The 288,358-nt window shown below is 41.1% G+C and overlaps 4 protein-coding genes across 4 annotated transcripts; 2 read left to right on the top strand and 2 right to left on the bottom strand.

The window, feature by feature from the left end:
• Window positions 1–5,010: 5,010 nt before the first annotated feature.
• Window positions 5,011–43,926, top strand: NOX3 (NADPH oxidase 3). The gene is made up of 13 exons (XM_050893900.1): window positions 5,011–5,055; window positions 5,723–5,818; window positions 6,024–6,134; window positions 7,968–8,052; window positions 16,648–16,793; window positions 19,869–20,050; window positions 22,840–22,969; window positions 26,102–26,194; window positions 27,344–27,597; window positions 31,198–31,360; window positions 38,076–38,222; window positions 41,494–41,618; window positions 43,800–43,926. The coding sequence occupies exons 1-13, from the start codon at window positions 5,011–5,013 to the stop codon at window positions 43,924–43,926; spliced, it is 1,704 nt and encodes a 567-aa protein (XP_050749857.1).
• Window positions 43,927–69,402: 25,476 nt separating this feature from the next.
• TFB1M (transcription factor B1, mitochondrial) lies at window positions 69,403–97,407 on the top strand. The gene is made up of 8 exons (XM_050895202.1): window positions 69,403–69,906; window positions 70,276–70,433; window positions 71,974–72,125; window positions 75,757–75,865; window positions 77,629–77,780; window positions 83,108–83,227; window positions 93,322–93,449; window positions 96,193–97,407. The coding sequence occupies exons 2-8, from the start codon at window positions 70,301–70,303 to the stop codon at window positions 96,452–96,454; spliced, it is 1,056 nt and encodes a 351-aa protein (XP_050751159.1). The 5' UTR covers window positions 69,403–69,906; window positions 70,276–70,300; the 3' UTR covers window positions 96,455–97,407.
• CLDN20 (claudin 20) lies at window positions 86,533–87,192 on the bottom strand. The gene has a single exon (XM_050895203.1). It carries the CDS (start codon window positions 87,190–87,192, stop codon window positions 86,533–86,535), a length of 660 nt encoding a protein of 219 aa, XP_050751160.1.
• Window positions 97,408–97,410: 3 nt separating the features above from the next.
• Window positions 97,411–278,239, bottom strand: TIAM2 (TIAM Rac1 associated GEF 2). The gene is made up of 28 exons (XM_050895201.1): window positions 278,188–278,239; window positions 243,413–243,570; window positions 193,942–194,053; window positions 191,672–192,874; window positions 185,298–185,733; window positions 180,004–180,176; window positions 178,729–178,953; window positions 165,138–165,323; window positions 163,755–163,901; window positions 160,093–160,155; window positions 155,128–155,295; window positions 152,337–152,447; window positions 151,795–151,873; window positions 150,177–150,269; window positions 148,854–149,114; window positions 130,369–130,472; window positions 110,558–110,737; window positions 108,964–109,032; window positions 108,459–108,584; window positions 107,098–107,206; window positions 106,315–106,494; window positions 104,761–104,879; window positions 103,480–103,588; window positions 101,722–101,780; window positions 100,777–100,882; window positions 99,917–100,004; window positions 99,194–99,348; window positions 97,411–98,319 (listed from the first exon to the last, which is right to left on the bottom strand). Exons 4-28 carry the CDS (start codon window positions 192,866–192,868, stop codon window positions 97,676–97,678), a joined length of 5,187 nt encoding a protein of 1,728 aa, XP_050751158.1. The 5' UTR covers window positions 192,869–192,874; window positions 193,942–194,053; window positions 243,413–243,570; window positions 278,188–278,239; the 3' UTR covers window positions 97,411–97,675.
• Between the last annotated feature and the right edge of the window lie 10,119 nt (window positions 278,240–288,358).

Here is a 288,358-nt window from a genome sequence, read left to right as displayed (position 1 = left end):
AAACAGCTAAAAGGAAAATTCATCTGGGTAACCTGTGGATACATCTATTTGTACAAGATTTCAGCTGCTTTGAGGGGTTGTTTTGTTTTATTAAGCTGGAAAACAGCTTGTGTGGGAAAACGAGCATTTTGCACATATAATTAGGAAGGTAGGATACTCTATTTCTGGAGATGCACAGTCAAGAGCTGGGAGATTTTGGCACTTACTGAAACAAATAGCTTTTGAACGTCTGAAACTGCTCCTGAATATATTTTGATTACAGTGTGAGCATGGTAATAAAGGAGTCCCTTGAGAGAGAAAAGATTTGGATTCAAATATTAATATCGCTTGTCTGGGAACTGATTATCTCCCAAGCTAGAGCTGTTAGGTTCCTCATTGATAAACCTTTCTGCTGGCTTGTGGAAAGAGTCAGAGTTGGGGTTGCCCTCTGCAAACAGGGTGCCGAGCCCTGCTTCAGGCAGAAACAACAGGTATTCCCACCCACACTGGTCTGTGACAATCTCCCTTTTAGCCTCCAATGTGACTTTTGATTTTGATCCCAGACCCTTTGCATTCCGCTGTTCTTTCCACTCCTTTTCTTGACTCCTGTAGGCATCGCTGGCGTATGCTGCGATTCCAGATCCTGGCACTGCCCATCAGTTGAGATATCCCTGATACCAGTATCAGGTCTGCTAACACAGGGAAAGGAACTGTTTTATTGCACTGTGTCTGCTTTATTGCACTGGCTTGTGGAGTTCAAGAGGAGCTGGACCTACAACCAAAAGACTTTTCTTCTTTTTAAAGGGGTTCGGAAACTTTATTCTGCTTTTCTGGATAGAGATAGAAGTCTTTCTCTCCATTTTGTGCCTTGTGACCAACGACTGGGTTTGTGGATGTAGTCAATACTTGCTATACCATTGCTAATTCTGCCAGCTGCATCACAAGTGTTTTGATAACTGCATGATTTTTTTTGTTGTTCAAGCCCACTTCTGGGGCCAAGATTTTTAATATTTTATTAAAAAATAAACACATTGTTACTGAAAAAAAGCTGTAAATGAGAAGCCAGATGCCCTTGAAGTCTCAGTACTCAGTCAGCGCTCTCCCCTAAACTGCACACTCTTTTTTTTTTTTTTAATTTCTTAAATTTTAGAACAATCTGATGATTTTTGAGTCTTTGGCAGTGACAAGGATGATATTCCTTTAGTCTTTTAGAGCTTTAGAGATTTTTTTAATGTTCTCAAACTGCAAAACAGTTTCCCCATCCACAATGTGAGTACAGTTCATAAAAAAAAAATCCATTAACTAATGAGGCAGTTAAATTTAAAAAAAAACACTATAAGAAAATCTCTAAAAATTATATAGCTGTTTTTCTGCTACTAGTCACTCAGCCACTGTTTATAGAAATTCAATAAGTTTCTTTTACAAAGCTAGAATCAGAGCATTGAAGAACAACCAAAGCTGAACCTTGGCCTCTGTTCCTTCAGAATTGTCTTTAAAAGAAAAAAAGAGAAAAAAAGAAAAAAGTTTGCACTCTAATCAGCTTCAGCAGCTTCTCTCTCCACAGAAGCTGAATGTTGTATCAAATATATTGTGCAGCTACTTCATCCATTCAACAGACACAAATCTGCCTCTCACTTCTTAAACTTTATTGGGAAACATTATGTAGAAATAATGTAAAAATTAGAGAACACAAGAGCACCACCATTTTGTATGGTCTAATACAAAGTGTACACTCTGATATAGTCAGCAATTAAATGGCTGTCAGGTGGTCTGCAAAATTAAAACACCCTGATCCTCTGGATCACTTGTTTACCTACATCCATCTCTATATGTAGCATAGTGAAGCTCATCGAGTTCATCCAGGTTACTAACAGAAATAAAGTCAAGCACACAGAAGAACTACAAAAGGGCTAGGGCAGAGTTAGAAATGATTTTACCTTTGAGAACAAGGCATGCATACCTAATAGTAAAATTAGGATAGCCTAGCAAAATGAAATATATGTAGGTATATGTATACAGTCTCAGGCTAATAATTAATTTGTCTTGTAAAGGGTAAGCACTGCTGAAAGTACTTTAAAAAATTACTAACAACCTCAGATAGAGGTTGCTGTCAAATAGAATAGAACTAACTGCGATTGAGATCTGTAGCAGTAATTGATATAAACATTGACATTAATGCTGAGATACTTACATGGAAGAATTCAGCACCTCATAAACCTCTTTCCATGCAAAAACTGACCTTTTAAGCTAATGACAGAGTTGCCTGTCTCTTGCATGGGAACTCAGCATACCCATTACTGCTTTTTCCCCAACTGCCAGAACAAATCCCTTTTCATCCTTATTCTGTATCCTTTTTAGGACAGTTGCAGCTCATGATAATGATAAAACAATAACAAAATGGAATACAGTTAGTTTTTTAATCAATAAAATGTGCTTTCCTGAATCTTTTCTGAATAGTTTGTGCTAGAAATTGTCTGAGATCACTGCAAATTAGTATAATAAAATGATGATGACCAGTTCCTTTGTAGAAAATGAAGCAATAAAGAGCTTTTGTGTTAGCTTTATGTTTTTATTGATAGATACCATACTGGAGACCACACACATTACCGTTATATATGAGAAAAAAACATAGCTGTTTCAACAGACAAAAAATAAAGTGCAGTTGATTCATCGGCTCCTTTAAGAGGACTGGCATCTGGACCACATGCACTTCAAAGTCAAATGCTGTACTGAGATGTGCTGCTTTGAAGTACAGCTGCTGATCCAGACAAATTTTGGAGCCCAAACCGGCATATGAATCTGCTGTACTCTGAAAAAAATCTATTTCAGATGCCAGTTTTGACTCATTTTAGAAAATTGCTGTCTGGATCGGCTGAACTTCAAAGCAGAACATCGCAGTGCAGCATTTCCCTTTGAAGTGCAGCTAATCCAGATAGTGGGTTTTCTCTCCCCCCCTTTTTTTAAGTAGTTAAAATTGGCATCTGACCTTACCAGTATTTCTCCTCACCCTCTGCACATTCTTCTTCCCTTCTCCCTTATTTCCTCTTCTTTTGACCTCTCTGAAAAATACAGCTATACTCACTATCTTGTTAGCTCCCGCATTACCAAAGCTACTATAAAGAGGGTCGTTGTGGGAATAGCCTATATCAAGTCACATAATGGACAGTGGCCAATTACTGCACATGGCTTGTCATAAAGTTTGTTAATAAATAATGATTAATTTTACCATCCAAGAAAAATAAAGCTCAAAATAAATCCCTTGTAAATGCTTGCATTCAGAGTATTCATAACCACATTTCCATGGTTCTGCTAACTCATATTAATGGTCATTAGCACTGATTTAAAAAGTAGCTGAGCTTAATAGCATTGCAAGTTTAAGAAATTTTAAGCTATTTTGTCACAGAAAGGTCTCCTTCGCAGCCAAGTCAGGAAGGCCTTAAGAAAATTATTTTACTGGGGAAGGAATGAGATTACTACAGGCAGACTTTCCACAGCTTCTGGCAAGGGGAGCCAAGGGTAAATGCAGAGCGCTCACCAGGACAGGACAAAAGAGGAGCTAAGACCTGGTCGGCCAGGAGGACCTTCCTGCAGTGGAGTGGACCATGTTTCAAAGCAATTTCTTCCAGTTGTTGCCAGTTCCACAATGTAAGGGAGGCCAAGGGGAAGGGATTTCCCTCTGGAGAAGTGCAGAAAAGTCAATAAATTATTCTTCTCTCTTAGTAAAGGCAAATCAGAAAATGTGTTCTTCACTTTGAATATAATGATGGTGCTGGCTGCTCAAATAACCACCTACTAAAGAAAAGTCTTGAACAGACTAACAGCATTCTCTGTTACACTAACCTGTCAAAAGGTTTTGATCTTGCTGAGAGGTACTGAATCCTGCTGACTCATTTTTGCAGGTGGCTTGCTCGATCCTTACAGGAGTAAACCTCGGAGGAGAAGTAAGTAGGCTGAACAGTCCTCAGGACAAACCCAGAGGAACAGGAACATCTGGTTTTATAAATAGAAACAAATCCTGAAAAAAAATGGGTAAGTTCTAGCCCTGGACAGTGTTTGTGGATTGTATTTGGAAGAGGCTTATATTTCCTGAGTACCTTAATTCCTGCCAAAGCAACGTCACTTTGCAGACAAAACGTGGGAGCAGGGTCCAGAGCACATGGAGAGCCACAGCACCTGCCAGGCTGCTCAAGCCACATGCAGAAGTAAGGGACACAGTTTTTCCTAACCCCTCAGTGCGCAGACCTCTGAAATAGGCATCCTTTCCTCACCTCACAGGTCATGGGTGAAGGCAGCCAATGTTTTTGAGACTTGACAGAGAAGAGCAGGAGGAAATTAATTGTTACTTCTCTCCTCCTAGCAGGGAGAGAAGGAAGTAGGATTTGTGTCTTTACACCAAACAATGTGAATAGAAGAAAGAGAAAGTAACTGCTTATTTTATGACTGCAGCCAACTGAATGAAAAACTATCATGCATTTTAACATTGCCATAATCTATATCCACAAGAAATCCAGACGAATGTTAGAGGGGCACTCTTTATTCTGGCAGTTCCCAACTTCTGACTGAGTGACTTTGCCACTCCCAAGATCTTTTAGCAATGCTCCCGTCTTATACACATGTAAGAGATGCTCCCATTTGCTACTAAATTAAAAGACAAATCATGAAGAAATGTTGCACTCTGTTCAAACTGCAAAGACAAAGCAAAAAACCCCACCCAAATAAATGCTAGTACAAGAGGACAATTTAATGACAGCATCTCTCATTTGCTGCGAAATAACTTTGGAGAGAGAAAGGACTGGACAATGACCAGCATTTTATTTACACAGGTCATGAGACATGTCACTTGGGTGATCTGTTCTTGTCAGGCAGTCCTTAATTAGAAAATTCCTAGAGAGAGCTCCTGCTCCCACTAGGTGCTTATTAAAATCTAAAGACAAAAGGAGTTAGTAGAAAAGCCTGAGGAATGGACGGAGAACTCAAGTTACACTGGAAGGCAAGAGTCAGCTGCTGCTAGCATAGGGAGAAGCACTCAGGATGGGATGCTGGATTTTGAATGAAAAACTCTCAGTGCTGTTATTAGTGAGTATTTTTAGCATTAAAAAAATCTAATTGGATATATATAAATATTTTAAGCTTGTTTAAAAGACATTTTATGGTTTGCTTACAGTAATACTCCCAAGCTTAATGTAAAACTTGCTATAAAATATTCAGCAGCCTTTTTATAACTAGTCTTAAAAACAATTTAAAGTCTCACTGTTTTATTTTTAATTATTTTTAAGTCCCTGTACTTTAGTCCTTAGATAAAGGGAACAGGGGTTTGCAATTGTAATTGAAATTATATTCTGAATTATTTTCAGAGGCTTTGGTGAATTGAGTATGGGGGGCAGAGAGGAATTTCCTCAGCTCCTAACTCCCTCCATTTCTGGAATTCTTTAATTTTAGCTTTTATTGCCTTTTCAGAGACCAGGCTAAGCCCTGTGTTTAAGATCAAGTTTACCATCACACAGTAAATGTCATCTATATCCTCTACTGGGGATGTGGGGATAGGACTGTAATCCTGCATTTGCTAAAAGATAGCCTCATTCCAGCAGGCATTTGTGATTTCTATCATCTGTGATCAAGAACTGCATTGCACACTGATTTTGAAGTATCTCTCAGATACTTTTAAAACTACAACCATAACCAGTTTTATATGCATTAAAAAATACTGCAAGTGTCACTAATCTGTAACCTGTCTGCTTTGTAGCTGGTGTGGCTGGGACTGAATTTCTATTTGTTTATTGATACGTTCCACTGGTATGAAGACGAAGATGCTTACATTTATACACGGATTATGCTGGGAGTAAGTACAAGTTTGATTGTTAAAGGGCTCCACAAGAAGAATGTATGCATACTCTGATTTTATTTACATCCTTCATAATAATATTTTTGATGCTTCACCAGTAATTTTCCCATATAAGAGCATTATGTTAATATAGTATTTTCTTTCTTTTGCTCTTCCTATACCAAGCTTGTAATTTAATTTCTTTATACTGTTATATGTACAGTCGACCCTGGCTTGGGCAAGAGCTTCTGCAACGTGCCTTAATTTTAACTGCATGCTAATCCTGTTACCAGTCAGTAGAAACCTTACTTCATTCTTAAGAGGAGCAAGCATTGTAAGTACCATTTCTCAAATAGCTATATTATCTTCCCTTTTTTATTTCCGTAGTGCAGCAGTATTATCCATATCAAACATTTTCCAAGGAATTTTAATTTCTGATAGAGAAGTCTGTACACTATTGCCTAGTTATTACCATTTAAATTGTCAGTATTCATGACTGAAGAGAAACAAATGGCTTGTTTAACACAGTGCTCTAAATGCAACGCTGATTTTGGCAGCCGCTGCATAACATGGTGTCATGAAGTGAAAAGTGAGGAACTACAAAAAAGGGACGTAATAATGCAACTTGGCCAAATGGAGAAAATACGTATCCATCATGTGTATCCCGTGTAGTTGCAAAGTGAAAATTGGAGAGAGAAAATGTACAGATAGATAAAAGTGACATAAGGATAATAAGGAACGTGTCTAAACCCTTCTGCCTGAGTGGCCACCACTCAGGTCTTCCTTTCGTGTTAACATATGTTTTTGTAATGGAGTGGTCCTCTGCTCACAGGCATTTACATTAACCTCAGCATCATGCGTAGGAAGTACTTAAGGCTTTAGCTCTACTAGCTATAGCTTCAGCTTGCAGTGAATTATTACAGTCAGAGCAATTCCAATACCACATGTTTGGGTAAAAAGTTACTGATCACTTCATGCCTCCAAGAACAACAGGAATTTAGAAATTGTAACATTAATTTATTTTATTGTAAGCTGGTTCTTATTTCAGTTCTGCCTTTTTTTTTCTTCAGAGTTAGAGTTACATTTCAAGCAGTCTTTACGCTGGGAATCAACACTGTTTATAATTGTTTGAGTCCAGGAGCTGAGCATTTAAGAAAAAAAGTCTTGTTGAACTTCTGAATCAGTTTGTGAATTAACATAAAATATATGCATGCCCACTTAGATGCTGAGTAAGAACACAGAGAACTGGAAATCTTCTCACACATAATCAATATTTTGCTCTTCTGGACAATATTCTGCTCTTGAGGAGCATGGTACAGAGCAACTTGACTGGCTCCAGCATGGTCAGCACAGGGCTGCATCCAGTGACTCTCCAAGGAGGTGCTGTGTCTTGGCATTGCACCCCACGGCGCTCCAGATTTTTGGAAGATTTATTAGCTGGGAAACATTGTGGATAAATGCCAGGTTCTTTGGCATGGCACTGTGCCAGGCCAAGCGAGCAATCCAGACACCCACAACACCGTTCAGAGACCGAATTAGGTCCACGAGGGCTGTCTAGGTTCCAGCAGAGTGTGTTAGTTTTGGCTGATAGCCGGCCGCCCCAGCCGCAGGCTGGCTCTGCGCAGAGGCACCCAGCTGGCCATGAGCACACCACCATCGAGCACTTCCAATAATGGGAAGACGGCTCCGTAACACATCCGCGTGCAGCCACCTGAGGTCTAGACAGCCTCACCCTCCTGCGGTGTGCATTTCATGAAAGCAGCGAAAATGTTTTCATTGCAAGCTGGCTTTGCCAGCAGTTCAGCTGTGTTCATGCAGCTAAACCTAAGCTTGCAAAGCAGTGGTGGCCCAGCCTGGTATCCTTATACCAGCAAATTAGTTAAGCACCGGCCCAGATAAACCACTCACAAATCACAGCTAAATATAGCAGTTTTATCAAACCTGTTTTTGAGCCCCTACATAGGCTGAATAGCTTAAAAAATCCTGGAGTGTCACTATGCCGAAAACAGTTACCTGAGCCCCAAAGTCAAAGCTAACCCAAAACTTCCACTGAATTCCTTCAGCATTCCATTTTTAAATGTACTGATCTCCTCTCTTCACCTCTTCAAAATGTGAGCCGTAAATAGTAACAGGAATGATATAAAACAAGGTCTGCTTTTTCACCAAGTGTTGTGGAGGAGCACTGAGGAGACAGCTTGACAAAAACATCGCATTTCACAAGATGGTTGCCTATGGAATAGCTGTAAATGCAAGTAAGCTTTTTTTTTTTCCTTCTTTGCCTTTGAAATGTTTTGAATTTCACAGTGATTCTGCCTAATGCTCTAATCCGCATCAGCTCTGAGACATGCTATTTTAGTGCAATCATTTGGTGACTGCAGCTTTAAATAGGTGTAGGAGTCCCATCTGATTAACCATTTGTAACCTTTTTTGCTTGAGAAAAGTTTGACTGTTAAGTCAATAAACTTTCAAACTGGATAGTAACTACTAGTTGCCATTTAGTTAATGTGACCAACTTGTGTGCTCTTAACATTTAGTGTAGATAACTTTCATTAAATCCCTGAGAGTAGACATTTGGGGAGATGACATAGCATTACAGTCTGATTTCCTAAGAAAATGGTGCCTATGAGTCACACCGCTTATCTGTCCACCACTACATCTTGTTCAATAATTTTTCAACCAGGTAATAAATTTAATCTGAATTTGAGACAAGCAGCTGTCTCAAAAACATTAAATTCCTAAATATTTTTTTTTAAATAGGTGATGGGTACAGGGAACTAATGGCCCCCTTGAAGGAAAAACTGCTTCTTGAGATCAAAAGTTATCTGTTCTGCTGGACCTAGTGACTTACTGAGCTATAGGTGTTCGTTCACCTGGCTGGGAAGAAGACATGGCACTTTCCTGTTCCCCAAGTCATTAAAGGACCTGGAGAAGACTGAAGCTTGTAGGAATTCAGAGGACATGAAGGGAACAGGAGATAGTGTGGGGAAGAGAGATGTGCAAAGAAGGAAGAACGAAAGGCGATATGAGGAAGGACATAAGCACATAGAGATGGAGAGGTATCTGGGGCAGATAGTTCTCTTAGACAACGTGAAGGAGACACAGGAATTAATCAGGGTTATTTGCAAGCATAAGACATTGCAGGGTAACAGTTCTACCCCCAGGCTGTCCAGTGGATCCTGGTCCCAACATTTTTTTCAGTCTACATGAGGGAGTTGCTTTTGTGTGTATAGGCTGTTAAAGTCCCCATGCAGTGAGACAAGAATATGAAGTCAGGATTGCCATCAGGAATCAATAGCTAAAATTTGTCCTTTGTATGTAGCGCTAAAGAATTCAGAGGGGAAGGCTGGGGGATGAGAATGTGCATCTTATAGTGTATTATGATGATTTACTTATCTGTCATGTCCATTCATTTATCAGAGTTCAGTTTCAGCATAAAGCAGATTCCTACAGAACGCAACATTGCTTCTTTAATTAACAAATCAACCCAGGAATGTAAATTAACCAACTTCTACTTGGTGTACAATTTGTCATGCTCCAAAAAGAAAGCAAAACTACACAGTCAAACCTTTTATGTTTTTGGTTTTTACATTAATATAAAAATGTTTGCTTGTGCATTGAGGTGGACAGCTTGGGAAGTGCAAGTCTGTTAGAAGAGTGATTACTTTATGGCTTCAGTAATTCCAAGGAAAAAGACACAGGAGCTGATGTGAAATGACAGAAAGCACCACTATTTAATTCTGTCACTCTCTAGGGAGAAAATGAGGGTTTGTTGTTGGGTTGTTATTTGGGTTGGTTTTTTTTCCAGCATATAAAATGGACACATAGTTGATGAGATATTTGAGGAAGAAAACAAAATAGAGGGAAGTCTAATGAACAAAACATGTCAACTTATGAACTCATGCTTTCCTAACAGACAAGCAAGAAATAACTATCATATTTGAGAAAACACTACATCACTGTATCGTCAGACTTGGGTAAAGAATGGCCAGAAACTCAGTTGCCTGAAATTAAATTTCAAATTCATAAAAAAAGTACAATCTACAGCACATATTGTGACAGAAAAACAACGTTTCAGAGTAAAGAGGTACCCACAAGTATATTGAGTCCCTTTTTATAAAATCTAACAGTGTTAAAATGATGTGTGAATAGATGCCATTTTCCTCTCAACTGACACATTATTTATCCAAGTACTACCTATATTGCCTTTTGTTACACAAAAGCATAGTCAACTCCTATTAGTCTACTGCAATTTAGTAATTCTTAGTTAAATGAATGTTCTCCCCTGTATGATCAATAGCCTATATGTGGCAGCAAGAAGTTAAACCAATTTGCAGATCAGATCAGTAAGCTTAGCTTCACAATATAAAATTGTAGACTCCTTTATTATTAAAGTAACATGTATTCATCTCAGCTTGCCAGGTGGTGTTATTCCAGCATATTTATTTAATAGCATGCTAAAAATAGTCAGCGCAACATTAGTATTGTCTGGCTTCTAACAGGCAGCCAGCTCAGCTGAGATGCGCATGGCCTTGGAAAAAGTACATCTGTACCTTTAATTTTTCATCAGCTCTAATACAAATTCAAGAGCAGGCTTTAATTGGTCAGGTCATAAAAGGATATAATTAGAGACTAGTGGAAGAGGGAAGTTGGAGGAAAGAGAGAGAGTAAACAATGCTATCTATAATCAAGGGCATCATTGAAAATTCAGTAAAGGGAATTCTGCTTAGTTTGGCTTCCTGCGTTCTGCATGCCTGTCTGTGATAAGAGCTGTCTGGGAGTTACTCACCCACTAATAAATCTTCCTTATAGACCAGTAACTCTGCTAGAATAAAATCACAGTTTCATGCACTCTCAGTTTGATCAGTGCAAATCATTCTATGCTTTCTAATGCAAAAGAGACTTTTCAGTTGAGAGGCGGTTGTCTGAAACCTAAAGATATCTACAAGAGATAGTAAATAATGTTTTGTACAACTCCTCTCTCTTACTGTATTGTTTTTACCCTCATAAGAAAGTACATGCATACATCTTCTGAAGTGGGGAGTGTTGGGGGGGGATTTTTTTTTTTTTTTACTTTGGCATACGGTGCATATTTTGAAGAACAAACTGCTTCTTGTGTTGTTTTGATGTTTGCAGAAAGGTTATATAGATATATTGTTCCAACAGTCTTTGAATTATGATATGAATAAAGCTTAAGCAATTAAGGGAAAGTAGGGGAAGGACAGTGAGGTTCTTTGTAGTTAGGCTGTTTGAAATGTGTTCCTGCTCCTTAAAAATTCCAGCAGTGCGACTTTCTTTAAAAACATGCAAAATGCAGACATAATATAGTGATGCCAGGTGTGTTTGGCTTCTGACAAGCACTGAAAAATCTATAGCTAGAAATACTAGAGAACCTTTCCATTTTCAACCACATTTTGGTAGTGATGCCTATGTGAAGAGCTTTGGTGATCTGAGTAACATTTTTGTGTAAGCGATGAAGTTTTCAGGGAAGTAGATGCTTATCTTCAAAAGAGGTTTAGCTGATATCTCAGTGTTGTACTTTCAGAAATTACAGAAAATCAAATTTCCATTAAACTCCCTTTTTTTTCAGTCAGATTGTTTAAATCCAGACTTAGTGCAAGTACTAGGAAGGAAACTACATTAAATTAAAGATTATAAGCTTCCAGCTAGGATAAAAAATAGTCCAAGTCATGTTCTTCTTTGATGTTTATAACCATTCCAAAAACCAAAAAGAATTCCAATGCAAGTATGTGTGTGGTCACTATTGTTGTAATTTTTACATAACCTGCACTTTTTTAGTCCACAAAGACAGCATGAAGCTGATATTAAGGGTTCCGTGTAACCAGAAATGGCACAAGGCAGTGGGTGGCAAAAGAACCCAGGCTTGGTCGGGAGCAGAATTCCCCGTGCCTGGGTTAGCTCCTTGCAAAACTGTTCTCTTCACTGTGGGCAGAAAGGCCAGGATTTGACCCTTTGATTTTATCATGATGGGTTGGTTAACCAAAACATTTAACTGCTAGCAGCAAGCTCCAATTTGATTATTATCCTGTACAGGCATGCAGAAAAAGAGAGAGTGAAATCTCGTCCTCAGATAAACACATGCAATTTCTGTTTAGTTCAATGAGGGTTGTGCATGCTTCACTGAAGGCACAATTGGCTGAATAAGACTAGCTAAATTGACCAGACTTTCAAGATAATTTAATTACATCTCTTTGTATTTAAGAATATGTACAGTAAACATCATGCTCTAATAGCAACCCTTTTCCTCCCTCCCTCCTTCCAATAAAACCTTTTATTTGATCTCAGAGGTGGACTAGATAGAACATCTCGGGGTCAAATACAAATTAATGCATGTTAAGTGCTTCAGAGGTTCCAGATGTTGTTAAAAACAACAGTCAAAATCCTTCAGTATTCATGCACAGTTATAAAAAAGAACTTTGTTTAAAAGATTGCATGATTTATTCCGTACTTTATATTTGGTCATGCAGAATGAGGAAAAAATTGAACTGAAAATCCTGAGATGTAGTACCTTAAACTTTGCCCTCATGGTTAACTTATCTAAGTGGTGCAGGGAAAAAAAACCCAACTGTTGTAAGCTCCGGTTTCAGAAATCTGCATATCAATTTTGGAATTGCTTAGTACATTCTATACGCTGCAGATGCAAAGGACCTTCAGAAAATGCACTTTAGGGATGTAAAATATTTTAGCTAATGGCAATGTATCCAGTGCCAGACTTTTTAGTCTGCTACAACTATTGTACATTAAATGAACCACACTGAAAATGGAATTAGATCTTTGCATTACTCTTACCATCCAGCTATAATTCACTTTTAGATTGCATCATTTTTTCCTAGCAGCACACAAAAAATCATCAGAAGTATTAATCTAATAACACTCTAGGCAATATCTAAGATCATGGGAGACTCAGGTAAACCAACATATTCAGTATATCATTAGTTTGAATGTTAATATTTTCCAGTGTGTCATTATACTCTGCACGTTAACAGCTACCACAGAATAGCTCACAGAAAAGACCTCTCCTGTTCATTTTGGAAGTCTTCTACACTTGTAATATCCGCTACTTGTTAGATGAAAGCTGGAGGGAATGTCACCCAAAAGGGAAGATGTGGTAAATCCCAAAGAGGAGAGTATGATGATGTTTCCACTGACAGTAACATAGTAAAGCAGAACAATATGCAGATGGACAAAGCGGTGTCCTTTAATAGCCTGCAGAAAAATCTTACTAGGTTAAGTTGCAGAAAGTGAATTTCTTCTTCCAGAGAAAAGTTGCACCATGATTACCCTTCATTAAACCTTAGGCTTGAGACCTTCTTGGGAAGCTATGTCTACTCAACCCACAGGTTTTTTCTGTTCAAAATTGCAAATACTCTGTTAGGAAACGTGGACCTCTGTCTGGAAGAAACTACCACTTCATTTCATTCTCAACACTCAGCATATACCAGACAGCACTAGGTTTCCTGTCGCTGCTGACATGACTGGAATTTGTACAAATCATGTACAATCCTGCACTTTGAGGAAAGTGCAAGATTTTGTAGCCTTGTAACCAACAGAAATGTCATCATTTCACATGAAGATGTCACAATCTGCAGTATCACTTTTTAAAAAATCTATGTGTTTTTAAGGTGAAAGAGAGCAAGTGTGTTATGCTCTGAACACAGATTCGAACCTCCACTTCTAGTCAATGTTGCTATTTTAAGTGAGCAAGGATAGTCCAAAACCTGCAGTTTATATGCTGCAGGGAACCCTTGGTAAAACAAGACTATGGATCACAACTGTGTGAAACTCACCTGGCCCCAAGGCTATGGTGACTATTACATCATATCGGAGTTACAAAGAGCATCCTGCAGGTATAGAGGACAAGAAGCCCAAGTACCATTACTCATTGCACCAGTAATCACTGGCAGATGCCAAGATATAACTGCTCAGTAGAAGCCCACTCAGAGATTCATCATCAGGCCTTTCCACCCTTTGAAAGTTTTCTCTCCTCTTTCCCTTAGTCCAGTACCGGACTACATGCAGCATGCAACTCCACAACCTACCGCAGACAGCAGTCCGTTACCCCGCACTCCTGTCCTCCAAGTGAGCTCTTTCAGATGTCAGAGAAATTAGGTCCTCATCAAGCAATGACTTGGTTCCCTTCCAGCTGGATCTGATAACATCCTTACCAGGCCAAAACATCTGTTCTGAAAGGAGCCCCTTGTAGGAATAGCTCCCCCCCTTCCCACTCAGCACTTAAAAGTGCTGTTACACTTAAATACATAAACAGTGTTTATATACTGCTTATACATCAGTTGTACGCTGGGGAACAGATTGCCACAGCCCCCACACAGCTGCCACCTAAACCCTGCAGCTCAGAGCCTCTCAGGCTTTTGGGTTTTGACAGTCTGAATCCACACATCTCACTCGCTGCTTGTGGTCTTGTGCAACCTTCCTTCCAGCGTCCCGGCGCTGCCGAGGTGCTGGGAGCACCCTCTCACACGCAGGCTCCGGGGAGCATCTCCCACTTGACGCTGGCCAGGTTGTTTGACATGCAGCACCTAATCCATAACAATGTACGCAGGACATGCCGGGTCACTGAGTCCAATACTCTCTAATGCTCACAGTCACGTCATATATGCTATTTCATAAAATGACCAACCTTCAGCTGAAAGCTGCTTAGATTGCTTGATCCCATTATCCCATTTATTGAAAGGTTATTTTAGAGTCTCATTCCTTTGATGGCTTGAATCTGTCTTCTAATTTCCAGGCTCATTTTATCTCTGTGCAGTTCATACCCATTTGGATGCAGTCTCCATTCTGCTGAAGCTATTCCAGCTTGTATGAATAATTTATTATTCATTGGGCCAAAGATTCAGAAAAAATGGGAGCTTGATTTTGCAGTTTGGGTGCTCAGGATATTCACTTGGGATACCTGTGTCAATAAATATTTGGTTATTTTTATTAAGAGCTTCATCAGGAGACAACTCACCAGAGAATAAGCAGTTGGCCCAGTGACTAGGACATGTGATTCTAAAGCCCTACTTTAAATTTAATGTAACAAGGATTTTAAAATAGGTCTTTCATCTCCCAGTGAGTATCTAAGCATGGGGCAATGAGGTGAAGCAGGTGTTAGGGAGTGGTGGTGGGAAGTCCCTAAGCTAACATTATGTTTTGAATGAAGTACAACCTGACAGTCAACCAACCACAGCACATATACTACTCTAGAAGGATCACCTCAGAAGAACAGAGTGAAAATAACCTCTCTCCAGCCTGGACACATGGGCTAACCTACTGTTTGGGGGGAAGAGTGCAATATATTCTACCTTTTTGCACTGGCTGCTTTAAGCACTTCCATGGCCAGCATCCTACCTTAACTCATATTCCCATGCCCACAGCTCTCCCCAGGTGCTGCAGAGGAGCCAGGCTCCGGCATGCAGAGTGAGGGAGCTCACTAAGTGGATAGGCACCTAAAAGACTTAGGAATACCGAAGTCCTTATGCATTTAATCCCGTGTTTTCATCTGTGATTACACAGTGACTAGCACAGTAAGACATTACTTTCGTGCAAATAGTTACAATTAAAAAAAGGAAAAAAAAGAAAGAAGAGAGATGAAAGAAGAAAGAAGGAAGAAAGAAGGAAGAAGAAAGAAGAAAGAAGGAAGAAGAGAGAAGAAAGAAGAGAGAAGAGAGAAAAGAGAAAAGAGAAGTAAAAAAGAAAAAAAGAAGAAAAAAGAAAAAAAAAAAAAGAAAAAATCTTCTGAGAGACTATTGTTCAGGGAAGCAGATCATATTTGGTTTACTACAAATATTGCCTTTTAGAAAGGTTTTTTAAATGGTCAGGGACAGGAACAGATAAACACTGAAGGAGAGATGATAACGGGAAGCTAATTATAAAAACTAGAAATAGTACCTCCTAATAGCTCTACTGTAAACATATAATTGTTTTTCATTGTCAATTTTTCATCCTTTGGTATTTAATATTTTCCATTAATTACAACTTTCCTGTAATGGATTTGAGAATCTGTCATATTGAAAACTGAAACTCTGCACCTAGCATGATTATGACTTTATCTATGTTAGCCAATAATAAAGCAAAGTCCTTCCTTTTTTCCTCTTTTGAAATTATCATCTTTCCACTCAGGAAAAGAATTACAGGGGAGCTCTTACTTCACTCCAATGCATTTTCCTAAACTGACCATTTCATATACCTCTTGGGAGCAGGCCCAAAGTAGAGGTGATATATGATGCTCAGCGCAAATCAGATCTAACACTGTGATTCAGACTTCTCCCTTAAAATCATAGTTCCTGTGGCTTCCCCAGGCTACACCTGCATAAAGTATTGCTATAGCTACTTGTTAACAGGGGACAGATTTTGGCTGCATCTCTTAAATATCCCTGGTGCAAGTTGCAAACTGGTCTATGCCTAAAATGGACAAGTTAGTGTCCTGCATAGCAATATTAGACCATGGCACATCCTAGTATATTAATAAAAAAATAGGGATTTTAATCAGTTTACCTCATTTTGAACAATTTAAAATCACAGGCAAACACCTTTATACCATCTCTCAAGAGGTCTTCCTTTGATGACACTGAAGACTGCAGAGCACTTGACTGTAAACATGGGAGGTGACCCTGGAACTGTTCCTCTCTTTTCCAACGTGAAGCAGTTGCTTCATATTAGACACATATTTGATAAAATTTTCCTTTTATTGTCAGCTTAACCCACGCAAAGCTTTCAATTTATGCCCAAGCTTTTCAAATAGTTCGTAGTGTGCTTAATGAAGTTCCTTCTGGCACTGTGGACACGTACAAGTGTGTCTGTAATTTCACACCACTCTTTCTCTCATGCAGCCATCCATATTGTTGCCCACTTGATCAACATCGAGCGGTATCATACCAGCCAGTCGAAGGAAGCTGGGGAGTTACAGAATAAACTTTCTGGCCTTGGCAAGAGCCCAAATGAAAGCTACTTGAACCCAATCAGGACCTATGAAACAGTAAGCTGTCACTTTTTGGTTTTCCTCATCTAAAAAGTTTTCCCCTGTGGGTTCTATTGTTGGTAAAACTGTATTTCAAAGCCTTTTAACCAGAGCGAGAAGGTGCTGCCAAAGGTTAACCTCAATTTCAGCTGAAAACACTTACTTAGAGCTGCAATTTTCAGGTTACTAAGCTCAAAGAAATGTCTACAGTATTTTAATTAGTTTGTGAGGAGACAGCTGGGGGGGAGGATAAGGAGTGTTGTGAATAGTAGACAATGAAATGAACCTGCAAAGAATTTTTAAAAAACTAAACTAAACTATCAATACACGGAACAAACACAACTTCTTTCCAGAAAGAAAAAAAAAACAGCAATAGCACTTAACAATATTTCTTTCACAGTTGCTATTTGTCTCTCCCCATGGTTGTGCTGTATCTTCCCAATCTGGGGGTTGATTCTGCCTTGTTACATGTTGAGTGTGGCTGCCCAGGGAAAAGCACGTGCAAAACCACCCGGAGGCTCGCTGCATATAGGAAGCAGTGCACGGGGAAGCTAGTGGCACTGTGTGCTCTTCAGAGCCAAGCAGGACTATGGGCATCTCAGCCCTGCAGATAAATGATTCTGCTTGCTTTGGGGGAAAAAAGTGACTGTGCCTCCTGTCCACTTCCTTGGCTATCTCACAACAGCATTATAAGCTCTTCCTTATAATACTCATAACAGAAAGAAAAGCAGACCCTTTCTGCAAGGTGTGCATGTAATATACGCAACAGTTAATCAGCTTTTTTCCTTATTCCAATATACTGTACATCACATATGTTTGCTTGTGTATACTGTTGTATACTGTTATATACTCCAGGGTTGAAATAGCCCTGGTGAGATTCCCACATATATTGTTTCTGGTCTTTAGAAAATTCCCACATAGCCAGCATGCAATAAAGACTGCTTGAACACCATGGAGTGGGGCTCTTTCCATCAGTGGTGTGCTCCACTGAAACAAGAAACAAAGTGAGACGATGGCTGGACAACCATCAGTAGGATTCGATAGTACTTTTCAGGTACAAGGCATTTAGTCCTGCTTTTTCTCAGTTCCTTTCCAGTTTAGATAGTGTGATTTTTCATCTTTCAAAACAAACAAGTAAACAATTCTCAAGTTTGAAGAAAATCAAGCAAATTAATGGTCTCAATGGTATGAATACAAAAGCCTTCATGTTAGTGTTGACAAAGTAGTCAGGTTTATCAGGACAGGACAGCGAGCCAAGGACTCAGCTGCACAGTCTTTCAGTACACTCGGTGCCCACTCTCACCACATGCACGTGGGATGTTCCCCAGGAATAGAACAAAGCCCACAGCTCTGGACGGGAACCTACCGTCTTTCAGTACGCATTTTTTTCTCCACTAAGCCTTCCCATGGTGTTATAATTGTGAGGTAGGCCTCTAATTAGAATTAAGATCCTAAATACCCTTGAGGAGGAAGGCTAGTATTTTTTGAGATCCTTTCCCAGATTTCTCACAGTAATATGCCCCACAATTACCTTCCAATTTACAGCCTACATTTTACTCTAACCTCTAATATTTATATTTCTTTTATTGCCCACTTGTGTCTCAGTAGCTACACTCAGAATTAATAAATTATGAAGGAAAGGAAATAAAAGATTACTTCTCACTTCAGAGAAGAAAGTTCTGAGAGCAACAATTCAGGCTTTCTTTTCAGTTTCATCCTACCCCTGTAGTAGCAATGTACTAAGTGTCTTTGACATTTTTCCTTGTTTCATCTCAACATTCAAACTAGCCACTGTAGTGGAAATGTTCAAAATATCACCTAGATCAATCCTGTTAATATGTAATAGGATCTGAACACACTCTTCACAGGCACCAATTTGAAAATGTACTGTGTGCTGTCAAGTGTGAACATTTGAAAGAATGATTTCACTGTAAAAGTGACTGTAAAAATGGCATTGTGGAATTTTATCACCTCTAGGATTTCCATATCAAATGAGTGCACTTTACAAGTACAATATAGGGGTTTTTTTCTCCTAGTGTATTGAGCTGTAGAACCAACTCAGGATCCAGAAGGCATGCTGAGCTCTTTCATTCCTGTGCATCAGCACCAGGAAAACAGATATATATGCTTTGCAGGCCAAATGGGGACTTCATTTACACTCTGCTGGCATATTTAGCTTGAGTCTCATCTTGTGTGTGAGATTTTTACTGCTGTTCTTCATGATTTGCACTTTATAACTGAGATCAGCATCCGACTGTTGTGTTCAAAATACATCTTCATTCTCACTTCAGTATATTTTGGTGGGTTTAGACAGATGTAACAGACCTGTGCTGGTGTCTGTGAGTCATGAACAAGAAGGAACATGTTCTAGCCCAGCATATGAATGTTTCATCACTGACAAGCATAAAAATGTAAATATAAATAAGTCTTTTAAAAAATAAACCCAAGTATTATCCAATGTATCTCCAGGTAAATGTAAGGAACAGGTAAATGAGATATGCTGTTTAGGTAAATGAGAGCATGCCATTTTTATACACCATTTCAGAGCTGCTAAAACCCCACAAACTTTGAAGTAAAATAAGCACAAAACAGCCCCACACCTTTATGGTTGCAGGTGTCTTAGCACCTCACTTTATCACCCTCACATGAATAAGCTGGTTTCTAGCGCTGTTTTGCTTATTACATGTCTAGGTTTAATCTTCTCGTTTCTCTAATCATTTTCCCTTTTTTCTGAGACACTTTTACATAAGCAAAATAGATAAAAGTACTAATGAGACTGTCTAATTTCCTCCTTTCGATTCCTGAAACAAATAAGTGGCAGCAAACATTTACACATCTGTCTGGGATAAGCCTGAGTAGAAATAGAGCAGACAGATGTTTTTCCATGCTCTTCTGTGGTAAAATGGAGGTTTGCCATGCCTCCATGTGTTGTTCTGGTTTTGTTCCTATGCTGAAAATATATCTTAGATTTTGACTTCATATGTAATAGCAGCAACAGTAACAATAGTAACAGTAACAGAAGTAGTAATAAAAATAACAATTACAATAACAATAGCTACTAATACTAATACTAATAATGTGTTCTTATTCTAGAACACAACAGGAGAGGTACTAACCACCATAGCTGGAATAACTGGAGTTGCGATAACTGTGGCTTTAATTCTGATCATGACTTCATCCACTGAGCTCATCAGAAGGTCATGCTATGAGGTGTTCTGGTATACTCATCACCTCTTTGTGGTTTTCTTCATTGGTTTAATAATCCATGGTATGGGGTAAGTGTCTGCATAAACTACATGGGGTATAGTACACAGTTTGAGATGAAACACGATTCAAATCCATAATCCTGTGCTTTTCTATTAACAAACTGCTGGGATCTTTGCTTGGAGACAGATTGCAAAATGAAAGCATTTTGAAATTAAAATACATCACTTTTCTGAGGACTAAAAGTGTGTTTTAGTTCTTTCAACCACTCTTCTACCATCTTACAACCTGCACTTTATCAATGCATCAGTCTGAATGAACTTTCATCCCTGGGAACTGGGGGCATTACAGATTAGGAATCAAACTTTTGTGGCTTCAAATTAATAAGCAATAGACCTTATGCTTATAGCTCTTGTAAGGCGTTTTGCGAGAGAGCTTGTACAAGCTTGACAAGCTTTCAGCATCTCAGCTACCCTGTGGTGGATGTCCCTGTGCCCATTCTCCTCTGCATCCATAAATGTAAAGTGGTTTTGACCTTCTTTCTCTGTGGGGAAAAGAACCCCAAATTTCCTCACCATAGAGAAATACTGTGCAGTAGCAGTAGGCACTATATTACAAACCAGGTTAAAATGACTACAGTAACAAATAACTCAAGTTTATGACTAGCCCAGTCAGGTGGCTTTTACGGAGAGGGATGACTGCCAGGTCGCTGATTGTCCTCCTGTTCCTCAGCACAAGAGGAAGGTCCATCCTCTTGGTACAGGGCTCTGGTTCTTACACTGAGGGACAGCAGACTCGGGGGAGCCTCCCTGAGAAGCTCAGGGGCTGATAAATCCCCTGTCGATGCAGAGTGAGAGCAAGAAGGTGCCTAGTGCTGAAAACATTTCCATCTTCCATTTCCAGTTCCACTGACATCTTCTGCTTCTTCTCCCTTGTGTGCTTTCCCCCATTTCATTTTCTCATTTCTTTGCGACAGTGTTAATCTGAATCTACAGTGGTGCATCTACATTCACATTTTAATTCAGATACGGAGTACAGTTTTGAGGCAAAACTCATGGTCCTCCTCACCTCCTAGGTTTGGGTCGTACCATGGCGCAATTCCTGGACTGCATAACACAGAGTGTGTTGGGATGAAACGACACTGACAGGCACGCATCTCTGTGTGCCAAGCACTAACAAGTGATCCGTTCACAGGACCAAACCAGTCCTAGTCCTAAGCCCTAGGTAGCCCTCAAAGGTGTTCAGTGCAAGGCCCTCAACAAAGGCTGCTTTGGTCCAGAGATCTTTTCCTGCTGACTATCTAGTGTACACGTGGCCTCAAGCTGTAGTAAAGCTTTTCAGATCTAAGGACAGCATCACCTGGTGTTATCATAATACACTTTTCATGTCTGTTTAGTAAAACATTCAGATGGTATTGCCCACCACTAAAGTACATACAGACCACTACTCTTTGACACAGAGGAACTTCCTAGCCCACAGCAGTGTGTGCGTGTGCCTGTTCTCTGGAGGTACATGGCATCACCACGGGGCAGGGAACAGGCTGGTACAACATTTTGTGGTGTGTCACTTTTCTCACCTCTCTCCTTGTGATTTGAGAGCTGCCACATTCAGTTTGGCTTTGAGTGTTCCTGAAATTGGCCCAATTAATTAGTCCCAAGTTTCAGAGGCACAGCTGCAAACAAATGCTGTAAACTGTATCCTGGCCTGATTAAAATGGCCCCCTCCCCTCTCTCTCTGGCAAATCTTTTAGAATCCAATTTCAAACAACTGTAATGAACCCTTTAAACCTTCAGCTTTGTAAGCTCCCTCTGTCTAGCCAGCTGATCAACACTCTTCAGCACGAGACTTCCTTGAAAAGGGGACACTTATTTAACAGCCCTATCGATAGCATTCAATGAGCACACTGCTTGCTCCAGGCTGGGAGTGCACTGCGACAGAGCAGCTCCCTGCTGCCCCAGCACATCCCTACCACTACCCCATTTATGAAAAGGAGTCAAAACCCAAGGTTTCATCCACTTCCCATCTCTTCCTCCTTCCCAGGTGACTGAACAAAACTCACTCAAGCCTACCTCCTTTTCTGTCTTTCTGTCTGAACTGGTGGCAGCCGATGACACTGCCATGTAAAAGAAGGCAGCACTTCTTATCTCCTTGTCTCTTGTTAGACTAGGGGGCAGGACAGGCTAACGTTGTAGAGCCGAAGTAAGTATGAAAGGGAAAATTCAGAGAAACAATATGAAACAAACAGGCTTTCCCCATAAAAATCTTCCTTCTCTACCCATAATCAACACCAGCTGAAACCCATATAAACTGAACAGTCAGGATTGAAATGTTTGGGAAAATTCACATCATTAACATTCTCAGAAGTAAAGAAGCTAGAATTTAATATGTTTAGAGAGTATACATCTAATTACAGTCCTCCAACTTTATTTGCAGCTTTTAAAAATGCATTTAGAAAGTAGCAAAGGAAAGAGAAGGTCTGTCACTATTAAATTTTATTATTTTTCTAAACAATACCAGATGCTCATATACAGAGAAGGTCAAAGTGTCTGCTCCAAACAACTTGGAAATCATTCTAATTTTGCCACAAACAGCAAAATGTGCATTTTCTGCGCAAGGACTCTCCACACTTCAGCTGCATTGATGTATACCAATACTATAACACACTTCTTGCATTTGGTCAAAAAGTCATGGCAAAGCTAAAGGAAAGGTAATTTGAACAAGAGAGCAGAACAGGGTTGAGAAGGCCCGTTCTTGAACTTTCAGTTATCTCCGAATCTGCATTCAACTACTAGTGCAAAACCTACAGATGCACAGAAATGTCACAAAGAAGCATATCACTGATGATCATTTTTGTTTTAAGCCAGCTTGTCCGAGGTCAGACACCTCAGAGTCTGCTGCTTCACAATGTCACCTACTGTAAAGATCACTACTTGGAATGGGAGAATGCCACTCAGTGCCCTTTGCCACAGTTTTCTGGCAACAAACCTGTGGTAAGAGTGATGTTTCTCTTCTGTTTTTAACTTAATGTCCTTCCTTGGGAGGCCAAATGTCTTAGGGAGCAGGGGGCTGGAGTGTACGCAGTGTATAGAGTGACTGGCACTTAGTGTTATGTTTAGAGAGTAGTTTCACATTTCTGTTCCATGACCTCTCCCTGTGCATTAACATAGTGATCCTGACCTCCTCTATAATCAGTATAGACAGGTACAGATGAAGAGTGATGTATAAAATTTTGGTGTCATTAATAATAATTTTTATTTCTGGAAGATCCTTTAGTTAGACAACACTCCCTTTGAAGGGTATGGATTTCAGAATTGTACTCTATTTAAATCTGCTGTGTACATTTATTTTTAATTATTCAGTATCACCAATATCCTTGAGGTGTTCATTGCACAAACATAGCCTCCAAGTGAAAACCTTATGAGGGTAGAGATACAGAAAATACAATTGAACAGTAAAGCTAGGGATGCAAATTAATATTATTATTATTTTAACTAATAGTACTTTAATATGGATAGTCTAAATACCAAGGGAGAATAAATTGGAGATAAAATTATGTCCTTGCTTTGGGGCACATGCTTCATATCGTCCAGCCTTGATGTCTTAAGTTAGGTAAAAAGGAGAGAATTTGAAACAATGAATTATGAAAGGGAAAGGCAAAAGGCAGGAAAAATGTCCCACGGAAGGGTGGTTTTGCTGCAACAAGATTGCAAATCCACAGGGGGTAATTAAGTAGCAGACTTGTACAGTATGTCAGATGTCTAGCAACCAAACAAAATCATTTAACATTTATAGCTCAAGATTAAGCTTGCTCATATGCAAGTTTTTGTTGTTTCTTCCAAAAAGAGAAAACATACCAAAGGAAATCCTAAAGTAAAGGAGAAAAATTAGCATTCAGTGTCTTGTAGCTCTTTTAATGGCTGACATAGATTTTTCTTAAACTAAACTATTGTTAGCCACTATCCAACGCGCATATTAATGAGAAAATGAATGCCTCTCTAAAAATTTCAGCTACAATGTCGCCATAAAAATCAATACATGGCTACACACCATGAATACAGACACAAGCTTGCTTCCAACAGCATGTCTTGACATTCATTATCATAAAGCTAACTGGAGAGAACTTCCACTTCTCCGTGTTAAACCTATTTTGCCACACTCTCCTGCATACCCAAGGCCATACTTGCAAAGTCACATTACTTTAAATGAATTGTGATAATACTGTATGGCATATAGATCATCTATAAGAACAGTGCTTTGCTGGATGGGTAATGTGCTACGGTGTGGTACCTGCTAGACACCGCAGATAGATAGCACAAATTCATTCAGAGGCTAAAAAGCCATGGCAAGGCTTGCGCAGCACCAGCAAGGGCAGGTGTAGATGGGACTGAACAGGGAGAAGACAGCTTTGTGCACAGCTGGGATTGCATGAGGTGACACCGGAGTGCATGCCCCACTGGCCACGGCTCCCAGAGGAGGCTACCATGGCGGAGCCCCTCCCTCAGTCATGCCACATCTGCTCCCCTGCTCCATATTTCAGCAGGTAGGAGCCCGATCTGGCTCCCACTGAGGACAATGAAGCACTTCTGTTGCACCCGGGGCATCCGGACTTTTATCCTCACAGTCTCTCCTGAGCCATCGCTGCCCCATCTCAGTTCATTCTCATTACAGGAAGAAACACCACGTGGGCAAGAATACTGATGCCCTGATTAGCTGGGCAGGAGCCGTGTTGCCTAGCAGCCCATCCCTCCTGGTGGATGTCCTGTTGTCCCAGCCCAGCCAAAAGATATTTTGGATTGAATGCTCTGTTGCACTGGAGCGATGACACATTTGAAATCTCAGCTGAGCTCTCGCACAGGGTAGCCTGCAACCTTAACATTCCTGTCACGTGCTTTTATTTACAGGTAGCACAAATGGAAGGGAGGAAAAACATGTCTCATCATTATTGTGGCTTGATATATGCAAATATATTCAAGACGTGAGATTACCCACTGTGCAGAGACACCTGTAGTATTTAGGGACAACGGATGTGTTGAGTTTCTGCTTTAACTGAGAATCTTCTGGCTTATGCTGGTTTCTTCCCATTATTAAATCATGCTTTTTTTAAATTTAATTTTCAAGACTTAACCTTGGGAAATTGCCACTCCATCCTCTTAGCACTTTCTAAGGAAGCCACATAATTTTATGGCTTGCTTCTCATAAAAGATACTTTATAACCCCTGTTACCCAGCTTGTGGAGCAAAGTCAATGTTTCAGCAAGTAAAGTTACTCTTTGGAGATTTTAAAAGCCACAAGATTGTGGAGTCTTCAGTATCCTAGAATGAGCCGTGTAATTAACAAAACTGGAAATAAAACAGTATCTCTTCCAGAAAAAAAAAAAATTTAAATCATGAGATTCAATTACATCTAATTATCTCAGCTATCAGTGCAACTCAGTGAAATCATCAGCTAGTATACTTGAATAGCCAAGTATCTTTGATTGTTATAGTGCTCAGTACATATGATTAACAAGTACAAGCACAACAATCATCTGCAATACTTAAAGTATGACCAGCTTAGTATCCTAGATCAAAAAAACACATTTATTGATACACAGCCAACCAATGGATTAAATGGAAATGTATCCCATTCCTCTAACTGAATATTTGAGACTTAATGTTTTCTCATGCAGCATCAGAAAACTCACAGCTGACAATAAGAGCTACTGCTATCTGACCCTTCTGAAATATTTTAGACATTGAAGAGCAATGGGTAATATTGTATAAATGTATGCATCTATATGTCTTCAGGTCCAATGACATCTGTATGTTACACCTAAATAGATTAATCCTTTTGCCTTTTAGTAGGAAAAGATTTTAAAGGACTTTTCTTGGCCAGAATACAGATAGATATTAGCACCACTTTTGGAGTGCATCTGTGAAGGAGTCCCATATGTCTGTTCCACAAGAAAGCCAGAACAGCTACATTAGCAACAGAAATACTCTCTTGAGAAAGGCAAATCAAAAATCACAGAAGAGAAATCAAATAATTTCATTTTAGGCTACCTGCTAATTTAAACCAGAAATGCAAAATATTCTTGTAGACATTCAAATAAATGTTGTTTTTTAATATGCAACTTTCTACAGGCTTGGAAGTGGGTTTTAAGTCCTATGGTGTTGTACATCTGTGAAAGAATTGTTAGATTTTGGAGATTTCAACAGGAGGTGGTCATTACTAAGGTATGTAACACAGCTTGCATGTCTGCATAAAAAAAAATGTTATGTCAATGACTTTTTTTATCTTTTATAGGTAACTTCTCTATATTATGACCTCATTTTTCACTCCTAGCTTCAGCAGCTCTTCCATCATTACCACGGTTTCAGCCAAGTATTGATTTTAGGTTTTGCATTTATTCCAATAGCAAGTCCGTAATAATAATCCATACGGGACCAAACTTGATTAATGAAGTACCAGACTTTACACCACCATAACACAAACATCTGCGCAGAGGGTCTCTCTTTTTAATGAACTGAAACCATGTTCCACTGCAGTAAATGCCAGAGACACCCTCGACTTCAGTAGGACACAGGTTTTACTTTCAAATCTGGAAGCTTCCAAGGAGATTAAGGGTTATATTATCAGTTAGCATAAATAGTCGAAGCTTCATTAATACCACTGTAACAATTTATCCCAGTTGTAAACATCTCTGTGTGCTAAGGGCCTATTTAAGTCACAGCAGAATGGATGGGGAATGCCGCTACTGAAGCAGCCGAGTCCACACGTATCAAGCTGGCGATCAGAAACAGGCTTATCTTGTGTGAGGGGAAAAGCATGTCGGATAAGTCTTGCTGCTGATTTCACAGAGTGGCTGTGATCTGAGAATCTCAGTATACTATGTGTGACATATAAAACTGGCTGCTTAACTGAGATTACCTCTTAATAAAAGTATATTAGAATTGAGCTCACTGGGCTTTTCTTCTTGCCAAACCAACAATAATCCCGTACGTGTTAACTGTGTTACATGAGAGTAAAACTGGGAAATTATTCCAGTCTATTAAGGAATACTTTTGCATAGGCTCTACCAAGACAGAAAGCTGAACAAATTGTTGAATTGTTACAGCCTTTCCTCTGCCTCGTACACTCACAAAGCAAGCTGCCCCACGATACACACTGTACGTGCTCTCAAGCTGTTGGGCAGCAACAGCACTGCAACATGCAGTTTAGGACATAATCTACAAGACATTTAAAAATTACTGTGCATCCCAATTTGCATTAACTTGTGGTTGAACTCAAGTAGAAATGATTACAAAGTCACCATTGTAACCTAATGGAAACAAACAGTTACTCTTCTGAAGGAAAATAAAACAGGTCCTTTTATTATTGTTTAGGTGGTGACGCATTCCTCTGCAGTCCTTGAGATTCACATGAAGAAACGTGGCTTTAAAATGGGACCTGGTCAATATATCTTTCTACAGTGCCCATCTGTCTCACAGCTGGAGTGGCACCCTTTCACCCTCACCTCAGCTCCCGAGGAGGACTTCTTCAGTATTCACATACGGGTCGTCGGGGATTGGACTGCAGCCCTCTTCAAGGCCTTTGGAGCCGAGGAAAAAGCTTTCAAGGAATTGTGGATGTTACCAAGGTTTGGATAACAAAAAATACATTTTAAAATGTTAATTCTACATTTTAAAATAAATGTTAATGTTTTAACTTTAATTAATTTTGTGTGTGTTCTTTATCATACAGTATTAGATTGTAGTTCTGGATCCATAAATATGCCATTACGCCAAAAAACCCACAAATAAACAGAGTCATGAACTTAGGCCAACAGCTACCAAGACGATGTGATGATTAATTCAAGATTTAAAGTCCATATCAATATCTATATCTCTGTCACTATCATCTAAATCTACACCTAAAGATATCCATCTTTACAGACAGGTGCTTAAGAACTGAATTAAAACAACCCTGGAAGCTATCTGCTAGCTTTGTGCTTGTATGCTTATGCTCTGATGGCACCCATCACCTGACATCCGAAATTCCAGCTTTTCCCTTTCAGTTACTTAGATATTTTGTGGCCCCATAGACTTCTGCCTGAACCTTACTTCTTTCCAGCAGCCTCCCTCAACTCTGTCTCTGGTTTCCAAACCCTGCCCCACTTTATAAAGGTTATTGGCGTTCAAGTTCTCTATCTGTGGCATCTTAATCCAAGCAAAAGGTTGATGCTTCATTGTTGCAAGTCAGCAGGGCTCCGCTGAAGTTAATGGAGCCATCCTCACTTACACCAGCTAAGCATCTGGCTCTATACACAATGGATTCAAACCATGCAGCTCCTTGCAGGCGTAGTGGAGATTTTCAGCAAAGAAGAGCCTGGCACAGGATCATTTCAATTCTGGTGGAGTGTGTAGGGCCTGGGACCGAAGGGACTATTTTCCCCCTGGAAAATTGCTTTTGATGAGGGAGTTCTAGTAAAACTGAACAGCAAAAGGCACTTGTTTAACTATATTTATATAATTTAATGGGACTTGGATGCTAAAGAACATTCCCTTAAAAAGCTTATAGACACCACTGAGCTACAGAAGCATACTAGAAGGTGGGGGCGGAGAATAAAGTCTGGTCCAGTCCTTGCATTGTATCAGTTAATAAGAATTAGAAATGAAAGCCGTGCCTTTGTTAAAGGCAACTGGAATGAGAAGTATGCCGTTTCAGCAGAACTGGAGCAAAAATGGTCCAAAGTGATTGACAGCCAGCGTAAAGAATGAGAAAGAGAAAAATGTTATCAAACGTTGCTGGCCACAATGCAGGGTTGAAATTAACAGCGCTGTCATATATAAAGACTCTTCTTTTTAATCTTGTTAGGGTGCCTAATGCCATCATTCAGTTGCTTTCTTGCAATATATTAAAAAGAATATTTCAATAGTTAAGCTAGCAATAAAGCAAAAACCAAGTCTTTTTCACAGGTTTCCATATCTAAAGATAAACACCAAATTGGTGACTATATTAAAAAATAACATATAGGAGAAACTGAGCATAAGACAGAAGCCATGTAGCAACTGAATGATAAGGTAAGGTTCTAAAAATAAAATATGTATATTGTAATTAATAAAAGAAGACTAAAATAAAACGTACATGTGTTTATACAGGTAACAAAGACAGCTAGTTGTGATTTCTGGCCAATTTGAGAGGTACGACCATAGAATAGACTATTTCTGTGAAAATAATCAAGTTCCATATTATGCCTCTTTGGGATTTTGGCTCACTTAATTGCTGTTTTAGCACATTGTCCCAAAATCTAACTTCTCTTACAGTCAGGAGTACTACAAAATCATGCTGATCAGCAAATGTTTAAATTCTAAAAATAATACAAGAATCCGTTAATGTTACTTTTCTGAAACTAAATACTTTCCCTTCCTTTCCCAAAAGTATAATGCTTCTTTCTAATGAAATTGTGTAGATGGACACAAAGAATATGGACAATCCAAGCCATAGCTAGAAACAGTCTATAGCCCTATTTTCTACTCCTCCCTTGGCAAATGCAAATGTAATATTTTTTGTTGCTTTGTTTACTATCTTCCCACCTTCCTCCACCCTCTCTAGATCAAATGAATGTCGTATAGCTCTGTTTCTCTTTCTCTGCTTTCTCCTCCCTACTTCTCTGAGTCTTTGTATTTGGCTAAGCTCTCTAGCTATGGCTGAGCAACCAATGATGGGATCTCTGTCACCTGAGGATTTAGGAGCGGACTGACAAGACAAATCTCTGTAAGGAATGATTCAGAAATAATTGATCCTGTCCTGTAGCACAGAGACAGATTAAAGAATCTCTTGAAATTCCTTTCAGACAAATTTTTTCTCAATCTACTAACAATAATAATTGCTCCCAAGCCCACATTGAACTATGTAGAAAGCTTACCTGAAAGCAGTTCTTAGGCACTTTACATACATACCCTAAATTAACCATATTTTACATAAGTTTTGAGTGCTCAAAAAGTACAGGGCTGGGCAATAATCTGAATAACAATACATATTTTAAAAAAAGATTATTTTTTTTTATACCTGAGGCTAGATTTCCAAAAGTTATCCCTGAGTAGCTGTTTCATTTGCTGCCATACTTGCAGAGCATTTGGAATACTGAAATAAAAGTGACAAGTACAAATGAAAAGGAAAATGTTTGCTAGGACTTCAGGTACACTTTAAGAAAGCAACAATAGGATTTCAGATACATTGTGTCCCTATATTTGTGTGTACCGTTGGTTGGTGATCCCTCTTTCTTTTCCTGTTAAAACATTTCATTCTTCCTATGTCTGCATATTTGTTTGTAGTATTTAAGCTGAATTTTAAAAATTATTCACATGCTCATAAAGAGCACAAACCAACAGAAAATCTGAAAGGAGGAAAAACCTCATTTTTCCTAAGAGCTGGGTGTTAGTGAAACCATCTTCCAGAGCACTTATGTTATTTAAAGACAGACTGGACAGAGCACTCCAAAGTACTGTGTGTATTTACATTCCATGTTGCTAGAGGAATGAATCTCATTATTTAGTAATCTTTTTCATCTCTAATTTTGACCAAAATGAATGCCTCAGCATCAGCAACATTGATTATAAGAGGGAGTAACATAAACAAGCATTTCTCCTTACACATTCTGCCTTTATGTCAGATACTAAGTACAGTATTATTGCCAAAAATGTATTTCTGAAATATTGGTTTTTCAGAAAGAGCTGAGAAAATAGTAGTTTCCTTGCACATGATGACCTCTTTCTTGCTTTCTCTTTTATTACTTTAACACATATAGAGAGCTTTTCAAAATTACTAATATAATCTGTTCCTCTTTACTTCAATATATACAATATAGAAAATAAAGCTCTAAAACAGGATGCTTTTCAGTAATTTGTAATCAAATATGCAAATTCTGCAGCTAAATTTGGACATGCAATTATATGACTAATCACATTTCAGAAAGCCAGAAAATTGCAATTGCATGCTTAAATAGATGGCCAGGCCCCAAACCCACATGGGTGCTCTTGTTCTCTCACTTCAGAAAAAAACCAGTTACTTTCCTATTAAATGGCATCCACTGAAAATTAAATGTGTTTGTAAGGGTAATTTGTGTGCCAGCTTAGACATGTCTTTTCTCTTTTATTTTAACAGAAGTTCAGTTTTGAAAATATGTAGCCCAACAGATTTTAACCTTTCTGTCATTTTATACGTTGCTGACCCTTGACTAAATGTCTTGTTGCCGTAGACTGGCTGTGGATGGACCATACGGATCTGCAACCACAGACGTCTTCCACTACCGAGTGAGTGTGTGCATTGCAGCAGGAATCGGAGTCACGCCATTTGCCTCTATTTTAAAATCCATTTGGTACAAATGCTGCAACCCTAACACAGTACTGGCGCTGCAGAAGGTAGGTGGGAAAGTTTATCGCTCCATCAAAAAGTTCCACAAGTGAGCCTATTTCACCAGGTGAGAGAGGCAATTCAGAGCTACAGACACACTTGAGTGCTTTAACTTGCTCTCAGAAGCAGTCACTCGCTTTCCAGCTACCTCAGGAGCTGTTGTGGGGTCGGGTCTCCCAAATTCACCATCACTCCCTGAGGAAGAAGGCAGCTGTAGCTGCAGTGTTTTTAGTAAAAGCTGAAGAATCAGATTTTCAATAGCAACTGGAGATAAATGTGGAATGCCTTTCATAGCTAGACAGACAGAGAGCTAGGAGAGAAATTTGTCCTCTTTCCTACCAAAAATAAATCCTGCAAGGTCATCTCAGACGGAAGTGAAGGGCAGCACTTGCTCCTTGTCCAGCTGCAGGTTTCGTGAGGGCCCTTTGGCTGCGTGTCCTGGTCCAGAATGCTGCATTCAGCAACCATTAGCTGCTTTTCTCTCCTTGCAAAGTCAGGATATTAGCCAGCATAGAAGGAATTTAAAAAGGCATTTAAGCTCTGGATGAGATGCATGTATCAAGATACAATATTACTGCCTCAAACCACTTTAATTATTTTCTTGAAAAAATATATTGGGGTCTGTAAGGCATGGATGGCACCAATTAAGTTAACATACTCTTGATCTGCTAACCTGTTATACATCTTGTGCTAAGGATATATGAGGCAGCACTGGGGGAGGATAGGTGAAGAAGAGATAATGGGTGAAGTAGGGTGAGGGATAAGAAGGTAACAGAGAAAAAAATCAGCATTAAACATTCTCTGCCCTATCCATCATGGCAAGTGGTAGCTTGTGGACCTTACAGCTTCTTTTAGCTCATTTTTCAATGTAAAAGCTGAATCAGGAACTGTTCAACATTTCACATTTAAGGACAAATGTTGAAATTGCATTGGAGTGGACAGATCTCTGAGAGGGTCAGTACATATGGAGCTGATTGCAGGACCAAGGGGCTGATCTTTTTAAATGAAAGAGTGTTAAAACTGGTGTCTTAATGACAAGCTGCCACTGAAAAAGCATCTGGGATTTTAGTAACTGAGGAGTTGAGGACAGGTTCAAATTGCCAGGGGGTATCTTTGAGGCAGAAAAAGCACTGAGAAGGGAGGGAAATAAAAATGAAAGTATGTGCTAGATGTGAAAATAAGTGTATTTGCAAACATTACGATTGTACTAGAAAGATCTTTTCCACTGGAAGTGGAGCTATATATATGTATATACATGTTATATATGTATATTATGTGTATTCTATATGTATACACATAAAATTGTTATTATTGTCATTGCCGTTGTTATCTTAAGGGGAAAAGAACAGAATTTAACTATGCATTGAGAGTATAGTATACCTCAGGGTGTTCATCCATAGCTTAGGGAGAATCTTGGGTAAGTGTGCCTGCAAAGATAAATGCATGGTGCATTCTGCCACAGTTTTCTGCTATAGAGTTCAGTTTTTCTGAATTTCTGTGAAATACAAAAGTATCATGATTTTTGTATGTCCATTCTCTATATCTTGGCTTCCTTATTGGTGCAGTGGGAACAGTGATGCTGATTTTTCACAGGTGTTATGAGGCTAAACTTCATTGGTGCTTGTAAAATATTTTGAAAGCCTGGATGAAAGGTCCTGGGGAAGTTCGCAGCATTACTTAAAAAATTTAGCAGTCATCTTAGTGAGAACGATTAATCTCAGGGTAGCTCCACATTTTTTTTCCATTGGTTAAAAGCTTCCACTTGTGGTATAATTACAAATAATTTAATCTTCCTCAAAGTATTCAGCACTCTCTTTCTGCCATGATGAGTACCATAGAAATGTCTATTAAGGAAATAAATAAGAGGTTTTTCTTTTTTTAACAACTTCTTTTTGATTTGAGTACAGCTATCATTACGCTTATTGAACTAATATTTCTTAGTGTTGCCCACATACGGTTGAGATATAAATACTCATAACTTCCATAATGTCTGCAGCTGTATAATTTAAAAAACCCAGCAAATCAAAAGGAGTACACATTTATCTAATTGATTCTTCACAATTAAATAGCCTTAGAGCCTTCATTTCCCTATCATTTTTTGCGATGAGGAAGGGCACTACTACTAGTCACGGCTGGAAAGTTTCTACTGGCTTTAGTTATGCATAAAATGATCTTTTTTTCACATTAGTGGTCTCATTTTTCAGATCAATTGCTGCTGAAATTGATAAAATTGTACTGATCCATCAGATGCTAATATTAGCAAACATCCACTTTCTCTTTTACCCTATATAAGGACATAAGAAAGGTCCTACTGAGTGTCACCAAAGATCCATCTAGCCCAATATCCTGTCTCCAACAGTGGCTCTTCATGAACGCCTAGGGAAAAGTATACAGACCAGAAAATCATACAGTGATAAGTCTTTAGTGGACACTTTCTCACCTTTGAGCAACTTGCAGTTCAGTAATGTCTTGATACAAGAGCTGCATCTCTGTGTTTAATATCCCTTAGTAGATTTTTCTTCCATGAATTTGTCTGATCGCTTTTTGAACCCATGTAGACCTTAGAAAACCACAGCATGTTGTGGCAGTAAGTTCAGCTACATACTGTGAGGAAAACAAAACCAGCCTCTTCCATTTGCTTTGAGACCGACCGTCCTTGCCTGAGGTAACCTTCTGCTTCAAGCTCTACCCCAGCCCACAGCCCTCTCCACAAAACATCTTCTCCCGAAGACCTAAAAACCTGGGCTCTTTTTGCTGTCAAAGGTAACCATCTTTCTGAGCTGTGTCTGAGAACAGTTTAGGCCTCTTGCTTCAAATTTAGGAGTACAAATTCGAGCCTTGTCCTGAATTTATATGAAAGGCTGCTTGCTCCCACCCTAGCTCTAAGTCAGTGCCTCACGCAGGCTGCCAAACCCCCGTCCCCTGCATGCCCCAGGCTGCAAGCACTGTTACGCCTTACCTGTAGTGGCCCACTGGATCAATTAATTAGGCTGAGGAAGATCCCCGATCTTTTTTGGTACGCTACAGCCCATGGGTGCTGTGGTATACTCAGGAGCAGCAAGGACTGGGGTTTTGCAGGGAGGTGCCCAGCTGCAGGTGTCAGAGGGTTTTGCAGGGACTGGTAATGTTTAAGAGGAAGCAGCAAGAGTCAGGGATGAAGGTGCCTCCCTGGGCACCCCCTGCTTCATCACCTTTTACACCCCTTTGGTGAAAAGCTGGCTTTGCCCAGAGCTGCAGCTCCACCTCTGTCTTCAGGGAGCAGGGAGAAACAGACAGATGGTCATCAACAGATAATTATTAATGACTTTCCACATGATGGAAGCTGATTTACAAAGTATGTTCTTTCACCTTACAGGAAAGAGGTATCAGAGCTCTTGCGCTTGTCTGTTGTACAAAATTCAGGATGTGGGAAACTGAATGATAAATATGCATGCATTGCAAGGGAGCAGAGTATTACAGAAATAAGTGACGACTCAAAACCCTGCATTACAGATCTGATTAATAGCAATACTGCATCTAACTCAATTTGCAAAAAGAGCACTTGGAAAATTTAAGACAGTTTACTTGGGCAAGCCATCAAGCTGATGAATGTAGTTGATGGCGGTAGGGTGGGTGGAGACTAATGAAACATAAATCTAAAACAGATTTTTAAGGGTCTTAAATAATTGCAGTCAGTTAATAGTATGAGGCTTACAAGAAAAAAATATAGGATTCCGAATAATTGTTTAATTATAGAAATGCACTGATGCTGGCTTTATTCTACAGTTTTAATAAGGATTAATTTTATTGTGCATTTATTGTATTTTAATTATACATGTAATATGTTGTGCTATGCTATGGGCAGTCAGTGTAAAGAAAGGAAGACTTCTTTGTAAACACCATTTGTTTTAACATATTATACTAGAAGTCCTCTTTGATCGAAGGGAAAAGGAGACCTTTTACCTACAGGCCATCCTTCTTCACTACCTCTTTTCTTTCTAAGATTATAATTGTGGCCAAAAATACTTCTTATAATGACAGTCTTTCTTCATTACCAAATGCTCTCCACCTCTAACCTGTGAAAATTAGAAGCAGTGCAATGGGTACCGCTTCAGTGGAACCGCACCAGGGATGAGTTTAAGGAATTTCTGCAGCTTCAGAAAGCTACATCCTTTCTCAAGAGGACTGTGCCAGAGGCGGCTTGACCCAATTCAGTTGGACTGGCTGTTACCGTAACAGCTAGGTCTGCAACCAGCTAAAAGCACTCCTTCAAGCTCCATAGCCTGATATTCTGGAAACCAGTCCCCCATTTCTAAGACCACATCGTCTCAACTCATCAGCTAGCTTTTCTTCCTCCTTCTCTGAATGTGCTTGGCTCCCAGTCCTGCCCACATGCTCCCAGTTGCTACCCCATGCACAATTCATTATTCATTTGGAAGCACATGCCTCCTCTCCACACATGTGTACTAAATATACATTTCCATAAAATGAACTGCTGAAAAGACTTGAGAAATAAGATGATCAAGTAGAGGCTGGGGGAAGAAATTTCTCACTACAAATCAACAGCCACGGTGTGATACAGACTGACAGCACTCAGTGGGCTGATTTTTGAGGTGCTGAGGATGTGGAACAAGCAGGGACTTCAGGATTCAGACACAAAAAACTACATAAAGGTTAAGGCTATAAATCTTACCTAGTTTTGGTAATTTAAAATAATGCTGCTGTTGGTCACAAAACTGAGATGCTATAAAGTCAGTGGGCTTGCTTTTTCCTCATAACCTATGCCAGTGTAAATCAGCAGCAACCCCCCTGTAAAGCAATGAGGTTTTATTTAAGGCAAAACATTGAAACAGAAGGGGAAAAAGCAAACAGCCAAGATGGCTGGTACTAAAGTTCTGCAGACAGTACCAGTCCTATTCCTGGGCTGTAAAAATACCCTACGTAACCCTGAATGCTTTATCTCTGTTTCCTGGGATCATACTTCATTTATATTTCTTACAGAAACCACAGATGGTCCCTTACAGTACACTCAGATCTAGGAAACATCTCAAATTACTGTTAGTTTCTTTCACCAAATCTCTTGTGAGATTCAGCCGGGCATCAAGGTAGTGCCTGGGCAGACACCCAGGGAACTTCAGACATTCATCCCCTGGGTGGTGCAGGAACTCCCCAGTCTAGTCATCTACACAGCTGGACCGGCTTGAGACAAGGGACTGAGCCGAAAGCAGGGGATGGGCTGTACTCCCAATCTCCTTTGCAGCACAGCATTTGTGGAGGAGATTTCCAGATGGGAAATTCTGATTGTCCTGAAGACTCCCTAAGGTAGCTCCTGCTCGGCCTAGGACAACTGTATGTCTCGGTGTGTTGATTAAGATCCTGAGAGGGCAATCTCACCACTCCTGAGACTCCGCAGGCAGTTCCTGACTAACTTGTACACAGATAAGACATTTGGAAATGGTCAGCAGAAACTGTTCCTGCAGAAGTGGTCACACAGGACAGTCTTTTATACATAGTTAATTAGTTAGAAGATGCTTTGTATGTAGTATGTAGGCAATATCACAATAGATCACAATAGATCATGCACATGCTGGAGCGGTCCCAACGGTCCCTGGCCCAGCTGGCTATAAGAACTGAGCAGAAAAAGGGTTTTGGGGAGTCTCACCTGATCCAGCTGAAGATGCCACAGCAAGAACTCTTGAAATAGACACTCTCATCATCATATGGACAGTGACTAACCATCTTGTTTGCAAGATTTTATTCCCTATGCAAGCATTACCCTATGCCAAGATCCTAATGAAGTAGCTTTTTTTTTTTTTTTAAACAAACTCTCTGATCTGTTTGAGACTGACTGCGGTAGAAGAGGAATAGACAGAAATAAGCCATAGGAATGATTAAAGGATGGAAAATTAGCCTCTCAGTGACAGATCCCAGGAATGTTTGGTTTACCATAGAGAGGATTATAGGATGACTTGATCCCAGCCTCTAATTTCTACCTGGGGAACAAAACTTTAATAACAGGCTCTCCAATCCAACAGACAACTAAAACAAGATCCAGCATACGGAAGATGAAGCTAGACAAATCTGGATGAGAAAAAATGTGTAAATTTTTCAGAGAGAGGAGGTTTTCAACCAACAGAAAACCAATCATGGGATAGTGGTTCATTTTACCCATTTGGCAACTTTAAAATTACAGTTTCATGCTTCTCTAGAAATTATATGCTCCAATTTAAAAAAGAAATACATTAAAAAAGAAGTAGGGGTATTCTGTACCCTGTTTTATACAGGGTATCTGACTTGAAGAACTGTATCTTTTGACCACATCAACCGTTAACCTATGGCATAAGGTCTTGAGAAACAGGAATTCCTTGCTTCAGTGCTGAATGAAACTGAAATTCCATTTTAAACATAACTGAAAATAAACCCAAAATTTCAAGGAATAATCAAGTTATTTGCAAGAAATGCAGGGTTAGGTATTATAAGTCAAAGTTGAGATGCACTGGTGGAGGAGATGGGAAACTTGTACATTGCCTGTCTTCACTAGCACATTAATATATTCACTCAATGTTTAAGATGAAAATGAAATTTTTAAAAGACAGAAACTACATCATCAAAATGATGTGTAATTTTGTTTAAATTTACAGTGGAGAAGAGTTGTACACTATGTGGTTAATGAGTTGAGCCAATCATTAGGAAGTTTTATTGAAAGTTTGCTTCTTGTTAAATCTCTTTACTTCTATCTGACAGGTTTATTTTTATTGGATTTGTCGAGACCCATCAGCATTTGAGTGGTTTGCTGATCTTCTGTTCCATTTGGAAACAAAAATGGCTGAAAAAGGGAAAAATGATTTTCTAAGTTATCATATATTTCTTACTGGCTGGGATGAAAGTCAGGTAATAATGAAACTCTTACAAATCTGAGTTAATGTACCTTGCTTTTCCAGTATGGTAACATACGGAACAGGAACAGCTGAATACGTGATGGATGAAGCAGAGACACAAAGAACTGTAAATATAAAGACACCAAGCCGTCTGTTTCCATCTCACATTCAGGAAAACAGGAATGGAGAAATCAAGTCAGTGATCCTTCCAGTCCTATATCTTGTCTTGGGCAGCGCTAATTACCAGGTGTCTCACAGAAAAGTGCAGAGAGCCTTTCAGGAGCTTGTGAAGGGACATTTTGTCCACATATTTGGAATGGTCTTTAAATAGATTCTGGCATTTTTGTACTGAAACATGGAGGGTTGTATAAAAAGTGTTGGTTTTGTTTACTCTTATTATTTACTATAATTTCTGTTGTTCACATATATGTCCAGTGCACTTTTGAAACGTGCTGCACTCAGAACATTTTGGCAACAAACTCTATAGTCTAATTCATACTGTTTGAAAAGACTTTTTCTCTGATTGACTTTAAATTTGCCATCTCATAATTTCATTGGATCATCCCACCTCGAGGCACTTAATCCTTAGACTGGGTTGATTTTATTCAACTTCTTTAGTCTTTACCTACCTAGACCCAAATGAGTTGATTTTCTCTCTCTTTTTTTAAAATGGATCACTCAGATGACACTGCGATCAGAGTTAGGCACCTGCCAGAAAAACTCTCACAGGGAAGTCTTTGCTCTACTGTTTTATTTCCTGCTGTCTTTGCTGAATGAAGGACTGTCTAGTAGAGATTAAAAAAAATAGATTTCATAGAGCTTTTCCCCTCCTGCCTCTGCTGCCACAAAACCCCATTGTTTCTTTCTGCTTTCCTTAGGATTTCTGTCAAGTAATGAGGCATGTGCATAAGCTGTATTTAGAAAAATCTACTCCCATCATGAAGTACATGGCAGTTATAGAAACTACCACTCTGCATTAGCAATATCACAGAGTATTACCTAAATCTGCTTTGAAAGAAGCTGTTGAGGAACCTAACAAAACACAAAGTTGCCCTCATGTCTCAACTGTCATCATCCCACTTCCCTCTTGGGCAAACTTCAGGCCAGAAAACAGGTAGGGAGACAACTATTCTTGCTGGGATGTCTGACTCTCTTCACTTGTGTGCCCTGAACTTTTCTGAAGTGCCTTCTTCTTCTCTTCAAACCCCATCATCCAGTCTCCTGTCAGCACTGCCTCATTATCCTGTGCTGCTGGTTAGGTGACACAGGAGCATCCCTGAAGCTGTGCTGCTTCCCCGCCTACCCTGGAGCTGCTCTTGCTCCTGGAGCCCCCCAGCATCCTACGTCTAAAGGGCTGTGGGGGAAGAGGAATGCTTTTCAGTGGCTGCTTCTCCTACTCTGACCAAACCCAGGGAACTGTGCTGGGTAACAGCTCCACCTTCTTCAGACATCCACAAAGCTCCCTCATCTTATAGGTCTTACTTATCTTTAGTAAATTCCAGTTCATCACTCCTCAAAATTTGAGCTTCAGCACCAGTAATATTTGGATGATGCTTTACTTCTCCCTTAGCAAACAACAAAACCAACATTCTCCCCATTCTCTCCCTGTCTCACCATATAGATGACCAGTATTTGAGTGAAGCTGAACCCAAGCAGGATGGGCAATTTACACCTTCTAGTGCAGGTGTTTACTCCTCAGACATAATGTTTGTTCAATGCTTTGAGCTCTTTGTAGATTCTGTGTTGGCAACAGATGGTCAAACAGATATGGCACATGTCTGCCTCTGCTTGGACAAGAAATCATGTTTCAGCCTATTGCTCCTTGCAATGCCCCTGAGATTCCTAGGCAACTTCAATGCCGTGAGCTATAGCAAGGGCTAACACCAAAAATCCTAGTAAAGTTCCACTTAATGTGAACAGCAATAGCCCATCTGCTCAGTGGCACAACTTTGCTTTAAACAATTAAAAAATCCTGCAGTTCCCCACCTCCCACTCCTACCAAAGACTTTAAGTTCCTTCTTAGACTATTCCAAGTCCTCCATGACATTGGCCCAAACTAACAAGAAGAATCTTTTAGAAACACAACCTCTTCTGACAACTCTGCTTGACCAGAATAATTGAGTTGTTAAGCAATATGGAATGAGAAATATACAATATTCCCAGGAAATGGATCTAAATTTCATCAACCACTTCTGCAAGAGATGATAATGATGCCTAGTTCATGCTAGGGCCTGAACTAAATGCAAAGCCCATTTTTAACTTAGCTTTCCTCTGGTAATTTCTTGACAGTGATAGTAACGATGGTAGTCTGTAGTGAAAACAAGTGTATTACTCCTACACAATAGCAGCACAATTAGGAGAGACGGTGATTTTGTTTTTAAATGCATCTGGGAAGTATTCAGATAGCATGGTAATGGGTGTAGCATAGGAGCTGAGAGACAGTAAATGCCCAGGAAAATCAGGATTTGTTTTCTTGGCACTGGGAACTGTGCAGCTCGCTTAGTTCAGTGCTTCACCTGAGCTTATCCACTTTCTGCACCTGCCTCCACCCGAGGAGAAGAGTCAAAACACTCAGGGTTTTACCCCTGCTGAGCTGGTACATCCGCTGTCTTTTCCATCAGCAGCAGAATGCTCTGGACTTACTTAAGGTGCATGCAATTGCTAATATTTATCATCAAACTCTGTTACAGTACACTTTGCTCCCTTTCCTAAACTCCAACTCGGCCTTAAAATGGTGACTGTCACTTCAGGATCTGCAATGAAGGAAGTGTAGGGTGAGATATTCAAAGGCTGAGAAGAGGTTTAGGAATCTAAGACCTGCCTGTAAAAGTGACTGAGGCACTTAGGTCCAGGCCAGTAAAGACAGGTATTTAATCCCAACTAATTTCAAACATTCCATCTCAAGAAACTGAAACCTTTGAGGTCTTGGGCACTTTTGGAAGTGCTTTTTACAATTCTAGTAACACTGTGAACTTACAAGTACCCCTCCCCTCCCCTCCTCTCTCCCTCCCCTCCCCTCCCCTGCCCTCTCTCCTCTCCTCTCCTCTCCTCTCCTCTCCTCTCCTCTCCTCTCCTCTCCTCTCCTCTCCTCTCCTCTCCTCTCCTCTCCTCTCCTCTCCTCTCCTCTCCTCTCCTCTCCTCTCCTGCCATTTGATAATTACACACTTTCCTTTCCCTCATTAATACTTCCGACTTTCAGAGCAAAGCAGCATTATTGCTTTCTCCTCTTACTTGGAGTATATGTTGTTGACTCTAAAATTATTATCTTGTAAATTTGCCTTTAGGCTACTCACATAGCCCTACATTATGATGACAAAATGGATGTAATTACTGGTTTGAGACAGAAGACCTACTATGGAAGGCCAAACTGGGACAATGAGTTCAAGCAACTAGCCGAAAACCATCCTAGGTAAGGCAGGTTGGCTTCTAACCTTGTTAGGTAACTCTTCTCTCAGCATAAACAGTGGGAGAAGGGGAGGGCAAACCTTTCTAAATGACCCTTTTAAAATAATTTAGTTTTTTTGCTGTGTGGAAAGAAGATTTATGCTTAATGAAGCTTTTAATGAAGAAATCTCGGAAAGAGAATGCCAATAAAATCTAATTTTTGGACAAGAAAATCTAATATTTAGAAGTATTTCAATATCCTGGCCTTTGTCCAGATATAATTGAAACACACAATCCAATTACTGTTCTGCACAAAGGACAAAGTAGCATTAATTTCCCTTGAAGATGGTTATTAAAGAGATAAACTGTGATTTTTTTCTTATGATGTCAAGGATATGTTTGTTCCCCTAACATATTTGGCTATGCTTGCAAGACTATGCTGTTCTGTTATTAGTTCATCTCTGCTGGCAAAGACAGTTCATTTGAACTTGGTGGATTCGCTAGTGGTCTGAGAAAAGCTTCTTTGTTCCTGAAAGCCTTTGAAGCAAGAATTTGAAATATTTTGTGTTCAGCAGTAGAAAATTCCAGAATCTTTGTAACTCTTTATGATTTCCAAACATTTACCTGCTAATGCAAAATAAAGGCTTGCACTTGGGAGACAGAGATACAAAAAGAAAAAGAACTCCTCTTTTTTTTAAAGATGAAAAAGACCCCAGAAAAAGCTGAAAGGGAGGAGATCAAAGAGAATACAGTAAGCTACAAGAATACCATAAAATTGCAAAAATAACAGTAATAGAGAAACCACTTGATGGAGGTCAATATAAATACAATCAGGAAATATGAAAGATTAAAAATAAAAAAAGGCCAAAAGTAGAAAATATGATTTTTGAAAGACCTTTTATAGGGATTCTACTGCATAAACAGAGGTTTTAAAGTTATAGTTGAAACATTACTTTTTGTTACTTTTGTTAAGTACAACTGAGAAAAATCTGTTTTTCTGATGATCAGGGAGGGAGATGGGCATTAACTTTCTATACTGGGTCTTGGGGTAGTTCCTTAGAAAGCCAGTGCTAAAGTGACAGAAAAATCTGCATTTGCTTCTGAACCTAGATGCCCATGTTTATGGTCAATGTTGAACCTTTTAAAGAAAACCTTGCATGAAATAAGGATTCCTTAGGAGAAAAAAATACCCTACCTTTTCTTGCTCTGAGTTACAGAAGGTTCAAGAGAAAAAGAAACTCAAGAGTTTCTATTGTGTGACGGAACAATCAGCTTTTATGAACTGACTAAATTTTGGGTCCCTGCACTTAGGTCCATGGAGTCTCCCTTGGCTGCAACAGTGTCTTTCAGCGGATTAGCAGGAATATACCACTCCAGGTTAAACCTAGTGCAATCGAGCACCAGAGCAATGTGGGCACTACTTCTGGGGACTACAGCTTGGGCACCAAAATCATACCTACAGCCCCTCCTTTACAGGAGCAAACTTTTTGAAACTCATGCTGTGATTTATCGCTTGCACTGCGTTTACGTAGATTGAGCTTTCCCAATAGCACAGCACGTGTGTGTATCTGTGTGTACATATATATGTTTTAAAGCAGTATGTGCTGTGTATTTAGAGGCAAACCTTTTAAGGCACTTTGAAGCAAGTAACCAGGTTTCCAGCTCCATGTAACAGACTTGTGCCCTTATGAACACAATTGTTTGTTACATTGGTCATGTTCTTATTTTATAAGAACTACCTATTCACAAATCTTGTTATTAAATCAGCCATTTAAAAATTGTCCATAGGCAGAAAAGTGTTAAAACGGGGGGGGGGGAGAAAACTCAGAAGTAACTGAGAATTTTGTGAATTTTTTAGAAAAAAATATTTAACTCAGCTGGAGAAAAACCATTGAAAACTTTCAGCCCAAGCTGTGTGTTTGCTTCTCTGATTAAAAAAAGCTATGAAGATCGAAACCAAAGAACTACCATTTAAAATAGCGTGTGACCTCTAACATAGCAATCCAAATAAATAATGCAATAAGACATAATAACACTAAAGTATTAAAATAATTATACTGTAATACTTTGTGACAGTAACACAAATTTTTTCAAATGTATTTCTCAAAAAGCCATTTCAAAAGATGCAAAGCCGGAGGCAGGCAAAAGGTACAGTTTATCCATTTACTCTGCTACTCTCATGTTTTTGTTGTTATTGTGATTACAGCAACAGTATTGGAGTATTCTTCTGTGGACCCAAGACTCTCTCTAAGATCCTTCAAAAGACATGCAACTCATATTCATCACTTGATCCAAGAGGAGTTCAGTTTCACTATAACAAAGAAAGTTTCTAGGCTGTACTTCTTAACTATATAATAGGTATTACCAAATTGTGTATTTTTTCCTCCCCTTCTCCTGTCCTCTACTCACTCTGCAGCATTCAGGCCAGATATTAGGAGTTGTAAATTGAAGTAGGTGCATTGACTTCAGTCTCAAAATGCCATCCTATGCCAACTAAAGATTTGGACCCCATCCTTAGCCTTTCCTTCAAAGAACTGAAGGGCCGATTCTCCATTGCTTACTTTATGATGCTGTGAATCCATCTACATCTGTGTGAAAACAAGCACAAACCACTAACCTTTGAAGAAAAAGGCATGAATAAAATGGACATTTAGAACTGTACCTCACTGTTGTGTATGATCAAACTACTACCACAGGCGATACTCACATTCCTGCTGTTTAAATCGTAACCAGACATTCAAAGCATTTTTCTTCCTGGTGTTCTGATTTTGCACTTCTTATAGCCTCCCACTGTGCACACATCCACAACCACATCACCTTTTGTGCCGTAGCAATACTGTTTATATACACACTATCCAACAAATTCCTTTCGCCCTACCAAACTACGCACCATTGAAACCTGCCATTTCCGCAGCGATGGTGGCTGTGCATGCCATAAGCTAATACGTTTTGAGGGTTAATATGTTAAGGAGACTCCAGAAATTTTTGCACTCAGCAAATGGATCTCCTGAGACAGGCAAGTGAAACTGTGGAAAAAAGTTTCAGGTGTCTTTTAAATGTCACATGGCTTCATGGGCACTGAAGAATGGGCTTTAAAAGGTACAGAATCACAGACATACGACAGAGTGACTGAGGTGGGAAGGCACTCCTGGAGATCATCTACTCCAAACCCCTTGCTCCGAGCTGATTCTGTGAAGACAGGAGTGACATTTGCATTCTTCCAGTCCTCAGGAACCTCCTCCCATCAACATGACCATTCAAAGATAATGAAGAATGGCCAGCTCCCTCGGCACTTGTGGGTGCATCCCATCAGTTCCCATGGACTTGTTTAAAAGCTCCCTAACCTGATCCTCCTTCACTGAGGGTAAGTCTGAATTGCTTCAGATTTGCCCACTTGCCTCAGAAGCCTGGGATCTCTGAAGGTCAGCCTTACCTGTAAAGACTGAGGTGAAAAAGGCATTGAGTACCTCTACCTTCTCCATGGCCTTGGCATCAGGTCCCCCAACCCATTCAGCAGCCGACCAACATTTTCCTAGTCTTCCTTTTGCTATTCATGCATGCATAGCAGTCCTTCTTCTTGCCCTTTACTTCTCTCACCAGATTCAACTCCCAATGGGCTTTGGCTTCCCTAACCCCATCCCTGCACACTCACTGTCTCTATATTCCTCCTGCATCACCTGTCCTGTCTTCCACCTCTTGTACGCCTCCTTTTGTGCTTGAGTTTTGTCAGGATGGATTTGTTCATCCATGCAGGCCTCCTACGACCTTTGCTTGACTTACTCCACAGCAAGAGGGATCATTTTTGACCTTGGAGGAGGTGATTCTTGAAAATCATCCAGTTCTCCTGGACCCCTCTTCTCTCTAGGACCATATTGCATGGGATCCTTCCAAGCATGGAATTCCTTCTGTGTCCTCCCCATGCCACGTGTGTTAGTGTACAGGCACTTCAGAGAGGCATCCAGTCATGTGGGTTTTCCAGAAGAGGTGTTAGAGCTGTCCTGTAGGCACTTGCTTGTTTGTGTGGATACCCTTGGGGTGGGCCTCCTTCTGCCCTGGTTTGTCGATTGCGACGTCTCTCCTGCTCACATCGTCCCACACACTTTGCTTGTCACCCCAGTCCACCACTTCCTTACTTGATTGTTGGTCATCCACTCCCTCCCCATCATTCTTAATTTAAAGCTGTCGTCACAGGCTGGCTAGCCTTTGCCCTACTGCAGTGGACCCCATCTCTTCCTAACAGTCCTTGATCCTCAGAGCGGGTCTCATGGTTGTAAAAGCCAGATCCCTGTTGTCAACACCGGCTGCGCAACCAGTTGTTGACTTGCAGGATCCATGCCCACCAAGTTCCCCATCATACTGAAAAGCCTTTTGTTTGGTTGGTTGTTCAATAATCTCTGCTGATGCGGGAGGAACCATGTTTGCCTGCCATTTTGTCATATGCCAAGCTGACAGCCTCAAGAATGGTGTATGTGTGTAAAATGTGCCTATACATATATCGCTGCTTAGCATTTTTAACAAAGTCTAATTCATATCTGCATTTCCTGTTTTTGAATCTGCCTTGTAACTGATCCAGCCTTTCCTCATAGGTCACAGACTATGTTACTCAGACTAGTTATCTGTTCTCTGCTATACTCACATAGCACTGAGAAGTAGGTACAAAACAGTAAGTCATCTTTTCACCTCTGCAAATCTTCTCAGGCAGCTGCTGGGAGTCCTGAAATACAACTGAGGCCAGCTGCAGAGCTGCTGGAAATGCTGTTGTCTGACAACTGTGTTTCAAACAACCCATTCAGGGCCCATGGAGTGTTCCCTGGAGCCACATCTTCTAACATGCTGGGACTAATGTAAAGCTATGCATGCCATCTGTACAACCGCTGATGCTTTCTCCAAGAGAGGACTGTCTCCAGCTGATTAGGTCAGCCAGCCTTGCAGTACCTTGTATATCAAAGCAATGAAACAATGGCCTCCATGCAACCTGAATCTTTACTCATCTTCTCGTAGCTCTCACTGGCACTAGAGGTGCCCTGTCTATAGGTCCTATCCCCTAAAGCAGTCCTTCCCTCACAGCTTTGTATTGCTCATCTTTGGCATCTGAGTATATCATTGCCACCTTCCTAGACCTGATGTTGTCTTCCATCTTCAACTATTATTTGTACTTAGCTTTGTGACTTTAGCACTGTTAAGCACATGGAACACAGGATAATTCCAGAATGAGGGAGAAATAAAATAAAAAATATGGGAATGTTGTAACATTCACATAAGCTAGAAAAGTGAGAAAAATATTTCCTTATTCCCCAGCACGGAAAGTTAAAGAAAAACTATATTCGGGTTGGACTGAGGCATAACAGAGTTCACTGTGATCAGAGGATCACATAACACATTTACCCAGCCACACAATAAAAATGGGAGGTAGAAAACATCCTGTGCATGTCAGCACTTGAATAAGACAAACGACAACATTATATATGTATACTTATACACACACACAAATGCCCACTAGAGGGGACATAACTGTATAGACAAAAGAAACAGAATAATAAAAATTATGTCACAAAAGACTCCAATATTATTTTATACCTCTTCTATTAGGGCATACAGTATGTGTGAACTGAGATTGTTCTACAAGATACAGTTGTATTATTATTAAGTTTAGGGCAATGCATCTTTGTTTTAAAATCGTTGAAGTTTTTTTAAATGCCTGCCTATGTGAAATGATTAATGCAGTGCATACTGTGTAGCAGTAGAGTGAGTGGAGAATTAGAGCTTCTGCCAGTTCACCTAGAGGCATTTATCTTTTATTTTTTTCCCTGGTGCCCGTGCTGAGCCTCAGGGTAAGCTGACACATTTTTTAATATAAATTAAGCTTCTTTTTTTTATGTGTGTTGAAAATCTTGAAGGAAATGAGAAATGTGTGTAGGCACCAATACCAGCTGCCATTGCATGAAAGAAAGAGGTGACAATTTCCTGCAGATTCTGAATGATTGTTTTAATGGGGTTGGATCGGAGGTAACAAGCACAAAGATATTGTGCTGCCAGAAAAACAGGATCTGTTCTCCCCCTAGCCTCATGCAACAAGATGTAACATTTAGCTTCTGGCTCAACATGGCATCTCTTCACTGCTTTGATTTATTCCCACTTTTGCAAATCACTGTGGTATGCTACAGGAGATGCATTTAGAGCCCTTGTTATAGTTCATTGAGTAGCACTGCTGTTATCACCACCAGAGGAGAATTTCACTTGTATCAGGACTGAGTGACCTAGAATAAAGGAAAAATAGTAATAATAAAAAAAAAGAAGTGGGGAGGTTTGTTGGACTAGGATGAAACTGCATTTAGGTTGAATGAAAATCCCCTTATTACAAATACAATTTAAATCAAAATGGGAACTAGGAAGATTTGGCTTCCTGCCTTGTTTTGAATAACACTGAGCACACAGCAGCTATGATAATGTGAGTGCATATGTAATGACTCTATTATTATGTTTATATATGGAAACATCATTCACTGTCAGGGAAAATGAAAGATATCTTCATGGATTTGTCCATTCAGCTTCTTCAGCAGGAAGTGTTCAGCACTGTGTAGGAAAATATTATTAAATAAAATATAGTCATAACAGCACAGACTCACCACATCCTGTGACAGAAAACTAATCATAGGCAAGGATCGTAAATATACAAATTAATTACTTTGGCTCTTATAATAAAAACAGTGGTATTATAATGATTGAAGTTGTGTTACGATGATTTAAGTTTATTCACTAGTAAGTGTAAATTGAAATACATGGGTTTATATGTTCTGGGTTTCCCCTCCTCCCCCCCTCCTCCCAAGTTATGCATGTAGTAGAAATTACGTAAGTAAGTTTGCTCCTTAGTTTACACTGAAAGATTAAACAGGAACTGCCACTCTTAACAGAAGGTCCATCATACGGTGCCTGTACCATATCATCACCATTATAAGGACTCTTCTGCTTCTTTCCTGCTTTTAGATATAATTAAATGGTTAAGAGGAAACACTGTTAACTGCAAAACTAAGGGACAAACTCTTCATAGCTTTGAGTACTCCTGATTAGCAGGAGATTTTATATGAACTGCCTTAAAGGCAGCTCAGCCGCTCTGGAAAAGTAATAAACTAAACGACATGGTACATTTATAATCTCAACTTGTCAACAATTTCAGTGATTTTTTTTTTTTTTTGAGGGAAAATCACCTGAATTTCTTCAGGAACAGAGAAAAGGAAAAGAAAAATGTTACAGTGCTTCCACCCAGCTTGCCCTATGAATACCAAAAGCTTAAATGAAACATGCATAGTCAGTCAAGTAATGAGGAATGCAAACCCATGACGGTCAAAGCAGCATAGCAGGCAATGGACTGGAAGGTGCAGTACTGTGTGCAGCAGAGTCGAACTGTCCCTAGGCCTTCATCTCTTCTCCTGACACTTCTCAGGCAATCAAATACAAGGCATGAAGTCACCTTGGTGACCACTTACAAGGCGGAGGGCACTCTACTAAGGACTGACTGGCCTAAACCTTCCTAGTGCTGGAAACCGGCTGAGCTGAGGCTTTCTCACCTCAGTCAGGTTATCTATTCTGCAGCAGCAACGCCACCTTCTTGTGTGTGATCACTTAATTGTCTGAGAAATTCTGCATTTCTGTGGAATAAAATCAGGTGTCCATTTCATTAAAGCTGCAGCCACAAAAAGAATCATTTTCCAGGAATGTCTACTTACATGTTACTGAACATGTTCGAAGGAGAGTGGACTGATGATTCGCATTTTAAAACTCTAACCAGTTAAGTCTATTTAAGAGGAGTCTTCTTGACCTTCAACAAATCATATCTTACAGTGAAAAAAATCTCAATTACACAATGGCCTTAATATATGTGAACAAATGTGTTAGTTGACATGGAAACACACTTTTTCTCCTTTCAAAAGCAAGGAAGGACGAAAAGTCTGAAACTCTTTAAAAGATATATTAGTATCCTTTCAGAATACATAGAAACAAACAAAAGTTGTACAGTATAATGAACCACTCAAACCAGCATATTTCAAAGGCTATCTGCTTCAAATATTTGCAACTATTATTTCTAAACAATAATGACTTCTAACATGGTAAGACATTTGTATTCATTGAGGATAAAAGCCCTGAGCCTGCCAATACTTACACATGTGCTTTACTAACTTCAAACAATCTTTTTACTGTCCTAGAGGACTAAATATGGTTTCCTTTGAAGCTCATGCACAGAAGACTGATGTCAGGCTCAAGGTTGGGTCCTGAAGGCTGATCTGTATTATTCAGCTATTAAACTACCGGACTGGCTTGATTCTTGTCTAGAGACCATTTCTCTGGTACAATAATTCTGAATATGAAAGACAATTTACAGTCATGCTCGCCTTAAGGTACACAGATAAGACTGCACTTACGCACTTTAATAAAAGGCCTGGTTTTCAGTGGTCTTACAGCTTCTATTAAGCAAAAAATGTGGGTTTGGGGAAAGCTTTTCTCTTTTTTTATTTTGGCAAAATGATGAATATGCAGATCTGAACATTTTATTCCGTGGATATACACAAATAAGCAGGAGAGAGGGCAGATAGGAGCCTGTCCTCTGAGACTGAAGTCCTGGTCTCCAGCCTACTGCTGACCATTCCCCAGCATTGCTGCCTTGAACACTGAATCTCCTGTCCCACGCAAAGGCCTGTGCCCTTGCTTGAGACAGGAGTTCTCTGCACAAAAGCAACATCTTTCCTCCTGCTGCTGTCCAAGGCTGCAAAAGCCCTCACAGAAATCATTACTGTCAAAAAACTGAACTAAGTGGGACTTTGTGAGCAAAAATAAGGAAGCATGCACAACCCCAAATTAACACACAGTAGTTGTGGCGTGGATGCACACAGGAAATTTGCAGAAACCTATCTGCTTTAGATCTCACAGAAGCTGATGTCCACAACTCCCTCTTACTGTAACAAGCACAATGTATTTATTCTCATGTTTCCAGGAATTGATCAAGGTTAAAAAAATGAAAGACAAACTTTGAATTCAAAAGGTCACAGGCAGCTAATCAACCTGCAACACATCACACTCATTAATTATACATTGCTATACAATTACATTACATTTAGATAAAAATGTTTAGATTGAAGAATGCCCACCATTTGCTCATTAATATTAGTAAAATATCCATGCAATTTTCTGAGTTTGTGTGCTGCTAAGGAAATTCAGAGGGCTACGCAGAACGCATACCAATGCAGAGTTAGCCATTTAAGATCACTCTTTTTTAGATTCCTTACCATGCTGGCAAGAGGAAAATAGTTAAGAGGCACAGTTGGACAACTTTGAATGTAATATCAAAGGTTTGAGGATGAAACAAACAAATGTATGCTGTGATACTGGTCAACACAGAAGTTACTTCAAATATAAATCGTGTGGAGAACAGCTAGATTTGACTGAACTGGACCCTGTGTAATACAAACATGCCCAAGTACAATTTCTCTGACAGGAATGTACATCAACTATTTTATTATTTAATGGAAGCTGTGGTCATCATTACAAAGATGTATCTATAGTAAGAGACATCAAGCGTAATCGCAAACGCTGGCCACCCTATGTCTATTACAGCAAGTACATCATCCTTCTATAACATTGTGCATTCATGAAGGAGCCTGAAAACACTTTAAAAATGGTCTGATGCTGGGAGATGCTGAGCTGAAAGAGCTTTTAGTGAAACCAGAAGAAACTGTATCTGCTTGGCATTCTGCAGAACCAGACCTTTGGAGTCCAGACAACGAAATTAACTGGAGTTTTGCCAAAATGAGGACAGCAGAATTTGGCTCAGTTAGTCAATGTCAGTGCAGAATGATATATTGCAAATATCGAACACTGAACCTTAAAGGAAAAAAATTAATTCACTTCAAATAGTCTGACGTGTTTATAATGAAATAGCCAGGGCTTTACTACATGCTGATTGTCTTATTGCTATACATGTAGATAGCCATCAATAATGAAGTCCGTAAGTGGGGAGATACCTTTTTGGGGATGGACGCAATTGTATCCATATATATATTATATTATTAATGTTACTACACCAGGCTCCAGTTCAGCAAAGCATTTGTGCTTATGCTTAGTTGAAAGCATATAAGATAGGTTTTTTGTTTCAGGGGGGTTAGTCACATGCTCAAGGCTCAGTCCATATCTTGAGAGCTTTGTTCAAGCGAGACACCAAATGCCTCCACAGGGAAGTTCTTCCTAAATTAGAAGAGACTTTTCTCACAGGGCTAGTGAAAAAACTGGGAATCTTCTTGGCTTTGCTCTCCAAATAAATCTTGTCTTATATAGGAGTATGAAACTGGTTGTCCCCTTTTCTGGGGAGCCAAGTAAGACCAATCTCAATTCTTAGATTTGCATTTGCCATAATAACCAGTTGCAATGTGGTTCCCTAAAGAAATAAGACATGCAATTATGATGTGTGTCTGTCTGTCTACTGGTTCCCTTTTCTGCCCTTCTACTCCTCAGCAAATATTGCTTAATTTGCCAACCAATTTCATCCAAGATATAGGGTAGATAATCTTATTCTAAACTCTTATATAGCCCGTATCACCAAAAAAGGTGTGAATACTTCAAAAGCTTTAAAAAGTGGGCAATGTCACAGAGCAGTCACTCAAACAAAAACTGTGTGAACACAGGCAACTGAGAAGCTGCACATCTCAGGGCATGGGAGGCATGCCAAACTCAGAGCATTCTGCTGGACCTTGGGAATTAGTGACGCTGAAGAAGAAATTGAGGCTTTACTAGACAAACATCTCATCACACACACTCAGTAAAATAATGCAGCAAAAGAGATATTTGTTCCTTTGTACATAGGAGGGATGAGACCGATACTAGTATACTGCAAATTGTTCTGTTGTACATCTTCAGATGTTAAGAAATTAGGGTAGAGAAAAGAGCCACAAACATATTCAAGGACTTCAGAAAATACCTTGCAATTAAAGGGCTCAATCAGCTTAACATATCAAAAATTAGATTAAGAGATGACTCTATAATAGTGTACAAGTACCTTCATGTGGAGAAAATCTAGGCACTAGCAGGCTCTCTAACCTAGCATATTAAAGCATAACAAGAATGATTTCAAATAGGAAATAAGGCACTCACTTTTAACAGAGAAGGTGATCAGCTACTGGAAGGTCCCATCGGAAATGGTAAAACCTGTATCTCTTGCTGTCACCCAGTCAAGCCTGGGTGCTACTCTGGAAGATCCATGCTAGCCAGACACAAGTTAGGCTCAGTTAAGTGGAAGCTATTGGTGCAGCTCAGTAACAGGGTTCAAATTATTGGCTGCTCCTACTTAAGCAACAAGGGTAAAAGGTATAGTGGTCCCTTTGGGGTTCAAAAGGCTTTGAATGTATGTTTTCTCATAATACCCTTGTCAGGTGGAAAACGTATTACTTCCAGTTTTGGATGGGGAACTGAGACACAGAAATGCTAAAAGTGGTTTGCCTCAAGGTCTCAAAGGAATGGCAGAACAAGGATTAAACCACAGCCTTTCAGGACCAAGACTATTGCTTGAACTGCTACAGCAATCTTCCTCTCCCCTAAACTGTATTACATATATTTGACATGGCCCTTAAAAATATCTGTAAGCTTTCTGAATGAACATATAACTGAATGGAATTATTTTCTTTTTAGTGGCAATGGTTAATATTATTATTAGGCAGCATGGTTGGAAAGGCAAGTATTTTGATTCCCAGGACCAACATGATATATGCTTGCTCACTCTTAGAATGACATGTATGATATAAAGTATTTACATGAAAAGTAGGTCCTCTGGCATACAATGAGTGATTTCTGTGATAAAATAGGAGGTTTAAAACAAAAACATAATATGTATCAGAAAAGAAACAAGTTTCGAAGGTTTCTACTAACAGATATTATCCAAATTTCTGAGTACAGATTTTGATGCTGGACTCAAGCCTGATCCTACTCTGAGCAAAGAGCACAGGAAAATGCTTGTTGCCTCACATAGTAACAGGATCCAGCTAAACACCACATAGCACAGCAATGCGCTGTCAGGAAAGCCAAGATTTCATTTTCATGTAGGACAGATGAGAAAATTTTCAAGTGTATTAAAGCTCCTCTTTAAATATTTCATGTAAAGAATATACAATAACAAATAATAAAGCCAGGTAAATAAATAACATTCTGCTTCAATTTCCTGGGATGCACTTATCCCCTTTATGACCATTTGAGGCTACACTGCATTTGTTTGCTTTCTGATTTCTGCCACCTTGCTTGTACTCAGAGAAATTTCTAAGATTGCAAAGGTGGACCCGGTTATTTCTTATGTCTATCGTCCATTAACAGCTTAAAATAAATTCTAAGAGAACCAGATATGAAGTCTTCATCCCGACTCTTTTATCACCTCTGTTACTGGCTCCATAGTAATCCAGACTAATGGTATTTGGTTATTGCCCTGCTTAAAGGTACATTAAAGCTGTGTCTGCAATAATACTATTTACAAGAGTAAATTCATTCCTTCTCATTCCATTCACTAATATTTTCTATTAAATTAATGCTAGGGGAGGAAGGATTTAGTACACTTCACCTCCTGCAGAAGTAATCAGAAAACATTTATGAACGTTTGCAGTTGTGATGGGAGGAATTGAACAGAAGGCATGTTATTATGCTGATTTTATCCTATTTCTTTTGACTGGTGTTAACTAGTGTACAAAAATCCAAAACTCATTGGAGAAAACGGATCTATGAATTTTCAAAATTCCCTGTCAATAAAATAAAATAAATTTGAGGGGGAAAAAAAGTAATTCATACCTTACTGTGTAAGTTCAACTCCACTAGCTGCCAACATCACAAAGCACTGGGACATACTGTTAAGCAGAGGAATGAAAACTACTCTAAAAGACGATATCAATCTAGAAATTCAGCCATTGAGAGCTTGCTTCATGAACTGAAGCTAATTAATGCTCTCATGTAGGGTTGAACCCAAACCATCAGAATGATGGCAGCTCCACAGCTGAATTACTTTTTTAGTATGCTGCCACTTGAAATTCCACCCAGTCACTTTAAAAGGATGGAGCACAGGATTAAATTGTGCTACGGGAAGGGAAAAGATGAACAATTAAAGTGAAAATCTCCTAAAAACCAAAGATGACCTAAGATATTTAAATACAGAATGACTTTATATTGCAAAAAAGCTTTCTGCAAAAAGCATTCTTTAATTATCTGCACAGAGTTACTCCTTGCACAGCTCTGTTTGGAAGCTCTAGAAAAGGTACCTTTGTCAGCTCAGTCTCAAATAGCTGCTTCAGTAAAGGACTTGAATATCCCAGTATCAAAGCACAATGATGATGCTGACAGCGTGAACTATGCAATTTTTTTAACCAGAAGAATTTGTCCGTGCAGATGTCTGGAAGAATGTGAAAATAAAAACCAAGGGTAGATTGAGCAGATCCCTTTACCTTAGGAGTGGGAAACAGCACAGATCATTCTTACAAAGGGTAAGAATCTGGAATATTTGCAAGTTACTTTCACATTTTGCAAAATGACTTTAAGTTGGGACATTGTCCATGACAGTGCTTTCAAGCCCTTCCAGTTTATTTGCATTCCTAGCTGCTCTTGTTTGGATACTTTGCTTTCTGAAATAGACAAGAATGAGATTTCAATGTGTGTTTAGGCTGGGAGAGGATGATCAGATGTATATGGCTATAAAACCACATCTGCTAATGTCTCTAACTGATGCTACAGCTGCTGAAAATCGTAACATTTACTTGTCTAGGTTGTCAACTAAATCAAAATTGTATTTACAACTGGATTTTTTATCAAATACATGGGATTATCAAAGGTAACATTTCAAAAGGAATTGAGTTAGGAGACTAAATCACATTGACTTTCAATACAATGCAGGCATCTATGTGACATAAATATGTGACATATATAGATTAGTATTTTCAATACTAACCTATGTCAAAGGTATGAGGCCTTTCGCTGAGTTGGGAAACAGCACATTGTAATTGGGAAGAAGCCAAGGGAAAGGGAGGGGCAGAGGAAGCATAACAGGGGGCACAGCATTTGTAGAGTCCATTGTTCAGTGAAGCATGGTTTTTCCCTCAACCAGGAATAGCTGGAAGGCTTCCTCATGCTGCCCTGAAAGAGGATTAGTGTCGTCTTCTGCCTGGTGTTTGGATTTGTTGTGATTTATGCAAACTAAGCCAGCTTGTGAGATTCAAACCAACATTGATTCAAACCTAGCTATTGGACTGGGATCAGATATGTCACACAAGGTAGTGGCACACAAGGAGAGGGCATGCTAATATGGCAGCAGCTCCTTTACAGATGTTTCAGAGTGATCTGTGAGGCCCATAAATGCACCGGGCGTGTATGGGCTGTCTTCGTGTGATTGGCACGGTGCGTGGCACAGGGTATAGAGCTGCCATCCCTGGCTGTAGCAATGTGAGTGAAGATGTCTACTGATGATGATTTAGGCAGGAAATGTTCTTTTCAGACTCAGATCCAGGACAACATCACTGCAGCTCAGGAGTTTGTGCAGCTCACCCAAAAGCATGTTCCCCAGCTGAATCATTGATTTTGCAATAGCTTTCTATCTGGCACCATACAAAGAAAAGTTTTCCTTCCAGTAATGTCTCTAGCCCTGAGGAAATGATATAATATGCAGAAAACTGATAGGAATTTTGACTTGGGCTTTAGACAACCAAAAGAGCCAAAAGCGTAAGGTCTTGAGCTCCTCAGTTTGTCAACTCCCCCTGAACTTCTAGGCTGCCCACCCTTCTGAGCTGGGTCTAGTTTTCTCTGTCCACACACACTGGGAATCATGGTAGATAACAGAATTGATTTAGGAGAGGTGAGCACCTTAGCAGAAATGAGGGGTCCTTAATTTATTTCACTGTGAACAAGTCACAAACCTAATGTCTATGGTTCCCTCATGTTGAGTAGCTGTATCTCAAAGGTTGCTGGAGAGCTTCTAGAACTACAATGGGAAGTAAACAGGTAGCAGACAACTCAGAATTCCCAAAGCTGAGTAACAGGCCCAAGGCATGTTTATGGGATGCAGCTGTGGACCCTGCCATGTGGCCAAAGAGACACTGATACTGAAGTCAGGTAAGGTGACGATGGCAAATGGCTGTGACCCTGCTGCATACAGGTTTAGGCTTGAAACTGGGACCTAGAAGACCGATTTCTGTTATGGATCATTAATCAAGTTCTGTACACTTGTGTAACTGCTTAGAAGAAATTGTCCTTTCCTCTTATCACTTCAAAACAATGAAAATCATGTCCAGAATGGTGGATCACTGGAGGATTATGGTGTACCCCAGAAAAGCAGTCTCTGCAGGTTGACTTGGAAACCGCCTGTGTTTCCGGGGCAGGCAAAATTCCAAGAGAGGTGACGAGGTTGTTCAGTTCACTCTACGGATGACTGGCAAGTGATATGCCAGTTTATCCTATATAGGATTCCCAGTACCATAGGTAGACGTCCTGATGAGGATAGCACAGAATGAAGGGATCAGGGCTTCTCAACACCAGATCTTGATTCCCTTTAAGACAAGATCATTCAATAGCAACAGCATCCTGGGCTGCATTAGGAAGAGCAGGTCGAGGGAGGTGATCCTTCCCCTCTACTCAGTGCTGACGAGACACATCTGGCATGCTGGGTCCAATGCTGGGCTACCCAGTATAAGAAAGATATGGACTTACTGGAGTGAGTCCAGCAAAGGGCCACAAAAACAGTTATGGGACCAGAGCATCTTTCATGAGAGGGCAGGCTGAGAGATCCTGGAGAAGAGAAGGTTCAGGGGGATCTTATCAGTGTGTATAAGTACCTGATGGGAGAAAATTAAGAAAAGAGATCCAGACTCTTCTCAGTGGTTCCTAGTGACAGGACAAGAGGAAATGGGCACAAACTGAAACACAGGACTAGATTATCTCAAGAGCTCCCTTCCAACCTAAACAATTCAGTGATTCTTTAAAGACATTGCTGTATTTCTTGTTTGCAATTTAACAAGTCTCAGGGTCATCTATGGATTTTTCTCCCTTTCCATTATTATACGTAAGGTAGCACCAGGGAATATTGAACCTGCAGAAAAAAAACAGGGACCAGAAGTAAAAACGTGATCTGATATATCCTCGATCTGATATATCCTCAATCTGAAGGAGAAGTTGCACAGCGTTGGATCCTTTGCCAAGAACCTACATGCCACACAGTATTCTCAATAGTAACATAATTCAGTGTTGAGTGTTACTTACCAAAAAGCTGATCAGATTTTGCTTTCTGATGAAAAACAACACCAAATTGTCAGTAATTGTCACGTCTCATTTGAGATACCAAAGTGAGTGGGGAAGCTGAAAATGTCATTTGTTTAGTAGGGAAATGTGGCCATGATAGTCTACTGCAATTTTGGAAAATAGGGAAGATGTGTTAAATTCAAGGTTGTGCTGTCCAAACTAACCTTAACAATTCAAATATGTGTCTTGGCAGAGGACCTAAATGACTCCTCAGAGAAAACCTATCATAGATCTCAACGAGGAAGCTACATGACTGGTTAAGAAGCTGTCAGATGTGTTTATAAACAGGTCAGCTGAGCACCTTTCTAACTATATGGAATCACTGCCTAAGTGTAAGAAAACACTTTGCGAGGTGGTTAACAAAGACAACCAAGAAATAGTTACAGAAAATAGTTCATTTAAGCATGTTTGAAAAGTCCCAATTGTTTTAGCTTGTAGTATCTGCATTTTGTATTGATTTCTAGAAGGGTACTAAAAAGCGAAGCAGCTGAATTTGACCCAATCTGAGGCTTTGAACTGATGAAATGCAAGAGACTTGGGGAATAGCCATTGAAAAAACAATCTTGAGTTAATGAACGGATATTGGCAAGCTCTGTTATTCCTGAAAACCAAGAGTTACATTAACTGCCTTTCTAGTCCCTATACCAGCTGTACCTGTTCCACATCCTGCTGCTCAGGCTAGATGGAATGGTTTCATAACTTGCGGATGAGGTACTTTGATACTATGGATATTCAGACGTATATGTTGATACACCACCTTGCGAACTGAGTCCTTGCATATGAGCTCCTCAAGTCTCTAAGGACTTTTTCTCCAACAGTGTCACATAATTGACTGCAGGTTTTAGTAATATCTAATAAGGTATTTAGACCCTGTGCAGCCTAGTTACTGTGGGTTTAATCAAAGGATGTCTCCATCTCTCTCACATCAAATATAAGCCACTTATCTTCACCCCGAAGTCCCCTAATGCCCTATTTCCACTCTTATGATCTCTTCTTCACTAGTGTGACTCTACAAGTCAGTGAGCTACTTACCCAGGTAAAGCCATACCTTGGATTCCTGCTGATTTTAATTCCTGTTTTAAGGCCTTTTATTTAACACAGAAACAAAGTTTCCAAGGTACTTAGAGCAACAAACCTTCAGAGTCTTGGTTAGATCTCCTTCTCTAACGCTCAGCTGTCCTTCTAGATCATAGCCAGATCCAAGCTTTCGTATCCTTTTCATTTACAGCTTCAGTCCTACTAGACTCCTCCTATCCTTCAAATACTTTCCTAAATTCTTCCTGCTATCAAGTATATGGAATCTTTCGCAAGTGCTTTCTGATCTTGATCTTCTCACTTCACTCTTAGCATGTGCTAAAAGTAGGGGGCAAGATATAAAGCTTCCAGTGTGCATCTGTGTGCCCAGAATGAGGCCTGGGATGGCATGGTCTGGACAAAAACCACCTTAAAATGTTCTTCCTGCACATTCCTAGCAATACTTTTTCTGATCACTGTCAACAATATTACCACTGTGCTCCCATCTACTCATATATCAGATTATCATTATCACCTTGGACCTCTAACTGGGCCTCATTCCCAACTTTTGTCTTGCAGAACTTTCTGCACAACATCTGTACGATACTTTTTCACTCATGTAGTTAAAATTCTCATCCAATTCTCAACTCTTCATACCTTGCATACTGAAACCACCTTCTCTCTGGCCTTCATAAATGCTTCCTTGTCCCACTTATCATATTCATCCTTCATCACGTATCTATCTACCTCCCACTTTGGCCAGATCCCTCTTTTCTTTACGTCTACCACTGCTTCATCTTTTATATTGCAACACAGGCCACAAACCCTCATGTTCACTTGCCCCTATACAAAGATTTCTAAGTCTGCTTCCTGGAAACTTACTCATTGAGAGGCCAGCTGGTTCATGACAGCAGCCCATGTTTCAAAGAAGCATCTTGATGTTTTTTCTCCTCTGCCCTCCCTGTAAACATCCACAAAGTTCCCTTATTGTAGCCTGCAGATCCTTCTTTTGTGATGCTATAGGAAAAATGCTGCCTTGCTGAGACCACAGCTTGTCATGCTGACCAGTACTAACTCAGTGCCTCCTTATTCTCTTAATCTGTCAGTATTCACTTTTCCCTATTCTTTTGCACTCCCACAGCAAGGTTTTTCTCACAGAGGTCCTATCTTCTGCTGTGTTAGTACAATTTCTGACATGCTGGAGTTCTGTTGGGGACCTCTGGATGTAACTACAATAAAAAAAAATCCATACTAGGCTTAGAATATAACATTGAATAGTGTCTATTTAATACACAGGGCTAAACAGACACATTCATTAGCAGTCTGAGTGGAGCTGTGGCTCCAAATTAACTTCAAACAAGAGTTTCACAAGTGAAGAGCCAGAAAGAAATCAGTCTATCCCCCATCTACCTCCATTTTCAGATCACAGTATGACAGAATATATCTGGAAGCAAGCAGATCACTGTTGTATTTTCAAAGATGTTGGAATATTTTGGTTTAAAACCAAATCAAACTAAGACATAAAAGAATTAAAAAGTATTCCCACTTGTTAGAAATCAGCACAGTCACCACGACTTTAACAGAACTGTAGCAATTTATGCCAGGTAAAGCCTCAGCACAATGTATTTAGAAAAAGCTCACACTGTTGATTAGGGGAGCAATTTCTTGCTGATGATTTTTAATTTCAGTTTAGTACTTCCCTTCGTCTGGACAGAGAAATCATTCCAGTTAGCTTTACTCTCCCATACTCATCACTACAGCAGTGGTGGTTGTTTGCCACCGCAGAGACGCATGGTCAGCATGCTGTGGTAGCTACAGCACTCTAATGATATAAATAGGTCAAGGTTCAAACAGAGGCACGACATTTTATTGTACCAGCTGCATTAGATGCAAAAAGCTGATGTAAAATCTAACAGTTAATGAAATGCTTTCTTTTTAAAATTAATTTTTGAATCAGTCTTCTTATCCTTTTTTTAGCAAAATACGAATTCTGACCTAACCTACTTAGGAGCTCCCAAAAAGCAGAGCAACTATGATTAACAACCTACCCTTTCATGTGCTATATTCAGTAAACCTGAACCTCCAGGTTTTGCGGCTTGGATCTTGCTTGCTAAATCTTCCTTTCTTGTTTACTGTAAGCGTCTATCATTGACCTTCTGCTTTTTATTTCTGCTAGGTGGACTATACGGCATTCATATTCTGGCAGCCTGACTTGACATAAGGACATACAGTGGAGTCAGTAAACTTTTTGTTCCTTGCTAAAGACTGTGCAGTTCACTCGCCGTGGAACAAGAGTGGCACCCAGTGGCCAGAGAGCTTGGTCCAATACTGATGCCCCAAAGTTTCTGCGTTCTGCATTTCATAAATCCCTTTCCAGCATTCTGAAGACAGAAATCCTTCCGTGCTCAAGCTCGCAGACCCGTCCATCTCCCACCTCTGTACTTGAAAGACAGAAGCCAGAGAACTGAAGCTAAAAGGTTTCCTCTCTGTACTCTTCTTGAATATCACTTTTTCTGAGAGCATAAATAACCCACCACAGGTATTACGCACTTATAAAGGGTACCGCTTATTTCTGAGGGATCAGGCAGCGACTGACTTGCCTGACATAAGCACACACGAAGGAGGAGTTCAAGGACCTCCTCTAACACATTGTCCACTAAGTCCAGATGAAGTAAACATATATTTTTAAACTGCTCCACAGAAAATGCAGCAGCAGGAAAGGAAAACCCAGGGATGGAGCCTGCTTTGTGATCTCCCCTCGTGGGGAACATACAGGCTCTGTGCTGCTCCCAGTCTGTGGCTGGGTTTTACAAGACCATAAATTAGATTGTTGCAAAGGAGGCATAGATGGTGACAGTGTGGCGAGGAACACCGTTACCTGTGTGACAGTACACATTTCATGTGCTTCTCAGAGGTTCATGTAATTTTGTATTCATTTTTCATGATACACAATCAGAGTATAAAAGTCTGAGTTTCAGTTGATACGGTATGCTGTACTTTTAATGAAATTCTTTGTGGGAGCTGTTGCAAGTAGTGAGAAAGCTTTTACTCCCAATTTTTTTTCTTTAACTTAGGGATACTTAATGCTTAAAACTGGAGCATCAATTTTGAAAACACGGTGCCAGAGGCCTAATTAAGACGCAAAAACCTATTACCCTCATGGGAACATTCTCCAAGATGGAGACTTGAGTGTTGGGTGAACAAGGCCAAGCTCACGACAACACCAATGTTTCACAATGCTGTAAAATTCCCAACGATAAATGGGTGATAATGGTGCAGCAGCTTGCAGTGCTGAGTCTGGGTTAGTGTTTTTGTGTCCTACTTGTAGCGTGAAAATCCCCATTTCTACAGAGGCCAGCAGATAACATGAGAGTAGTCTTGATTCTCCTAATTCCCAGCATTCCTAAAATTTTACCCCATACTTTGCATTAACTGATATTCCTTCTAAATGCCCTAGCACCTATAATGGTATGATCAAGTGGAAATCAAAACTGTCAACTAAAAACAAACTTTCTAGTGTGGATGGCTACAGCTTGAGCTTGACAATGTGACCCGAGTAGATTAAATGGCTCACAAATCAAAAGGCACATCAGAAGAATCAAGCATTAAAAGGAATTCCAATGTTTTAAAATAAATATAATGATTTTTAGACATCTGCTGTGGCAATACTGAAAGCCATGGATCTTTGTACTTCCTGAGTTATGTTAGGAAAGAACTAAGCAGTCTGGACAGAAATTTCTGCCAGATTTTCTGTTAACAGGAAGTCTTTGTTCCTTGAGTGTTTAGTTTTTGCTACACAACATTATTGAAGTGGTAACAAGGAAAATACTGTTCTTGATCATAATGTGGCCTGATGAATCCACAGTGGTAGACTGACAAAAGTAGGAAAGTTTTCCCCATAACTGGATTGTTTTGCTCTAGGGGAAGATATGGATGTAGTAATATTCTGTTTTATTTCACATTGAATGAAACCATTGCACTGAGCAGAACACTTAGTTCAAAAAAGGCATTCTAAAATGCATTGCCTCCACTATCAAAGAGCAAGAAACCATCTTACAGATCCTCTAGAGTTAATACTGAAGATGTTTCATGACAGTTTTGCACTTTTTTGCAGCCAGTGGCTTCTAAAATTACTGTGACTATGCAAATGTACATCTCTCTGCTGTTATCTTACCTAAACTTTTTCCCATTTGCTAATTCATTTTCTTCAGCATTTTATCTGGTCACAGAAGTTTTCCTGAGGGAGGGCAGTCACTGTGTTGTTTGTACAGTGCCTGGTGCAATGGGCTCCTAAAATCTACTTAGGATCCTTATGAGGTAGTGCAATAGAAATAATAAACATTTTATTTTAACAAACAATAGAAAACAGTGTCTTTGAGAACAAGCTGAAGAATAGAGGCCTTGTGGAACGAAAATACTTCCAGCAGAGTGGAAAAGAAAAGATTTTCTGTATCTATCTAACCTCTTTTGGGTGTTACATTTCCTTATCATTTTTCATTGCAATCTGGCCATTTACAACTTGTCATCTTATTTATCTTAAGTTGATGTAAAATAATTGTCAAATAGATTTTTCTGTCTCAGAATTCGAATGGAGTGTGGCATTTCAAGAGCATGGTGTGAACCCTGTTTTCTACAACATGATGCCGTAACATAAAATTAGTAACAATAATCCCAAGCAACACAATCATTTTAGGTCAGTGATATTGTACTTCCTTTTAGAGGGGGTTATTGTTAAGTTGTAACAACCCGAACATAGAACCAGTAAATAATTAGTATCTATGAATGAGCTCAGCAACTCTGTAAAATTAAAAACTGAAATTGCCACTGAAATTCCACAATTACTGTGGAAACTTTCCACTGGTGCACATGCTTTTTCATAATTATGGCCACAACTTTCATTTCAACCCTTGCAATGCTGGCAGGTGAACCTGAACTGAAGCTGCAGTCAAGAAAAGAACTCCAAGTGATCCCATAAGGGTCCCTCTGCACGAATGATCACAGGACCTGAATGTGAGCTGCTTCAGATGCCCAGTTTACCTTTCCCTGGCATCTATCTGATCTATGGAAAATGTGCTGAATGTTTCATTGGCTTCAAAGTTAGCAGGCTCTGTCTCTAAGGTCAAGACACAACTGCATGATGAAATAAGTCAGACAGTGGATTCCTACCGTTCTCAAAATAAAGTATTTCACCAGCATTCCAAAATTCTGTATTATTTTGTTTATTTTTTGCCAACTGCTCTCACCCTGGAGGAACGAAAGAAAATAGATTAAAGACTTCTTCAATAGATTCTTGGGCTGAGCTCCAACATCAAAATGTAGTTGCCCAAAGTCTAACTTGAGGGGTCATTAAAGTTTTATTATTGGTATTTATGGTAGTGCTCTCCATATTCCAGCCGCTTTCTATGTACTTAAGGACTGTCCTGATCATGGTGCTCATAACCCTTTGTTGTTACACAAATACCAGAAAGTCAGTCCTGTCACCAAAGACCTTACATTCAAAGCAGATAAGACAGCTATAAGGCAGTGAACGTACAGAGGCATGCACGGTATCTCCCAACAACCACACAGCAGATCACTGGGACAGCTGGGAACCAAATCTTTATCTCCCCACTTATGGGTCATTGCCTTGTCTGTGGCACCACAATGACTCCTCAAGGTTCTCTTCTGGACAGTGAACTCTGGAAAACAAACCTTTCACATACAGTGTGCAGGCCATCAGAAGGCCACCTTCTTAACAATGGCAGAGCTTGAGATGTGACATGACAGCCAGAGTAATGCAGAAGATCTTCCAGTGGCTTATTCTTCTTCTTGCAGACTTTGAGGTATGTAATCAGAAATGTCTTCCAGTCATAACTCCAACACATCAAGGGAGAAAGCATTTTCCATTAAGAGGCTGGAGAGTCACAGGGTGGGTGTCAGGCATTCACAGGAATGGAAAAATTCCTTCCAGTTTCTTCTTCTCACATTTCTTCTCTGAACTTTGTTAGGACCATAAGAAGGAAGTGCTCTTCCTGCAGGTCCTACATAACTTGCAGAAGAATGAAAGGGCTGGAATAAGCAGAATGAACAGATGAAAGTTGGGAAGGCTCACTTCTCCTCTTGCAGAATATGTAAGTCGTAGTTGGAGACATCTTCTAGAAATGACACGATGATGTGATGAGTTAAGGCTTAACTCATCCACTTTCCCTTCTTGAGTTTTAGGGGCCAACTTGACTCTCCAACCCATATACTACTACCCCTATAGCAACTTGTCATGGTTTAACCCCAGCCAGCAACTAAGCACCACACAGCTGCTTCCCCCTCCCTGCTCCTAGTGGGATGGGAAGGAGGAAAGGAAAAAAAAGTAAAACTCGTGGGTTGAGATAAGAACAGTTTAATAACTGAAGTAAAATGAAATATACTACTAAGAATAATAATAATAATTGTAATGAAAAGGAATATCACAAAAAAAAAAAAAAAAAGAAATAACACCCAAGAAAAGACAAGTGATGCACAATGCAATTGCTCACCACCCGCTGACCGATGCCCGAGCAGCAATCCGCCCCTCATGGCCAACTCCCCCCTGTTTATATACTGGGCATGACATTCCATGGTATGGAATATCCCTTTGGCTAGTTCAGGTCAGCTGCCAGCTTCTTGCACACCTGCTTGCTGGCAGAGCATGGGAAACTGAAAAATCCTTGGCTTAAGATAAGCGCTACTTAGCAACAACTAAAACATCAGAGTGTTATCAACATCATTCTCACACTGAATCCAAAACACAGCACTGTACCAGCTACTAGGAAGAAAATTAACTCTATCCCAGCCGAAACCAGGACACAACTTTAGGAGTCTGGAAAACCATTTCAACTACAAACTGGAATTATTATTTTAGCAAGTGATTTTTCTACCAAAATTTTTCTATAAGTAGACCTATTAGCACAGATTGCTGTGTTTCTTTCAAGTATAAATCTATTATATCTTGTTATTATTACAGTAAGAGTTACGGCCACATGAAATACCTGGAAACGTCTGTGTGTGCATCTAATCAAGAAAAAGCTTGTACTTTAACTATGACAGAACAATATTTGTATACAAAGACTGAGTGGACTTGAGGCTGCGAGATGAAAAAGCTCAGCCTTGGTGACAATCAAGACATAACTTTTTTTATGTCCTGAGAAAAACTTTTAAACTGGCATCTTTTTTGCTTTAGAGTTAAAATAGCCGGGATGCCTCAGCTGGTCATAAAGCTGATTCATCCCATGCCATTTTCACATTTGCTCCTCCTAAGGCCCAGTCCATATTCCTTCAAAGTTCTTCAGATTTTAAGTAGAAAAATCACCATTATATTATTTTCTTGTAAAGCCCTTTTGGAATTGGGTGAAGTAACAAATATCATTTGAAATCCCACATTTTCACCAACAGGTGGAGCTTACATTTTATATATCATTTCTAATGACTTTAAATTCAAATAATACATATTAAGACAAATACTTTTACCTCACAAACTCAAAACTCCAGTGTTTCACATGAGATTAGAACCATGACATTTTATTCCAGTATTCCACCGTATGTAAACAATAAACCCTAGGCCAGCTCCTTTTCTTACTGACACCAATTGCAAAGTTCCCTATGTTTTTAACGACTGCATAATTAGATCCGTTTTCATTTTTCTTTAAATGTGGCCCCTTCACATTATATTCTCTTTCCTGTTGACTCCACTAATGTTCACACATGTATTATTTATCTCACATGCATAGGTTTCAACTGTGATAAACTTGATTGATCTCAGAACACAACTGAACCCGCATCTGTAAAGAGATATTGATGCAGATTGTGTATCAACCTTCTTCCACTTAATTCTTCACAGGACAACACTAAAATACATTACAGCATGTGCTGTTATTATTTAACTAGAACAGGCTATCGATCGCAGAAGCTACGTCTAATGCAAAAAGCTATTTAGAATTACACCCATTATTTATCCTGAGTGAGAAATTACTTTTTGCAAATACTTTCACGTCTTCATTTTCTTACATCTACCTAACAATATCCTTGATCATCTGTGGCTTTTTAGTAACTATTTAGCTTTCTGGAAACATCCTCTTAGCATTCACTTGCACTGTCACAATAATCATTAAGTATGGAATTATAAAGGCAAAATGGAAAAAGAACTTTAAAATCCAACAATTGTTCAAAAGTGCTGTGGAGAAGGCAACTTCCTTAATCCACTGTGACAAAAGATATTGCAGAAATACTGTCCTGGTTTCGGCTGGGACAGAGTTAACTCTCTTCTTAGTAGCTGGTACAGTGCTGTGTTTTGGATTTAGTGTGAGAATGATGTTGATAACACTCTGATGTTTTAGTTGTTGCTAAGTAGCACTTATCTTAAGCCAAGGACTTTTCAGTTTCCCATGCTCTGCCAGCAAGCAGGTGTGCAAGAAGCTGGGAGGGAGCATAGCCAGGGCAGCTGACCTGAACTAGCCAAAGGGGTATTCCACACCATGGAACATAATGCCCAGTATATAAACAGAGGGGACTTGGCCGGGAGGCGCAGATCGCGGCTCGGGAACTAACTGGGCATTGGTCAGCGGGTGGTGAGCAATTGCATTGTGCATCACTGTTTTTTTTTTCTCCCCCCCCCCCTTCCTTTCTTTGTTATATTCCTTTTCATTACTATTATTATATTTCATTATTACTATTGTTAGTATTATATTTTACTTTAGTTATTAAACTGTTCTTATCTCAACCCACGAGTTTTACTTTTTTCTTCCCTTTCCTCCTCCTCACCCCACTGGGAAGGGGGATGGGGAAGCAGCTGCGTGGTGCCTAGCTGCTGACTGGGGTTAAACCATGACAACTACTCTGCCAAAATGGCTTCTGATGCTACCAGTGAATTTTAGGATGAGCAAAACTGGACAATGTTTTAAGAATATATACATAGACACAAATACACATGAACATATATATGAACACATGCACTTATGTGTTGGTACAGTATATTGTAGCTAAAATTTTGCTGCAACATGCAATTGTTCGGTTTATATAATGTAATTACTCATAAAAACACTATTATTAAATCTGTTTCTTTAGTGCAAACTTCCCAGTCTGATCAAGACATGTGCGTTGCATGGTTCCGACTGGAAAAACTTAAATACACAGAAACATAGAAGCACTCATATTTTCAAAGGAAATGAACTACAGGTTTTGATCACACTCTAATCTTGATACACAGAAATGAGCACAGCGAGACATTTGTGCAGTATCCAGACTAGCTGTAAAATGGCCTAGCAACTGGCTCGCTCAAAAAAAACCAAAACAACCCCAACCTCCATTGTAAATATAGAAGTCCAATTCAATTCCAGACTGATCTGCAAATCTGTGAACCCGCATTCCCATTCAACTTCCATGTCTTTTGAAAACATACCATCAACACCCACATGCCTGGTCCCGGAGGTAACAGTTCTACCTATCTGAGTGTCAGACAAATCAAGTTACCACAGAAATGGATAAACTACACTTTAACCCACAACGATGACTGCCAACAGTTTACTGCCTAGAATCATCTTTGCCGCGGTAACGCGCACCCAGAGTCACTGCCATTTCGGGCCCAGCACTGCGGCCTATCCCTGCCAGCAGAGCCTACAGCTCCAACGGGGCCTTGCTCCGGGGCCTCCCGCCTGTACGCGGCACGAACGCTCGCTGGCAGCCACGGGAAGCAGCAGGCAAACGCAAGCTTTCAGCAAGGCTTATACTGTGTGCGCGGAAAGGCCCCGGCGGCCGGCCCGAGCTGGGAGGGCTGCCCCGCCAAACCACGGAGCCGCAAGGACAAACACACACCTCCGCCAACCCCCGACCGCGCCTGCGCACACGGAACAGCCGCGCGGCTCCCACCCGCCGCGGGGCGCAGGCGTGCCCCTCCCTCCCCCCCGCCCCGGGACACAGCGCCAACCCAAGCGCTGAACAGGCGCATGCGCCTTTACGGAGCCGCGCCAGGGCAGAGGAGAGGCGCTTCCTGTTCCGGGTTAGCTCCCGCTCTACACCGTAAGGAGCCGCGGCGCTGCGGGGGGGCTACCCTGAGGCTTCCTTTCCGCGAAAGCAGAGGGAGGAAAAGCGCGTGCGGCCGCATGGCGCCTCCGCCCCGGCCCGTGCGGCGGCTCCGCGCGGCACCCCGCCCCGCTCCTCCCCTGGACCTTCCGTCTCCCCCCTTCCCCAGCCACGCTGACGGCTTCTGCGCCTGCGCGGTCGTCCGCCGTGCCACCCCCGCGGGCGCCGTCACTGGGAGCGTGCGCGCCGGTCCTCGGGCGGAGGGGGGTGCGGGCGGCCGATGGGTGGGGCGTGAGGCGGGGCCAGAGCCCCCGGTCTGCTGCCGGCGTCGGGGGCCGTAACGGGAGGGGCCGCCGGGCAGGGCGGTGGGCCTCGGCCCCCTGCAAGGGTGGGCGGCCCTGCCGCCGCCGGTGGGGATGGCCGGGCCGCCCCGGCCGTCTGGGTGGGAGGAGCGGCTCGTGCTCCGTTCGGTGTGAGGGCCGCTGGTGACGCCGCTCCCCGCGGCAGGGTGCCGTGCGCTGCCGCCGGCCCATCGGCAGCCGTCAGATGGCGTCTGCGCTGAACGCTCACCTCCGCCTCCTGCCCGCTGGTGTCGCCGCTCCACGGCTTTGCCGCCATCAGTCCCCGTCACCAGGCCGCTGAGACCTAAAGTGCAGAAGGCGGCCTCTCCTCCGGGGGTCGGTTGCGCGTTGGGCTGTCCCTCGGAAAGCAGTAGCGTTGTGTGGCTGTACCCCAGAAAGCCGTAGCGCTGTGTGGCAGGCCCTGCTGCCAAACCGTGAGCGCTCGCTGCTGGAGCTTGGTGGCCCCGAGGTCTGTAATGGTGAGGCTGGGGCCGGCAGGTGCGAGCAGAGAGAGGCGAAACATTTTGTCCTGCCATGCTGAAAGTGGAAAGAATTTTTTTTTTTTTAATTAGCTGATGCCATTGTTTACACTTGGGATTCCGATCTTTACCTCCGCTTAGAAAAGCAAGTGATTCGGTAATAAAAAAACCTTCTTCAGGGACACTTTAAATATATTCTGCCTTTATGTGATGCCATGAATTCAAGCAGATCATCCTTAATGATTCTTTTCTAAAGTAATGAAATATTGACATTGAACAATTGTGGGAGGGTTTTGTTTTACCTGATGTTTTGGCACAGCTGCAGAACGAGACTTGCCCAAATCCCACAAGTACATGCTGAGCATAAGCACTGCATACAGTAGTCAAAATAGTGATGTTTAAAATTTAGCACTTGTATAGTGATTTTTAAATCATGTCTTGGTTTGTAAACTTAGTAGCGTTTTTAATACTAAGTATATTAGAATTTATTGCATATACTAGAATCACCTTTTCAATGTCTCTCTAGGAGGAAGGAACAAGAGTTTTGTCTTATGGCTGTTCCAGGAAAGGTGGCAGCTTTCTGTCTGCCTCCCCTGCCAACTGTTGGAGAGATTATTAAACTCTTTCGCCTTAAAGCACAGAAACAACTTTCCCAGAACTTTCTACTGGATTTGCGATTGACAGGTTAAATATTTTGTTCTAATGTTTTTAGCTACTATAAAACATGTATCCTGGTTTTCTTCAGAATGCAGATTCTAGCTAAGAAGATGATGTTTGCATGATGACATCTGTCAAACTAATGGCAGCTCAATGGTAAACCTTTAAAGACTTCTTTTAAAAGTAGTTTTAGCTTAGACAAATTGATTGTACTTGTAAATTCCTAGAAAATGTGTTTCCTTATAAATTATTGAGTAATTTTTAGGTAGGAACTATATTCCTATATAAAATATGGACTATTGATTGAAATGCAAAAATCCAAACCTTAGTAGTACTTTTATCATTCAGGTACTATTATAGTTTATAAGTTTGATTTAAAAATTAGTATTTTTTTCAGATTATATGTATCATAGAAAGTACTGTAACTCATTGTGCCATTTAATTTACTATATACTGTGGTTAGGAAGGTCATTTGTCTCAGTTTATCATCAGAAATACTGTAGCTTTTTTGAACCAGTTACATTGTTCTGAACAATTCAGTTTTCTCCAGCTTCACGTCAGCAATGAGTGACAAAGTTGGCGCTGTTCAATTGGTAGGTTTCTTTACTGTCCTAGTGGGACTGGGTTTTGCAGTAATAAATGCAGTGCGGCTTCACTTAGCTGATGATTTGATTACATTTGAAGATTCAGGTTGATAAAGATTTAGGATATGAACATGAAACTCAGTTCCACTTCCTGAACAACGGGACTCTTACCCTGGAATAAAAATGTCTTCGTGCGTTTAGTAAAACCTTACAAGTAGACAAGTCTTCAGCTATTTCTTATTTTTATTGTATGCTTAAGAAGTTACCGAGTAAGCAGCGTAATTTCTCTCAGCATCTTCTCTCCATGCTTCCTAAGGATCCCTTTGTTTCATTAGTTACATTTTTAATCCTTATTTTAATCCTTAATCTGTTTTCTTTCCTGGCTGTAATACTTTCCAATGTTGTATCCTTCCACTTAGGTACAGGTATTCTTTCCTCACCTTTCAACTGCCCCACTTTCTATAACTACCAGTTGCCTTTATTCCAACTCTTACTTTACTCCAGCTCCTCCCTCATAAAATTGCTCTGTACATATTGTAATCTTGGTAGAGCTTCACTGCATCTTTTTTACTTCTTAAATTCCCTTGAAACAGAGGTACTATAGTGAAATACCTTTATAAAGATAAGTAGTGAGACTTTAGGATGTTGAACACAAGTGCTTACTTGCAGGAGAATAGTACTGCTAGTTTACAGGTGAGAAGGAATATTCTCTTTTTCTTTGATTCCGTAATGAGCAACAATGTATATTAAAGACATTAAACTGAAAACAGTCTTTTTTAAATAGTTGAGTGTATCTTGTAGTATGAAACAAATCTGAATTCTGTGCGTTCTAGCAGGTGTGTGATCATTTAACTAGGATGTGTCACTGTTTGTGTCTGTTCTGAGATAAGCACACTTGTGCTTTAACAATAAACAATGAGTTTATCTTAGTGAGCTGGATCTTCTGGAGAATAAAGGCTTAGTATGTTCTTTGTGTCTTGCAGACAAGATAGTGAGACAAGCTGGCAAGCTGAAAAATGCCTATGTTTGCGAAGTGGGCCCTGGGCCAGGAGGAATTACCAGATCTATTCTCAGTGCTGGTGTTGAACAACTCCTTTTAATTGAAAAAGATGCTCGATTTATTCCAGGATTGCAGGTACCACCTGGAGAATCATCTGTATAAATGTATCCACAACATTGAATAAGAACATTTTAAGAACATAGAAGGGTTCCAAGTGTCTTGTTGAGATCTCAGCATTGAAAATAGGTTTGCTTCTTTGGCTTCAATCAGAGCTATCATTTGCTTGAAGATGAAAATATACAGTATAGCAATTAATTGCTCCTGCTTTCTCATAGGCCCTTTAGGACCTGATCCTGCAACTGAATTAATGCTGAGGCCTGTCTGTTTTTTTCAGGTTGAGTCGTTTCAGGTGCATTTCACCATGCAGGTGAAATAGTAGTTTGAAGGCTGAATGTAATGTCCTTTGGTCCTATTTTCTGTTTTAATCCTAAAAATTATGCTTTAAAGTTTATAAAATTGTAAGAGCATATCTCCAGTTAATATGGTTCAATGTGGATTAGCATCCAGATACAGAAGAATAAAGCAAGCATTTATTTTACATTTTCAAAAAAACACTCTTAAACTTTTGTTCCTTTCTTCTAAAGTTGGTATAAGTTCACAAGTCATTGTGGCATTTTTCAAATGCCATCTATTTGTGTTGCTGTTAAGTTGCCATGTTAATGGAATTTGGCTGTATAAATCTAGCAAGAAAAACAGAATCCAAAATCTCTTCAGATTTGACTGTTTTCTTGTGCCTCTGCAATCTCAGATTATAACAATTCAAAGGGCCTTCCTTATATTGCACTGTGTCTTCTGTAGTAAATCAGCAGTGAAAATAAATAGATAGTTCACTTGAGAACTGCTGCCATCTCTTTGTAGGACAAAACCAATGTAAGATATGAATGAAACTGCTCATATCCTTAAACCTGAACATGCATGTAACTATGTCTTTGTAGGGTTAGCCATTGATAATTTACAGTATGCCATCTTTACCTTACAAAGTGTGAAAACTTCATGTTTACACTTTTCTTGAGTGGGGGCAAATCTGCGTTTTTGTTTTAGATTTTAAGAACTGGTTTGGGATTGGAGAGAATTTGAGATTAAATGATACTTGCTTTAGTTAACAGTTTTTTAAGTACTTAGACAATTTTTCTGATTTTCAAAAATGCAGCTGCTACAACAGATTTCTCTGAATAAAAGTATACTTTTCAGGGTCTGTAATGAGCTTTTGGTATGTAATTATCTTTACTATTCAAGTGAATTAACATTAGTCTTTATTTTTAATTAGCAACCTCCTCACAGTAGAAATAAATATGTCTGAATGAGGTTATTGAATATAAAGATGCGATAACTCAGTAACAGTGGATGTGAATGAACAAGAAATATGTTGCATCCATTAGTGTTAAATTTGGTATTGTTTTTTTCCCTCCAAATAAGATGATACATAACAGAATGAATCTTTCTTTTGTGATAATGTGGGTTGTAATACCTGTTTCTTTCTGGTTTCCCGTTAAAAGCTCTATCAAAACCAAATGCTTATAAAAGGGTTGAGATTTGAATAACAGAAAATGGCAGAGATTAAAATAACAGTTGGGGGCTATTACTTAAAAATATCTCTAGATACTTATAAAATCACTGATGTAAAACATACAGCATTTTTCATTAACTTTTTCAGGCTGTGGTCTCTATCACAAAACTGAAGTTGGGATCCTCTTTACTGCAAGACTGAAATATAGTGAAGAACATATGCATACAGAGTGAAAGTTTACACTAGCTGAGAGTCTGTTAGTTCTGTCTCGCTTTTAAAGAATCACAGCCTCCCCGTGCCATATGCCCTAATAGTTGTTAGGCTGGAAAGATTTATAAGGAGAGGAAGGATGCACTCAGCCAGAGAGTGGATTGAATATAGAATTCTTCCAGGAACACCATTTCTCAAACTATGCCCTTTATGTTTTCTTCGTGCCCTTTTGGTTGTGTGTGAAGAACGAGAGGATCTGTATGATGGAGGATCACTTGGCTCGTGTGCTTGGTGCACAAGAGCTCCTGGAACTGCATTAGCTGCACACATTGGCCTTAAAATGGAGAAAGTTTCAGTGGGTTTCTAAGTCTTTATTTCAAATTAGAAATATACAACTGTGGTTTTCTACTCACAAATTAAATGCAGTTCTCATTTATCTTAAGTGTGATACTCGAAAAACCCCAAACTCCTCTCGACACGAAAACCATTATTAAAAAACAATATAACACATGTTAATCTATTATTGCGTAGGCAGCTGTCTGCTTCCTCTTAGGCTATTTTCTAACTTTATTGATCTTACATTATCTTTCATCCTGTTACAGCATTTATAACAGCTTCAAAGAAAGATTTGACAAATCATGGCAGATTAGTGAATTTGTATGTCATATAATTGCTAGTGTAATGCTGAAAAATCCATTAAGTGGTTAGGAGTTGAGGTTAGATTTATATTTTCTATTTGGAAATAATTGCACTTAAAACATGTAGGAACACTTAGTTTTTAGTTAAGCTTTTTTTTTAGTACTCTACACAAAATTCAGCTGTTTTGATGGTAAAAAAACCTTTTACTCAAAAAAATTTCATGCAAACATTTTGTGAACAGTATGAGAAAGCAGCACTTTCCTTTGTCTCAGAGACCTGTGAAAGCTGTTTGTGCCCCTGAGCATATAAACATGATTCAGATTGAAGGTGGAACTAACAATGATGAGCAGTTTCTTTCAGCAGTTAAGCCACTAGCACTTAACTGTTTATGGATTTGGATTTCTGTGCAAAAGCAAAATTGTTCTTTAAGCCTTTTTTCATTTTCTGACTTAGGAACAATAAATATCCCCAAATGTCATCTTTGTAAAAGTTGACTTTGCTTTTGAATTGTGCTGTTTGTACATAGTTTCATACCGTAAGAGAAAAGATTAGTACAACACTAAAAAACTTAACTAATTTTGATTGTGTAAACTCACACCAGAAATGAAAGAACTGGTCATCAAACCACAGCCAGTTCGGAGTTTGCATTTCAGCCTTTATTAAATACTAGATAAGTTGCAGAAGTGGGATAGAGAAGTTGACAACAGAGTGGATTTTGTAATGTCTAAAAAGATACAAATTTTTGAGATTTTCTCTACTGCTAGGTACTCATTCCCTTATTTTTGGGACCTCCTTGGTTTTTAATGGTGTGAGTTCAGGCTACTACAGGGAGTATTAAGAGAATCTTTTCCCCCTTTTTTGTGTAAAAGAAAAAATGACTGAATATTTCCGCAGCCGTGTATCACATATGGCTAAAATTGGATAATAGACCCTACAGCTGTGGGGGAGACAGAATAAACAACATGAGCCTTGTTTCCCTAGGTAATGGATCTAAAAACTTCAAAACCTGCTGCTTGCATTATTACTTAAATCAGGTGGGGTCCTGTTAGTGGTCAGGGTTTGTTAATTGTCCTTGTTGAAGAGACTCTCAGTAGTCTTTTAAAGTTTAAATTCCCTATGAAGAATTCTATGACTGTGAATAGTAAGCATTTACTGAATCACACATTAAACTTTTTCCGTTAGTGTTTGCAGTAAAGACTTACTAATAGTGTGCTCAGTTTTAACTGCTATTGCGCTTTTTTGTATATTGAAGATAAATATATAGCAGTGGTTTCGTTCCTGCTGTGGCTGAAACTGGAAATCGGTTTGGTTAATACGCACTGTGAATTCTGCTTGCTTGTTTACAAACAGATGTTATCTGAAGCAGCTCCAGGAAAAGTGCGCATTGTTCATGGAGATATCCTGACATATAAGATGGAGAAGGCTTTTCCAAAGCACTTAAAAAAGAACTGGGAGGATGGTTAGTATTTGGATTTGGTTTATTTCATTTTTAAGGCTTCTGAGTGAGTCTTAAGTGTGGTGATCTAGTTGGAGTTCACTCAGTGCAGATGTTACTCAATTCTGGTACATTTTGAAGGTAGGAAGAGAGAGATGAGCTAACTTTCTTCCTTTCTAGAAGGAAACAGCGAATCGTCTTCCTCTTCTAAGACAAAACAGTGGAATTTGTGTGACATTCACCTTAGTCAACAGTGAGGAGCTTTGCAGTTATAAACCTTAGAGCGTCTTGACTGTACAATAATGACTCTTGGAGTATAAACACAAATCAAATGGTATACTTTCTTCCCAGCTGCTTCCTCTTTTTGAAGAAGCCAGAAGCCACCACTGCTGTTGTTCCACTGAAGAAATTTCTGTTCCTTGCTTTGAAACTTTTAGGAAATCTGTCCTCAAAAATTTAATTTTTCTCATTGCTTTGGTTTCAGCTGGGTATCTTTGGCAAAAGTAGAATCTAATTGGAGATTTGGGTTTTTTTCCAAATCTGAGGTTCTCGTAGGACTCGATTTCACCTCCCTTTTAAAACACGTAATATTATTAGATAAATCAGAGATAACCTCCCAGTCCCCTTTTCCAAATTTCTTAATTTAAGGTAGTCACTGTCTGCAGTGCCTGAAGAACACTAAACTGCCTTCTGACTTAGGACATAAAAGACCATTCCACATTATGTTCACCTTAAAAAATTCCATGCTGTATTTGCCTAATTGCAAAAGGTAAGTGCTTCACAAAACAAGACTATGAGCAAATACACGTATGAAGGTGTAGTGTAGTTTTTAAAAATTTACCCTTCTTGAACATACATATAAGTCATTGTTGTCTTTGGAGCTAACTAATTAGAGGTAAGATATAGTTTTTCTGTATTATTGTCATATGAAAATCTGGAAGGCTGGTGGGTTTCAGAAAGATACTTAGCCGTCTCTGACATATGTGTAATATCACAAATATGCTAGAAATATCACAGCCTAGAAAGTGCATAATAAGTAAAGTGTGCCAGAAAACCAGCTTGAATTTGATATTATCATCTCTTATTCATGTTATTAAATGCTGTAGTATTGAAGAAGCAACACACTTGCTTCTGTTGCACTCCTGCTTAGACATAAGGATCCCCGTTAATGAAATGCCTGCTTTGTGTTGTACAACACATATGTACTGATATGATCCATAACTGGACAATACATATCACCTCTTATGGCTAAGTCTTGTACTTGCTCTAAGACCTTTTGATTACAGAGGACTCTATACAGAAGGAGAGCTCTGTCCAGTTTGAGCTAGGTGATTGTTTTGGGGATTATGAAGACTCAGTAAAATGCTGCTGGGAGGAACCTCTTGGACAGAAGGACAAGTGTGACTATTTACTCTGTACCTAATAGTCAGTCATAGTTTAAAATCATGGAAACACTGTTGTAGTTTTGCTGTTTTTATAGTTTTGCTATTCTGGAGTAGCTCAGCTGAAATCTGATGAGCTGAAAGCTACTGATTTATTCAAATGTAAATGAGAACCAAACCTAACCACTTTTTTCCAACTAATTACTGAGAATAGTAACACAGTTTTGTCAGTGTAAGGCAAGTATAAATGGAAAGGCATAATTTTGGCATAGCATGATAAAAATTGTTTTCGTATTTGAAGTCTAGGCTGATATGCACGTGTCTTGCTTACTTACATGTTCTTTCATGGCAAAATCTTATCCAAAACTTTTTGACAGTTGTTTTTCTTCCATCAAATGTTAACAGAGCCACCAGATATACATATCATTGGGAATCTGCCCTTCAGTGTTTCAACTCCTCTAATCATCAAATGGCTTGAAAATGTTTCCAAAAAGGATGGACCTTTTAGTTATGGCAGGACGCAGATGACGTTGACTTTTCAGAAGGAAGTTGCAGAGGTAAGATGTTAGTGTTTTCCCAAAATTTTACAGAGGCTAAATGGAACAAAAATTTGTTTACATGCAACCTTTTGTTTAAAAGTACAAAACCAATCTTATTTGGCTTTAAAAAGAGAGGGAAGAGTTGGTTCAATTTTTAGTTTGTGTGGCTGTAAATTATGAATTTTAATGTTGAGTTAATCATCTGCTCTGATCCTTTCACAGCACATAAATATTACTTTTTAAAAATTTCTTATGGAGGGATATATATTTCCTTGAGGTACTTAATCTGTTCTTTTCTGAAGTCTGATTTCTTCGACATGAATAGATTCCACAGCACTCTTCTGTTTTTAAATATCTTTCTTCTCGCACAGTCAGTCATGCACCATTTCATCAGTCTGTTTTTCCTTACCTTTCAGTCATCTCAGGAAATACACTCGTCATTCTTTCCTTTGCCCTCTTAATTAAAAATAATTTTTAAAAAAGACACCTCCTTGAAATAAGGAAAAAGGGAAGGTTAGCATTATTTTCAGTTGTGATTAAACACTTAAAACACAAGGAGTGTTTGTCAGGACCATGGAAACTGACTCTGGCTTTTTTGAACAAGACTGGATATCAGAATTATTAATGGATTGCTGCCAGTCTTGTGTGTGTAAAAAGGCATCATTTGAGTTCTGTCACAGGAAGTCCAAGAGCAAATCGAGATTTTACTTTGTCTCAGTAGTTAGATTCTCAAAGAAGGCCAAACTGATCTGCTATGTAGTAGTGTTAATTCTAGATCAGTTGATATTCTAGATCAGTTGATATTAGGTTGACTTACTCCACAATGCTTTCAGACTTAGCAGTTTATTTCTGTTGCCATTGCATGAAACATATCATAATATAGAGGCTGGAAGACTTTTTGCTTTGTATTTATGCAAGCGGTATGGCTTCTTACCAGCATCTCAGTATGGCTTCTTACCAGCATCTCACTTGCTTTAAAAAAAAAAGAAAAAGGAATTGCACATCAGTCTGAAAACTGAATTTCCATCTAATTACTCCAGTGTTTGTAAATATCTGGTTTTCTGTGTGCAACCTAAATGTGTGTGTTGTTTTAATTTTAATCTTTCAAAGTAAAAATTCTAAAAGGAAAATTTTGCTGTGGTTTTTTTGGTATGTAAATTAGTAATAATTATATATGCAAGTGGCATGTCTGCTGTCATTTTTTGGGGTCATAGAAAACCATATTGTGCTGTCATTACTCTAGCCCTGCAAACAAGATTCAAGACAAGTACTGAAGTATTTGCAGTAGGTGGCTCTAGAGAACACCAGGGACAAACATTTGGTATGAAATAAGGTAGATTTCTTAATTCAGTTCTGAGCTCATGTGGTTTCAGGCATTAAAAACTCCGGATCTGTTTTCCAGAAGGACTTCATGTCATTTGAGATTGGACCTTGTTGCAAAATATGGCTAATGGACAATGATGTAAAATGCAAGTGATGATGGGTAAGATGCAAAGTTTTGTGAGAGCAGTGGAAAAATTGGGCTAGCACTGAGTGAGAGCATAAATGCACTCTGTACTTTATATAGCCGTAAGCAGCTGCATATGCCATTGGTGACATGCAGATTATAGTGCTTCTGCACCCAGCATAGCTCAGTGAGGTGCAAAATACCATGCTCTCTTAAGTTCCTTGTGTTTAGAATGCTGAGAAGTTAGAAACACTAGGAAACTGAATATGTTGGTCAAGGTCATGCAATGAATCAATGTTAATTGTTGTTGAGTTTACATTCTGGGATCTCTTGATCCATTTTCTTACATCTATTTAAACACAGATCTTCCACTGAAGACAAAATTGTTCATAGTTTCTGGTTTGTGTTTCCATAATTGATTTGACATCATGAAAAACTCATTTGAGAGAGACTATTTTGTTCTATGATTAGGAGAAAGGATGCTAATCAAAATCTGTGTCTTTTCTCTGGCCCTCTGGAGTTGCTTAAGTTAACCATTGTAATTTGGCATATACAGGCATATTCAGTACCAGGAAATAGAGAACAGTGTAATGCAGATAATAAATAAATTGCTACTGATATTTTATGTATCTGTGGATTTATATTCTTGAAAGGAAGATGTCTTATACTCAAAAGTTTGATGTCCTCACTGGATGTTTCTAAGCTAAGAGCCTAAATATCAAATAAAGTCTTAGTGTATATGCCATAAGCTCAGCAGAAGGGTAAGATGCTGTCATGGAATGGAGCCATGTACTTTATAATCAATTAGGATAAATTGATGTTAACAGTAAGAAAATAAAGCGACATGCTGTGTTACTTGTGGTCAAGCTCGTTTTTGCTAATATAGCAGGTAGAAAAAACCTTTGCCTTTCTTGCTGGTGGTGGTTTCCTGCTTTTCTGTTTCCTTATGGCACAGCTACGTTGGCATGAGTTACGTCAGTATAGACCTATTACTACAGACCACTCTGTTCTGATATGATTTGATTAAATTGATTAAAATTATTGATGAGAACCAGCAATTATGTTATATACTGAATTCTGAGGCCTATTAAGGAGGATAAGGCCAGATATCCACAGCAGTAAAAATGGCACTTTTAAGTGTCAAGCAGATAATTTTGTCTCTCTGTAGTTTAAATTTGTAAATTTGTTACTTTGTGGATAAGAATTTTTACCTTGCCCCAAATTCCTCAGTGCTTGACCTCAAATCTGCCACCTGGGCTGGGTACTTCCTGGCCCACTTCCATTAAAATGAGTTATATTTCAGTTTAAATAAAAGATCTTTGTCAGTCTCTAATTTTGAGTAAAACTGGGCAGAGAGTAGTTTGCCTGAACTGCTCTGCCAACATGATCTGCAGACTGGGAGGTGGGGTGCTAAACTGTTAGGTATCTAGAAGAGAGGTGTGTTAGAAGAGCAGAATACTTCGTCATTTTGTGTCTAACAGTGCTGTCTATTTAGAACACTAGGCAAAAGGTGCTAACAAAGTGGAAAATAATTCAGATTTTTGAGCAGCAAACAGAAGAAAAATTACCATTATGTTTTTATAACTGATATAGGTTAAATATAAATACTTACGTTCTAAAAAAAAGTTGTTTTGCAGAAACTGGCTTGTGTACTAAAATGTGTTTAATATTCCTTTATATGGACAGCTTTGCTAGTCTAATTCTTCATGTAGGTTAATTCCTGTGACAGATTTTGCAGATTCATTGATAATGGGATTTTAATACGCGTTTATGAAAAGTGCAATTGTATGGTATAGCTTACTGAAGAACAAAAGAAATAGTTGTTCCTGAAATAGTCATTGAGAGTGGTTGATAGTGAGCAGCATTAGAAGAGATGTCAGGTACCACCTTGATTGTATTCCAGGTTAGGCTTCAGAATCTTTGGTTTGCTTCATGCCTTGCTAAAATTTTAATAGCGGATGCAAAAATGTTACCTAGTTGGCTGAACTCCAGCATGGTTTACTTAGTGCAGTTTCAGATGCTATCTATATTGTAAAAGTAGGAACAAAGAAAAATTTGAGAACTGAGGGGAAAAAACCTACAAAAATAGGTCAGGTTACAGAAGTATGGGGACAAACTTTTTAGCAGGGCCTGTTGCAATAGGACAAGGGGTAATGGGTTTAAACTAAAAGAGGGTAGATTTAGACTAGATATAAGGAAGAATTTTTTTACAATGAGGGTGGTGAAACACTGGAACAGGTTATCACCGCAGAGAGGTGGTAGTTGCCCCATCCCTGGAAACATTCAAGGTCAAGTTGGATGGGGCTCTGAGCTACCTGATCTACTTGAAGATGTCCCTGCTCATTGCGGGGGGGGTTGGGCTAGATGACCTTTAAAGGTCCCTTCCAACCCAAACTATTCTATGATTCTGTTCTATGAGTATATTCTCAGCATTTTTGTGTTCCTTGAGCAGTGCCATACACAGGTATGTTCCTGCTGATGTGGTTGAAGTGGTTTAAGATGTTACTGCCCAGAGGTGGACGTTGTTAAGTTATCCCTTCTGTAGCTGAGAAGCACGAACTAACTGCCTGAGACTTGTTCGATTGTTTTTGTGGGAAGTAAACACTGGCTTGTTTGAATTGGCACTGGAAGGACCACAAGCGTTGTCATTAGGTCTGTTTCATTTCCACTACAGAAGTTAAGGAAGTGCATATCTGATTGCATTGTTAGACTTTGCAGCCTGTTTTTTTTCAAAGAATAACAACAATGGTGGATAGATTATTATTTTTTTTTAGTAGTTTTCCTCTGAAACAATAATGAAGGTAGTTTTAAATGCTGATGTAGGCAAAAAGAATCACCGAGCTTTCTTTCTGAAAAGTTGTTGAAAAGTATTTTATTTGCTCTATGCTGATACTTAAACTGCCTTTCAGGAGAGTTGTTTAAAAAAAATTAAAACTTCAGCAATAGGTTTAATTTTATTTTTCAGGGATAGTTTTAATAAGCATCGCAGCATTTCATGACTAGGCTTTTCATCTGAAGCTACATGATGTACAGATGTTACTAGATATGCAAATTGGTTTTCATCTTTTATTTTTTATAAGGTAGTGGTAAATAAGAACAGGAATCTTCAAAATTCTATTTCTGCATGGTTTGTGTAATGTCTTTTACCATTTGAGACTTATTTTACTGGGTGCTTTTTATGTTTAAATCTTGTTTGTGCTAGCAAAACACACAGAACATGTTTCTTGCCAGGTCATGAAAGTGTAGAAAACCTCTGTCCAGGCTACTTTTTTGATAATCTTTGTAAGAAATTTCTTGGGAAAATCGGAGAATTACTAAATTGAGCTTTAAGTATTAAATGTTCTTACTGTTAGGCATTCTAAATTTATGTAAAGTAGATCCAGCTTCTTTGCATGTATTGTGAGCATAGACCAGTTAATAATGAAGAAATTTTGGTTTCTATCTGATTTTCAGTTTATGGAGCTTTGTTTCATCTTGAAGGAGAAAAAATAGTAATATTTGATACAGAAACAGTGGAAGGAAATGATGTGAGAATACTGTCAGCTGGTGTTACGTTTGTTTTGAATCCTGCAGTCAGAATAGTCTTAGTTTTCTCTTGGGCCCATACAAAATTCTTTTGACATTCATTAAGTTATGCAGAAGTTCAAGGAGCTCCTTTTCATGTGCATTTGATTGCAGGACTGAGGTTGTAAATTAGCATAGTATCTTAGTGAAATGCTGCTACATTGGAGAAAAAAATTCTAGATGAACTGGGCATAAACTTTGATATGAGTTCTTAATAATTAATTTTTTTTTAAATTTGTCTTTGCCTTTGATTATACTGAAAATCAAGCTTTAATGTAACTGACCACTTGGTCAATTCAGTTTCACTGATTGACATGTTTTGATTCTTCAATAGAGGCTTACAGCTAATCCAGGAGGTAAGCAGTGTAGCAGGCTGTCCATCATGTCTCAGCATCTCTGCACTGTTGAAAACTGTTTCGTAATTCCAGGTCAAGCCTTTGTTCCAAAGCCAGAGGTAAGTTTTGGTACATGTATTTGGTTTTTTTGTTAATTTGTCAGTCAAGCAATATATCTGATTTTGAATAAGGAACACAGTTGGGTGCTCTAGTTCAACATCTCCATACCACGGAGTGGGGTGATGTGATGCTCCAGTAAACGAAGCATACTTGCTTCAAGAAGGTGCTTTTCTTTTTGGTTTCTCAGAACTTGGCTTTGACCTTCAAGCCTATCTGCAAGATCATCGTACTTCTTTGGGTGTTTCTAGAGAGGGAGATTAGGATTTAATGACAGGATAGTCTGCTAGGATTGTAGCATCTTTGGAAAGCCTGCTGTTTTACAGTTTGCATTTATAAACAGTTTGGGAATTGTGCCTAGAAAATTTGATGGGTCTTTTGAAAGACCCTGATAAATAAAAGCTTTTCATTTGTCATCTTTGTCAAAGATCTCTAATTTTACCATGTCTATAATCTTTACGTTTCACCCTACTCATCTTTAGCATATTTAACTCCCTCCTATTCACTATAGCACTTTGTCACCTACATCCCACTGCCTGTTTAAAAAAGTAACAATCTTTTCTCCCTCCTATCTGGTCTTGAGTGAGTAGAGGAGAACAGTCTCTTTGCTGTCCTTTTATCTACTGCCACTGTTTTTTATTAATAGCCATTATGATTACAGGAATCAAGAATTAATAAATTAAACTGCATTTTGGACAAGAATGGTGTTGGTTTGGTTTGGTTTGGTTTTTTTGTAACGTGTGCCTGACACTTAAGTGGGATCTGTTTCCCCTGAATGCACATGGAAATCTACTGTTCTGTTTCAGAAATGAACTTGCAGCTTCTGTAAGTTTCTCTTAAACTGGTTGGTTCAGCTCATCCATACATCCTTCCCCTTTATCACAGTCTATCTCTTGGTCTTTTTACTGTTCAGGCTTATCTCTTGAGAACCTTTGGAAGGTCATTCACTTGTATCAAAGTGAATTTTAAGGCCTCTATCTGGGCATATTCTGATGATGATTTAAAACTCTGTTAGTATTTTTTGAGCAAGTAACTGTTCAAACATATTAAATTATTCGTCATGACAGCAGTCTGTTGTGAAGACAAATGACCATGCTTAAGACATGTAGACGTTTTATTTTTTCCTTTGCATTTTTGGGTTGGTGTCCGTCCCCCCGTCCCGTCCCCCCCCCCCCCCCCCCCCCCCCCCCCCCCCCCCCCGTCTCCTAGCTGAATGAAAAATAATTTCAGGTTGTCATCTCACTGTTAAATATGTGAAATAGTGTTCAGTAAGGCCGAAATTCCAATTTTGTAGTGGTGGTTTCTCAATGGTGGATACAGTTTGAGGGCATAGTAGAGCTAGTGTAGTCAAAAGTCTTGTGGAGACTGTGTCTCAGAATTGGGAAGCTATAACTGATATTCCCATTTTCCTGAACTGAATAGGCCATAGTTGACTGAGAGGGAGGTAACTTACAGAGTTGTGACAAATGTCTTTAGTGTAAGCAAATCCTACAGTCAGTTGGTGCTCTGTTGAATAAAAAAGGCAGTACCACTAAAGGCAAGCATTTTTTAATTGAATATATTTCTTCGAGTTAAACCAAGTATTGCTTATATTGCAAAAGCAGAAAGTACCAAGTTTTCAGACAGACCTGGCACCTGTTTTCACTATATTTTGTTTCCTTCAAACTCTGGTTGTAGATTGATCTTCTGTTTTGTCCGTGTTCTTTCAGCCGTAGACTGACATGTGGGTTTAGATATTACCGTTTCTGACAGAATTTTTGTTTTCTTTGAAAGCTCTTGCTGCGTATTGTGAATGAAGTGGCTCAGTGCTTGATTTTTGTTTCACAGGTATACAAAGAAGTTCGGGTACTTCTGTATAGTTTTAGGAAGAAAAATTTGCTGCTTATGTAACTGATGAATACTTCATTTTGCTCATAGTATGCAATTATTACCTTGTTCTTATGCCCTTCTGTAAAAACGCCTTTGGTTCTTATTTTACAAATGTTAGTTTTAATTCACATACATAGCAATGATCACAGCTTAGCATCATGTCTAACCCCTTACTAAATGTGGAGATGCATGTTTTTGGGAATGAGTTGTTTACCTCAATGAATGGATGAATTTCAACAATACTATGAATGTGGAGACATAAAAGACTCTTGGTGTATGGTATGGAGTGGTGCTGCACAGCATTGTGTCTAAGCAAAGAAAATTTATAAATAAAGAAGCTGTCTCTTTATCACCACTGTGTATTACATTTTACAGTAATAGAATACATGGGAGTGGGCCTGAAACAGACCCTACAGGAATAATTAAAAGGACTTACAAAGTTCTTTTAGAAGGCCAGAAATGTAGAAGATAATAAATGGTAGCTGTATTATTTGAGCTGTTAAAAGGTACTTTGAGCAAGTGTAAGTCAGAACGCTTCCAGATTTTTCTTGAACATAGATAATTTAGTTTGTATCCTGTGTGTTACAGTTTGCAGGTGTTTTCATAGTCATGGTTACATTTCTGTTGTGGTATTGCTCCTCAAATCTAACATTCATTGTGTAGTGATAGATTAATAGCAATTGGTGAATGCCGAGTAGACATTTCTTTAACAATTATAAATGAAACCCACAGCAGGTGGCAGTTTGGGGCGGGAGAGCCATTTCTGGCAAGATCTGAATGGTACTGCTGATTCTTCAGCCTGATACGCAGAGTATACAATGCAGCTAAGGTTTGGGGCTGTGGGGTTTTGTTGGTTTTTTTGTTTTATTTTGGGTTCTGTGTGTGTGTATTTTTTTTTTTTTTAAAAGAAATCTGGTTACCGGGGCAATTTAGAACTGAAAATGAAAGGCAGATGTGGTTGCTTTTTAAAAACCATTGAATTGGGCTTCTTGGACAAAAAGTGGTTGGTTTTTTTTTCCTTGCATCATAATTAAAATAAAAATGAAAATGTATAATACACTATAAAACATTATAGGTTAATATGATTTGCTAAATAGAAAGCAGTTAGTTTTTAAGCATCTTTGCTGTAACAAGCCACCAGTGCATTAATTGTACTGTCAGCTATGTTTTAAAATAGTTCCTTTTTCTTCAATAAATGTTGCTTGGAAAGTCAAAAAGAATGGTTTGAAAAATCAACAAAAAAAAGTACTCTTGTAGCAGACTTAAGCATTGTTTCCTACTTCATTCTTGTTGTGGATGCCACTATAAATGAAATACTTTGCTTAAACATAACTGCAAGCCAGATGTAAGAAAAGTTAAGTGCCATGCTACACATTCTCTGAAATAATCAAACTAGACTTAGCACAAAAAAAGCCTCAATGGATAGAAATAACTGTATTTACACATAGTCCTTCAGGTTGTAACCTGTGTTGCTCTCCTGCTCTGCGGATGGGAAATGGTGCTGCTTTGGAGGGTAAATCCATGCTCCTTGCTGCTTTTTAAAACAGGAAGTGCAGAAAATCACACCTGCGATAAGCAGAAACCCTGCTGAAATGAATCCTGTATAAACCGCTCCTCCTGGTTCATGTTTACTGCTCTCCGGAATGGTCTGGTCCAGAAAATTTGAAATAATTTCTCTCGTGTACCAGGATGTTGGTACTAATCCAAAGATTCCTGCAAGAATGAAGCAGACTCCTCCAGCAAAACAAGCGTGACTTTTGCTGTCAGTGTCCCCTCCCAACTTTGTGCATTTCATTCCAACTGTAGTGATGCAGATCCCAAAGGCTGATAAGATACAAGACAGTACCATGGTGGTCCGTGCAGCCTGGATGTAGACGGGGAGGGAGAGAACGGAGTATTTCAGGGTACAGCTAAACATCCCAGTGCTGTACCATGTGCAGTCCATCCAAAGTCCTTGCATTTGTGTTATAGCTGTTATGATATTTGAACCAACATCCGCATTTACCTTCCAGTTTGGTAGCAGGGTGGCTGTGATATCTCCAAAAACACCAAACAAAGCCAGAATAAAAGCAAAGAACTGCAGACTTGCTGATGCCATGATGATTATCTGCTGTCACCTTTTGTCTGCCTGTTTCTCTCTTGTAAATGAGTGTAACTGGTTGGTAGCTTCGTAGCCAAGGCTGTAGCCCTCTGTGTAACAGGGAGGAAGGCGGGGGGATGGAGAAGTGCGAGAGGGAAAGAAAAAGAAATCAGCAAACAAAAAAAGCTTGCATTTAAAATTAGAGCTATCTGAATGAATATCTGAACGTGACCCTGCAGCAGATGAGAGCAGCTGAGCAGCTGTACACAAGGTACTTGAACATAAATGATGGCAAATGGACAGTGTTTTAGAATTGCTTGTAAGAAGGAGCTGCTGCCCTTTCATACATGATTGCAAGCCATCAGGCAAAACTTACTTTACTGGACTTGTTTTTGGTAATAGTATACAGATTGCAGGCTTACTAGACAAATATACATTGTAAATGGAACATTAGAAACTTGCAGATTAGAAGTCATTGTGGAAAAAACGCTGTGGTAGAAAATATATTGTACTCTTCAAGTAGCTTCTTTAAGTGTGTTGATGGCTGCAGTCAGCTCCTGTTGACTATTTTATAACAATGAACATTGTTAATACTGTCTTTTGTTTGAAGTGTGGTTAAAGGTAACCCTTTATTTCAATTATTTAATTATTGTCTGTTGTTTTGTTTAATAACTGTTATGAAATTTCACGTTTTTGAAGAATAAGATTGAATTTATTTTTTGCAGTATTTTCACAATTAAGTCACATGACTTTTCTAAATCAATATTTTATTTTCAGTTAGTGATTCTCAGTCCTTGACTTAGAGCAGCAGTATTGAGCAAGTCATAAAAGTGAATATAATCTGCTTTTGTCTATAAAATAAAATACTGTTTTTAACACTGATATGGAACAACTCAGTTGTGTAAGTGCATTTTTTTTTATAATCAGTCACTTACCTGCCTGAAATGATTTGCAAATTTGCCATGAAGTGGCAGTTTTAACAATTCATTAAAAAACCTCCCTGCTATTCTTGCATAAAGAGTCAAATTTCACTTGACAGATGAGAACATGTTAGACAATATTATGATAACTGTGCACTTGGGAAGACAGAACTGTCACTGTTACATCAGCTGGACTGTTGGAATAGCGGGTGAAGAACAGTGTTTTGAAACCTCTGTGACGAGGATTAGAAATGGTGTCCTGCCCTTTGAGTGGGGCTGTATAACTGGCAGGTTTTGTCTTTTATCAGAGTGATGGAGAAAGGGTGGTCCTCAGACTGGATTATGCTTTCTAAGACATTCTATCTAAATATGAATAATAATATTAAAATTGGTCTTTAGCATTAGAACTTTTTTGAAAAGCCATAACAATAGGGGATAAAGTTGAAATAAGTGGAACACAAAATATCTGTGGCATCGTACTCTTACTTCAGTTCATTATACATAAGACAACAAGGTTTTGATCAATATTTATTCTATCAGTCTTTAGTGGCATTACATAACAAGTAGTCCTCTAATTTATATATTGTACTTCGTTCAGGTAATTGTTCAGGGATGCGCTAACTCTGTCCAGCATATATATATTACAAATGCTTATAGTTAAGGTGAGAATATTAACAGTTACTCATTTTTAAAATGTTATTTCAAAGACCTGCCTATTTCCAAATCCCTTCAGTTTGTTCAGACAGCAAAGAGTTGCTTTGGCAAATACATATCATTTGCTGTATCGGGCCCATGGGAAAGATGGCTTAACTTCCTTTTACAGAAGGAACTGACATGTCTGGATAGCTCAAAACTCATTCAGAAGCATATTCTGGAGCAGCTAATTAGGATCTTGAGTTAGCCTTTTTCATTGCTACCTTTTTAAAATTTCAGCATATACAAATATGCAAACATAAACGCAAACCACTGCAAATGGTAGTCATACATTACATTTAATGGGATGAACCAAATTAAAGGCATGATAAATTCAAGTATAAGCACTGCAAGTGTAATAAAAAATACAGTTATGTTTCATTCCTGTTTGCGTAGCACTTACTGCTGGATGTGAGGTCTGAGATGTTTTCTTCACTGTAGATGTCCTGGAAAAATGCAGTTTCTCTTGAATGGAACTATCCCTTCTCATACAAAACTGCATTGGCATGTATTAACAAAATTTCTTGGAATGTTGTTTTTTTTCTCTTCTCTACAGCAAGTGCATTACTGCTGTTTGTTCGCTCTTAGTTCCATCTACCCGAGAATAAAGGAGTACTTTGTTTAATGAGTTTTGTTCGACAAACACTCAGTAAGGGAAAGCAAAGAGATTATGGAGAAAAACACATGGAGGCCCTTAGTCCTAAATACATAATGATATCCAGGTTCTATGATGAAAACTGTGAACAGTGATTAAAAGGAGTAAAATCTTGAGAATCCAGAAACTGTGTAGACTTATGGATGGGGGGGGAGGGTAGGATTCATTTCAGTTGAACTGAGAGCCAGAGGGTTTTGTTGTTTGTCAGTTGATGGGTTTTTTTCATCACAGATAATCTTATTAAGAGTTTAAATTTCCTAGGAAAGAACTATGCAATTTATTTTAATTTGTAATTGGGACAGCAGGACATTTCTGTTCAACTATGGGTTTTGCTTATCTCTTCTTGATAGCCTTAGCCTTCTGTAGGTCATCCTATAACTTGTTACATTTGTATGAGTCTGTATAAAAGAATGAAGGAATAAAGCTACTAATAAGGCTTATATGGTAACTGCAGCACATTGGAGAAGTGGCCTCAACAAGTTGGTGTGTGAAATCACGAAGTTGGGAGAAGAGTCTTGCTGATTGCAGCAGTGATATACCTGTAGGTTCTGTCCCTGTCTCATGGTTTCCTGTGATCCTGTTTGTGAGCCTAGTGTGAATGGAGTTAAGTTATTACAAAGCTGTTCTTACACAGGAATTAGATTATTGCTGTTACTGCAGTGGCACAGTTATTTTCTGCTGGAAGTGAACCAAAATGAAACCCTCACATCGGAACAAGATTGCTACGAGATACACATATCTGGTGCTAGACCTAACATTTGTCTGTAGTAGACAGATAAAATGCTGGTACTGAACACTTGGTTGGTGAAAGTGCTGGCTTAGCACTATCTTAGTAGGATCTCAAGCAGTCTGTTTTAATGAAGTTGTAGTATGATCTGCTTAGGTTTCAGTTCCGTATGAGTAAATTACAGCTTGAAAAAGGGTATGTGGGTTTGCTTTTAATACAGCCCTTTTGCAAGATACATGCATTGCCCATCATGAGACCTTTATTGTCAACAATTAGTAAAAATTGTCTCATTTAAGCTTATTCTGATTTAGAGTGTTGATTTCATCAGCAAGGCAGCAGACTTCTCTGCATTAAATTGTTCTGTCACATGTTCCTCCTACCCTGCCAGAACATAAACCTTCATTGTACAGATACACTAAAACAGCAAGGGGTGAATAATTGCTGTACTATTGACAGTTCAGGATATATCAGTTGAATAATTTTCATATTCATTATTTTGTAAGAATTGAGTATTATTTTGTAAATATTTCTAACATACTTGGTGGGGTGAAAAAAGTATTACTAATAAAATTATCAGCAAATTAACTTGTGTATTTTAAGTGCTCTTGTGTACTCTATTGGCTTTCATAATTCTGCTCTCTTTTTTATGCATATTAAAAAGGTTAGGGAAAAATAGCATGTATAATTTTAAAGGAGTGGCCAATTACAAGTGAAAAGCTTTCCCCTGTATCTGTTGCTATAGCAACCAGGCAGCTTTCCTGGGGTCCAAAGAAAATAGTGTCTATAATGGAACAAATGCTCAGAAGTGCTGTTTTTTGTTTCAGAAGCAGAAATTATTGCCCACTGGCCTGGAGATTGCAAATTGAGCTGTTTTTCTCTTAAACTGTACACTGCATCTAGATTGTGTTCTTTTTTCTTTTCCTTCAGAAATTTTTGTTAAAGATGCAGCTCCAACTCCCAAAGAGCCCTCATATCTCACTTACAAGCAGTTCTGCAAAATTGAGGTGACTAGGAGATCCCAAATGGTCTCTGGTGGTTTTCTTATCCCTAATTTTGTGGGGGAAGTACCTTATTTCTTGACAAAAATGTAGATAAACATATACATGTGTAAATAAGACCTTAGTATTTTTGTACAAGGAGTTGGTTGGTCATGTGAAGTATGTATTTGCCCTGTTCAAAAAGATAAACTTTTCTGACACTCACTGTGAACACAAGTTTCCGCTGCATTCCTGTGGTCTTCCTGACAGGTAGCAGCAACCTGTGGCAGAGGTAGAAGCTATCAACACTTGAGAAATTCAGAAACTGCTTTGGAAAATAATTTATGTGCATTTCACTGCAGATTCCATATGTCAAGTTCTCTTTGTCACCTCGTTTTTAAATAAGTTCTTGTGTCTTTACATTTTAGTAATTTAAGTATTTTTTTCTGTCTTATTCTTAACTCTAGCTTTCAGAAAAGGTGGAATAGAGAAGAAACACCATCTGTAACATACTTGAGATCAGCAGTGCTAATACTGGAAACTTGCTGTGGTTTTTTTCATCAGCACTGTTAATCAGTATTTTCTTTCCTTTCTCTAGCCAGTATTTTCGTTCAGCTTCGTAAGTTCCGTCTACATGAAAAACTTACGTTGTTTGAATTTCATAATTTCTGTTGAAATCAAATATAGTACCTCTGCTGTTGAAGCAGTTGTATTGGATAGATCTACTTGACAGCTGAGCTGTACCTGCTGAAAGTACAACAACATGGATGGATGGCACCTTTGTGCCAGAAGAATATGTCCATATCAGAGGTTACTATGATTTCATTGATTTTAAAAAAAACCCCAAACTTAGAGCAGTTTTGGTTAAAGCAGTAGAAAAAACCCTCTCTTTTTTTGAAGTACTCTCTTGTTATGGGTTTTCTCAAACAATTGGTACACTGATAGTGTGCTTAGAACAGAAGCTGTTCTTTGGCCTCAGTGTATCTTCTTTCGGTCAGAACTAGCATGTCTTCAATTGAATGTCACATAGAATTTGTTCTATGAATGCCAATATTGACTTTAAGGCCTTTTAAAAAGATGGATGATTGTCCATCATATTAGCAGACATTTTTAATGAGAGACTGAATACTTTTAAAAGTCTGGCACTTAAAAATTTTGTGGTCATTCAGTACCAGTACTTGTACAAATTGTATGAATTTTCAATGTGCTCCTCCACAGAAATTTTTCATTTTTTTTTGTTGTTAATATCTAGTTTGGAAGATGAACTGCTTTATTTGATGTTGTGCAGAACTGGATTTTTAGCCCAGCCTGTATTTTTTAATACAGAAGTCTGAATTGAGGGCATTTCTGTATACTACAGTATCTCTATAATTGCATGATATATTTTGTGGTTTTTATATGTATATATGTGCACATTGAAGGGAGGATATTATTTCATTCTGTTTTCAGACACAAGGAAATTGACCATTCTGTGAACCAAGCTGATTTTAGAACTATAAAAGAATAAAACAAACTTGGAAAAAATCTTTGTAGATCATTCAAATATAATTTTGGATGGACTGTGATACACAGTGTAAATACAGAGTTGTATGGTCACTTAAACTGAATGCAAACTTATTTCTACCTACCATTCCTTTAAATAGACTAGAATTTTCAAATCTTAATATGTTGAAAAGTAATTCCTTGGCTTGCGTTTTAGAAAAGCCCTAGAGCAACAGAAAACATATAGGGAATGGGTTTGATTTCTAATTATAATACCAATTTTCTCCAGCTGCCCTTCAGCCTGTATATCGAATATTGTCTAATTTGTGTATCATCATGTCAGAATTGTCTTGTGGAAGGATCTGAAGAAAGAAGTGCTAATTACTTTACAGATTACATGGAAGTTGTTCTAGATGGAGGAAGTGCCATGGGGAAAAAAGTACTAAGTACTAATGGCATGTGAACTAATTGGAAATATGTAGATAACTAAGACTAAAATTCTGTAGGGCCTTGAAAGTTAAGCCAAATCTTTATACTCAGATACTCTGACATTAGTCTCTGCACAGCTATGTTACCTGTCGCAATAATGTCTTTCTGTGTTCTACCTGTTTCCTGATGTCTAGCCGGTTAACTTAGAAATAATGTGTCTCAGAGGAATATATGTACTCAAATTTATCTTTCTTTTCCGTATAGGTGGATGTGGCTGTGGTGCATTTCACGCCATTGGTGCAACCAAAGATACAGCAGCCGTTCGAGCTAGTAGAAAAAGTGGTTCGAAGTGTTTTTCAGTTTAGAAGAAAATACTGCTGCCGTGGAATCGAGTAAGGATCTTTAATGACAAATTCTCAGATAATGTTTTTGTAAATGTGTCAGCTACTAAATCAGTTGAGAAACACTTGTAGCTATGCATTTGATTTTATTCCTCCCATTTTAAATTTGTCATCATAGTTCATCAGATCTTTCAATTTCAGAGTGGTTGCTGGAGACAAAAGTATGAGACGAATCTCTTTCTGCTGTAATTATATAATAATTACTGTGCGTTTTTGTTAGTGCAGCTGAAGTTGTTAAAATTACTAGGATAAAATGGTGATCTTTCCAACAGTTTGTCTGTCTCAGAAGCCAAAAAAAAACCCCAACCCAACCAGAAAAACTACAGCATTTGTTGGTTGAGTTAAAAAATCAAAGTATCAAAATTCAGAACCAAAGATGGCAGTGTGAAGAGGTAGAACTTAATCTGTGGGAGATTTTACTTACTTGGGGATAATGTCAAAAGGTCAAATTCTTGTTTCTGTGCTTGCCTTTTATGGAGTTTTTACTGACTCTTTAAAAATCCCCATGTCTTACTGAGGGAATTTACTAGGTTCTCTAGCTGATGCAAGAAACCTGCAGTCTGTTCGCCAAGGATCCTGTTAAAACGCCAGCGTAGCCACGTGTCTGACTTGGTATGGGAAAAACCAGCATTCGGCATTGTAGAACATGTGACAGAGCTGCTGTTAGGACTAGAGGCATGTTGCTGCAGGTTGGGCTAGCTGAATTTTGCTGGGCATGGTTTTGGCCCTGATGCAGTCTAGAATTAGGGTGGATGCCACCTCACTGAACTACAAGCCTTATATATCGCTATTTTAAAGAAGGTGAACATAGAATTTTGCCTCTAGTTTTGGTTTTTTTGCTGGAGGCAGTGAATGCCATTGATGTCTGGGATGCAGACATTGGATCTAAAATGAGCACCGATTTGCCTGTGTTAAGGTTTGAGTATGCATTTGGAGGTGGTTAGAAAATGAGGTATCCGAACTCTAGATCGATTTGTATTTGATTTACAGGGTGGTGGGTTTTTTTTTTTTGTGAAAGAACGGTTTCAGTTGACAATGTAAGCAGAAGACGTGCAATCAGCATATTTATGTTATGTAGAATATCTTTGCCAAAGTTTAAAAAAAAAACCCCAACTACTGTGTAATCTCAAATGGCTAGTAACTGCTCTACATTCTTTTGCGGCAAGGAGGGGGAATCTGAACTTTTGGACGTCACGTATCCCCTAGCAGCTTATCATACTTTAGCCCTAGTATGCAGCTAAGAAACACAATCCTCTTACTCTTTAGCTGACCTGAAAAATATGGCAATATTTTTGGTGTATAATAAGGGTATTAAGTTCATTATAAGGTATCGATCTATCTGTCTATCGCATGTATGGTATTAAAAAAAGGTAATAGAATCAGTTTACATTTGTTTGCAAATTCTGGGATCTGAGAGACATGGCATATAAGATTAAGCTATTAAGTCCATGAAGAAAATTACTGTGGTTTTAGTTGCTGTTCATGGACATTTATAAGATGGTTTGTAGTCTGTATATAAAAGGTGTTTAAACATTTTTAGCTCCAGGTACGTCTTTTAACTACCAAATCAAAGGAGAGAATAACTTAAGGAGGGATAGCAAAATAAGGATTGATCCATTTTAACCTTGTTGACCTAGATGCTGAACTAATGGGGACATTTTTGACTAAGGGCAGGAGTAGCACATACTTTAAACGAGGTTGTTCCCAGAAGTTCTATCCTCCTCTTGTCATTTTAAACCCTTTCTTAACTTTGTATTCTGTCTGCCCACCAAGAGCCACCTGTCACTTACACAAAGCCTTCTGACCGGCTTGTCCGGCCAACCTGCAAAACACAGCTGGGGGTGTGGAGGTGTTACTGTATTAGATGCACAGCATTTTTAGGTCTTACGTATGTATGACAGAGGCAGATCATTTGAAAATTGAGACATGCACATCAACCATGTGCAAATTTTCTGCCTTCCTGACCCGTTGTAGACTGAGAACTACTGGTAATAAGAGCTAGTCCTTTCAGTAGTTTGCACTTTGTAGTGTGCATTTGAGATGCTAAAAATCACTTGAACTAATACTATTCATTAAAATTAGGGGAACTTGTGAGAGAGAGGTGCTAACACATCTGGCCACAGAGTAAATGAACTGATACTACTATCTATGAATAGTGACAGAGCTGAAAACAAAATCTAGGACTCCTGGCACATTCTCCAAGTTCTAAATATTAAAAAGTGAATGATAATTTAATACTCCTTTCCTCCTTCTTGGCTTTTTTCCTGGCATTAGAATTATGGTATTAACGACAATTGATAACATATCTTTCCCATTGGAATGAAACACTTAGCCTGGAAGTCATATGGTTTGGATCTGGTCTGTTTTGCACAGTTTAATCTGTTGTTGCTCTCTGAATATGAGGCTAATTCTAAGAAGGCTCTGTGATTGTATGCATACCCAAAGCTGCTCTTAATGTTAGCAAACATGAACATACATGCATGTGTTTAATGTACAATGTACGTATATGCTTTCCTATGTTGTCATAATTTGCATTTGCAGAAAAAGAGCCCTTATATTTTTCCATTTCCTTAGATAATGAGCTATATTAAGAGTGCCAGAGCTAAAATAATGACATACTTAATAGTAAACCTATATTACGTAAATTCCCAAGAGGATCCTGTTACTCTTAAGGGAAACTGAATTGTCTGTCTGAATTGTTTGAATTCATTTGTCTTCTCCCCACACCTTTTAGGACCTTGTTTCCTGAAAGTGGACGTTTGAAAAGAACAGAACAGCTGATGATGACAGCAGATGTTGATCCAACTCTGCGTCCTTTTCAGCTCTCCATGTCACACTTTAGAAACCTGTGCAATACATACAGGAAAATGTGCGATGAAGACCCAGGCCTTTTTGTGTACAGTTACAGAGAAGAACTAAAGCAAAAGAAGAAGACGAGGAATTTACTTAGAAGTACCAGTCAGCTCAAACAGACTGAAGAGGAAAATCAGCTGTAACAGCTGTAATTGCAGCAGACTGATTTTTTGTTTATTAGTTTTAAGTCCTTGATCTAAAGTGTTGATTCAGTAAACAGAGGCTTATATATTCCTACATCTGTGCAGGTGTGGAAGAACTACTTTTGAGAAAGTACTTTTTCGATTCAGCTGCAGACAAAAGTGAAAAGACAGTCCAGTTACAAAGTGCCTACAAGGTTCTTTTTACTTCAGGGGAATGGTTAGAACACATACCAAGAACAAGGTATGTTGTGAGACGTGTAATTAAGTTGGGATACTTAACTGAGTTTTGTATAAGTGAAAGTGCATTATTGAAATGTAAGAAAAAATACTTTTCATACTTCAGCATGTAAGATGGTGTTTGGGTTTTTGTGCTCTTTTTATCCTGGAACATCCTACTGTGCAGAGTAATTTAAAAAACAAAAGCCAAAACTCTTGTATAAATATACTCAAGTGACTGGCTTAAAGGAGGATAAAGTGCACAGATTGCCTCAAGGTCTGCCAATATGCTTCTCATTTATGCAAAAGCAAAGAATTTGGGATTTAAAGCTCCAATTAGAGCAAAGCAGCATGATAAAAAGTAGAAAACATGGCTAAGTACAATACTTATTTGTCTTTTACTGTACAGGCTGGTAGAGAAAATAAAAAATACAGTCAAATAAAAGATTACAGGCCAAGCTTTGTTTTTGTATTTACACATATGTATAAAGTATAAACAGCATCTTGAAACTTACAAAAATGAATTTTCTGCACTATTGTGCACTAAAACACATTAAAATAACTTAATTCTGCTTTAAATAAAGCAAAAATGAAAACCAAAGAAATAAAATGCCCAAGGTGTTGAAAAATTCATTTTGCAATGCTACTTTCCATTGTAATCCCCTCTGCCACTCACTAGCACCTTTTCCATGTTACTTAAAATACTAATGAGGCCATCCTTCCCTTCCCTTCCCCTCCCCAAGAACACTACATCATCTTAATAACTGCTTGAAAGGGATGAACTAATTTACAGACCTTGGCCAACTTAATCTATTTTTGATCCACAATAAATTAAAATAACTTAAGTATCCTTTACAGCTGTTTTTGTGGAAAAAATGTATTAGTGCACAAATCAGATAGTAGTTTTCCTGCAGCCTCCATGAATTTACTACTTTTAAAGCAAAATAAGTTTGTTGAATTTTATGTGGACTTCAAATCAGTATTTTAAATACAGTGCTTAGAAAGCTAGGATTTCCCATGCCTCTCCACAGCTTCATAAAAACAGTCCTCATTAACTACAGATGTTAAACTCTGGACGCTAAATTCTCTTTCTAAAATAGAGTTCAGATCCAGGTTCGTAGCATCAGAGTGACTGTCAAGGGACTGGTGACGTTCTTGCATTGCCATTAAAGTTCCTCTGTTACGCTTTGTGCTGTTTACTTTTCTCTTCACTGGGCAGAAATGGCCACGCACCAGCTTTGGATGCTCTCCTCTCTCGAAGCCATCTCCTTCCTCAGTTTCAGCAGCCTGATCCCGTTCAGAGTCAGTACTCGGTTCCTCTGAAATCTTCAGCCGTTGGAACTGTATTTCAATGTCTTTTGTAGGGCTGCCCTTCTTTAGGCTCCGATAGTCATCGTCGTCATCGTCATCACTGAGAATATCAGATTCTTTGACAAGAACATTAGAAAAGTCGGATGCGCAGCTCTGTACGTGTTTATCGGGAGATGAATTTTTGGGCTCCTGTATGCTCTCGGCGGTGTGGCAGCTGCTGCTCTGAGTACTGCTGCTGAGGCTGCACTCATCAGAGTCCTGGAAGGTGCCTTTCCCCGGGTCACTGTTCCACTCGGTACTGGATGAATTTTTCAGTACCTTCAAGGACCTCGTGGAAGCTGTGCAGAGGAAAAAGGCAGTTTTATTTTTTCAGCAAAACATCAGCTGGTTATAACTGTCTGTCTCAACAGCCCACTTGTAATTACAGTGTATGTAGCCTCATTTGATAATCATCCCAGGTCAGATGTGTCAGCATTCCGATACCGACAGTGCGATCCCATGTCAGAGTTTTCATTCCACCTACCCCAGGGCTACATGCTTGCCTTCATGTGTAATATATACAAAATCCTCCAAAAATTGTAGTAATGATTTACACACATCCACAGCAAGACTGATTCAGGCACCTCAAGCACTGGAGGGCCAGGTTGTAGACGGGGTTTGAACTGTCCCAGTTCCTGTGATGTTAAGGGGATTTTACACACAACTGATCAGATGGAGAATTTGAAATACTAGTAGCTACTCACTTAACTAAAATGTCTGAAACCTATACTTAATTAAGGTATGTGCTGGGATGCAGATTTAGCGCACTGAAAGAAGCAAGTCCCCTGCCTTTTGCAAGTTGTTTTAGCTTTAAATGTTATTAGGCCTGAGTTACTAAAGGGAACCCAGAGGAAAGAACACTAATACTGCATGCCAAAGGGAGTCTTTCTTCCCAGCAAAATTAATTCGGGCCTTATTAAGTCTTCCCTTAAGAGAGGTAATGACACATCACGGGGGGGGGGGGGGGGGGGGAAGTGGATGGCAAGCTCGCTTATCTCCTCTAACCCTTGTCATGCACTGAGTTGTGGAGAAACTACCACCTCCCCAGCCCGAAAAAGAAATGGGATTTGTGGGTCTGGCACATGACACACTACAGTCACGGTAATAATTGTGAACCTTCTGCCAGCACTGGAGTCCAGACTCCGTTTTTCACTTTGAGAACGTGTTTCTTACCCAATTTGGCTGTTGCAGGTACACGGTTCTTGAGTGGGACAAGGCGATCTTTACATGTTTTCTCCAGCGGTAGCTCACATTTTATGTGACGTCTGAAGTTCTCCCGCAAAATAGAACGGATCACCTTCACGATGTTAGTCTTGTTCTCACAGTCACTGCAAGTTTAAGAAAACAGATAACCTAATTTTCCCCTCTGAAGTAAGACACCATTGGGATAAAATCTGCCCGCTTCCTTTCTGCTGATGTGCTTTAGTGCAGTGGGTTTTTTTCAGTAGCTTGCTTTAGTAATGGTTTTGCAGCTAACATCTTTACGTATTGTTAGGCATTTCACACGCTGTGTTTTGAGATCATGGTTACTTCCCCTTAGAAAAACGGCCTGAAAGGTAACTTCTGTACCAAGGGATCACCCCTTCAGTGGTCTTTATCAGAAAGTAATTTCTGCTAACCAACTGAGAGTCTGATAAAATCAGTTACTTTGCCCATATCGTACTGGAACTTATGATCATACATCTGTGCAGATTTCTGACGTTGGATCACTGCGCCAAATTCACTCCCATTTCAAATTGGTACACTTTATGCAGTCAAACACTGGCGTACTGCCTGAATTCAAAGAGTGAGAGCTGCATTAGAAGTGCTGATGCAAAGGTAACGCAGCGGAAAATCTTTTATTTTTTTAATTCCATTAATGTGATTTGGCAAATACAACCTCCATGTAAAGCTTACCTGCTGCACAACTGAAAAATTGTTTCTGGCCTGCCTTCTAGTTCCGACTTTGTGTGAATCAGTTCCCAGATACAGCTGTTCTCTGTTCCTGTGCATGGAAGGAAACTTTATTTTTGTACATACTTCACAAAACCTTCGGCATTAGAAAGAACAGGATAGAGCTCCTCCACTCTTGAAGGCAGTGTTAACACAGCCAGGGTGGATCCACAGAAGATCTCACCCGAGATGGAACCCAAAGGAAAGTCCCGTGAACTCTCCTGTTGCAGCAGCCTAGTGCTGCCTTTGATAACTTCTCTCTTGGAGGGTTGTTTTCCCCCATTCTTACCGCTTCTTGCTGCCTTCCAGCCTTAAAAGGCCTTCTCCCAGGTGTGCAAAGCATTTATTTGCTCTAAACCCTTAGTGACACTTTACAGAAGATACAGAACTGGATAGGATCATAAAGATCAACTCAAAGGGAAAATAAAAACACGGCCCTCTACTACCACAAATTACACAGTCAACTTTCCCGCGTTTGGAAAAACACAAGGGTCAGCACACACGCAGCATAAGGGCGTCACCAGGACGTTAACCATGGTAAATCGCCTTCCTGTTCATGGTCTCTTTCCATTGGGGATTTCCATTCTGTCATTCCTTCACATCATGTTGCATCTTCCTGAACTCACGGAAGAAGCCAACATACCAAATGAAGAAAGTCTGTTAAATTATCAAGCCTGTACCCCCTGAGCGTACAGACAACAGTAGATACTATTTTCTCTACACCTGCCTGTTTCCAGAGGCTCCAGAAAGGCATATGGAAAAAGCGGTATTACAGAATCCCAGAAAACCGTTCAATGCTAAAGTATTCAGTGCAAGGGAGTTACCTGCTGTGTTCCCCAGTCGAACTTGAAGAGCAGATAAAGGAATCAGCCAACGAAATTTAAATGGATCCAAGTCACCATAATTATGTGCAGCACGAACATTAGTAGGCTGCAAAAAGAAAAACAAGGATATTTCTAAGAAGTAAAAAAAGTGGGTTTTTTTTGTGTTACTTTTAAAAGACCTGCCTCTGAAAAGAAACTAAATTCATTAGACTTCTTCCTTCAGTACCGTAATATGTGCTTGTAAATGTAGTTGAAATGGTGATAGACACAACCTTTGGCTTTGTAATTGCTTCAACTTTTAAAAGCACTTGTTTTTAATGGATAAAAATAATACTTTGCATGTAAGTACTACTAGAGAACAAGTTTCCCATGAAGGAACCCGCAGGCTGTTGATTAGCGGAATACATTAATCATGTAGCTGCTGCTGCTACTTTTAGAGCCCCTCCATCTGTTATGATAAGCATGGTGCAGTACTGCACCACTGGTACTCAGGATACACAACTTGCTACTTGACTTCAGCATTCCAGTTTTGTAAATGGGGACAGAGGAGGTTATGTTTGTAATGCCCCTTTTCCTTTCCTTCCAGGGTGATCAAGGGTCTATAAATAGAGGTCTTTAACCTACACACTACATTAAGATAGGCCATCATAAATGCCATCTGGAAGAATTAATGATTCCTACATGGCAATGTTTCATATTCCACCTGACGGAACTAACATGGGGCTCACACAGAGAAGATGCTGCTGTTTACTAAGTAACAAAAAATATTATTGCTACACAGATACTGAGCACTTCTTTTAGCTGTGATAGCTAGAATTCCAGCCTAGCGAGGGAGGGTGGCGTTTCACCGCAGTCACTCCCCCTTCAACACCAGTGTAGTTCATCTCACACTGCAGTAGGATCCTGTGCATAAACACTCACCACCTCCACTGATACCAGACTTACCATTTTCTTTTTCAGTTTGTAGTTCTCCTTATACACCAGTATTACAGCCCTCTTAAAAACTAAGAAAGAAAGAAAAAAAGGAAAACTCTTAATTACAAGTGTAATATTCAATGAAAATATTGTCTTGGAGAAGCTGATTATTGTAGTCACAGGAATGTGAAGGATGAGATAAGCAAACTGACTGAAAAGCACCTGCCCTGTATTAAGATGACAACTGGGTTTTTCATCCTACACTTGTTCCTGCAATGGCAGTATTTTTGCCTCAGATTTTGTTCTGAACATTTAGAATGAAGCCATTCTGCACATTTATTCTGAAACTACTAGCAACCTGTCTCCTGTAAGTCTCCACATAAACAAATACAGCAGATGTAGGTTAGATGCAAAGGTTCAGATTTTCTTTTTGTAATCAGTGGGCATCTTCAAGTGGAGTGAAGGGCCTATAGCAAGAGAGTGCTGTGAAAAAGGACGCTAAGTCTGTTCTTTCTGCAGTTCAGCATTTGTTTAGTTGGAAACTCAAACATCTGCTACATCCTACTTTGCCATCTACAGGAATTCTCTGGCTTCCACAACATCTGACTGGAGTGGCTCCCTAATGTTTATCTAGTCTTTCAGCCTCCAGGGAGGCAGGGACACGTTCTCTCTCATTTGTAAGGAGGGGCAGAAACATGGGGGCATTGAAGCTGCAGGTGAGCTAAGGGATGGCTCTGCAGAGCAGTCCTGGATCCCAGATTGGACTCTAGGGCAGTAGACCTCTATCTCTGCTCACGCATCCATGTTTCCTTCCAGTGGAAGAGGAGAGAGTGGCAATGGTATGCAGTTGAATCTCATCCCGACATGAAGCCAGGATGCAGCCACAGCGAGCACAGCATTTACCCGAGCTTGGCAGTTTCCCTCAGTTCCACATATTAGGTGCATTTTCTAAGCTGCCCACGTAGGGTTTGAAGTGAGAGTTGAAACTTGGTTTCCCAAGTGGCAGGTGAGCAGTCTGCCATTCGTTCATACATGTCCTACTGGGAAGCGTCTGGCATACGTGGATCACTGCGGAGCTCCTCCAAGGAACCTGGGAAGTGGCTCCTGTTTGTTCTTCTGTTAGAAGCATCCCCTCCCCTAACCTATCATGCTTCCCGCAGAAGGCGTGCGCGACAGCCCTGAGAACGAGAAACTTGTCTCTCGTCAACCTGAGTTGTTCTGTAGGTGTTTATCCAATGACATTTTAAAGAAATATTTTTTAAAGAAATGGACAAGTGCCTAAGATGTTTCACTGGAAGATTTAATTACGTAGGTAATGATTAATCGTATATATACTATTAAATATGCTCTCATTTCCATGTTCATTTCTCAGGTTAAGATAATCTGGATGGGGATTTCGATGCAGTAACTGTAAAGCAGAGGTTAGCCTAAATTCCCAAAAGTAGAATAAATCACCATTTTCCTATCAACCTTCTTTGAAAGCTTGGTTTAGCAGATTGTTCTAAAGAGAATATTGTCTCTTGAAAATCACTAATTTCCATAGTTTACATATAGACAGGAGAGCAGCTGAGCTTGGCTCACAGAGCAAACAGCAACAGCAAACAAACGAATGGAAACTTCTCATTTCTCATATTATGAAATATAGCTATGTATTTTTTCAGATTTAAGTCTGCCCTAGATATCACATGGCTACAGGGAAAGGACATGGTGGCTTTCATCTTGTGAGAAGATTTAATGTGGTAATCTTTAGATTTGAAAGAGCAGAGAGTCCTTAAGGAAGACACTTACCAAACACTGTAAGTTCAAGGTCTTTTCTTGCTTTGCCCAGTGATGGGAAAGGATTCAGCCAGGAAACCGTAGAGTGCATCAGAAGTTCTCCCATTGAAAGCTCTGTCACCTGTATTAAATTATAACAGTAGCTACTATAAATATATAGTATAAATATATACATCAGTGCTGCAATCCACATATGCGAGTAAAACATTAATGAGTACACATCAATAACTTTAAGGATCTATACTTTCTGTATTTGCTCTATGTACAGAGAGAAAGGCAGAGAGATCTGCACTATGGCAGGAAAAGTGTGAGTAATCCCCTTTTTAAAATAGGTAACAACTATAAAAAGTAATAGCCCCTAAGTTATGGAAGCTGGATAGAAGTTCTTACTATTAATAACTTAGAAGAATATTAAGTTGATCTGATGATCTGTCACTTACATATAGCCAGTTGTGAACTGGCTGATTTATTAGCTGTAAGTATCTTTAATTTCTATAGAGTAATTAGTATTAATGACACTGCCAATAGCAGAATTAATGGAGGTCTCGTACTCTGAGGCTCCTTTCTTCTGTGGGATACAACGTAACGCTGTGAAGAAATCTCCCAGGCTGTCAAGTTTTGTTTCCCCATAAATGATGAGAAACCAGGTAGCCAACGGGGGTGATTTGGCTTTTACTAGGAGGAAATAAAACAACTGAGCCGGCATCTCTCATATCTGACCTCCACCTTTACAGATTTGATCTGCTTAGTAATTGTTTGATGTAAATGGCTAAGTTGAGACCTTGCTGCCCCCGTTCTGGGAGATGCGTGCACGCAGTCTAACTAATGGTTTTTGCTCTGACAAACACCCATGGATGCCTCAGCACTTGAAGTGTAGAGAATGAGAATAACAGACCTTAATGTGAAATCCCTTGAATTGCCATTTTCATTTATACGGGTGAAAAAATACCTTAAGAACAGTATAGCATAAAATCTGAATGCCTTGCGGCACAGATAATCTCTGCAACATTTGAGAAGAGGAGGATTTTTCCTACTGAGAACTATGCCTACTCCTGCTTGCAATTCTTGTCAGTCCAGAAGGCGGCTCTGGCAGCTGTCTGAAAATTTTACTGTAACCTACTGACAAAAAGAAACTTGACAGGCAGATACGAAATGGAAGTCAAAATATTAAAGGAGAATGGAGGAAGCGCAGCACAAATAAGTTCCCCAGATTACCTCAGGGAGAGATAAAGACCCAACGGCAAGCGGCATAATGCTTCAGGAGTGAATAAAACGTGTTGTTCCTTCTCTTACCTCCTTCTCTGTTCCACTTTGATCAGCAACCAGTTGGTCAAATACAGTGCCATAATCTTCATATATCTTCTGCATCTCGTTGATGTGACTTGCTACTTTTTCCATTGCCTTCAGCGCTTCTATAAGGTTTAAAAATTTCATAGACAGCTATGTAATTCAATTGTATTTTCTAAACATGACATTTTTTTATTGAATTGCACTTGAGGCAGGCACAATAACGCAGTGTTGCCAAGGTTTGGTGAACAGAGTTCTAGCTTTATATCAGTGCTTTCTCATAGCAACAGTAGAGGGAATGCTTCCTGATCAGAGTAAGCAAAAAATGCTCGTCTGGTGTCTTAAGTGCCTGAAAAGGCTGCAATAAGGATTCCAGTGATAAGACCCCAGATGTATGAATATTTATAGCAACATGATAGTAACCACAGTTAAGTTTTGCATCTTTATATATAGGGCCACTAGGATCTCTAGAATAATCTACACCCATCCTAGAATAAGTCATCTGATGAGCTTGAAGAGAACCAAATTGCATTTGGCTCACCACAGAATGGACAAAGAAATACAGTGCTAGGTTGTACAAGTTCCTCATGGATTGTATCCATGAAATTAAATGCTGGTGGCCAGGTTTTGTTTAAATTTTGTTTTCCAAGCAAGAATGACACTAGATCTCATTAGACTTTGTGTTAATTCAGAAAGGAGTTGAGGAAGGGTGCTTCATTTCTCCAGTCCTGCCAGCTCTTAATGGTGCAGCCTTTTAGCAGTTTGGCATCCATCCTGACCTGCAAGTAAGTCACCCCCAGCTTGGTTGTAAGGGCAAGGGAACAGTATAGAAGCTCCCTTTGACGTCAGTAACAGCCTTGTGACTTTTTGCTGACAATGTATTTTGCCTGAATCTATTTTGTTAAAATGACAATCAATCCATAAAATAAGTCTCTGGACTTTCATCCACCAGGTGCTGACAGACCTGAACTGGAATTTACCAGGGTGAAGTCCCAAGCATGTGAGCCTAGAAAAGCAATCAACTCTAATATATATTAGATAGACAAGTCTTTCTACGTGGGAAGACTGCAAAGCTTTGACACAGATCTCTTCTACGCAAGCAAGAGTCAAAGCCAAACTTCAAACAACTGAAATTTCCTTCTGTGGCATTGTGAAACTTCGACACATTTCAAGAACTGAATAATAACCACAAGATGGAGCTTTGGTCAGCGTTGCCCAAGTGGGGGGGGGGGGGGGGGGGGGGGGGGGGGGGGGGGGGGGGGAAGCAACACTATGACCTGACATGCTCCTGTGCAAGAACTGAGGAGAAAGACCCCAGTCCTATTTGTCATGGCAAATCCTGGGCATATCTACCTCTCAAAGGGGCTTGGACATACCAAGTAGGACTTTTTGCTAAAAGCTCAGAAAACCTACTTATTATTTTTAAGGAGAGGGAGGATATTCTCTCTAGGTTTTGATGAATTCTGTGACATCTACCAGAATGGCTACCTGCATCTTCAGAAAGGGCTGGAAATAAAACTTAACTCATATTCATTCCTATAGAAGAAAGGAAGAAGTTACCTGTCAAATGATAGTGCTCCTCACTCTCGTTATCTGTCAGAGACACCAGCTCTTTTAAAAGCAGAGGATATTTCAGCACTCTCTGAACAGGCTTTATGAGATACGACTCCAGTGTAGAAGAGTGTTGCTTTGTGGGATTTCGAGCATCCAGAAAGGCCTTAAAGGCACTATCTGTTTTGGCTAGATGTAAATAAAAGAGTCGGTCAGTTGAACATGGAAGTCATAGAAGCTACAATAATTTGAAAACACAGAACTGCAACTTGTAATCAGCACCAAAAGCCTCACTTTTCTCAACAGATGGTTTACAAAGTAGTTTACACTATTCATTTCATAATCATTTCCTGCATTAAATAACATAGATAAGGGCTAAGAGAGCAATTATATCAAGGTGACATTATTCCTCAATGTAATTTTTCCACTGCACTGCAGGCTGCTTCTGCATCAAACTAATAAAGTGATGCCAGAGGAAGTAATTCCTAACTTATTCTGCCATTTGTTGCTTCTTTTTGGAGTATGAACTGGATCTGCAGATGGCACAAATTTATGGAAGACGCTTCTGTAGCTATTCAGGCTACTGCCTGGATGTTATGAAGGGAATCTTATCCCTTCAGTTCTATACCATACTTCAGCAGAACCACCAATCTTAGCTACTCCTATTGAAAGATACCCGATTAGCCCTTGCTTTGTACCAGTATTCTCTGCAAGTTGACGAGATTTGTTATGACAGTTCACTGCAGTTTAAATTCATGCAAATGAATTACAATAATGAAGACAATAAATTACCTCTCTCAAGAACTTTCTGAACTTTGATGTGGTTTGCACAGAAGCCGCTGTACAGTTTAAAGTGGTCAGCATAATACAGAAAGGAGCCGCCGAGGGAAAACAGCAATTTCTGAAATCAACACAATCAAAATATTAATTCATTACTAGAATCCTAAATAAATGTTCAGGCACATAACACAGAGGCTCAACGCTGTAATTATTTGCTATCTTTCTATACATATCCTATATTTATTTTTATATATATATAAAAATCATGAATGTACTATTGGTAGTAGCTCCAGAATGTTTCTGTATTTCTCTGGGCATAGAGTTCAGTCTATTTAGGCAAAGCCTGCAATTTTCTCCATTCTCCCTGAGCAGGTAACACCACTGCAGACACTCTGTCTTACTGTATGTTTCAGGCAGCACAGGAACAAAAATCAACAGACATGTAACAGGGTATCTTGTGCTGGGGAAAAACATGAGCAATAGGAAGCAAGACACAGAAGTGCCAAAGCCAGAAGGGACAGTGTAAAACAAACACAGAGGATTGCTTTTCAACTGTTTTTCTTCTTTCAAGCAGGTGGTAATTACAGGGCACCTCTGATGCTCTTGGATGAAGGGGAGGTTGGGAAGATGTGGGAGGGACTGAATCATGAGGGAGATGTTTTTAGAAAAATGCTTCCCAAAGCAAAGATAAGAAAAGCAGTAGTGATGAAGGAGGAGGGGGAGGAGGAGGAGCAGAAGGAGAAAGAGGAGGAGGAGAGCCGCCCTCTCCCATCTTTTTAATCAATGTTTGCTCCACAAAAGGCAGCAAGTGTCCGGGAGACCTGCCAGCAGTTTCGCCTGGTCCTGTGACAGTGGTTCCATCTCTGGGGAACCTACTTCTTACAGTTAGGGCAGGTACTGAGTGGTGCCACCGTGAGCGAGACAGCACAGCGAGAGCACAGTCTACAGCCATTTACACTTTGTAGGCCCTCTTCTTGGACCTCACAACATGAGCAACTCATGCGGCATTGAACAGGAAAAGCTCCCAGTCTGTAGCAGGTGAACTGGGCACAGCAGGGAGGAGCACAGGGCAGGGCAGAATTCAGCCCAGTGACAATGACCTTTCTACAAAGGAGTTCTGCATCATAAGCATTGCTAGTTTATAGCATACTCAAAGTCTACTCTGCATCTTCGATGTTGCATCTTCTGCCGTGGGAAAGATGAAGATAAAACCATGAAAAATAGTACTTATCTTTCACTGCTGAATAGATGTCTGTAATCCAAAGTAAAGCTTCAAACATAAAAGCAAGCATATGAAACTTACAGTTCTTAAAGCCAGGTTTTCACAAACATTTGCAGGCACGCTACAAAGTATTAAATGATGAAATATTTACCCGGAACTGGGATGGCGTTTCCAGTGTATTAAAATCTGAGGAAGAAGATATTCCATCTTCAAGGGTCTCCAAAAACACCTTCTGGAAATCCAGCATTTCTGGCAGACTGCCGAACAAGGACTCCATCTGTGAAAAACATCAGGCTATGAAGTACAGCACTCCATGCACCTAACAGTGGTCTTGCGAAAACAGTCCACTAAGGAGATGCGACGCAGAAAGAGGTTGCGAAGGCCAATAACATCTTCGTTAATACTTTTCAAATAGGTTTTATTAAAAAGCCCTTACAAAAAACCCAAAGATTTCTTAGGAGTTAAGTCAGAAGAACAATTACCATTTAAAAAAAGAAGTGACGCGTGCACCAGACAGAAAGGCCCTGACTGGTGTAATTCCTCTTGTTATGTTCATTGTTTGCTTTTTCTGTTGTGCTCCCAGCAATGAAAAACCCAAATACCAAGGTCTTAACCCGTAAAAGAATGAAAAGCACATCTTTCAGTTATTCCCTCACCTCATCCTGGGTAAGGAAGGTTTCATTTTGAAGGGGCTCCAAGTATAGCTCGAAGAGGCAGCTCAAGTCCTGCAAGAAACAGAACTCATTCACTTTTTATGTAACAGTTCAAAATTGTTCTTTATACGACAGCTGCAGGATAGGGGTAATTTTTGGGCATGAACTAGAGATACAATTCCTTTTCTGTAACAAAATCACCTGCGTGTTGTTAGCACTAAAGTGATTGCTAAATTAGACACAAATTGATTTCAATGTAATGTTTTTGTTTCATCTTTAAGGCTTTACAGCTTGATTATAACAAATTATATTTTAGTATAGCATGAGGAGAAAATGTTACAGATGATGGCTTTCTAAAGAGTCCATGTATATGAACAGCATCAAATGTTTTAATCACGCATGTTAGATAAACCATATAAATAGCCACTCATTTAAACATCAGTAGTAATATTCAGAAGGACACATAACATTTTAAAATCCTATTAGGTATTAATGTGATCAGTTATGTTGTTGGGGGGACATCATTAGGGGATTTTTCAGTCACTTCTTCAGAGAATTCGTGCCACTTTTGAAGACTTACTATCCCACACCAAAGCATGATGGCAGGGCTGGGGCCCACTGCAGGGCGCTCTGACCCTGAGAAGAGACACGACTGAAATTCTTATGGGGAAGGAATAACGAGCATCTCCGAGAACGCCGTAACAAGTATGTGCAACCTGCCAGGATTTTGCCTGGTGCAAAATTTCACACGTCAGTGAACTCCATGGTCATGCCTTTGTTCAAGCGATTCCTCTACAAGAAACATCAGCTGGACATACATGGCGGTCCGTGTTCTGTAAAGCTTCCTCAAGCTTTACAGCGTATAGCTGTATTAGTGTATTGGTGGATGTACTAACAACAACAGACTGAAAGCGTTTTCTCTTCTTTTCCATATACATTATTACAGCAAGTACCAATATCTGTAAGTATGTGTTTTGAGATCCAGTAAAGTAGATGATTCCTCCTTGCTGAAGGTCAATGAAATCAATGTTTTCATGTTTCTTTTGGCATCCAGTCACGTGAATTTGGGATTTATAAAAAGAAGAGACACACATCTAACAAATTATGGACTTATCAGTCAGAGGAGAAATAGCATATGTGTGATGCTACAACCAACTGGAGCTGTGCCTTTTAGCTTTGCTGATTCAAAAATAATTATGCACTATTTTCCACAATTAAACTTTTTTTCTAATTTGTAGGAGACTCTATTCTGTTCTTTTACCAGATTTATTTTCATCTTGAAAACTATGGAAACACTGCCTGGAAAACCCCTATGTTAACATAGTGCAGGTATCTACTCCCCACAAATTAACACTCTCCAATATAAATACAAATTGACTAGAACTGAAGCTACTAGATCAAATCCTACAGCCTCTGTTACAGGAGCAAGCCTGTTGAAAAGAACAGGAACAATTAGATAAGCGGACTTTGTAGGTTATGGCCCTTGTAGAGGGCTGGTTATATAAAGGTAAGCATTAAATATGTTAAGACCATCCACAAATCATGGTCTGCCTCAAAAACAAGGCTGTAGCTAGCCAGATTTTAATTTTTTTTTTACCTTGACGTAAGATTTCTCGGTGTCCATAAGTTCTTGGATGACCTTCCTCAATCTATCTGCATCAGAAAGGTGGCGAGCCAGTGGCCGTGGAGGTGGATCCTGGTTGTCGTTCTGTCCTTCCATACCGCTTGCCTGGACTTCTTGGAAGTTTCTGTACAACGCACTGATCTGTTCTGCGCTCTGTTAAATGAGAAGAAAGAGACAAGCACCGATGTTTTAGAATACAAGCTGTACTACAATAATTTTTAAATTCCTCAAATTTTGCTCTTGTTCCAAATTGAGGGGCCAGAGCATGCCATTGATTTTTCTCAAATATGTATCTCGATAGCTTTGAACAACTTCAATTTATAGCAGATCCAGATCACAGCGGTAAAATGAAATGAAAATTTTCTAGTGATTTTCCAGTGCAAATTATTTTCAGTCTTCAGATACAAGCTCGTGGGATGCAAAAGATGAGAGAGCACCCAGACATATCATATACTTTGATTCTTATGACACTACCATCACACTGTTTTCCATCTCTCTCATTTTGCAACACTCACTGCACCAAAATAGAAAGAATTAGTAGATAAAGATCTTTTAAGCATCCAGAATGACTGTTTTATTTGTCATCTGCTACCTATATTGTGTTGTGTGTTTTTTTCAGACAATGAGACTTGGAGCTGAGGGTTCAGATTCCAATGTCCCAAGTTGTCAAAAGATGTTTAGATGCTTTCTCTCCAAGGAGACAATGATGTATCAAGATTTTTTGCTTTCAAAAACGGTGAATGGAAACCTAAATCTTTGACATCCTTTAAAAGAATGATAAACATGAAAAAACCAGAAAATTTTCAAGCAAGGTAGGAATTGGAACAACAACAGTTACTCTTACAAGGCAAAGATGGAAGAGAAAGAGATTTTCTAACACTATGAAATGGTTGTGTAGTTATCTTTTGCATGACCATCACTAATATCCAAGAGCAACTTTTGCAGGCAATAATCTTTAATGCTTAATTTGAAAATGATTCCACTGTTGTCGTGGTTTAGCCCCAGCCAGCAACTAAGCACCACGCAGCCGCTTCGCCCTTCCCCCTCCCAGAGGGGTGAGGAGGAGGAAAGGAAAAAAAGTAAAACTCATGGGTTGAGATAAGAGCAGTTTAATAACTGAAGTAAAAATAAAAATACACTACTAACTAAGAATAATAATAATTGTAATGAAAAACAATACAACAAAAAAAAGAAATAACACCCAAGAAAAGACAAGTGATGCACGATGCAATTGCTCACCACCTGCTGACCGGTGCCAGAGCCGCGATCCACTCCTCCCAGCCAACTCCCCCCTGTTTATATACTGGGCATGATGTTCCATGGTATGGAATACCCCTTTGGCTAGTTCAGGTCAGCTGCCCCGGCTGTGCTCCCTCCCAGCTTCTTGCACACCTGCTTGCTGGCAGAGCATGGGAAACTGAAAAATCCTTAATTTAGGATAAGCACTACTTAGCAACAACTAAAACATCAGCGTGTTATCAACATTATTCTCACACTGAATCCAAAACCCATCACTGTACCAGCTACTAAGAAGAGAGTTAACTCTGTCCCAGCCGAAACCAGGACACTGTTCTCTTTCTTATATGACATTTTCCTGAAAGCTACAATATCACTACCATTACTCAATTCTACCTTAACAGCTGTTTGTGTCTACCTCTTTATACTACCTGAAACAATTCTTCTGCAGTGCTTCTGTCTTTCACACACTCTCTAAGATACCATACAGTTGCATATGCTGTGCCATATATTATCTTCTATTTAGTGAATGCATTCAAATAAGGACTACATGAATGTTGCCTTATTTCAGGTGGAAGTCTTGTTTCAGTGATCTTGTTTCAGTGAAGAAATCAGGACATGAGTGCATTTCAGTACTGTCTTAATCTGTGCTAATTTATTCCACACGCTGTTTCAACTGGTCCTTTTTGGATCTCCTGATTCACCACTGATTATCTGTGTAGCTAAGTTCACCAGCATACTAGGTCATCAAATGAGCAAATGCAAAAGTCATTCTGAAACTGAACTGAGCCATACAAAGCCTTCTGTAAGGTGGAGGCTAAATGTACTAGCAATATTAAATCTCAGCCATTCATGTGACAAAACACAGTCACCCTCACACCTATATGATGGAAATAAATGTTAAAATGTCAAATATTTGCCATCTAGTCTATACTACTCTGTAGCTTCCCAGCCCCCAGTTTTGAACAATGCCACCACCCTAAAAAAAATTAAGTTACTTTCCTCACTAATATGTGCAACCATCTTCTACAATCCTGTATAATGACAGCTTACAGGACTATGAAATTTAGATACATTTTCTATTTACAACATTTATTAGGACCCCACAAAACGCAAAGTAAATTGAATGGTGTTAATTGGAATTACAGCTGCACACTGATGGAATAGATTTAGAAATCACAGTCACTCTGTGCCACTAAAATTAATCAGTGTTTTGGAAATAAATCGCAACTTAATTTAGGAAATGGGGGGGAGGGTGTATTTTAAAGCAATTTGTAAATAGCTGAATGCCAACGTACTTGAGTTTTCGTTTCTTTGTTTCTGATGTCAGAAAGTTTTGTATTTGTATCAGAATGAGTCAGATTTCACGCTCTCTACAGCTCAAGGTGCGCGTGGGCAGCTTGATTTACATCAACCTGATGCCTGATCAAGGACACTAGATCAAGCATATAAGACAGCCTATTGAAAGCCAGTCATAAACATCATCATCAAGCACAGTTTTACAAGGAGGAGTTAGAAGTCCTCTATTCCTCCTCAACCACCTTCACACATAGGGCAGGCAGACATTGGAGAACATGCTATGTTCTCCATCCCCTTCAGTTTTGGGGCCAGAGCTGCATCTGCCACCAAGAACCACTGGATAAGAAAGCATATGGAAATAGATGATACTGCTCAACATAAATACTATTTGAGCACCTAAGCAACATAATTTTGGTGTCAGAAATTGTTCTGCATAACTGGCCCAAGCCCAAGGCACAGGATTACCCTAAGGTACCTCTCAGCTGTACTGTTGACAAGTACTGATTTTTTATAAACTTCAGTATGTTCCTCAACACGTAAGCACTTTGTGTTTGCAAGTCTGGCATTAAAAATATTGCCCTTGTCCTGCAGTGCTGCTTGTAGGCTCTGGTTCTTTCCGACAGCTTTGCTGCTCTCTGTCCTTCCCTTTATGGGAGACTTTCAGACTGTGCAATATCCAGACCTGCTTCTCACTCTTTGTGTCCACTGTGGTATCTACGTTTGGGTCAAAGCAAGCATGAAATGCTACTTGATCACAGCACAGAAGTATTTCACGTTCACTCCTACACATTGCATGGACCGTAGATGGACATTTTGCCAGTGAAACCACAAAGTGTACATTAGGTTCTGGACCAAAAGCCCAGTATTCATGAGAAACTTCACAATGAATAGAGAGGAATAAGAGCTATTCTTGCTTCATATTGCTTCCCAAAACTCCCTTACCTCCCAGGTCGGGATCTCCATCTTTTTTCCACACTGCTCTGGATGCTACTATCTGCCTCCCACACTAAACAATGTCCTGCTCTTTATTATTTTTGCTGCTTAAAATAGATCTTTTCTAGAAACTCTAGTGGCTCTAGTGACAACCCCTAAGAACATCTCTTTTCTGTCTTTTATGTGTGGGCAGGAGAGGGACAGCCTCTGCCCTGTTACTGATTGCAGCTGGGATTTCAAAGCCACCTGGGCATTCTGGATGTCAAAGCAGAGTTTGGCAGTCCAGTGCCCTTAAACCAAGAAGTCTCAAGAGGAGCCCCAAGTTGACACTACATACCCCCACCGTAACCTTGAATTAAGGTAGGAATTAACCCTGAATTTGCTCTGACAATGACATTGCAATGGCTAACACAGGCAGATTTGACTCTGAGATACATGTGGTAAACTCCTTAAGCACACCGCTTCTTTTATTTGCACAAGGCCAAGACTGTCTGTACTTAGCAAATGGTAAAAAAATTATTTATGCCAACCTTTATAGTGTGCAGATCATCAGAATAAAAACATTTAAGTTGGTGAAAAGAAAAGCCCAGATGACTGACTGTGGACAAGGCTGCAAGGTAGCTGGGTGCAGAGAGAAGCTGAGGAGAGTATACAGCGGAAGCAACAAACTTTCTCCAAAATCCATCACTTGAGCTTATGTATGCCACTTTCAGCAACATTTATAAGACATTGCAAGCAGCTTCAGCTTACCTTTGGCACTGAACAGCAGACAGATGAGGCTAAAAATCCCAAAATTTCGACTAACAGTGCTAGATTTGAATGGCAGAGTTGGCAAAGGCAACTGGCACTTATGAAGGGTTTATTGAAAAAAAATACTTGCATTCCAGGGAGAATGAAGTTAAGCAGCACTGTACTGTTTTATTGGCCATTTTCACAGATTTTCCAACAAAGCTGTATAAACCCTTCTACAGACCTAGCAGTCAGGGGAAGCAGCCTCCTGCCCCGTACTCTCTTGGCCTCTAAGAAAACTGAAGGATGTGTGGAAGCAGCCGTGAGAAACTTTTTTTTATCCCTGCATGTTTGCGACTCCTAGTTATGTCCTACGTCCTTTTGCAGGGAGTATTGCCTGTAAGTGAGGATTGCTCACAGTAACTTTAGAAGGGAAAGTTCCAGTCCACATAAGTGTCAGCTTGACCCACAGCAGTCAACCACCACAGTGGTGCTCAGCTTGTCAGATGGAGATGAAGCACATCCCATTTTCAATAATACTCCCAATAAGAGATATTAGAGATTATTCCTTTAAACTGAACAAAAGGATATTCTTACAAGGAACCTCTTACAGATTTTCTTTGCTCCTTGCAGACAAGCATATCATCATTTGAGGCTGTGCTATCCCCACCAGAGTTAAAAATCTCCATAAAATTAATCGGTGAGAGAGCAGAAGACATTAATCAGCAGTGGTTAAGCATTAGCACAACAATTTCATGGCTACCCTGTGACTTTCTACTGAATGATACTGATTGAGCATAAATGCTGCACAAGGTCAATTAGTGTTATGGTGTCTCTGCTCATTGCTGTTTATTCTACCCTCATTTATACACCTCATGCACTCCATCAGTCAGTCGGGGTTTGTTTGAAAACGTGACGGAAAGGAATAGTTTGAGTAAGCTTAGAAAACTCTACAGCCTAAGAAAGACTCCTTGGGAGGGTAAAAAACATGCATGTCCTTTGATGAGTTTTCAGATTCCTGCACCCTTGTGCAGGACACTGACCACATCTATGGGGTGATCACCAATCCTTTGAATTCCTTATCCGAAGAGGAAGCATGCTCAGAAAACATCCTGCCGAAACAGATTAGCCTTGTACCCTCTAAAAACGAACAGCTAACAGCTCAGCTCTGCCTGATGTATGTATTTCCAGGAAGACTGAATGCACCAGTCAGCAGAAGAAATACAATTACACAGGATTTTGAGAAATGAACAACTGGCCAGAGACCTCTTTACATCCCTCACTCTGTGAAAAAGGAAAGCTTTTGGAGATGTCCATCACTTTTCCTTTGTGTTAGAAGATGCTTCTCTCCAGAACGAATGCAGCCCTAACAGCCGTCGGTTTTTTGCAGGTCCATCACTCTACAGACTTCTCTGCCATCCTCAGACTGGGAAGTACTTCGTAACCAAGCAATGTAAAAGGCTAGAAAGTTGCAGGCTTTAGCTTCCTTAAAGACCACTGAAAAAAGCTGCCTTATGTTACATACCAATACAGTAGGTGCACTCCTCTAAATTGTTTATTAAGACTGAAAAATGTCAGCGGAGTTTTACCAAAAAATGCCTTGTGGGATTTTCACCACAGGTATCTGGGCAAGACTGCCGCTCAGCTTTGGGCAACAGAAGCTAAAACAAAGTAGTAGCCTCAGTCATCACTTATCTTCTGGTCCTTCTTTTTTTCCCAACTTCAAGGCCACTCAGCACATGAAACTGTTCCTGACTGACACTGCTGAAATTTTAGGGGTCTGTTTTGTTTCGCTGTATCTCTTGCATGTCTTTTAATTAAAATGTCTAAAACATTGCTAAAGGAAAGGTATTTTTTTAGAAGTGTCCACTCGGATCCTTCGTAGCAATAAGCCAAGCATAGTTAGAGTTATGCATTAAGGAGGGAGAAGCAACCCCTCTATGCTGCATTATGAAAAGCTGCCCTACCAGACACTACCAGACCAGACAACAGGGGAGGAATTAATGACGAACTTTTGTCTTTAAGTCAGAATTTCCCAGTTTCAGGGAGATTTACATTAGCAAAGTCAGCCTGTTCCAGTAACACAAGTAGTTGTCACCAGCCTCATTTAGAAATCACAAGTAGAGTAAGAAGAGGGGTTGATGACCTGGTAACTCTTTCCTGACAGCACAGGTCAAGGCCTGAAAGAAGGCTGCACATACAGCTGTGTAAAACAGCTGAGATGCAACCCACCTGATGTGGTGCCTGAGCTATTAATATGAACTGCATGGTGGCAAATCTTCCCTCTCACTTGCCACACAGAGAGAGAAGCCCATCCTTCTCCTTGGGTACAGAGGAAGAACTGCTGGTGACTTAGGTACTTGACTGAAACGCTAGTTGTAAACCAAGTCATGCAGCAGGGATCTGGGCCCAAGAGCCTGCATCGACCAGGTCTCGAGGACCAGCAGCTCCCACTGAGTTCACAGATGCAGTGCTCAGCTTCTCTAAAATCAGCCTCCAAAGTCATCTGACCCAATGCATACCAAAGTCAAAGGCAAAACAGAAGTCATTTCCACCGCGGAATGTTAAATCCTGACCATACAAAATGTAAAGATGAGAGCATCAGGAAAAAAAGGGAGAGGAAACCTGACAGCCCAGGTCACAAAAAGGAGACTCTTGTCAGGTAATATTAAAGCACACAATGCAAATTTTCCCAAACTCTGATCTTGTGAAAATATTGTCATTCCTTCCTTCCCCATGTCCTTATCCTGATGTTGTCAATTTTTAATGCAGAAGGCTCATGTATTTTTCCACCACCTGTGTAATGTATTTACAGCCTTCTTATATTCCCCCAGCAGTACCTTGATTGTAGCTCTTATTTTTTTCCTCCCTGTTCCCACAATCCTAAATTATTTGTCAAAAACCAGAGAAATAGTTAAAACATTCATGCTGCAGTTATTTCCAAATTTCCCTGAAGAATCTTGTTAAAACCATCCCACTTCTTGTCAAAATGTGGATCATGACTTCGTCCTTTCTCTGACAGACGCAAGAAATAACTATTTGCTTGAGCCCGGCAGCAAACAGTGCAGGCAACCAACCCACCCTTCCCTCCCTCAAACTTCAAAAAGCCCAAACCTTTTCCCATGCAGCACACTGGTATAAACTCACCCACCGACTAGACGTTACCAGAATCCGTTATTTGATTATTAATGCTGGGACAGTCGCTATTTATCAAGCGCAGACAGCCTGGCACACTCGTGCAGCCCCATCACCTACCCTAGCCTAATTAAGCAGCACCCCTCCAGCTGAACCCACGCCGCTGCAGAACTCACCACAGAAAACATCCTGTGCAGGGAGCCGTACGCTGCTGCTGCCTGCTGCTGGGTTTTGCGAGCCAACGCTAAACTCTTAGCTCTGGTTTTACTCCTCCTGAAGGCGGGCATTGTGGCTTGTGAATACAAACTTTGCCAAAGGAAAAGGCCCCTCGGAAGGAAGCCACGGACGTTGCGATCCCCCACGAACACACCTTCTCTCTGAGCTCAGCTGCACAAGTTTCGCTTTTGTGCCGATTAAGGAAAATGAGAGACGCTGTCAACCTCCCAGTGTAACAGGGCTAAGCAGCGTACGAGAGCACAAACAGACCTGCCATGCCTCCCTTTATCGCTACAAATGCAGGGAAAACGTGCCAGATGAGGAAGTTTTTTTATAAATAGCTTGATGTAGTGAATGCAGGACAAAGTGCAGTTATGGCAAGGGAAGATGGGTTTTATCTCCCCAGAAATGTACCTGCCTCTGTGCCTGTGAAATTTACTGCATAAACAAAACATCAGGTGCTTTCAGAAAATTTGGCAAATACCTAAAAATATCTGGAGGGTGCTGACTGCCCTGAAGGTCAGCATGAATTATCAATGGTACTGATGCTCTGTCAAGGGTATATGCTGCTAAATGGTGTGGCATACAAATGCTCTTACAACGATAGAATGAAAAACAAATAGGCAGCTCTCTGGATGATTTCTTTACATAATTGTGCTTGTCCTTTGTTTGAACTTTTTAGTTGTAATTACATCAATAAAAAGAAATGGAAACTGTGCTCAGTAATAAATTCAGGCTTGAAAGTACAAGTCCCCATGTTGATATATTCACACAAAACCAATCAGGTCTACAGATAGATTATTCTAAAAACAACGTAACTTTAAATAAAACATTATAGTACACAACACCACTGAGCTGAAGATGTACAAGGCTGACAAGCAATTCATTAATAAAAGGAGAACTATACCAGTGGCATAATAAAGCACAGTAACTCCCATGTTCCCTCTGTCACAGCACTGTTAAGAGTGCAATGAAGTTGAGCTGTAAGGCTTCATTCAACACTGCCCTTGCCATCGCCTATTGCTCTCTAGCAAACCCTTTTCTTGAACTCAAATGATACACCAAGCCTGGGTATCTACATCCTTGGTTACCACTGTGCTGCTTCAGAGGTTTCAAGGATATTCACCTTCATACAAGCAAGGGAATAACGCAGCCTTCTCCTTTAATTACTGCAATTAAACTTACATCCATCTCTTTCCAAATCATTAGCGCAACTTGACAGCTCAGCATTTGCCAAACCGTACAGCTCAGTTGCCGAGCGGCCGCCTATCAGAGGGGCCGCCTATCAGAGGAACAATGATGCTGGAGCCCTGAAACAACACGCTGCTGATAAGGCTCGCAGAATGCACCACAGCAGCAGGAACCTCTTGTTTAGCTGATGGACTATGCCCTTTCTTTCTTTTGGAGACAGATACCGGATTCACTGGGTGAGAAGACTATATAACAGAAAACTGAGGGAATGGTCTCAAAGGAGCAAGAGGTTTTGCCTGCTCCCTAACATTTCGTTTTTCAATGGACACACAGCCTGGTTTAAAAATCCAATTATATGGACTACTGTGTAGCATGTACAAGGCTACTTTTCTTATCCACCATTAGTGGTTGCCTCTGCAGTAGTCCACAGACCGTAGGGATCCACAGAGCACGTCTGAAGAGAAGAAGAAAAAAAAAAAAAAATCACTAGTCTGTGGAAGTTAAAGGTTTACAGTACCGTGTATGGCATTTTAAAAATAACACAGGTCAGGTCACCAGATCCACATTTATTAAGAGTATAACTATTCTTTCTGGAAAGGTACTGTTCTTCATTTTCTATCAGCATGAGTCGTGGCAATTGTTTTTCTAATAGATATGTGTTAAAACACAAGTCATCCACTGGGACCAGCAAAAAAAAAAGGCTGCTAAATTTCAGGTCCAAGCAATATCGTCAATCTTGATGAAAAACAATGACAGGCCTTTTAAATTCCATATTAGGAAGTTATTCTTCCCCAGATTTGCTAATTAAGCCTGAGTTATTAGCTAGCCATATGCCAGCTAAAAGATGTTACCAATTAACAGCGCTTTTTTTTATAATGTGTATTCATTAGAAAAAAAAACAACTATGTTTTAGTAATCCTTCCAACTCCTATTGGGGGACTTGGATAAATCAAAAAAGTGAAAAACACAAACTAAAATAAATCAAATTAATGAAAGCATTTTCTTTAGCCTTTCTTCTCTAGAAGCACACAACAAACACTCAAGCCCTTTTCAAGAACATGTCTCCCATGTAAAATTTACATGTGAAATAATCAATCACCTTGAAGTATTTTTACGATGACTGGAAAAATGACATAGCCTTGTTGTTTGTTCCTGTGTGCTTTGAGTAACACACATTCCCTTTACAGACATCTGGTTTTCATCTTTCCATTTTAGTGGCACCAGGCTTGATAGTTACCATAACAGTAACATCCTTCGTAATACAGGCTTCCCTCTATTGTCCCGATATGTCTAGGTGCGCTTATCTGCATCGAGTTTGTTTCCCATCCTGCTTTTGCCCTTAATGCATGAAGGTAAAAGGCTAATTTTGCTCTGTCTGTATATACTTTGAATGAAAGGAAACAGCAGCTTGCCTCCTGAACAATCCTGAGCACTTGTGGGCTACTTTGTAACATTAGTCTGGACCACCAGTGAAGCAGAAGCATGATTTGTATACACAACATGTATTTTTTAGACGTGTGTGTGTGTATATATATACACATACACATATATATAAAAATATACAATATGTACATACATACCCCGGACTAAGAGGAGCTCTGTGACATTAGTGGTCTTTAAGCATTATAAGCTCAGGCTCAATTTAGCTGGTCTCCAGATCTCTACAGTGATCTAGAGGGACTCCATTTTTTACTTTTTATAAATGTGGGTGGATGATTTTTCTAAATATTTTTCTATCACGCTTATTATACTAATAACATGGTTTTTAAAGCCTTCAAAATGTATTTTCAAAGCATAACTGACGACTGTGAAGACATTCGCTTTAATTCCAGCGCTAAAAAAATTAGTTAACATTCCAAATGTTTAAAATGAATTCTTGTTTATTTTTTAATTTCAAGTATCTTAAATACTGTTTGTAACATTCTCGCCCAAAGTGTTTTGTGCTGAATGCAAAAACTTTTCTCAAGTGCTGAATTAGAAACTATGGCAACCACTGAGACATTATCTTTGCAGTTGCATTTGTCTTTCACAATATATTTTGCACTATGCCTTCTTTGGAGGCAGAGGGCAACCCTTAACTCTTCTTGTTAGTAGCAGGCATATTGCATTTGAAATGTTAAAAGATGCAATAACCCCCCTGTAGAGACAAATACAGATCCTCTGAACTCCACATCAACCTCTCCCCTGGTTTTGGTGGGGTTTTGCTTAGGCACTACAGAAGGATTCTGCTGTCTCAGAAGGAAATAATCACCATGTGAGTGAAGGTCTATGTCTGCCCGCAGTATGTTAACAAGTAGAGGCACAGAGTGCTATGGACAACAAGTAACAAAACATGAAAATCTGTTTGAACTTCCCTGTGCACCTGACTCAACTGACCCCTTACTTTTTTAAATTCTCCTCCCTTTTCCCTCCTTTCAGGTATCTTTTTGTTATCTTTGATTTTGCAGAATCTGCTGCAGGTAGCAGATTTTTTCAGTTTGGGCATTTCAGGTCTACCTTTGGCCTTACGTGTTCCTGACAGCACAAAATAGCAATCAACACCTAGTGTATGGTGGTACCCAGGATGCAGTATTTGTTTGAAATCCTGTATTGCAACTTTGTGCGACTTTAAAGTGACTGTGTGTCCTATGGGTAACTGCTGGGCTTACCACATACCTCGGCGTGCGCTAAGATTGTGCTTAAATGCTTCTGCATCGCAAGGAAAAAACCATGTATGTTATTGTCAGCACTGTAACTGAACAGTATCTCGGTCTTAAAAAAAAACCCACCAAATAATCTACAGCTGGCAGAGAGGTTACCCAGTTCCCTGGGTCTGTCAGAAGTGTGATTAGATACCTCTGCCTTTCATTGCAAAGTGAAATGCTGCCGTCATATCCTGCACTGCAGGTGACTAGCGTTGCCTTTGGAGGCCCAGGGTGGTGGATTCCCAGGCAGCTTCCTGCCCTTCATCGGTGAAGTCACAAGCATCTCCAGAGACACTGCTAACCGTATCCTGTTGCAACGAACCAGGACTGTTGTCATATGCTTCTCTTTTCACCTGCAGGTAAGCCTCGTGGATTTTTCCCAGAAGACCACAAAGAAAAGCTGCATTATAAGTCATCTCCCACCGGCTTCTTTCACTTGCAAGCATCAACACAACACAATTTCTTCCCCTGATCAAAACCATCTGCACATTTTACACTGACAACTGTCACAGTACTTTTGAGAGGATGTTTCCTTCAGTCAGAGGAAAGACAACAAATACCACCTCGCCCCCAAACCCCAGCGACTCAATGTAATAGCACAAAACAGAGCAACACAAGTTCACACCTCTGCATGCAAGAACTGCACAGTCTCCCTTTGGTCTTCTTTCTTGCCGTTCTTGTGCCTCCCTACCAGTAACTGTGCACACAGGTCTCCATCTACAGCTTGACCTAATGTCTGGTTACAGGTTCACTCTAGATACTGCACCTTTCACGCTTTAAGCTTTATGGTTTCAAGGCTCCTCACTATGTTAGCCAAGACAGGCAACTGTTGTATTTGAATTTTGGGCCATCCATAGGGTGGCTCTGCTGCATTTAAAGAACTGCAGGATCAATGCAACAAAGTGAAATCCAGGACTGAGGTCAGTAGCAAGCACTCAACTGGTAGGTTGACAGCAAGCCTTCTGTAACCTACAGTCCCTCAGTTTTGGTGCCTTCTCTGAGGGATGGAATGAAATAGTGAAACCTAAATTAATTAGCAAAACTCTTACAGACTTCTAAAAGGCTACAATTTCACTCATATCACTGATGCCCTTCTCAAAAGGCACATGATGACAGCAGGGGTCTGGCCACGGCTCCACACTGGTGGAGCCAGCAACTCTGGTTGGGCTCACCGCAGGCTGGGCTGTCTGCAAGGGAAGCACAATAATTAGCAGAGCTCCCCACAGGCTTCTGTCATGCTTTTGATGCAGAACTGTCCCCTCCAGGCACAACTGAACCAAGGAAAACTACTGCTGAGGAACTTGCTATTTTCCCATGTTAGCTCTTAGACTCCCTAAATGCATCTCACATCTGGAAGGAAATGACACTTGGATTGCAGAGGAGTATACATGATTTTGAGAGTACTACATTGTTAATCCCTTTCCTACAAAGAACAGAAAAAAAGGATGTTAATTGCAACTACTCCCCAAGCTTTTGGATCTCATCAACTGCTAAAGAGAAGTTCTCACGATTAAAATAAAGGAAAGATCCTTAATGTCCTATGGATGCTGAATAAACCTTCAGGCAGGCAGCTCTCCTGCAATTAATGACATGCTGTGCAAGTGGGAACTGCCTGGGCAATGCAAAATAGAGCTAATGAGAAGCTATCACCACGAACATCGTCTAACTGGAATTGCCTCCCTGCAAGAAATAGGTTTGGGACCATATGGGCATACCAGTAGTTTTTTCTTCCTCTTATTTTACTTTTCCCAGAGGGACCTCTGTTGAGCTTCTGGTCATTTCTGCTTGGCTTTCTTTCAATGTAGCTCAACAATTGGTGTTTACTTGATTAGTAATAACATTTGCCTTCCAAGATTTTTTATTTTTACAGTCTTTGCTTAACAAAATTACTCCACACACACTTTTTTTTTTTTTTTTTTTTTTTAATTTCCCACAGTTTTATTTCAATGTTAATGTTTCTTTGGGGATGTTTTGGGGGTAGGGGTCACTAACTGACTAGCAAGAAAGGATGCCACTTATGCCAAATGGAGAGAAATACAGCTCTGAAATCTACCAGACACATGTTAACATACATACACTCCCACACCATCCTAAATGTAATCAAAACACAATTTGTGCTTGTCAGTTTTTATGTTTTATGCACCATATCATTGCAAATCTTCCTTCTAATTCAGTATGTTTTGGTAAATCTTTACCTTTCTCACCAAAAAGTCATACTAGGAAACTGTTTAACTTCGGTGGGGAAGAATAAACATTTCTTGACATTTACCCACTAAAAGACAATCATCCACTGCTTACATACACACATTCAGACTGATGATCCCTATCTCATCTCTGAGAGTGAATGACTGACATCACCAGATCAAAATAAATAAATTAACCACCACAACTGAATATATAGGATTACATTTACTGACAGCGCCAATAGAAGGCTGTTGGGTGCCTTTTGAATAACGGTGCCCTGAACTATCCCACAGCACATGTGCTACAGATCACATTCTTGTACAATGTTTTCTAGGTAACAAATCAGAGGAATACATCATTCCTAGCACCCACTTGCTTTCTTCTGGAAGATAAAATACCATTCAAATCATACATAAACATTGAACAATTGTATTAATTTTCTGCTGGGATTGGACTATATGAGTAATGATTACTAACTGTTTTCACCTCTACTATTCCATGGCAACTGCCGCAGTTGCCCCCTTCCTCTCCCCAAAACCAAACCACACTCTTTTCTTTAATAATTGAGCATTAAGACAGACTAGCAACAGGATACACATTCTTTCATTCAGGTTTGAACCTAGACCTGAATATATATTGCACCTCAGGATTTTTACCCTTAAATTACTCTATCTGCATGAGAAGTTGATGGCTTTAGCGTTACTTCTAATTTTCAAAATCAGTTTTAGACAGTTTGAAGACAAAATATTAATTTCTTCAACTTATGAAAGCCATCCCTCCAGTACATGGCTATGCTGTATACACAAGAGGCCAAAACCACAAATGCAGCAAACTCTTTACAATAAATACTCGCTGATTTTCATCACAGAAATAGCTGTGTGAAATCAGCTAATAGGTAACACAAGGATTTCCTTTTTGAAATCATAACACATGTATTTTGCATCTGTTGAAAGCACTGTTTTGGGAAGCTTGTTGTGGTAGCTGGATGATGCAGAAGTGGGAAGATGGTTTTGCTTTCTGACCCAGTCTCAGTCTCTGCATTCACACCGCTTGGGCACCATCTGACATGCAAACCAGCTGCTCAATTGCACACACACTTCACATGGGTTGGAAGAAAAACCTCAAAAGTTATCCAAGTCAGGCATGTTTGCGCATTGGCTCCTTAAGCATGAGAAGCAGGACTGTATGCAGGGAGACCAAAAACCAGATTTCTCACCATGGTCCCAGCCATCCAGAGTTCATGGAAACATCTACTTCTCACTGCACTTGCAAAAGCTCCTCTCTGGCAAACGGAGGACTGTCCATGACTGGCATCACAATAAATGGAATACACAAGCTTCAAAAGCACTGGAAGGATGATTTGACATTCCATAGGAAACTCAAGCATCCAAAAGCAGACTTCTGAAATGCACAAGTACATATTTTTTCTACTTTCTTTTTGCCCCTATACCTATAAATATGGACATTTCAAGTAGGGCCATTATACTGACCTGCACCTCATCCCTATAAAAAGCTGAAGCATTTGATGAAAATGCTCTGTCCTGCAGGAGATGCAGATTTGTGTTTGCCAAAGGTGCCATGTGCTCTGCTGACCAGACTTGTTGTGAGTTCTTCATTTCCTCACCAGACGGAGGGAAAGTGAACATGGTTGTCAAACAGGAGCGGAGGAGGAGTGAGTTGAGCTAATCTAAAGCAGCCCATGCTAGGGAAAGGTGTTCAGGGGTTTTTAACCATAATTTCTGTTCATTGCATTAAGAATGGTATTCCTAAGAAAAAAAGTTAGTTTTCTCTCTGCAGTTTTTATTTTTTATTAAGAGGTGATGGGGATAGACTTATCCTCATACACACATACTGATGTATGATCAATAACCCGTTCTGAGAGTAGATTGACTATTTAAGAGTCAACAGCAAAGCAAAGGCAATTTCTGTAAGTCTCTATACCCAACTTATTCCCAGAATCAATTTTACTTCATTGTTTGAAAGAAACATAACACCACTTCAAAAGCATTACAAAATCAAACCAGCTAGCCATTCTTTAGAAAGCAAATTCTTGTTAACATTCGAAGTTTCTCATCACAGTAGCTTCCGTTTCTGCATCTGCAATGTTAATTTTTGAAGATGCCAGCATAAAACCATTCTGTATTCATTGACTATTTTTACCGTGATTACAAAGCATCATGCTAGCTATTTTTACTGGGTTTCTTAAGTTTCTTAAAGAACTCCAAGATACAGCTGAGAATATAATGAAGTTACATGAAATATTTGCAGAGTTTACTCTCAGGTTTTTTCTTATGATCTGTAAAATATTTAAAGTGAAAATACATCTTCCCCCTCTCACACATGCATTTATATGAAGTTCCTTCTTTTCATCTGTTAAAATTTAATATGATTTCAGAAATACTTATCTCTGATGATACTCAGAACAGAGCAACCGAAAGTCAGATCACAGCAGTCTTACAAGAGACCTTAGAATAGTAGCTACTTATACGGTAAAATTTCACCTTTTAGCTATGTTCGTCTTTCACAAAAGGATATTTTTAATATATTGAAAACACAAAGTAAAGATACGCAAGTTAGTAACAGACTACAAAACTTCATATTAAAAGAAACCATGAGCTACAGAAAACATTTCTAACCAATACAGTTTGCTATTAGAAATCACGAGTAGCTAAAGGAAAAGTTGCATTTTTTATTTATTCAGCTTCATGCTACTCTGATGTACGGAGAGCTTGATTCTTGGCAACTGTCAACATACCAGGATTTAATTGAGCACCAGGAGCACAGACAATTAGTTCTCAAAATGATTAAACACAACTAAACCTAATTGCACTGACAGGCATACTCAATCCCCAGATTTTCTGAGGTCCTCTATTCTTCTGTCAACAGTACGCCTACATACTCCAGAACCAACAATTGCAAGGACGACATGCCACTGCCATATAAACAGTATTTTAACAGTTTGAAAATGTACTGCAGCAGAATGTGTTAGAAGTATAACATCTATCCTTGTTAAATAAAATAGAAAATAAAGTTAAAGGTATTAAAGGTATAAATGGGGCTTCCCAGAGAATACAGAGCTGACAAAACTAATGAGCATTTGGAATGGATGGTTCTTGATGTCCATGTGTTTTTAATAACATTTTATAACTTAAGGAACAGCTTCCATTTCTGGAATGAAACAATCCTCTATTGCCCTTCTAATTCATTTGTTAGCTCTCAGATGAAAGACAAACATACAACTATTCTAAATTCATTCATTTCTCAGACTACAAAAAAATGAATGAATGAATGAATGAATGCATGTTTGAATGTAGTACACATGCAACAAAAGACTTATTCCTTTGAGATTACAAGGCACTTCTGAAATGCCTCACTGTACGTTCAGTTAACATGATGCTTAACCTTAGCTTGGTATGAGATGAAGAAAATAATAGTGAAGCACAAACAAAATTGCTCCAAACAAGAAACACAAAATCTAGAAATCAGACACGTAACCATTAAATTCAAAGCTTTAAGACTGTTTTTTATTTACTTACATGTTACGGGACAAAAATCAACCAAACTTCAAAGAAGTCTGCTCCCTCAGAGCCAAGTAATTACATCTACAGTTGCTGTCAACTGGGAAGTGAGCATCTCTAGCTGTCTCTCCCCTGAAATAATCCCAAACTGCCTGTTGTTCCAGGCTGTGCTCAGAACCTCTTAGCGCCACCAACGTCTTCTCCACAGAGCTGTGCTTACAGATCTCCTCTCCCCCATACTTCTGCGACATCGCCTAACACTGAGGTGTCTGTGCTACTGCTCTCCCACAGGCATGGGTCAAGTTAGCACATGCAGGAAACAGAAGGCAAAGGGGAGAAAAAAAACCAAACCCAAATCCAGATGCTATGCTTTTTGAGGCTGCACAATTTCCTCAAACCAGCTTTTATTAGCAATAGCTATTGTTCATCTGGCGAGCAGTCCCAAATCACAGCTATAAAAACAGAAATAATTTTAATTCCTTTTATACCCAATCACAAAAGCACATACAATATACACTACCTAAATTTACTGTGAGGTTTGGGGTTTTTTAATTCTACATCTGTTGGAGAAATCAAAAGGGTCAGATAAAAAGCTCTGACAGTAATAGGCACCCTCCAACAGAAAGACAGCAATCAATTACAAACCATTTGCAGAAATTGTAGAGCTGTCACAGACTCGTTTACAGCTGCAGTTCAAGTCAGACTGCCTCTCATTGCCAAGCCATTTTCTCCCCTTGTACCTACAAAACCAGGACAGCTTCAGATAATTTTAAAAATGACACTAGCAGACCTGCATGCCAACCCAAGAAGTGAACTGCAATATGGCATGGGCAGTTACTTCAGCAAATTCTGCACAAGCCATTAATACTGCTAGACGTGACAGATTTGAGGCTGGAGAGAGGGCACGGAGCAGACCTGTCTGTTTTCCCCTCTTTTTTGAGCTTTAATCACAGCACGTAATTTAGAGCATTGGAGCAAATTTAGTGCATTCACAGCAACAACTAGCGCACATGAATTGTTCTCCGTGTATTTAAATCCTCCTGAATTCTCCCTAATTTTCTGTCATCTGGTACATTTGACACAGACGATCAGGACTGGCTTTGTTTTTCTGCTAAAGCAAAGCTGATGCCCCAAAATTTCCTCCCCTCCAGCAGGATGGGAGCTCGGTCGTGCATGTCCGCACAGTGCATGGGGGGCAGCACGTACCCCAGGCACGCAGGGCACCCCGAGGCGCCCGGGGGAACCTGGCCAAGCACCAGCCTGCTTGTGCAGCCAGCCACCGAGGCATCCTAACCCTTGGGGTCACCTCCACTGTGCTCCCGCAAAGATCCCTGCCCCTAAAGCACTGCAGAAGCCCTACAACAGGACAGTAGAGAAATCCACGCTACCCCTTCCAAAGGAACAATGTATCCTAGGGGGAGAAAAATCCAGTTTATTCTTGTCTGGTTGCAAAGACTTTTTGGGAGCGTAAGCAATGCGTTACACAGGATATAGATTATCTCTGTGGGAATCCCCTGTGCAGCAGGACATGGGCTGAAGACCCACAATCATTGCGCTTCTCCTTACTCTCTAGGGAAACTGCATAAAGTCACCTGTATTAGACTGAAGTAGATTACACAGTAATTCCAAAAGTAAGAGAGGATCAGCTCCTCTTGGTAGGTATGGCTAGAGACACAATATATCTTCCTTGTTCTGGTCTTCTGAGTTTTTACATTCTGCCTTATCTCTACCAATTTTTCATATAACCTAGTACAATACAGTAATATATTCCAGAAACATAAAAACTCTAACTTCATTTCTGTTATGCAAGAGTGTAACGCAAGTGTTATCACAAATTTGCTTGGAGATACAACCAACTCATCAACAGAAGTAACAAAAACATTTCCGTTGTCAGAATGGCAATGTCTAGTAAAATCACGGCCACCAACATGAAAACACTACTCATGCTTAGCAGTTGAGGGGTTCAAAACAATATGCACTTGAGTTGGACACAGGTTGCAATTTGACTGAGTCAGAGCAAAATGGATGAAAAATTGCTCTTTGAAGACCAACGCATTCGAAGGTGGACACTAATTCTGGGGGTCCCTGCCTCAGTCTCCAAAGTCCTGACTGAGAGAAGGCCTGAGCATCCATTGCTCCAGCTGAAGTCAAACAGCAACTGCAGGTACATAAAGGTTCTCCAAATTAGAGAGTGGGAATCACTGGCTCTCAAACACTGCACCTCTCCAAGTCTGCAGTCCAGTCTAAAACTATTGACGTTAAGCGAGTGTTGCTATGGTCACTGCAATCTTAACAACAAGCCCTAGAAGTATCAGCAAAAAGAAAACATGAACCAAACTGAATCAGTTAGAAAGCTGCAGCAGCTTTACTGTTCTCTGCAGAACCGGGTTCAAGCAACACAGAAACATGAATTTGACAAGTCTCTGCCTGTTTGCTATTTGCCCCCATCACACTGCTTTTGGAGATGCAGCAGCTGTGCCATAGATGCTGACCTGTCAGGGTGACCTCAAGATAATAAAATACTAAGTACAGCTAATATGCATAAAACATTTTCCAAATTAGTGCCATACGTTAAATTCTTTCCCACAAAATGCAGAGCGTTAATACTACAACACTGGTTTTTTGTTCATGAGGATTGTTATGTCAAGCATGTTCTTACCCTGAAAGGTGGATCAGTCTTCTCCCGGTGTGGCACTTGGTCCAGAGTGCCATCAGTACTGCTCCTTTTCAAGCTGGATGTGACATCAGGCACATTACTAAAATCTGCATTTGAACGAAAACAAATAAATAAATTAGAGGGTTATAGGACAGAAACAGGAAAAGCATTTGCTTTTATCTGCAAATACTTTCAGTGTCTACTAGAATTACTATAGGGGGAGAGAAGGAATACAAAATTTGCAATCCTCCCCACCCCCCAGAAAACAACACAAGAGGTCAAAGCAAGGAGCAACTATGCCTGGAAACTCTGCTTTCAAAACAGCAGCTAGACATCTAAGACCGTCTGAAGCAACGTGCATATTTGATCTACCAAAATAAACCTAACGCTCTTGCTAACAGCATGCTTTTGAAGGTAGCATTATCTATAATCAGCATACTCTGTGCTGAGACAACCAGTGAGGATAATTAAATGCACTCAGTAGTTCTCCTTGGATGAGCACACTATTGTTCGACATGACTTAGTCCTGAATCCCTTAAAGATTTAAGAAGAAAAGAGAATTTTGCCTTGGAACAAACACCACAGTTCATATTATGGACAAAATCCCTTCTTGTTACTAATAGTCTACCAATTTTACTAAGTTTGGAGTCCGTGTACATAGTAGCTGGCACAATGCAAAAACCAGAGGAGGCACTGCCCTGCTCTACTTACTGAAAGACTGTAGCTTTCAATAACATTTATCTGTAAACTCAAGATCTATCCAACAATGCTGAATATGCATATAAAAATGATGTTTTTTTCTCTTTACATTTCCTCAATTGGCTGCTTAAAATCTGCAGAGACGTTTACATGGAAATTCTAATTAAAACTCTTAGAAGTGAAGAAGTGATTTTTGATCTGCAGTATTATCAGTTTGAGTAGCTGAAAATAATAAAGCAGCCACCAAAGAAATAATGAGGATTTTTAGCAACCTCAGATGGTAAAATAGTAATAAAAAGAAGGGTCTTTTTAATTTGCTGCTTTGTTTCCTAGCCTTTAAGCCTCTAGGGTATAATTCACACCACAATACCACATTTTCAAACTCTTTCTCAACACCTACAAATGCTGGAGATTTATTTTTAAGTGAAAGCTGAGATTCTCATTTAACCACTGACTCCAGCAACTGAGGTGGTAATTAAAACAAGTATCACTCCTCTTGCAGTAAAATCATGAGAGCTAGCAATAATGAAATTGGGAAGGACAACAGTATTTCTCCGCCTGGGTGTTGCTGTTGTCCTGTCCCTGCAGAGCAGGACCAGCTCCTCTGAGCAAGAATTGACAAACATGGACTGAAGCAGGGAGGGAAATGGGAATTTTAGGCCCAAAAGTGCGCCTTATAGCCCATGAGGAGCCTTCCTGGGAAGACAAAACATGGCAGACAGACTCCACAGGAAAGCCAGAGAAAAAGATGCAAATAACTCAGTACGCCATCTTGATACTTCATTTTTCTGTATGTTATTAACGTGCCTAAGCCAAGCTTAGCATCAAGGCTGACACTTTCCACCCAGATGGCAAAGCCTTGACTACCCTATCGTTTCCCTATCCTTGCAGAACCAAGGTCCCATCGTTTTTCTCCCCTCAAGCTTTTCTACCTTTTCCTCCCGGAGTCAGGTGTGGCTCCTGGTATCTCAGAGCCTACATAACATGCAATACCCCAAGACTTACCACCTTCGCAGAAAAAACGTATTTTACACAACTCCACCAAACAGCCACCCATCTTCTTTAAGAACTTAACAAGGAGTCTGCCTTATCTATTTATTGTATTATGCTTTTACCCCTCTTCCTCCACCAAGCCCAAGTAATTTTCTCTTGCTGTCTGGACTTCTAAAGTAATTTTGAGTCTCTCTTCTGTATATAGGTACACATGAATGCCTATTGACTTCCACCGCTGTCAACTCCTGGGTATACAAAAGGTAAGCCAACCTCTAAAACTTGAACTGACTTTTAAATAACATTTTCTTGGGGGTGAGGCGATGCCAAGGATATTATTTCCCATTGTTTCCCAGTTGTGCTCTTTTTACTTGTCTTCTGTGTTTTAATGTACTTCTCCCCCATACCTCCAAAGAACATGCACCTGAGATAGATGTTGCAGTGGCATAAAGGATCTAGAGTTTGACCTCAGGTAGCTATCTAATGAGAAAAAAAACTATGTCCTTTCCCTGATTTTACAAAGTGACAATTAAACATATTTGTTCTTTACAAAACAGGAAGTACAACTAACCTACGCAAGCAATGAAGAGAAAGGATAAATGGAGGAAGAGGAAAATAAGGTGGAACAATCAGCAGACAACATGAACAGAAGAAATCAGGATAACAACACCCAAAGTAGACAAACAGAATATTATATCACTTTGTCCAGATGATCTATCTTTTCTCCCTTCACCCTTATCTTTGTTTTTCCTTTGTAGTCTATAGGACTGTCAGAGGTAGGTCTATATAGTCTTGCCCATTTTTACAGCATTTGCTATTGGCAGAATGTGTTGCTGATGGTAGTTAGGGTAAGCCACAGTAAATGTTATTTTAAATACTAAAAACTAAAAAAAGTTACACGGAAAGGATCCAAGGTGAAAAAGGACATCCTACTGCACGTTGTATGCCAAACTAACGGGGGGAGGGAAGGAAGGAAGGACGTATGGCTTGTTGATCAGTTTAGCATCCATATCCTGTCTCCCTTTCCTTCTCTTACTGTGGAAGCAGACTTCCTTTGGATCTGCTCCTACAAACCATCAAACTATTCCCAAAGAGCATAGAAGCATCAACATCAGCTGCATAGCTAAAAAAAAAAAATCAAATCAAGGGGCAAAGAAAATGAGTATTACTTTAGAGAACGGGTAATTTCAAATGCAAAGCCTAAGGACATAAACCCAGCGGCAAGTTTAATATTGAAATTCTCTCTACTTCTAGTACTAAATGGAAGGAGAGTAACAAGCCAGACCACGCAATATGCATTTTCTTTAAACATTCAAATTTGGGTTTAGGTCTACAATGGGATTCATATTAACTAAGATGTTCAGAAGTAGTAATGTAAAACTGTTATCTTACAGGCTGAGTAACCACTACCCTTTCAGGCAAAATTAGCAATAAAACTGCAGCGAGTATGCACAGAATTAAGAGAAATGTTACAGCTGTGCAAGTACGAAATCATTCCACTATATGACGTTCTGGATCTTTGCTGGGAATAAGCACAGAAAAGTATGCAAGGAGATATACATTCCTAAAAATCATCCAACTGCGAGGTCAAATCAGCATTTCTTGTTAAATTTTTTTTAATTAATATTTTTAAAAAACTATCTCTAATGTTACTTACCATACTACAATTCCATTACTGACTAGTTAAAGAAAACATGGACTACTTTGCTGGAAACATTGCTTGAGAGGCTTTCCAGCATAGTAATGGTCAGTATACCATGACGAAGTCTGCCTATACAGCTCCATTACAGTAGCACATTTGATTTATTCTATTGACATACTTGTGATAAACCTGCCTGGAAGAAAAAAGGGACTGATAATATTGGATTAAACAAAACTTGGTTTAAATCTTTTAACATAATTTTTCTCTACTGCAGCATACCTCTCTGTCCTGTTTACACACACACACACTCATGCATGGTGAGTTGCAATGCATATCTATCACTTCCACCTGGGAAGGACAGGAACCTCTTAAGCAGATAGCTTCTTCTGATGTAGCAAATAGGAGTGTCTCCAGACACTGAAATACAAAGTCAGCGTGGTGGGTTGACCCTGGCTGGATGCCAGGTGCCCACCAAAGCCGCTCTATCACTGCCCTCCTCAGCTGAACAGGGGAGGGAAAATATAACGCAAGGCTCATGGGTCGAGATAAGGACAGGGAGAGATCATTCACCAATTACCGTCATGGGCAAAACAGACTCGACTTGGGCAAATTAATCTAATTTATTACCAACCAAATCAGAGCAGGATAATGAGAAATAAAACCAAATCTTAAAAACAGCTTCCCTCCACCCCTCCCTTCTTCCTGGGCTTAACTTTACTCCTGAATTTTCTCTACCGCCCGCCTCGAGCGGCACAGGGGGACGGGGAATGGGGGTTGCGGTCAGTTCATCACACGTTGTTTCTGCTGCTCCTTCCTCCTCAGGGGGAGGAGAACTCACACTCTTCCCCAGCTCCAGCGTGGGGTCCCTCCCACAGGAGACAGTCTTCCACAAACTTCTCCAATGTGACTCCTTCCCACGGGCTACAGTTCTTCACAAACTGCTCCAGTGTGGGTCCCTTCCACGGGGTGCAGTCCTTCAGGAACAGACTGCTCCAGCGTGGGTCCCCTGCGGGGTCACAAGTCCTGCCAGCAAACCTGCTCCAGCGTGGGCTCCTCTCTCCAGGGGTCCGCAGGTCCTGCCAGGAGCCTGCTCCAGCATGGGCTTCCCGCAGGGTCACAGCCTCCTTCGGGCATCCACCTGCTCCAGCGTGGGGTCCTCCACGGGCTGCAGGTGGATATCTGCTCCACCGTGGACCTCCATGGGCTGCAGGGGACAGCCTGCCTCACCATGGTCTTCACCACAGGCTGCAGGGGAATCTCTGCTCTGGCACCTGGAGCACCTCCTCCCCCTCCTTCTTCACTGACCTTGGTGTCTGCAGAGCTGTTTCTCTCACATATTCTCACTCCTCTCTCCGGCTGCAAGTTGCTGTTGCGCAGGGGGTTTTTTTCCCTTTCTTAAATACGTTATCACAGAGGTGCTACCACCGTTGCCGATTGGCTCGGCCTTGGCCAGCAGCGGGTCCGACTTGGACACAGAGGAAGCTTCTGGCATCTTCTCACAGAAGCCACCCCTATAGCACCCCCACTACCAAAACCTCACCATGCCAACCCAATACCCTCAGCTTGTTGCAAACAAGAAGAGTAGCAACCTCAGATAAATGCTAAAATTCTCAGAAAAGCACAGGGGAAAAATGCCATTATGTGAAAAGCTTAACTACATCATATGAAATGCATACCAAACTTTTTGCTTGGTTTCTCGCAATGAATGACCAAGTACTAAGAACCTGCTCAGCACCTTCAGCTACCAACAGCATCACCAAAGAAGAATGCCATTACTCCTGCAATGTTGCGTCTTGCTGGCAGGCAGATACGTGGCTCGCAATCATTCAAGAGAAATTATAATGTAACCACTAAAAACCAAAGGAAAGCATACTTCCTAAGTCATGCTCCTCACTACTCATCATTCAATTAAAAGTAGGTACAGAGCACACAGATGGGACAGTCAGTGAGAAAAACAAACATATACAGCACATCAAAGAGCTCTCTACGCCTACAGGAATGCCTCTTCCCATGTCGCTGCGGTGATACACGTACAAGCGGTCAATATGGAAGTTATTCACATGTTTGTGAGCGGTGGGGTACAATGGAAACACATCCTCTAGCAGATGTGTGAGACAATAATAATCTGTGCTACAATCCCAGCCAAGAAACCAAAGGAAATCAACTGGAAAACATCAACATCGACCATCCGGCAATTCAGTTACCATAAAGAAGCGATCAACAAATGCAAATGTCACTTATCTCTTTTTTTCTGTTTAATTAACGAAGAAGCCTTAATTACTTTCTAGTCAGCGCTGCTCTTACCAGTTCAGCTGCTCACTGCAAAGGCAAAATTACCATGAGGAGAAAGTAGGAACTGAGGATCCTCTCTTTTACAATTCTTTTTTTCATAATCCTTCAGAACTTGTTCTGTTTTAGATTTTTCTCACCAATTTCAAAAAATGCCAAATAATCATCACAACCATGTCAAGTGTTATCAAATGTCAAGCACTACGTAGGTGGTGTAACCACCCCCTTTTACAAGCTACAGCAAGAGGGTGTTTCCACCTGCCACTCTACTGACAATGATAAATTGAACAAAAAATTCCTTCTCTAGCTCTACACGAGAAGACAACACAGCAAAATTAAATGTACTCAGTCTCTCAATCCAAGACAAACTAAGACCACTGCAGGGCATCATTTTCAGATCTAGCAGGAGCAGCAGTTCTGTGCATCACTTGATAACTATCCCCAGCAAGTAAAGAAGCACTCTGACAGGCACAGGTAGTCCTGACCTCAGTAAAAATATAGTGACTACACCAATACAGAAAATCGGGTTTCCATTCTCCAACATTTCTGAGATTGCAAAAATGGTTTGCTTTGTATCAGAATGAAACCGTGTCCTTTTACATTATGCTATTTTATTTTTGCCAAAACGCTGAGGAAGAGACACCACAGAGCAAAAAGAAGTAGCTTGACACCAGGATATTCATCCATGATGTAGGAGAGAGAGATGAAGTTTCCTGCTCTGTCAGATTCAGGCGAGGAAACTGAACCTGGGTCTGTCTCAGCTAAGGTAAGATGCTTGATTAACAGCTAGTAGCTGTGAGTCTTTCCTGGTATCCCCAACTCCACCTGATCCACCTACCATATCACCAAACACTCACTACAGCAAACAGATTCAGACTCTAAAGCTCCTGGTAAAGCTAGTCACATAAGACACAACTGACCCAGGCTGAAATCTGTCCTCAACAGGGAAGAGTGAGGCAGGATAGCAATTAATGACTAGAAAATGACCATGTCTGAGGTGGATGCAAACCGAGTTGGACTCATGCAACTCAGCAGAGGATTGAACTTTCTTTAGCTCTCAACATTTAAAACCTGGCGTATGAAATTGAAACTCAAGAGCAAGGATTTTAATAAATGATTCAACTGATGATGGGGAAAAGAGGATGATGCTATGCAGCTGGTGAATAACAAGCAATAGCTATGTTTAAAGAAGGAACGAGAATGTTGGGGAAATCTAATGCAGGAAACTATAGATCTGTGACCTACATAGTAACCTAAGGCTTTCACAATCAACTGAAGGAAAGAAAAATTAAAAATGTGGAGATAAATGGAAAATTATATACATACAGTATGGGTAAACAGACTGTCAAACTAACCTGACATCTGCCTTTGATAAAAGATGTTTTTAAAGACAAAGAACATAAGATAAATCCAACCTTCTGGAAACTTAGTTTAAAAAAAAAAAAACAAACCAACAAAAAACCAACCTTTATAATATCCCAAGGGAAATTATTAGATAAAATGAAAAGGATAGGAATTAAAACAAGGCAGAACCGGCTAGCAGGTAAGATAACAATAAACTGGTCTGAATGAATATCTAGGCCTGGGAGAGGCTAATGCTAGATTTTGTCCAAGGTGGGTTGGGGATCAATTTTACTTGATATTTTCATTATTCGTCTCAGCAAAGAAAGTACAATAGTAAGTACTCTGGTTAAATACTCTAATTGTTCAAAGTTAATACACAGCATTAATTAAGAGCATGACTGGAGATGCATAAAGGAGATGCAGGATGACCTTGAAGATGGAGCCACAGTTCCGGAATGAAATTGCATAGAACAAAGTTTCAGGGACCAGTCAGAACAATTCCTTCTATAAGCTGTGGCTCATCAGTTGGAAACATCAAAGGAAGAAAAATGTGGAAGTGTGGAGAAGGGGTTAACAACATATTATTGTGAGCTAGAGCTACTTAAACAATGGTCAAGGCCAGCAGATACTGATCAGTTATAAAATTGTCCAGGAATATGTCTATGCTGGCAATTAGGAGACTGCCTTTCAACCATCACATGAACAAATTTCTGGAACAGGCTTACCTGGGAGCAAAGAATGCAAACAGTCTATTCTATTTTAAAATGGAATACGATAAATGTATTAATAGGGTTGTTGAAAGCCTCGACTAGCAGAGGACTGGACTCGCCGAGTCTGGAAATTCCTTGCCACCTAGGTTCCTCTGTCACCAATGTAGCACAAATATTACACAGCTGCCTAAATACAGCTGCACAGGCAAACAGATGGCCAGAAGCCTCTGTCTGTTCAGTAGAGCACAAGAAATACTTTAAGTTTCCTTAGTGCTGGTGTGTAAAGATCCTGGCAAAGAGTGTTTATGACTAAGAGAATGCTTATATCACAAGTGCACATTGGTGAAGAAGTCCCGACACTTGTCCTACACCCCAGTCGCTTGCTGATTCCAGCTCAGATGTTCATTATTAACTCCAGCGGTTACTCTGCTACAAACTGATCTTCCTCTTGTTTGTAGTTCTCTGGTACTTGAGAGGGAAATGGGGCTCTCATTTCCCGTCCTTTCTGCTGCAGTTTTTAATCTGCAGTAGTTAGACGCTTCAGATATGGCAACACACACACACAAAGCTTCAAGCAATTATGATGGGCTTGGTCTAGTCTGTAAAAGACAGATACCCTGATGTCAGATCAGAGCAACTGACAGCATTTTTAAACACTGGTATTGTCCAGTGATTTCAGATAGATGTTGCAAAACAGCAATAAAGTAGGCATCAACTTCTTTCTGAGACTACTAATATGAATTTTAGCTTGAAAAAAATTAGGATCCATAATTACAAGGAATTATAGGAGGTCCAGTCTATCCACTAGGAAAGAATGTATTCAATATTTTCACTAATTCCCAAATGCTCTAGAAACTGCCAATAAAAGACAACACAGCCAATCTTCAGCATGTAGGATACTCTCCCTCTCCCCATTACAGAGAGTTTCCATAACACGGCTGCATGGTTTAGATGGAAATGAGATATTACATTTGGGTAATAAAGTTAAGCCAGGTGTACGGAAAGCTGCATTTTTCATTGTTGTGTGAATTCTCCAGACTGATCAGTTAATTACGATAAGCTTGCAGTTCCCATATTCTTCTAGCCAATGTTACTATCAAGAGAAAAGTAAGCTTCCAAGAGAAGATAACAAATATTTCCAAAATCCCTGGTGCAAATAATACTAAAGTCTGAGCCAACTCTCAGAAAGGTACAAAGCCTTGGTGGTCTTAATGCCTTCAGACTTACTGAAAAACAGGGAGTGGTAGGTGAAGCATTCCAGCATTGCCTGGAGAAGAGAAATATCAGTGTGGTGAACTCTAAAAATGTTCCCCTGGAGACTAGTACTCATAACTTCAGTTAAATGGTTCAGCCTGGCAGGTAGCACACATGTGCTTATTTCTTTTGGTTCAATACAACTAAACATATTTCAGGTTTTCAACAGTATATTTACTCTTTTGTAATGAAGTTAAAAAATAGGTATGTAAGCATTTCCTTCTGTATCCTTCTTCTTTCTGAAAGACTTCAAGAAATATCTTTCAAAAAGTAACAGTTGATCCAAAGGAATTTATTGAATGGCTTTCAAGAGACATTCTCGCAATCTCTGTTAAAGAAGGCATCCAAGTTTCACCAGAGAGATATGAAGGGTTCTGGGTTCACTAGTTCAGTTATGAATAACTCGTATGTCTTGCTTATGTGAGGATCAGACCTTTCAGTTCTTGGGCTCATGTTATTCCCTGGGATCAGCATGGAAGGGGCACCCAGCAGCTCGCAGCCAGGACAGAGCCCATGCAATCTCTGCAGCCCTTTAAATTTCTGCTTAAGTTGCAAAAAGCACATTAACTGCGGTGAGAAAGGAGAAAAGCAAGAGAGTTCTGGGAGGAGAAGACAAACTCCCATGGAAGATTCATTAACTGTCCCACAATGGCCATTTGCACTGGAGAAATTGCTAGTAAAAGCGAGGAAGGTCTAGCAGATGAGGTGTGGGGATAAAGCTAGGTAAGTTTAGTGAAGCTGTGATACGAGAGGACACAGGAGTTGCTCCAGGGTTTCCATCATGAAGGCCCAGGTCTGGAAACATCAGGAGGTGTTTGGATGCATACAGTTCTTTAAGGCCTTCATACAAAAGCAGTTTTTTTCTCTAAACCCTCTTTGGCCAGAGAAGGTTGATTATAAATTTGGTGATAAGTCAGCTGAAAAAAATTCAGAGCCCATAACACAAGAATGGTCCAGCTCAAGTGACATGTGGAGAGCTAATTTCCACCTAGGAAAAGTGCACTGAAAGGTCCTACTTTAACTCAAGCTGTTGATCTATTTCCTCTGCATGTCACAGCAGCAATAAATAAACAAACAAATAAATACATAAATTTTTTGCACTCTTGTGTCCTACCAGTACAAGCCTTGACATATGAAAAATGGCTGCTACACACTGAGCTTATTCATGAGGAGTTTTTACAGCCACATTTGATTTCTAGACCAAAAGCTGTCTCCAGGTAGCTTCTGCACTAAGGAAACAGATCTAAGAGAATTCAGGTAGGTTGCAGCCACAGATGATAAATATCCATTGAAGCACATCATATCCTCCACCACTTTAAGCTGAAAGCCAAAGCAATTTGATTCACCTTTCATCTTCATTGGGGTTCTCCATGAATCTGGGCAAATGACTGAGGTACCATGGACCCTGAGTACAGATTCTTGTTAATCTCCAACTAAGTTTTCCAGAATTATGGGAGTGTTCATGTTAGCTCAATTCAGCAATTTTAACTGGAGTTTACGTAAGTTTTTGACTATTGCACAGTGCCAGTTCAGTTGTTTCCCCACAGCTGGTACTCACAGCCAAGTATTACTACTTAAGCATTCACACTCCAATGCTGGAGTAAATTCAAAACAATTTGCGGGCAGTAACTGTGGTTATTAACTGTATAGTGGTTTACAGCTTTCATGCTGCTTTAACCAACAGTTAAAAAGATAGTGAAATACTAAATTTATTACCAATTCAAAAACCCCTTTTTCTTTTTGCCTAGGAAATTTTCAAGTTCTTCTGAAAGCCTTTGACCTAACTTCAGATACCAACTAGCTCAAATTCTCATTGCTAAATTAACATGACTTGAGTCTACTAATACAAGTAACTTCAGTTTCTAGAAAACTAAAACTAAACATGTCAGAGAAACACAAATAAAATGCACTGGATTTTAATAATTCAGAATTTTTTTAATCTCTGCAAGATATTTTGGCTTTTATCACTTCTTGTTGTCCTAGGCATTTTGTAACCTATTTTGGGACTGGCTGGAAGGTACATTCTCAGCTTAGCTTCAAGGCTGTAATGACTGACTCTTTGGCGTAGCTAGAAACTTCATTCAGGAAGTCATTCAAGATGTTAAATCTGGAAAGAAAATTAGCATACAGCTGTCATAACATCAGTCTTCCTAGATAGGGTTCTTAAACACAGAATTATTAGATGCCTGTCACTGACAAGACTGTTACCAAACAAGACATGCAATTACAGGCCAGACAAGAAGGTTCCCTTCATGGTCCCTCTCATTCATACGTTTTGGCTTCAGGGAGCAAACTATGAAACATCAGAAGGTGCTCTACATGCTTCCTGAAGGACAACGGAACCAGGCTGCTTCGTTTTGCAGATCTGATACTGCCTAGACAACGAGAAACTCATACTTCAGGCCAGGGTCTGAAATGCTCAAGCAGGACAAGTCTCTCTCCTTTGTTCTCATCCTTCAGTGAGGAAAGTGACACCACTTCTTCAAACACTCCACATTTTCATGTTTAGAAAAAGCCAGTATGTTCATGCAAATATTCTTGTATCGTACAGCTTGCTTAAGACATGTTGGGCCACATGCTGAACAGTGGCTTAGCTCCAGTCAGCCACCTACTTCTGCAAGTGTGACTTTCTGTAGGCTGCCTTATGCTCTCTTTTCTTTTCTTTTTTCCTAAATATCTGTAGAAACATCCATTTTGAAGCTGGAGCAGAGTCCTTTAGATCCCTTGGGAGTTCCTTTGTTGGTTAACTGTTCATGGTGAAGCAAAGTAATTTGACTCATTTTCTAATTCAGTAATCAACAGGAGATACAAACTAGCAACATAATAGGAAATAGCTGCCTGCACTTCTGTAGCAATGCCTGATTAGCCCCTGCACGTCAATGGTATGTTTTTATAGGGTTTTTTAACTCTCTAAACTTTTTGTGTCCAAGTATCTGCCAGTCAGACATCTGTTCAGGCTTTTCAGTTTTAAGCTTAACACTTCACACTGGCTTCTCAAATTGTTACCTAAATACATTCATTTCCTAAGCACGTAACAAATGCCTGCTTAGACACAGTCTCACTGGAGGCCAGCGTTAGCCGTAGCTAGTGCATCACCCTTCTATTCCAGTTCAACAACTGGAGATGTGTGGCTGTGGTATGGAGGAGGAAGACACAGCAGAGCCCATGTTGGGTGGCCACCATCCTCTACAAGTGTCAGCAAAGGCTGCAGCCCACCACTGCCATTAGGTCTTCCAGGCTGGGGCTGCTGGACCTGCAGGGGTGCTGTCAGTGGCTCCTCTCCTGGTTTCTGCTGCTATTGCGGGTTTGCTCACATGGGACAGCTTTGGCCATTCTCAGAGGTCCTTTGCACCAAGGAGAGCTGGAAAGCAAATGGAGCTGGCCCTGCCAAGGTACCAAGTGTACCACCTTAGTGGTACATTTTCTTCTCCATCTCAGATTTATAGGCACAAAAGTAACGAAAACAGAAAGGAAAAAGGGGGAAAAAAGAAGTTACTTAATAGTTTAGCAAGAATTTGTGGCTAGCTTAGACAGTTGTTATAATTACTCAACCTACCTTACCTCTGTGAAACACAGAACATCTGCTGTTTGACGTGTTTTAAATTATGCCTAAGGCACTGGTCTATATGTGGATGTCTCTAACTTTATTATCATTAATAAATCTCCTTGCTGTCCATATTGTCACTCTACAGAATTCAGTAGGACTGGCAATGTCATGATTTATGCCTACATATTGTCACTGAGCCAGAAGGTGCAGCTCCATAGGGTTTACACCAGGAAAAAACAACTTGGCCCACTGACTTCACAGGGATTAAATCATAGCAGCATTTAGCAAAGCAGAACAGAATGCTCTTTCAGTAGAAAAGCACAACAAAGAGCATTTAAGGCTGTCCCATTTTAAAGCATAAACAATCATTTAATTTGCAGCATACACATCTAGCAGGAAGCCAACAGGACAGTTTGTCAAGTGCCAGCAAGCACTCATTAAACCACCACTCTTGGGAAACACTCTGTATTGCAAAACATGCAGTAAGCAACAAGTGCTCCTATAGATCCAGTTTCTGAAGAGGCAAACACTTTCTTTGAATTAACCTCTACACTGCTACAGTCCCAGGTATTGTCACAGGTCAGACCTCATCTTTTCCTAGTGACTCACAAGAGCACAGGAAAAAGACACTTGCATTAATGGCACGCAAACAGCTAGAGCGGGAGCCAACCTACCACGGTTGTCCGAGACTACTGTGAACACACACCTCACCTCTCAGCTTGCTTTGATGAACAGCCACTGCATGTCCTATCACATCTACATGGCTTCCTGCTGAAGTAAATTGGGTAATGAGTCAAAAAAAGAAAACCCAGCAGTCATCGATCTTCAGGCAGATAAGCAGTCATGCTGTATAGACAACTACATGTCTACATTCAAAAGACGCACTGCTTTTCCAGTGTGTTGCCTCACACCACGCAAACCCACTGGATATCTGGTATTAGATCCACTAGGCAAGAGGGAGTGATGTGTGCAGACCTGCACAACTAACAGAGATCAGGGCCCACATCCAACAGGACTGTGGGTGTCCTTGGGACTTGGGAAGCTAAGAAGCAATATTCACCTCTTCTGAGCTCAAAAGAGTTTCCTGTGAAAGAATAAAAATAAATTTCTTTGATTCCTCACACACGCAGCACAATGAAGGCCATGCCGTACAGCACGATGAAGAGAATTTAAATGTCGAAACAGCAGCTAGGCAAACAAACAGGACCTGATTTGGGAAGAACTAAAAGTAGAAGTTATTTCAGAAGTGCTTTTCAGTTAAGTTTTAGTTTTACTTTTGTTTACAAAATGCTTTGAACATTACATTAAAAGACACTTACGAAATGCTTTAAAAACTATGGGCAAACAGCAACAAGCAGAGCAGTCCAAGCCAGTGCTCCACGCACAGCCCCCAGCTGCTGGAGGCTACAGGCCACCTTAGTTTCACATCCTCCCGACTTTATCTCTTTTCTAAAGCAGGACACACAGGTCTTTCTGATATTCAGTCTGGGTTGGGGCTGAAAGAGGATGCAGGGAGTGCTACCTGGAGAGGCGTGCGCAGCGACATGCATACAGCCAGCTGGCTGCAGAGCCAACCTCTGTCTCCCTTTTCCTCCCTCAACTCAGTGGTATCTGACGAAGCCAAATGGAGCAGTTTTCTGGAGCAGCTGTGAGTTGCAATTACGCTTTACAGAGGCACCTAAATCATCCAGTGATGCGTATTTGAAACAGAAAGTACCTTGGAATTTAATCCAAACCAATTATTATTATGACCACATTTTTAAAAATAATTTAGTCATTAAATTTGTGGCCGACTGATGTGCTTTGCTTCTGTGCATGCTTACTAAGATTAAAATCAGAAGTGGCTCATGTCTTGGGAAACAGAAGAGCCACTTCCCACATGAGCGTTCAAACCACTGATCCTCCTCCTGAAGCAGTAACATTTTGCAAAAATGTCTCAGTGTTTAGCAGGTCAGGAGCTCAAATGTCATTGCTCCTCTCCAGCACACATCCCAGCTACTTGTCAAATAGCACGAAGTCTGACTCTCTGACTCCAGCCATGCTTTATACAACGTGAAATAGCTTCATCAGGAGCGACTCAAACCAGCATGTCCCAGACTACACTGCTGTCTGGGGATCAGTGCGAGAGGTGGGAAAGCAGAGGGCAAAACCCATGCTTCAAAATGGCTAGAGAGGTGCTCTGCGGGAAGGTCAGCTGAAGGAGAACTTGCCGCCTCTGACAGTAACCCTCCTTGCAACCAGCTCTCCCCCGGCATCTGCCTGCTCACTGCTCCTCCTCCTCCTGCTTACCTGGCTCTGGCCCTTGTCAGACCTCTGCACCCGCTGGTTCAACTCACTGAATTTGCATGGGGGGGAAAACAAGAAAGTTTTCTTCTTAATTAGCTTCATCAAGGGCTCCAGCAAGTGCCACTGCCAGCACAGGGGCGGGATGAGTGCTATGGGGCTGGAAGGGAGGGCTAAGGCAGTGCAGGGGAGGAGGAGGAGGAGGAGCAAGCCTCCCCCTTGTCAGCAGCATGTAAGCCTTCTTAACCGCTCCTGGGACCACACCTCTAGAAAGATGGACCAGACAGGAACCCAGACCCCGCACAGAAGGTAAGTGCCCTACCCCAAAGATGAGGAGTACAATGCGGAGCGAAGGAACAGTATGTCCATCTTTATTTTTTTTAATGGTTTCTTTCCCATTTAGCTCTCTAACCCTCCCAGATGAAAGTGTTTCTTCATGGAAACTTGTTAAAGCATATCCAAACTGCCATCCCCTGCTTTTTTCTTTTTTTTTTCCTTTTAATCACAGAGATCTATTTACAAATTAGGGTTGATTTCAACAGTGTCAGCTAACCAGAAATGACAGCTTTTTTGGCACTTGCTGGGGAAAAAAAAAATTGCCCAACTCTGAGAGCAACTCACATACTGCAATGGGTTTTGACACCTACTAATGCTTCTACCTCCTGCCTCAGCACTCTATAGATATACCATTAACCCACACGGGGTTGCCGTAAATATACAGTTTTCAATTCTCGTGCCTTCTCTGTTGTTTATTCCTCAAATATCCATGCCATCTTAAAATGAGGCATTTTTTTCCTCCACAGTTGTAAGAATTCCAGTCCAATTCCCTCATTTTTTTTAACTCTACACAAATATTTGTTTAATTTCCTCAGCACTAGAGCTTGGAACAAATTTAGTTGCTCTGTTATTTGGTTTTCCACATTTATGAATGCATTTTTTAAAAGTATTTCATCTCATTTCTTTTCCAGGATAAGCTTATTACTAGCCAAGTGGCTAAGCAGCAAGCACATAGTGTTGCCATGTGGGAGATCAAATGATATGACCACAGCAGGTCCAAAATACAGCTACAAGGGTATAGCAACCTCTTGGAGAAAATGAATCACTCTCACAGAAAATTCCCTGGGAATGATTTTTAGGAGTGGCAGAGTTAGTGGCTTTGGAGAAAGTCAATCACTCCCCTTCTGTACAGTAAAGGCTGCCAAAGTTTGCCATGAGATATAATTGGGTATCCTCAACATAGCAGAATACATAGGAAAAGGCATTCATCAGAGTTATGCTAAGCAGTTACAAAACAGTAAACAAATGTGGACAAACTATTACCACCCAAGTTATACAAAGCCAGTGATTTAAAGTAAATTCTGTTTTGCTTTTGCCTGATGGTTGTCACCAAGCACCGGGCAGGGTATTACCACGTGACTGAGTGCTGAAAATTTCCGTTTTCCAAGCACTTCATTAATTTTAGCTCATTAATCCTCATAGTACTCTAGAAAGATAAATAGAGTTAGTTAATTCTTAAAAACAGGGAGGTGACAGCAGAAACATTAAGTTTTTTAACTCCAGGTATGTACCTTGAGCCAAATTGTGCTTGATTTTTTAAAAAGGTCCCCCTCCACTGGCACTAACTGACTTTCAAAGGTGCTGCCTTGGAAGAACAGGCTCAACATGGACAAGCAAATGTCAGAAAGTATTTTTGAAAACTGTGGTCTTAAGAGTGACTCACTGAACTCTACCAAAGGAGACAGAACAGTATTAAACATTGGATATGAATTTAAGAGTCTCTGGCCTCCAAATCCCTGCTTGGATCACTAAATACCCCCTCTTCTTATCTAAAATCTTATTCAACTCCCGAGTGAGTAACAGGACATAGAACAGTTAAACTCTTTATGATTATCTATTAATTCAAAGTAACACGATTTTCTTCTGTTTCCATTTGAACTCGATCAGGTGATCAGACACTAAGCACTGAACTCAATAAATATGAAAGTCCTTCTCACGAAGCTTAATTTAGAAATATTTGTTCCCTTTCAGAATAAAATAAATCTTCCTTAGCTGCTTTTAAGCAGAAAAGCAAATATACTATGTCCCTTTACCCACTAGTGCTTAGAATAGAATACATACTCCAGTAATTTCCTATTATAATGGAATATTTGCACAGGTTGCAAATTTATCCTGGAGGAATGAGGAATCTAGTGAATGGACACATACATTTATTACACTGAATACTCCAGGTAATGCTGGCTTATGATATCAAGCCAACAAGCTGAATGATAGCCCTGCTATAATTATGTAATTAATTAGCTCTATCATAATTTTTGTTTTATGACACTAACTTTTATGTGCCACTAGTCAATTTAATGGCATTTTAAATTGAAATAAGGCCCCTGAGAGAGATGCTACTTACTGTATCACAAATCTTATATTCAGATTTCTTTTAATATCAAAAGATGACCTAATAAAATTGCTTTATAATTAAATCCACTCTAACAACTTCTCCTATGTGATTCTTTTTATTCTCCCATTTTTAATTACGAAAAAAAAATCCAATCAGAAAACACTTGCCACCGTAATTATATACAAAAATCAGCAACCCCTTTTTGTACCTCTTGCTACTCTCCTTGCACAGCAGTGCACCCTGGCCAGCTTTCCTGCAGAATTTTACTAGCATCCCCCAGAGGTGCAGCGAGGAAACTGCACCTTTTACACTCAAGAAACTAGAGTTAAATTTGGTTCTATCTTGTTTGAAAAATAGTCAAGGCGTGGGAAGGAAGGGGAGCAAAACCCTTCGTACTTTCTATTTCAGACAGGCTTTTACAAGAATTCTGGTATCACAAGATGTATTTCTCACGTGAAGTAAGATCAGCTAAAGGAAGGGAAGGGCGACCACGGCTCTCCTCCACCCAGCGTGGCAGTGCCCCTCTACGTGCCACCTCCTATTTCCCGCTGAAAAGGCAACCCAGCAGTGAGCATTGGCACCTTCCTTGGGGCTGGGGGGCCGTGGTGTCATCCAGGAGCAGTCCTTACCACACAGGCTTTTGGCACCTTCCCTGCCTGGTGCTCCTCAGATGGAAACCCATCAGGATCTCATCCTGACACAGCACTGTTAGGATATGTCCTCCATTCGATGCTTAATACAGTGGTATTACGTTGAGTAAGAAATATGAGCAGGTAGTAGCAAAACAATCCCTATGAAAGCTGTTTTCATAGGCTTTCTTCTACACAGTGAGCAGCTGTATCTAACAGGAACATGATAACATCATTGGGTGGGAGCAGAGCTAAATGACTCCTTTCTGAGGTGACATGATTACTGCATTTAAGGTACCCTTAATGTATGCGGTACTTTACCATATGTAAAGCATAGTAAACACAGAACAATACTTCTGCCTCTGAAAGCCATCACATCTTTTCAACCACCGATGCCTGGGAAATGGATGTATTGGAGGTACCCGGGATGACACAGAACAGTTAAGAGAGCACTTGATAATACTGGATGGTGCAGCCAAACAGATTAAAAGAATATAATTTCCCTGCAGAAATGATCATATTCTGTTCCATTTCTACTTTCTAGAAAATAATAAAATAACAGACAGATATGGAGCATAAATGGAACTTAAACAATTTGTACTTGGGTTTCTTACTAAGGCAAGCACAGAATTTTAAACATAATTGAGTTTTAAAAAACAGTGATATTGGAAGTGAGGTGAAAGTAATGGAATTATTGTCAACCTCTTACCATTTGCTGTGTTCTTTTTGAAGTTGTCTAGAAACTCTTCCAGAAGCTGTGACTGGTTTGGAGGGGGCAACAAGCTCTTTGGGTCCCTGGAAATGTCGCCATCTGACCAGGACGCACATAAGGGTTGCTGGGTCCCATAATGGTTCATTCTCAGAGTGAGCATTACGCTTCTCTCTGAAAACAGTAACTCCATCTGCCTGAGGTCAAGATCAGACACAGCTTCTCCATTTATGCTCAGGATTTCATTGCCTACTCGGAGCCCTGGGAGCATGTGAGAGGAAAGAAGAAAAAAAGAAAAAGAGGGAATGTAAAACGTAAACGGTCACAAACCAAACCTTACGCTGATTCACTTTTTATTTTTGTGGTTTTAATTCAAATAGCCTAATCCAACCACAAGTCCATTAGAATCGATGGGAGCTTTATTTCTGCTATAATTATACAGATCAACCTCTTGCTTACTTTGATAGGTGTTACACGTAGTACAGCAATCGAGTTGTTTCTTTCTAAAGATGCTACAGAATTTGGTGGGTGGGAGGGCAGCACAACTTTCAAGAAGATTAGAATAGAGGCACCTCTCACGACTTGGATACCACCAGTGTACAGCACCATAACACATATCTCATTATCTGGGAAGAACAAAGCACTAGTCATGCAGATCAAATCATTCATGCAAAACTGGAAAACAGCGGATGGAGTCTTTATCAGCCTTTGTACAAATCTAAACAGTGGCAACCGCTGCCTTTCAAGGTCAGCCACAACCAAGTGGTCTTTACCCTCAGGTAGCAAATGAAACTCTTTGTCTCCATTTTTCTGGGTTTGTCTCTCCATTTTTCAGAGAGCAGAACACACGTGATCCTGCTGTGTCAATGAAGAGAAGCATGGTTTCTGAGCAGCGCAGTAGAGAAGGCACTCACAGAAACGTATGCAGAAAACTATTTTGGGGAGGGAGGCTACTTTTCATTGCCAGCAAAAGTGGAAGTGATGGGTCTTGGAGACTGACCAAGCCCATGAGGTTCCCCAGTGTGAGATGAACTCTTTCTCCAGCCTGTTCCTCTGTGCAAAAGCACGTGGTTGGATGGCTGAACACAGACTTTGTCTCCAAGGGTGAACAAGAACTTTCCCCGCTATATTGAAAGTATAATTCAGTTACTCTGTGTACCTTATCTTTCCTAATATCACATACTTTCCATGGTCTTCAGGAAAGAAAACTATGAATAGTAAAAGCCAAGAACCATTTCAGACAGCAGTACTAAAGCTCCTTCATGTTTTGGGACTTTAAAAAGATAATGAAGCACAGTATTAAACATAAATATGATACAATACCTTCCTTGTATGCCAGTCCATCAGGGAGAACATCACTTACAAATATACGGGTGAGATGCTGATTTTCATCAACTTGTGCTGTGACAGCAAAGCCTGAAGAAAAAAAGGTTTAAATCAAATAAACTTTCTCGGAAACATTTCCCTTTTATTTTGTGTATTTAGTAGACTCTACACAACCAGAGGGAGGATACTGTTCATGAGAACACACCCACAGAGCATAGAGAAATTATCACATTGTTTCTCAGTCATTGTAAGGCCTGTTAAAGTTAATACGACTTTTCAACTTCCAGGAAATGTCATGCTGTGCTGTAAAAAAACCAAATTACATTTCAAAAAAATATTTTCTACCTCAGGCCCATATGACATTTCAATAACACAGCTCATCATTATGGTAAGAGTTCTGCAGTGTGTTCATCAGCTATAGAGGTGTCTTGAACAGATCCAAAAACTGGAAACCCAAACTATAAAGCAGCAAATCCATATAGACCAGTGAGTGAGACAGCCCAGCAAGGAATAATTTATACCAACAGACTTGCAGCTAAAGAACAGCACACAGCTGCCTTACAAAGGTATCTTTGCAAAGTATATAATTATTCCTAGGCACAACTGCCTCCCACAGATAAAAAGCCTGTCAGAATTTGTACCAAAGGACACTCTCTTGATACTGTGCCAACAGAGGATCCCACTACCAAAAATGAAAAGGGCAGACCTTGACCATGGCCTGACTGAGACCGATTGTATTAATCCTAGCAAAGGACATTTGTCTTCTGACAATTCCACACTTGAATTATTTGGCCAGTGCAGCAGAATTAGAAAGTGGACCCTTCCCAAACATAAGAAATGCGTTTGGCCAGTGTAAACCAACCAGTCTGGGTCTTTTTTATTGTCCTGGTTTCGGCTGGGATAGAGTTCATTTTCTTCATAGTAGCTAGTATGGGGCTATAGTTTGGATTTGTGCTGAAAACAGTGTTGATAATACAGAGATGTTTTTGTTACTGCTGAGCAGCGCTCACACAGAGTCAAGGCCTTTTCTGCCTCTCACCCCACCCCACCAGCAAGGAGGCTGGGGGTGCACAAGAAGTTGGGAGGGGACACAGCTGGGACAGCTGACCCCAGCTGGCCAAAGGGATATTCCATACCATATGACATCATGCTCAGCATATAAAGCTGGGGGAAGAAGAAGGAAGGGGGGGACGTTCAGAGCGATGGCGTTTGTCTTCCCAAGTAACCATTACGTGTGATGGAGCCCTGCTTTCCTGGGGATGGCTGAACACCTGCCTGCTGGTGGGAAGTGGTGAATGAATTCCTTGTTTTGTTTTACTTGCGTGTGCGGCTTTTGCTTTACTTATTAAACTGTCTTTAACTCAACTCACAAGTTTTCTCACTTTTACCTTTCTGATTCTTTCCCCCATCCCACCGGGGGGGAGTGAGCGAGCGGCTGGGTGGGGCTTAGTTGCCGGCTGGGGTTAAACCACAACAGTTATAATGCCTCGAGTCCTTTGCAGACTCAGACTTCGAGCTATCAAGGATAGCTCTACCTGCTCTCAGAGACAGAAAAGTCCTGAAGAGAGAAAGTAAGCAATGAGAAGAATAAAAAGAAAAATTCCTGAGAGCTTACCAAAATCCGTTATGTTTTCAGTCTTTGTAAGATGAACGTGATAAACATTTAATGGACAAATTTCTATTTCATCATATACCTGTTGGAAAAAAACAATAACAGAAGTCATCAAATTATGAAATTGCAAGCATCAAAACCCAAAGGTACAGCATGAGCAATAAGCACAATATTCTTTGCATCAATAAAGAGTCAAAACTTGCTGTCTTTACACAGAGAACTGTGTTAGTGTGCAAGCGTCACCAGTATCAGTGGGACTAAATGCAGAGTAAGCTAAAGATAGAAAACTCAGCCTGAAGTAGAGACTGACACTTTGCTTTTGTACCAGAAGCCCCACTTAAATCTTGAAACAGTTCTTGAAGAGAGTGTTTGCAGTGCCTAGCCACCCAAATGTCTGCATAGGCATGGCCTGTGTGAACGAGGATGGCAGAATGCAATCCAGGAATAGCTTTAAAACCTTATTTTAGATCTAAATCACACATATTCGTAGGTGATAATTCAACTGTAGTTACAGACATCACGGAGCTTTATCTAAAAAGAGTCACACTTTCCTGGTCTACTATGTATTCGTATGGTTCAGGAGCACAATACTCAGTATTTTCATCAACGAGTCTTCTGAGTTGTAGGCCATAGTGTCTTGGCTCCAGCTGTTTCATCTAAGGAATAAAGAGAATGGGGTTTGGAATTTGTTATTTATTTCCAGAATCCCAGAAGACAAAGAATTGACACACACACACACACAAAAAGCTCTTTAGAAATCATGCAAAAGCAATCCTCAAGTCATTTTCTAACTATTTTTGTGGTATAAATAAAACTAGCTGCATTGCTTAGAAGATAAGGTTCAAGTGCAATTTCCATTTTCGCTTACGTTCCTCCCATATCCTTTCATAAACACTATGTCTTGGCTATTAGATTAACTGAGCACTGCTATATGTTTCCAAAGATATCACAACTGTTTTCTGTCCTTTTGAACTTACACTCACAACCATCTTTTTCTGTGACTACTTTTAATGACTCGGTTCTGCTCAGTAACTTTTTCTTCTGATGTAGAAAATGTATACGCATGTATGGGCTGTTAGGAGAGGGGATAGGATGGGAAGCAGGTTCCCTAAGGGTTTGCCTTTATTGGATTTTATTTTTATTGCTGGGTTTCATCTACGATCAGAGAGTTTCACTTATTTTTTTTCACCACGTGAGGTCAAAGCAAAAATCCTGTCTCAACAGGAAGTCAAAGGGAAATAGGAATATTCCCAAAGGATATTAGCCTGAAAGTGTCGAGCCCCTGATGGGAGTCTCTCTGAAAATCGGGATGGTGGTGAGACCAGTGCAAAAACATTTCATTTTAGCATATTAATAGAGCAACATGTCTAAAACAGGAGGAAGCAACATTTCTAAAAGAGGAGGAATGACTGCATCTCTGAGGATTATTTAACCTCTTTAACGTATCTCTGCAGCTTACAAAATCTAAATCTACTGAGTAACTAGTAATTACCTTAACATTTCATTATGTGTAACAGTTTACGAGTTGCATATGTTCTGCATCCTGAACAATTGTATTCAAATGCACTTTTTTTTTTTGTATACGTCTTATCCAAAAGCCTCAGATGGAAAACAGAAATGAGAAAAGTATAAACCCCATAAAGCATGAATGAAGGGAGAAAAAACAATCACCCCTTTGAACTTTATCCTTATACACATAGCATTCAAACATGTTCTGTTAAGAAGAAAGATTCCTTACACTCACCAGAGCAGAATGAAAATGTAAGAAGGAAAAGAACCAGGATAGATGAGCAGAAAGTATTCAGCATTAGAGAATGCTTATGAAAAGCTTTACACACAGAATAGAAAGAAAAAATAAAACAGAAAAACGTTTAAGAAAAAAACCAAATAATTTAAAACTAAATTTTCATGTGATACAGACAATGAAAATTAAAAGTCAGCTTTACAATTACAAATATTTTGGAATGATGGAGTAAGAGAGGTAAGGAATTTCCTTTTCAACTTAATTTTACATTTATAAATTTTATTTCCTCTTTCAGGGGTCTTGCATGTCACCGTAACGACTTCCAAATGTTTCAGCTCTACCGTGCCATCTGGTGGTCAAATAATGTCTCAGACAATCCCTTTAGCCTGACCAGGTACACTGAATTTTTAAAAAGTAAAGCCAGGCATTAAACTGTTTCTCCAGGATTCAGTTTCCACCAGCAAAAGCAACGAGAAGATAATTTCTTCTTTGTGATGCCATGGAGACGCATTGTGACATGGCTAAATCAGTGTGCTTATTTTGATTTAAAAACTATAGTTCACCCTGGATTTTTAAAAACTTGTATAATTTTTTTTTGTTTGTTTACAACATTACCAGGTGCAAAGAGCCATTAAATTGCGTCCTTTCCTCCTTTAGAAGCCTCAAAATTCATTAACTTCAATCCAGTTGAATTGAGCTTACCTGAAAGTTCACACCAACTATGCTAAAAGCTACCACTGGATTTTATACAGAGCAGGACTCCTTTTTTCCCTGTTTTTCAGCTTTACTTGTGAAGTAAATAAACTATATTTACCAGTTGTCAGAAAACAGAACTTAGGAGTAAAAATCTAGTTTTTCCAAAAAGCTTGTTTGCATAATGTAAGTGACTTGAATCATGAAGTTAGAGCTAAATTCAAGAACTGACACACATGGAGACAAAGGTGCCAGGTACATTGCGACGTTCTAGAGGTGCTGGTCTTTTGTCTGTAGTTCAAATCAGTATTTTTACTTTACGTTCAACCTGTGACTCAGTCTTCTGTCCCAAGATCTATAACAATCCCTCTCAAATTGCTGGCACTGACTTTCAGAGGGGAATGCACTCTTTGAAGTTCAGAAGTAGAGCTGATATTTAATTAAAAGCTTAAAAAGGTCGCTTAAGAAGCAAACATATCTGATGGCCTTTGTCACAGCAGTCTTAAATGTCTTAATCTCCTGGCATTAACTCAACCAGTCCCTGTTACTCCTCTGTGATTAATTTGCACAGAACAACTGGGTTCGCTGCAATGACAACGTAGAGTGGACACGTGCTGAGATTTCTCAGGGGCTGACTACCTGGCAAATCGTGACCGCTCTTTAAGCATTCACTGTGCGCTGTCTCGAGCAACGCTTCTTGAAAACCCTTCCACAACCTTGCTACCTTGGCTACAATACACAAATAACACAACTAAAGGAAACAGAGCAATGTGCCTTAATACAGTGACAGGGAGATGCTGGTATTATGCTCTCACTATTTAGGCATCCTCTGATATATTATGTTCCTTCTCAAGTCCACAGCTATTAACAAGGTGCAATCATACACAAAAAATGAGTACCTTGCATGCCAAAGACAAAACATCTTCCACCCTGTGCTCTGGCTTGAGAGTCAGCGCCACTCCTTGGCCGTCACAGAAGTGAACATACGTCTGTGTTTCCCAAGCACTCTCCTTCTGGATGCTCTCTGGCACTGAGCAGTAGACATTCAAAAAGTCATCGACTTGCTGCTGGAAACAAGGGAGAAATGTACAACATATGTGGATGTTGCAAAAAAACCCAAAAGTACAATTACATTGGCTGTTTGCAGTGGATATATATTTAGACACGGTACTGTGCATTTTCCCATGGCAAGACAGGGACAAAGTTCTGCCACCTGCTCTCATTCACTGTCGAAGACTTGATTTTCTTGAGAATGGATTGCACTTCCTCTGCATTCCCGTTACGGGCTTTTATGCCTTTATCTTATATTAATCGTGATTTAACTCGAAGTGAAAATATGTAGCTACCTGATATTATATCGCAGTGGGAATAAATTCTTAAGAAGAATTGACTACTACAATTTTATCTAATTAACAAATGCAAAAACCCCGGAATTACTGTAATTTTGACAGAAAATGGTATCATAGTAAACTTCCAGCAGAGAGCACTGTGGAGCAAGGCTTGCCGTAACATAAAGGACTAAAGCAGGAATAAAGTGTTCCTATTCTATTTACAGTGTAAGAACATATTGTTTCATAGGTAGCACGGGGTATTTGCCTGTTTACCATTTTGCCTCACATTCACCCTCGTTCCAAAGCCACTCTGCTTGATCAAATAACAACATCCACCCTGAATAAATTCCCTGTCACTTTCTCACCCTTCTTTTTCACACTTTCTCCTGTACTGCACTTCAGGCTACAGGTTTCAAAGGAAGCCACACAAGGAGAAGAAAAACACTGAGAGCTGTTCAGAATTTGGAGTTTCACCTATATATTTAGGTCTGCCTATTCAGCACGTCACTTAAATACTCACGTCAAGGCATTTAAGTTTACGCAGATAGGGTCCCTTGATTCCCCTTACAGTAAATGGAAAAGGACAATAAGGCCGTAAAGTGGCAGAACTGCCACCCAAGACATATCTTAAGATACCCTGAGCTGTTCTCAGGAGTGCCTACCTCCCTAATGCTTTCTCTTTGTATTTTTGTTTGTTTGTTTGTTTGGGTTGGTGGGTTTTGTTGCCTACATAAAGCCCCTTGACTATGCAGTTCTTCCTCCCGGCTCTGCAGGGACACAAGCCCAGGGGTGCACTGCAATTAAAAGCTGTGGTAAAATCACTGCACAGGGACTGCTTCCCTTGCTGCAGGCAGCAAAGTTATTGACAACAATCTACCAGTAGCAACAGAGAGACCAATATTATTTTGTTTTTCCAAATAACAACCATGGCTGTGAAAATGAGGTAGTAAGCAATCCTGTCCAGGTAATTACCAAACAATGCAGAAATTCAGGTTGCAGCCAACCCAGAGTATGGCACAGTAATAATGTAACGCCAGAGTAACACTGGTTTTGGCGGAATAATATTAATGAACTAATGGCATTCATGAATCTTATATCTCTTGCTCAGCTGTCCCTTTTAACTAATTGAAAATGAAATTTCAATTAACACAGGTCCATGGAAACCTTACTAAAATCCAGCAACTACTATACATAACAGGAATCCTGTTATGCTACTGCAATTAATGGAGCGATGAAATCTACACCAGGCGAAGTTTCACCACGGTGGCTGTGGTTCCAGACTGCTCATAACACTGGTGTTGTTGAAGAAGATAATTCCCGTAGAAGCTTGGTCCTCTCAGAAAGCACTAAATCAAGTGCCTGGGAATAAACGCTCATCTCCTTCCACCGTGTAATAACAGAAAGGAGAAAGGGCAAGGCAGGCAGGCTGCGAGAGTTTAGCAGGAATGAGTCAGACTGAATTCTCTGATGGCTTCCTCCAGGGAAAACCGAAGCTACGTTGCCTCAGCTAGGGAGATGCTCCCAGTAGCTCAGAGGTTTGTAACTACCACAATGGTTTATTGCACTGCAACAGTAGTTCTTCAAATCTGTGCAACTGAAATAAATCTCACTATTGCCAGAGATGGAAAAAACCAAACCCCAAAACATAGTTGATTAAGGCGATGAGAAATAGGTTTAATGCCACTTTTTTTCCCGCAAGCTCTTAAGACAGGACAGAAAGTTCTGCAGCCAATGTGAGATACTTCCCTTTCCTTGCCACGTACACTGGTGCTCAAGCATACGCCTTGAGATAAACTCGACTCTGTTATTAAACATGACTATGTTCCTTAACTGCAGTCAAGGTCCTGTTGCTTCATCCACATTTTCCATCTCAGAAAATCTGACACGAAAAGAGATTTTTTTTCCTGTTATGCCTGCAGTGACTAATTCTACAATAGTTCATTCATTCATTGCCACTTAAAGTTATAACAACCCATCCAATTTTCCAGAAACAGGCGCCAGGATTTGCAGACTGTCACACGTTGTGCCACAGGGCTGCTGCAGGACCAATAGGTTACTTCATAATTTCCTCCCACTATTTGCCTCTGGTTTTAACATCCTTTTCAGGGAAAATATAGCCTCCCTGGCACACTTTATTCGTCATTCACTGTGCTCTTCAGGTAGCATTTTATAAAAGTTTTGATGCTGTTTTTGTTTTTCATTTGAAATCAGCCAGTGAAACCGGGCTGATGCCAAAGTAACGGTTTTCAGAGTTATGATGAATCATTTCTGAGTTGTCATATGATTCATCAAAATGTCAGGAGCTTAAAAATGCCCACGCTATACTTAATTCCCATTAAAAAAAAGGTTTTAGAAATAAGGTTGAGATGATAATAATAATGATAATGATAATAATAATAATGTTTTTCTAGAAATAAGGTTGAGCTCCAGAGCTCTGCTTCAGCACCTAAACTGGAGGGGTTTTTTAGTCTTGAAACACAACCCTGCTAAACTTTGTAAAAACCTGGCCCAAAATCTGCAGCGACATTGCCCCCCTGCCGGTCCCCTCCGCCTAGGGAGTGGGGCTGTGAGCCCCTGCCTGAATTTGGAGAAGGCTGCTTTTATCCAGAGCTGGGTCAAGAAGCCAGACCTTGTCCCTTCCCTGACACGGCACCAAAGGGAGAGGACTTCATTCTGCCTGCTCCCTGGCACCTTCAAAACCTTCCTCTGCCTCCTCAGAAGGGTTCAGGAAGAGCAAACGCTCTTGTTAGGCCAGAGGACAGGAGACCCACAGCAGACCCCGTTGCACAAGGCAGCACCGTCAGCCTCCCAGCCCCGAGGGGGTCGGCGCTAAACCGAGGGACTGGAGTCACAGCCCTTCGGGAGAAACCTTCAGGGGGTGCACCCAAGAGATTATGCCTCTTCTCAGATTTAGGAGGGACCAAACCTTTCCATGTTTTAACAGGACCGGACAGGAACGAATTGTGTTTGCTGTCCGTGAGGTGGGAAATGGATGCCATCTCACACCACACCCAATGGTACATTCTGGAGGAATTTGTAAGTGTTCTCTACAGGAGATCATTTCACCCAGAAATCCCTCATAATTATAACTTATTTTGAAAAGAGAGGAGTGATTTGGTTCAAATACTTTCCCACCCCAGGAAATAACAAGCAAGTGGTCAAATAACTATGGGAATTCAGGTGTTTCAATATACTTCTTCAAAGAACAGACAAAATGTGAAGATACTTTCAGGAGGCAAAACAGCATTATAGGATTAGCTGCTGTCAGTGGGAGACGCCTCTCTCAGTGGTATAACTTCTGCATAATTACATATTTCTTTCTTACCTAGCCATTAAATGAATGCGCTTGATGAGAAAATAAACCATGTAGCACATAATGATACAAAAAACCAACATAAAAACCAATGAGAAATTATGAACTTTGTCCAAACCTTCCTCATGAGATTCATTACAGCTCTTCATTACAGTTAATCATTTTCAAGAGCAATATTTCATTTTAAATGCAGATTTTGACTTTTTGTCTAATACCTGGTACACAAACTGAAAGGGAACAGTACTGTAGTATGATTTTTTTAAAGTCTTCTTTCAAGTTTTAAACTGCATCAGGGGAATATCTGGTTCAAGGAACAAAGAAGGAAAAGGGACAGGGTAGATGGGAAGACAAAGACCCCTTTGAGTCTGGCACATGTTGACATTAAAGAAATCCAGCTATACCATACAGAAAACAGAGTCCAGAAACCCTGTGCCTAAGACTTAATTTGAATTTTTTATTTGGAGCCTGCACAAGCCTACCGGGAGAGAAGGATTCTGTCTCTGTAAGCCCTGCAGTACACAGGCAACACTCAGTGGTCCTACATGTATGCAGTTATGGATTTTGGAGCGTCCTGCTTTGCTTCCAGACCGGGGGACGGCGACGTTATCCCCAGGGAGGCTGCGGGAGCTGAGAGGGACCATGACTCACACCAGGCAGGGACGAGCAGCAGCTCTCCTCCTCCTGGGCACCGGAGAACATCAGCCGCAGCTATTTACTGGGTAGTGCTGTTGAGGGGATGCCGCTTCCTCTTCCTTTACTTGGGCAATCTCCAGCTATATATTAACTCTCACTTCTCTGCTGGTATGCTCCACAGACTTTAATTAGCCTTTATTTGCCTTTATACTCAAAATACACACGTTCTGTTCAAGTAGGCAAAGGGGGAAAATACACCTTGGGTTTCGCCATAGTGTGAAGCATGCTTTCAAACAAACTCGGTTCCAAATCTCTCTCAGACAGTGTACATGCTGTAAGGACGAGTGCTGTGAAGAAGCGTCTAGGGATTTTTTTTTTATATATTATTATTTTTTTAAAAAAGGCTACCATGCATGTTCAGAAACTTAAAGTGGTTTCATTAGCAAAATTATAATCCTGCCATCTAACACTAACTGCATTTTATGAACCTCTGTAGGGTTTCTGAACCAGCCTCATCATACACTTAGTGAAATACATTCAGGAATTTAAAAACAAGATGGTGCAGAATGAGGACAGGCATATCTTACCTCAGTAGAGTTGGCTGAATTCTGGACACCAGCAAATCCATGTCCTCCAGCTGAATCAAAAATCTATTAAAAATATTACAGATAAATAAACAGGTTAAACAAATAAAACCCTTTATTTCTTACCTGTGTTAGGTAAATTCTTTGAAAAAATAAAAATGAAAACTAAATGAATAAATATATGTCAACCTGCTAAACCCCAGGGATCTTTTTGTACTTTTTATCGCTTTATTCTGACTAGAAGAAGTATTAAAGAAATACAAATCTCCCTCTATAAAGAAAATTTAAGCAAGTTTTCTCTTTCAGGCTACATGTACACTCACATTCAAATATGTATAAAAGTATTCATGTCCTTGTTTTTTCCTATCTACTGTTTAGCAATAAGATTGAAGTCATTTACCTTCAAATCATGCGCTACGCTGGAAGTTACAGTTTCACCCTTTGGGATACTGTTAGATACAGCTACAAATCTCATAATGATTTAAAGGAACTATTTCGAATCATTGTTGCTGTTTTCTAAAACTTCTTAACCTATAGTTTTTCTTCTCTTCCAACCAAGCAGTTAGCTTGACACTATCGATGGAAACTTTTAGCTTAGCTTTAAAGGCATACTTGACCCAAACCCCGCACTATTAAGTAATGAAAATAGCTGACTACTGTGTCTGCTTTCGAAGTGATGAAAGCAGAAACTGAGACTTACATTCCCCATCTGTTTTAAAAGCTTAACTACTAGTATCTCACAAAGGTATTAGGCTTATTAATGAAATTTTTAAAAATCCAATAAATGGCTATGGATACAATCAGATATTTTGGTGATAAGGGTTGTATAAACACACAGATAGAGCTATACAGTTTATACATGATGTCGAGATTTGCAGGTAATAACATTACCCTCCCGAAGTGCAAATATAAATAGCATTTTTTTAACTCCTTCTGCAGTCAACAAATCAGGACAATATCAAACTTACATCTGACCTTCTTTTGTTTAGGTTTTTCTTTTCTTTTTTTTTTGTACTAGCAAAAGCCTTTCGGATAACCCAAAACTACAACAAACTTTCTCTTAAAATTTCATATGAAATCCAGTTTCTGCCAATGCAAATAAAGGGCACCACTTCTGAACTTCCTCTTCCTTGTCTCACCCACAGACATAATCGAAGTATTTTATTGTTTATGATTTCTCAAAACAGTTTATCATTTAGACACAAGAAAGCAGATAAGCATTTAAGAAACTGAGGATAATGTGAGCCTAGACATCTCCCATCTGCTACAGTGCAGTTTTATTAACTGATTTGTAAAAGACTGAGCCACTTCATTAATGTTTATGAAAGCCTCTCAGCATAGAAACTCTGAACCTTTTTTTTATTAAAACCATAAAATTAAACTTAAGATAAAATTAAAAACTTCTCTGACACAATGATGTTCAAGAATATACCATCTAATCTTGAAGCTAGAGTACGGCAGATTAAAACATACCAGCTCCAGTCAAATGAACTTTAATTAAATCCAAGAAAGCCAGACATTTTTAATCTATTGTTTGACACAGGCATCGCAGCACAATGAACAGAGAAGCGAGCTCCACTTCTCTGCTTAACCCAGTTTCCCAGTGGGCTGAGACAACAAGAAAGGCAGCCTCAGGCCTGTTCTGATTTTGACATACAATTATGTGCATACACACAAGTCTGAGCAAGGACATGGCTCCCTTTTCAGCCACCTTCTAGGTTCATGGGTCAGTTTTCAAGCCATGCCCTCACTTTTACGGGTATGAGTCATAGCCCAGTGTTATTCATATGCAACACTCAGCATTTACATTTCCTTAACTTTATAGTAGGATGTTTAATAAAAATAATTAAAAAAAAAAATCAAGACCCTCAGCTCACAGATGAAAATGAACACTTTTTTGGGCCAGCTGGTTGCAAGGTTTGGAATAAGGAGGGTGAGGATGCACCAGGGGCACCTCCACCCGCACCAGGGCTCCCTCCTCCGCGCTTGGAAAAGCACTGAGAGGGCAGCAGGAGCCTCCTCTCCTTGCCATGGAAATGAAATTCCCCGTCCCTGAACTCCGCAGAATCCCCTTCATGGGCTATAAAGCATATGGGAGGACGTATTACCCAGTTAAGACAGTGCAAAGTATCAGCTCTGCTGGGAACGGAGCTAAGGCGCATAAAATCCCTTCCCTCAGGCCTCTTTGTTAATAAAGAAATAGAGGTGCAGGACTCACAGACCAGCCTCACCTGCTGGGGAACACGGGAAATTATGTGAAAAGGACGACCCAGCGAAAATTTCTCCTTCAGTTCCCTCTTTCATAAGACAGACTTGAGTTTTATTCTTATTCAATTTCACCATGTAAACACAACTCGATCAATATGCTAAAATGCCTAACAGTCACCCCAAGAAGCTTCATCCCAGTGTAACACATAGATAAATATTTACCTATTAAGAATACAAACCACTACACCAGAAAATCCTGACGTGTTATTTTGCAACATTAGATCTGTTGCATCAGCTCTGGGACTATTGCAATATGCATACAGATAGGCTTGTTTAAATATTCCACAAGCAGATTACCAGACATGCAAGAACAGCCGATTTTCAAGTACTGATCATAGATTTTTGACTAATAAAATCAAAATACAAGGGCCAGGGAACAATAGGAACAAAGTCACCTAATGAACAATGCACAAAATATTGCTTTGCAGAACAAACAGCAGACATGGCAAAGGCTAGTGAAAATAGTAGTGTTCTGAGTGTGGGTGCACCTCTATGCCTTCTGCCTCATCATCAAGGAAGTGTCTCTGCTGTTATTTACCTTTTTTTTCCAGGGAGAAGGCAGCAAACTTTTCTTTCACATTTAACTGTGTTTTTATTGAGAAAATACAGACTCCCGAAGCGTGGGGTTTACACTAAATGCTTGCATGGGCCATTAGTTTCACAAAAAGACCCCGGGAGATGCTGTAGTTTCATTAGCAATGCAGCCCTTCAGCAGGGGCACGCATCAGCACAGCCCCTCTCCCCAGGGCCAGCCTGCCCCAGCACATCAAACCTGCACCAAGCCTTCAGCTGGCGTAAACCGGCACAGCTTTATTAGTCAGCTGTCTACACCTACAGCTGGCCTCCTGCGTGACAGGAGTCTTCTCCTGTTGGCTAAAATGTACTTCCAAGCAGCGCGTGTTGCTTTGAGAGGCCATGCCAAAGACAGCTGTCTTTGCAGCAGTCTCTCCTCTTTTTTCCTTGAAGACTCACCTGTGTTACTCTATATTAAATTGCAATAGTACTTCAGAGTCCCAGTCATAAGCCAGCACACACTGTGTTAAGGACTGTGCATACAGGGTATCTCCAAAGAAACCCTACTTCCAAACAGTTTGCAATGTGCAAGAAGACAAGTTTTGTTATAAATTCAAACCTGATGGTCTTGTGCTGCTGATAATAAACTAACCCACTGGGTCAAAACCTCTCATTCACCAATCTTATTTATCACAAAGAAACACAAAATTAGATATATACTCTTCACAAGCGATGCTCCCATTGCAAGTCTGCCATGTCTACTGAAACTGCAAACGCAGGTTTGATGGACAGAAGTCTCCTATCCCGTGCACCAACAGCACCTCACAGGATGAGCCCCAGTAGAAACAAGACATTCTATGCTATCCCCAGCAAATAATATCTACCTGAGTTACGGAAGGTCGCTTTTCTTTTCCTTTTCTTGCCAATGTGTCCAGTCCTTTTAGCGAAGAAAATAAACCCTTCTTATTTCGGACCCTTTGTGACAGAGATAGGGTACGTTTCCTGAGAGCAGCTTCATCCCTGGAGCAGATCTATTTAAACACAGAGACAGGCCTTCCTATATCACTTTCATAACAGCAAAATATTGGCAGTTATTTCAACTTGAGGCATCAAATGAGAGTTACTTCAGTTCACCTCAATGTAATGTGCCAAGGTGCAAGGAAAATGTTTTAAACCTTCAAGGGTGATGCTTGTTTTGGTATTCCAGTGACGTGATAGTGTAATTTTTTTGTCATGGGGCAAAATCAGAAGATCATAGGAAGGGAGGAACTGAGGAAATATTGCTCTGTACAACAAAAGAAGTTAATGAAAAGGCTCTGAAGAAGAATGATAACCTATCATTCAGATATGAAATTGCTAGAGGAAGAAAGACTCTCAAAATTGCCAAACATAGGAGATAAACGTGCTATGGCATTGAGTTATTAACAAGCAACGACACAAACCACACAGATAAAAACAGTGGCAGAGGGAAACACATTCCCTGACGGGACTTTCAGGACTACTATTCAGACTGACTTCTCAGGCAGCAAATGTGGTCCAGCCCTCTCTGCCAAGATCAGCCTCACAGCCCTGCCAAGGTTAAAGAGCAGAGGCGAACCTGCTACTGCCATACTGCCCTCGAAGCCGACAGGGTGACAACAGCTTACAGCAGCTGAGGCTCTCCCTCATTCTTCTTTGAAAACACAGCCCACAGTTCTTAAAAAGTGACTTACAATTTTGAATTGTCTCTAGTTTTAGCCTACTCTAAAAATACTTCCTCTTCAGAAGGGTATCAAGCTGTTTCTGAAAAATGGAGCCATCTAGGACCTCCAAAAAAGATCCACTCAGCCCAGAGGGACCTGAACCACTTTTGAAATTTCAGTGTTAGGCTCTTTGCACTCTAAGTGACTTAGCTCCTATAAACTTTACACTCTTAAGTCAGTGGAGGTGAAATCGCAGTGACAAAATTTCAACATAATGACTCATTTACATCTGAAGAATATTTTGGTTTGTTTCTTTTTTTAGGTATAGGTCAGAAGTACCCAATTCTGGAGTCCTCAGGGGCCAAAAAAAGTCATGGCCACATCCTCATGGTTTTAAAGTCTGTCTCTGTAGAAGGAAATGTATTTGCAGTCAAGGAACAGGCAGAAAGGGTGAGAAGGGAACAGGGCTGTTTGAGCAATGCATGTGGGTGCAGCCATGTATTATCCCAGCACAATTCCACATCTAAGTACAATATTAACGATGACTTTGTGTAATGCACCCATGAAAAGTGCATTCGGACTTACCAGTGCATGGAAGGAGGAGACGGAGAAAATGCCGAGCCGCCCTAGTGCCAATTTTGAAGGACGACTGGCAGCAGCCAAAAGGCTCTTTGGGTTTGGGAGCTCCCCACCTTGCAAACTGGCTAGGTAACATCGCATTCGGAAAAGGTCCATGTTAAATTTTTCCAGGTTCTGTTCCCATTGCTGGATCTGTTTCGATATAAAAAGGGACAATTAAAAGGGGAAGAACGTCTTCGTGGGCTGCACTGAAAATTCAAGCTCTTCCCCAACCCCATAGTAAATTACTTTCATCTGGTAGTATATGGATTAGATTAGTTATTCCCTGCCAAAACACATTCAGTCATATTGTGTTACATCAACCCAAAAGATGGCTTGAAATAAAACAAAGCTGGTGGTCTTAAATGCATACTGACAAGATGAACATACCATGAACTTTGGGTAGTTCTATAGCCACAAAAGCAGTTACATAAAAACACAACCCTGTGGTTCACGAAGGCTTCCCTCCCCTCCCCCCCCCCCCCCCCCCCCCCCCCCCCCCCTTTTTGGAGAGTAGTTTTGTTTCGTTCATTTTTACGAGCTTAGATTGTATAGCTGGCTGGCTGAAAGCAAAGCAGCATAGCTACGCTAATGCATTGTGCAAAGCGAAGTAGCTACACTGATAGGTCCTGCTCATTCTTTACTATCGTCCTGCGGCCTCTCTATCTGTAAACAGGAGACAATATTGGCAACACAAGCATGTGTGGTTCTTTGTCTGACTAATAGGTTCAGACATGCTTACGCTGAGGCAAACTGCAAAAATGAGCTATATATGCCCAATACAAATCACTGGACCAAAAGCAAGAATGTATACATATCCTTCACGCAATTGTTAAACATATCCAACACAGGTACATGCAGATGTAACAGACAGCTTAATCCGGTTTCAATGTAAAATTAGGAAAGTGAAGACACTCAAATATTTACTAGACAAAGTTCTGAATCAAGGCTCAGATGACAGATTTTAAGTATTTGTGTAGATACACACTCATCTACACAGACACATATTCTTATGCACTGCACAAAAGTCAAATTTTGCTTTTCATTTCCCCAACTTACAGATTCGTAGTTGCAGCTAAAATCTGCCCCACAGTGTATAATATACATTAATACTGATAAATAGTACAGATAAAAAGGCAGCTGTGTTTAATAGAGTAGACACATTCACACGTGGGAAGGCAGAAAGGCATGTCCATTAGGTTAATGTACACCAAGTTCACGTGCTGAAGATTGTTAAAATCCCGTGACAATGCTGATCTTCCAATGTCAGCTCCACTCACTATATGTTTGTTGTTCAACAGGTGGTTTAGCGCTGTGGAAAAAGTTCATCACGTTTTCTCTAACGTGCATTGACTTCATACCTTTCACTGGCACGCCCTGCCTGTCCCTGTGCGCACAGGACATTATCACCTTACATTGAGATTAGCCAAGGTTGGGACAAGCACCTTTGTGACTTAGAAAACAAGCTGATAAATACAATAAAAATCTCAGGTGAACTATGACCTGCAGGCTCATCTAGAAGCAAAATCAGTTCAGTTTCCTTATAATGCTGCCAAATATCACAAGAACTAAACAAGTATCTTGCCTCTTTCAACAGTGAAGAAGTGAGTAGTGAAAGGGTGAAAAAGGCCCCGTTAACAAAATGGTGCTAAGGCTTGTACTACAACTGAGACAGACCTTACCTAGTCTGGCTTCCTTACACCTGTGCTCACAAATGGTGGCATCAGTTATGCCTATACTTTTGGAAGTAAGAGGTAATCTTATTTGGCAGGTAGGGTGGAGAAAGGGAAGACAATATACTATTTTGTATGTCTGTGAATGCAAAATTACGATTTACAGTACTCTAAAAAAAAAAAATCTTTCAAAGAATGACTATTAAAAGCAACAGATAGAATTTACAAAAGCTTATCATGAGAGCAATTCCCAAAAGTCCAGAGAAAAAGGACAGAGACATACACATAACAAAGATGTCTCATCTAATCTCTCACCACAGACATTCAAAACATGCATCCTTTGCGCCCCAGAAAGAATAATCATTTTTTCTTGGGTTTATTTGATCATTGCCCTTTATTTTGCTTTCTTTGTGCTCTCAGACACTCCTCACAGAACATTTTTCTGCTTGCCAGTACTTTACGCATGGGATGACTCCAATAGGAGGTTTTGTGACAAGCTCTTTCTCTGTGTCAACACCCAACTAGAATGAAAACGTGGTTGTCAGCTTTTCACAAAGCTAAAAGCTACAAGCTCAGGTGAAATCTTTCCCTTTGGGATGACACCTCCATGGGTTCAGAGCCAAGCCAACTTTGAAATAGCTCGGGAACAGAGCAAGGCTTGTTCTGGGTGCTGCTGGAGTGGAGCACCCTGTCCCCAGCATGAGCTGAACACTGGCATCCTTGTGTTTCTGAGGCCTTCTTCAAAATCCCCATTAAACATTTGTACTAAGTTGTATTTTAAAATAAAGATCGCCTAAGAAGGAGGAGTGGGGTACAACATGAGGACATTCTGAAGAAATAAGTAAATTACGGTGTTTATCAGTCACGCAGGATGCTAGCTAATCAGCTCCAAAAGCATCAGTAATCACAAAGTTACATTTAATGGCATTAGCAAAAGCTGTAGGCAGGGAATTTCTGGGATTGTCTTGTAGTCTTATCAAAACCAGGGATGTCTGGAACCAATTGGAGACCACAAACCAATACCAGCTGCTATTTGTCTAAGCCTTTTAAACTATGATAATTCTTCCTAAAGATTTATATTCTTGAAGACTAAACGGGGGAAGCACACAAATAAAAAAGCAACAAGTTCAAAGCGCAGTATGACCTGGTCTATGAATTTAATTTACAGCCTGCAGACTAGCTGCAGCGATCCTTACTCTGCTATTGTGTGAGGCAAACCTCTGCCCCACGTGGGAGGACTGCCCAAAAGGCGGCTCAAGGACTTAACTTCATCATGCACAGACAAAACGGCCCTTTTGAAATCTGCTCGAAAGCAAACGGGAAAAAGTGGATGTACCAGACAGCCGTGAGAGCGGGAATGGGTGACAAAGGCTAACAGCAGCACGAAGCAAGTCTGCAAAGAGATAAGAGATTTGGCCCGACGTGAGGCACGCCAAAACAAGCGAGCACACGGAAATGCTCCCCGCGTGACCTGCTCAGCTGTTGCGCCTGCCTGCACCACCAGCTACAGCGCCCAGGACATCCAAAATCGTCCTGTTTCAGTCACTGTTTCAAAACCTCCATGTGAATTTCTAGGAAAAGCATTAAAGGTTTTTCCCAGAGGAAAGGGAGGATGTCATTCTCAGTACAGGCAAATGTTAGGCAAGGACTTCTGGGTTTAGTGGCAGCATGAGAGCACCTAGGAGAAAGGCAAGGAGGGGCCACCCAAAAAAAGGTATTCAGCCTAATAGGATCCCTGTAAGGTAGAGAGAAAAAGGAGGCTGTGGCAGAGAGATAGAAAGGAGTAAAATCTGGGAAGCCTTAAGTATTAGGGCCATGAATTATTTAGCCTGGGCCACCAGGAGAACTCATGCAGGGAAGCCTGGTGCAGGGACAAGACAATAATTACGTGGGGAGTGCTAAGTGAGGGGACAAGCTTTTGCATCAGAGACTTAGTTCAGGAATGACTTTTTAAGAGTTAACATACAAAGGAACATCAGCATGGTACTTTTGGCAGTACTTTAGCAGTAATGATGATTTTCAGAACATAAATAGCCATTTCTCCTCCAGGTTAGTGAAAAATCTATTCAGACTCTAAGAAACAATTGTAAATCAATTACATTTTAAATCACATAAACAGATGAGCTAAAGGAAGATGCCTGAAAGCATGTCTCTGTTTTCAATAACCCTGCTAGGTTTTCTATAGGTAAACTCTAAAGTGGGAGCTTGGGAAAGGCAAGGGGTAAATATATTCAGACCAGACAATACAGACCAGTGGTTTCCAGCAGGTGACAGGGGGATCCATAGCTCCTATGTGCTATACAGTTCTCTCTGCAGGTGATATTTCTAGTGGCACCTCCACCTCCGCTCAAACATGCTTAGGATTTGCAGACTGTAAAAGGGAGGGCCCCGACAGTCCCAGCGAAGGCAGTGCCAACAGTGTGGCTCAGGGATGGTCCCCGGCTACTCGCCCTTCTTACACTACAGTGCCAACAGCATCTTTTCAGGGGCTGCAGAAGGACTGTCTCATTTTCAAATGCTTGTTCTGTACAAAGTAAGAAGAGCTCAGTATAATAAAGCACAAACCAGTATATTTGGGTTTAACTTAAACTAAAGTTGCCAGGGGAGAAGAACCTCAATCCATCCCGCTCCTACCAGTTTGATGCCAGTGCCAGCAATAGATTGCCAGAGCCTGGAGAGGGATCATAGGTCAGCAGGAGAGCACCTGAAGGGAAGCACAAAGGAATTCCAGCAACTCCAGCCAGACAGTCAGTTTCATCGGGAGCCCAACTTAAATGCCTCTATGCAAACGCACGTAGCATGGGGAATAAACAAGAGGAGTTACAGACGTGCGCACGCTTGCAGGGCTGTGATCTTATTGGCATCATGGAGACTTGGTGGGATGGCTCCTATGATTGGACTGTTGGAATGGAAGGATACAGGCTCTTTAGGAAGGACAGGCAGGGGAGACAAGAAGGGAGTGTTGCCCTCTATGTCAATGACCAGCTGGAGTGCATGGAGCTCCGCCTGGGGATGGATGAGGAGCCAACCGAGAGCCTGTGGGTTAGGATTAAAGGGAGGGAAGGGACAGGTGACATTGTAGTGGGGGTCTGCTACAGGCTACCTGACCAGGAAGACTGAGCAGATGAGGCCCTCTATAGACAGATAGGAGCAGCCTCATGTTCACAAGCCCTGGTCCTCATGGGGGCCTTCAACCACCCTGATATCTGTTGGAGGGACAATACAGCAGGGTATAAGCAATCCAGCAGGCTCCTGGAATGCGTTGATGACAACTTCCTTCTCCAAGTGATAGAGGAGCCAATGAGGAGAGGTGCTATGCTGGACCTTGTTCTCACCAACAAGGAGGGGCTGGTGGGGAATGTGAAGCTCAAGGGCAGCCTTGGCTGCAGTGACCATGAAATGGTGGAGTTCAAGATCCTTAGGGCAGCGAGGAGGGCGCACAGCAAGCTCGCTACCCTGGACTTCAGGAGAGCAAACTTTGGCCTCTTCAGGGAGCTGCTTGGTAGAGTACCATGGGATACAGCCCTGGAGGGAAGAGGGGCCCAAGAAAGCTGGTTAATATTCAAGGATCACCTCCTCCAAGCTCAGGAGCGACGCATCCCAACAAAGAGGAAGTCAGGCAAAAACACCAAGAGGCCTGCATGGATGAACAAGGAGCTCCTGGACAAACTCAAACACAAAAAGGAAGCCTACAGAGGGTGGAAGCAAGGACAGGTAGCCTGGGAGGAATACAGAGAAACTGTCTGAGCAGCCAGGGATCAGGTTAGGAAAGCCAAAGCCCTGACAGAATTAAATCTGGCCAGGGACGTCAAGGGCAACAAGAAAAGCTTCTATAGGTACGTCGGTGATAAAAGCAAGACTAGGGAAAATGTGGGCCCTCTCCGGAAGGAAACGGGAGACCTGGTTACCCGGGATATGGAGAAGGCTGAGGTACTCAACGACTGTTTTGCCTCAGTCTTCACTGGCCAGTGCTCCAGCCACACCAGCCAAGTCGCAGAAGGCAAAGGCAGAGACTGGGAGAATGAACAACCGCCCACTATGGGAGATGATCAGGTTCAAGACCATCTAAGGAACCTGAAGGTGCACAAGTCCATGGGACCTGATGAGATGCATCTGCGGGTCCTGAAGGAACTGGCAGATGAAGTGGCTAAGCCACTGTCCATCCTATTTGAGAAGTCATGGCAGTCCGGGGAAGATCCCACTGACTGGAAAAGGGGAAACACAACCCCCATTTTTAAAAAGGGGAAAAAGGAAGACTCGGGGAACTACAGACCAGTCAGTCTCACCTCTGTGCCCAGCAAGATCATGGAACAGATCCTCCTGGAAACTATGCTAAAGCACATGGAAAATAAGGAGGTGATTGGTGACAGCCAACATGGCTTCACTAAGGGCAAATGGTGCCTGACAAATTTGGTGGCCTTCTACAACGAGGTTACAGCGTTGGTGGATAAGAGAAGAGCAACTGGCATCATCTACCTGGACTTGTGCAAAGCATTTGACACTGTCCTGCATGACATCCTTGTCTCTAAATTGGAGACATATGGATTTGACGGATGGACCACTCGGTGGATAAGGAATTGGCTGGACGGTTGCACTCAAAGAGTTGCGGTCAATGGCTTGATGTCCAAGTGGAGACCAGTGACAAGTGGCATTCCTCAGGGTTCGGTATTGGGACCGACGCTGTTTAACATCTTTGTTGGCGACATGGACAGTGGGATTGAGTGCACCCTCAGCAAGTTCGCCGACACCACCAAGCTGTGTGGCACGGTCGACGCGCTGGAGGGAAGGGATGCCATCCAGAGGGACCTTGACAGGCTTGAGAGGTGGGCCATGCGAACCTCATGACGTTCAACAAGGCCAAGTGCAAGGTCCTGCACATGGGTCGGGGCAATGCCAAGCACAAACACAGGCTGGGCGACAAGTGGATTGAGAGCAGCCCTGCAGAGAAGGACTTGGGGGCATTGGTTGATGAGAAGCTCAACATGACCTGGCAATGTGCATTTGCAGCCCAGAAAGCCAACCATGTCCTGGGCTGCATCAAAAGAAGTGTGACCAGCAGGTCGAGGGAGGTGATTCTCTCCCTCTACTCCGCTCCCATGAGAGTACTCCACCTGGAGTACTGCATTCAGCTCTGGGGCCCCCAGCGTAAGAAGGGCATGGACCTGTTGGAGCGAGTCCAGAGAAGGGCCACGAAGATGATCAGAGGGCTGGAGCACCTCTCCTATGAAGACAGGCTGAGAGAGTTGGGATTGTCCAGCCTGGAGAAGAGAAGGCTCCGGGGAGACCTTATAGCAGCCTTCCAGTACTTAAAGGGGGCCTACAAGAAAGCCTGAGAGGGACTTCTTACAAGGGCATGTAGTGATAGAACAAGGGGTAATGGCTTTAAACTGAAAGAGGGTAGATTTAGATTAGATATAAGGAAGAATTCCTAACTGTGAGGGTGGTGAGGCACTGGAACAGGTTGCCCAGAGAGGCTGTGGATGCCCCATGGCTGGAAGTGTTCAAGGCCAGGTTGGATGGGGCTTTGAGGAACCTGGTCTAGTGGGAGGTGTCCCTGCCCATGGCAGGGGGGTTGGAACTAGATGATCTTTAAGGTCCCTTCCAACCCAAACCATTCTATGATTCTATGATGTGAATGGCGGAAAGCAGTGCCAGAAATGATACCGTATCAACTCGAGGTAGCAATACTTCAAGGACCTAGAGGAAGGATGGAAGAAACTTCCTGGACAGCTCACCCGATAACAAAATACCATTTTTCCACTTTGCACTTATTTAAGGCAGCACAAAAGAAAAGATGCACAGGGAGGAGTGCCTTCTCTCAGTGCTTAAGCCTTTAAAACTGATTGGATTTAGAAATAGTTCTTATACCATATAGAAATATGAGCTCCTCGCTGACACAATTCACTATCTATAGCGTAAAAAATTCAGAATTTTTCCCTATGCAACATCTTCTTCCAGATGGAAAGCATGTCTGCAAGCTGATGTAGGGAACTCTATGGATTTAAAAGAAACTTCTGCTGCTGTTTTATATGAACAGCTTTTCAACCACATTACAAACACACCAAACTCTTTGCATTCCAGTCCCTGGTTCTCAGACACAATTCATATTGTACCCATCTGGATAAATGAGTCACTTGGTTTCTGGGGACAAGGAAAAGATTTTTAATGTCATTACTTCCTAAAGAGAACTCGAAGGAGCAAAAACATCACTCTCCCAGAAATTCCATTACTTTAAAGGACACTACAGAGATACTGTCATAACTTTTAGCTCAAAGAAATAAAAAAGGGAACATAATGGAGTACAACAACAATGGTGTGTATTAGCAATACCTTTTATTCTTCATTCTGCCTAGCGACTTAAAAAACAGTTAAGAAAACTTCCTGAAATAACAAGATAACAGCTTTTTTTACAATAAATGCCATCTTTCTGCTTGTTTTGGAAGGACAGAATTTTCATCATTTCTAACCAAAACAGAGGAAATCTTATTCCCAATACCACTGATAGCACAAAAGTGCACTCACATGTACCCAATTTACATTCTTGTCAACAATCTGATTGAAATTGGCAGTACCACATGTATGTCTATAGCTACGGATGTAATTAAGAAAGCCACTGAATCTTACTATCCAGCTGCCCCTCCCCAAAAACCAGAAGACCAGCCCTTTCTGTACACGCTCCCCTACCAGCTTCATCGTATGAGATAATGCTGTGCAACTCCACATTCAGTAATAGTTTATTCATTTTTCATTATTTTATACTAAATTTTTGTGAAGCAAAGATGGAAATGCACCCATCTGCAAAACAGTAATTACAGCAGTGAGGAGAATGGAGATGAACTTCCCTAACTTTCTGGCTGCCTACTCACTTCATTCCTTAGTGACAGTCTACTACTACTAAAGAGAAGGATTTTGCTAATCATGTAGGGAGAGACCATCCTACACTGAAGAGTGACACCTGAAAGGAAATAGTACTGAACCTCTCAGAAAGTGGAGCTCTGCTCTAGCCAGTTCAACAACCACCCAAACTGAAGATATGTTCTAACAAGTTTAGATAATGTTTTTTAGTTTAGGAGGGTACGGAAGAAAGACAAGTAACTGTGTATTGCGATTCAAGTTGAATTTGTATGCGGCAAAACTAGCAAGTGCTAGCAAAGTTCCCTGAAAAGATTCTCTTTGAGTGTTGTTACTGTGAGTTTTCATCTGAATGTCAGACAGTATTTCATCAGATGCTTTACAGAAAATTAAGACATGAAATTTGGGCTTTGGGGAGCCTGAATAATAAAATTCCCAAAACTATTCCAATCATCTTCCTATAAATGTGAGAGAAAAAGAAAGAGTCAGGTACATTTTAAACAAAAAAAAGTAATGAAGTTATGCTCTGTGTAAAAAGCCAAAGACCACTACAGGGAAAGGAAGAAAGGTACTAATGGATTTAATGACTACCCAGAGTAAACAGACCACCACCTTACTGATCCCCGTATTTTTTTATGGTAACAGATAAACTACTTTTAGTTGGAGGACACATATGAAAACTTCCATAAAAAATATCTCCAAGCATGTGCCTGTTCTTCTCATTAATGCCTCATCATTTCAGTGCCTGCAAATAAATACCTATGTTCATAACCCTTCTCATAAGTAAGTTAAGTATCATGTGCACAGAAAATATGAATCACATCAGAAACCTCTGAATAGCTTGGAAAACATGATTATACCAACAAATTAAAATTTGAAGAGAAAAACCCAGAATGCTTTCAAGCGACTATTATTCATATTATTGTTCTAAAGTGAGACAACAGAATAGATTTATGTACCAAGTACATAAAGAAGTACACTCAGAGCTGCGGTGCCCTCACTGTGAGGTAGATTTTCCACCGCATTAAAACCAGTTCTACAGGCACATATAGTCCCACTTTTGACTTAATGTGCAATACTTTGTTAAAAGAGCTCCAAATAAATGCTAATAATCCCTTTCACTAACTTCAGCAGCAGTTAGACAGGGCTCCATATTCACAGCAAACACTGTGATTTCTCTAGCAGGTTAAACAGCTAAGAAAACTAAAATTTTTTTAAAGATGGGCTTTGAAATTCATCTCGGTGCCAGGGGATTTTCAAACTTGCTACCTTTCATCCAAATTCTCTTCAGTTTAGGGGAGAAGTTACACCCTGGGAGAATACCACCACCCACAACATATTTATTGCATACAGTAATATAAACGCACATGGCTGTAGGTAGTATGTGCAGACTTGGGATTTCCAGCCATGCCACCAGTGGCCTACTGGGACTGGCTGCTGTATGTACATGGCTCTCGCAGATGCTTCATTGAGCTCTTCTAAACTGACCAATGATACCAATAACTATGTGAAGGGCTGCCATTTTCTCTTAAACAGTTACGAAGTCTATTATTATTACTGGACCAGTAAACCCAGATAGAGAGAATCCCTGATCTAGGCCGCAAGGCTGAAGACATTCCTCTACCAGTTCGATAGCATCAAGTCTCTAAAACAATGATTTTTCTAGAAAACCAACATTTTCCTTGTCATTTGTTTGTTTGCGCTTCTTCTGTTTAGCACTAGCTTTATCAATTGCTAGCCTGCAAATCCACCAAATTTAAAAGACAGTATCAGATGAGCTTCTCCAGTCCATTTGGTGGACACCAAAAAGAAACATGTATGTACATTAAAATACCTATAGAAGTTTTAGAAGTCCAGGTTTCCTTACTGCAACTGCCTTTGAGGTGATGGTAACTGTGAAATAAGAAAAGGTTTTGCTTGCTTGTAAAGCCCTGTGAATTACTAAGTCTTCAGCAGAGAAGTATTGGTTTTAAATCAGCACAGATATGAAAGAAAATAGAAAGTTGAGGTTGGGTGGTTGTTTTTCTGAGGAAGAGGAAGGAAAAAGAGAAAGGATACAGAAATCACAGTTTCCAAGATAATTCCCCAGTGGAAATAAATTAAGACTGTGCCTCATCTTTCTACACAAAAAACCACCGTGGTCTTTCTGAAGTCAATCACACTATTTCTGCTGACTTCCCAAAATATATCACCTGTGAAGTTTTCCAGCACAGGATGTAGGGCATGCTTATAAACTACAGTATTGGCAATACAATATACTTCAGCATGGAGGAATTGTAACTGCCACATGATTGAAAACACCACCAAATTTACACAAAACCAGACCCAGAATTTATATTCCTCTCGTTACTCAAAGTGGGCAAAAGACAACTAAACAACCACAGTTACTAAACAACTGAGCTACATACATGCAAACTTTTCCCTCAGGAATAACGTTTTTTCAAAATTGTTAGCTTACTAAGTATATTAAGAATTCTCGGTTACTAATTACATCAAGACTTTTTTTTCCTTTGCAAAAGGCAGTCTCTGAGACATCAAATCAAAAGATTAGGAAACTCAGTTATCTACTGACTTTTCTCTGAAGTGACTTTGCCAACAAACCTTCAGCAACTGTAAGGAGAGATTTTATAGAGATCAAAGGGATCAAGACAGGAGAAAAGGCTTATTATATATTTATTGTTTGCTAACTAGTGGATGTTTGCACATGATCCATCTCACTCTTTGTCTCACTGGTTTGCCCTCATTCAATGTTTTGAGACATTCATAGACAGAAGATTAACAGGAATAAATCTTCTGCAGCCCTAGTGATGGATTTCAGTTCTAGCAGAAAGCAGCCAACTTCTTCCAGGGACTGAGCTGGAAAACAACAGCAGTTGTTCAAGGACAGAACATCTAATTAGCGGATATTAAGAGAGTATCGTTCTTCAGCTGACTCTCAATAGACTACTAGCATCAGTATCTAATGGGGGGAGGGTTAAATTAAGTTAATATACATCAGGATTTTTCCTCAGTGCATCACATGTTACAAGCACTAGACATCTCTAGAAACCTGTATATTCTTCTAGGTCTCAAAATCTACTGCAATAAAAGGATGCTTAATGTTCTTCCTCCTCCATTCACCTCACTAGGCTCTGGACCATGAAATAAAGTGATCTGGAAATAAATTATGAATATCAGAGCACTCAAAGGACTTATGAACATCTGTACCACAAATCCCTACACAAACCTGCATACTTTTTGAACTCTGCTCATATAGCTTCAGGCTGAAGTGTGCTACAAGAGCTTGACAGTGAAGTCAGTACCAGTCAGTCCGCCCTTTGTCCAGTTCAAACCAGTACAGTAAGAATTTTAAATATTATAAGCATCAAGTACCTGAAACTAAAAGTGTTCTACTAACCAAAGAAACATAATTATGCTGTATTGGATCAAAGGAAATAAACTTCAGTTGCTACTCAAGAGGCCATAATGTGCAGCCTAAAGTAATGACAGAGCAATAGCTACTCTGACTGGAAAGGCAGGTAGGGATGGGCTCTCAAATACTAGTCAACATCAGATGTCTTCTGTTAATGGCCTAATAAAATAAAAGATACAGCAACCTCAGTCCACAGACCTATTAGGCTAAACTACTAGACAAGTTTAGTACACTAGAGGCCCTGGGTAGTGAGGTCTTTGCCTGAACACTAAGCATGTCTAATTAAAGCATCTTTTGCCAGTTGCTGCCTGCAAAACTGAGGACACGGGCAAGATGTCAACACCTCAAGATGTACTTCCATAAGGTATCACTGGAATGATTCCTGGTTCATGTGCTAGAAGTGAGAGTAGTGTAAGGCTTGATGTCTATGCACCACCATACAGACAGTAAGGTGACCATTTTCACTGAGGAACAGTTCTAGCTGCTCATCAATCTGCCCTGACCTTTTGTCTTAGGCATGGCTTGGCTAAAATCCCAAGGTACATATACACCATGAACACCAAATTTTGGGGTGGTCGTTCTGGTTTTTGTTTTTAAAACAAATCTTAGTGGTGAATCTTCCTCAGCACTAAGCTGCTGCTTTAGCCAAGATTCAGGCATTCCGACCATTGTAATAGGAAAATGTGATCAGAATAACACATCAGGTGTTCAGAAGCCATACTCAGATTTGCAGGGAGGCAACTGATGACTCGGGTCATTTCTTGCTGCAACGAAACAAAATTAGCCTGGACAGAAGTTTGGATGCAAACACTTTGTCTGTTTCAGCCATGGGCAAAGATCTTGCTGTTAGTATGTCAGCTCTTCCAAGCTAAGCAGCGATGGGCCTGGGCTTATACTGAGATAAAAAATTCCCAGCATGCAACCAGAGAGTGTTACAAGAAGTGCTGTTAGTGACCAAGTGTCCCCCTTTTCTTTGAATTGATACTGGTATAATGCTCCAGTGCCTGCCAGTGGTACTCACAGCAGCGCTTTTCCACCTAGGAAGGAAAACTCCAGTCTTCACTTCTTGTTCTCATTTAGACTCCTACGGGGCTTTTGAAGAAGCCTAGTGGATCCTGGCCTTCTAGTCATGGCTAAATTTCAGCTGAAGCACATGGTTTTGTCTGCCTCAGTCCTTCCTCCAATTTTATTTGGAGAAAGTACTCTTCATGTCCTGTCTTAAGGTGCAGAACAGTATTGCTAAGTACCTATTCTTAAATCTCTACCGCAATTCAATAATAAATTAAATTATTCACATAACATACTGTATATTCTGTGGTATGCCATGTAATAGCTAGATATTATTAGCAGCTAAGTAGATCATAAACCAGTGAAAATTAATTACATTTTTCCAGAAGAGAAAAGAAATAGCTTTGTGCTCATAAAACAGATCGGTCTGATCCTCAGCTTTGAGAAGCCTACCTCCTGCGCTGCTCTGGATTGCTGTAGAAACCTGGCAATAATTACAGCTACTGTGCCAGCTGTCCCCAGGACAATTACTCTCAGGCCTAGAAAGCACAGTCAGAACCCAAAGCAAGAAATAATCATAAATATGCTCCCGTATAAATATCATTTCCAGTACCTGATTCTCTATGGCCTTCCTGTTTTTTGGATCGCTAACAATTGAGAGCTGCAACTCTGCCATCTTTTTCATCTTGCCATCCATGTCAATCTTCTGGAAGAGACTCTTGGTTTGATTTTTCAGCAGCCTAACAGTGTCCTCTTTCCCAAGCTTCTTCGCAAAGAGGGAAGCACAGGCTGAATGTATGGCAGTAACCCAGTTTTCCAGATCCGTCTGGCTTGTCGCCTGTGAAACAAATCAACAGCACAACATTATGAGCAGACAAGGGGGGGCGAAATCAGCAGCTCTAAGACATGAAGTGCTTGACGAGTTCACTATGATCTTAGGCACTTTATCTTAAAATGAGTGAAATAAGCTTTTATCTTTAAAACTGTGCAAATAAAGGAAGTGTGAGTTTTTCCTGCACTCCGTCATGACTTGCCTCCAACCTTCAGCTTCTGCTTCTTAGGCCTGCAAGGTCTGAGAGTTCCAGGAGCACAACAGGGCCGCACGAGCTGTGGGAAAGATGTGACTTGCATCCTTCATCCCTCCAATTAATTAAGGTAAAACCCACCAGGTTTCAAAGATAAACCTCCTCTTCTGCAGGTAACACAGCAACAGAGAAGATTTTTACCTGTAAGGTCTGAGGAGAGGTGTTTGCTTACTTAAAAAATGCCAAGTTAGTGGAGAGACAACAGCAAGGTAAAGAGAATACATCTGCACAAAGTGTCTCTGGAGATATTTACAAGTGTGCCTATGAATCAACATGTTTCTATGCAGGCAGTTCCACATAATACTGTTCTTTATTAACATTTCCAGTGGTGCAGTTAAGCAGCCAAGATCTTTGGATTATTTTTAGCCTTCTTTTTTGAACATCTTGCTCAAGCAAACTCTCTTTGAGGCCAGCAGATTCAGGGTTGAGCACACCATTCTGTAAGGGCGAAACGCTAATAGATGTGGAAAAAAATTTATAATAAAGCTGATTTTTTAGAAGCTTGTAACAACCAGGTACCAAAAGTGTCTTGCAGACTTGTGACCTTTGTTCTTTTTATTTCTGAACCATAATTGACTGAGTCAACTGGTGTAATATCATACACCTGAAGTCATATCATACACTTAAATCAATATTATAATAGTATAGTGTAATAGTGTAATTACGCTATTATTTTTAAGTCAAAGGCACAAGCACGATGTGTGTATGTGCATGTGTATATACAATGATATACATGTATGTGCATACTCACAAACACATCCTAAAATGGAAACAACCCCAAAGTTACATATGCATACTGTTACCTGAAATAGGTAGACATCTCCAAAAGAATTGCTGAGACAGAACACATTTTCTTTCTTGGGATGTTCTGGAACAGACTGAACTATACTGTCTTCTGCAAACAGGGCATATCGAGGCAAGCTGCTCTGCTCCATCGAGTTCCTTCCATACGTCTCATAAAACAGCAGAGTACAACCTTTGCAGTTCAGAGGGACAAAAAACCATAAGGAGAAAGTAAGTTCTGGATCACCCATTTGAGTTCTCTTGTATTAATGCTTTTGTGAATTAAGACACATGTCAGTGACAGGGAACATTAGTTCTGCTCCTCTTTTGAAACAGAGAAAAAAGGAAGATCTTCTAAACTGGAAAATAGGCAAAGTTGATGATGAATTTGCCAATGAAAAGTTGGAACAGACATCTAATAAGGACACAACAAAGAGCCATGGACTTAAAAAATAAAACAGGATACCTCAGCATCAAAGTGTTCAAGGTCAGATTGGATGGGGTTTGAGTAACCTGATCTAGTGAAAGATGTCCCTGCCCATGGCAGGGGGGTTGGACTAGATATCTTTAAAAGTCCCTTCCAACCCAAACCATTCTGTGATACTATGAATAAACTCAGCCTTTTTTAAATGTTAAATCATGTAGAAAAGATTAATTCCTGCTTAGTTAAATCAGCTTTTGTGTTTCTTTATTAAATTGAACCAACTCTCTCATAACAGCCACCTAAGAAATCTTTGTATTTGTTGAAAAGATTTGCAGAAACTTTTGTCTTCAAACAACACACTTAGTGAATAAACTTCTCAAATTTAAACTGGATTTCCTTGAATCTACCTGCAAATTGGAAACTAAGAAAATTCTGCATAATTTAAAACAGTTTAAAGGGGCTGAGTTTGAGCATGTTCAGTCTCACAGATAGTGTAATATCTAAGGTATAAAACTTGCATCTAGAAAACAAACTTCACCCTTGATGATGACAATCCTGAGTGTAACAAGAGGAATTACTTCTGCAGGACAGGAGAGGAGACTTGATCCCAGTCCCCAGCAGTATGACTAAATTGCCATGTTGCCTTTGGCATTGAAGCTGGCTCAAGAAGGGCCTGTCCCCTCCATCCCTGCCAGCCCTTCATTCCTGTCCCATGTTACAATCCACTGCCCTCTGAGATGCATCAATTTGCCTGTTCAAGAGGTCACAGACTGAACTGCATTACTAAAATAATCTAGTTATAATCTAGATATATCAAGAAATTCTTAGGCTAGTTGTGCATTCAGAGAAAATACGTAAATAAACCTCACTTTCACCCCTGGGAAACGGCAGTTTAACAACAGAGGGTTTGGTGCTTTTTTTTAATTTGGAAGATAAATTAATACTACACTGTGGCTGAACGTTTAACCTGGAAGAACTAAGACCAGAACTATAAATACATTTTGAAAACTGAGGATAACCTAAGCAGTTAGAAAAATCTGAGGCTGATGGTGGATTCTCCAGCAAGGCAAGCCTTCTTGAAAAGATATGCTCAAATGCATTCAGGAATTAATTTAGAGAAGACCTATGGCTGCATTACATAGCAAGTCAGACTAAATGATCACAGTGGTCCCTTAGGGCCTAGTAATCCATGAATATACTCCTGCTGTAAGGCCCATACATATTCAGTAGAGGACTTGAAATTCAGCCAATACAAGGATTGAGTTTGCTAGGGCTACAGCATTGTCATCTCTCTAGCCCGCTTTTTGTTGTTGTTTTTCTTTCAAATCAAAGAGGCACCACAACACAGGACAGCACCAAAACTGAGATTTTGGGTTGACTTGCTGATTTTCAGGCTGTTGGTGTTCCTCTGTGTGACACACTGTGTGTACGTATGCACAGGCGAATACACCTAGGAAGTGTATATCAAGGGGACACAGCAAAACCTGCAAAATAAAAATGTTTCCTCTGTGGATGCTTTTAAAATAGTTAGGTAAAAACAGAGTTCAACCTTTATTTTAGTAATTCTCTTACATTTACACTTAACGTTGTATTAAAAATCCTAGACACATCATCCAAAGTCATGTAAATTCGAGGGGAGCTTCCTCAAAGGTCAAATCTGAAATCAGAACCAAAATCAAGGTTTTTTTGGATTCTTCTGTCTGATAAAGGGCAAAGCTGGGCCTACTAGAGTTTATGGGACACATTTGCTGTGAAAACTTATGAGGTGGAATACACTGGTCCTCATAGAGCCCAAATCTAAAGTGTATGAAAAGTGAGATCCATTAGATGGATTTCATCACATTCTCCAGTGCCAATGAATGTACAACAGTTACAAGAAAAAGCGAAATATGTGTCAGAGGTTACTGACCAAATCATCTGATGACTGAAGTTTTCAAAGGAAGGAATCCAATAAATAGAAATGCCTCTATACTACTTAAGTGCACCTTTTTCTACTACTGTTCAGAGTGTCTGGCAGAATATTTAAGGTAAGAGCAAATCCTATGGAGTCGGTCCTATCCTTTCCCCTTAGCAGCCCTCACTTGATCTTCTTTATGACACAGAAACACCTGGAGATCTCTGCAGTTGGAAAAGAAGGATATGGTTTGTTACACTCTGCATATCAGGCATGGCACTTCTGTCATTTCAACACAACAGGGCAAACTAAACGAACAAAACCAAGTCCCCTCTTGTATTCAGCAGCAGCAGGACTGTACAACCACTTCCACTTCTGCATTTTAGGAAAGTGCAAATTAAGTTCTATTTTAAACTCCCATATTTCCCCTATGCGTTATCAAAAAGGTAACTAAAGACACGTTGTTTTTTATCCTGACAGTTTATATGTATGTAAATAAAAAATTTTGAAGGGCATGCATATGTCTTCAGGTGTATGGCACCCCAGGTATATCTTTGGGTCAAGCCAAGTGATCCCTGGAAGCAGCTAGTTTTATAAACTCTGACAGACCTACTGGGACTGATTATCGTCCAATTATTTTAATCAAAACTTGAACTGAAGGGGGAGGGCAATGGGAAAGCAATTTCCCTCATTAAAATAAACTAATTAGACAGGACAGATGGAAAAGAGAGTTCCTCTTGTTAAAGGGTTACTATTCAAGCTCAGGTCTTGGTGGCCCTGAAAGTAGAGCAGAGGCCTCAGGACATGTATACTTTGAAGTCTGGCAGGTAACCAGATGGTTATAAGCCTTCTGCATATTTATAATTAAACACATCTCAACAGAGTGCAAAGAAAACATGCTGTTCTGCATTTGCATATGTGGCTATTTTAAGTCATATTTCAAAAGATCTTGGCTATTTAAACTTCAAGAACAAATTAAATACAGATTTATTCAAAACCCTATATAAGGAGAACCAAAGCAAGTGCCTTGATCTTGATATAGCATATTATGAAAACAGAACTACGCCTTGATATCCAGACAGGCAAGTTTATTTTGGCATCAGAAGTCTCCACAGGACAATAAAGGTACGAGATCAAGGAAATGAGGAATGTATATTTAAAACAGCTAACAAAGCGGAAGAGATTCTGCACCATGAATGCAGCCATATCACCCATCCGAAGTAAAAAGCATTGTATCTAATACTTCTTATAATGTTAGAAATTAATAAAGCTTTTTACATATAATTTTATTATTCCTTTTTTATAGCTGGGGAAATTCAGGTAGCAAGAAGGGACGTAACTTGTTCAAGGTCACCAATAAGCCAATTTTATAGCAAAGAACCGAACACAAAGCACCTAAATTCCTTCCCAGAGCTTCATTATCCCAGAAATGCACAAACTACTAGCATATAATGTACTTCAGTTTAGAGGTTTGATAGGATTGTTTAGAAACTACTTGAATTTTACAAGAGGCAGATCAAACTCATATTCATACTCCATAAGGCAAACACATACAATAAGAGGGTGGAATTCAGATATTGTTTTTCCCTTTGTATACACTGCTTGTAAGCATGAATCATGCTATCTAATGATCAGGATAAGTGATTTAAACTGTTAAGACTGCCTACATTTTGATCCCTTGATAACAGGTCTCTGAATTATTAGGCAGAATTGCTACATTCTTGCGAGTTTGCTTCTTTTAAATCAGCACTATCAAGGACAACATTCCCAGCACTTGCTGTTTGCTGTTAATTTTTCTTCAGGTCTACACCCATGCAAAATTTTGAAAAGGGCAACCTGTGGGAAAGTTGTTATTTTCTCTCCTCCGGTCCTAGATATGCTAGGAAATTATTAAGTTTGATCATTTCCTTACTCATTAACTTAGCATTATATCTACTGAAAGGCAAATCCTTTGGATGCAATTAAAAAAAAAAAAAAAAAAAAGCCTATGAACTCACCCATTAAGTTCCTCTTCCTCCCCACAATAGATGTTATTTTCCTTCTCACACTTCCTGACACCCATACGCTTCTTGCGGCACACCTACCAGCTCAATTACTCTGAGCCATCAATGTGCACGGCAAGCGCAGCGCCGAGCACAGCAATCGCCCCGCAGCCCACTAGCAGCAGCCCCTTTTAAGTGGATTGCCTTCCCACGGGGTTGTTTCACAGCAGGAGCAGCCAGGGGAGATGGGAAGGTGGGCATGCCAAAAGCCAGAAGGGGTGGGTATTGAGGGGAGCGGGCAAGGTGAAAGACCATCCAGGGAAAGGAGGGAGACTGGCAAGCCCTGGGAGTGGTCCATGGCAGCTAAGCCGCAGGCACCGCAGGACTTCCCCTGCTGCTGCTGCTTTGGCCTCCGTTGCCCTGAATCGCACACTTTTCTGTGTAAATGCTCTAGCACGGGGAGTTCACCTCTTCGTTATGTTGCCATCTGAAGCACTGGAAATGAACTGAACATTTTTACATTAACTTACCCCAACTTTAAGTAAACCTCATAGCAGAGCCCTAGGAACTGTGTGTCTGTGACAGGGAATTGGGCACCAGGGACTTCTCCTGATCCTTAAATTTTGAATCCCCCCGAGACAGAGGTGTAACTTCTGTATTTTTCTCAGTTTTGGTTCAATTTGGTCTTTGACCTCCAAACATCCAAAAGCACCTTCTAAAACCCCCAATTCTGCGTGAGTACAGAAACCGGGCAGACAGACAAAACAATTCCCACTAAGGTATGAAACGCAAGGCTGCATGTGCAATACCAAAGACACGAGCACCACCTCACTTCAGTGGGCTGCTTAGGCACATGCTCCACTTTAAGTGTGTGGGTAGACCATGTGAAGTTATGCATGAATTTCTGATCCCCCTAAACCTGCTAACAGAAACCAGCGTGTATGGAAAGTTGCTGAGACACAATGGAAACAACTGCTGCTGCCGCCAAGCCGAAGGAGCAATGCGGTGGTTTACCTTTGAGTGTGACCCAGTACTGCTTCCACCTCCGCCGTGTGACCAGCTCCAGCTTCTTCTCCTTCTGCAGGGTCACCAGGGGTTTGAAGAACAGCCACCCTGCCTTGCGCACCACTCCTTGCTCTTTCTCATACAACAAATCCAGCTGCTCCAAGGAGCTGAGGGACTCGCCGCTGGAGTCCTCCGTTTCCGATGAGGTCTCGGTGTTCTCCAGGTTCGTTCTGCTCATCTCCAGCTCCCGCATGAAGTTTTCGTAAATGTTCTGCCTCAGAGCATCACTGCTGACCGCATTGGTGGACTCACTTCTCTGGGACAGGACGTGGCTGGAGCCGGGTGACCACAGCAGAGCGGAGAGCTGTGACGGTGCCAGCGTGTCCGTGGTGAAGTTGTCCATTCTGCTGTCAAAGTATTCGTTCCCATCTTTACACTTTGGCTCCTGTGCAAAAACGGAATTTGTCAGCGATCAGTCACCAGAGCTACAATGAAAAGGCACACCTCATTTGGCACTTAAATTTGTTTCACATTTAGCCTCGGCCAGTTCCTTCATCGAGGGCCACCTCTTTTCACCATTATCTCATAGGCTTCGCCTCAGCAGCCACTGACACCATCAGTGTCATCACTCAGTTTTCTCAGCAGAACCCCATTAAACTCTAACCACTAAGTCTGCGAGCTTTGGTAACTTAGACACTCATGAGTAATCTCCAAATTCACTAGTAACTACTGGGGCTTCTACTGGCTGAAACCTGATGGACTCCAGGAGACAACCACACCCTCTGGCTGAAACCCAGGCACTATCGCTTACATGCCTGTTTGAGTACAAGCGGGAACAGTGTCACAACAAGTTTCTTTATTATTACAGGGTTTTCAATACTTTGGTGACACTCCATTTGTGCGAGGCAGCTACATTTAGCTTCAGCACAGCTAGGCTGATTTTACCTCCACTTACTATTTGTCATATAAACCATGCTTAACCAACACAAAAAAGGTCAAAAGTTGAGAATATTTTAAGCTTGTTAGTATTGACCAATTGACAAAAATCTAATCTAACAGAAGATGTGATTTAAAAACCAGAAAGACGTGCTTGCTGACTGGCACAAATCCAGTCTCCAGACTGCAGAGGTGTGTATTTTCTGACTTGCTGGAAACCCCCTGGGAGCTTGACTATCTCATCAAGTGCCAATGGGCCTTTCTCCTAACTGCATTGTGCAACTTCATCCCTTGTATTGAGAAGGCCGGCCAATTTTATTTGAAATACTCCGGCCTGATGGTATGACTTCAACTTTGCCTTGTAATACGGATGCTAATGTAGGCCCATTTCTTGCCACTGCTTGTCGACATGGGACCTTGTTGGCAGATTGGGCCTCTTCTTTCTTAAGCCTTCCCCAGTAATGTGCTGCCTGCTCCCAACTCTCCCAGGCTCCAGTGACGGACAGCGATTTTCGTACTACCCAAGACAGAGCTCCTTGGACTAACTTCACTGTCGAGAATCACACCATCCATCGTAAGAAGTCATTTATTGTCTTCCCAACTCAAGCGTTGCTTATGCTATTTAAAAGCAACCAAGATTTAAGAACATACAACACAAAAAACCTGCTGCCTTTTGCAGTAAAAGTGTGAGGGAAGAGAAAAGAAGACATGGCTATAAACAATTCAAGAAGTGAAGCTATTACCCTCAGTAATAATAGAGCTATTATACTTTCAAGTATAGACTACCTCTCTAAAAGTATTTATTTGCTCATAGACTTCTGTACACGAGTAAAGTAAATAAACCTTGGTCTCCTGTGAGCTGCTCTCACCAGCAGCTTTGAAAGCAACTACTTTTTTGTTCCTTTGCTTCCTACTCGATGCTCTTCAAAACCGCAGCGGAAAAGCTGTGCCATGTTTTGATAGCATCAGGACCTCCAGCGTGCAGCCAAGAGCAACAGTGAGATCACATGCCCTCCCAAGCATCGCCAGACAAGCCACTTCTCAAGCAGCAGGACACTGCTGGTCGTGGCCTTGCAAAAGCCAACTTGAACTGAAACCCACATTCTCTTACGGTACGTTGAAGTTCGAGTCTGGCTTTTCAGATCACTGTATCTGGCAACAAGGATCCAATTCTCCTGGTAATGGAGAACCTTCCTCAAATCTTATTGCAGAGTGTTAATCACCGTTCTCTGAGAGTAACTCCTTAAACATCAACAGTTTTGATTTTATACGGTAAAGGGAGGGAAATCGGGGCAGGGAAATAATCACATGTGTAATGTGTTTATGTCCACAAAGTGACCGTACAACATGGATCGTACAACTGCACCGGCCATCTGCAGTTCAGTGGAAGCTTTCTCCACCCTCTTTTTAATTACTGTCACTGTATGCATGTGCCAAAATCCTGTATTTTAATTGTTTGAATATTCTCCAGGAACTGACAGTGTCCTCTAGAAAACATTAACATACAGTTTATTAAGAATATGTATTTCTTTCAGTCCCAAAGCACTAGTAAGAAAAACAACATGAGATGTATACATAAGACAGTGTCCGCTGTGAAGGGCCACTACTGGAACAAGAAGCATTAATGAAAAGGGTGGGACACAACCTGTCCATGAACAGCCACTAACCACATCCTATGTTTTCTCCACGCACACAGAAAGGGTAGAAATGAGGAAGTACCAGAGTAGAGTAAATGCACACAGGATCCAAAATGAATATATACACTTCACCATGACAACATCACTTGTACTTTATTTTTTTAAAGAACAGGATTGGCAGAGTCACACAGTCTCTGCTGGTCCTCAGGGAGGCTGTCACTGTAGCAGTATCTGGTCACCGCTGAAAAGGTCTGACCCAAATTGCTGCTGGTGGTGGTTTCCCTGCCAGGCGACTTCCTGCTCATTTTCTCTCTGTTGCATCTAGCAATGATAGAAAACTACCACTGTTTCTGCTCAGCTGCATTCAGGCAGATCTCTCAATGTCTGAGATATACCCTGGAACAGTTATAGATAATGCAAAAGATAAAGTGGCTAACGAAGATACCAATTAGACAAAGTGATGCATGTAATAATTAGGTGTAAAGAACAGCACAGGAAACAATGCAGCCTGCTAAATTCATTAGGACCCAAGCTGAAAGTAGAATCTAATACCAGTTTTCAAGCCAAATAAAGAGGTTGTCTCAATGTACTTTTCTTTTAAATTCTCTCTACACCACACTTCAGGGCTCTGGCTTATAAAGTCAGGAAATTTCAGAAATGATTCCCATACAGAGGCTATTTACTTCATTGAAGAACCTATCTGCAGCAGCTGTTTCTGGTGGCTGGATTTTCATTTTACACAGCGCTTGATCATTTTCTCCATGTTATACAGTTGCATGCTGAGTTTACACCACCACCTTTAGCAGTGGCTGACTGTGCAAGAAGTCTGCCTAAATTCTGTCCACAGGTCTCACATGCATCACATATACCTTGCTGCTCACACATAGTGTATTGTGATACACCATCTCCTCAATGCCGTTTCAGCAAGGATTAAACTAAATGAGGACATACCATGCAGTAGAGTACCAGTAATGCATTGAGAGAACACATTAGGACATCCTCGTGCAACAAAAGCTGGGTAATGGCACAGAATGACTGCAAGTCTTGATGTGAGACCATTATTAGAAAGGCAAACTCAATTCCAGGATATATCAGATCAAGTATCAGATCAATTCAGACATAAGGAAACATCCAAGTCACTGGACAGGGCACAGCCAAGGGCTCCTCTGGAATATCCCATATCCAAATCTGTTTATGGATGATTTAAAACAGGTGCAGAGGAAGGGTGCCAGAATGAAAAGGAAACAGACTTCCTATCTTAAGACAGGAGACCAAAGAGAGTCTGCATAGCCCCACAAATGTGGGCCAAGAAAAGATACCATTTCTCCCTTTAAATAAATCATAACAGATTAAATAATAGGGAAGGATAACTAATGTAGCGGACAATACTGGCATCAGAACAAACTGGTTGGGACTACATTTACTCTGCAAATTAGCAAGCATCGGAGTAAGAGGGTTTGGAAACAGCCTTCAAGATGGGGAAAAGCCCACCCGATTTTAAGCTGCAATTTGTTCACAAAGGCGATTAAACTCCACTGCCTTTCTAGTGGCAAGGGACTGGCCTCAACATCCCAAGACAGTGCCTCCTGGTCCTGCGCCCCCATGAAGCAGGAGGCTTGGCTGACTTGTTTCCACTGGGACAGCCAGAGAGACCTATCCACCCAGCCAGCACCAGTGCTTAGCCCTACTTACAGGGAAATATTCCAGCTTTCACCTACGTTCAGCCCAAGTGACTCACTAATAACTACAAGTTATTAGTAATGTACTGAGGAAGGGACACGTTGTTCAGAGCAAAACACGGAGGCTACAAATGCTGTGATGAACAGTCCTACAAACAGGGACTAACCATCTGACAGATCATAACCGTGCACAGTACTTCTGCATTTTTAAGCCAAAGGACCCAGTGAGAGTATAATCGTTACCAAACTACAACACGGCAACCCCCAGAAGAGACAGCACATTACTCAAAGCGTGCAAGGTGGAAAGGAGCTGACCAAGCCTCACGAGGAAGGCAAAATCATAAAGCATTAGCTACCCCTCTTATCCTTCCTGTCGCTGGATACTTGTCTGATAAAAATCAATGACTAACTATTTCCTATGACTTTTTCTAAGAAATCACCATTTTTGGAGCTAGGGCTGATTTCCTTCTACCAGAATCAGATTCAAGCTTGATGCAATCTCACCAGCCAAATTTCCTTGCTGTGTCTGAAGTCAGTTCACTGCATAGTGAATTCAAAACAGCTATGAATCGTGCACCACAAATACCATTCTGAAAAAGTCATAACTAAGTAATACATGGCAAAGGTCTGGGATGCAGAGATCGTATGTAAAGCCTGGCTGTAAAATCCAGAACAGCTATGGATGCTGAAACTGATGAAGAATCCTGGCGCAAGGTGCTGAGGCTCTTCACTGATTCCGGTTTTTCTGCTTTCTCTTTCACAGCTGAGTAGAAGGTGAAAAGACAGCATCTGATAAAATACATGAGCACCAACTCAGAAAAGAAGTGATCCAAATAAGCAGCTTTCATTTTCATTTTCCCAGTTCTGTAGCCCTTACCTAGCATTTACATGGCAAACCTTACGCTGACCTCATTTCTGAGCCTAAGGGTCCGTCAGAGTTTTACACTGCAATGACAGATGCCTGTTAAGCACGATACCTGTCTGAATTTCCAACATGAGAGACAGCATTTGCTCTATGTGCCACATAAAGTGCGTGTTATGATCTACTGCTTAGCTGCTCCCTAAGTTGCAGAAGTAGGTGTTCCCTTCACTCTCCACTCACTTCTGAAGTGACCAGCACCCCAATGTTGCTGAAAGGGAGCAGATCCTTCATTTAACGAAGCACAGTGACTGTTCCTGTATGAGAAACACTAGGGAAGATTAAAAAAAAAAAAAAAAAAAAAAAAAGTCCAAACCAAAACCAGCCTCTGCCCTCTATCTCAGCTTACAAACTCACGTGCAGAAGTCCAGGCACAGTCTGGCATTTAAAGAGCTGATTCTGGGGCCTACAGCTTGACATGAGAATTTCATTCCTGACCACAGGCATCCTAAATTCCTATTAATGGGATTAGCCTTAAATTCTTCTAAAGAAACATCCTTTCCCTCCCTCTTGCCCTCCTCCCATCTCCTTCTTCACACCACCATCTCCCGGTGAGCCAGATGGCAACTCAAACTTTTCCATCTGGTGAACTAAGCTGACACGCAGGAAGGAGGAGGGCGCTCCATGTAATGCCTTCAGAAGACGTGGAGGCAAAAACAGCAGCTCTGGTTGATACTCTACAGTTGCTCACCTTGCTAGAGATGGACCGACAGTGAAACCAAAGTGAGTGGTGAAGCCAATAATACAAATAGGGAATACCTGCAAAGATATTTATAACATCCTTCTTCTACTGCTCCTTCCACACTCTTTAGATAATGTATGCTGATTCGTAGCATATATATGATATCTAGGTTATATTTTCATAGTTGAAATAAAGAGAAGGCTTAAAAACTCACTTTAAAAAGTCACTTTTTAAGTAACGCAATGACTTCAAAAGCTAATTCACTGAGAGATTAGGCTGCAGAGATTGGAGTTAGCTAAGAAGGTGACAAAATAGGAAGGGAAAATTTGCAAACACAAACATGTATCTTTTTTTGCTGTTGACATTTCAGACAGCTCCAGGGATGCAATACTTCTCAGAATTCCACAAATTACTAAATGAGATTAGCAAGTAATTATTCTGCGAGAAAGACAAACATGATGCAATCACTACATTTATAAGAGGAATCTACAAACCAACTTTCAGGCACTTAGGCTGGGGTTTGTGCATACCTGTAGCTTCCTCTTCTTCCTCGAGAGGCTTCCCGTCCAGTCACTGATGCGTCGCATTCGGTTTTTTAATGTATCCTTCTTGGACGCATCCTCACTGAGGGGCTTGGACTTTCTGCATGGGAGTGTGTAGGAGGAGTAATGTGCAGGACTTCCCTGCTCTACCCTGGAGGGAACATCAATGTCTGAGGCAAATGAGACACGGTTGCTTAGGCTACCATGAGTGTCAATATATTCATCAGACAGCCTGATTCCAGGTGGAGGAGTGCTTTCCAAATTTGTATCCTTATAGAGATCTCGGAGCGAGGAAAGAGATGAACTTTGGTTGAAGGACTGCTTGTTGTCGCTTGCTGAGAAACTGGCATGAATGCTTGTATCTGGAGTGCTCCTGGTCAAATACGGACCATCCAACTCATTGATATCCCCAGCATTTCCCCAGAGAGAGTCATACCATGAAGACTCGGAGCTGAGGGAGCTTCCTTTACTAGATCGAAGCCTTGAATCAGTAGGTGACAGACGATGGCTTGAAGAACAGTCTGCGCTGGAGTTCCTCCTGACGTCGAGCAGGTTATTTGGCTTAGATTCCAAGGCAGGCGAATACCTCAGCAACTGGACGGGTCCACTGGACTCCTCGGTCGGTACCTTGCTGTTGCTGCTGTTGTGGAACTCGACCCTCAAGCAACCGTCCAGCTTCCCCAGTGTTTTAATGAGAACTTTCGGACTCCTCCTGTCCTCTGATGGGGAGGTTGATGCAAGACTCTCATTCTTTCCGTAGCAATTTAAAATGTGTCCATTGCATTCTCGAGAGGCAGCGTGATTACTTCCAGCTTGAAGGCCAATATAATGGAAACCGTTCTCGGGCAAAAACACGGCGTTATTTCCTTGGCAGTAGTCCCCTGAGGTGTTTGTCTTGTGTTTGGCATGGGCATTGCTTTTAGAGACCTTCACCACAGTGTCACCGAGTCTAGATGAATAGGGCTGACTAGTCTTGAAGTGCGAAAGGCAGCTTCTGGCAAGGGACCTCGATTTGTAGTTTGAGTTGCTACTGGTATGTCCCCATCCATGCATAGAGTAAGACTTTTCATCTTTGGCATGAATGCTGCGAATTTTCAGAGAGCAAGGCTTCTGCTTGGCACCAGCTGTAGCAGCAGCATGACTTTTTGATCCCTGAAGACTGTATTGGCTTTCTGAATTCCCCATTTTTCACTAAATTAAGAAGAGTTTCATTAGAAACAATGGCTAGAAGACAGAGCAAAAAGTAACAGGCCATTTTTACCCTCTACACAGGAAAGTGCCTTTTAAAAAAAAAGATATGAAACAATTGTTTCAAAAAAAGCCATTAAATAGCCATTTACAACATTAAATTCATAACTGAACTTATTTTAGGGGCAGGCTAGGAAAGCCTATTCTCTGTATGGTTCATTACCCCTCTGTTATAAAGCTGGAATCTAGCTCCATTGAAATCATGTCAACACCTTTCTCCACCCACACCCTTGGCAACATCCTTTCTTATAACTTACAAAATCTCTGGCTCCCAAGAACAATGGCATAATGAAAGGGAGACAGCAAGATAATCATAACTTAGAGGTAAAGTGAACTGTATTTTCAGAGAAATCCCTTCTGCCAGGAGACAAGCCCACTGCAGTTTCAGCTTGACTGGTTTCTGTGCAACCAAGTGTTGCCTCAATAAACCGTTCAGCAAACCCCAGCTTTGTGTTTAAATGGAGTCAATCCAGGAGAAAGGGAAAAAAAAACCCACGCCAAAAAAACAAACAAAAAATAACTTGGTTAGCAAATAGCCTCATCTTCCATTACAGCACAAAACTGCATTATGTTCATTCAGCATGGTGCAGTTCCATAGTTCAGTTAGTAAAACGCTCTTCAGCTTTTTACTGAATTCACAGTGAATAGCACACACTGGAGCAGGCAAATTGCCCCAGTGAGATGACTGAAGATTTTGGACCTACATAAAGTGTACCCCAAAGTAAAAAAGATGGATCTGTTCTTTTTGTTACTTGGTGTGAATCGCCACTGTTTGTAATTTACAGAAAGAACATCAAAGTGCTTTTTCCATCGGCACTATGCTTCTTTGCACGTCACATCTCAGACTATCACTCTTAGGAGAATACACTGCAGTCTCATCAAAATTTTGTCAAAATAAGCCATTGTGAAAGCACAATCTTATCTTCTAGAGTTTGTATATATTTTAACATCCCTACTTCTAGCCCTTAGCACTTTTAGATGAAAAGCATAGTATAAAACGAAGAGCAAACCTGTAGGATCACTCTTAAACACGGGCACGGTTAGCAGTCAGCATGCTCTGCATTGTCTTCGTGGCCAGCTGCTACACTTGCCAAAACCAGGATGGAGTTTCACGCAGCCTTCCTAGAAAACACCAAAGAGACAAAAAAGGGCTCTCAGTCAAATAGAACTTACACTTTATTCCAGCTGTAAGCAAAATGAATACCAAAAAAAAAATCAGAAAATCAGACAGAAGTTACAAATGGAGAAGAGAGGTCTGGTTAAGGGCATTCCTGGACTTTAGACATACATTTTTATAAACATACTTTAACAACTGACATTGAATTAATACAATTAAGTCACTGTTTGGGTAAGGGTTTTATTTTCTAATTCTGTCCTTCTCCCCTCTCACTGACAAGTTAGGGCAAACTTTGAGCCCCCTCCAGTTTTCTTTTTGGAAGACCAATTACAAATGGCAGGATTGTGCAGTGATCCATTACAATGTGGACCAAACTGATCAGAGCAAAGTCCTGCAGCATCTGTTTATGCTTCCCCATGCCTGGATTCCAACTATGACCCTTGTAGTGAAAGGCCACCGCACAATTCACTCCACCAATCACCCAGCAACCTCTCTCTTTAGGTTTGTTCTGATTTTAAGTTAATCTGCCAGTAAAAGAAGAAAAAGGCAGCACAAAGCACTGCACACACCCAAAGGTAACAAGCCCAAGTTCCTCCTGACCATCTGAACATATCGGCTCTTCACTTGGCACACAAAGGCCGCAAGTCAAAACTAAAGGACTGAAGCTGAATCTCACAGAACACACCATTAGTTTAGGGATTGAAACACTCAGTAGAAAAGAAGTTGTACAAGATTTCAGGCTCAGTTTTGGAACATATGTTTTAGCTAGAAACCATTCTTAATACACTACCTCCAAAAAATACTCTTTTCTGCATAAATTCAGTGGCTACTGTTCATAATTTTCAATTGAATAACTACTTGATTTGAACACATAGAGTTTTGCTCTTTTTGACTCGTTTTGTGGCTATTTACTGTATAAGAACCTTGAAGATACTTAAGGTAATTCACTGGTAACCTAGGTATTTTGCTAACCTTACCAAAAACAAAGGTAAAGGTTGCAAACTAGAACTAAAACCAGTCTCAACAGCAAGCCTAGAAAAAGGTTAGCAAATAAATGACTTGGAAGAGATATATCCTTTTGGATCATGCTAGAGATGCTACAGACCTATAAGCACAAATTCATGGCTGTTATCTATTTTATCAAATATCTTCGCGATAAATTTCATCTTACACTCCAAAAAAAAAAAAAAACCAACCCATCTGTTTACCTTGCTTATTCTCTCTAACAATTTGGAAGGTTGCTATTTAGGACACCCTTGCCTTGCAGGTTTGATTTGCCTATGCTGCTAAGCGCAGCCATTTATGTAAATAGTTTTAAAAATGTCATATGCAACATGGATTGAACAAAAGACTTTCGATTCAAGGTAAACAGAAGACAACACACAAACTTCCTAAGCTCCAAGCTGCTGAACAAATTGCAAACCCCCAGCAAAACTGCCTTCCTCAATCCAGGAGGCGCAGACCACAAACAAGCAATGAGTTTACATTCAGAACTCTTCATCTGGGAGCAGAAAGTACATTCAACAAGGGGGCTTTGAAGGGCTTATATCTATTCATAAGGGAACACTGAACCCAATTTGTCTAAAGAAACAGCCAAAAAGACCATCTGGTCTCCATAGTGATTGTGCAATGGTTAGGTAATCCTTTTAACAGGGTGGGTAGCGAGCAAGCTGCTGTCATGAACCTCAGAAAATAGACATTCAATTCGTCAAGGCTCGAGCTGCTGCTACAGGGTCCATTGTACGTGTCCGATCCAATACAGAGGTCACATAATGGGTGAACGAATAAATTTATCTCAGGGTACAATGTCTACAAAACAGTGTCTCAGTCTGTGCAGGAATCAGTCAGCAGTACAACAGAACAGTCAATAAATCCCATAGAAATAGCCCTGAGGGGTTTTTCTCAGCATCCCGGCTGTCCAGAAAGGTACAGTAGGCTAAACATTCACGCACGCTGCGATAACCCATCGGGGCATCTGCAAGGCTGCACAAAGACCATCACCCTGAAAATCAGCTGTGATGCCTTTCTCTTGCTTCACGCTTGTGTGGAGCGATTTTCTTTCTGCTAATTACAATGCGGGGGGCGGAGAGCGGAGCAAGTCGGCTTGTGCTCAAAGGCAGCATGATCCCAGGGCAGGGGGGCAGCCATGGACAAGCTCCGGCTGCGCTTGCTCCAAACACTCACACATTTTACACTATTTGAACTGTGGAAGCACTGGAAATTACAGTGCAGGGGACAGAGTTCAGCTTCCCCTATGTTTCTCACAGCAACCTACCACCGCAGAAGACAACGTGCTTTTCTCTCTTCCTATGCAGAGGGATGAATACTTCTTGTGAGCAAAACCAGTTTCTATGAATATTTTCTGCAATTATAACCAGTATATTTAGAAAGCAGCTCACTGCGCCTGAAGATGACTATTAAGAGTTTATTTGCTTTCAATTATACCCACATTCCCTAAAAAAGAAGTTTTTAATCTTTACCCTGGTTCCCCTTGACACATTCAAAAAACACAGCTATGCAAACATACTAATCCGGGAACCCCACCATCCCCACCACACCCAATAATTAACGCAAATCATAACCCCAGAGCTAAAAACATATTTCCCCACCTTGGGGCTTCTCCACATAAAGTTCCCCTAGACTTTTTTGGCTCTGAAAAACAAACACACGAGCTCAGGAGCGATTCTGGAGAAGCGCCTGCCACCTATTTTCCCTCATTAATACCACCGCAGCTAGACTGCTGTATAAATGCTAGAGGGAAAAACGCCCTTCTTAAGATTAAGGTGAGTGCCCTTACAAGCAGTGCTCTGCAATTGCACGGGTGCTTTCCTCTCCAGTCTTAATCTCTCAAAATAAAGGTTTACAAAGCTTCACTCGCTAACCATATTGCAAGCGAACTGAACCATAACAATAATATCCCAGTACTAGGTTTGCTTATGAGATACAACAAGGAATTATTATATTATGAATTAGTGGGAGATCTGAGTCAAGGGAGACAGGCTCCTGCGCTGGTCTCATCTGCTACAGCGGGAACACAGACCAAACATGATTTTGCTACTGCCAGCCATCTGCTTCCAGTACAGTTACACTAACCAGGCTGAGACTGTCTAAAACTACAGGTCAGAAAATGCCAAGCTCCAGACGGACAGGAGGCGAGCACAGAGCCCTAAGTAGACTGAATGCTCCACAACCACAGTCAGCATCGGACAGTGGCCATATACCAGTTACAAAAAGGCAAGAGATTGTGGTAGCATCTACCTAGGGAGGTTCAGCAGGTTTCCCTGACTGGGACTGACAATCTCACCACCCAGGATGTCGTAAGAACTCAACTAATGTGAGCCCTAGCAATGTTAAGCTTTAGTCTGGATCAAAAAGTTACCCTCATGAGACATGAACACAGGCACCAAAGCTATCTCTCTGATGTATTTTGATGCCTTTATTCCTTTGGATGACTGGTGACAATGAACCTTCACTGGCAGATGTATAATAAGTGATCTATAAACCATTTAATCCCTGCTGAAGCTTCCCTAAAAATCTACTAATGAGGTACAGGGAAGTTGATTCTCATTTCACTAAACATGGCATCAGTGCAAAAATGGCAAAAACAATGACAAAAAAAAGAACAGTATGGATTGGTCTGGATGAGGATAACATCATCCCATCAAATTAGCACCACTAAGTTAGGACTCATTAAGAAATGCAGGAACTCATGAGAGTCTTCAGCATTACCAGGAACAATAACTCTTTATGCACAGCAGAAGAGCTTAAATTTAAAACCTCCTGTCTTTAACAAGAAAAAGGCTTTCAAAAGAAGAGCTAGATTAAGAGCTAGAAAATAGGTAAGAGCTAGAGCTAGCTGCCTCACCCCCCAAAAATAAAAGCCTACATCTTTTCAGTTCTTTACAATGACACACCAGGACACAGTTTAAACTTTTTAAGAAGGTCTTTCCTTGAGGAATTATTGAGAAATTATTCAAGAAAGAAATAAGCTAACCAAGTATTTTATTCCTACTTGTAGCTTAAGCAGTAACCATGTGTCACAACCTCTTCAGACTTTCTTCATCAACAGGAGGATTGCTACCTGCACCAGTGCGGTACCTTTCAAGAGGGCATAGGACCCATTCTCGAGTACTTGCCACCGGGCACAGTCCCTCACAGCCATCCACACAGGTATAAACATCTGCCAAAGAAAGGCAGAGCTACAACTCACTTTGCAGTGATATAAATACTTATACAAAGGGCCTTTATATGCAAAGGGCAGAGTATATCCCATCAACTACTCTCTAGTAAAGAAGCAAGAAGGGAGTCATGAATGCTTTCTGCTGTGTTTGAAAACCGTATTTCCACAAGGGCAGGTAAGGACTCCCAGCTGCAGAGCAGGACTGCGATGGCCACCTCTGAACTGCGCACGGTGGAGCGGGGAGGCATGGAGAGGAGAAAAGGCAGTGCCAGGGTCTTTACACAGGCGGCTGCTCTGAGTGCGTGGTTCCTAAGTGCACCCCAGGAGACTGTCATCAGGACTAGTGGAGCTGGGATAATGGAGAATCTGAAAGTATTTCAGAGCAATAAAAAAGGAAACAGAAAGCCTGCTCATTTATACGAAATGACCAACTTGTTTTCTTTTAATGGCAGATCTAGTCAGAAATGTTGCAGGCTTTGATGTACAGCAACTACGTTAGTGGTTTTTTACATGACAAAAAGCTTTTTGGGGGTTTTTTTAATTGACCGAGCAATTCCTATTTTTTCTTCAAATTACTTTTACATTCTCTTTCACCTAATGGTTAAAACACCATCCATTTTAAATGGCTTATAAAGTCTTAGAAATTGTATATAACTATCTTTCAGATACTAACGTGTTCATAAGTTTTGCGAAGAATCAATGTTCTTTGTGAATTCTTACAGGGATACAGAATTAGAGGTTTGATGTTTTAATTAACTTTTAATCTATTTTGGTTTTTAATATGAAAGTAATACAGAATGCTAGAATGTGAACCTGCCCTCCCCTTCCTGCATGGCTGTGTATGGACGGATATGTGAAATTAATGAGGGAGGCAGGTTAGTACACTGTAGCTGGATTAAATGTGGAGTTTTTTACTGGAAACAATTTACTGTATTTTTTAGAACTACGCACTTTGGTCACATGCTTCCACAAATCAGAAGCAGATTTCTCATTCCTGCAATCTCAATCACATTCCTATTACAAAAATATACCATAATAATTATACCATGGTATTCTTGGCAGGATACTTTGCATTATATACCACTATATTCAAAGAATGAATAACCAAAACACCACAAGCATGCCTTCCTTTAAAAAAAAAAAAAAAAAAAAAGGACTATTTTGCCTTAAAAATCCAATTTGAAGCCAGAATTCCTCATTCACTCAGTCTCTTTAGACTTATAGCCTCCTGTATTAGGAACCGTTTGATAGCTCACAGATCAAATTAACATCAGTCATTTTTCTCATTAAACATAAGTAGTCATTATGACCCCAGACACTTCTTTTCACGCTGTGAATCATACCTACATTGCATATAGACTTCTAATTTCACACTTTAAGCAAGAAAGGGACAATCTCCTTTTCTGGTTCCTTCTCTTAAAATAACATTAATCCCAACAGGTCTACACTGCATCACAGATACATCGCATCAGAATTACACATCCCGTACCTGGGACAGACATTGGCAGCTTAATTAAATTATGCTTTATAGCTTTCAAGTTAGCGCAATATGGAAGGTTTAGTCAAGCCTGAAGATCCTTATCATATTATACCAATGCTGATACAATCTAAATCTCTAGGGACTTATTTTTCTTTGGCAGGAAAAACAAATTTCACCATTTGTAAATGTTATTGAATTTATACACAATGGCTAAAGTGCACATCCATTTAAATAAAAGCCATTAAGCTTGTTAAAAAAAAAAACAGGAATGCCAGCTAACATCTTGGCTTAATGCAGTAGCTGCAGTAGTTAAAGAGTTGATATGTCAAAGGGTCTATTTCCTGCCCTTGAAGGGGAAATGAACTCAGTGATCTGAAAGGTCTTTTCTTCTCCTCCTACTCTGGTTGTAAGCATACTGGCAGGTCCTGATGCAGATTAACGTGGTGCTTTCAAGGGATTTCAAGGCCTGGGGCCTCGGCTGGGGAGGATGGTGCACCTGAAAGGAGCCAAGATGCTCCAAGCAGGGGAGCCTCGGCTCCAGCCTCGCTGCCCACCCTGGGCTGTGGAGTAACAACACTTCAGAGACCGAGTTCAGGTCTGCAGACTTCCTGCCTGAGCTTGGACAAACTCCTGAAGAGGTTCCTGCCTCAGCCCTCCTTACTTCTGATAACAACAGGAGGTGAGACTGGGGCTTTCTGCTCAAACTGGGATTCCCAAATCCCCCCAAGGAACATCTGCCCTTCTCCTCTCTTGTCTGCTTCAGTAGCAACCAGCTCATGCTACCAAATACAACCATAGCCAGCAGGCAGCTACAGGGATATTCTCTCACACATACCCACCAAAACTGTAGGTGCCAAAACATCAGCTTTGGAGTGGGTAGAAGAAAGGTTATTTTTGGACTAGGACACAGTTTAAAACATGAGCAGCCCCGTAGACCTTACCAAAAGGCAAAAGGCAGCAAGGATGAGCAATCCCAGGCAGGAACATTAACCCATTCTGCCCCAAAGACCCTTTTTGGTGTAACGCCTTCCAAGTCTATTGGACGAACTCTTAACCCTCAGCACCAGAGAAAAACTTCTAGTAGCAACTGGCAGGACAGCGTGCTTCAGGCTGAGGGACAGGGGCTGGGATGGCTGCAGGACTCCCTGCCTGCCACCTATTACACAGCCCGCTCCACAAGCAGGAGGGGGAAACCACGCTGCATTTGGCATAGCCTTTTCTACTTCTCAGTTTACACATGCATAAACACCTGAGGGTGTCGATTCCAAAGTAAATGCTTTCCCACCTTCGGCCCTGGGACTTCCTGAAGAGGACGGAGGATCTGGGAGTTAGACACCAAAAGTAAACTTGAGACATAGTCCCTTGGAAAATTAAAAGCAGATCTTGATTTTTACATGCCAAGAGCCCTACAGCAGTAACACAGCTTCGGGCTTCCTCTCCTGTACCCCTGTAGTACCAGCATGTTACTCACACATTAAAAGAATAAAAAAGCACACTGAGGATTAGGTTTCCCCACTAAAACACTTGCTTTGTAGCTTCACAGCTATAGAGTGCCCTATTCAGAGAGTCCTCTCTTCCTGTTGAAGATAATCAGATAAAAAAAATTCCATCCCTTGCTTCTAACTAGTAATTTGCTATACATTGTATAATGTTATCAAATCATCCACCCTAAAGGGAAAGAAATGCGTGATTTCCAGAATGAAGTCACCAGTGTACAAAATTAACTCTGTGACCACATCAGCAACAAGCATAAACAAAGTAGCAAACTTTGGTTGCATTGCACAAGCAATTAATCACCCCTCTCTTAAAAAAAAAAAAAAAGACACTTCTCTATTTCTTGGGCACTTCCCTCTTTTTCATTTTTTTTCTGTGCCACGGAACATAGCATTTTCATAATTTGTGTACTGTTTCATAAGTTATGTATTAAAAATCTATGTAGTATGAAAAATCTATGTAGAAATATCAAAACCTGTGCAGGACCTGCCTCTGCCAGACGCAGCAGCTCTGGTTTTCCATACCATCCCAGTTCAGCAGTAGTAGTAGTAGTGTTGACTGAAACTTTTTCCCCTAACACTTCACAAACATATAAACTCTTGCTTGGGTACACTGTCTATTTATTGCAAGTTACTTTAAGTACTAGTGAGAATAGATGAATTAATAAAAAAAGATTCAGAGGGATTATTAATCATACTGTATTAGGAGAGTCACTTTAACATTGCAGAAGCTGTAGCACTCTCAAACATACTTTCTCATACTTTGCCTTAAAAAAAAAAAATCCAGCCCCATCATAGCAGAGCTGTAAAATGATCTTAGTGGTGGTTTATTTAGCAATTCAGGCAATTGAGTTTGACAGATGACCACCAAGAACTGTTTTCTGGAGGAAAACCATTCATCTTTGGTGCAGCCGGTGATAGCAGAGGCAGCGCGGGGGCTGCAAGTCCTGGCACTGCAGCAGCCCGCTCTGCCCTCCGCTTTCAGAGGCTTTCCAAGTCTTCCCCTACTTTTCTTTCAGTTCTCCAGGTCTGGCCGGCAGCCGGCGAGCAGAGGACTGACTGCTCTCCCCCAGCATCTCCCTCCCTGGCTCGAGTCCCCCTTCCCGCTCCCGCTTACCTTCCCCAGGGCACTGGCTTCAGCCTCCCGGCCGCCCCAGCTCTGCCGCGGGGACACGGACATGCAGACACAGGGACTCTCCCTGCCCTGGGCACGCCAGGAAACTGTGCCTAACACTTCAAAACGCTCAGCCGTTAGGAACTAAAAACAGATCCTGCGCGAGGCTGGATGTATTTTTGTCTGCAGGCTACACACCCTCCTCCCGTTCAATTTTTTCCATTGGTGGAACAGCATGATGCAGACTTAACCAGAGGGTGGTTTTCCACGGGCCGCCTGAAACGATTACGCGGGCCGGCCTGCCACGATGCCGGGCAGCCGCTGGGGAATACGCCGTGACTGGGCTCTTGTCTGACCCCACATTCCTCAGCCGCCAGGCTGCTTCCACAGGAAAGCTGCACGGAAGGCTGCTGAACGGAGAGGAGTTTGCTTTCCTGAAGGTAGCTCCAGGGTCTCTGTTGTGGTGGTGGGTTTTTTTTTTTTGGTCTGTTGGGTTTTTTTCCCCCGGCTTTTTTTTTTTTTTTTTTTTTAAACTTGCTAGGAGGGAGCAGGTATTCCTAACATCCTTGTGTGAGACGCCCTGGCAAAAACATAATTCCCCAAACCACAGCGGGAATGTTGTAGTCATGAAAACCCGCTCTTAAGAGTAGCTCTCAGTCGCGTTTAACGACTCTGCACAACAGCATCACGTATACAACCACAAACTCTGGCTCTCTCTTCCTTGCTGCTTTCTTTTGTCAGACTTTTTATACTATCTCATGGAGAGAATTAGTTGGTTTTTAATAACTGACCTCAGATAAAATGGGTCTCTTTAGATGCAAATGATACCCCCAAGTTTCAACATACAGAGCTATGCTGTTAAATTTGTAGTTAGGTGCACGAACAATTGCTTTATTATCAGAAAAGCTCAACACTTCATTGATTGCAGCAACAGTTGGTGAACAAATTCAGCCAAAAAACAAGGCATTCTAATAAAATTGCAGGGTCACATTCAAGTGCCAAGCGTGAAAATACAGCCAAGTTACACTGCAGATGACGTATTCAATTGAAAAGAAACACATGAGCACTATAACAGAAATCATTAGTAACCCACAAAAGCCTTAAATCAATATTTATGTTCACAAAAATGAAATAATGATTTGCATAGTAACATAGGAATTGCCACCTAAAAGTGGACCTCTGTTTCACTGTGTCCACTATCCTGTCTCATTACAGAGGAAACTCCAGAACTCAGCAGCTTTGGAGTAATTTGGAGCGAAATTCTATTTCATCTCCAAAGCCCAGTTATAGTTAACTCCTGCACTGGAAAACGATGACTTGGATCTCTTCTCAAACTTCACAGGTTGACAATATTAGCACTGAACATGCTCTCCTCATCACAGCGAATTGAATTCTTTGAATTCTACTGACCTCAATTAAGTTTTCCATAAGTAAGTTCCACAGGTTAGTTTATGTAAAACCTAATAGAGTAGTACATGACTTATGCCTGTACTCCTAATTCTACACCTGAATACACGTCTGGGGGCTTCACATCTTCTTGTTCTTGTAACAACTTTGCTCTCTGTGAAAAGCAGACTATTTTCTTTTTCCTGTTCCCGGTACAGTTATATTCTCTTCACTTAGTGTTGCTGTGGTCCAATGATTTCACTAACAGGCCAGATCCAAGTCCTGGGACTAACATGGAAGCAATGACAGCTCACGAGTCAAAGCACCAGGTCTCTCTCAGAAGCAATAGTTGGTCTCTGGTCCCATCCCCCTTCTCACACAGAGTACTGCATTTCCCCCACGAGTCCACCTCTTAGTTGATTAAATAAACCATGTTCAAATGATTCCTTAGATAAGGTTAGCCTCCAATCAGCCCAGAAGCCTTTCATCATCACCTATTTTGTTGAATTTATCTTTCTTAAAGGTGAATGTTCAGAAGTATAAATACTATTCCCAAACATGCCTTCCCAGCACCCTGTTCAATAATAGTAATTCTTCCCTAACTCAACGAAAAATACCTGGACTGACATAACCTAGGACCCAGCTGAATCACATTAGTGCCTCACAGTCTTCCAGCAACAGGTAATAAAGCTGTCCATTCCCTTCCTCTTTCATTTTCAGAGGGTGATTCCCAAACATCTACAGGCATTCTTGCTATTTGTGCAAAGCACTCAACCCTGTACTTTCTCCTTCTTCAAGTTCACTGCATTTTATCATTCCAGTCCTAGGGGTCATTCAGCTATTTACTACATTATTTCTATTCTACCTGTGTATTTACTACGCCTCCCACTTTTTATCAGCCAGTTTCACCAATGCATTCCCACTTTGTGTTACAAGCCAACCAACACTCATCAAGTTTGGCATCAAGACTCCACTTGATACCCCCCAGGTTCTTTTATTTTTGCTTCCACCTCTAACGTACTTAACTGATTACTTTTAGCACACTGACATTACATGTTGAAGGCATACTTTTCTGACTTCTGCTTGACTTACACGGAGCTTTAACATCCTCCATCTCAGGGCTGCTGCGAGTGCCTCCCCCTGACCATGGGGCCTCCTCCTGCCTTGCTCCTTGAGGAGCTCCCTGGGGAGCAGGCAGGACAGGCTGACAGGGCTTTGGTACAGTCTAGCTTGTGGGTTACAGCATGAGGGTCCTTCTTTATAACACCCCCAAAACTGAGTCTCCACATCCACCTCGTCCCCCTTTTCTCACCCGCTGCCTTGCCGTTATCAACTTGGGACAACCTGATAATGAAATATTCTCTGGAGATCAATGAGGAGTAGGCAAGCTCCACGCTAGACACAATAGATTAATCTCTTACTACTATGTGAAGTATTTATGTGCCTCACAATCTTCCACAAACGTATCATCACAACATTGTTGGGAAGGTGAAGGGTGCCATTATCCTCATTTTCTAGAGAACTGCTAGGTCACACAGGAAATTAAAGGGTATTTCAATACAGTAAGAGGAAGCTCCGTAGCTTGTGTTAATGCATGTCTCTGCTAGCTTAATGGCTCTTAACATCTCTGTTTTGCAGTAAAAAGAAACTGTAGTTTGTGCAGAGAAGTCCGTAATGGAATTAAAAATAAAAGGTGTGCCTTGGATAGCAGGTTGGCTATATAAACACTCTAGATTAAAAAGATGTTATGAAGGTTGTATGTTAAACGTGTTCTATTGAACGTTTTAAAGCCAAGAACTTATTTTTATAGATGGAGATAAACGAATTATCAAAATTAAAGACAGCTATTTTAACCTATGTTTTACACTACTTTTACACTACAAAAATGTTTAGATTTTACTTTGAAAGTGCTAAGACATCCCATTGTCACCACTGTTTTGTTTTCTAAGCAATGGAAATCCACTAAGAAAAACACAGAAAATGCACATATCCCCAGCATTCATGCTAAGAAGACAACACACCTCCCTCCCTAAAGTCAGCCCACTTTTATACACATATGCCACCCCTATAAAATATCTTTTCCTAGACACAGTCCAGTCTGTTTCTGAAAGGCCAGTTCTCCGCTTTGCCCCTTGCCCTCTCCTGCCTGGCTCACCTGACAGTGATACAGCCGAGCTGTGTGAAAATCCCTGGTCCATAAGGTCCCTCAGCCAATACTCAACAGACAGGCACTGGACGGGCACACACACAGAGATTTTGGTATCTTGCCAATCATGGTTTAACCACAGACTGGCAGATGTGTACAGAGACTTCGCATGAAATCCAAAACATGTTCCCACATTCTCCAAAACAGAATGTGTGTAGGAATTAAAGAAGTCTGAAGTAGGAAATCGGGTTTCTCAAATCAGAAACCTCTAATGGAGCTCTCAAGAAAGCTGGGAAGATGTGCTATGCTAAGTGTAACTAAGCTGCTAAAAAATAATTACATGTTATTGTCAACAAGATAATAACCAGAGATGAGTTTCAAAGCCTTGCTGATTTCATGACTAAAACATCTGAATCACGCAACATCTGCTAGAGAAATATTCTCATTAAACTGTACTCAAGGTCCACCATTGGTATCTTTGGCCTTGAAGGGGAACTGCCCAAGAAATGCAGTGGTCTCCCATTCAGCCAGCACTGAAGGGAAACCTTACACCACATGAAATTCCTCTAGAAGACGTGAATTCAATTTCTGAGAACTCCTCACCTTTCTGCAAACCAGTGCTCAAGCACTCAGCTTCCTGGTCTCATCTCCAAATGTTTGTCAGATGGACAAGGACAAAAATAATTGAGGTCATTCATTACTTAATTCTGATTCAGAGGAGTTTGGGAAAAGAGTAAACAGGAGCCTACCTGTTAGCATGTTCCTTCTCACCAGAGCTCACAGACCCCAGCAGGCCATTTCACTTATTGACATGCTGAATGACAGCGTCAACACAAGTCTAACAGCTCTGGCTATAGGTCACAATAGATGTCAAGCAATGAAAAATGATGCAGATGAGCACAATTTTATACCCTTACAATGCCCTAAAAGTGGCTACTACCTTCCTGTCAGGGGCTCCTGTTGCCCCTGTGAAATGCTGTAATACAAGAGATCAAATGGATGCTCCCCATCCCCACCTCCCTGTAGAGCCAGCGTACCCTTGCCCAGATCAGCAGAGGACAGGGGCTGCTGTCCAGGCACTCTCCACATGCACCTCTTGCTCCTCTCAAATGGATTTTCCCAGCGTCCAAACCAAGGAGAACCCACTGACATTTAAGGCACGCAATAAATCACACCTGATGTTTAAAGCAAAATGAAATTTTTCCTTTATTTTTATGTTGTGTGGTTCTTTAGCACTGCTGTAGACATCGGCTTACTATTTGTGGTTATCTTCTATTTTCAAGTGAGTTATAGAGAAGAGCTGGGGAATCAAAGTGCCTCTGGTTACTGTCTTATTCATTTCAGTATAATTAAATGAAGAAAGATAAAGCACAATCATGTGATGGCAGGGCATGTGGCAGAAGCATTACTGAAAAATGGGAAATCAATTAGGAGAGAAAGAGATGAACTACACCACAAACCCATCTCCTCAATTTAGATGACTACGCACACTGGATGCGAGAAGCCTGGCCTGCAATGATCGATCAGTACTCCTGCATTGGGTCTGGCTGGGATGGGGTTAATTTTCTTCATAGCAGCCCCTATGGTGCTGTGTTTTGGATTTGTGACCAAAACACAGTGTTAACAGCACAGCAATGCTTTCGCTATTGCTGAACAGTACGGGCACAGCATCAAGGCTTTCTGCATTTCTCACTCTGCCCTGCCAGCGAGTAGGCTGGGGTGGGCAAGAGGCTGGGAGGGGACACAGCCAGGACAGTTGACCCCAACGGCCCAGAGGGATATCCTACACCATATAACATCATGCTCAGCAATAGAAATGGGGAGTTGTTTTGCCAGGGTTGCCGTTGCAACACCCGAGACCAACGAGGCCCTCCCAAGAGTTAACCTCTGAGACCAAGGTGGCCCTCACAAATGGTGGTAGCTACCGCTACAGAGAGGCTCGCCCTGCACAGCCTCAGAGGCTCACGCTTTTTAATAGTCATTTTTCTTCAGAACCAATGGTAAAAGCTTCATTTTTGAAAAATGAAGTGAGAGAGAAATACTGATACGCAAGATCAAGATGGGAACCCCTTCTGAGCAGTATTTGCTACTTTCTATATCATTAGAGCAGAACTGATGCATCTTTTTTGACAAGGATCCTACTTCAGCGATACACTTTTTCAGTACACAATGGACAGTAACAAATATTAGTTAATTTTAGTTAACTAGGTAACTGTATCTTCCGAGCTATAATTAAAAGGTTTTTTACTACAACAGATAGATGTAAAAATGCTCTCAATTTAGGACCGTTACTTTGCAGGAACAAAAATCTAAAACTTGGACAAATCTCACAAAAATAGGAGTGGAAAGGTTTTTTGAACGCATTAGGTTAAAAAATGAGAACTGAAGCCGTCACACATGCCATTAAAAAAAAGCATGTCTATTAAACATGTAAAAATATTTGAAGGTGGAGTCACTTGTCACAAGAATATACTAGAAGATCTTACAACATAAATATTTATAAAGCACAGATGTTATTTCACATTGCATTACTACCATAGCTTGTTCCATTAACTGATCCAACAGACCAGCTAATTGCTTGTGCAAGACTATTTGCTATCACCCATTCAAGACAGAAGCGCAAGCAGTTGCCAGGGGGTGGGAAGCTTTTAGGGGCTGTTTTCTAATGAAACGTATTAAATAATTTTTCATTATAATACTGATCTTTGGTTCATCAATTAAGTTAGAAAAATCTGCAGACATAAATAAACGTTACAGAAGGAGAAATATGGCAAAGTTTCTAGGAAAATTGTGTCAAATTAGTGTCTGCTTCAACAGCATGCACCAAAAGGCATATAAAATAGATCTTGTTGCATAATGAATTTTAACTAAAGTAGTCCTGCATATGCGTATGATTTCATAGGAAGTTCCAAGACTTGAATGTTTCCCCTGAAGTTTCAGATCCTAGGGTTATATGAGTATACAGCAAATTCTGCTTGACAATACCTCTAATCCTTCTGTTTGTAGAGAAGCACTTCAAAATGCAACATAAGGAATTAACACAACAGAAGGAATATTAAAGGAGTCAAACTGGGGGGGGTGTGTTTGCCTTTTTTTTTTTTTTTTTTTTTTTAAGCTTTGATTGTGGTTTCTCATTATAGCTGGTTGGAAAACCTACCAAAAGTGGTAAATGGCAATATTAGCAGCTTATTACAATATCATTAAATTAACTAAAAGAAATACTGGGGTATAAAAGCTAGAAGTCTGGCTAACATGTGTTGATTACACCCACACGCACCGCCTGAACAGAGCGATGCACAAATCCAGGCTGCAAAGCTATTTGCCTGAAGCGGAGCGAACAATGAGAACAAGTTCAACATCTGCCAGGGTATCCAACTGCTCACAACCATTTTTCTGGTCAGAGGGGGCATTGTTTAAGTTGACAGGTTCCTAATGGTCTGAATTATTTAGCAATTCTCAAAAGACTCTTTCTACTCATTAGAGAGGAAAATGCAAACCACCACAGCCAGGGTTCCCTTGCTCCCTGGGAGCTGATCATGCTAATTGAGGAGAACATCACAATGTGTCCCATTTTAATCACATGAGTTAAGTAGGCAAGAGGCTTCTATTATCCCCACTGTTCAATGAAAGACGGAAGGCGCCGGCTTCCACAAGGATACACACCACGGTATATCATCTCAACATTTTTTTAAAAACCTCACTTCAAACAAAGAGGACATATGTTGCTGATAAGCACTGCACCTACCAAACGAAGTAAACAAGTAAATTATATTAAAGAGAAATTTGAAACACACTGTTTCAAGCCTGTGCTAAGTGAGCAACAGTAAGCATCTCAACATATGGGAAGTTATGGGGGGGGCAGCAAAATAGCTATTTATTGATTTTTCTTCTCATCTGCCATATGATAGATGACAGGTATAAACAAACTAATGTAGCAGCATGACAGGTTACAGACAAATGACACTCATACATAAAGAGTCAGATCATTCAAAGATATTCCCACTTCTAATATCTATAGAAATGAAGGGGAACGCTACTAGTAAGGAAGCAGAATAACAGCAGCTTTACTTATGATGGATTATTTCTCAGTCACTTATCTTAGTAATCAAACATGCTCTGCAGCAGTAATTATCTCATGTAATGCTAGCCTTTCTGAACATGGGAAAAAACACAACAGTCTTACAATCAACAGGACTGTCTTATTCTCTTCACAGCATCAGAGGACATCTAAAATTTGGAATCCCCTCAAAACTGTAACACCTGAAGAGAGTTCCTCATGTAAACTTCGTAAGAAATGTTAGTGTAGTAATTATGAATGCCTGCAATAGACCTCTATTACCAAAACACAGACCATGTGTGAGAAGAAAGAGATTTACAAATGCATTCAAAGGCTATAAGGGAAGACATGTAAATATTTAGTGCATTACCATGTGGAACACAACAGCTATAGGAAATTGCCAGTTTGATAGAAGGACAAATGGAAGGAGAAGACTTCAAAATTAATATTATTACTTCTGTTCCTAAGCAACCACAACGTGGATAAGAAATAGCAAAAATAAATTACCTTAATGCATGTAATAGGAGTTCGGGAAATTCCTTTCCCATTCTTTAAAAAGATGCTACAGAGATAAGCCTTTCAATTAACATGAACAAAAAGTAAGCCACCAGTTTACACAGAAAAACTATATTTTGTCATCTGTGTATAAACATTTCCAGAAGCAGAAGATTAAGTCAGCAAGCTAAATGGAAAGACATAAAATATTTTGCCGGCATGACATTGTGAATAAATAACTAAAAGCCCAAAAAAGCAAAGAGACAACATGATGCCGGCCTATTCAGCCATAAAATTCATTTCCAATAACCACATTTCAGCATGCAGCTTAGCTCATACATAGCATTTTCCTGTTTGAGAGCATGCAAGATTGATTATTATGGGCTCAATTGTCCCATACACAGGCAAACAACATGTAAGGAATAATTAAATCAGCAAGATTCCCCCACTGAACCTCCTACACATGCTTACACTCAGGCAAAGGAGAGCTGGGGTCCCTCCCAACAAACAAAAGTATAGGATTATGCGAGAAGCGTAAGACCATCTGCACAAAGTCATGTGGCCAGGGATTTCCTCTTCCCCTTGCTGTGTACAGGGCATCCTTTCCAACTTCCAGTCTGAGCAGCGTGGAGGGCAGCAGAGCTGGGCTTAATTCCCAGCTCAGGGACAAAAGGGAATCAGGGCCCAGGGGTTTCCGAGGTCCTCTTTGCCCATACTTACTGCCTTCAAAGCTAAGCCACTTAAGGATGTAATCCTTAATACCCCAATGCGCAGAAGTTCATAGCGTCTGGGTCATTGTGAAATTCTGCATACCCCGGTCCCAGCCCAGCCCCATTTGCAGCCCCTCCAGTGTGCTGCACTCCCCCCGGAGCAGAGCCGGCCAGGCACCATCACCCTGCTTCCATTCATCTCCCAGGCACAGAGGCAAGGGGCTCTTCCCTGCAACCATGAAGACTACAGGAAAAACACAAGCCTTTCCCCACATGTATCCCAGTTTCATGTGAATTAACAAGCAGAGCATTGGCATTTTTTGTTTCCTATTTTCTCTCAACTAATTTGAGTTCCTTTCTCCTTGCCTGAGGTAGAAAGCTCAGATTAGGGAAGAAAAAAAAAATGTTCTTGACCGCAACAGGATATCTTGTTAGGGTATGGCAGCCTCAAGGACTCTTTCCTCTTTCCTGGCATCTGAGAAGGGGTTACAATTAACGTTCCTGTTGGTTCACTTTTTCCATGAGGCCCAGAGGGGAATTCTATAGCATTTTTCCATATATAATGCAACATTAACTCTATTTGCAGTAAAGGCAACTCACAAAGCAATGTTTGGATGCTCTTTGACTTCAGTATCCCTAAGCAATTTGCAGAAGCAGATCTGTTTTTCTGAAGTGCCCTACGCTTTCTAAAGAACGCTTAAGCCTCTGTGAACAGTCTACTCTGCAGCAGTGATTTCTGAGTCCTGCCTGCTCTCTCCCACCTTATCAAGCTGTCTTTCAGCTTCCTGAAATATTATTGCTGACATAATGACATTACTAAGATAGAGCCCGATCCAAGCCAACTGCAGATAATAGAAAGGCTCCCACTGACTTCTGTGGGCTTTGGATCAGGCCGAAAGCAGTGAAAGTACCCAGAGGATGAAGTCACACAGATCTGCTTTTCATTTCAGTATAGTCCTTAAAAATATGCCTAACTTTAGGTATTGTATTCTTGACTTTATGCTGGGCTGGCAAGGTACACTGAGTCAACATATTACAACATATCCCTTGTCTTGGCTTAAATTCAGATTATTACATCTTCATTTTTCCGCAAATTTGAGATAATCAGTAAAAAAAAATATAAATAAAGAAAAGGTTACCTTTACGTAAAGCGAACTACGATCTTGTTTAACTGTCCTAAATACAGAAAAGGAACACTCTGCTTACCCAACACACTCGCTACATACTGAGTTTATCAATGCTGGCATTAGTTTTGCAATGTATGAGACAGTCTGCAACCTCTTCTTGCAGGCTGTATTTGTGAAATGCAAGACGACCTCAGGGCCATCCCCAGGAAATCCTTAACTCCTCTCTATTCACCAAAAATATTAGGCAGTCATTACTGTCCAGGTCCAATCAAACCTTGTTAAATATCCCCCACTGATATAAATTGGTCAGCCTTCCAATGCAAGATTCATGTCTGGACCTAGATTTTGAACAATATTCAAAAACTAGGAATGTCTGGATCTCAAGGCTTCACTTAATTGTATCTGGAATAAATCAAATCCACAGTCTAGTTTGCATTTCAGCTCTACATTTTCAAAGTGGTTCCAGTGTAGTATTTTAATTTGGACAAATCGCTACTTTTAGTAATTAGAGGTGCTTGAAACTTCTCAAAAATCATGTGTTTAATAAAATGCTTTTCTTGAAATGTGAAATTTTGGAAAAAACAAAGTCTATGTAAAAATCTGCAACATGTTCTGGTGACTTACCATTTTTCAACAACAAACTACTAAGGTTGATAACTATGAAACTGATAAATGAACACATACACACACAGAAATGCATGCAGAGCACCTCATTTTCAGTGTGGTGGTCGGTATTGCAAGGTTAAGATAAACTGTCAGTGCTCAACTTCCCTGACAGGCAGCAAGTCCTCTCTAGTGGGGACACCTGTTAGGCCCACCAGCATCTGAAGAACTGAGTGAAACTACACCAATAGTGCGGCAACAGTACATTGCTTTTAATAAATGAGATTAATCCCAGTTATATAGTTTGTAGCTGTTACAGTAACCAAGCTAACACCTCAACATGAACCGAAGTAAAAACTCAGCAGTGACCCTTGCAGAGATTGCAAACATTTTTGAGTTTGTTCCTTGTTACTTTGTCAAGGTATACAGAAATAAAAGATTTAAACTATGAGCAATTCCACTACTAGTAAATGAGAATGGTCAACTAAGCAAGGGTCATGCCTCACAGCAGAAAAGTGTTTCCTGATTTTCAGAGGCAACCTCCTGTGTTTCAGTTTTTGTCCATTGCCTCTGGTCCTGTCACTGAGCACCACTCAGAAGAGCCTGGCTCCATCCTTTTTTGCACCTTCCTTTCAGGTATTTATACACATTGATGAGATCCCCCTGATCCCTCTCTTCTCTGGGCTGAACATTCCCAGCTCAGCCTTTCCTCATAGGAGAGGAGCTCCAGTCCCTTCATCAGCCTCATGGCCCTTCATCGGACTCTCTCCAGTACATCTCTCTCTCTTTTGTACTGGGGAGCCCAAAAGCGGACACAGTACTCCAGGTGTGGCCTCACCAGAGTTTAGGGACAGAAGAGCAGGAGGACTGCTTGTTTGGTGTGGTTTGGGGTTGGGGTTTTTTTCTTTGCTACTACTGCTTAAGAAAACTGTTACTGCAGCAGAAGTAGGATTCAGAAGTACTGATAGAAACATGCAAGAGAAGGAAGAGGACCAGAAATTTGTCAAAGCTCCACACCTACAGCTGCCAGAGTTTCTGGGATGTTTAGTCAAGAGCAGGAACAGAAACTCATCTTCACACTTTCTGGCAGCCGGAGCTGAGAAGCCCTTAAGCCAAATGCTTATCACCATTTGCTATTCACAGGCTGATGGAAAACTGAGATGCCGGCCAGCCCCTCGGCAGGAGTCTGACTAGAGCTTTCTGGCCAACAGCTGTGCTGCCAAGCTCCCCACAAGCCCAAAGCCTCTCTGCCTTGGCATGGAGAGAAGCCCAGCATCATTACAAACCGAAGCTAGTAAATGTAGCTCACTGGCTCACTGGTATTTGGTGTCCTTTTTCGTGCCTGCTTTCTACAGGTTTCTGTGGTGGACACCTGGTCATTATAGGCGGTGAAAGAAAGCAGTTGCTCTATTTGCATGTAGCACATTATTTGGCAGTAACAGGCAAAATGTCTTTCTCTCCTTGACTCTTAAATACAAGAAGTTATGAATAAACACAAATGGATGCATGTGCATTTCCTAAAGACAGGATTACAAATCAAACGTCATTCCTGTGAAGAACATCCAGCTCCCTTCAAAGCAGTCTCTACAGAAGATTGCCTCTTATTCTGCAAGTGCAGGCTGAGCATCAAATTTGACCCATCACTGTACGTAGCACTTTCCTCCTGCTTTGTACCAGCATAAATGAATGCACAAGACAGAAGGTTCTTGAGAAATGTTCCCTGTTTAAATCACTTTTTGTTCAAGAACAGAGTGGAAACAGCAGATCTGGTCTTGCCTTCTGTCATTTATTCTTACGGGTTGAGAAAATAAGAAACAGTTGTAATCAAGGTTGTCTCAAGTATGATCGGCAGGGAGAGTAGTCTTTTCAAAATACTGGAAGCTGGGTTAAATAAATACCTGAGTTCAGAGCACAGACTCAGAGGATGGCATTTCTGGCAAGTGTACAACATGGACTAAGAAAACCATATCATGTTGTTAATCTGAGAAACAGAATTTCTGGTGACCCCAAAAGTACCATTTACTAACCAGGAAAAACAATTCCCCTGGAGAAAAGTGTTGTGCGGCTCTTCTGCTATGCACAAATTTGTACTTAGAACTATCAATTTCTCCTTTCTTTCTGTATTATTGCATTTCTCATACCACACTGAGCTTTATGTAGGTGCTCCTAGGAAGCCTATAAACAGCAACCTTCTTCCTGTGCTTGGCTTGTACTGCTCAGCCATTGTACTGCTTTTTCCTCTCTCCTCCCTGGGGACTAGAAGCACCAGTTCCTTTCACTTTCCCTTATATTACAAGTCTTGCCCACTATTATTTTTTCTGTTTCCTATTGTTATTTTGTACTCTATGAGGTGATGTAGCCATTTAGGATCCAAATGAGGTGACAGATGAAACAGTAACTTTATCCCGCAGGCTCCAGGTCGACAGCAGAGCTGGGGGCTAAGATAGCAAAAAGATGAACTCTCCTCAGCAAAACTAAGTGCAAAACCTCATGGATTCATGTTTGGCTGACTCTAAACCATGAGGCCATACATAAGATTTTTCTTTTAAATGGATATTAGTTTTTTCTTTAAAATAATAAAAAAAATGACACTTTTGTAGTATTGTAAAGCAACTTGGTTGGTAACACCTACAAGTCCACCTGCGTGACAGACGAAGACCACCATAACGATGCCTGACCGGCTTCTTTACATCAGGAATACCTCCAATGAAATCACTGCAATTGTTCTGAAGCAAAGAAGGAAATGCTGGAGAAAAGGACAACCAGGCTGTTTCACTGTGTTTAATTCATCCATTTCATATAGTTTCATCTGTTTCTCTGCTTCCTCTGTATCATTAGCTGAAGGCTGAACCTGTGAGCACCCTGGAACATAGGGGAACTGAGAAACCTGCGTTTCAAGAGCCTGTTGAAGATTTGCATGACTTATTTAAGTCAGTTTGGGAATGGGGGGAGGGGGGGCAGGAATCTATTTCCTTCTAAAAAAATGGTCACGCCAGATTTTTCTGAAGATAATGAAGGCTATGTGAAATGATGGACTTTAAGGTCTCTTTTTTTTTTTTGCTAGAGCATTCAGTTTTCAAGCTGTCTCTGTCCCTTTAGAAAACACAGTGTAGAGGTGACAAATGGGAAAACAAAACCAAAACATTTCACTTACAGAATATTAATCCAGCAGGAACTTCATGAACCGAACGAATTGAAACTGTGGCAACTCTGCCCTCGTCCCAAAAAAACCCACAACAGATGACAAAGGTATCATAATTGTCTCATTTTCCCACTAAAAATGCCTGAAATCAGATGGGGTTCCCCAAAGACATATGGTCTGGGCTCCTACTTACATTAAAGTAAAATTCAGATCTGATCATTTTAATCCAGCATAGCTAATCCTATTTGCCTGACCAAGAGTTAAAATAACTAGCACAGCGCTCCTTCCTCTGCTGGTTCAATGGGTGGCATCTACTCTGCTTTTCTCAGCTTTAAGCATTCAAGATAAGTAGTTCTTAAGATCCGCAAGTCATTACTCCATAGAGTATATAACATACATATTCTTCCTTCTTCAGCTTTTGGGAGGGAAGTTCTCCATTTTGCTTTCTCATCTGAAGCTGTGCCTTAAGAGAGCACGTCCCTGGGTTTTGGGGTTGTTTTTTTCTTTTTTTTTTTTGCAAAAGCCACATCTGTGGAAGTTTTAGTTACACCACCAGCAGACAGAAGAGGAAACCCGCACCTACAGTAACACAGGTCATTAATCAGTCCATAAAACTGTTGTCAAGACCTGGACTAAGTTCACAGACTGCTCAGTGTTCATAAAGTTTTCATCGAACATCTGTAGAGTGTGGGGGGGAGTCTAGAGCACTTAAGACAATTGATTTTGCCAAGATTAGGTTAAAAAAAACCCCAAAACACTGGTGTTCAGACCATGTATTTTAGTGTGCCTCCTTTTAGCTAACTTTAAAAAACATCTTCCACCTGGCAAATTTTAATCTTTTTCCTCAACTCTGTCCTCAAATACACATCACTGTCCTACTTGCTCCTTTTCTTCCGCAATAAATTCCTCTTTGGCCAACATCGCATGGCTTCCAGGTATCATTTAGTTATCTCCATACTTATCATCATTTGCTCTTTTCATAAGGAGCTGGAGGCCAGGACATCTCCAGTGCCTACGGATAGGGGTACAGGAACATTAGGGGTCTGCTGATTTCTAGCTTCTCTCCCCACTGGCAGCAGCCCGCCCGGCTGGCATGGAAGGGGCTGGGAAGGACAGCAGCAGAGCCGCACTTCCATGGGTCTTTTGAACTAACTTTTGTTAGTTCAGTTAAATAACTGCATATTTTGATAAACTTTCTCCATTCTCCTCTTGTAGCCACCACATTTAAGATGTTCTGGTCAACAAACTAAAACAAATACACTGTTTATCCATTTTAAATATAACTCAAATTTCCAAAAAATAGAACTTGACACAACTAACAGATTAACAAGCCATGAAAATATCATGTGTAAATGTACACATGAAAGTACCAAATTAAGAATTTGCTAAAATTAGGTACAATCACACAAATGTTTAAATAAGAATGATTCGGTATAATGTGACTTACTGATTTGCAAAAAGATAAGTATGATGACAGCTTCTCAGTTGCAAAACAAAATTTTTCATGGTAAATAACCAAGGAGAGCCAACCCAGCTCCAGGAAGATGACAAGTACCCAGTACAAAATAAATTTAACACACTCACTACTCCCATACATAGGTGACCCTTAGCATGGCAGCACAAGTCACTCCAAACCCTCCCATGCTGATGAAGCCCAGTTTCCACACACGTACAAGATCTGAACATGGCAAAAGCCTGCAGTCAGAGACGCCAGACGCTGGTCTGTTTTTCTCCTACCCCAAATCAGTTCACATTTAAAACTCTGGTTTACCACCAGGGAGGTAAGCGGGTTGGTTTGCTCTGCCCTCCCTTCCCACTTCCCTCTCCAGGCCACACACGAAGGTAATGTGATTGCATAATAAGAATCAGACGAAATGCCATTTACTGCTTCATGCTTGTACAATAGCTGTACTTGGTTGAGGGCCTCTTTGCATAGACACTGCATGAGGAGGTAACCCCAAAACCCTCCTTTTCCAAGGCTGTTCCCCTCAGACAGCAGCTAGATGCAATAGCACTTAACTTTGAGGCATCTTATATCCACCTGAAGACTAACACTTATTGTTGTCATTTTTCCAGAACAGAATAAACCCGATTTTGAAAAGAGGAGGAAAGATCGCACACATCCCCTCAAGGGCAGGGTACAGTCTCTTTACACCCATTCATACAGCCAGGGAAGTGATGAATTCGTGGCGCTGCTACTTGCAATTTAACTGGGCATGAGTCACTTTCTAGATGAAAACAAGCATTTTCAGTATGCAGCTAACTACTCAACTACAGATGAGATACCTCAGCAGCAGAGGAAAGAACACAAAAGGGCTCCATCTTGATACCGTAGGCACCAATTTCACTTACAGTGAAGCCATGTACACCAGCATTTACATGACAGTGATCCTGCCGGCATCTAAGGAAATAAAAATATTGTTATTCCAAGTAAAAATCAACCAAAATTGCTGAACGTAATAGCTGCCCTTCATCCATGTACAGCTTTTGAAGCAAGGCATTTGAGCCACAAGGACTGCAAACAGAGACTGTAAGCAAGGCCAGTCAGCGGCCAGGCTCTGTGTTTGCTGGGAAGACGAGCACATCTAGCCTGAAACATCAAACCAGCAGATGGAGGAGGCTGAAGAAATTCAAGGTCATCGAGGGAAACGCTTTTGTCCTGGCCCTGAGATAAATCAAGACAGCGCTGTCCCAGTAAAGTGATAGTTGAAAAGAGGACTGGGACGTTAAGGGAAAGCAGAAGATCAATCCTACTGCCTCCCGCTGCTGGATTCCAGCTGCTTGCTGAAGGGGGGACTTTATATATTCACCATAAAGGAACAATGCTTCCTCAAAGAAATGCTTAATTCTTTAGGTTACTCTGCTTCCTAATGTAAACAACCCGAATAGCAAACCAGCACAAAAAGGCATGCCAGTATTTTACACAGGAAATGTTACCGAGATCAACTGCTGACTTTCATTTAAAAAAAATAGCTTAAGGACTGATATCTATTTGTTGGTCTGGCCTCTTGGGTCCTTGAATCCACTCGATCATGTCCAAAGAAAAGTCTTTTAAGGACACTTTAAAATATACTGGCACATACTTCATGATGGAAAGTTATTCTTTTGCTCTTCATTCCTCTGACAGACAATCCCAGGAAGCTGCAACTCTTGAGATCTCTTGATCAGCTTCTCCTGTAATCACGGTCAAGCAGCAAGGTCAAAAAGGAAACAGTAGCTATAAAACAATTTTTAACACTACTTTTAATTTTTAATTTTTTTTTTGTCATCTTTAAGATTTACATTGTGTGGAAGACTAGAGAAAATGTGCACAGTGTCTCTCAAAAGGGAAGCATTTATCCACTTAGATTTCAAAGTCTGTACTTTCTTTTTTGCTTTAATGCTTTTTTTCCTTCCAGAGAGCAAGGAGAAGACACACACACACACACACAAAAAAAAAAGAAATAAATATAAGTGATATATCGTGATCCCAGCCAGCTTCCTGTCCTGGTTTGCATCAACAGTGTCATGAAATGAAGAATGACATAATATGCAATAGTTCCCCCGGCTTTGAAAAACATATGTTAGGGTGGTGCATAAGCTCCAGAATACTGCAGCCAGAGTACACAACTGGAGCACTCAGGTTTCCATTTGTGAAAAACCTCAGAAAAGCATTTTAAGCACAAGTTTAACTTTTAACACATCTTTATCCTACTGAGGTCCTGTATTCTGAACTAGTGCTTAAGGTTTAACTGATACTTACTCCCTTTAAAAAGCACTTCTTTTTTGATTAATTTTCTTTCACATTCCTAAAGGTGAAATCCCAGCTACACCAAAATTAGCATGAGGTCGCTTACTGCAGAGCCAGGATTTCACTCCCAGCTATGAATTTTCTTCAGATTAGCTTGGGACAAACTGTGTCCCCAGAGTCACAAGAGTATTAGATAAACGGCACAAAACTCGTGCCCTCGCTGCGCACCTCTGCCTGCAGTCCCCACGAAACGGTTGGGCTGTGCAGGGAGGTCAAAGGCAGAGAGAAGTCCAAGGGACATTAGCTAAAGCCTGGAACTGCACAAATGAATGACAAGCAGGTTTTTGCCCACTTTCCTTGGAAGGTCCTCCCCTTTTTTTTCCCCATGACCAAAAATCATGAGGGAAGTTACATGCAAGTCCTTCAAGAGAAGAGCGCAGACACTCCCAATATGAGCTGGTCCCTCTTCCTCATGCTCCCCAGGCAATGTCCCAAGAACTTGGGGACCCAAGCTTTGCAGAAACTAGTATAAATCAACAAATTTCACTTTTGACAAACTTTTTTTCATTCTTTATAACTATTCCAACTAGCTGGTGCTGCAGCAGCCAGCACACATGGGTTCTTCTCATCTTCATCAGTGGCAATCTTGATGTGTTTTTCCTTGCTGATGTCTGAGGAGGCATAGGAGACAGCAAAGGAGGTCGGATTATCACTCAGCAGTCCTAAACTGCAGAATCCCTTATTTTGATATGGATAAAATTATTTCACATGTTATTTCCTGCATTATGCAGCCATTAACTGGAACTTGGAGGAGCTGCAAACTGGGCAGGAACCAGGGAGAAGGGAGATGATAAGGGTGCTCCAGATGATGACTTCCGCATGGCTGCAAAAGTATCATGAAACTCAGTGCACGTGCGCTGTATGGGGAGGGGGTGACTGAGAGGAGGCGATAGCTTTAAGTCCCTCTCCATCCTGCCCAATAAATCTGTGTCTGACAGATCCCCACAGGCCTGTATATCATTTTCTTTTTCTGTAATTAGGAGAGCAGCTGCAATTCCTTGGCCAGAGCCCAGCCAAGCTTCCCATGCTCCTTCTATAAGCTTCTCCAACAAACAGCACTAAGAAGCAAAGAAACTGAACACAAAATTTAGCATGTGACAAACTCTTCCATGTGTGACCTCTGTACCAGGCAACCTGTGAATCTACATCAGACTGACTTACTGCATAAGGTCATGACAAGAAAAAAATATGGATCTGGACAGTCTATGAACTTCGTTTCCCACCCAGTCTTTCCCCGTCTCTCCACACATCATCTACCATTTCTGCTCAATTTGAATGAACAAGAAGCACAGATCCCAAGATAAGTATGTGCCATCTATAGCAAGGTAGTTCCTTGTTTAATTCCGATGAAGATGCAGCTCGTTAAATATTTACTGGAGGGAAGCATATTGCCCCAGAAAATATTTTTACAGAGCATGAGAACTTAATCCCAGAAGCAGGGAGAGGCCAGTGTCAGAACTCACTTCCGTTCTGTATATCCAAGACAATGAAATATAGCTTCCTTCAATGCTTCCCCTTCCTCTTTCCTCCAAGAAAAAAGTTACTCTTTAAGGAATTTGCTGGTATCTAGAGACTTGCCACTGGAAGTAGCAATTGCTTGCAAGAAGCTGGAAATGAAGAGTAAATCTAAACGGTGCATGCCAGTCTGCCAACAGTGAACTTAGGAACTGAGAAACTTTAACTGCTGTCCTGTATATCTTCCATCTGCTGCTCCTCCTATTTCCCCCTGGAACACTCCATTTAAAATAAAAAATAAACATTAAAAAAAAAAATAATTCAGAGATCAAAATGATTCCCCAGCAGGCACTGAATTTCTGTGCTATATAGGCACCTGAGGTGCAGATTTGATTAAAGTCTGTGAGCTCAAGTTACCCTCAAAGCTTGGCACCCTTCAAATTTTCTTGTTTCAGAGAAAAGGTAAGGAACAAGTGCCTAGGGCCTGCTACAGCACTGCCTGGAAACCTCCCCAGCCTCACCGCTGCCACTTCCAGTGCTGCTCTGCTGTAGTAGCACAGGAACTAAGACTTACCCATCCAAGTCCATGCTCTCTGGAAAGCGACAGTGGGGATGCTCCTAAATCCATTTCAAAGCTTATTTCACAGTAAGTCTGTATAGTTTCCATGACAAGCAGCATATTTCATCATCAGCCTAACTCTGAAAATACCAGACGGTGCTGAAGTAGCTTCTTATCAAAGTGAGCTGGCAGTGCAAACATGAACGGCTGAAATCATCACTCCCTCCTGCTCTCATCCCGAGTCCTACATCCCGTTTCCTCACTCTGTCTTCAATCACGTCCCCAATATGTTCACCAGGGAGCAGCAGTCAGTATTAAATCCAGGGCCTCTTCAAACCTAACCAGATGGGTAACAATGGGTCATATTTTAAATGAATCTTGAAAAGACCATCTAGAAGAGATGAAAGGACAGTGGAAGAAAGAAATGCATGTAATAAACAACCTTTGATTCACCTTAGCCTTTCAAGATAGTGATCAGACAGCACGTTAGTTTTGTACAGGATACAATGGGGGGTCATGCTCCACACTCCTACAGACTGGCTTGATGCTCTGCTGTTACAGTGATAGCCTCAGTAGCCAGAATTAAAGAAAAAAATAAAAGAAAGGACTGCTGGGAATGACAAGTCTCTCAAGATGGTAGGGAGCAGATTAGGCTGCTACCAAATCAAGTACACTTAAAAACAGTCCATGCCATGATGCTTTGTTCTGTCCTGCAACAAGATATGGCAGATCACAGGTTTGCTGTAGACAGAAAATATTGGTAAAGGGTCTTTCTAGGCTTCCTGACAGATGCTTTAACCTCTCCCCAAAGCATGGCAGGATGGTGAAATCGTGTTGCTGCGTTCCCCTGGTAGGTGCATGCTCTGCACTGGGGCACGGGAGCAAGCTGGGGCACGGGAGTGAGCCGGGGCACGGGCAGGCTGGACCCTTCAGCTCCTGGACCCCTCGAGTGCCTGGATGGGGAATGGCCATGTGGCAAAGCCTGTGCCTGCTGGAGCTGTCTCAGACATGCCAAGAGGGAAGGCCACCACGGCAAACCAGCAGCAGGGTCAGCTGCCCGGCAGGAGCATGCTCGCAGGGGAGCGGAGGGCGAAGAGGCAGACAGCCAGTGACACCGGGCTACCCAGCGCGCCACAGTAACGTCCTGTCACCACCACCCCACGTGCACCGGGGGTCCATGAGCACGACTGTGCAAAGATGCCAGCTCCTGGTCTTTCTCGCGAACCCTTAATTCATTACACAGCTCTAGCCCTCTAAAGCTGCGTGCGGGCACAGCAGATAACACAGCAGAAAACATTAACAAGAGCAGGCCCCTGGGGTGGGATTAGGCTCCACCTATGCCTTAGAGGATACTGAGCCCATCCAAAATTGCCCTAAAGAAGTTAGCCGAGGACTTAGGTAATCAATTTGGTTCGCTGCTCAGAGTGTCCTTTGCCCCCAGTTATTCATCACTGCCCTGCCTAATTCACCGTAAAGGAATTCCTGAGGAACTGCCCTGCCATCAGGAAGGCTCTGTTTATTCAAAGGGAAGACCAAAAAGCACCAATAATTGAATGATTTCACTTGGCACAGACTGCTTAATTCAAGCAGATTTCTTTAGCAGAGCAACAGCTTTGGAGGCCGGGGGGGGGGGGGGGGGGGGGGGGGGGGGGGGGGGGGGGGGAGAAAAAGGAAAAAGGGAGAACAATTAAGATCAAGAATAATAAAGTATTTTTTTAATTAGCCACCAGAAAACAGGCTCCAAAGCTAAGAGAGACCATGCGCAGTGAGTGCCGTGCTTTGCTGCGGACCCGTCAGCGCTTCTGCAGAAAGCATGCGCTGCAGCAAGAGGAACCACCACGAGTTCGATACTGCTGGTCCCCTTCAGCTTTACACTTTATACCACGTTTCTGGAGTGCTGGGGGTGACCAGTGGAGAAACTGGTTCCTGTCTGTATCTTTTGATTAAACTTATGCTATTTTCCTTTTTTTCAAATTTTAAGATGGGGCCCTTCCTGTCACAAAATGTCTGAAATATATTGGCTGATACTGGCAGAATACAAATCATTATTAAAACAACACATGCACTGGCACTCATATTGTCTTTTTAATGTATTATAGCAGTATAATGATATTTCCTTTCCTCAACATTTTCTACCCTATTTTATCCCCACTCCAAGCAACCACTCTACACATCAAAAATACCAGCTGCTATAAGGCAAACAAACTGTTTATGCTTGCAAATGGTATCAGGACTCAATATTTGCAGAGCTGTGCTATAAGATGTTAAATAGAGCTTTCATCGCTCTATTTGGGTAATTTCTGTTTAACCTTTTTATTCCCCCCTCAGAAATTCAGAAAAGGAGAGTGACAGGCCAAAGCTGTAGCAGAGCCTCAGAAAGAAAGGTGGACATTTAAAGTATTTCAACTCTAACCCAGTGATTACAGTACAAACCTAGCATTTTATTTCGCAAAACATAATGCAGGACAATATGAGACTAAAACTAAATAAGAGGACATTTGATAGAAAGCCAGGGAAAAATTGGAAGCGTAGCCCACTAGTTTTGCAGCATAATGATCTCTCTCTGATGATATCTTCCTCTTTCTTGCAGTGTCACATTAAAACATAGGTTGCATACACACAAATAGATACTCCTCTACCACAGCCACTTGGCTTTATTATATCACCGAGTTTAGCATTTGTCACTAGTCACATCTCTAAAAAAGCATCACTGTAGGAGTCCTTTTCAAGAAATCCTTCCGCAACATGTTGTTCCTGGCCTGTACCATGTACTTAATGTCAGAGATGCAAAATAATCTTTTCCAAATTATTTGTATGAAAGCTTCACACTCTATCAATTAAAGCAGGAAATGGGATGTTAAAGAACAAGCCCACGCTCAGATTTTCCAAAAAACCTTTGCTGTTAATACACCCAGATTCACTCCATGCTGTGTTTATGATTAGAAGCCTTTGCGGAAACATCAGCTGGTTAATAATCATCTACATCTGTCACAATATCCCATTTATGCCTCAGCCTACATCCTTCCATTGTTTTATTAGCTACCTTCGATAAATGATTGTCAGAATTACTTCCTCTTTGTTTGCAGGAGGATCTGAGGATCATCTGAGGATGAAAGAGAAGAAAATAAAAACCAAAAAAGTGATGCTGACTTGTAGTACAATTGGGATGGCAAATAAAGAAGATTTTTAAAGGTCTTGTGCGTTGTTCCGCCACAAAAACAGAGTGTTTATTAACTAGACTTTACAGCCCAGCCCACCCCCCGATTTTTTAAGGGTCTGACCTGACCAGCCCCAGGTGGTTTGCCCTTTCTCAGGGTTCAGCCCAGGACCGAAGCCCCACAACCCTGGTGGCAGAAGGCACGGGCGCTTCACCCGGGACCCACCAGCGCTGCCGGCCACTGCCCCGGTGGCTGACAGGGGCCTGAGGGAGCAGATCTCTGCAGGCCCCCTAATCAAACCTCCATCCTGGTGATATTCATATACAATTCACGACCACACAGCTACCTAGCCTGCAACAGGGACCAAGCCCAGAAACCTCTGCAGATGTTTGTCAGGTAAACGCACAGCTTGGTTCAGTACTTTCATGACCAGTGTCACCAAAACCCCTGTTCTGCTGAATTCTTAAATGGAAAAAAAAAGCTAGAGATCTCAACTTTTCCACAGATTGAAATAAATTGGTGGGACAAAAATGCAGTCTGTCACTTTGACAAGAAAAAAGGAGAGAAAAGGACAACATACATTTTGCAGGCAACAGAGATCTAGGACCACATTTATAGCCAGGACAGTTTCCAGATTGATTTGCCCCACTGCAATCCTCGTTTTGTTATTTTAAATGAGGCACACTATCAGTTTCCTACCAGAGGTAACACGTCCTCCTCTGATCACCCAGGAGCCTGGGGCCCGTCCTGGTGGGCTGAGGAAAGCCCAGGAAGCCTGAAGGGGAGCACGCAGGCACAAGGCTACACGGCCTTCGCTTTGAAGCCCTGTCACAGTCTTTGCAAGGACAAAAACCCCTCATGCCTCCCCTGCAGGGACCCCTGCTCCCTACCTCGGGGGGGGGGGTTTGGCTTCCCTCCCGTCAATGCCCTCCGTAGGGAAGCAATTGGGGCGCTCTGATCTAAGGCGGTTTGGGCTGACAGGTAATGTTACCCATCACAAAATGCTATAAGAGAACAACTAGCGCTATTGAAAGTTAATGAATAGCGATGATAACAGAGGTAACATTACCAGTGTCAGATGTCCTCCTTTAAACAGCCAGATTGCAGAGTGAGCCAGAGGCAAAACATGTTTCTAGCCGCCAGGTGAGAAGCAGAGGAAAGAAGGTTCTCAAATACATACAACGGGTGTCTCAGGGCGATCCGCAATCTGCTGGAAACTTGCTGCTGAAGTTACTCAACTGATCTACTAAAAAGTCATTAAGAACGAGCAAACATTGCTGAAAGCAGCATTTCAGGCTGCTTGTCGAGCTAGCTTTTGATGACGCCTGCTGCATATTAAGGCATTTGATGCACCCAAAAGCACTAAAAGGAAAGAAAACAATAACAATGTGCAGAGTATTATCTAAGCCTTCATTTGTGAGCAAGATAAACACTGGTTCCACTCAAACTGCCTCATGTTTTGCTTTGCCATTGAAAAAGGCAGGCTCTACTTCAGTTACTTTTCCCAAGTGCTTTAACTAATCAAGTCTTAAACACAAACATTTGACCAAGAGAGAAGTAAGCATGAAAACAAAACAGCATTGTTTTGCACGGTGTGGAGCAGGAGAAATATTTGTGAAGTGCAAATAATACATGCAAGAACACAGCACGTTCTGTGCTGGAGGGGGGAAATTGCCATTTTCCCCGGCTGGTGTGGGATGCAGCCCACCCAGCCTAGCCTCGTGCTGGGCAGTGAAGGTGTTGGCATTTTCTAATCAAAGGGTATTAAGAACAGATATTTCAACATGACTCAGAGTTTTGCCCCATAAGTGGGGCTAGAAGAACACACTGCCTGAAGCTGCCTTTAGAGTAGGAACGCAGACAGGGCAACAGTACCTTGCTCCTTACCTGCAAACAAAAACACTCACTAAAACAAAAACCTTTGCTGACATACTTGAGAAAGAGAGGAAGGACCGAGGAGTAGCCAGAGGAGATGGAGTAAGAGAGAAGAATAAGACGGTCTGACCCCGGGACCCAGCAGGGAACGGCAGAAACAGACGGTCGGCTGCACCTCGAGACCTTGGCGGCGCTGAGCCTGCTGCCCGCACCCGCAGGGACCACGCGGTCGCTCTCCCCCTGTTACGTGTCATTCGCTTCTGGCGATGTGCGAGTCCATGACGGCATCATCACAAGCTATGCCAGTAAGAATAAAACCATACTTTCCCCCCTGCCCTTAATTAAGTGCATACAAATGTTCAATTCCAATTTTCATCAAAACTTAGATGTCTCTAAAACAAATACATTTCATGTCATTCCCCATCCCTCTTCCTCTCTGGTCCTCCACAGTTTAACTCTGAGCAGCCTCATAGCAGGAGGAGCACGGTTCCCAAGGTACAGGAGCCAGCCCAGGCCAATCCCGGGCACAGGCAACTACATAAGCAAGTCATGTGCAAGCAGCAGCAACCTTGGAGCCAAGGCCAGCCACCAGCTGAACACCAGGTACGGCCACATCCACTTTTATACAAACACCCGAACCCAAGAACTGGCTTTCAGAAAGGAAAGCAGAAGCTGTCGTTGCAGTACAGACCTCCCCAGGCTGGGCCTAAAAGCAACACGGCCACAGCAGCAGATGTCCAATTCCTGACTGCAGCAAAACGCAAGGGAGAAGTCTGTAAGATTGCCCTGTGGCCAGGACTGCTCCTCTGCACCCCGTTAACCCCCAGCACTTCTGCACCCTGGGGGTGACCCAGCAGCCCACCCCAGCCTCCCTCCAAGCTGCACAAAAATGCCCTGGGAGCTGCCCTGGAACCAAGCTAGTCCATGAAAAACAAAGGCTGGAGACTTACTGCCCATACCAACCAAATACTGTGCCTCTAAGCACCATAACCGCATCATTTAATCCTTCTCTAGGATCGTATGAGGTAAGGAGAGAGAGGCAGGTACGTCCTACAACAGTTAAAGCTATTGCTTTGATCTGTATTTCACAGAAGAAAACTATAAAGCAACAGCATCTATTCAGACTCATGATGTCCTTGTCAAAGTTTCAAAATAATTCAGAAGAAACATCCAGTTCCTGCAAGTACACAGCCACAACAGGCAGTAGAGACTGCCTTCCAACACAACCAATTCTGTACAAGCAAATGAGAAAATATCAGGCCTTATAGTGTCCTACAACTACCTAAATTCTGGTTTTACACTAATTTCACTGTAATGAACCATTTGAGAAACCACAGTTAGAAAAAGGGAAAACACACACAAAACAATAAAGACTTGCTCAGAAGACTGCCTATGCAGGAAGCAGCTCCCGGCTTCAAATACCAGATTCAATACCACTAGTTTGCACCCTTCATTACATTTAGCTTCTCCAACAGCAAATTGAAACAAATCTATCTGGGAGGGGTTGTTAAGACTGTTTGATTAACAAGCAGGTCTAAAAAGGCCAGCCACACAACTGGACAAGACCATTTCTTTGTAAATACAGCAAGTAACCCCATCTCTAGGAGCAGCATTAGCTCAATAGACGTAACATATTCAGCAAATCAAAGATAATTCATATTATATTTCACACTGAGTTCACATTCATATTATAATTCATCATAAATATCTCTAACTACCATTGTTCATGCAGTCTATCAAGAGGCATCTCAACAGAAGTGTGATTCACAACTTCACAGGAATGCTGGTGGAAGGTTTTTGCTATCACTGTGAATGCTGATAATTGTATTACTACTGAGAATAACTTGCAGGAAGGCAGCGCGTAGTAATACTAGATGAGTTTTCTGCAGCTGAAAAAGGGAGAGATTTCCTCGTCTGAATCCACTGCAAATGTATAAACCTCCTGGATCAGTTTCTAATCATTGGGTTCTCGCCACTTGTGCAGGCTTACGTTTGCTGCTAACATGTCAACAAGCTGCTGCAATCTGTAAAAACAACTCATTGGAAAACAACACCTTGGAAATTTTCAAACTTTTCTTACATAAAGAAAAAAACCCACCTGTGTTAACCAAAGGTTTTGATTAAACTCTACCGGTTAAGCCCTGTAAGAAGTACAGAGCAATAGATCACAAAGTAAAAGTGTCATAAGAAAATTAAAAGCCTTTTAAAAAAAAAAAAAAAAAAAAGGCAGTATGCCTTAGCACAAATGTTTGTGTGCCGCCCCTGTGTCAGACAAATGCTCTGCAGCCCTTCACACACCAGAACAATGGCTCCCAAAGTGACGGAAACGGCACCATCCAAGAATCCCAGCAACATTAATACTGCAGCATTTCCTGAAACCACTACAAGCCATAAACAACCGTGGAGAAGTCAGCCTGAAATGCCATTTTGACTCCATCTGTGCAGCAACCGAACAGTGCACGAGAGCCGCTATTTGCTCCTACTCAGAGACAGCACACAGCTCTGCCACGCAGCCCAAACCTTGCCAAAGCGCCGCCCAGACACCCACTGAACGGCTCTTCTGCACCGGGCATCTCCAGCAGCGAGGGAAGAGCGGAGCGGGATTCATCTCCTCTGATCTTAGCTAACTTGGTAAATTAACTAGTAGTTCAAGTTCCTGCTACAGTTAGTGGAATGACCCAGGCATTTCAGAGACTAATTCATCCCCTTTTAAATAAGTGCCAGAGAGAGTGGGGCGCTCATACTAGCTGTTCTCTTCTGAGTAATCTTGCAGCCAAAACATATGCATGCCTCCTCTCTTGCTATGAAAATACAAGATACAAGCTACTCTATGAGGTTGTTTCAGGTTTTTTTTCCCCAATAGCATACTCATCGACACTTTCAACTGCTACTTTTCCTGGAAATAAGCCTTTTCTCTTTTGTGACAAGTTGCACATCTTGCAGTAATTGAAAAAAGGAGAGCTCCAGATAAGGGTATCCTGTCTGCCTTGAAATAACTCTCCTACTTCCTTTTCCAAGAAGATAAGAAACATCTGCACATACGGGCATTACTACACAAAAGCTACCTCTCTTCAAGGAAAAGCTTAATTGAAAATTCAAATAATTTCTACAGCTAGAAGAACCCTTATGGACGTAGCCTGGTGTAGCAATTCAGGTATGTTACAACCTGAGCAACGAGAGGGTGCCATCGAGCTGTCCAAATTATGTGCAAGCTTTGTCTCTCATTCAGAGACTAATCTCAGTTACCTTTTTGCTCACCAAGTAATTATAAAACACAAACTACACCATTTATTGATTTTCTTTCCTGTGCTTCCCGAGTTATTTTTCTAGCTATTCTTCTCCATCACCTCCTCTTTGCATCTTCCCTTACTCTCACCTCAGCGCCGCAAATTTAATCAGCTAAACAACTATTCTCCATCCCCACTCCCCCTCCTGCAGAAGTCCTCCTTTTTCGACACACGACTGCTCCCTCCAGCCCCTGCCAGGCACCCCACCCGCTCCTCCTCTCCCTGCTTCCAACTCCGACCGCAGCCCGAGAACAAGTCTCCAAAACACAACCGGTTATCCACACAAGGCAACATGGCAGGTCGGGTCATGCCCACTTGGTTCACCCTGAGCAGCCTTCCGCTGCGGGCGCTGATTTGAAGCCAGCTGCCCGGGAACGTGGGCAGCAAGGGGGGCCGAGCTCCTGGTAGAGGAGAGCTCCTCTGCTGCACGGCCCCATCCATCGCAACCGCCTGGCTCTCCCCACATGCTTATCTCACTGCATCACTTGGCTTTTGAGACCTGGCCTTTAGGATATGGGTAGCATTGTCTGCTACAAATCTCTCGTACGGGGAGAACTGAGGACGTCTGAGCCGATGCCTGCGAGACAGCCAGATGGCTGTGCTGTCATCCTGTGGGTTTACGTGGGCTTTCTCCCACTCACATCCTTGGACTTCAAGTTCCTCTGCCCACCCCGACTAGCAGGAGCATCAACTTCTGTTATATTTCTTTATTCCGTCTGTGCCGTGGCATCAAAACTAGCTTTGAGTAATCTTTGAACAGCTATTTTTTGTTTCTACTGTAACAGTTTATTAAAGAAAACAAAATGAAGCAGTGAATATGAACTATTTATTACACAGAGACAGCACTGATGCTCTGAAATCAGACAATAAATCAAGATCAGTTTTCCCCTGCAACATAACGTTATTTGTAGCTAGCTGCCTCCCTCCCTCTGGAAAGCCTCCCAAGCTAAATGCACCATGACACCCGAGTTGCTGGGGTTTTGTTGCCCTGAAAATAGAGAGGACAAGCACAAACATGTCCTAACCACCAGCCGAGAGGAGCAGAGGGACTCCAGAGGTGATGGAAACCATCACACAACCGTGGCGTACAGGCGAGCGGAGCGAGGTGCTGCCTGCCCAGCCCTGCCTGCCTCCCTGCCTGCACCCCTCGCACCGGACTTTTCCCTGACCACTTCAAGGACCTGAACCTGGGAGAAGGCCACCGTCAGGCCCTTTCCTAAGGGCATTAAGAATGGCTCACCCAAACGACAACTCTTCATGTATTTTGGCACCCCACCTTCCAGGGAGGGTTATCTTCCCACCAGCTCAGCCCCTCCAATGGGCTCTCCAGTGGCACCAGCGTCACAGGGGGGGACCCTGGGAGGGAGCCCCTGTCCTGCAGCTGCTCTAACGGCTCCTGGCCGCTATCTGGTGACCCAGGCGGACCCCAGCACCGGCTGCGGCTGCCAACAGGAACCCCACCCTGGACCACTGCTGCTCCCTGACACACCCTATACTGCACAGCCCATCTCCAACTGCTTTGTTATCTTACCAAAAACATCTGAATGCATTTTCATGTAGGAACTCTACAGCAGCACAAGGTTGGAGAACCCAGCTCTCCTCCTCAGAAGTGCAAGGAGGAAGATTTGCTTTGTAAAAGTCAGGTACAGAAACACAAGCCCCATCATCCAGTTAAACAGATAAACGCATCATAACATTTTGTAATTATATCCATCTATCATCTTCCTTTCTTTAGCTAGCAATATCCCAACTGTGTACTTGCACATTACATTGCTGAATTTAGGTGACGAACTCCTCTGAATGTATGACACGTTCTTGATCTTTACCAGCAAAACAACAGCTCCATCCTGTATATTTCACACTGGTGCAACTGAGAACCAAAATGAAGTCTGCATTTTTCCATTTGGCTGAAAAGCATGCCCTACAAATAAGTCACAGAACAAAACATCACAATGACAACAGATAGGGAAAAAAGTGACAAGCTTTGAGAGTAGCTCAAACAATTTCCTTAAATAAACCGAAATTAATTTACATTTCTTCTCCTCATGCAAATCATCATTTCTGTGTTGTTGGTTTTATTTTTTTTCTTTTAGTACATTTTTTTTTTCAGGTATGCATGAAGGAAGTAGGAACGACACTACGACTAAAAAGATATAGGCACAAAACAATATGAGTCAGCAATTTTTTAACAAAAATTAAATATTCTTTGATTTATTAAAATGATCAAAGATAATTCTTTCACCAATATTGTCAGAAATTTTAGATAACTACTTTGTTCAGTTATTTGAAAGAAAGATATAGGCAATTTGAAGAAATGAAAAAGGAAAGATAAACCTCTTTAGAAAAGAGAACAAAAAAATGAAGAGCAGGATATTCTTTTGGTATATAAAAGGCTGTTATAAAGAGATTTGGGATGAGCTGTTGGCCAGCCTCATCAAGAACAGATGAGAAATAAATCAGCTTGATTTTCAGTAAGGAAACCTTTGTATAGATGTCAGGCAAAGCTTTCTAAGTATAAGGACATCTAAGACCAAGCTACTTTAGGAAGGTTACATATACAGACGAATCAGCAAAAAAAGGCAACGTGGGAGGGAAATGACATACTATCCCTTACAATGGTGCTAAAAGCCTCCAGTAACTGACTGTGCCAAAATGAAACAAAAAATGGTTGTTGCAAGTGTCCGCAGGTTGGATCCATTTTTACAGGAAATAGGCAAAAGCAATCATTTGCAAATAAATAACGCACAGCTTACAATAATGGCTTTGAAACTTTTTAATACTGCATTTGCTTTAAAATAGCCTTTTCAGATTTAGGCTACATTTTGGGAAAAATTATAGTATAAATTTTCCATACACTCCTTGCAGAAGCGTTTGGAAAAAAACATCCACTAGCTGACAGTACAGTTCTGCATATTTTTTTTTCTAATGAAAACTGATCTTGATGACAAAGTCAGTTTTCTGTATGACATAGGGAATATTTTGTTACTTTTTAGCCAAAAACTAAGCTACCACTTCACAGTGTAACACTTGCTCTTTTCTTTCCACAGTCTAGACAGAAGCGGTGACTCTGTAACTAAGGTTTCCAAATCCTTTCAGTTATAAAACCTTGGTTTTAACATTTCATAACATTTTAACTAATGACATGGTTCTGATCAAGACTGTTAATAACCCTAACTGTTTGTTGCAGGAGGCAACACTCCGCAATACAATCAGATTGCCATCTCTGTCCCGGTAGGGCAAATCTTCCTCCAAGTTGCCAAGGGCAGGGGGAGAAAGAAAAAAACAGCAGTGGATGAATCCTGACCCAGATCTCATTGACGGTAAAATCCCCAAGTGTTCAGTGATGCCAAGACTTTGTCTAGGGAAATTATTACAATTTTCTGCTGTCGTAACTAGTTCAAAAATCAAGCTGTTTACTGCTGAATGCCACCTGCTACTGCCTGGCAAAGCACGTTCAAACAATTACACAGGGCATATTATCATAATGAACGGGGCTTTTCATTTACAAATCCAGAAGTGCTGTGCTGAAGTGGTATCGTTATCCCCAGTGGAGGGTGGGTGGAAGATGGGGAAAGACAGGGAGAAGAGAGATGGGTGCATGGACAAGAGGGCTTCTCCAGGCAGAACAGTGGCCAAGGGATGGATGGGGCTCAGCTACCCCAAGCTCTATTGCTGCATCTTTTCCTATAGGCTGCACACTTAATTCAGCAGGAAAGGAATTCACATTGTGCGTTGTCTGTCAAAACACATGCAGAATAGCAGCAGCTGGTAAAGCACCATATATTGCTTATTTCATCACATTCTGCAAGAACCTGGGAAGGGAGGTGGTGGGTCAGGCTCACAGGTCCACTTAGGAGAACCAGTCTCCAGCAGTGACCAGCAGCAGCAGAGGCAAAGCAAAGTTTGGGGGAATTACAGAAATACAGTAATCATGAAGCAGTCTATCAAGGATTGCAGCCTATTTTCTTTTTTTAAAACAAAAATATGTGAACTAATGTTTCTTTAGGAAAATAAAATTTTGGTCACGCAATCTGTGTTATTCAGGAAACCAAACTAGGTGATCACAATGATCGCTTCTGGCCTTGCACTATATTAATTTTCAAAAATTGTCAAATGTCAACTTCATTCTCTGTGTTTTTCCCCATCAAGTCCAAAGAACTTAGGAAACCCACCCTTCATCTCCTGGATTTTACTATAAATCTTCCTTTACGGATTCTACAAAAGTCTTGGAAATCAAATATAGTTTCATTTCCAACTTCTGTGAATAATCACAACTTAGTTCAACACTATGGCTTTTATTCCAACATACATAAATAGCTTCTTGACTTGCACAAAACCTGAAACCACTTTAATCAATCGGTTATATATAGTCTGGATAAATACTGATTTTGAGATTCTGGGTATACAGCCAATCCTGTGCTATTTGCTAATACTTTGATCTAAATTCACATTATTTTAAGAAGAAATGAAAAATATTCTGGGGAAAACAAAGATAACAGTAAAGAAATTACAGCCTGTAAAAGCTAGAGGATATGTATATTAGCTAAAAATTCAACTTGTTCCAAAAGCATTTCAGAAGACAGAAATACATTTAGACTTATCACAAAATGAGACACAAATATCCATAAATTTGTTATTTTGTTACTCCCACAGGAATTCACTCTTGATTTTCCAGAAATCTACCACTATATTAAGTATATTTAATAGCATTAGTGGACAGCACTACAGCCTCATTGCGTGTGTGCGTGTGTAAGGTACTGCTCAATTTTCTATGGCAGCATTATAGCGCAGGTGATTTACGTCTGTGTAACAGAAAGGGCTATTCTGTAGAAATATCACAGGAAATGACACACAGGAAATAAACCAACACAGACATCTTACAATCATTTCCTAAGCTCTAGCGCAGCAATCTGCTGAGCTCCTGAAACAACCCAGATGCTGCTGACACAAGGAATGAACAAGCACCAAAAAGGCTTCCCTCTACCAGCATGGTTTCTGGGTCCTGAGAGGAGAAAAGGTTGAACAAGGCAACAAGCTACGGAATAGTTAGTTATTTGCCACCTGGAAATATGCTTTATTGGGTATTAACTGTTCAGTACTGCCATGGTTCATCTACAGAGGCTATGGACAGATGGGGGGGACCTGCAGCGGCTGTGAAAACAAGAAAGCTGAAGATTAATGCGTGGTGAATGCTCAAGTAATGGCTGGGGAAAAGAAGGCCACATGGAAAAAAGTCGCAGTAAGCCTCATGCCAGAGCTTTCTCGCCTCCTCCTTGTCTGTCTCCCTCATGAAAGGGGGCTTATAAGAAAGATAGGGACAGACTTTTTAGTAGGGCCTGTTGTGATAGGACAAGGGGTAATGGTTTTAAACTAAGAGAGGGTAGATTCAGACTAGGTTTAAGGAAGAAATTTTTCACAATGAGGGTGGTGAGACACTGGAACAAGTTGCCCAGAGAGGTGGTAGATGCCCCATCCCTGGAAACATTCAAGGTCATGTTGGACGGGGCTCTGAGCAACCTGATCTACTTGAAGATGTCCCTGCTCATTGCAGGCCGATTGGACTAGATGAGCTTTAAAGGTCCCTTCCAACCCAAACCATTCTATCATTCTATGATTCTATGAACTACCCCCAGTTCCATTCAGATACCATCTCGTTAGCATGTGTTATTCTACTCTAATGCTCAAAAGCATCTGTTCCCTTCCCACAAGCTCCTACTGTGTCAGGTAGCAGACGGAGTAAAAACTCCGTCCCTGCCCTCAAGGGCACTTAATTCAGGTTACAGCAAGATATCAACAGATGCAAAGAAATAATCGTGTTTCAGTCAGGTTTGCCAACGTGCAACAGAAGACCACGTCCTGGAAGCCAGATGAACTCAATAACATTTTAACATGGATTTCATTAAGGAATGCTAGGACATAGCTCATGAGGGTTTAACTGAATGCACAGTACAGAGAACTGCTTTTTATCTAAGTAAATTTTACCAGTTAAAAATACCCAGAAAATGAAGAAATATCTCAGCCTCCTATCTCATTATTGCTCAATATTCTACTATTCCCACGCACCCTTCATACAGCCTTTTAATGGAAATTAAAATATATGAAAGCCACATACGCAGATATGTATACAATATATTAGAAAAAACGCATCTGACATCAGTGTCCTAGGCTAAGAATCTGTATGAGACATCTTTATACTATTATTTTCTAGGAAAAAAGAGCAGAAGTATTCTATATGAATTTGAATACGCAGAGGTCTACACAAGCAGATTACACTGACGCACACTCTAAATGTAATTATTTCTTGCAATTTTTTTACTTACTCACTAGAGGTATTAGCAGGGCTGTTTCAAGACAGCAATCAGGAAAACATCCATGTCATACCATAACACTTTTTTTTTTTTTTTTTTTTGAGACAGAAGTCCTTTCCTCAAAACATTAAGGTCACATAGCTGGTGAAATACCTAGAGCATGTCAGCTAAGCAGCAAAGAAATATAAGACTAGTTTTACTACTGTATAACTTAAATGTCAAAAGATACTGTTAATTTTTGTCTTAAGTGAAAGTTAGTCTGTCAGTTAAAACGCCCTTTCCTGTAGACAAAAAAGGAAGTTTTGAGAAAATCAGTACAAAATTTGCTGTAACTAGGCAAAACTTCCCACTGTAAAAATAAGTATAATTTTCTTCAGGTAACTGAAAAAGATACCTAACACTTTTGCTATTACCTACAAACCAAGGAATCATAAAATACACACATGCTATATAAACACTCAAACCATCTTAAAACACCGTGGGTGAAATCTTGGTTCCATTAAAGCTGATGGCAAACTTCCTGCTAACTTCAATAGCGACAGAATTTCATCCATTGTGCCAACTCGTAAAGCAGAAAGGGGTAAAGAAAAAGCTTTGAAATATAAAACTAAAACAATAAATAAGATTGCTTTAATCACCACTTCTGATGCTTTCGATCTTCCATGCAATTTCTGCCCCTCCCTCTGATATGCCAATAAGCTGAAGGTTCAATGCTTAAGTAGTTGATTTATCGGTCCCTGCGATACAGATTTGGACCATGCCCTGCCCTTTCCACTGTTTCATGCCCAGCAAAACACAACACAGCCGCTCTTACACAAGTCGCATTTTAATAGTGTGGGAAAAGATCCGCAACATTAAAACTCAGTTTTGCAGTGACTCAATCCAGAGCACTGCACTTCCTAGAACTGGGGAGTTGGTTTTGTTTTTTTAAGGTTAGAGGGAAGTTCCTCAGCAATCAGTGTGCAAGATGCCTTATCAGCAATGCAGGAAAGTGGGTGGCACCATTTGGTTTCCATTCAAATTCCGCTCTGGTCCCAAATGAAAGGGAGTTTTGCAATTATATTGTCACTTCTTCAGATATACTGCAGAGACTTCAAAGGAAGAACATTTCTGGAAATCAAATGGCTTGGTAGGTCCAAAGGAAGAAATATACCTAAAGGCCAAATGTCTTTCATAAGATACTGGACTCTAACAACAGCTGTTACTCATATACAAACTACCCACTTCTGGGCAACCTAAACAGCAACTGTACCAGTATATGAAAAGCAGAGCTTTCACACAAGACCTTAATGAATGCGCTGAGGCTACACTTACTGGCCCAGCAACCTGAAAACTAAATTCTGCAGCATTGTAGGAACTTCTACCAGATCAGTGTTGCTACAGGGAAGTGCACTGAACTCTACAGCTATTGAATTATTATACATAATGTTTTCTTCAAAAAAAAAGTATTTTTAATTATATTTATAAAAATCTCAAATTCAGCACACCTGTTTTGTTCAGTTCCATCAAGAACTATTTTTTAAATGCCAACAACAGGCCAGACAGAACAGTAATTAAAATTTCAGGTCACACAAATGTATGCAACATTTGGACTGGACTAAGCACTAAGTTTGCTTGTAACAGCAAATATGAAGAGGCAACATTTTCTTAAATGTTGTCTTTTAGAGAGAAAAAATCCCCCACAAATTTCTTTTTAATGTTGTCCACAATGCTTTTATAAGACATCAAAGGTTGTGCAAGGCATGAGCATGTGAACAAGAAACATTGACTCTGTTTTGAAGTGAGGATACTCAATATCCACTACCCATCATTTTCTTTTCTGGATCTTTTATTTCCAAGATCATTCTGCTATCCTATTTAAGATTATCCTGTATTACACAGTTAATGATTTTGAAATATGTCATTCTCCAATATGGAAGTGTAACATGGTTTTTAAGAGATTAGCTCCATATGCAAATTCAGCTGAAGACTGTAGGGAACATTTGATGTACATAATTTTAAGGGGGGGGGGGGGGGGGGGCGGGGAAAAGACCTCTCTGACATATCAGGATAGAAGATGATATATCAGTAGATCACACTGTAAGGTTTCACAGGACACTGGAAAGAGGGAGCGGAAATGAGAGCTCATCCTCAGCAGCAGAGTACATCTCTGAGCAGACAAAAAGCAGCAGCTGTCAGGAACCTCGAGCAGGGATGTCGTAGCCTGTTGATGACAGTGGTAAAGCTCAGGTGGGAGAACAATGGTCTACCCTGACTGACAGTGAGCTCAGTTAAAATGCCTCTCGGAGAAATATAAACACAAATACTCCTTCTGCTCCCATGCTCAAACACAGAGCACCACTGTTTCTGCTCAAGGCCTGACCATACACACCAGGAAAAACCTGGGGTGACGCTTACTGCATATCAGCTGCACTACCTACACGTACCAACCCCGTCACCTCGCGTCACAGCAGAGGATGAGCTCTCCAGCACAACGCACGAGCTACATCTCGCTGGCCGCAGAGCAAGAGCGGGCACACAGGCAGCTATCCCAGCAGGGCCGCAGGTCAGCACCCCACGCTCGCCCGGGAAGTTGCGTTCCCCTTCCCATGGCACACCCCAATAGCTCCACGGGGAAAAGGTACCACTTTGCTCCTTTCATCCCAGCATCTTGCCAGCAGTGCCAGCTTATAGAAGTGTCAAACTGGACATACCTAACAGGGAGAGCTGCCCTGTGGCTGGAGGGTAGCATCATTAAACTTTGTCAGGTGTGCCTAACTTTTCAGTGTCATCTTTAGTAAGGCTGATGGTCTTTGCTGCCGGCGCAGTCGAGCTGTGGGGCAGTGGAGGACGAGGCTGTGACAGAGAACACCAAGGCAATGGGGCAATTAATGTACAACTAGAAAATAGGGGTAGGCAGTAACTACAGCTAGCCAGCTTTGGAGATACAAATATTATCTCAACTTGAAGTCTTTAGGGCCTTATATATTCCTTCCAGGGTTACACTGCAAAAAATGCACACACCAGATTGATTTTTTAGGAAATCAGTAACTCAGTTTTACTGAGTTTATCCACTGTCGAGAAGAAATTGTTTCCTGAATACAGAGCTTAAACAGCAGGCCACAAGGCTTCCCTCAGCAGACCGATGTTTTCTTCTGCTTCCTCAGCCTTTTTTGCACTTTTCCTCTTGTACACTACGCCTGAACATCAGTCACAGGGGCTTGCCCAAATAGCCACAAAGCTTCTTTCTGCCATGTCCCTACCTTGTTTTGCATGAAGTTTGAAAGTACACTGTTGGTACCAACATTATATGTTATTGAAAGAGTTTTTAAGATTGCTCTGTTCTATGGTTTACATGAAAGCACTGATGTGTATCCTTCTCCTCATGTTTGATTAGCTTCCTGATCATTCTAGCACAAATTTGGGTTTTTTTCCCCTGTGGGTCTACAAACTTTTGTTTGGCATTTTCTCATCCAATCAACTACATGAGTAAGACTTTCACTTGGAAAGGAGATAAAGAACCAAGCCTTGTTTTTAATTACTTTAACCTAGGAACAATTTGTTGCAAGAGTCTACAGATGGAGTTATGATCATATCTTAATCGAACATCTGAGTCCACAGTCTTATTGCATATGCCAGCAATGCTGGGCCATAATTAAACAGCTATTAAAGTAAGCACACAGTGACCTACTTATCTCAATTATACATCAGCTTTGCTTCAAAAGAGGCTCTTCTGAAAAATCAGGTGTCTGTCTTCCTCAGGCTATACCACCACTGAAGATCCAGCATGAACGCATACCAATAGGTACTTCACTCTTACCACCTTCAGCACATCTGTATCTCACGCTAACCAGCTCTCTTCCTAACTCAGGTTTTCTACACCTTGCACATCCACAACAAATCACTCTCCAGAGCAACCTGAGAGTCGGCGTGTAGTATGGACGTCCACGCTTGTGTCTTCTGAGTGGTGCCCAAAGGCAGAGCGACACTTTGAAGCCTATGTGAAACACGCAGCAAGCAGGTCCTTCGGTCACGTGAACCAGGAGCCCTCGGACCTGGGGAACCGGAGCCCACCGCCCTGCAAAGGGAATGATCCACGTGCCTCCGTCCAGCAGCAACTCCAGCCAGCCAGGAAGGGCTCGCTCCTGCAGAGCCTAAGGAAGCGTGCCTTGCCATATACCATCTTAGTGCCCAGCGCATGCTGCCCCTTTCCAAGCACGCTCTAAGCTGGCAAATCAGCACAGGGCCTGCAGGGTATCAATGGCTTCCTCATGTGATTAAGTTTTAAACCACCTCTATCTCCAGAACATACTTTGCTGGAATACTTGATGAAGTCCAAGCGGTTACTAACACTAACAAGTGTCTGCACAACTCTGCCTGTACGGGCCGGCCGCTGTAACAACATTCAGCTGCAACATAAATGCAGGAACAATCAAACTTATTACTGCGATTCACCGAATAATTTCAGGTTGTAAAACTGAACAGATGGCACTTGTGAGCTTTATTCAATATCTTGGACTTTTTAATTAGATTCCTGTTCAAGTCAGTCTGCTGGTCTACAGCAGGAGACCTCAGGTTTCAAAGTAACCTTAGGAATCCCATTGCTCTGTCTGATAAAAATGACTACGTAGGGAACTGCTGCAGGCCCAGCTCCTGCTGCTTCCACCCCAGGTAATTAAAAGAGCAGAATTAAAGGGATAGTCCAAAAATGCAGCTACGCCTTAGCCAAAATGCAAATTAATGCTTTAATGCACCACACTGCTTTATAATTTTAGGATGCTCTTGGTATGTTTATCATTAGGAGTCTGTGTGCCACAATTTTCTCTTCCATGTCTTCACATGGTTCCCAAATTCACCTTCTGCCACTGACAAACTCGCTCTGGGTTTTCACAGCTTTTTGGAAACCCGCAGGTGATCACAATCAAAATTAAACAAAACATACTGACTGCTAAAAAGCTGAAGAACTTGCAAGGCAATAAATAGTGCATCTACCCCACAGCACTGAAACATGGCAAAAACCACCAGCAGGCTCTGATGGTTGTGGGACCCAATGCCCCAACAGACGTTAGTCTCATTAAAATTTAGAATCACATCCAATACTTCTTTTTATCAATACAGATCAAAAAAAAACCCCCAAAAACCCCAAGCCCCCAACAGATTGACTAACATGACAAATAAAGACTTTTTATGAGTGCTGCAGTGCATAATATCTCAGTGACACTTTTAACCTGAGGCAATAGAGCATGGCACAACATGCTGGAACTGTAAGTTTAGTTGTATCAATCACAATGGCACAGCATCACGGCTGTCCTTTTATCAAAATCAGTTAGAAGTTGACTATTCTGGGGTTGTTTGTTTGTATTACTTTACCTTTTTGAGGAGGGAAAACTCCAAAATTCAGAAGAGCTTCTAGACTGTTGTAATCATGTTCAATATAACACTGATCACTCCTGCAAATCCATTTTCATTTTATAATATATCCTGAATGTATAAGCTAGTATTAAAAATAACCTGTCTGTTTTAGAAAAGAATGGGCCAAATACTCTGCTAACCAAACAACAGCGAATGCAGAGCTTGTGCATATTTACTTCCGTGGCATTGGTGCCCTAAGTTCCTTTCACGTGGCAGAACTCTAACGTCATTACAAAATGTAGCAATGCTCCATTATGTACTAATTTTAAAAGAGATGAGTCGGTTACAAAATAAACTGAATATATATATTATTCTTCTTTAACTGTTTGAATATTGTATAACAATCAGCTCTAAGTCACCTGCCTGGTGTGTCAGTCAGAAAAAAAATCTGCAACTTGGAGAGTTCCCTTGTTTATTCGGCACAATTTTGCCCCAAAGTATTTTGTCAGGCAAGAAAAGCAATCCTGTCCTAGCATGGGATGAGACCGAATCCCTCTGAAACTGTCGCCCTCGCCAGTGGATGTGTTTAAGATCGCATCAGACAAACTCCCGGGGAATGAGGATGAACTGGATCCGCTGAGGTCCAACCCTACTCCCTAGGACTTTGTGATGTACAGAACTGCCCACATGCCTAAACTTCCTAAAGGGTGGCTTTGTCAGGGTTGTGCAGTAGATTCCTGCTACAAAGCCCAAACAACCTGGATTTTGTGTTAACTGGTAGCATACACAGTGTAGTAGACAGCACAGTATTGACAACAATGTGGGGTTTCTTCAATTGATAATGGCAAACAATACTGAAACAATTAAAAATAATGAAAAGTTGAATAAACACTCTCATCACCCTTTTATAAAACATCATGATCAAGACTTTTAAAATCTCTAGAACAACCCCTTTCTTTCACATGACAAAACTAAAGGAGGTGGAGGAAACCTGCCCTCCCATAAGCTTAGTTGCACCAGGTCTTTCAAACCCTCAACCAAAGCGTCTGTCTCTCCCATATGCCATGCATAAGATTTGTGACTACAGCAGAAAGACATCTGATGATCACCAGAACTAAACTTTAACACCGCTCTGTCCTTTGGGGACAGTGAGACATCAGGAGTAGGGCATTTCTTTGCTGGTAATTTTCTGTCTAATTCTGGAACGATGCAGTCTACACCAGAAACTGCTCATCCATTCCCTCTCCTTTGATAGACAGACACCTACCACATCATAACACTCTTAATAACTGGGCAGGAAAAAGCCTAAACCCCTCCCTCTCCCTCCTTAAGTTAAGTATAGAAAACTGCATCTATGCTACTTACAGATTTGGATGCTTGTCTGGACTGAAGTTTTGTAAATACAACCTATTTTGAAGTCAGAGGCATTAAGAGTTGGATGAACGCCTTGAGAGAAACAATTCAGATAGCCTACGTTTCCCCCAGTGCTGGTGTTCACTATTGGTTGACTCTAAAACCTCAAAGGCACCCTGCCAATGTGAAATGTTAAGACCCAGGGACTAAAGTGAATTTTAAGCCGGTTGTATCTGGACCTTGGCCTATAACTGTTTCATAATCGGATTTATACATTCAGAAATAAACAAACCAACAAAATAAAAACAAACAAACCTTGCATAATTTATTTGCTCTCCCCATGCCTTGTTTCCCTCTGCATCCTGGGGTGAAAGCACGGAGGGAGGGTGGGGTGTATTCTTAATGCTGCCCTTGCCGCTTCACGAGCTGAAGAATTTTTTGCTGGAAGTCTCTATTTTCGTAGCACTGGCAATCTGAAAAACAAAAACTGTTTTGTTAACACGTGTATCCCTAGATACATTAGAAATAAGTTTCGTTCTGAACCACTGCCAACTATATCATTAACCTCTCCCATGCAAAGCCAACAACTTGCATGCAAAAAAAACCAGCTAGAAACATCTCTGCTCAATTCATACCTCACTTAGGCGTTCTGCACGGACCGCTCATGCACAGCAGCTAAAAACTTCTCTCTCTATACAAAGGGAACTTAGAAACCAGTAATGCAACACATTACAAACATGTGCTTCAAGAGGAGTTTGTGTTAAGCTGTCCAGGTTTCCATGTGGGAAACACACAACCAGGAAAGGCGGCTTGAAACGGGCCAGCACCATCATGGTCCCTTTTCCACAGTGGTGGCACCGACCGCGAACAGTGCCTGCACCACAACAGGACTGTGATCCACGCAAAAGCACCTTCAGGTCTGTTCCCATATGTTCTTATTTAAAGCTTCTCACATCCCAGGTCCGGACAGGCTATCAAATCCCAGCCAGGACCTCTGCAAAACAGCCACGCGTCAGCTACAAAGATCTCCCATGGAAGTTTCCTTGCACCAACCGAGTCAGGCTCTGAAAAGCCGGTCACTACTTTTGAGCAGACTGAAACAGAGTAACCAGCTGCCCTTTTGCCCACACCACCTGAAAATGGTAAGACAGCAGACACAGCTGCTCTTCTTGTTCAATGCGAATATACTGAAGATGATGTCTAACTGAGCTCCCAAAAGCTGGCAAGGAGAACTTCGTGCTCTACAAAGTCTGTCATTTTCATGCTGCAAACTGTCAGACTGTATTACAATATTTTCTGTGATGTTTAAATTGGCACGGCTGATTTTCAACAGCTTCTTCACGGAACACAGCACCTTGTCATAAAAATATCCTTATTTCTACAACAGTTAAACTGACATACCACAGAATTAAAACTAACACAAGAATTTTATTGTACTCATGCTTCAAAAGGCAGATCTTACTGAAAAACCTGGTGATGGAGTCAGTATACAACAAAACAGATTCTCAACTAAAATGTTACATGTAAACATGTAAGATAGAAACTACGGGTTACTCCTCCATCTAAAGCTGTCAAGCATACAAATAGGGCAACATAGTAGTTTGTACTACTAAAGTACCACTAAAACCAACTAACTAAAAGTTTTCTTTTTATAAAATTACTCAGTGGAATTAGAGCAAAGTCCCAAACTGACTTCACCAAAAACAAAGGCTGTCCCATTAAAATAAAATGCAGATAAAATAGCAAATAATACAAGCTACAAAACCACCATACAAAAGGGACAAATTTAACAATGGGCCAGCAAAGTAAAGAGCAGTATCAGGCTGCAAGTTACACCCAAGAGGAAACGTGAGTAATAAGGTGTAAGTAATATTTTTCTTAGTTGTTACCATAAAACAACTTGTAAAGTTCCAAATACAAAATAAAGACTTGCTTTGCTCATGGGGAAGGGTATGTATCTATCTACACAGAACATTTAGAGTACGGACCACCAAAACCCTCCTCATCGTCGCTGTAAGAGACACAGAGCCAAGCGCTACAGGGCAGGGCTGCAAGTGCCACGATGATGGCGTTCAGATAACACCGCCGTGACTCATGTGTCATGGATCCCTTCTGTCGCAAAGTTCATACCACTGCTACCATGCCTGACGCATAATTTTTTGTCATACTTACTTTTCCTACACAATGGCACAGCACGGATCCACTCCTCAAAGAGACACAGTGCTTCCTTCACCATGGTACCCAGGTCCTGAACACCAGCAACTAAGACTCAAAAGACTTGGACAGTAGCTTGCTCCCACCTGCATGACTGCAAAATCCCTGAACTGAGAAGTGCCCTTTTTCTTCCCATGTTCCAGCTCACTGCAGAGAGCTGCTCAGGCACTTGCCCTTTCCTGCTGGAACCACATTTCCAGCTCTTCACAGACAGGGCTTCTTTACTGATGCTTTGATAGACACGGAGTGAGACCTAGTACGACGCTGAATGCAAGACCTGTGTCAGTATATACATGTAATTTCAACAATGTAGAGTTAAACTCTGCCCTCATGGGCAAACCTGACTCCCCTGGATTTTTGCTGGCCCATAACTATAGGGGAAATGCAGCTGGCTGTTAGCTAATTACAGCCGTGGTGACCTCACGGTACTAACACTCAGTCATCCCAGATTTGTAAATGTACAGCTAAAACATTTCAATCTGGGCAAGAACAGGCAGAAATGAGAGCACAACATTTATAGCAGGCAGATGGTGTACTAGTTCTGATATAAAAGAACCAATTTATGGCAAAGTAATACAAGAGCTCCCTACCAGTCAGGTCTTACTCGGAGACTTATTAAGGACGATATCCTGCTCTATTTGAAGAAAACTTCCTGGCTGGGGAAGAGGGCCACATTTTCTGAAGCGCTTCCAGCACTCCCAGCAAGCTACCTCTCAGGGAGGCCACAATGCTCCCCCGCAAACAGTCCACCAAATGTTGAAGGAAGTTTGCCATAGTGAATACAAACTTCCAAGCAATGCTCTGCCAGCTCTGTCATACCCGTTTCCCCATACCTGTACAGTCCTGAATAATAAGGCTTAACATAAGGAAAATCTATAGGCCTCCAAATAAAGAGTAGGATGTTGCTGCATACATACAGAGCTTTACCCATGCAAGTATCTTTTTATAGCAGGCTAGGAGGAAACGTGCATCTTACACCCGTGATCTTACAACACTCCTCTTTCCCCTTTCCTAAAACAAGTCTTTTAACACCAAGGATTCTCACCAAACTTCTACCAATGGCAAAGTACTTCTGAAGGAATCAATCTGAAAAAATCTTTCATGCGTCAAAAAAAAGGGAGAAGGGTAAAAAAGAGAAAGTAGTAATTAAAAGACAAAAACCTGCTTTACTAAAGTAACAGTCACGTAAACCTCACACATCCCAGACTGAGATTCTAGCCTCCTGTATACTAACAATGACAAAATCATGTGCACTAAACATGGCAAATACAACACCATAGGCTCTGCCATTTAGTTAAGGACAGACAGGTAGGCATAGCTGTGAATGTCTTAACAGAATAGATTAGACATTAAGTGCTATGGTACCAGAACTTCAGTTTGTCATTAATTTCATACTCACACTTTCATTTTCCTGCTGTATAGGGGGGTACACAAAAATAAACACCAGCAAACGGCTAGCCAGTATGGCAGTGAAGACATTAGTACAAAGACACCATGGGCCCTTCCAGCTCTGTGGTAAAGTAAGAGTGAATTACATTATACACTCAATAGCAACATTCAAGTCACAGATGTAGTTCCTCAATTGCTAAGTGGGAAGGGCTGTACAAACTCAGGGTAGGTGCCACCTGCACGAGCAGAGAGCGAACACCAACTGTTTGGGTTTTTTGTTGGGTTGCCAAACATCTTCAGTACTGTGCCGGTTTTGGCTGGGATAGAGTTAATTTTCTTCATAGTAGCTGGTATGGGGCTATAGTTTGGATTTGTGCTGAAAACAGTGTTGATGATACAGAGATGTTTTCGTTACTGCTGAGCAGTGCTCACACAGAGTCAAGGCCTTTTCTGCTTCTCACCCCACCCCACCAGTGAGCAGGCTGGGGGTGCACAAGAAGTTGGGAGGGGACACAGCCAGGACAGCTGACCCCAGCTGACCAAAGGGATATTCCATACCATATGACATCATGCTCAGCATATAAAGCTGGGGGAAGAAGAAGGAAGGGGGGGATATTTGGAGTGATGGCATTTTGTCTTCCCAAGTAACCATTATGTGTGATGGAGCCCTGCTTTCCTGGGGATGGCTGAACACCTGCCTGCTGATGGGAAGTGGTGAATGAATTCCTTGTTTTGCTTTGCTTGCGTGTGCGGCTTTTTGCTTTACCTTTAAACTGTCTTTACCTCAACTCACGAGTCTTCTCACTTTTACCCTTCCAATTCTCTCCCCCATCCCACCGTGGGGGGAGTGAGCGAGCAGCTGTGTGGGGCTTAGGTGCTGGCTGGGGTTAAACCATGACAAGTACAACCTATAGCCCCTGGTTAAAGCCAGTGTACGATGACCAGGTGCTGAGCAACTCAGGAACCCAACTCTATAAACACCTCCATTCATTCCAGCTGTAGTACATCTCCTATGTCAAAAGGGAGGTATGAGATGCTACCAAACCTCAACAGGTCTGGCAAGAAGGAAGCAGAGAGGTGACACTTGTTCATGTCGTTCCCCTGGAGGGTTAGCTGCTTGTAACCAAACTAATGACAGCACAGTGCCCTCCTATAAAGTGCACTGCAAACAGCTCTCCAGGATAGTTACGCACAGTATATACATCCAGACCTCGACCTCTCGATCATCAGAGAGGAGAGAGATTTTAACAACTTCTGTGCTATCTATGTTCAACCAACAACCAGTGAACAGCCTTTTGACAGCTCTTGTAGCTTTCTGCAACAGTCCATCAGTTTGCTGCATGTGGTTTTCTTGGATTTCCACCCCTCCCCTTTCCCCTGGAGAAACTTGGGAATAGTCTGCAGATCAGATGTAATACCATGGAAAGCTGCTCCTGCTTACAGAAAAAACAAAATCCCACAACTTTTTCAGCCCCATTGAACAACTCTAAATGTGCCAATGTACCGGACACACACATTCAGCATATACTCAGTATAAGCAGCAGCAGCACAACTCCTGGGAGGCCAGGCTGCCCAGTGACACACTGAGCATCAGCTCTGCTCACGGGCAGCAAACCCTCAGGTCCGCAGGAAGGGACAATTTACCGAGTGCATCCCTTCGGCCTGCCCGCAAAGGCACAGCTGTGCCACAGTGTGCAGCTCTGCCCCAAAGGCAGAAGCCGTCTGCACAAGGAAAGCTGGACTTCACTTCCCTGTGCCTGGGTGTTTGTTTCAGGAAACTTCACATTCCTGAGCAGAGTTTCAGGATCTACCCTAATTGCTCTGTCAGATGCAGAACAGAGCCAAGCAGGTATGTATGTCTGGGATGATGCAAGGCATTTCTTTCCCTGCCTTTCTTGCTATTTTCAGAATATATTTCTGAAAGCACTTGAAAGTATTTTTTTATTTTTGCTTATGATTTACGTTTCAGAGGCAGCACATGAACAAAAGTGCTGACCTTTTTCCTAACCTTTGACTGATCCTATGAGAAAAAGGAACATCTTGTTAACATTACTTACCTGTAATTCACTGATTCTACACAAAACTAATGATCATCATCTAAAGCCTCTAACTCACCACTCAGCAGTTTAATTAGAAAGATGATCATTGATTAATCCACTTGAGTTACTCTGGAGAAGGTGTGACTGAACAGATATCACTTCACCCCAGAGAAATGTACATTAATTAGTTCTGCATTAAGCTGCTTTCCTCTTTATTCAACTTCAAAAAAGAGAGCAAACACCCACAACTCAACAACTACAACAAAAAAACCAAACTTTCAGTGTTAAACTTCTGAGCTATTTTTTATTTTACTTTATTCTTTAGGAAGTCTCACATTTTCTTGCCTTGGATTTCATAGCCATCTATTTAATTTTTTTGAATTATTGTGTTTCTACAAAATAAACAAACCCAGGCTGGAGGTTCAACATGCATTTGCAAAGCCCTGCCAAAGAACTGCAGTCATGAATTAGTTGGCTCGGGCAAGCAATGAAGGACGACACTGATACTTGACGTGAATGTACACAGCGTTACGTACATACCACAAGTGAAACCAGGTATACTCCCATCCAGCAAGTGGTTTCAGTGTCCCATCTAGGAAGACAATCAAAGAGAAAACCTTATTTAAAGGTTTCTTCACTCTTTTTTAAGCTCCATCGAAATTTCTCCAGCCACAGGCTGGCCTACAGCCTGATCATGAGTCTTTTACCCCTGAAAAATGGGTAAGCCTTCCTTGACCATACCTGTGTACCACAACTCACTCTGCCCTTAGTCTGGTAAAGCTCATGCTTCACCTGCCCTTAGGGTCACAATTCTGTCTGCTGATGCTCTGAACAGCAAGAAGGACTGTCTAACTTTTCTCTTTCTGTGAAAATCCCCTCCTGGTCTGTACGCATGGATAGAAAGCATCCCCACGGCATGACCTTCTCCTTGCCCACTGCCCTGTGACCAAGGGGGAGGCTATCTCCTTCCCACAGGTCGAGGGACAGAATGGCTGATCCCCAGGTGATTTCAAGCAAATAACCCTCCTGCTCCGTCTCCCTTTGTCCAGGAAGGCCTCCTGCAAGGTGACAGGTAGAGTTGGTGACTCAGCTCTGCGTACAGGAGCAGCCCAATCCTTCTCCTGGTCACCGGAAAGTGACATTAAGAAGGCAGACATGGGGCAGACTGGACAGCCAGGCTAGGCAGGGCAGGGAGGGAGGAGCAGAGCTTTCTCTTCCACATCCTAAGTTACATGCTTCATATCATCTCTTCTCCTGTGTATGCTTCTTCCCATACTTGGCACTATTTATTCATTTTCAAAGCACAAGCCACCATGCAGGACACACCACAGCCCCACAGAACTCCTGGTATGGGATTAGAAAGGATTTTTCCATTGGCCTCTGTCAACTTAATACATAATCAATACGTAGCATCAGCAGAAGTCAAGTGAGAAAGCTGATCCTACATCAGCATACCATTTTAAGAGCATCCAGAATGAATCCACTGTGAATCCCTTCTCTGTTGCCATTATGCCTGCTAGTGGAAAGGTCTTTTTCTAAAATTGTTTACTTCAAGGTTATTTCATCATCAACAAGTTATGGAGAAAAGAAAATAAGCCTGTTATTGCAAAGGACTGGGACCGATAACTAAATCTTACTGAGGCTTCGGATGGTCTTGCCAACATCCATAGATCAGTTCAATGACACAGACTTAAAAAGAGGGTGACCGATGGGGAAGGGACACAGAAATACCAGAATAGAGCCTGATCTACCTGAGGTCCATCACTAAACCACAGCTTTCTAGTGGCGAAGGGATTAGATCTGCAGAGAGCACAAGGAGGCCCCATCACCAGCTAGGGACTCTCAATTTCAAAACATTTTTGCAAGTGAAGCAACTTAAGAAAATAAACATTCCTAGCCAGGCAGAGATCAGTCATAAACGTTTTCTGAAATGGAGATGAACTCTCTTATTGTGTATTTAAAGCAACACTATAAACCAGGCCATATCTATATAAAGCAACACTGTGGGCTTAAAGCAACAGCAGCGTTATTCTCTGGCAGAGCTCAGGCTGAATACCCCAGGAAAGACCCACAAACGGCACTACTGTTCAGGACTGGGACAGGGGGGGGAAGCTCTTCATTTCCTAAGCTAAATTTCAAAAGAAATGAAAACCTTTTGCAGAAAAAAAGTTTGAGATTACTTCTGTGAAATTCTCCATGAAGCTAACAAAGAAAGACAAAAAAAGTTGCACGTAGAAAGGTGAGTCTCACATTTCCATAAAGCTAGCAACATTATCAACAGGTCATTGCTCACATTTGGTGGTAGATACCAAATTTAACACTTAGATACCTGCATTTTACAGATACCATGCTGTAAGAAATGCTTCAGAATATACTGCATTATCTTATTTTTTTTCCAAGTACTTTTCCAGTACATTCATCCTGTAAAATTTTTTAGTACCTTATGTTATGCAGAAGAAAATAGCCTGGTATTTTAAATCTGCATTTTCATCAGGACATTCATAACTGATTAAAAGCAACAGAAATGGTGGGGAAAACTCACTTCAAAATATTAACCTGAAATACAGGCCAAAATTCTGTGGTTTTGCTTAAATATGTTTGTGAAAAATTTGGCACATCAAGATGAACATTTAAGAGAAACACTGGAGTTCCTCCTTCTTACCTCAGCACGCAAACTCCCTGGGAATTCACCCACCATTAACTCCAGCTGCCAGGCAGACAAACCTATAATCCACCACACTGATTAAGTCTTATCTAAGATTTTATTACGCAGGGTCTTGAACTGCTTAATTGTTTCAGTTTGCTCTACAACCCTGATGTTTTTTTCCCCAAATTAAGAGCATAAAGTTGACACTGATGATAACATTTCCACTCACACAAGTTTTAATTAGTGGCATTTTTATTGGTGGGAGCATGCTTTGAGATGGGCAGTCTTAGTGCTAAGGAACAATCCTTACAGACTATCCTAATAGCCTGAATAGGCTGAAAATGCTAAATGGTGTATCATGACTGCTGCAGGTTGCTAGGACATCCATGGTAACATTCACCTTTGGGTGTGAAATGTGAATGCAAATCTGAAGGGCGACAAAACATCATTCTTCATCATGGTTAGCATGACAGATTAGCAGAAAGATTGTAAAAACAACCTAGTCATTTATACTCAGCAAGCAATTACCTATTTGTTGCAACCCTGAGCTATTTCTTAGCCCACTCACTTGGCCAACACTAGCGGCTGGCAAGTGCTTCCCTCTCCCTTTCCACCTCACCTGCCCAAATATAAACTCTCCCTTCCAGAAAAGCTCCTGGTGCCTTTCAGGGATCACGACTGAGAAAGCAAAGATCTAAAGCACTTCTCACCAGGAGGAGTATTTTGTATGTTCTGAGCAAGCTGAATATTTTAAAAGGGCTTAAGATAGGGAGAAGCAAGACTTACCGATGCCATTATAAATGTGAAAGAACAAGAGGAACATGGAAGGAGGGAACCCAAACTACATGAAGCCTTTAGACCCTGACTGGAGCAATGATGACTTATCAGCAGCAACTTCATTCCCACCCTGCAGAATCACTCAGACCTGACCTTAGTCTTGCCATCAGCCTCAGGTCATCAACCTGTGTTATCCTGATTTCTTCAACAGCTTAAAGATAACGTGCATTAGATTCTTCGTTTTATTTTTTTATTTCAACCTTCATAAAACGTCCCAGTAGTATTTTCATGCTTAGCTATTTTTAAATAAAATAGATAGATCCATCCCCTCTATGGAGGTCATGACTCCGAGTTGCGACTTTAAAATAACAAAGAATTTTCGGTAAAATCCTAAAACCTGGCAGTACTAGAGCCTCCCTGCAATCTCAGAGAAAGAAAAGGTAGAAGACAGAAAGTTATTTTTCAAACCTTGTTCCCAAACTTTGGGCATCACACCTCTCATCCTAAGCACTCCTGAGAGTGGTATATGGACCAGAGTATAAATTCTACTCCCAGCTTCATCAGAAATTAACTGCATGAATGATGACTAGTAAAACAGTAGTGATTTCAATTGCTTTTCAATTATTGTCTCAAGTGTGCCTTGGCATAAAGCTTTACCGAATTTGGAAGACTATTAAACACCCAGATAACCTTTTTCTCCAACAAACCAGAGGCACCAGGAACCGTGGAGCTACCCAGCCAGGTGCTCGGTACCACCCATCATATTCATCACCCCAGGCACACACAGAGGCTGGTGGGGTTGAAGCATGTTTTATAAAGTGGGAGTATTCAAAGATTTTATCAGCAAGCCCCCAACCTGCTCTTGCGAGCACGTGCAGACAACTAATTTCACCAACTCTGGTAGGTTGGTAAATCTGGGTTCATTTCTATGGGGCTGCAAAAAGCACCCCAACTCCCCCCTTTACTCCCTGAAGGTATAACAACTCTTTGAAGGAACGGCTGGCTAAATAAAGTTGACAAACCTCTCTAATCTTCTGTAATGCATTCTTTTAAAAACAGTTGGAGTTCTTCTGTTGAAAACCTTTTCAAGAGGTTTCAGCCTGAAGCAGAAAAAACACTGTGGAAGTTTTTTGTGTGACTGACTGAAGGCTGGCAAGAACTAAACACAGGTGAAAATATGATGTTAGAATATGGGAGGCATGCTTAAAGGTGCTCCTACCACATTTTATATGTAATATTGTATAATGCAGTTGGAAATGTAAAGGCATATTAAAACAGCTTTAAAACACTAATGGCCCACCCTTTCTGTTGTTGTTGCTTCAATATTTTAAACAGGGGAAGGCAGGATTACTGCAGTTTTAGCAATATAAAGTGAAACATCCAGATTCCTGTGCTGCAAATCCCTCTCTTGGGATCCGAGGCCAGGAAGGGACCACCTGATTCAGCCAGTCCTGCCACAAGCAGCCAGGCACTGCAGACATCTGGTCTGAAGGGTCTGTGGATCACAGAATCCGTCCGTCCGTCCACATCACGACCCACAAAACATTTCATGAAATCCAACATGAAACCTGCAGCCTGCGCGATGGACCAAAGCCAGAGACACAAAGCGTACAAGAGAGCAAGAGAGACAGGAGACTTCGCAAGGGTCCTACCGCAACATGGGATTTTCTGTACTAAAGGACACAGCTCTATAACCAATCCCCATCATCCACGGAGAAAAGACAGGGGGAAAAAAAAAAAACCCAAAAAATCAACCCGCTAACTCCTAAAAAGGAATTTTGAAACAAATTACGTACGGCTTATATCACAAATCACAGCAGGTCCTTCGGCTACCAACCATATCCCTCTGGGTTCCTAAATCAGAGCACCCTGCACCACCCCTGGGGCTAACGGGGTAGGTGGGTGGAAGAGTCGCAGCCAGAAGATGACTGAGCAAAATCCTCTATGCGTATGACTCTCTCCACTGTGCACATGGAGAGGCTGGAAGACCAAGCTCCTAATTTAGGCACCTCAGTACATTGCTTGCCTGAGGTAAAACAAATCTGAGCCACAGAACATCTTTCCTACCTCTTTTTGAGCAACAACAAAAAAGAAAAAAACCAAAGAGGAATAAAATTTTTTTCCAATGGAAATGTAGTTTAAGAGGCCGATACCCTGGTAAAAACTTAAAGTTATAATGAATTCCAGGATTCATTCGAGTACTCCATTCTTAAAAAACACAATAATGAAAGGCTTACATATGAAATTTAGTAGTAATAACTTTGGAGTCAAATCCATAGTGATTTCTTTGGCAAAGCTTTCACTGACGACACTTAAATGTGATTTCAGTGGGTGTTCTGCCTGAGAAAGGACTTTGGGATTGGCCCACACTCTGTATATTTAAGTCACCCCAGTCCCAGTATTATACAGCGCCAACCAGTCACAAAACCTAGCATTATTTAAACCATTTGCATGCCAGAATCTCCAATTGCAGGGTGCAAAAGCCAGCAGGAAGCATTGATCATTCCCTTAGTAGCAAACAAAAATGCAATCTTTTTTACTTGGCTTTCTTATGATATCATTTACCTTCTATAATAGCAACTGCTTTTTTTAAAACGTGGATTTGCACAGTATTCAATTTGCCAGTTTCCCCATATAGATGTAAATTTACTGAAATAGCTGTTCACAAAATCCAAAGCCCAAGGGTGGAGTCCTAAAAATAAATATATGTAGTTTAAGATCTTTTATATCCATACACGATAAGAAATCTGGTTCTTTTCTGGTGAGCCGTAAAAGGGGAAGAATGGGAAAACCACAAACAAGCAAACAGAAAATAAAAATTCTTATCTTTTGCCCTATCCCCTCAAACTTGCATGGATACTTCAATGTAACCACTTGGCTAAATGTTTCAAATGTTGGTTTTTCAAAGTATTTAGCCATATAAACTACCCTTTTGTTTCTGTTGGCTTCAAATGTTCCTAGGCTCATGAATTCTTCCTTAGGTCTTATTATTCAAAAAAATACAGCCAACTTTGCCTTTATGGAGCAAGAAAAACCTGAGTATCATTTTCCAGTTAACTCTTCTGGATCTGCATGAAAGTGAAATCAGCAACAGCAATTTCAGGCCAGGTTTTCTAATCATTGCACCTAATCACTACCATTTTAAAGTATTTTATTTCCCAAGTAGTACCATAGAAAAACCTCTACAATCACATCACAATGCAAACTCAAGTCACAAGAGTGGTGGAGGACACGCTCTAAAAATTGATAATAGTCTAGTGATCCAAAAAACAAGAAGCAGCAGTAGGCGAGACTTACTGCCCTACCGAATGCCACGATCGCAGAAATATTTCAGACAGAAAGCATTTATTTTTTTAATTTCAAAGACTTAACTAAGTCAGACCTGATACTGATCTCCCACCTTCCAAATTCAAGTATTTCAGTGAACATAGCCTTCATTGGCACTTCTATGCTGTACTTTTACACTATCACAAAAGGGAGTTTTATAATCGTCACCTTCTTAATCTTTCAAGTATTTTTTTTCAGTCTTTTGTCCGGCTTCATTAACCTGAGATATCAGTGACTAAACAAGCAATTCGTCTCCACTTCCATATTTTCTACTTATTTAACCTCACACTCAGATGATGAATTTGTGACGTAGCTATTTCCACAGCAGGTCGATGACTTCACAGCCAACAGCTGTCAGTCACTGTCTAAACAAGTCCATGAAAAGGCTGCTTCAAACACCAGCCACCCTAGCAGGAATAAAGACAACACAAAGCAGTGAGGTCTCCCCTCTTAAATACCACAGGTACACAATTTGCAGGTCTTTCCCTTCGTTCCCAAAGACCTTCCTTCCTGTTGCGTTCTTCAGGACCAGAAGAGCCAGCCAGGAGGAACTCCAGACAACTCCAAACAGAAACATATTTTCCCTTGCAAGCATCTAAGTTTCTCCACCCAAGCCAAGGAATGAACTCCGCAACACAGCAGAGAAAATTTGCACGCCGCTATTTTTCTGAAGAAGCGCTGCCCATCCCAACAGTTCCTGGATGAAAAAACAGTATTCAAACTACAAAACCATAAGCTTACGAGTTGACTCTTTAGTCAGAGAAACGTGATTTCTTCCAACTTTAAGGAATGTGACAATAACAGCAAATCTGACCCTGCTTGATAAGTGGCAGGCAATTCTCCATATAAGGTGAAAAATGTGCTAGTGCAGCTCATGCAGCACTGCTAATTCCTTGCCTGTTCTCAATACTCAAGAACATAAATGAACATATAAATCAATTTTGTAAGTAAACCTTTTGCACGCTTACAGCTATAAACCATCTAGACCATGCTCAGCACACAAGGAATTTTGAACTTAACCATTTAATCCCTTTTAAACACGGAGTGCATTTACGGTTGGTATGTACATCGCTGTAGTGCATAAAGTAATGTAAATCTGAGAGGTCCCGGCCCCGTTCAATTCCTAAATTCCCTTTATACTTTATCGTTCCCTGGTCATCCCGCGCATTCCAGCCCCTGACTAACAAACTTGCTGCTGACAGCACATCTGGCACGCCAGGAGAGCAGCCAGGAGGAGGGCGAGGAGGGGGCTGAGGGCTGGGCGAAGCCCGACACAACCACCAGTCACTCCTTCTGCATGTCCCCTGGGCTGATCCGTGGTGGAAGCACCAGGGTATTGGGCACAGGACTGCTGCTACTACTGTTCAGCATTTTTATCTTGGCTCTGATCATCCAATAATCTCTACGTAACAGCAACAGAAAAATAAGCAGCGTTTACCTAGTTGTGCATTACAAGAAGATTGCAGGCATCACTCACTAAGAGACTGATGGGAAGACTTCTATTGATTTTAATGAGCTCTACACCAGGCTGTAACAGCAGAGAAAAACTACTTTATATGATCCCTTCCCCACAAAGCAAGTTATAGCATCTGCAAAAGATGTATCCGACCTGGTAATGAAATCCAGTTTGTTTTGAAGTTAGACCCAAGCCCCAGTCCCACCCATTTCACTGTGTTTTACACAATGGTGTCAAAACCTTTATAAGTTATCTTAATGGTCTGACAAATTGCCCAATGAACCAGCTGGCACACCAATGGACTTCTTTTTTTCTTTTTTTTTGTTTTCTTTTTTTTTTTTAAGGAATGAAGTATCAATTGCCAATAGGGTATAAAAGAGAGGAGATTCAGAAAAAGTCCCCAGGGGTCTTTTGGAAACCACTCAAAGCTGATGGGATTATCGGGCGGCAGAAGACTTCCTAAAATCTCGCTCGCAATGGGGGGGAAAAAACAAAAGAATTAATATAATTAAATTTTAAACAAACAAACAAACAAAAAAACAACCACAAAATCCTGAAGTCCATGAACTACTCTGCGGAAGTTGTACTCTGTACTCTAGAAGTCAGTGACTTGTATGAGAGGCACCGAGGGGAAGTTTCCACAGACACTGCACATATACATACAAAATGTGGGTGGGGACAGTAGGGAAAAAAGTTTGTAATTTTCTTGAACCTTTATGAGAAGACATGGAAAATTTTGATTTGGTTATTTTAGCCACAGAAATTTCTTTACATCAAAGAAAGATCAGATGATGGCTTCAGATTGCCAGCCTTCCTAGTTTATCTACATTCAGCTAGCTTGTAATACTCCCAAGGCAAGAAAATGTAACATGATGTGCTGAGAAGACATCCCAGACTGCTTCATTGCTAGCATAAATGCAGGCTTCTATTGCATCAAATACTTAACAGCCAAAGAGTGAACGTGGCCAGGAAAGGAGAAACAGAACACATTAAATGTCTCAAACAACAGGGGTGAAAAGTGCGATTGGCACAGGAGTTATACTAGTCTTTCACAGCTTTGCTTATTGCAGGTCCCATGAAGTTCAGGTTACTGGTCTGCAGACAGCACAACATGCTGCAATGTCACAGCTATTAAGAAACTCAACAATCAGGGATGACTGGCTACAGTGACTTCTTCTGAGAGGTTTCTCTCCATCAATTAAACAACAACAAACACCGTATCAAAACTCTTCCATTTTTCCTTTAAAACATTTTTTGTCTTATCTGAAGGACTAGCTTCATGCACCAGGCAGGTCTTCAGCTTCTCCCCATGACAAACTCTAGAACTGAGGGGGTTGAAAATGAAGAAAATAATCAATGTGCATTTACCAGCTAATTACCCTGCATTTGGCTAATCATGGTAGTATTAAATCATTTATGTTTGCTGACAGTGCCATGACTAGCTTGTATTTAACTTTCTGTATCTCAGCTTGCACATCTGTAAAATGACAGCACTGTCTGGTCTGCAGAGCTTGAATGAATTGCCACAATCTGTGACCCATCCAGTACTGCTACTGCTGCTGGGCTACTTCACTGTTTACTTTCCAGAAACATCTTGAAATCTTTGCATCCTATTATTGACCCTTTATTCCTAGGATGATTTCAACATTTAATCAACTCTAATTATTAAAATACTCAATCTAGTATACCTTGATTGGCAAGTTACTTTTGAAGGGATTACTTTGTTACTTGGCAAGTTTAGACTAATTTCTGAGATGTAACTTGCAGAATTCCACTTGAGGAAGCACTAATGAATCCATCAAAACCCCCAAAACAAAAAAAAAAGCCCAGCCTCGTTGACGTGATTATGCCACATACACCTCACAACCTTTATCGCCATTTATAAAGCATTAAGAGCATGTTTCATAATTCAGAAATTGGCCCCCTCTATGGTTTTGCAGTTCAGAAAAAGGTAAACATATAGTATAATATAAACCTGTTAAAAACCTGAAAAAATAATGAGGTTTGTACCAGACCCCATTCCAACCATTTGCAAAATGGACTTTAATACAAAGAGAGCCACTATCTTGGTGGTTTCAAAGAATCATAAAACTGCATGCAGCTTTAACAACAAATATCAAAAAAATACACCCAACAATCAAGACAAGAAAGGATGCATCAGGAAAGTTTGATGGAATAGATTAACAGCTTCGGGAGATTAATATGTTTAATATGTTTCTGGGAAACAGAAAGCAAAGAAGGGGTCTACTCTAATTATAATACTTACTTGCCTGCAAAAGTAAAAAAAAACGGATCAACAACCACAAGAACAACTAAACACTCAAGGTGAAATGTGTTTCTTTTTGCAAAATAAGTATAAAACCAAATGGGACTGCTAAACTGGATAACAAGCTGATATTCTTCTGTCACATGAGCTTTAAACCAGAGAGGCTAGTGAACATGGACATAATCCCAGGCATAAGTCTGCTACCATCTAAATCACTTAACGCTGGGTATATACGGGGCTCACTGGAACAACCAATAGTTTCATTCAGCTAAAGCTGCTATTATAATTAAAAATATAAAAGGATGCATCAGAAAGAGCAGTGTTACCATGTGGACAGGCAGAGAGTGTCAACATTCACTTGCTGAAGGATGATGGACTAAAAGGCTTTACCACAGCAAGAACTCCAGGGAATTGGCACCCTGCCTTCAGAGCAGTGACCTAGAGTTGAACGCAACACTCCCTATTCCAAATCAGCTAGGACAAAATCCTCACCCACTAAAAAACTTCTCCAGAGGTTTCTGGCTGTTGGAGATTCTGTTTTGTTGACTTTTTTTGCATAGCACCTATTGCCTTGCTATGTAAAGTAGCACAGCCCATGAATTACTACAAGGCAGAAAAGCATCGCAATGATATGCATCTGGATTTTAGGACTCAAATTACACTGTTTGCTGTGTTCGATAAAAGCAAAAAAAAACCAGGAGAATTAACTCTAAACATTATTTAATTCTTACAGAATGACTCTTTAAGCATGTTTACAGTCATTCACATCTAAGGCTCGTTCTCATTTTCTGGAACCTTATCTAATCTAAACTTCATACAGAAGTTTTTAGTGGTATATGAAGATGCATACAAATTAACGACACTCCAGTTCATTCAGATGAAATAAAACAGTAAATTTAATAGGGAATAAACTAGAGCTGTCAAATTAGATCTGAACTAACAAAAAAAAATTCTGACCTTTTGGTACAAATTTGATCTTAAAGGACCTATTATATAGCCTTAATTCAGAGGATAACTCTGATGTGGCTTAGTACAAACATGCTTCCAGTTGACTCACTTTTTACGCGGGGAATGCAAAAGGGAATGTCTGTTATCCATGTGATAGCAAAGAGCTCACATGGCTAAAGCATGAACTTGGAGCTTTTCAGGGTTTAGTGCTTAAAGCTTCAGAGATTATGGCTCCTACTCCAAAACCAATCCAGAAAGCATGGCAGGAACCAGGATAAGATACAGTAGAGAGAACTTTTGCTATATCTTTACTGACACGGCTCCCCCATAAACTTCCCGTGAACTTTTGAGGACACCACTTAATCATTCCTATCTTCTCTCTGCAAGATTTTATATATTATACATATCTATAAGTATTATTGATATATGCACATTTATAATACATACAATAGTAAGTACAATAATATATATACTGCTAATAAAATGGCAATAATGAATGGAAAAAACTTTACTCACAATGATGAATAATTTATCAATAATACTTCATACCGTAATACTAAGCGCAATACGGTATACCATGTATTACAAATTCAGCTTCTACTAACAAACAACCTCAGCTACAGCAATTCTACAAAGAAATCCATAGAGATGAATGGAAAAAGCTGTCAGCAAAACATAAAAGTTCCCCACAAAAAGGTCTTTGGCTGAGGAAGATAACTGCACAATAAGAACCTCCTATCTCAAGAGGATATAGAGAATACAAGTGAACAAAAAGTTAATGTCAAGCTTCCATCCTGAGACCCAAAACCAGTTAGCTCCACATAGCTGCTTGAAGTATTTACCAAACATGTTTTATTTGGGAGACTGTCTTCCCTACAACACAGAAGTCCCAGTGAAACACAAAATACTGCAAGAAATAAAAACAATGTCAGCATGAGGATCTGAGGAAATAAAGAACTGTTCCAAACCAAAGTAAATTATTTTAAAAGAAACAAAGTGTTTAAATGGGCTTATTGGTCGAGCACAGCTCAGAAACTGGAAAAATCTTTTATTAAGATCTTGTGATGGGGAAAAAGAAGTAGTAAAGGATAAGTATTTTAAATAACCCGGACACTTTTTGTGATGATTCAGCCCTATTTGTTACGCTTCACAGTGGGCAGGCTGAATGTCTTAATTTCTACACCAGTTTTATACAAGTAAGAAGTAGCCGCTTATTAAGAATTGTCTCAGTCTGAATTCAGTGAATGGCAATTAATATCTCCTCTCCTGTACAACTCGGATTCAATGTTCATAAAGTGCAAGAGGACAAAAGTAACTGACTAAAGGCAAATTTGAAAGCAGCAATAAAAGCCACCCTTTACACTTGTTCTTAGCCCTCAATACACACTGCCATTTACAATACAAGGTTTAGTGAATGATCTATCCATATTGGCCTTGGGTGACACCCTCTCCACACAGATAACCGTGCACGTGGAGATCTTGCAGGACATGTTCTCTAATAAAACGTTGGCTCAGAGATTTGACAGTGACAATTCATCACAGATATTTTCACCCCAAGCATTATACCAACAAAAACCCAAACGTTTTATGGTGCTAAACTCCCTGTGTATCATTCCAGGAAACATTTCATCATAACAACATCGCTGACGGCCAAATACTACAGCCAATCCTCATCCCGCCAGTGAAGGGCTGCCTCCCAGCAATGCATATTCTGATGTCCTGCACAGCCTAAATCGGGGGACAGGGCTCCTATCCTTTCCCCAAAGAAATGCTCTACTACTTATGAGATCTGACTGTGAAGATGCTTTTCCTTTTATTCAGATTAAACTTGCTACTAAGCTTAGTACTTCTAATTTTTACCATTTGTAATTCCTCACAGCATCTTAAGTAATAGCCGCTTCTGCACAAGGGTTATAGCTTTCCGGTACGCCGATTAGTATGTCAGTCCTCTCCCCATGACCATTAAGCTAAGCTATCCCACGTTCACATCTTAGTTTATTCCACTTGAATCAGCCTTCAGTATACGATCATTTGTTACTCTCTTACAGACTCTCTCCAAAATACACACAATGTCCTAAACACCATAAATTTTTAGACTGCTGTGAACTGCCTGATAGTTTATATATATTATATTCCTTCCTACTGCTGCAGTGCTCAGACCTGAAGGCAATAATGCAGATGTAGCCCTACAACAACTGCAACAGACCAGCAGTATTATCCCCTCCCCAACTTCTATAACTCAGTTTCTGGTGGTCAGTCTATGTTTCCATAAAACACTAGTTTGCCATGCAAGAATATTCCGCATCTCTACAACCACTACCGCCACCCCCTGTGCCTGGTCCCATCTTCTCCTTCCTCCAGTTATTCTCAACTTCAGCAGTACACCTCAAATTCAGCTTTGGCTCTTCAACACTTAGATCATTCTGAAGGATTTGCAGAGCATCTTGAACAGTTTACAAGTACCAATCTTTTTCCTCATCCCTCTCCAGAGCGATCTCGGGCTACTTTTGAAGAACGCACCGGAGACCATCAGACGCGTCTCTCCTTTGCCAATGCAGAGGGCAACCAGTGCTGAGCGCTGGGGTCACGCACAAAGGCTCGCTCGAAGCCTCGTCTGAAACGCTTACTGACGCCGCAAAATTAATAAAATCTTTTCCATTACCAGCGGTAACAGGCAAAATCCAAGGCAGCAAAAAGGATCTGTGGCTTTATAATATGCTACTCAAAATATCTGCTGATGGTCATAAGACAGAAAGAATAAGCCAAAAAAACTGTATGATGTAGTCAGTTGGCAGCTGGGGAAAATCACACACAAAATGAAATGCATTCAGCACTGTAAAAGCAGGGCTGTGGGAAATTGTTGGTTCTCCATATAAGGATCCAATATTTTTTCAATTTGCCAGCATAGCATAAAGCACATAAAATCTTAAAATAAAATTCTAAATGTTAACCATGAAGAAAACTTTTTACAATATTTCTTAAGAATGTTAATTCTGCACACCCATGAGTCCCGATTTTACAATTTGCAGCCAGCCCAAATGAAAAATAAGAATTTTTAAATTCTCCATATAAAAAGTCAACCACCTTTTTAATTGAGAGTTAGAAAAGTGTAATTGAAAATTACTAACCTCAACACACTCATCAGTGACAAATCCTAACTCCAGTTAAACACAGCCCTAATAGGATTAAAGAGGCATGCAGGATGATGTATGCAGCCCTGGTATGTAAGAAAAGCCGAAGAAAAATCTGGATCCATCCGTAGAGCTGGGATCAGACAGAAAGCTCTGGGAGCAGCAGTAGCTCAGTGCCTGAGGTGCACACACACCCTTCCCAGTACCTCCTTTCATTGTCGGAGCTATGGATGCTGGAGCTACAGATGCTACTTGCAGGCACCCTCAGGACCACAGGAGCTGGGAGCACGCCCCACTGCTGCCTGGAGATACCACTGCTGGGCCCAGAAGCTGCAAGGTCACTCAAGCTCCCACGGGAAGGAAGCGGGCAACAGCACGCCACGCACCTCACAACAAGGCGTTTCGCAGAGCACAGCTGCCCTTTTCACATTTTTAATGGTCCTTCGCCACTTCTCCCACCGCACAAAGCTCTTCAACAAGTGGGCAATTTGGCCCACCACAGCTATAAAAATTGCACATATAGGTAAGCAGGACGCAGGCTGAGTTTCATGGTCTCAAGGTCCTTCCAGGAGCATCAAAATCATTGAGCGTGAGATTTCCTATTGATCACATGCCACTGGCTGCACATCTAAGGAGGCTCAAGAGGGTAAATAATTTTTTCCCAAGTCAATTGTAAATTGGCTTCCTAAATTGTCTCCAGATCCTTTCCAGACAGCAGAATGGAAATAATTAGAGGTGGTTGGAAAATGGAATTTTTGTCCTGCGGGGAAAGTCTGATAGTCCTGTACTTATTTTTATCCTGACACAGGCCAAAGTGTAAAAGCCTTAAAATATTTAGTAGAGCAAAATACTGCAAGGTATTCTGATACATACTGAAACAGCATCCTGAAGACACTTTGACCTGTTTTGCTGCTAGAGAAGCAGTCGAACAGAAAGCACCTTGAGCTCGATTATCCCGGTGCCAGCTGGGGGTGAGGGGTATGAGACCCGACAGGCACTGCCACACATGAGCGCACCCGGGCTGGGAGGCAGGGAAGCCACGGGAAGAGGGAGTTGGCCAGGGAAGCTCTCAATACCTGAGGGTGACCTGCAGCACCAGGGAAGGGCGACCAGTCCGGCTGCCTAAGGGCTAGACAAGGGCCTGGGCTGGTGGCCATCCCAGCAGCACCAAAGGACACGAGGCGTTACACGAAGGGCAATTCCCAGATTTGGCAGCACACCCCCCACGCAATGCAGTGCTGGACTGCTCCTCAGCCCCATCATGCAAAGTCACATCCAAAGCCCGGGAAGAAAGCAGGCCATCACTCCAACTCCCGATGGACAAAGCTGCTCTCCTCCAGCAAGGGGAGCAGCCTAAGTCACGGACCTGGATGGGGAAGACGGGGGGAAGGTGGCGTTGCCTGCGCAAGGCTGATGGGGCCAGGGTGGCTTTCCTAGCCCAGACAGCGAGGCGCAGGAGCCACCACCTCCACCCCTGCAGCACCTCCCCACCCCGATGCAACTGGCACAAGGATGACCCATTACTCACATGGACACACCACCAGCCCATGTAAATGACTTAGTTTCCTCCCCAAGATCCTTTCTGCCCCCCAAGACCACATGGCAGTCACTAGCACTGTTGACACAAGCTCTCCGCACACCTCCTCCTCTCGCTGTGGGGGGGAAATAGGAGGGCAATGGGAACTACACTTAATCACCGCTCCCTTGTTCATCTTCTGAAGACAAATTTAAATGACATGTTTTGGAAGTTTGGGTGAGGAGGTTCCCCCCATTTTAAAACAAACCTTTGTTTCAGTCAGCAGTGGCTCATCCTAACTTTTCCTGCTGCTTAACTGTGCAGGCCACACTTGCCCGCCACCCACATACACACTGAATTCTCCATGGGGAGTAGTCCCAGAGGTGAGAGCTGAGACACCATGGGGAAATTTGCAGAGAAGTGATCTGTAAAAGCTGTACACAAACCGTGAACAAGAGCAGAATGGGGATTCACCCTCAACACATCCTAGGGAGAGGAAGAACACATCTTCCCTCCTGTTCTCCATGTACAGCACTGTGTCTTCTGCTGCCTAACCAGAGATACACTGTTGAACCGAGGACCTAGGTAACTAAGTCAAGTAAAACTCTTTTTTCCTGACACCGTGGAGATGGCTGCTTCATGCAAGTCATCCAAGTAGGATGCCTCATGGGAAAACCTTCAGTGCCATCACTCCGTTATGGGTCTTCTCTGCAGCTGTTTAGCTGACAGAGCCATGGAAATCCTGAGCAGATGTGAATTCTGCATCATCTGATTCTTGGCTTCAACAAAATGCCCTTGACTAGTACTCCTGATGAGGATGATGCCTCTGTCTGTAACTTGCTTTAAGCCACCATTCCCTCAATGCAACTTTCCACTGTACAGCTAAGGAGGTCTCCTTGGCATCTCTTCCTCTTCAGGTCATCTGGCAACCATTCCCAGAGGAACCTGCAGCATGCCACACAAGCACCACTGAAGCAGACAGGGCCTGAAGCACAAAATGGCTAGACATGGACACCAGAAAAAATGCTTATACCATTGTATCTTTCTCCAAAAGTTCTCTCCAAGCCAGACCAAGGTAGCAGGGAAAACAAAGGAGTCCTTGGTTGCATATGGGGAAGGGAGTGACTGCATCAGTTGAAAAGCTTCGCCTCTCCTAACCTTCCCACATGGAAACGCTGCTTCCAAGCGGCTTTATACTGAAGACTGCTGAGTCTACGCGTACAGGGCTCAAAAAAGAAGGCTTGATGAAGAAGGTGAAACACAGTCCAGAAAAGATCTTTTGCTGTTTTGGACTTAGATGGCCACCAAATCAGGAACTAATCGCTTCTTCCTCTTTTAATATTTCTACACAGTGAGGCAAGCTTTGCAAGGTAAAAAAAAATTTAAAAAAAACAACAAAAAAAAATCTATTAACAAACTCAAAGGCAGTCAAAGAGAGGCAAGATACTAAACGATGCCAGTTTCCTTTCATCAAAGATGCAGATTCACAGGATACGTCTATAGGTTATGATGTCGACAGGTTCACACTTGTTCTGAACAGATACAAGGAACCCCTGCCCACACTCAGAGATAACCAAAAGCCTTTTGAACACTTAGCATGGCTCTGCGCCAAACTAATAAACTCTGCTGAGCCGCAGGGACATCACCTTTAGCTCTGTGCCATTACCTTGGGCTTGGCACATGCTGGCAATGTTCACAGTGCTTCATGCTGGCTCAAAACATGGGCAGAGTTCATTCCCGGCTGCCTTCACCACAACATGCCGAGGGAGCTGCCGTCACACTCATAGCTTTGTCTTCAAGCCTTGACTTAATCTTGGGGCCATTCATACCCATTACCTGCATTATCAATCTAACAAAAAACATTTCAGGCCAGTTTTTGACTCAAGTGTCAATGTTTTCACACAAAGTTTTTCACCTGAAGGCGATGAAAGGTGTGGAAATGAGAGTCTAACTAAACCAATACACTTGACTTCAGCTTCGAATTACACTGTTTATAACAGCTTTTCTATTGAAAATTAGGAATTTACACATTTGCGCGAGACTTCTTAAACAGAACAGCATTTTTATTCAAGTCTTTCTTCAGAAATACTTCCTCAACCCTCCAAACAGCACGTCTGTTTAGTGGGTTGGGTGGGGGAGCAGAAGAGGGGACGATGAGACTTACACCGTCTTTACAGTGGGCAGAGTTGCTAGGCTTCTATCCAGCGTTAAGATTTACAGCCGTTGAAAGCCCTTGTGTCTGATCCTTGACACAAAAATGACATCTCTACAGACAGACAGAGGGGTATGGGACTGCAAAACCAAAGCATATTTTCTTAACACTGCTCCAGAAATATCCTCTGCTAAACCTGTAACAGATGCATGTTCCTCATTAAAAAAGTGTTGCTATACATTATGTCTTGGCTGTAGACAGATTCTGGCAAAGCTTGATACACTGTGGACATATAATTCATGTGTATAGTATGTGAACTCTGTACCCTGCTTCTCAACCTGCTGAGGTCCTGTTGTGGATCTCAGGCCGTGGAAATGGGAGTGACGGGAGAATGCAGATAGACGTGGAGGACCAGTGTGAGGCTGATGTTGTAACTGAGAAAACAGCAAAGCTTTTGGACATACTTTTCCCAACACCATCCCCAGGCACCCAGCTTTTATTCCCACATGTGTGGTGAACTGGAAAAGCAGCACCAATTCCAGCTACCTTTCTTTGAGAGGAAAAAGAAATCATCACTTTGTGGTGACCGTTTTGTTCCTTGATTCATCTCTCACCTCTTGTTGAAATTTAACTTTTGGTTTCTTGGAAAGGTAGGTCCTAATGATGAATTACAATATTTTTTTGGCTGATTGGTGCTTAAAACCAGCCCATGCTAAGCATAACTTCGTAATCCACAGGGAGACCCTCAGTTTTATTCCTTGCCTGGTATTCAGACTTCCATTTAATTACTGGTTACTTAGATTTATAGGCAGATTTGCTAAAAACAGTGACTCTCTGTGTGCAGACAATAACCTTTTGATGGGTATGGTAGTAAAACTGAAATTCCTATGTAAACAGGACCAAACTTTAAAAGTAGCTGGTGTAGCTCTCTAATGAAATTGGCAGCACTGTGTGGGTACTTTGTCTTGGAGAATGCTAAATGGTGCATAGCCAGCATTTGCTCCATAAACTGTCAAACAAGAGAACCGCAACTGTTCAGTGATTTGTTTTTCTAATGTAGTTCTCCGCTATGGGAAATGTCTTTTCCATGACCAAATGTAGAAGCTGTCAGGATCCAAAAGAAATAGAGGGGAGAAAGATGATGTCTAGAAGGTATCTCCCAACAGAGAAAAAAGGTGAAGGAAAACATTGCTCAAAGACCCAGGTTTAGCAAAGTTATGAAAAAGCACAATGCTTAGGAAAGAATTACTTTAAGGATGCTACCATTAATTGTCGAGCATCAATTATGCTACTATAACACTCAAGTCTTTCTTTTCCTTCATTAGGCAGTACTGATGACAATATTGCTGTGTACCTCAACAGGAAGATTAAACAACAATACATGTATCTGGTAACTTTCTTCTGAGGGTCTTCTACTACCTTACAAAATGTAAGACTTCATCACCTTAGAAAGGCAGAAAATACTAACACCCACCTTTCATTACTGAAGAAACAAACACTCTGCAAGTAAGTGATACCTGAGCTATGCCTCAGCAAATAAAGCAGTTCATGAGTACTGGTCCCAAGTTTCATATTTTGTTCTATATTCCTTTCGTCATTTCATTGCAGTTTTAGGCTCACGTCAGTACCACAGACAACAACAACAAAAAAATGTAGTTTTGTTCATAATAACAGAGGGTACGTAAAAAGGTAAAGTCTTTACTACTGATGAAAGGATATCCCCGAGTCAGAGTTTTAAAAGCAACCAATATGGACTGACTTTATTTCAGATAGACACTCTGGTGAATTCTCTCTCTCAGTAATGGAAAAAGCAGCAGAGCTCTCCTTTTTCCTATTTCTGTCTGGTCCAAACAGAAAGAAAGAAAAAAATAAAACACAGATTTCATCATCTGAATTCAAATCTCATCTGACCTGGTCCTTAGGAAGACACATTGCATTTAAGTATTTGTGATGGCTATTAAGGGGTTGATTCTGGAGAAGTAATCAGATACACAGTATTTTTACTGGGGTTCAAGCATCCACAATACCCAGTAAAATAATCAAGGCAACCCTGAGCAGACTGCAAGACTCCTCTGTACGTGTAGATACTTCCCAATGGTGCAATTGCAGCTGTTAATTAGGCCTGGCTGCTATCTATTGCACACTTTCAAGTGGCTGATATAACAGTTAGCTGCCCACTACCCTACAATTTCCCTGCCTGCTGCCAGCCTAGGAACTGGTTGTTCATAACAAGAGCAAAGGTAGGACTGGACTACTGCGAGGAATTTGAGAGCTATTAACAATAATATGCCAACTACAACAAATCTGCTAAACAAGAAGGGAGTGTCAACACACATCAGTAGCCTACATCACGATTGCCGAGAATCAAAATTCACATCATTTTATGTCCCTGAAATGTCATCTCAATTGCAAATTTTAAAATAATAGTTTTATCACTTTGCCAGTCATAAGACAAATCTTAATAATCTTAGTAACGTTGTGTTGACCTTGACCTGGCTTGAGACAAGTAAGTCACAGATGCAGAGAAAACCAGAAGCCTACAGAGTAGTTACAAAAAATAAAAATCACAGCCATGATATGACATGCTAAAACCCTGTTCAATTCCTATTACCAATTGCAATCTATATTATCCTTGGGGGATATTTCTAGATTAAGCTGCCTGTTAGCAGCACCTTCTTTTGTCAAATGTCCAATGCATTACTAGCATTATATAAACACATAAACCTTACAGAGGGGAGAATATTGTGAGTGTTGTGCAGATATTTCCCTTTATTGCTGTTAACTACTAGATTGTGATACAACTTAAAAATTGTCCCCTAATTCAGAACTCCATGAGCCAAATGCACTCAGTTAAGGCAAAGTTTTTTTACTTTCAGTAACAAAAATGGTACTCTCACCAAATAAAAAATACCAAAGGAGGGGCAAAGATTCATAGCAAGACCACGAACATGAGGTCATGAAAACCCAGACAAAGAAGGAGTTTTAAAAAAAAAAAAGTCAGCATGAGTAATTACACTATTTAAAAAAAACCCCAACCTTATAATTATTTATAACAACTTAGCTTTTCAGGTGCTATTTGTGCTTTGTGATAATGAAAGAGCATAATAGCACTTAGCAACATTTTTCCATATACGAAGGATTTTATAGGTACGGTATGACAAACGGGGACCACAGTTATGTGGATAAATAGCTACACCGAAATCACTGTTGTCAGGTGACACTGATTTATTTTGTCAGTGAAAATGAATCTCAAACAAGCAGCGCCATATCTGTTCCACCATCGGTTTCTGGCTTTAGCACCAGTACTATCACAACTGGAACCTTCGAGCTTGCATGCAATAAGTGTGATGCAGTTAAATGAGCAAACGTATTCCTCCTACAGAAATAACTAACTGCTGTCGTTTTTGAGAATCAAAGCATTAGAAAAACTCACTTGACTTCCAGTGACAGCATGCCCTCTTGCTTGCATGTATGCAGCAGGCTAGGAATTTCCTTCCCTTTTTTAGCACTTTCCTCAAAAGCTGATGCTGAGTTAAAGATAACATGGAGAATAAAAAGCAGGGGCAGGCATCTCCCATACACCCTATTCTTCCACCAGGCAGCTGAATACGATAGACAACTAGAGGGGACTATAGAGTCCAATGATACATTTGTTTGGCAACAGGAAACGAAAGCTCATGGAAGGGGAATCCCTTCGAACTGGATCCGATTATGCCTCCTGGGGAGCAGCAGGATGAAGGTGAACATCAGCCTGCACGCATCTTGAATGGAAGAAGCATGAGGATCAAATTAATAAGACCCCTTGTAACACAACGAGAACGATTTTAGAAAGCTCACATTCAGACCAAGTCAAACCCAACACAGGCATGTATTCATTGATGATTTCAACTTAATTAGTTTAGACTGAAATGCCTGAAACTAAGCAATGTGTTACTTATCTGAAAACTTGAACATCTTTAAGCAAATATTTTCCCCCTCGAGATCTGATAAAGGAGAATATACACAAAATATTTTAGTTCAAATAAAACATTCATGTTGGTTTAAAACCACAGAAAAAAGTAAATTATTTTAACAGTTTCTTTTTTCAAACAAGATGCCTTGCAGTCAGTTGGTAAAGCTTGAAAGTTTATAATTACTTAAAAAGCTTTGTATTCCAAACAATGGTATCTTAATGGTTCAAGTTTCTCTTCTTTCTGCTGTCGTATACACAATGATCACACAAGTTAATTATAGGGAATTAACACTGCCAAATATCTCACGCTAAAATTGTGATACAGTTCTATGAGAAATCACGACAATTATACACTAATTATTGGTACCACTACCATGTTAAAGTGCGATCTCTCTGTATCTATGGGCAGGTCGCATCTATGGGCAGTCAAGACAAAATTTGCACCAACTGGCCTAAAGGAATGCTCTGCGGCGGGAGGGCGGCTACAACAACATCGGCTCCAGATCCGGGACTCAGTCTTTCCGCAGTAGACTGGTTTCTTGAACTAGAATGAGAGGTGAATGTCCTATTTTTATAGAGCTACATTTAGTGCTTCCTTTTAAAAGCTACTTTATTAATATTGTGGTGCTTCATAAAGGAAACTAATTCCGCATATGGTTAATGCACATAAACATGCCTCCTACCTCTGAAGAGATACAGTTTTTAAGAGCATTTTCAAGTGACTAATATCAGAACAAATCAGCAATTTAAACTTTACAGCATCAACTGAAGAAGACATTTTGCATGCAAGTATCCAAACTCTTCAGAGTGTCCCTGCAGAACACGTCTATAACTCTCATTTTTATACTTAGAGAAGATGCACAGAGCCTTTCGAATAACGATGATGCAATCTAAATGATTTAATTAGAATAATATGCTCTAGTCCTTGGCCACTCTCTTGCTATAAAGTAGGAATTTCCTCTGGGCAGGCACTGCACACAAGCCAAGCTGCGACTGCTTTTCCCAGCTCCAAAAAATGTAGTCTTACTTCCCATTCCTGTGAGACACCAGAAGGGTCTGCTAACTTCTTTGACATGTTTCCTTTCTTCTCTAAGTCTAAACCCATCCTAACAGTACAAGAAAAACAGAAGCAGTTGTTACCGTGGTACAGAGTTTAAAACACGAATAAGAGCTACTGAAAAGCACGTACGTTTGTACCACCTTCTGATTTATTTTTTGAATCAAAACTAGAAGTTCATTTCTTCTCCCAAGATGGTTTTGCTTTTTTAATTAAGACACTTTAAAATCTGAATCTCTCTTTTTCTGGGAAAGGCGTGGAAGAAAAAGACAAGACAGACCCTGTTGCTACCCCAAATTTATCTCAAACCCTATACTGTGTAAAGATTGGTTTCTCTAAAACCAGATACCAATAAAAAATATTTTTTTTAATTACAGTAGAAAACTATTTTATACAACCTTTCCTCTACAGTGTTTAAATATTGAGAGTGACGAAGTTGAATTTAAACTTATTTCACTTCCAAAAAGCAGTAAGGAAGAAAAATAAGCAGCAAGAACAGTTTTCCTGCTTTTAATTTTTATTAATGATTCAGAGAAATTCATTTCTTTACATATATGAGAAAAAGTTGCTGACTTGAGTGAGCAACAAACTTCTGCAACTGACTTCAGTGGAGCCCCAATTAATATCCTCAAAGAGAACATTTGTCTTCTCCTTCCTAACTGGAGATAAGAAGTTCACTTGTAAATTGCATCCTAGAGACATTTGACTAAAACTATTTTCCTCCAGGCAAAAAGTAAACATTCTATAAACATTTTATACTAACACCGCAAAGCAAAAAAACAGACCAAGCACTATTAACATGCACTTTTTTTTTTCCTTCATTGCATTTATAAGAAACAGGCAGCGATGCACGCCACAAGGCTGGGATCTAATCAGACGCAGTAAGGCCCTGTCTAGACAGGCAAAAGTTATCACAATCAGTTAGCGTGGTTGAAGAACTCCATTAAGATGCAGGCCAGCAAGTAGGAAGCCACATTAGCAAATGACGCAGCACAACCAGGCGACAAGGCAGCCAAGGGGCGTTCTGGTTCCTTCAAAATCAAGACCCTCTGTGGCTCATTGGTACACTGGCATGTCCTTCATCACCACCGAGTTTGAGAGACTACAGACACGTGAGCAGTGGGCGACTGCGTAACTCCACGGCTTTCTGACCCAGCCACAGTCACAGCATCACACAGGGAAAAGAAGCTCACAGGTGAGCAAAGAGGAGCCAGAGAGCTATTCCATGATGCTGTGCCCAGGCACAAGCTGACCCAGTCCCAACAGCAAGGTACCAAGTGCCCACAATAGAGAAGACACTGTTTACTCAGCAGGCGAGCACCTGGTGAGGGTTTTATTCTCACCCTTCATCCCTTGGAATGATACCACTTTTGTTTGCAGAGAAACACGCTTCCCTGATGTTTGAGATATAAGCATATACATCCTAGAAATAAGAAACCCTATACTAAAGAAGAAAGAAAAACCAAACTAGACAAACCATGAAAGGAATGAAAAATTAAAGATGAGTGATAAGAATTACATCTAAAGCAAAGCAAACTTGCTTCCTTTGCTGTGATCTTCCCCATGACCTCAAAACTTATAAGGCTTCTCAATATCACCCATTTGCTTTGCAAACTGCATATCACAGCATATTTGATTCAGTGGCAAATGTGATAAAACAAAAACACACGCAACCTATTAATTACTCTTACTTTATTACTCTTTTTCAAATAATTGATTTTAAAATAAAGAAAGAAATAGACAATTCTAAAGAGAGAAAGGAGGCAGTGAGATCACCTAGGAAATCGTTATCTCAACGTCTAAAGACAGTAGAAGCACTTCTAAATCTAGACACTCCAACATTTAATCATGGTCCACAGGAAATAGAAAACAAAGCCCAGAAAAGTGCTCATATTTTAATTACCACCAACAGTAAAACCTATTTTCAGCTATGCTATCCCAAGCAATGAACTACAAGCTTTACAACTGCTATTAAAGGCCTCACAAACCATTTGCTGAAGAGGAGTAAGCATGTACTTCTGTGGTTACACAATATGACACGTACACTTTTGGGAGGGGAGAGGAAGCTATAAACTATCCACAATCCACCGGGGAAAATCTTTCCTCTTTGAATCAAGAACAGGCTTCACAATAAATTCCTTCGCTATTGTATTATATAATCTCATTGGAAGCATTTGTCCAAACTTTTCCAGTGCATTACTTTGTGTCACTGCAATTTACTTTATAGAGCGGGAAAAAAAATCCCACAGAGAATTTGAGAGTATACACAGAAACAGTTGCAACTTTTCTCTTCCATTATCATTATATTATTATTATTCCATTTTCAGAAGCAATGCATTTCACTTTGGCACCATCAGAATCTCACCTTTGGCTCTACACGGAACGGCAACCCTGCCAATCTATAAGGGTGTTCCACAGCAGCATGAAGGATCCTTACTAACATGCCTACGCACTATCAAACGCAAGGTCTGACTTGAATTTGTCACTGCAAACACAAGCAGACAGCGCAGGGAGCTCACTAGTGCAGTTACTGGGCAGGGCACCCATATCACCCTCTGCAGGCATCTCACTGAAGGCGATTCAGTGAGGTCTTCAGCAGTGCTTGGTGGCAACACCATCAGCTGAGCATGGAAGAGCTCAGATCTGGCTAACAAATGCAGGCTTTGGAAGCACATCTGCTATTAAAAACAAACAAACAAACAAAAACCAGTCCTTCAACCAACTCATGGTCAGCCCCATGACGAGCTGCACCATGACCCAAGGCGAAGAGTGCCCAAACGCCATAAATCAATACTGTCAAGCTCTGCATGCAAACATATGGCCTACCTCTCTTCTGTAGGTAACAAGTAATAAGAGCTAATTATCATTTGCAATTGCAGCAACAGTTAGTACTTCCAGATAGTCAGAATACTTACAGTAAGGATCTAACACGAGACAGTGAGTGCGCCCCAGGACCTAAGCACCAAATGAATACCTTTTGCCAGCTTTTCAAGGGACTGCAATAAGGGGAATGGAAGGAGTAACTGCACTATCAGCTTAACGTCATCTAAAACTACACTGCCACTAAAAGAGGGAGTCTTGCAGCACCCTCCATCTCTTGTAATGTATTTCCACCTCCTGTCTTCAGGGCACGCTATTACAAGTGTTGAAACAGGAGCAGTTCAGTCAGTATACTGATGGTTTTTTCAATTGTGAGCACTAATTTTCAGCCTGATCAGTGACCTGATCTGACTCACACCCACTAGAGCCAGTCCAAGTGACATGTTGGGATGGTGTAACCAGGAATGGAAAGGACAGATTCCCCATCTTCTGCTGCAGCAAGGACTTTGCTGCCTTACGCTGGGAACCAGTTTCTACTTTTCAACCAGCTCCGGGATCAAGAAACACATGTAGCTTATTTCACCCAGCAGATGAGCACCCATTCCTGTCACAAGGCCATGTGATAATTACTTATTACTACAAGTGTCATGACAGCCTGTAAAACTTCTGGCTCACCCTGTGCATTAGGTGCTAGACAGACACACTGTGAAGAACAGCAAAAACCAGTAAGAGCTTACAAACTCACACACCTTTTATAAAGCCCTGCACGTTGTGCTGTGCTACCTACAGTGTTTACTGTTGTCCAAAGCAACAATTATGCAAACACTTGGGCACTTGCTTAATTTTTCTGTTACAAACTACTCCATTATGCTTAATGGATTAATTTGCAAAGGCTCATTTTTACCCAGGGAGGGAAGGCTCCCGAGGCTACATGCAGAATCACTGGACAGGCTCCCGGGGGAGGTGGGGAGGGGGAAAGGCAGCTGGGAGCACCTACAGTCACACTCCAGCTCCACAAGCAGTTTTGGCAGCAATAGCAAGTTTTGCAAGCTTAAAAAAGCAGCCCTACCTTCTCCACACCCTCTTTCCTCTTCTCCTACCCCCCAGTGAACCAAATCATGGAACTGATCCAGGTTAAAATTAAATCTGGTTTTCGCTCAGTGCCTAGATCCAGTTCACCGCAGGGCAGCATAAGCGTTCGTGCTGGTTTGAATGGGGAAAAGAGGCAGAGGTAGGCAGGGGCTGCCAGGGCGACACCAGGCTATGCCAGTTTAAACCACCTAAAGTACAATCATACCCCGACACTATAGTTTCAGCCCTGCTACACTCATCTGACCGTCACTGACAGTGGAGCGATAAGGGTGGTCCACCCCTTCCTCCTCGCATCTCCCTGCTCTGTCCCTATGGCACTGGGGCTCAGCAGCTCCCCCAGATCCTCCTCCGCAAAGCCAAAGCTGCAAAAAACTCCTGCAAAAATACTCTGGGGCTGGGTTAGGTTTTTGCTACATTGGCTCCCGGAGCTGGCTTTCCACAGGGTCAGATGAACTGGCGTAAGGGAGAGGGTGCAATGGGACCACAGCAGCTCATCCTAGTGCAAAAGCACCCAGAGTAAGATGTCTGTATTTCCCCCAACTACAGAGAGCAAGCCTCTCCAGCACCAGCCAATGGTCCCACAGGGACCAGTCACAGAAGTAAGCCCAAATACATAGAGAAATATTTGCAGGATTGTAAGTTTCACTCATGCCAAAAACATAAAAGCACATTATTGTAAGTTAAGTTAGATAAAAAAAGGTCATACAAAGTACTGGTTTCCTTTCACATTCTTTGCACATACAGAGATCCCAACGGTTCCAGTGGGATTTTCTTGTATAGCTTTACCGAAAGCTGATTAAAGAAAATGACCATTAATCCCGCTGTTAACTTAAAACAAAACGTTAAATTAATTTCAGTGGGAGTTGTGGATGTATAGGGAACCCAGCATGGCACCCTTGGATTCATACATGCAGCTCTCCTGGGAAATGACAAGAGCCCTGCGGACATATAAAAAGCCAGAATTTACTCCATGTTATTAAAACTCGGTACAAAAATCATCAAACCATCTTCACCAGACTTAAAACTATTTCCACAAACCTGACCTTTTAAAATTGTCGTTGTTCACTACACTATTTCCCTTTTTACCTCTTACTTTGAAAGCTCACCCCCTCGCCCAACCCTCCGTCAACCAAAACCTATGAGAGCGAATCTTTTCATTTTGCTAAAATTTTCATCTGTCTTTTCTCAAACTGCTGAGCCCTGTGTCGCAACGACCGCCTCTGACGGAGTAAGGTTCCCCAGTACACACGCGTTGAAGAGCCGGGCAGAGGCACACGCGTGTGGCAGCTGCCACACTCGCGGCCGTCCCGCGCGTCGCTGAAGGGCACCGGCCGCAGCAGCTGGGCCGGGGAGAGCGCCCGGAGCCGGGGACCCCGGCGGCTGCCGCTGCTCGGCGGCCGGCAGCCCCCCCCCCCTCCGCGGCCCCGCTCCGGCGGGCCGCCCTAGCTACGCCTCCTTCGGCGGCTCGGGGCAAGCTCCCCCGCCGAGCCCTGCGCGGGGCGCGGAGCCGTACGCGCCCGCGGCTCTTTGTTCGGCGGCGCCAGAGGCCGGAGCGGCCGCGCCCCGCGGAGCCGGGCAGGACGCAGCTCAGCCCCGGGGGCGCCGGCGGCGGGACCCGCCGGACGGGGCGCCAGGAGCCCGCGGAGCCGGGCGGCGGCCAGACCCCGTCCCGCGGCCGCGAAGCCGCCCGCAGAGATGAACAGTAGAGAACAGGTTTCACCACACGCAGACAGACAGACAGACAGACACAGGGTAGCTCCCGCCGAGGGCTGGCAACCCGCCGCCCGGCCGCCCCCCGCCTTACCTGTCCGCGGGTGCTGAGCGCCGCAACCCCGAGGACTCTCTCTCCGCGGCGCTGCCGGCTCCTGGCAGAGAAGTTTCTGCCTCTACTTCGCTCCGCGCACCGACAGCAGCGCTTCCCCCGCCCGCCCCCTCCGTCCCTCCCTCTCGCCGGGGGCGGCGGCGGCCCGGAGCGCGGCCTGACCCCGCCCCGCGGCTCCTCCGGGCTGCGGCCGGGCCGGGCCGGGCCGGACCGGGCAGCGCGGAGCGGCAGCACGTCGGGGCCGAGCGGCGGAGGCTGCAGGTACGGCCCGGCAAGCAGCGAGGCTGCCGGGCTGGCAGATGTGCCCGCCCTGGTAGTGCCCTGGGAAGGGCTGGGGGTGCTCACCTGTACCCGCCGGGTCCCTGCAATGGCACGCAAAGGGTGCAGGATCCAGGCGTTGCCGCCCCATCCTCCTCCGTTTGCCTGAGCAAGGCCTCCTGTGTTTTAGTCTTCGTTTATTTACAAACTTACTGCGAGTTACCTACCCGGTTAATACAGCAGCAGGAGAAATTAAACCCAAGAGGAACCTCACACCTCTTGGGTTTTCCCCACACAGGTTTTTAATGGAAGAGAAACCGCCTGGGAGAGCTCTTCTAAGAGGGGCTCCACAGCAGAACGAACTGCAAAGGGGGCGGCTCTGGCAGCACAGTTGCAATTCTTGCAGCTATTTAGGAAAGCTGGGGCAGGCCACTGCCCCCGCGCAGCCGAGTCGTAAGAGCACAGGGGAGCAGGCACACCATCTGCAATTGTCTGCTGTGTTCAGTTCTTCTGACGCTTTATTACTATTATTGCACTATGCAAGCACAGTTCACTTGCATGTTATATTACATAATTAACCTTTGTTATGTTGGTAGCCCTGTCATTCTCTCCCTAGGGCGGTTGCGAGCTTGGGGAGAAGGGCTTTATTTTGGGATAGTTGGGGTTTTTTTCACCTGACAATTTTTGTTTCGTTTGATTTGGGTTTGTTTACTGATCTTCAGTTTAAAACATACCTACTAAAAGTCATATTTATCCGCTCTGCTGTGCATCTGTGTGTTCTAATCCTGCAACGAGACCTGACTGCATTCGCCCTGCTCCAGATTGCTCACCCAGCAAACATAACAGGAGAAATGCAAGAGTGTAAAGGAACAATACATTTCTCATCAAAAGACTAGATCAAAAAAAGTCTTTTGTGATGGAGAGCCACGTGGTGAACATTGTGGTGATTCTTTGTTCCTCAGCTAGTTTGTGCCACAGCCGGCGCTTAAAATTTTGTCTCCTCCCCAGGCAGACTACACGCTGTCTGCAGAGAGGTCCATTGCATCAGAGCAGCAAAACTGAGTGGAAGGGAATCTCTATGGGAGGCTGAAGTGAGAAGCAGAGGACGTATGTTCATGGTAGGCTTAGCTTCTTAGGCAATATACTATGTTAGTTGGAGTTTTCTGCTGGCTTCATGCCTACAATTTCATTTCTGTAATCTAGTGAGAGATGGAGTCATCAGAATCATAGTCTGTCAGGAGAGAAGAGACTCTTCTGGCCAACAAGTGCTTTCTGTCAGAAAAAACTACCCGTGCATAGTAGGACGCCTAAGTGTATTGTCAGTGAGGGATACTGACAGCACTCCTGCCCTACAAACTAGCTTAGCCAATTGTGATTATGACATTTCAATGAAGAAATCTGTAAGATGACTATGAACTCTTTAAATACAAAGCACTAAATAGTTTTAAGACTAAAATGAGTGGCATCTCCCACTGGTATGGTTTCTCCTACTGATCTTGCAGAGACCATTTAAGCAAGATGTACTGTCTAGATAACTAGGAATATACCTGGTCATCATTACTGATGGAAGGAAGCAGAGGAACATTGCAAAACTATTAAAGCATAAGCATTTTTTATTATGTGGGGGGAAAAAAAAAGATAGGCAAGTATCAGTCAAAAATCAGGCTCTTTCATTGTGTTTAAGGTAATCATTCAGAAAAAAAGGAGCGGACTTTCCAACATAGGATGGAAGGAGTCTGCTGAAGGTTATGCAGAGGAGCCATCTGCACCATGTTCTGGTTTAACCAACGTCTCCGTGGACAGGGGTCTCTGTTACATAATTAGGACAGTTAAGTTGGGACTGGGGTGTTCACCCTGTTCCAGATCACCTTCTCCTCCCTGGGGATGGCTTTTCTCCTTTATACACCTGTAATTAGAGTATCACTTTGCCTACGTGCAACACCCCTCAATAATGACTCTAGGGACAGAATTTAAGCTGGTGTCCATGGTGTCAGCTTTATGCACCAAGCAGGAGATGGAGCAGAACAGACCCATGGAGAGCTGTTGGAAACAATCAGTGGCAGTACTGCTAATGTGGCATGTGAAAAAGCCATACAAAAAGTCATATGGAAGCCCTTAAAAACTATTTGTTCTTCAACAGCTAGCTCTTGAACTTTCAGGATCATGCCAGGATTGTGTTTCCAATTTATTTTTCACAGGCCTGAGAGCTAACTACTTACTTTTAAAAAGAAATGGAAGCTTGAAATTGTCTTACATTCAAATGACCTCTGGAACCAGGGATTTAAAAACAAACAATATCATTAAAAATACTAATATCTGTGGTGTTGGTAGCACTGCAAAAGTGACGATGGAGGCATTAATGCCCCACTGAGCCCTATACCTTTGTTCTGCTGCAATAGATTATGTTTATAGTAAACTCATATTAGTAGTAAATCCGGTTTGCAGTGTACTCCAGGGAGGAAAATCTTTACGTTTGCAAAGTGCTCAACCAGTTGCCTATCAAAAAAGACACAAGAAAGACTCATACCAGAAAGTTTCATGTGCTGTCACGAATATTTAAAGCTAGTATCACCATCAAATGCTACATACTGTAAATTTACTCTTAAGACCACCATTAAAATTCTTGAAAACATCACGAAATAGTATGTCCCTTGCAGACTCACATATTACAATGTTTTGCAGTCTCAGGCCCAGTCCTTACCTCATGACTCACTCAAGCAAAACATCTATTGAAGTAAATGGGAATTTGGCAGGAAAAAAGATAGAGATGGGCCAAAATCAAAACAGGGATAGAAACACTCTGGTCTTTTAAGGCAGTTTGGTTCCTTATGTGGACCCAAAGTTTGCTGTTCAGAGCTTAATTCTCATGTGAGATTACCAAAGGACTTCCGATGGTCCTACTTCACCCAGCAGTGTCCTGGCTAAGTAGGCTTTAGCGAACACCATCTGTGGCTGTTCCTTGTGCACACCAGGTTCCCAAGGCACACAATAAAGTGCTATTTTTGTAAGAATATTCAGTTCCCCCTTTGACCCGTGTATGCCTTGGTTTTCCCTCTCAAGGAACCTTTGTGTTAGATGTTTCTTCGATCTTAACTACTTTAATCCTCCTCTCTTTGGTTTGCTGTGAAGCAGCATGTCTGACTGAGTCAGTGCTTGCGTGGATTTTCTCTCGGTGGTTGGTGTGTCTGCTTGTCCTCCAAGTGTGTCTCTCTCTCCCTTTTAAGTAGTGAAATCCTTTATCTGTCCCCTCCTGACCTCCCTGCATGTCTGGCTTCTGGGCATCTGCTTTACTTTTGTTCTCTGCTCTCCGGCAGCTGTCCGTGTTCCATCCGGCCATGGCGGCTGGTCATCATTTGGTCTACCTCTGCCTGTTCCCATGGGGGCTTCTAGGACCCCCACATCCCCAGCACAAGAGGTACAGACTCTGGAGCTGGCCATTCCCTAAATTTCAAGTCATAAACTCATGGTATTGTGCCAGTCAGGAGCCTGGGACTCCTTAAATATTTGGGATCCCTTCTATCCCTCCTGCTCTCCTTGTCAATACAGTATGGAAGTACACAGACAACTTCTAGCTCTGTTATTGGAAAATTATATACATGATGCAAATCATCAGATGGCCAATGGTATATATCCTCTGCAAATACACTTTCTTTCAACATATTTAATGAAACAGAGTCTCTAAGAGTATTTGACTGTAATTAAGACAGAACACGTTTTCACTGAGGGTAAATTAGTAAAGGTAAATTAAAGAATATGAAAATGTTTCTCTTCTACTCTTTGCATGCACACACATGCACACACACACACAAGCACACTTAGGGAAAAATGCCTATCTCCAATACATAACTAAACCAGCATTTTGGCTTCTCTGCCCCCTCTACTGGCTGGCATTTATGCATCTGCATTAACAAAGGTACTTCAGAAAGTTGTATTGGAATTATTGATGATGCTGGCACATTACAAAATTAGCCACCCTAATAAAACTACTACAAAGGATAAGTAACTTTACCAATCCTGCAGAATTGTAATTTCAGAATTATTTGCTCCGAACTTATGTTCAGACTCAAAATATTTTTTAAATGTTGAGAGATGTCCAAAGCTGACAGAGCCCTGTAAAAATTCCTAAGAAAAGGAACATCTTCAAAACACAGATGTGTGTGGATGGGATGTTGTATTAATTCCTTTGTAATTTCTAAATTGTTGATGTAAAAACTTCCTCCTTTTTGTCTTTTTCCCCATCAAAAACAAATTATGAAAACTTATTTATCACTCTGTATACTATATAGATACAAATATACACATATGTCAATATTTTGAGCTTATGCATTGAAACTTTTAAGGAAAAATGTGATTTCAAAAATAAATTAAGAAAAAATCTAGAAAGATAAAATTAAATATTTGATACAAGCATAAGTATACACAGAGGAAAACAGACAAAGACATAAAACTTAGATAACAGTTCCATTAGAGCCATGCTCAGCATCTGGAAGACCTATACTGAAACCTGCACTGGTCTCATCGACATCAGCGAGACTGGGCTTTACCAGCCAGAAGCTTTCAGCAGGAAGGCAAAGCCATTCAAAGCACGTCCAAACCCCAGAGGACCCACCAGTTCCAGTGCAGGTGTGGAAAGGGGCCAGAGCTGACCTAGCTGTGGGGCTCAGAGGCCTGGTGAGTAACATCTGCAGATCTTCTAAGCTATAAGAAGTTGAGCTGCAACAATTTGAGAGAAAAAAAGTAGATTGTCCCACTCACCAAGTAGTTTTTATTAATTACTGAAAGAGAAGTTAGGTATTGTTCAAATAGCTGAAGTACAGTTTAATTCAAGATGTTACATGTAAAGAACTAAAGGTATCTGTCTTTAAAAAGATATAAAAATAGGGAGCTGTTCTGCAGATGTATCACTTTAAAAACAGCAGAAAAAGCTCGAATAGAAAGAGGAAGCTGATTGGCTCGAAGGGAAAATGAGCAGCAAAGACCTAAGCTCCCTAAACCCCTCTTGTTCATGCCCCCTGTGCGAGACTGACCTCAGACAGGGCTCATGGCTGTGGCATTATTCTCAGCAAATATTTTCCACGTGACTAGGTATCCAGGACTATATCACTGCAAGACAAAGCCACTTCTTTGCATTGACAGTGCAAATGAAAGCAATGACATTGTGCTCTTTAAAATAATCAATACACGGGCTAATTGCTGCTGAACTTCATCTAAAGTCTCTTGTGGTTCCTGCAAGCACGACCCCTCCTCCCTTGCACTCACCCTGCTGCATGCATGGCTTAGCTTACCACCAGTCTTGTATTATTTCAGAGCCCCTGGCTGTTAATGCACGCAAACAATACAAGAACAAAAATGTTTTCTCTGTCCTTTAGCCATTGCACCAGGCAGGACAGTCAGGGAGGAGTGCACAGCGAAGCGTGCGTGGAGCCTCTCAGGGACCCCCCCTGCACGACGCCCCCAAGCCAGCGTGCCCTCCCTCGAGCGGGAGAGGCTTGCCAAGCCTGTCAGGCCTTCCTCTCCTCAAACCCCTGTCGCCTGCACAGAAAACGCCCTGACCAAAGTCTTCAACAAACTGGTGCTCCAAGGCCAATCTGGGATGCTAGCATTTTTCTGGCACATCAAATCACCCTCAGAAGCCCTTGTCTGAAGCCTGTAAAGCCAATGCAGTTTTATATTGAATTAAATCAGATTCATCTTAAGCCCAAAGAGGAACATTTTCTTTTAAAAAATGACCGTTACGTGAGTGCATCCTCTGGTGAAGGCTGTTTGCCCTGTTAGGCACCAACGGAAAGGGAAGATAAGGAAATGGCAGCCTCTGGAAAACACAAAGTCATGCCTAATTTCACAGTTTCCAAAAGCTCTTCTGAAAAGCTCCCTTTGTGCGAGGCAACGCCAGGCCCCTCAGCTCCTTCGAGATGCTAATTTCACTTAGAGATACCAATTTCACTTCAAGATACCAAAACTTTGGGGTTTAGCACGTACTTACATTCTCAAAACATTGATGGGGAGATGACTGGTGGGACTCCATATCAAAGTCTTTCTCAAGCTTTTATCACATTTGGACATTATCATTTTTCAAGTCAGAAGTGGCAGAACTGCCAGGACTGCTGACACAACCCCTATCTCCTAATCAAAATGAGACCAACGCTTCTGCTGGCACTGATACCATCACTGGTGCAAAAGATACCGCAGTCACAACATATCTTATCTTCCACGGCAGGGTGTTTACAGACTCTCCACTTGCCTTATTGTATTAGCACATGCCAACCTGCAAGACAGCTCCTAAAAGGGACTGTGCTCTCCATCACTTCATTTAGGTGTCAGCATTTAGTTTCTGTGCTCATTCTGGTCTTTTCTTCTTCTCCTTCTATTGATTCCTGTTGTTACAGTGGGCACTATATAAATCCAGTTCTCCTGTGAATTCATTAGCCCCTTACTGCTAGGAAAAAGAAAAGGGTAATCTCCCCTTTCTCCTTTGGTAGCAGCAGACATGACTCCAAATAGAATGAGGGAACAGATTTATTATACAGTAAGATGATTTTTTTTATACATTAACTTTATAGAACAAGCATGCTGTTTAAAGGAACTTTTGTATTTGTACTTTCTTCCTTGCAATTTCAGAGCTGTATTTATTATCTGTAAAGAAAGCGTATAAGCAATGTCATATGAATAATGTTGCAGATTAGTTTTCCTTTGAGTCCTCAATAGGTGCCAAAGCATGTTTAGCATATTAGTTTAAAATGCATAATCAATGCTTTATTAAAAATATCTTTCTTCATATAGACATGGCTTTGTAAACTTGACTAGAACAAGGTCTCACTTCTTCATACAAGCAACACTATCTGGCCCAGATTTTTGGTGTGAACTTTGAGGCACAGTGAAAACGTATAATATTATCACTCATTTCCATGGTTTTCGTCCCCCCTTCCTGTCTGTCCCAGCATTCACAGTCATGGCAGAGCCAGACAGTTGTGACTTGGTTTTTACATTGATTCACTGCTGGGTCAAAAAAAAGGGTGTGCTCTAATTAGGTTCCAGGTTTTAATAGACTGAAGCATGTGCCTACGTGTTGTCCTGAACCAAGATGTCATCCGGAGTCCAGCCTTAAACTGCCAACATAAGCCTTGGTGCGCACACACAGAGTTTCTTTGGAGGCCTCTTATTCAAGCACTGTCTCTGAACCTTATTAGCACATGAAATGCAAAACGTAGGAAAAGTGTCGTGCAAACTCTGACCACTTGTACACGCAACATAGAAGGCTGTGTGCATCTCAAAAGCTAATGGTTACTTAGAAAAGTAAAAAAAAACCCAAGCAACCCTGGCCAGATAAAGACATGGGTTGAGAGACATAAGACTGCACATATTAAAGGACTTCTAGATATGCCACGTGTCCTAGCTTAACCTAGGATACATGATTGAACTTCTTCCTGGAACAGGAAAATTATGCTATTGCTCTTTCCTATGTACTGTAGCATTTGGACTCACGGAGCTGCCCAGCAGTGACTTATTTCTTCTGTTTGCCAGCAGTTGCTCCAGAAGAGTGCTTGAGCAGAGAAAAGGGTCAGCATTACATGTCTGAGAGGCAGGCTGGTATCCCTTTACATAATAAGCCTGTACCACTGAATCCCAGACCACAAGTTTGTGCAGCAGGCAGATTTTTCATAATTAAATCCTGATGAGGAACAGAGCCTTTAAAAGGGTTGTGCTAGTCTGTGCTGTTGCTTTGCAGGACAAGCAGACAATCATGGAGCACAACAACAAGGGTCTAGTTGTGTGTGACCCACGAATCTAACTTTTACTGATTTACACTAGACAATCCAGAATTAAGGCAGAAACCAAATTTTCCTGGTCCTCCATTTTAGGTTCACGCTGTAGAAGTCATTTTAGGCCTTTTGAGGGCTGGCAAAAGACAGACTGGCTGGTTTAGTTGTTTCCCTTCCTTCTTAGGGGTTTTATAGGCGTTTTCATCACCGTGAAATCGGAGTACCTATTTCCTTTTTTATTTTCAGAGGAAGAGGGGGGCATGTGGATAATTCTGGTGGAAAGTTTGATGGAGTCCTTGCCAGCACAAGGACTTCCTAGAAGAAGGAGCTGGCAGGAGACGAGGGCTGACAGTGGGTTCCAAGAGGAGTGTTTGGTAGGAAACTAGGGGCTAGCTGGAAGCCGCAGCCAATGCTGTAATTAGAGCATATCCTGAGCAGCAGCAGTGGATCACACTTAGGGCCACAAATGAAGGCCCTGTGATCATGGCAGACATGACACTTCATGGCACTGACCACTTGCGCTAGGTGACATTGTGATCCTTTTTGCACATCAGTCTCCACACGAAGGGGGTAGTTTTACATGGAATGACTCACAGCCCACTCTTGCCAGCTAATTGCACCTTCAGCACCTGAGTCAGGAGGAGGAGTTGGTGTGAGAGCAGTCCCCAAGAGTTTAGGAGGGAAGGCGCTGCTAGGTCGTCAGACACAGACCTTTGGTAGGCAACTGCCTTTTATCTTCCCCTTACATTCATTGAGCTTAATTTACCAGGTTTTTGTCTCCTTTGCTGTTCTAATCATTCTTTACCTCATTCCTCTGTCAATTAGAAACCTTTGAATAACCAGGTTACAGGCATTCATTATCAGTTCATATTTATTTTTTCTTGACTGAAAGTATTCTACATTATTTTTTTTTTCTGGTGTTTTCCTTCTCACATATTCACAGACAGCAAACATATCCCTCCTCAGAGAGAAGGATTTGAAAGAATTTGGGAGAAGTGAGTTTTCCTCGCCGTTCTGAAAAGATCAACATTGCCATGAAGGCGCAGCTTGCTTGTCCTCCTGACGTGGTAGAAATGAGCATGGCTAGTACGTCTTCGACATTCCAGCAGAGCTACCCCAAGGCTGAGTGAGCATTTCAGGCCACTTTGAGGGCTTGCTGGTGAGAAGGCAGGTCACCGCTGCTGTGCTCCACCCAGGGTTTGGTGAGCATCAAGCACACCCAGAGGGACATTAGATAAGTACAATGTCTGGCCAGAGAGGGAGGGCTGAAGTCAAGCATACACGGCTTTTGGAGACAGAAGACAAAGCAAGGACAAGCCTACGTGGGGTGTGTTTTACTTATGAGTCTGGATTGTGTGAATGAGAGGAGAACTTGGCCTCCTTTTTGCTCCTTTTTGGGAGCAGGGAGGAAGAACGGGCTGCGGTAAGATGACACCGAGTAAAAAAATTTCTGGATTTAGCAGGACTGGATCCTGCTGGTGGTTCTCACAGGCCAGGGCTGACCAGCACACATTCTTTGTCTTTCTCTTAACCACAAGTCGATTGAGCATGTTAATTTGAGATTGAGGGGCTTGAAGTCAGTATTAATTAGAGCACAGCATCATATCCCTTGGACTGCATGGAAGTTGATGTGACAACAGATCTACATCTTATCTCTTGGCACTAACCCTCTTTGGTACTATTGTATTATGAAGTACACAATAACAATGAACCCATAGCAACAACAGTATAAAATCCAGACCTGTTAACCGCAAAGCACAAGCGAGAAGTTGTTTTTTTTAACATTTCTAATTTGCTTTCAGTCTTGTTCCTAAGGAAACAAGACTTATCTGAACTGCTGTCTATCTGCCTGTCCATCAGTTTTCCTCGTCATCAGTGCTGCTACCTGCAATATCTTTTGAACTTCAATCAATTTCAAACAAATGTAGTGAAAGAGATCTCAAAGCTGCCCACATTTAGTGTAAATCTGTTAAGGAGATAGAGAAGTGGCCACATTAATGCTGCTAGTGATGGAAAGGCAGTCATCACCATTTGGTTTGTTTGCTCTAAAGGCGTTTAGGAGAAACAGTCGGCCAGTTAGCACTAATGTAGGTGGCTGTCTAAACAGCTATTTCTGCATGGCTTCTGAAAAAGCCACAAAACACACTGCTTTCTGCTCAGCTGCTGGGATAAGTAAAGGTAGAAGACCTGTGAAGAAGCTGGAGGTAGTGGAGAATTGGCCTGAGGGAGCTGTTAGTGATACAGGGATGTGGAGGTGACGGGGACAAAAAAAGGAGCTGCTCATACTGTTTTGGGAAGTGGGAATGAATGTAGGAAAATACAGCACAAGTTTATAGAGAGGGTACAGCAGAGACCCAGAAAATAACCCGCTAGGACAGATGATTTCTCTCTTCCAGCTGCTTCAGATTCATTCCCTTGCAGAATTCCAGCAAAATCCTCCTTGCTATGGACCACAGCCTCATCACTGCCGCTAGTAACTGCATTTGTTGAAAAAACCTGTCAAGATTTAACTGCATATTTCATTTTTCCATCTTGTATGCGCTTTGGAAGCTCTTGAAAAGCACCAGCCTTAAATATTATACATTGGCTTGAGTTCAAAACCCAGGAGCAGTTTAGGCCCCTTGGTGCTTTTGCTTTT

Source organism: Gymnogyps californianus, chromosome 3 (assembly GCF_018139145.2).
Source record: "Gymnogyps californianus isolate 813 chromosome 3, ASM1813914v2, whole genome shotgun sequence".
NCBI classification, from domain to species: Eukaryota; Metazoa; Chordata; class Aves; order Accipitriformes; family Cathartidae; genus Gymnogyps; species Gymnogyps californianus.
The sequence above is the reverse complement of the archived record's forward strand: the minus strand, read 5'-3'. Positions and strand labels throughout refer to the sequence as shown.

Excerpts from the sequence above, each read along its gene's own strand:
- NOX3 (XM_050893900.1), top strand. The coding sequence starts at position 5,011 with ATGGGATGCTGGATTTTGAATGAAAAACTCTCAGTGCTGTTATTA. Across the intron at positions 20,051-22,839 it reads TTAATAATCCATGGTATGGG|CCAGCTTGTCCGAGGTCAGA; the intron begins GTAAGTGTCTGC and ends TTTTGTTTTAAG. Across the intron at positions 31,361-38,075 it reads CAGTACTGGCGCTGCAGAAG|GTTTATTTTTATTGGATTTG; the intron begins GTAGGTGGGAAA and ends TCTATCTGACAG.
- TFB1M (XM_050895202.1), top strand. The coding sequence starts at position 70,301 with ATGGCTGTTCCAGGAAAGGTGGCAGCTTTCTGTCTGCCTCCCCTGCCA. Across the intron at positions 72,126-75,756 it reads GATTTATTCCAGGATTGCAG|ATGTTATCTGAAGCAGCTCC; the intron begins GTACCACCTGGA and ends GTTTACAAACAG. Across the intron at positions 75,866-77,628 it reads AAAAAAGAACTGGGAGGATG|AGCCACCAGATATACATATC; the intron begins GTTAGTATTTGG and ends AAATGTTAACAG.
- CLDN20 (XM_050895203.1), bottom strand. The coding sequence starts at position 87,192 with ATGGCATCAGCAAGTCTGCAGTTCTTTGCTTTTATTCTGGCTTTGTTT.
- TIAM2 (XM_050895201.1), bottom strand. The coding sequence starts at position 192,868 with ATGGGGAATTCAGAAAGCCAATACAGTCTTCAGGGATCAAAAAGTCAT. Across the intron at positions 178,954-180,003 it reads GAGATGTCTACCTATTTCAG|GCGACAAGCCAGACGGATCT; the intron begins GTAACAGTATGC and ends TTTGTTTCACAG. Across the intron at positions 149,115-150,176 it reads TGGACTGGCATACAAGGAAG|GGCTCCGAGTAGGCAATGAA; the intron begins GTATTGTATCAT and ends ACATGCTCCCAG.